This window comes from Cervus elaphus, chromosome 4 (genome assembly GCF_910594005.1).
Source record: "Cervus elaphus chromosome 4, mCerEla1.1, whole genome shotgun sequence".
Taxonomy (NCBI): Eukaryota; Metazoa; Chordata; class Mammalia; order Artiodactyla; family Cervidae; genus Cervus; species Cervus elaphus.
Window position 1 is genome coordinate 44,630,348 of NC_057818.1, and position 236,163 is coordinate 44,866,510.

General features: G+C 40.1%; 1 long non-coding RNA gene and 2 other non-coding genes across 3 annotated transcripts; 1 reads left to right on the forward strand and 2 right to left on the reverse strand.

Annotated features, from left to right (window-relative positions):
* Positions 1–10,612: 10,612 nt before the first annotated feature.
* Positions 10,613–225,334, reverse strand: LOC122691976. The gene is made up of 4 exons (XR_006340551.1): positions 225,290–225,334; positions 73,924–73,980; positions 73,275–73,344; positions 10,613–11,057 (listed from the first exon to the last, which is right to left on the reverse strand). It is a non-coding gene; the product is annotated as an uncharacterized LOC122691976 (long non-coding RNA).
* Positions 140,297–140,403, forward strand: LOC122693028. The gene has a single exon (XR_006340827.1). It is a non-coding gene; the product is annotated as a U6 spliceosomal RNA (small nuclear RNA).
* TRNAE-UUC lies at positions 173,103–173,175 on the reverse strand. The gene has a single exon. It is a non-coding gene; the product is annotated as a tRNA-Glu (tRNA).
* Positions 225,335–236,163: the final 10,829 nt, after the last annotated feature.

Consider the following 236,163-nt stretch of genomic DNA (forward strand, 5'->3'; position numbering starts at 1 on the left):
TGTCACTTTAGGTAAATCATGCTAGGAGTTTATATTCATATTAATTATTACTGCAAAAGAATATCACAATGCTTAGAATTTTTCTGTCACCTCACCACAAAAGTCCATTAAAAGAGTTAATTTTACAATAATCAATGCACAGTAAGGAAGCTCAATTTCAGAAGACAAAGTGTAAAATCAACTAGAGTGTTGGTGGGTTTCAGGCAGGGCATATGTTTGGCTGAAGCAAGCTGGAACAGTCATTTCTAAACAGGTCAGCAACTTTGCACTTTCCAAATTGTCTGTCATCATCACACACTAACACACATTACCTTTAGAATCAAGCAAAGGATGAAATTCTTAAATGTGTGGAGAAACTACTGATCAGTTAGCACAGGCTCCCCAAGAATCCATTGTGCTGCTGGACTCTGCACCACTGGGGCACCGGGCAGTGGGCAAGACCCTGCTCTCCTGGGACACGTCACAAACTTAAGAAGCTAGAGCACCAACATGGCGCTCAGCCCAGAGGCCGGAGGACAGTGGAGTGGTTGACGGGTGGCCAGCAGACTGAGGTCCATGGTGGGAAGTCTCACGTCCTGGGAGAAGCCTTATGGGGATTTCAGTTGCTATTTTAATACTACTTTCACTTCACTGTGTGTGTGTGTGTGTGTGTGTGTGTGTGTGTGCCTCTTCATGGTACTGAAGCAAATGACTTGCTAAAGGAACAACCTCTTGTCTTCTTCAAAGACAGAGGTTTTGGCCTGAGCACCAATGTGCTTGTGAGAGGTAGGCCTTTCCTGAGAAGCTTCTCCCAGCTGCACTGGTTCTGGAAGGGGCCATTTCAGAGACCAGCTCACTGCCTAGCATCCATCAGTGACACTGACTGAATCCTGAAGGGTTACAGATGAAATTCAAGCATCGTCTCTAACCCTGCATGTGCAGTTATGAGCATTAAGGAGCAGAATTGTGCCTGGGGACTGTCCCAAGGGAGAGGAGACTATGCCGGTTGATGGTTCCTTTTAATCAATTCAGTCACTCAGTCATGTCCAACTCTTTGCGACCCCATGGACTGCAGCACACCAGGCTTCCATGTCCATCACCAACTCCTGGAACTTGCTCAAACTCATGTCCATCGAGTTAGTGATGCCATTAATCCTACGATATTTAGATAGCATTATGAGCCCCATGAAGTGATCTGGAAAGCTCACTCCACACACAGGACTTGTTCAAGAAGGTGGTTTCACCCCCTTGCAGATGAGGTTGTGTCCAGGTATTCCTGAATTAAAAGAAGGTACAGGTCTGGGCCACCTGACTTTCTCTCCTGCCTGGTGCCAGGCTGACCACACCTTTCTAGGGAAAAGAGATTTTAAAGGGGGGAGCACACCATATAAAGTGGGTACAGCTTTCAACTGTCATCTTACAACCAATTTAGAAGCAGCGGTGTGTCCTTGGGGTGATGAATTCATCATCGAATCCAACACCACCTGGACGGTGGGTGTGAATATGGCTGGATTTTCCATTTCTGTGGCTGTAAACCAGTAAGCTGTGAAACGAGAAGTCTCACTTAGCTGAAAGAGACAACTGCTAGACTCCACATATAGAAGGCTATTAATTCACTCTGATGCTCTGTCCCCAAAGCTGGAAGCCTCCTTCTGGAGGGTCCCTGCACTCTCTTCTCCCACGTTCTATTTTTTCCACCTCAGAATCTTCTCCAGTCCATGCTGGTTCAGACCCTGGCTGCCTGGATGGGCAGAGAGTCTCTGCCTTCACCTTGTACAACACCTTACAAAACATCAAGGAGAGGAAACATCAGGGAAAGCACCTCTGGTGTGGTACAACTGAGTGGGGGAGGGATTGGCCAAAGCCTCCTTTATGAATTTACATCTGACCCTGTTTTCACTTTGTCCTAAAACCTCCCAGTGGGAGGTGACTCATTTGGTACAGAATCCACCTACAATGCAAGAGACCTGGATTCAATCCCTGGGTTGGAAAGATCCCCTGGAGAAGGGAATGGCTACCCTCTCCAGTATTCTTGCCTGGAGAATACCATGGACAGAGGAGCCTGGTGGGCTACAGTCCACGGGGTTGCAAAGAGTCAGACACGACTGAGCGACTAACACTAACACTAAAACCGCTGATCTTCTCCCCCTGGGAGACCCTACTACAAACTCTCTAGGTTCATTCCAAGGTGGAACTTGATGAATTCTTGCAGCCTCTGAACCCACCATGCACATTCACATCTCCTCACTCTGCACTTACCGCCCCTTGTTTAGAAAATCCTCCCCCACTACTTCATTCTAATCAATTTTCCTCATTCTGGAAAACTCAGGGTCATGTCACCTCCCCGGTGAGGCCTCTCTCTCCAGGCTGCTGCTTTGAAATTAACACTGTGTCCTCTATATTCTCTGCAAACACCACTTCTGCCATCTCTTGTGAGCTTCTTAAAGAGAGGAGATAGGGCTTTTACATCTTTGCATCCCTGGCTATTCGCACTCCCCTGAAGAAGGAAATGGCAGCCCACTCCAGTGTTCTTGCCTGGACAATCCTGTGGACAGAGGAGTCTGGAGGGCTACAGTCCCTGGGGTCACAAAGAGTCGGACACAACTGAGCGACTCTCACTTATCTGCACTCAACCCAGCAAAGGCCAGGTGCTCAAATCCCACTTGAGGAACTGAACAAGGTGTTTGGAAAAGTGCTACATGAGGACCCATACTGCACCCTGTGACCCTCAGTAAAATTTTCAAGGTCAAGCAGTGGGAGGCTTTTGCAGAGGCAGCTTCCTTTGCCTGTGAGAGTCCTGGCAGGTCAGTATCCATTCCATCACCCTCTACTCCCTACATTTCATGGGCCCTGGCACCCAGGGCTGGAGCTGTGCAGAGGGTAGATGGGTCGAAGGGGCTGAGCACATTTCTGCATCCTCCCATGGGGTTCTACAGACCTGCATGGGCTCCTCCTAAGCCAAAGCCCAGGCCTGCGGTGGCCACACAACTGTCCCCTCTGCCCCCGACTCCCCACCCGGGCTGGAGGCTATGGCAGAGCCAATAGCAATGCTGTGCACCGAGCTAGTGTCCAGGGTAGAGTGCGGGCCTTGGGGACCTGAGCAGTGCGCCCCTCTCCCCTGCAGCCCTCTCTCCTCCAACTGACTCATCCTCCAGCCTTCCCTCCACTCACACCCCTGCAACAGGCCGTATTTCCACACCTTTGCCCGTGCCGTGCTCCCTGTCTGCAAGTCCTCCTCCGCTTGGCCAGTTCTGCCTGGTCCCTAGTGGCCCTCACAGAGTCCCTCCCTCTGTGCTAACTGTTTTTGTAGGTGCTTTCCCCACCATTTCCCCACCAAATGGTGGCCTCAGCCCCAAGTCCCCTCCCCTGGAAGGCTCCCCAGTACCCACCACTCAGGGGTAATGACTTGCTTCTTTTCTGATTCTTTATTCCACTCATATGCGGGGTCCTGAGGACAAGGATGACCTCTGTGTCATCCTGAGGCTTCCCTCAGGGCTGGGGCAGTATTCTGCAAGCAACAAGTGCTCAGTGCGTGCTCATGGGCACAAGACTGGATGTTGAGAATGGTGGGGAAAGCACCTACAAAAACAGTTACCACAGTCTGTGTTTTTTCCAGGAAGAGCAGGTATAAAATGCTTCCTTTTTCTAAAGAAACATTTGCAAATCTTTTGCCAAAAATCTCTGTAAGTGAGCACGTACAATGATTGCAAATGCTCTGGTTGAGCAGAAAGGTGAACCTCTTTAAGATATTCATTAACCACCCAGACTGATATTAGGGTTATTGAACAGCCTTCTCAGCAGAGACACCCAGACTTGGTGGGGCTGAGCCTCGCCTCTCTCTCTCTTTTTATAAAGCTACACCTTTCAACCAATGAGAGGTCACTCTCTTTTCCATTCTCGTTTAACCACAATACTTCTTTTTAACCAAGCAGCAGGAGAGAAGGCCACTGAAACTTATTTCCAAAGTGTTTTGCAGGTTAGAATAGGAGGTGATGTAGTGCTTAAAGGCACTACTGCTTCTGGTATGGCATCTAAGCCAAACTACTATTTAAATGTTTGGTCTTTTAAAAGATACACGATAGGGACTTCCCATGAAGTCCAGTGGTTTAGATTCCATGCTTCCCAGGCAGGAGGTGGCATGGGTTCGATATCTGGCTGGGGAGCTAAGAACCTACATGCTGGGCAGCACAGCCAAGAAAATACTTTTAAGAAATAAACTTTAAACAAACACTTTAAAAAAAAAAAGACACAGTACATTTAAAGTCTCGGTTCTGGGCGTCCCTGGTGGTCCAGAGGTTAAGAATCCATCTGCCAACACAGGGCACATAAGTTAGATCCCTGGTCCAGGAAGATTCCACATGCCTCGGGGCAACTAAGCCCATGTGCCACAACTACTGAGCCTGCCTCCTAGAGCTCATGCTCTGCAACAAGAGAAGCCACCCCAGTGCGAAGCCCATGCACCGTAAGGATAGGCCCCGCTCACCGTAACTAGAGAAAGTTCATGTGTGGCAATGCAGACCCAGCATAGCCAAAAAATAAAATAAAAAAAAACAAACTATTTTTTTAATTAAAAAAATAAATAAATAGAAATTTTAAAATGAAATAAAATTTCAGTTCCAAGAAGTGCAGGTCTCTATTACAAAAGACCGTGTCCAACAAAATGACCTGTTGCATCTTGCTTCTTCCTGAGCAGACGGGGGCCCAGGGGCGACCTGGGAAAAGGAGCTGGTCAAACTCCCTCCTTGGATGACTGTGTTTCAGAGGCTTCCCTCCTTCTGTGCAGGCGAACAACAAACCACCGGACCAGACTCCGACAGCTCAAACGAAGCAGCTGTGTTTCTCACTCAACACCCTCCTTTCCCAGATGAAGGACACTGATTCACGGAGGGAAGACACATATTTCAGGCCATTTTTCATACACTGACAAGAAGTAAATTAGGAAATCATGTAAGTACAATACCCAAGTCATCCCTTCCTATTGATCACATGTAATTTACATCTTACAGAGATGTGAGTTCTTGCATTCTCACTCCACAAGGAAAATCTCAATGATTTATTCATTTCAAATGAAAAATAGAAGGTAGATGAGAAGAATGACTTCACAGACGCATCGTTCTCGGGGCACTGGTGCGAGGCTGTCTCGCACACTGCCCGAAGGGCTCCGTGTGCAAGTCCCTCTAATTAACAAGGTGAATCAGGCGGCAGCTCTCTAATTAGTGAGCATGACAAGCCAGCGGAAACAGGCAGGCAGACTGGTACACATAGCTGGCCAACAAAGGCTCGGCACATTTCAAGTGAAAAAATGCAGATTTCTTCTAAATAACTATTAAAAGTAAGACTGTTGGGGGGAAGAGAACACCTCATTTTAATTCGCACGTTTCATGTGCATTCTTCCTTCATTCTCAGGGATAACCAGCTCCTTTGGTAAGATAGGGTTTGTGTCAGCCCTTTGTACAACCTTTCCAGGCAGAGCATTGCTGAAAACACAGGCATTTTTGCTTGAAATAAGAATCAACATCTTAGTTTGGTATTTATGATCAATTTGTGTGTGTTTTAGTCTAGTAAGCAGTATCTGCCATTTATCTTTATTTTTTCTTCTTCCAGAACTCAGAGATGTCTGACGGGAAACTCTCTCTGGAGATTTTGCTCAGTGCTGTTCAGTCCCTCGGGAAACACTGCAAGGAGCCCCCACAGGACAGAAACTACTAGCACCTCCACCTTCCAAAGAGGGGCAGAGCCCCTGCAGGGTCACACCTGGTTACCAGCTCGATCTCAAGGTGAGCCTAAACTGCCGCTAGACACAGGCTTGGCCCCCTGGTTATTGCCCTGGTTTTACCAGTCTTTGCTCATCTGCCAGATCTGTCTTTGCTATCTTGAGGGCAGCAGCCAGGCCAGCTCCCCTCTGCATGAGCCAGCCTCCCTGGGTGCAGCCTGCAGTCACCCAGAGCACAGCAGCATGTCGCTGGGGACACCATCATGCATGTTCACCTCCTAAGCAATGGCTCCCAAGTACTGGGCTTGCTGCCCGATGGGTTGGACTTCACCAAGGATGGTGAACAACCTCTGTGTCTTTTCCATTCTAGCTGCTTGCAGTGTCTCCTGAAAGGTATTTTCTTTCAGCATTAGGGATTTGTTATCAGGTAGCTGCTAAAAGAGTCTTGTGAATGGAGAACATATTGACTCAGATTCAGCTACAACAGCGGTTCCCAAACTTTTTGCCACCAGGGACCGGTTTTGTGGAAGACAATTTTTCCACAGACCTGTTGGGGGGGTGGGTGTTGGTTTTGGGATGATTCATGTGCTCTGTATTTATTGGACACTTTATTTCTATTGTTATTATAGCAGCTTCACCTTAGATCATCAGGCATTATATCTCCGAGGTTGGGGACTCCTGACATAGAACACACGTCTACTGAATCTGGACACCGTTCTGGACACTTCCTCTGGAGCAGGCAATGATGCTACTAGTGTTTACAATTTATGGTCAGGAGGGATAGAGAGGGTGTCCTGGGTTCCTCAGCTGAAAGATGCTGCTGGAAGCAGATGACGAACTCTGGATTTATACCGCAACCTGAAGCCTCTGCTCCTCTCCTCACTAAGACTCACAAGTTCTGATCCACAGACCAGAAGATGTCACTTCATAAAACTCACTGCTCTTCCCACATAAGCACACTCTAACACCTGTGAGCAGTTCAACAGTTGTTTGCAAAGAATAGTCTTCCTGCCTGTCTGGAGAGAACTAAGAGGGACAGCTTAGAAACATGGGGATCCTTGTAAGGGTACCTCTTCCCTGCATTTTACTGTCCCTGAAGGACTGAACCTCGTGAAAGATTATTTCCAGGCAAATATAAGTGAAAAAGATCTGAAAAGCAATCATGGGGGTGGGATGCAGTCAAGAAAGAGAAGTCAAAGGAAGCTGGGCCAATTGGGAGGCTGCAGGAGCCCTGTTCCACTGTGCCCTGGGCTCCCCTGCCACATGTGTCAGGCAGCACCCATATTAAATTTCTACAGGGTTTTCTCTGCATCCAAACAAACATCCCTCCACACGCCCTCTCTTCCCTCTTCAACTCTTCACTCATGATCAGGTTTATCTATATAGTCTCCATCCCGTGTAGAAACTCAGCATTTATGAGTTTGTAAGACTTCCCTGGCAGTCCAGTGGTTAAGACTCCATGCTTCCCATAAAGGGGGTACAGTTGCCCAGCAAGGCCAAAATAAAAGTTGCCAGCGCACACTGGCCCCCAGGACAGTGGTGGCCGAGGAGCAGGGAGGGCAAACGTGTCACTCCTTCCTTCTCTCTGCCCTCCCATTCATTCCTCACCAGCTCTGCCTGCAGAAGCCTTTGGAGCCCCTCTTCTGCACCCACTGTTCCATGGACTTACCCTCATCACCACAGCCCCTTCCTCTGAATCCCATAGGAATCCGATGCACTTTTTGAGCCATCACCTTCTGTTTCACACCGTACTGTCACTCAGGCAGCAGGACAAAACTGTGTTTTCAGTCAGTCAGACCGGGGCTCCAATTCTGCCTCTGCTAATTTCAGGCCATGATACTCTACTTCCATCCTTAAGTTTCTGTTTCTTTACCTGAAAAAAGTAGAAATAACCCGCCAATCTTGAAGAGGTGTTCAGAGGATTAAATGAGATAAAGCTGAACGAGCCTCATGTGTTATCTAGCATATAGCAGGGGTTAAGGTCTAATTTGGGCTTCCCCGGTGGCTCAGTGGTAAAGAATCTGCCTGCAATGCAGGAGACCCAGGTTCGATCCCTGGGTCAGGAAGATCCCCTGGAGGTAGGGCATGGCAACCCACTCCAGTATTCTTGCCTGGAGAATTCCCATGGACAGAAGAACCTGGCAGGCTATAGTCCACAGGGTCATAAAGAGTTGGACATGAATGCTGCTAAGCAACTTAGCAGCAGCAGCAGAAAGGACTAATTTAAGAAAAGTTCTTTTCATTTTGGAAATTTTAAAAATAGTATAATTTTTTAAATGGTGTATTTGAACTTCATTTATGTCTGGTACCAATCCCAGGCAGGTCAGTCATGAACAAACTATGTGACCTTGTGCAGGACACTAAACCCCTCTGAGCCTTGGTTTCCTCATCCGTAATACAAGGTTGACCATACCTGACTCCCAGGTGTGGTTTAATGAAGCAGTGGATGCCAGAGCCCTCAGCACAGGGGTCGTTCAGTAAATGTCAGTCAGAAGTAAGAACCCTGTGTGTGCCCGGACCTGACAAAGAATTTGAACAAGAGGAATACTCTCAATGAATGAAAATTTGTGGAAGGAATGAGAAGGGGCGAGGTGTGCTAGATACATGTTCTTGTTGCAGTTTTTATTCTTTATGGCTTTAGACATGCCACTTGCCCTTCTGAGTCTCAGCATATTCAATCTACAAAATGGGAGAAAATCTGTCAACCTCATTGGCTTGCTTCCAAAACTAATGTTTAGAAAACATAAGTCTGGGGGAAAAGTACATCAAATTATGAAACAAGGACTACTTCAGAAATTTAGTTAACTAGTTCAACAGGAGTGAATATTATAGATGAAAGCATCTATGATATTCATTATAATCCTACATTCTTACCTGGTGAAAATTTGACGGTTGATTTTTGCTCAGTACGAAAAGTTTCTGCCTTTTAAACTGTGCAGGTAAGCCACCTGAGCTAATTCATGACAGCTGCTTGTAATTAGTCATGGAAATTTTTAAATTTCATTTTAAAAATATAACAAATTTTATGTGAGAAGAGTTTGAAATGTCTGAACTTTCCTATTGAAAAGTTAGTATGTGGTTTAAAATTCCAAAGTAGATTTTTAGGGGTTTGCAAAGCATTGAAGTAACGTTTACTTATGTTTGGGGCAGGACGGGAAACACCTATTTAGTAAATTATAATTTGTCTTTAGGAATATCTTTTGGTGCTAATGCCTTCTAATACATTGCCAAAATGCTTATCTTATCTGAAATGAACTTTTGAAAAATTAAAAAGCATTAGACAATACTTACTCAGCCCTGCAGAACACCTGTGCCAGCTGGGAAAAATTCCCCATAGCCAGAGATTCTCCAGGGTCACACCAAGTTTGCCTGAGGGTATTTTATATTCTTAAGGCATTGCTTTTCCAGCAACAGGTAATGTCAGGGACCAGGGCTCTGACACCAATGGTGAATCATAATGAACAGCTTTCCCTGGGGGCTCAGTGGTAAAGAATTTGCCTGCTAAGCAGGAGACTTGGGTTTGATCCCTGGGTTGGGAAGATCCCCTGGAGGAGGAAATGGCAACCCACTCTGGTATTCTTGCCTGGGAAATCCCATGGACATAGGAGCCCGGCAAGCTATAGTTCATGGGGTCGCAAAGAGTCAGACACAACTTAGGGACTAAACAACAACAATGAACAGCTTTAATTAAGAATTCCCTGGTAAAGAGTCTGGTACTAGGTGTATTAGTTTCCTAAGGCTACCATTAAAAAGTTCCACAAATTGGGTGGCTTAAAATAACAAAATTCATTCTCTCCCAATTCCAAGGCTAGAAATTCAAAATCAAGGTGTCATCAGTACTGGTTCCCTGTAAGGGCTGGGAGCCTCTTCCATGTTTCTCGTATCTTCACATCACCTTCTCTTTGTTTTTCCCCTCTTAAAAAAACAAAAAACTTTATTTATTGATTCTGGCTATGCTGGTTCTTAGTTGCGGTGTGCAAGATTTTTTAGTTGTAGTATGTGGGATCTTTAGTTAACAGTATATGAACTCTTAATTGCAGCATATGGAATCTAGTTCCCTGACCAGGGATCAAACCCAGGCCCCCTGTATTGGGACCACGGAGTCTTATTCACTGGACCACCAGGGAGGTCCCTCATCTTCTTTTTGTGCCTCCAAATTTCTCTCTTTAACAAAGACACCAGTCAAACTGGATTAGAGTCTACCCTAATCACCTCATCTTAACATGATCATCTGCAAAGACCTATTTCCAAATAGGGTCACATTCACAGATACTGGGGGTTAGGACTCCAGCATCTTTGTGGGGTGCCGTTTGGGCCTATAACACAGGGAAAACTGTCAAAGAGTCACTGGTTTAGAAGCCTCCAAGGCTGTCACTTGGCAGGGAGCAGAGGTGTGTAGCTGGCCTGCGCTTGCCAGGCCTCCCAGAAGGCAGCTGGCAGAAGTGCCACAGTGCAGGGTCTACCCATCGGCCCTGCAGGGAGGGAAGCTGAGAGTTGCCAACAAGTGGAGAGTGCCTCCATCTCTCAGGAGCTGTGTTCCATGAGGCAAGCACTCAGGACTGTTGTACAAAATCAGCACGCCCATTTACTGATAGAGAGAGACCATCCACAGGGAGGGTGATGCCTGGGTCTACATGACCTGCACATTCTCCTCCAGGCAAATGTGTAGCTGTGCAGAGAGTGAGTTTGCCTGTTTCAGGTAACATGGCTTGGTCTCCATCTCCATCTCCACCTCCATCTCAAGGGGAGTCTTGCTCGCAGGGGGAGTGCTGCCAGGATTCCTGGGGAGAGCCTGGAGGGGCCACTCATAATCTCTTCCTGCTAATCTCAAGTGGACCAGACACGCTTCTAACAGACACTCTTTCTTTTTTTTTTTTTTTCTTCTTTTTTTGAGATATTCCTGGGAAATTTCCTGTTGACAAACTGACTCTGAAGAATTCAGCTTTGATTCAATTCCATAGATTTCATCATTTAGCTCTGAGGTCATTCTCGCCTCCCTCATTTCCCAGTTCTTGGAGTACCTCACTGTAGTCCCCAACTACACACTCACAGCCTTCCTGAGAACATGTTTGCCTTAATTAATTCTCTCTTTAAGAATAAACAGAACCCGACCTTCTGACTGTGGCATTTTATTCAGTGCCCATCTTGGACAAGGTCTGCTTCTCCTCTTTCACAAATAGGGGCCGATCAGACAAGTTCATCAAGATCCATGCAAGCAGGCTCTGAGCCGAGCTGGCACATGTGTGAATGGCCAGGAGGGGCTGGTCTTTGCTGGTGAAGCCAAGTTGGAGGGGACTGCTGTGCCAAAGAATTAAGGAAGTGCTGTAAAAATTCTCTTCTTTAGGACCAGAGGCATTTGTAGCTCCTGAAAAAAAAAAAAGCCTGCAGTTTCTCTTGTTCCATGTAAAATGTTCAAGTAGATAACTGATGTCAATTATACCTCAAGAAAGCTGGAAAAAAGTAAATAAAAAGAAACAAGATACAGTAAGTCTCCTACACATGAATGAGTTCCATTCCAAAAGCATCTTTGTAAGTCCAATTTTTCCCTAAGTCCAACAAAGTCAGCCTAGGGACTCAACTAATACAATCGGTTATACAGTACTGTACTGTAACAGGTTTATAAAACTTTACACACAAATAATACATAAAAAACAAACAAAAAATAAAGAAAACATTTTTAATCTTTCAGTACAGTACCTTGAAAAGTACAGTAGTACAGTACAACTATTGGCATACAGGGGCTGGCACTGAGTGAACAAGCAAGAAGAGTTACTGACTGGAGAAAGAAGAGGAGGCGTGATATGATCGAGCTGAAGGATCATTAGCAATAGGAGATGGAGGGCAAACTGCAATTTCACTCACATCTGATGTTGATGGAACACATGTTCACGTCTTTGAAAGTTCTCTTTTTTTTTCCATTTATTTTTATTAGTTGGAGGCTAATTACTTTACAATATTATAGTGGTTTTTGTCATACACTGACATGAATCAGCCATGGATTTACATGTGTTCCCCATCCCGATCCCCTCTCCTGCCTCCCTCCCCATCTCATCCTTCTGGGTCTTCCCAGTGCACCAGCCCTGAGTACTTGTCTCATGCATCCAACCTGGGCTGGTGATCTGTTTCACCCTTGATAGTATACTTGTTTCAATGCTGTTCTCTCCAAACATCCCACCCTCACCTTCTCCCACAGAGTCTAAAAGTCTGTTCTGTACATCTGTGTCTCTTTTTCTGTTTTGCATATAGGGTTATTGTTACCATCTTTTTAAATTCCATATATATGCATTAGTATACTGTATTGGTCTTTATCTTTCTGGCTTACTTCACTCTGTATAATGGGCTCCAGTTTCATCCATCTCATTAGAACTGATTCAAATGAATTCTTTTTAATGGCTGAGTAATATTCCATAGTATATATGTACCATAGCTTCCTTATCCTTTCGTCTGCTGATGGGCATCTAGGTTGCTTCCATGTCCTAGCTACTATAAACAGTGCTGTGATGAACATTGGGGTACAGGTGTCTCTTTCAGATCTGGTTTCCTTGGTGTGTATGCCCAGGAGTGGGATTGCTGGGAATTTGTATGTAGGGAACTTACTGTATTAAAAAAAATAGATCGCTCATTTTTCTAAGTGACAAGATAACTACAAATAAATAATAAAAAGAAGTCTTATTCCAAGATCAGTCATATACATCTCTATTAATTATTAAAATATAATAATTTGGGGGTAAGCAAGTATTCATAGAAACGATCATGCTCTAACTTAAAAAAATCACTTTATTTATTTATTTTTTTCAATTGAAAGAAAGTCGCTTTAAAATCAGCAGTCAAAATGAGTAGTTGAGATCATGGAAATAAATAAGTAAATAATTTCTTACTAAATATGAAGTGATCTTTCATCTAGCTTCTATTTCATCCACATCTTAACAAGAGTGAACATTTCAATCTTTACTATCTTGCTGAATATAATTAGCACTTGATTCCTGCTCTGTAGTCCGACAAATTTCCCATTTATATCTCTGACACCTCCTTACAGCCTATTTGACTTTCATGACACATTTTCAAGGTATTAGGAAGACTCCATGCAAAAGAGAGTTTTCTTGTCCTTACTACTGGGGACATGAAGAGGTTTTTGGGAGGCTCAACATTTGGATAGAATCTCTGGCAAAAAAAAAGGGTGAAAAAAGACATTAAAATAGAATTATCACTGGTTTTTAAAATAGGAATACCTTAAAGAAGCTCCCTCAGATACTGGTATATTTAAAGATTTATTTTAAAGTGTGTCTATGGTGTTTCTGTTTAACAGCAGAATCTGTATAGCAGACAAAGATTCCCTTCATCCTGCCCCAGAGAAATGGCAAATTCTATGACCAAGACAAAGGATGCAGAACTAAGAAGCCATGGCAGTTGGAACTAAGAATCTGTATGATCTCACCAGTGAAGAGACTGACAAAGCTGTGAAACAGCAAACAAAAGGCATAGACATGAAGAACATGGGGCTTTTGAGAAATGCAGTGCTGCGTTTGAGGCCATACCAGTTGTGGAACTTGTTCTGTTGTCCTGCCTGGGTAGGAAAGCAGATTTGAAGTCCAATCTACTATAGAACATAGCCCCCAATCTAGCCCAGCTAGGGGCCTGGCTAGGGGCCTGGCTGGAGTACCCAAGGGTTGCGTGGCCCATCCTACAGTCCTACTTACAGTGGTACCTGAGCAGAGGAACAAGTCAGGAGCTCTGCCCACATGCAAAACCAAGTCAGTGGCCTTCTCTGGTCAGAGAACTCAGTGGACAGTTCTGCCTGATTCAAGTCCCTAGCCAATAAGCTATGCCATCCTTGGAACCTGTTCTGCCACCCCACCCAGAAAGGGAAGCAGGTTCATTGTATATTCCTGCCATGAGAATAGCCCACAGTCCCACCTGACCAGAAGGGTTAACTAGAGCATCTCGGAGACTGTATGGCCCACCATTCAACCCAGCTTGCAGAGATACCCAAGCTGATAGCCCAGTCAGTGAGTGGCTGTGTTGTAGGATAGACATAAAGCTACAAAATATCATCAAATCACAAAAGAAGACAGCAATATAAATGAGGAACAAAGAATCTACAAAACAGTCAGAAAACAACAGGCAACAGTAAGTCCTTTCCTACCAATAATTACTTTAAATATAGATGGAGTAAATACTCTCATGAAAGACACAGAATGGCTGATAGATTTCAGAAAATAGGATCTAAAGGAGATAAACCAATCAAGAAGATAAAACAATTATACATATTTATGCATCCAACATCAGAGCATTTATATAAATCAAAAGCTAACAGAATTAAAAGGAGAAATAAACAGTAACATAACTATAGGTAGAAACTTTAATACCTCACTCTCAGCAATAAATAATCATCCAGCTAGGTAATCAATAAAAAAACAATGGATTTTAACAGCACTATAGACCTAACAGACAACATTCCCAACAACAACAGCAGAATACCCATTTTTCTTAAGTACACACAGAACATTTTCTAGAGTATGTTAGGTCACAAAGCAAATCTTAGCAAATTTAAGAAAACTGAAATCACACCAACTGTCTTTTTCAATCACAAGAGTATGAAACTAGAAATAATAGCTGAAGGAAAGCTGGAAAACTTAAAAATACATGGAAATTAAACTACAGAGTCCTGAACAACCAATTGATCAGAGAAGAAATCAAAAGAGAAATTTTAAAATACCTTGAGACAAATGAAAATGGAAATACATGTACCAAAATTATAGGATATAGCAAAAAAAGTTCTAAGAGGGAAGTTTACAGTGATAAATGCACACATTAAGGGGGCAAATCAATCTAACAACCTAAATTTATACCTCAAGGATGAAGAAAAAGAACAAACTAAGCCCACCTGATGCAAAGAACTGACTCATTGAGAGAGACCCTGATGCTGGGAAAGATTGAGGGCAGGAGGAGAAAGGGGATGACAGAGGATGAGATGGTTGGATGGCATCACCGACTCGATGGACATGAGTTTGAGCAAGGTCCGGGAGCTGGTGATGGACAGGGAAGCCTGGCATGCTGCAGTGCGTGGGGTCACAAAGAATCAGACATGACTGATTGGACTGAACTGACTGAAGCCCAAAATTAGCAGAAGGAAGGAGGGAATAAAAATGAGAGCAGAAATAAAAGAAACAGAGGACAGGAAAATAATAGAAAAGATAGGCAAAAAAGAATTGGTGTTTTGAAAAAATAACCCAAATTATTAAACTTTTAGCAAGACTAATCAAGAAGAGAGAAGAGCCAAATAAATAAGATTATAAATGAAAAAGGAGAAATTACAACTGACACTACAGAAATACAATGAATCATGAGACTACTATGAAGAACTATAACCCCAACAAATTGGACAACCTAGAAGAAAAGGATAAATTCCTAGAAACATACAACCTGCCAAGATTAAATCATGAAGACGAGAAAATCTGAACAGATCAATAGCAAGCAAGGATTGAATCAGTAATCAAAATTCCCAACAAATAAAAGTCCAGGACCAGATGGTTACACAGGTGAATTTCACCAAATAGTCAAAGAAGAATTAACACCAATCCTTCTCAAACTTTTCCTCAAAAACAATCAAAGAATATACATGTTTCGATGCTGTTCTCTCGAAACATCCCACCCTCCCCTTCTTGTATATTACCTAGGGTGAAACAGATCACCAGCCCAGGCTGGATGCATGAGACAAGTGCTCGGGCCTGGTGCACTGGGAAGACCCAGAGGAATCGGGTAGAGAGGGAGGTGGGAGGGGGGATCGGGATGGGGAATACATGTAAGTCCATGGCTCATTCATGTCAATGTATGACAAAAACCACTACAATATTGTAAAATAATTAGCCTCCAACTAATAAAAATAAATGAAAAATAAATAAATAAAATGAGCAGCATTTCAGATTTTCCACTAAAAAGAAAACAAAAAAACAAACAAAAAAAAACAATCAAAGAAGAGAATACTCCCAAACTCATTTTAAGAGACCAGAATTAACCTGATACAAAGCTGTACAAGGACACTACAACAAATAAAAACTACAGGCCAATATCTCTGATGAATATAGATGCAAAAAATCTCAACAAAATACTAGCAAACTGTAATTTAACACCACATTAAAAGACTCATACACCATGATCAAGTGAGATTTATCTCTACTCTGCAAGGATGGTTCAACATGCATGAATCAGTAAAAGTGATATAATAATCACTTTAATATAGAATTAAATATATATATTTATATATTATATAAATATATAAATAATATATTGTATTATACTATATTATACAATATATAATATATTTAATATATATATTTATTACATTATTATATATTATTATATATTATAATATTATCTATTATATCTTTTACATACATATTTAATATATATTATATATATTTTATTACACATATACTTTATATATTATATGTACAATATATAATATATATTATATATACTGTATTATACTATTATTATATATTATAATATATTATATATTAATATTATATATTATATTAGATATAATATATAACTATAATAATATATACTACAATATTATAATATATAAGAGGTCTATAGATATAATAATATTATATTATATTATAATAATTTATCTATATGTTAATTTATTAACATTATCAATATATTATCAATATATAATTAATATAGTATAACAATTAATATAATAACATATTATATATTATAATATATACTGATATAATAATAATATAACTGTAAATATATAAAATTATACATATAAATATATAGAATGAAATATATATATTAATAACCACATTAATATAGAATGAAAGACAAAAAATCATATGATCATCTCAGTTGATGCAGAAAAAGCATCTGACAAAATACAAAATCTTTTCAAATAAAAACTCCTAACAGAGTACAGAAGGAAGACATGCCAACATAATAAAGGTCATATATGACAAGTCCAGAGCTAACATCAAATTCAATGGTAAAAGGTTGACAGTTTTTCCTCTAAGGATCAGGAGCAAGCCAAGAATGCCCACTCTCACCCTTGTACTCGACATAGTACTAGAAGTTCTAGCCAGAGCAATCAGGCAAGGGAAAGAAATGAAAAGTATCTGAATCATAAAGGAAGAAGTAAAATTGTTTCTATGGTTTTATATATAGAAAATCTTGAACACCACCAAAAAGTGTTGTAACTCATCAGTGAATTCAGTAAAGTTGCAGAACATAAAATCAACATACAATATTCAGTATCATTTCTATACTCTAACAATGAATTATCTGAAAAAGAGTAAGGAAAACAAACCCACTTACAATAGCATCAAACACAATAAAATACTTATGGATAAATTTAACTAAGTAGGTAAAAGATCTCTACCCTAAAAACTGTAACATATTGATGAAATAAATCGAAGACATGAATAAATTGAAAGATATTCTGCATCCATGGAGTAAAATAATTAATATTGCTAAAATGTCCATATAAACCAAAGCCATCTACAATGCCATCCCTATAAAGATTCCAATGACGCTTTTTACAGAAATAGAAAACACAATTCTAAAATTTTTTTGGAAGCACAAAAGACCCTGAATAGTCAAAGCAATGCTGAGAAATAAGAACAATGCTACGGGCATCACATTTTGTGATTTCAAACTATACTACAAAGCTACAGTAATCAAACTGCATGATACTGACATGAAAACAGATCCACAGACCAATGAAACAGAATTGAAAGCCCAGAAATAAACCCATGCATGTATGGTCGACTAATACTGGACAAGTGTTCCAAGAATACTCAATAAGGAAAGGGTAGTCTCTTCAATAAATGGTGCTAGAAAAACTAGATATTCATATGGAAAGGAATAAAACCAGACCCCTATCTTACACCATGTGCGAAAATTAAGCTGAAATATATTCTGTTTAAATGTAAGACTTGAAACTGTAAAACTAGAAGAAAGAATAGGGGAAAAGTTCTTGTATTGGTCTTGGCAATGATTTTTTGGTTATGAAACTGAAAGCACAAGGAACAAAAGCAAAAATAAGTAAGTGGGACTACATCAAACTAAAATGTTCCTGTATAGCTGAAGAAATAATCAAGAAAATAAAAAAGCAATCTATGGAATCGGGGGGAAATATTTGCAAATTATATATCTGATAAGGAGTTAATGTCCAAATATATAAGGAACTCATTCAACTCAATAGTATAAAACCAATAATCCAATTTAAAGATGGGCAGAGAATTTGAAGGGCTTTCCTGGTGGCTCAGCAGTAAAGAAACTGCCTGCCAATGTGGGAGACACAGGAGATGTGGGTTTGATCCTAGAGTTGGGAAGATTGCCTGGAGAAAGAAATGGCAGCCCACTCCAGTATTCTTGCCTGGAAAATCCCATGGACAGAGAAGCCTGGCAGGCTACAGTCCATGGGGTTGCAAGAGTTGGACACAGCTTAGCAACTAAACAACAGCAACAGAGAATCTAAACAGGCATTTTTCCAAAGAAGGCATATAGATGGCCAATGGGTGAAGATGTGCTCAACATCACTAAACACCAGGGAAATGCAAATCAAAACCATAATGAGATATCACCTCACACCTGCCAGAATGACTATTAACAAAAAGACAAAAGATGACAAGTGTTGGCAAAGCTGTGGAGAAAAGAGAATCCATTTTTACTGTTGTTGGAAATGTAAATTGGTGCAAGCCAGTATGGAAAACATTATGGAGGTTCCTCAAAAAATTAAAAGTAGAGCTGTGGTATGATCTAGCAGTTTTCACTACTGGGTATACATCCAGAGGAAATGAAATTATTATCTCAAAGAGATATCTACACTCCAATGTTCATTGCAGCATTATTTATTAATACAACAGCCAAGACATAGAAACAACCTAAGTGTTCATTGATTAATGAACAGATACAGAAAATGTGGTATATAAAATGAAATATTATTCAACCATAAAAAGGAAGGAAATCCTGCCATTTATGAGATATGGATGGGCCTTTAGGGCATTATGCTAAGTAAAATAAGTCAGATAGATACAGACAAATACTCTATGATCTCACTTATATGTGGAACATTAAAAAAAAAAAATCAAACCCATAGAAACAGAGAACAGATTTGTAGTTGCCAGAGGCAGCAGGTGGAGGTAGAGGAATTGGTTGAAGGTGGTCAAAAGGTACAAATTTCTAGTTACAAGATTAGTAGGTTCTTGGAATGTAATGTACAGCCTGGTGACTATACTTAGAACTACTGCATTATATATTTGAAAGTTTGAGAGAGGAGATCTTAAAAACCCTCATCATAAAAATTGTAACTATGTGAAGTGATTAATGCTAATTAAACTTATTTTAGTAATCATTTTGCAATATACACATATATCAATGCAGGAGACCTGGGTTTGATGCCTGGGTCAGAATGATCCCCTGGAGAAGGAAAGGGTAGCCCACTCCAGTATTCTTGCCTGGAAAATCCCACGGACAGAGGAGCCTGGTGGGCTACAGTCTATGGAGTCATGAGTCAGACACAACTTAGTGACTAAACCACCACCATTACCATGTTGCATACCTTAAATTTTTGCGTAACTTGTATTTCAATAAAATGTTCAGATTCTTTAGCCATCATCAACTGTACCATAAAGGATATGTTCCATTGGTCTGTAATGGTCAAGATCAACTACAGTGTCTGAAATTCAGGAAGACTGGCATGATCCTATGGTTGTGGGACTCAAGTCAACAGGATCTTGCTTTGTGTGAACATTTTAAACCCTCAGTGTCTTTATAGCTTCTCTGACTCTTCATATATTCCTTCTTTCTGTTATATAAACACTATATGCCTAGCCTTTATCTCCACTTGCATGTCTAAACAGCCAAGTCAAATTTAATATGTCTGAAGCCTAGTTCCTGAAATTCTACCCCTAATCTGCCCTAGCCACAATCTTTCCCATTCCAGGTAAAGGCAGTTCAATTCTTTCTGGTACTTGTGTGAAAAAGCCTGGAATCACTCAACTCTTTTATTATCTCAAACTCCATACCCAGTGCATGAATATATTGTGTAAGCTCTGCTTCCCAAATATATCTAGAATCCAACATTTCTCTCTCTACTTTTACTACAGCTACTCCGGTGCAGGTACCCACCTTATCTCTGGGGACTACTGCAATGGCCCCAGTCAGACTCCTGCTTCCACCTAGATTCGTCATGGTTATTCTCAACATAGCCTGACTGGCAATTATAGACATTACTCTGTCCATGGAATTCTCCAGGCAAGAACACTGGAGTGGCTAGCCATTCCCTTCTCCAGAGGATCTTCCCAACTCAGGGATTGAACCTGGGTCTCTTGCACTGCAGACAGATTCTTTATATCTGAGCCACCAGGGAAGCCCCACCTGACTGGACCTGTGATCAAATAAGTCAGATCATAACCCTTCCATTGATCAAAATTCTCCAGCAGTACCCCATTTCACCCAGAGTAAAATCTGTATATGTTGGAGTCTTAGATGTATTTGCCTGTTACATTGTTGTTGTTTTTAGTTCCCTGCTGTGTTTTTGTGGGAGGTGACAGTGACCTGCAGTAAATAGCAGGGATAGAGATAAAGAGGGGCAGATAGACAAGAGAGATGAAACAGGGAAAAGGAAAAAGGTATGCGGCCAAATCTAACAAACAACTTCCGATACTTCTTAGCTTAGAAAGTCCTCCCTTCTCCTGAGATTTGGTGAATATTCAGTTGAGATTTTCATGTGCTTTTTTAAAAAAATTAATTCATTCATTAGGCTTTGTTGGGTCTTAATTGCAGCATGATCTTCCATCTTAATTGTGGTGTGTGGGTTCTTTAGTTGCAGCATGTGGGATCTAGTTCCTTGACCAGGGGTTGAACCCAGGCCCCCTGCGTGGGGAGCATGGAGTAACCACTTGACCAGCAGGGAAGACACATGTGCTTCTTTGTTATAAGGTAAAGTTTTTTTTGTCTGCTGTTACCATCTCTAACATGCAAAGATCCCATGAATCCTTTGCTTCCAATGAGTCAAAAGGCTTAAGAGAAGAGAAGTTGGGGCAGGGGTAGGTTGGGTCATTTATCCTTTTGATGCCAGCCCATCTTTGTGTGCTAAATAAATCTGTATTTCACTGACTACCAACTGACTTATTCTTTAGATTTATACAGAAACAAGAAAATTTAAGCAATGAATATTTATTAATCAATAATTATCTTCTTTTAGCCAGAGTCAAGATAAACAATCTATAACTTTCCACTGACTTTTAGAATAGTCAACAAAAATACTAAAATTTATCAGTTCATTTTGAACACCACCAGTATCTGATCAGTAGAAAGATTTATCATATTTTCACTACTTTCATAAGTCCCACATTGAAATCCTAATTAATTTTAGTGAGTGATTAAGTGAGTGCTCAATCATGTTCAACTCTTCGTGATCCCACGGACTGTAGCCCACAAGGCTCCTCTGTCCATGGGTCTTTCCTGAGAAGAATACTGTTAGTGGGTTGCCATTTCCTCCTCCAGGGGATTGTCCTGATCCAGGGATTGAACCCACGTCTCCTGCGTCTCCTGCATTGCAGGCAGATTCTTTACGGCTGAGCCACTGGGAAAGCTCCAGCTAATTTTAGTAGACCCTCCTAAATACATAGAGAATTCCTTCCAACTCTCAAATTACAAACTCACTCACTGTAAGAGAGATTTAGGAGAAAAGTGACCATACTATTGACACTTACTTACTTTAAATGACACTTATTTACTTTAAAAAATGCAACTGGAGGGAGAAAACATTTTTAACAACATGCTAAGCAGCATATCATTATTCAATTAAGATGATATCCTTATAAATCAGAAAGCTCCTTAACAGGCTGAAAGGTGAGGTATTTCCCACACAAATGAGAAATTTAAAATAGATATTCAAACAAGGATTCTTTAGTCATCTCAACACCAATTAGTGATACACTGCTTAATTTACATATAAGCTGAGTTTGGGGGCATATAACTATATATTGCTTGGCTTTAGGTTTTTGATACTTTGGGAAAATGGGAATTTTTGCATACCTTTGGGCAACTGGTTGCACAGATGGAAAATAGTATCACAGATGCAACCATGCTATGTGCCCTTACCTGAAAGGAAAGGAGCAATCAAAGTCAGTCTTCTAACTCCACAAAAGGCTTGACTGAGGTCCTTAATCACGCTTGGCTTTATCCAGAATGGCTTGTCCAAACAAGTTCATAGGTCAAGGCTGGATCCAAAATTCTTCTCAATTTAGACAAAATCTTTTATCAGTTTTTACCTTTCATTGGGCACCACCAACTTAGGGAACAAAAGCTAGATAGATCGTTACAAATTAGAGTTTCTTTTACTTTATTTTAGGTTTCTCTCTCTTAAGTATTCTACCTTCTAGGGTTCAGGGAACAAGAGCATTAATTCAGCATCAGGAAGACTGATTAGATGCTCTCCCCAGTGCTCGCTTTGGCAGCACATATACTAAGATGCTCTTCCCACCTTGCCTTGCCTCTTCTGGACCTGCCATATTTACTCTCCATCCTGTGAGTGTGCATGCATGTGGCTAAGCCACTTCAGTCGTGTCCAACTCTGTGCAACCCTATGGACTATAGCCTGCCAGAGTCCTCTGTCCATGGGATTTTCCAAGCAAGGATACTGGAGTGGGTTACCATTTCCTCTCCCAGGGGATCTTCCCAACCCAGGGATCAAACCCGTGTCTCTTATATTTCCTGCACGGGCAGGCAGGTTCCTTATCATTAGCATCACCTGGGAAGCCCTCTCTCCTTCCTGAGTATCTGCTCAAGGTAAGTCACAGCTCAGCTGGGGCTGTCAGTGGTCCTTGAGGGGCCACCTGATGACAGCTAGACCTGCACCATTCTGCAGGTCAGCATCACTCAGTGCCCACCTAGGAGAGTTCACAAGACCCCATCTTACCTACCCCTTCTTGGTCTACTCCACGTCTCAGTGAAACCAACCTCAAATCTCACGCCTGCAAAGGACTTCCTTCCAAACCCAGAGGTCCCTGTGCTCTGTGACCTCCAGATTATGGATAAAGAATTTTTTTTTTTAAAGGTAACTGACACTAGTAAGGCTCCTGATGGCTCATCTCTATCCTCATGCACCTTTTAGCCAGCTTTCTACATGCCAAGACATCAACCCCCACTCTCACTGGAATGAATTTTTTAAAAACATTCTCCATATGAAATGTTGTCAGTGTCACCACCTTGAGCCCTGCAGCTGCTTATGATACCCAGGGACATCCCGAGTCTGATTCCTTCCCTACCTCCTCCCTCAATCCTCTTTACCTTTTTTACTTCAATGACTTTTTATGTGCTGGGAAGTATTAGAGCTCTTATTTAATTAATTTTTAATGAAAAAATTTTAACATGATGCCATATTATTTGCTTCAAGTTTTTTCTCTTGTTTTTTGTTGTGTAAGAAATAAAAAATTACTACTCGAGATGAAGTCCCTGTTTTATTCCTCTATCCCAACCTCCACTTCTCACCCAGTGGTGACTGGAAGTTGGCGTGTATCCTTTCTGTTCATGTTGTTACATCTTTACAACTTCTGTGTACATATACATATTTTAAAGAGCTTATTGTATTATTTCCCTTATGCATTTAATAAAAGATTCTTCTTATATAATTTAATTTATTTTGGCTGTGCTGGGTCTTTGTTGCTGAGTGGGCTTTTCTCTAGCTGTGGGGAGCTACTCTGTAGTTGCGATGCGTGGGCCTCTCATTGCAGTGGCTTCTCTTTCTGCAGAGCACACGCTCTAGGGTGCACTGACTTCAGTAGTTATGGCTCATCAGCTCAGTAGTTGCAGCTCCCAGGCTCTAGAGCACAGACTCAGTAAATGTGGCACATGATTAGTTGCTCCAAGGCATGTGGGATCTTCCCAGACCAGGAATCAAACCCGTGTCCTCTGCATTGGCAGGCGGATTCTTTACCACTGAGCCTCTAGGAAAGCCCTGTTTCTCTTACTTTCACATTTTGCATTATGTCATACTGTACATCACCATTCAACATGGCCTTCCTTTCATCAAATACATTCTCAAGATTTATCCATGTTGATGCACATAGATCTAGTGAATAATTTTAACTGCTTTGTACTAATCTATTATACAGAATATCTCCGTTTTAATCTCATTTTCCTATTGAGGGACACACAGTTTGCTTTCCTTTTTAATTACCATAATAGTGCTGCAGTAGAGACCCTGATATGTCTCTCTGCATACATTCAGTACCTCAAGAGTTTATAACTAGATTTGGGATGGCTGGTTCAAAAACAGTACATGTATTGAACTTTCAATAGATATTACCTATTATAATTAGCTGTTCTCATTTGTACTCTGACTTACAGAGTGACTTCTTGTCTCTCCAATATGTTTTAAAGAATTCTATGTTTTTTTTTTTAAATTTTGATAATATGATGGGCGTGAAACAGTTCATTGTTTTAATTTTGAGTTACCTGATTCCTGGAGAGTTGAGCATCTCTCACACATGTACTGGTCACTACACCTTCTTCAGACAATTGTCTATATCTTTTGCCATTTTTCCCTATGGGCTTTCTTTCTTTTTTTAAAAAATATTTATTCTGGATACAAACCTTAGGTCAGTTATGGAGGCTTAAAAATTATTTCTGAAATGGACTTGCATTTTAACCTTAGCTTTGGTGACTTCTGTTCTTATGAACTTTATATTTTATTTGGTCTAAATTATCAACTATTTTTAAAAGATGCTTTCTGGATACTTCTGCTTTAAGAATATCAAGATAGGGTCCTCTATTTCCTACTAAAAGTCTTAAGGTTTTGCTTTTATTTTGGCCTTTAATTCATGTTGAGTATATTATTGTACATGAAGTGATGCAGAGGTTCACTTTTCTTTTCTCAAGACAAGCCAATTTTCAAGGGAAAAAACTAAGCAGAGCACTCCCGCTTCAGGTAATGGTGGGCGAGGTCCCGCTAACCCACAAGAGTTAATGAGAAAATCTGGAAAATGAAAATAAAACCTGCTTGAACACACTTTATGGTAGTAAAGAATTACCAGAATTTAAAAAAAAAAGAACTAGGATCTGGGGAAAGGGGGAGACTCTGTGAGTAAAGCATACATTTGGGGTCACTTTGCCCAAGAGCCATTTGCCAGTCCTCAGATGGAAAAACTGAGGAGCCAATAATTAAGCTATAATTGTGCCAGCCTTGAGTGTGCGAGGGATTGGTGTTCAGGCCTGCCAAGTAGGGAGACTAGTGATGGAAGTGACCAGTGATGGGAGACTCCCATCACTTTGGCATGGGCCCACAATAAGTCTGTGTCCTGGATGAACCATATGTAGGCTCTTTCAAGAACTTCAACCCAACTACAAATTCTATCAAACACTAGAATTTTCTTCCCTCTCATTATGTACTTCGACTATGTGTGTGGGTATTAATGAGCTTCCCAGGTAGCACTAGTGGTAAAGAACCCGCCTGCCAATGCAGGAGATGTAAGAGACATGGGTTCAATTGATGGATCAGGAAGACTACCTGGAGGAGTACATGGCAACCAAGTCCAATATTCTTTCCAGGAGAATCCCATGGACAGAATAGCCATAGGGTCACAGAGAACTGGACATGACTGAAGTGACTTAGCACACATGCACACACATGCTTTTAATATAAATTTACATAACTGTAACCTTGCTTGTCTGACTTGGCTGTGTATTATTTCTGCTGGCTGTCTTATGTTGCCTCCATTTGTGTATATTTTGAGTATGTTTTTGTTTATTCAATTTTACTGTATGCTCATATTTTTCTGGAACATCATCTACGTAAATTCTTTGAGCTCATAAGGAAGGTGAGTTCCTACAGAAAGAGATTTTCACTTGTTTCTATTGTTCTGGAGTGCTTCAAGAATGGGAACATTCTACCCTAAAACTTCAGTAAATCTCAGGTTGAGATTTTCTTCGACCATATCTAGGTAGCGTGGTGAAAATCTGTATAAAGACCTGACCTGTCTGTGGTTACAAACATTGAGGAAGGATTGCTTCCCATGTGATTTTATCATTACATTTCAAGACTGGTCATTTTCTTTGAAATTCCTTGGGGTAGGACGGTGGGTTTATTTCTAGTTTGTCCTTATTTTAAGGGTGTAATCTCTAAGGTCTCAGTTTTATGATGGAGGACTCCTATTATACTTCCTACATTTGAATGGGCTGCAAGTTGTGTCCTATACTTCACAGCCAAAAAGGAAATAAAAATCAAAATTCAAGTTCATCTTATTTAGCAAATATGCTCAACATAAAGAGGAAGCATCTATGTTTCCCTTTCTGAGTTTCTCTCTTTTCTTGGTTTTTGGTTTGAGGGCTTCTTAATTTCTTGCCACTTCACTGATTCATTTAAAATTTTATATTAAAATTGTTTTCAATCAAGAACAAGATGGTGGAGGAGTGGGTGGACATGGAATATATCTCTCTCCACGGATACATCAGGAATACACCTTCAGACACAGAAATGCATGCAGAACACCAGCTGAGAGCAGACAGGAGTACTTGACCACTGGAAACAAATATATAGAACTGTCACGCGAGTGTATGCTCCTCGGTTCTGTCTCGTCACAACAAAGATTTGGAGTGACAGACATTAAAGCCCTTGGCGCGTCACAGCTGTCGGGTCTTGGACAGACCGTGTTGTAGCTCTTAGACAAATCAGTGTTACAGCTCTATTTTATTTAGAAAATAGCAGGAAGTCCATTCTTGAGGCGTGAGGGTATGCCGACCCAAAGACGCGAAGAGGAGAGAGTGGGGGAGCGCGCCAGCGCACAGGAGAGAGAGAGAGAGAGAGAGAGAGCACTTTGGCTCCTCCTTTTATGTTTTTTCCTCCGCCTGGGCCTGCCCTATGTAAATCGGGCTAGCCAGGAGTGCTGTTTGTTCTACCTGAGGTCCTCACTCCGGTCCTCGGACCTTCCTTTGACCTTCTTTTGTTCTATTTTCATGGGCTTTTCCCTTCCTTGTCTTTTAGCCACCACCATTCTGGACTCCTGTTTCATATTCTAATTACCTAACATTCCCCCCTCAAGAGATGGCAGGTCCAATTCTTTGGGAATAGGGGCGTCGAGGTCTTTCTGGCTACTTCCTGCTGAACCGGGATGGTGAGGGGTATTGGGCCTCCCCTCTTGCTAGTCTCAAGCCTCAGAGTCCTTATAGCAGTGTCCATCTAAGGGTGAGTGATATTTTCTGTGGTCAGCTATAGTTTTATCTCTTTGTTGAACTGGCACTGCATGTTGTAGCTTGTTAACCTGGGCAGAGAAGAAAGAGGTTAGACAATTGATAATACATGGAGCAATCACAAGCAGCATCAATATGGCATAACAAGGACTAGTAGGGGCATTAGCCAATTCCAAATTCACATCGCCAGGATGGCTCAAGTCCCTCCCTTTTCAGGGATCAGAAGATCTATCTCCTGTCTGTTTTGGAGTACAATCCCTGCCAAGCTGTGTTGGCTCTTTAGAGCTATCCTGAGAAATCTTATCCCCAGAAACCAGATTTCAGGGGTGTTCATTAGAGTGGCACTCATTTGTAATTCTGAATAGGTATCTGAGATCTCCCAGGGGCTCACAGGTGTATTGAGTGTCCTCTTCTGTTTTCCTCCATAGTTTGACTCATGAGTAGTAAATCCAGGAGTCATGTCCTGGTACCTTGACTGCTGTGGGGGTAGAAAGTATTACAGGGTAGGGGCCCTTCCATGTGGGCTGGAGTTGAGTCTTTGGGGACCCATCTTTCCAGACTTTAATTAGGACTTGAGTCCCTGGAGCATATAGTGGTGACTCCTTAGAATCTTTTGGGTCCTGGTTCATACCCCACAAGCATATATCCTGTTGGAATTGCCCAATGGCCATGGTATAAGACTGGAGGGTCTGAACCTCTGGATCTAGGAAGAGGTCATTGACATAAACAAAAGGTCTCCCATAGAGCATCTCATTAGGACTAAGACCAACCTGTTCCTTAGGGGCAATACAGGTGCGGAGGAGAGCTATTGGTAAAGCCTCCATCCATCCCAGGGAGGTCTCCTGGGTTATCTTTTTTATCACTGATTTTAAGAATTAATTGGCTCTTTCTACTTTTCCTGAAGACTGAGGCCTCCAGGCACAATGGAGATAATAAGTAATGACCAATGCTTTAGAGACCCCTTGGGTGACCTTAGAAGTAAATGATGTCCCATTGTCACTTTGTAATGACCTAGGCAGACCAAATCTTGGAATGATTTCATGGAGCAGTTTTTTACCACCTCTTCAGCCTTCTCAGTCCGGGTGGGAAAGCCTTTAATCCATCCTGTGAATGTATCTATCATGACTAATAAGTATTTATATCCTTGAGAAACTGGCATCTGGGTGTAGTCCATCTGCCAGTCCTCTCCTGGGTAGGCCCCACGTCATTGGATGGGCTGGGCCAGCTGGGGTCTTCGAGCTCCTTGGAGGGTGTTTAATTGGCAAGTGGGACAAGAGGAGACCATCTGCCTTATAGTTGTTTGGAGGCCTGTTCCTCTGAAGGACCTTTCTAGTAATCTTTGGAGGGCCTTTTCTCCTAAATGAGTGGTGGCATGTAAGGAGTTAACCAACTTCCATTGGAGGTTTCCAGGCAGAAAAAGGAGTCCCCCCTTTTGCAACTACCCCATATGATCTTCTTGAAAGCCCTCACTCTTAGCTTTAAGAGTCTCACCTTCAGTATATGAAGGAGTTTCTGGCAAATTAGTCTGTGGAACTAAGGTGGCAATCCCTATTAGGTCATGGTTCTGTAATGCTGCTCTCTTAGCTGCCTCATCAGCTGCTTGGTTCCCTCGTGCCACTTCTGTGTTCCCTTTTTAGTGTCCTTTACAGTGGGAGACTGAAACCTCAGTGGGAAGATGGACTGCCTCCAAGAGTCTAAGGATTTGGTCACCATATATGATTGGGGACCCTCGGGTGGCCAGGTGGCCCCTTTCTTTCCAAATAGCAGCATGTGCATGTAGCACCAGAAAGGCATACTTGGAGTCAGTGTAAACGGCTACTCTTTTTCCTTTTCCCAACTCTAAAGCTCAAGTCAGGGCTATGAACTCAGCTAATTGGGCTGAAGTACCCGGTGGCCGAGGCTTAGCCTCTATTGTCTCAAAATTGGAGACTACTGCATACCCAGCTCTTCTTTTGCCATCTAAGACAAAGCTGCTTCCATCAGTGTACCAGATATCCTCAGGACTGGTCAGAGGATCTTCTGACAATCCCTCTCGGGGTTTTGTCCAGTGGTCCAACGTTTCTAGACAAGAGTGAAAGGGGAGAGAACCCTTGGGGGTAGGCAGGAGGATGGCTGGGTTAAGAACCTCACAAGGGGATATAGTGAAGCCTGGATTTTCCATCAGCATTACTTGATATCTGAGGATTCTTTGATCATACATTCATAAATGGCCTCTCCCATTTAGGAGTTGTTTTACTTGGTGGCTGGTAAAAATACTTAGTTTGTCCCCAAAAGGGAGTTTTAAAGCATCTTCTATCACGATTGCAATAGCTGCAAGATTTTGAAGGCAGGGGGGTCAGCCTTGGGTGGTTGGATCGAGCCTCTTGGATAAGTAAGCTACAGGCTGGGGCTCAGATCCCAACCTTTGAGTTAACACTCCCAAGGCTATTCCCTCTCTTTCATGGACATAAAGTTGGAATGCTTTTTCTGGGTCTGGCAACCTCAAGGCAGGTGCCTGAGTTAAGGCCTGTTTTAGTGTAGCCTCTGCCTTCTTTTGAGGAGTTCCCCACATCAGTGGGATTGAATCATCTTGTCCCTTTAAGCTTTCATATAAGGGCTGGGCAATTAGACCATAGTTGGGTATTCAGATTCTACAATACCCATTTAGCCCCAGGAAAGCTTGCAATTGTTTTCGAGTCTTGGGGGAGGGCAACTGGAGGATTCCTTGCACCCAATGAGAGGACAGACTCCTGGACCCATGTGTAATCTGAACTCCCAGGTAAGTGACCTTTGTCTCGACCATCTGTGCCTTAGCATGGGAGATTTTATATCCCCTTTCTGCCAAAAAGTTTAGAACCTGAATTGCATGTTGTTGGGCACTTTTCTTATCTGGAGAGCAGATTAGTAGGTCATCTACATATTGTAATATTTTCCCATTAGGTCCCAGGTCCAGATACAGGAGATCTCGGCTAAGGGCCTGTCCAAACAAGTGGGGGCTATCTCTGAACCCCCGAGGTAATACTGTCCAAGTCATCTGTTGGTGTTTTTCTCCTGGGGCCTCCCACTCAAAGGCAAAAAGATATTGGGATTCTTTAGCCAGTGGTATGCAAAAAAAATGTATCTTTGAGGTCCAAGACTGTAAACCACTTGGCACTGGGTGGGATTTCTCCCAAGATTACATAAGGATTGGGTACTGTGGGATGGAAGGGGACTACAGCTTCATTTATGATCCAGAGATCTTGAACCATTCGCCAGGTTCCGTCCTTTTTCTTTACTGAGAGGATTGGGGTGTTACATGGCGAACTGGTGGGGACCAATAGCCCACAAGCAAGGAATTTATTTATTAAAGGCTGTAGTCCCTCCTGAGCCTCTCTTTTGCGGGGATATTGTTTCCAGTTAGGAAACCGAGTGGGATCTCAGAGGACAGTGATGACCGGTTCAGCTTGGTGGGCTCGCCCAGGAATCCCCTGGTCCCACAACTGGGGGTTAATTTTGTCTTCCATAGTTTTTGGTCCCTCCCTATTGGAGAAGGTGTAATGGGTTCTTCAGTAGTAACCAGGAGCTGTAGGGCTCTAGGGGCTGAAAAGCTTCCCATCACAAGGGTGGTCCCCAGTTTAGTGAGTATGTCTCTTCCCATTAAGGGAGTAGGACACTCAGGGACCACCAGGAACTGGTGGGAAAATGTTTGTCCATCCCAGCAACAAAGAAGTGCTTGGGTGAATCTTTTAGTAGTTGTTTTTCCTGTTGTACCCAAAATGGTACAGGTTTGGGAGGAGAAGCCTCCGGAGTAGGAGATCAAGACAGAATAGGTAGCACCTGTGTCAATCAAGAAATTCTCGTACCTATCTGCCACATCCAGTTGCACGCTTGGCTCCAGCCCTGTGATGGTTATCTGTGACAGGCAGGCTGGCTGGAGCGGGCCACTTCAGTCCTCTTGAACTATCGTGAGGGAAGGCTTGGCACTTGACCTAGAGGCTCTTGGGTCCCGAGGGCAGAGTGCTACCCAATGGCCCAGTTGATGGCATTTGTAGCAAGCCGTTTTAGGAGACTTGTCATGGTTTAGACACTCTTTGGCCCAATGCTCTGCCTGCCTACAGATTAGGCATGCCTCGTGTCTTGCCCTTCAAGGACTCGGGGTTTGCTATAGGGCTTCCCTGGAGGGTGCCCAGCATCTGGGCATATCTTGTCTTTCCTTCTCTCCCTCTCCTGAGCCTTGGCCTCCTTCTCCTGTTCTCTGTTATTAAAGGTATTGGTAGCTGTCTGGACCATTTCATTTAAAGAGGAAGCAGGGTCCTGCTGCTGTAGCTGTTGTAACTTAATTCTGATATCTGATGCACATTGGGACAGGAATTTGTCCTTTAAAATCATCTGTCCCTCCTAAGAGTCTAAGTCCAGATTGGTAAACTTTTGGAGGGCCTCTTTTAGCCTTTCCAGAAAGGCACAGGGTTCTCATTGGGCTCCTGAGTTATTGCTGAGACTGCGCACAGTCCCACAAGTAATAGGCTTCCTTCTGTTTCCATGGGTGGACTTCCTTAGGGGTGAGTCTTTCTGAAGCTTATCCTATCCAGTACTGTTGCAACCTGAGAGCCAGGCATTACCGGGTCAGGGTGCAGATCCCCAGGCAGGCTGAGGCATGACAGCCTCCTAGAGATAGAATCCCCCGGCAGGTCGAGGCATCACGGCCTCCTGAGAATTGGGTCCCTGGGCAGGTCGAGGCGTGACAACCTTCTGGGACCCCTGGACTGGCGGATCCCTGAGCAGGTTGAGGCGTGACAACCTTTCGAGGACCAGATCCCTAGGCAGGTCAAGGCAGGTTGACCTCCTGGGACCCCTGGACTGGAGTTGGGTGTCCCCAAGATCTCCAGTGTGACCACTGTTGGGTAGGATTAAGGGGTTGTAATCTTAACTCATTGCTGGTTTGTCCACTGTGGATGGGAATAGATATCATGATGTAAAGCAATCCAAACCTGTGCCCTGAGACTGGGAAACAGTGTAACAGTCATAAGCCTTATCTTCTTACTGCTCTAAGGGGCTGTAAGTCACTGATTTCTTTCCCTAGTTCTCCATAAGAGCAGGTTAGGGTATCTCCAATGGTAAACATTTCGTTGTTGTAGACCCACTTTAGGTAATAACAGAAGTAGTGACAAAGGAGTGGGTTATCTGGCCCTGTCAGGGACATTATGGTATTTTAATAGTAGGCTGGGTGGAGCAATGTTGCCTACAAGGGGGCAGGATCCTGATTGTAGGAGTTAGTAATTGGCTTAAGAACAAATTTGTTTAGAGGCAACAGACCAAATGTTCCATAAAAGTGGAGTTGAGATTTGATCCGGGGGTATGTTTGTAACTTTAGGAGAAGGGTGCTAAGGGTTTGGGCCCAAACGGACTGTGGGGCTAACTCCCAAAGTGGCCACATCATCCCTGGAAGCCCAACTGCCTTTGAAGGGATGCCAACTGATGGACGTCTAGCAGGCATTGTATGCCTGTCGCCCACCCTAGCGGGTTCACTGAGAGATGCTGATGTTGCACATGTTGTAAGAAACATGGAAGATGAAGGCCTAAATATCTAGAGGGATTGGATATCTAGAGGGAAATCAGGATTTCCCTCCCAAGGGCCACCTATTTTTTGGTTGTCCCTCCATAAGATTGTAGAGGTGACATTGTGGGCCTGGCAGTGGGGCTGAGGAAAAGAGCATGAAACAGGAAGGAAGCGGGCAGAGCACAATCTTTGAAAGAATGACACAACACAAGGGCATAATGTAAACTGGTTAAAATCAATTGGGTCCAAGATGACAAGTCAAATTCAAGTAAACCTTATTCCCCAATCTGTAAGCCAAAAGACACTCTCAGGGGTGGCAGGACAGCTCTAAGGCACTGTCAAAAGACAAAGGAGTAGGTGGTTCCCTAATGGCTGGGATGACCCTCCCACTCATTAGCATATGAATTCACCCCACTTGCAAAACCTAGCCAGGCTGCATTCCATGGCATGTACCCTGTAGAATGGGCACTTCTCTCTGAATCTTAACAAGTCTACCTCTTACCTATCGCTTTGTCGCTCACTGAATTTTTGCAATAAGACATCAGAGCCTGAGCTTCATGGGTTTTGGCCGGGCTTGAGTCCTGGGAGAGAACTGAGGACAGGAGGAAAAAGCAGTGGGAAAAACGTGCCAAGGGATCCCCTTCATAGCCTGCCAGAAAATCTGCTAAATACCTGACCTGTGCTCACAGTTTTCATTGGCCTGATCCTTGGCACAGAGAAGATAAAGGACAGAGGAAGCCCCACTGGCTTGGGTAACAGCTACTGGGGTTCAGCAGATAATGCCTTTGGGACATACCAAAGAGTAGCCTCTCCAGAGTCCCTCAATTGCACCCACTGCTGCCCATCTTTTTGGGGGGGTTCGAGGAAAAAAGAAACGAGAGATTGTAAAGGAATTAAGATTTCTTTAGGCATATGTCCCTTCAGCTATAGGAGCAAGGACCTCCTACCTTAACCAGAGGTCTTCTGGAATCCGAGACTGAGCCGCGTGAGTTTTCTGCTAAGTTCGTTTCTCGGTGTCCTGGTTTCCAGCACGATGGGCCTCTTGTCACTTCCCTTGCTTTCGCTGAGTTGGGCTTCTGCTGTGCTTGCGCCAAGGTTGTTTCAGCCAGGTTAAACCCAAGTCACGGCACCGTAGATATCAGGCGAGTGTATGCTCCTCAGTTCTGTCTCGTCACAACAAAGATTTGGAGTAATGGACATTAAAGCCCTCGGCGCGTCACAGCTGTCCGGTCTTGGACAGACCGTGTTATAGTTCTTAGACAAATCAGTGTTACAGCTCTATTCTATTTAGCTAATAACAGGAAAATCCACCCTCGAGGCATGAGGGCATGTCGACCCAAAGACAAGAAGAGAAGAGCGCCCCAGTGCGCGGGAGAGAAGGAGAGGGAAGGAGAGGGAGAGAGAGCGAGAGCACTCTGGCTCCTCCTTTTATGTTTTTTCCTCCCCCTGGGCCTACCCTATGTAAATTGGGCTAGCCAGGAGTGCTGTTTGTTCTACCTGAGGTCCTCACTCCAATCCTTGGACCTTCCTTTATTCTATTTTTACGGGCTTTTCCCTTCCTTGTCTTTTAGCCACTGCCATTCTGGACTCCTGTTTCCTATTCTAACTACCTAACAGAACCATGCAAAACTCCGTAAGCAGAACAAAGGAACTAGGGGAAAAAAACAGGAGTGGTAGTAGGACTGGAGTTGCCCTCGGTGGGTGGGGGAACAGAGGCAGGGATCCAATCCCCACATCAGGGCAATCATCTGAGTCAGAGGAGAAACATTTAAGGTTGAGAGTGAAACAGCTGATCTGTGGCAGCCTACATGGAATGATAATCAGATAGTCCTTGCTGCAGCCATACATACTCCGGACAGCAATGTAGGTCCCCTGGAAGGCACAGCCACTGAGAGATGAAGTTTAGGGATTGTGGAGCAATCCCAGGGCGAGGGCTGCTGTTGACTGTGGAGAGATGAGTTGAGGGGATGTGAGGGAGGAGATTGTGGTGGGAAATGCTTGTGGAGGAAAGACAGGCAGCCATGGAAACAAGGCAATACTGCTGAGTCACACATAGGGGGTGGAGCCATCACCATAGCTTCTCTCCCTGCACAGGCCAGCATTGGCAGCTGAACAATAGAGAGTCTGGCCCATCAAACGCCTGATGCACTGAACTACAGAGTAGGGGCCCACCCAGGATGCCCCTTTAAGTGCCTAACCTACCAAACCATAGAGAAGGACCCCAGACAAGGGAGCCCTCTAAGTGCCTGAATGAGCGGGGCTACAGAGAAACACTGGCCAAAGAGGCCTTCTGATTGCCAGCTACCAGAGGCTCGAAAAAAGACTCTAATAGGGCCATAACTCCTGCGGTGGAGGTAGTCCGTGTCCCTGCATACTTGGCGCTGCCAGGGTCCCAGCAAGCCAAGCAGCTGTATCACCTTCATGCTCAACTCTCACTGGGGCAGTGCTGCCACAGGCAAAAGAAGACTTGCGTCTATGTGCGCAGGGTCACTTTGGTAGTGTCCAACTCTTTGCAACCCTGTAGACTATGGCCTGCCAGGCTTCTCTGTCAGGGAGCCCAAGCAGTTGCACCACCTCCACATCTGGCCCTCACAGAGGCAGATCCAAGTCCTCCAGGGAAGCCTCAGGAGCAAACCCCAGTGGACGACCCACATGCAGAGGTGAAAATAAAACCACAATTGAAACCCAGGGGCAATATGGCTAAGGAAGAAGATCCAAAACCTTCCCACCAGCTATACAAGCTGCAGATTAAATCCACACGATCAACTAGGCAGACTCTGTGTCTATGAAATATATAAAAGGCCATTGAGAGCTCCCGCAAAAGAAAATGCACAGTTCTGATAGCTGTGGACATTGGAGGCAAGAACACATAGGAGTAGGACCAGATTAGAATCTGAGTTGCCCCCTACAGCAGGTCCAGAGAGCAGCTCAGTGTTGGAGGGCATCTTGGGGAGGTGAGGTGGTCTGTGACTCCCAGTAAGGGAAAGGACTCTGGCAGCAGTGATTCAAGAAAAACATTTATTGTTCTTATGTTTTGACTTGTTCTATAGATTCTTTTGGATTTTTTTCTCCCCCTCCCCTGTGTGGTTGTCAATTTTATTGGCACCATGAAATCTCATTAAGCTTTTGAGCTTTTTTTCTCAGTCACATTTTTTATTGTTGTTATAAACCTCTGCTTCTATTTTGGGCTTTTGCAGTTCTGTGGCATCTTCCTTTTTAAATTTTCTTTTCTGTTTTTTTTTTTAATTTTAATTTTTAAACCTATTATTATTTTTCTACATTTATTCCTTTGTTTTCCTATTGTTCTTTTCCCCTTGCAGTTAATCTTTAATGTATATAATTTTTCTTTATCTACCTCTATTTAATTTTGCATATCTATTCTTTCTTTTCTTTCCTCTCAACATATTTGTTAGTTTTGTTTTCATTGCTTTATTCCCCAATTGGCATCTTGCTTTAGTTTTGTTTTCCAGTTTGTGCTTTAATTAGTTTTCTTCTAATAGATATAATTTTTGGTTTCCTTTATTCATCAGGTCAATCTACTGTATTTTATTTTTGTTGGACTGTTTTGATTTTGCTTATGCGTGTATATGTATGTGTATATTCAGTCACACTTTTTATTGTTGCTATAAACCCCTGCTTCTATGTTGGGCTTTTGCAGTTCTGTGGAGTTTTCCTCCCCCCCTCCTTTTTTTTTTCTTCCGTTTTTTTTCTTTTCTCTTTTTTTATAATTTAAATTTTAATTTTTTTAAACCTACTATATTTTTTCTACATTTATTTCTTTGTTTACCTTTCCTACTGTTCTTTTCCCCTTGCAGTTAATCTTTAATGTATATAAAGCTTCTCCATCTACCTCTATTTAACTTTGTATATCTGTTCTTTCTTTCTTCCCTTTCCTTTCCTCTCAACATATTTGTTAGTTTTGTTTTCATTGCTTTATTCCCCACTTGGCAACTTACTTTAGTTTTGTTTTCCAGTTTGTGCTTTAGTTTTGTTCTTAACTGGTAGATATAATTTTTGGTTTCCTTTGTTCACCAGGTCAATCTATTGTACTTTATTTTTGTTGAACTGTTTCGATTTTGCATATGGATGTGTATGTGTATATTCCATTATTTTAATTATTATTTGCCTGATTTTGTAACTGCCATTTGTCCGGGGTTCATCTTTGGTTTCTTGTTTTTGGATATTTGTTTTAATCTCACTTAATACCATGACAAACCACTTGTGGAATCTTCATTCCTGACCAGAAATCAAGCCCTGAACCTTTGGAGTGGGAGCACTGACTCCAAGACCCTAGAATACCAGAGAAATAACCCTAGTGGTAGTAGTAGTTTAGTCGATAAGTCCTGTCGGACTCTTGGCGACCCCATGGACTGTCGCCTGCTAGGCTCCTCTGTCCATGGGATTCTCCAGGCAAGAATACTGGAGTGGTTTTCCATTTTCTTCTCCAGGGGATCTTCCCAACCCAGGAATCGAACCCGGGTCTCCTGCATTGCAGGCAGATTCTTTACTGACTGAACCCTAGGGAGTATCAAATAGTGAGAACTCACACAAAGGAAACCACTTGAATACAAGACCTGGCATTACCCATCCACCAGTAGCACTCTGTGCAGGATGCCTCATCTAAACAACAAAACAAAAATACAAACTCAATCATCAGCAGACAGGATTACCACCTCCCTCAGCCTTGCCCATCAGAGGAAAAACAAACAAACAAACAAAAACTCAGCACACATTTCTTCCTATACAAAGCTTACACAAACCACTGGACCAACCTTAGGAGGGCAGAAACCAAAAGAAAGAAAGAATTCAAACTTGAAGCTTGGGGAAAGGAGACCTGAAACACAGTAAGTTAAAATAAAATAATGAAAAGGCAGAGAAAGACTATACAAATAAAGGAACAAACTAGAAACACAGAAGTCCAAATAAATGAAGAGGAAATAGGCAAACTACCTGAAAAAGAGTTCAGAATAATGATAGCAAAGATGATCAAAAACCTTGAAAACAAAATGGAGAAAATGCAAGAATCAATTAACAAAGACTAAAATAATTAAAGAATAAACACACAGAGACAAACAACACAATTACTGAAATTAAAAATACTCTAGAAGGAATCAATAGCAGAATATCTGAAGCAGAAGAACAAATCAGTGAGCTGGAAGATAAAATGGTGGAAATAACTTCTGAAGAGCAGAATAAAGTAAAAAGAATGAAATGAAATGAGGACAGTCTCAGAGACCTCTGGGACAATATCAAATGTACCAACATTCAAATTATAGGTGTCCCAGAAGAAGAGAAATAGAAAGGGTATGAGGAAATTTTTGAAGAGATTATAATTGAAAATTTCCCCCAACATGGAAAAGGAAATAGTCAACCAAGTCCAAGAGGCACAAAGAGTCCCATACAGGATAAACCCAGGAGAAACACGCCAAGACATATTCTAATCAAACTAACAAAGACTAAACACAAAGAAAGAATATTAAAAGCAGCAAGGGAGAAGCAACAAGTAACATACAAGGGAAACCCCATATACTTAACAGCTGATCTTTCAGCAGAATCTCTGCAGGCCAGAAGGGAATGGCAGGATATATTTAAGGTACTGAAAGAGAAAGATCTACAGTCAAGATTATTGTACCCGGCAAGGATCTCATTCAAAATTGGTGGAGAAATAGAAAGTTTTTCAGACAAGCAAAAGTTAAAAGAATTCAGTACCACCAAACCAGCTTTACAACAAATGTTAAAGGGACTTAAATAGTCAAGAAACACAAGAGAAGAAAAAGATCTACAAAATCAATCCCAAACAATTAAGAAAATGGCAATAGGAAAATATATATCAATAATTACTTTAAATGTAAATGAATTAAATGCTCCAACTAAAAGACACAGACTGGTTGAATGGATACAAAAACAAGACCCATATATATGCTGTCTATAAGAAACCCACTTCAGACCTAAAGACACAGACTAAAAGTGAGAGGATGGAAAAATATATTCCATGCAAACGGGAAACAAAAGAAAGCTGGAGTAGCAATCCTCTTATCAGACAAAATAGGTCTTAAAATAAAAAATATTATAAGAAATAAGGAAGGACACTACATAATGATCAAGGGCTCAATCCAAGAGGAAGACGTAACAATTGTAAACATCTATGCACCCAACACAGGAGCACCTCAATACAATAAGACAAACACTAACAGACACAAAAGGAGAAACTGAAAGTAACACAATAATAGTAGGAGACTTTAACACCCCACTCACACCAATGGACAGATCATTAAAACAGAAAATTAATAAGGAAACACGTGTCTTAAATGATGAGGTGGATCTCATTGATATCTTCAGGACATTCCATCCAAATGCAGAAGAATACACCTTCTTCTCAAGTGCACATGGAACATTCTCCAGGATAGACCACATCTTGAGTCACAAATCAAACCTCAGTAAATTTAAGAAAAATTGAAATTGTATCAAGCATCTTCTCCTACCACAATGCTATGAGACTAGATATCAATTACAAGAAAAAAACTGTAAGAAACACAAACACATGGAGATTAAACAGCATGTTTCTAAATAACAAACAGCTTATTGAATAAATCAAAAGGGAAATTAAAAAATTTCTAGAAACAAATGAAAATGAAAACACAACAACTCAAAATCTATGGGATGCAGTAAAAGCAGTTCTAAGAGGGAAGTTTATAGCCATAAAATCTACCTCAAGAAACAAACAAACAAAAAAAAACATTGAATAGACAACCTAACTTTACACCTAAAACAACTGGAAAAAGAAGAACAAATAAACCCCAAAATTAGTAGAAGGAAAGAAATCATAAAGGTCCAAGTAGAAATAAGTGAAAAAGAAAGAAACAACAGTAAGGTTTAATAAAACTAAAAGCTTGTTCTTTGAGAAGACAAGCAAAGTTGACCAACATTTAACCAGACTCATCAAGAAAAAAAAGAGAAGAATCAAATCAACAAAATTAGAAATGAAAAAGGTGAGGTTACAACAGACAATGCAGAAATACAAGGATTATAAGAGAGCATTATGAACAACTTATACGGCAATAAAATGGATAACCTGGAAGAAATGGACAGATTCTTAGAAAAGTTCAATCTTCCAAGACTGAACCAGGAAGAAATAGGAATTATGAACAACCCAATTACAAGCACTGAAATTGAAGCTGTGATAAAAAAATCTCCCAAAAAACAAAAGCCCAGGACCAGATGGCTTCACAGGAGAATTCTATCAGAACATTTAGAGAAGAGCTAATGCCTATCCTTCTAAAACTCTTTCAAAAATTGCAGAGGAAGGAACACTTTCGAACTCATTCTACAAGGCCACCATCACCCTGATGCCAAAACCAGACGAAGACAACACAAAAATGAAAACTACAGGCCAATCTCACTGATGAACATAGATGCAAAAATCCTCAACAAAATTTTAGCAAACAAAATTCAGCAACACATCAAAAAGCTCATAGACCATGATCAAGTTGGGATTATTCCAGGAATGCAAGGATTCTTCAATATATGCAAATCAATCAATGTGATACACCATATTAACAAATTGAAAGATAAAAACTATATGATAATCTCAATAGATGCAGAAAAAGCCTTTGACAAAATTTAACACTCATTTATGATTAAAACTCTTCAAAAAATGGGCATAGAAGGAACCTACCTCAGCATAGTAAAGGCCACATATGATAAGCCTACAGCAAACATTATTCTCAGCAGTGAAAAACTGAAAGCATTTTCCCTAAGATCAGGAACAAGACAAGGGTGTCCACTTTCACCACTATTATTCAACATAGCTCTGGAAGTCCTAGCTACAGCAATCAGAGAAGAAAAAGAAACAAAAGGAATCCAGACTGGAAAAGAAAAAGTAAAGCTCTCACTGTTTGCAAATGACATGATACTGTACATAGAAAATCCTAAAGATAGTATCAGAAAGTTACTAGAGCAAATCAGTGAATTTAGCAAAGTTGCAGGATACAAAATCAATAACAGAAATCACTTGCATTTCTATATACTAACAGTGAAAAATCAGAAAGAGAAATTAAGGAATCAATCCCATTCACCATTGCAACAAAAAGAATTAAATATCTAGGAATAAACACACCCAAGGAGACAAAAAACTGTACACAGAAAATTGTAAGACACTAATGAAAGAAATCTTTGGAAGGAAGGTTATGGCCAACCTAGATAGTGTATTAAAAAGCAGAGACATTACTTTGCCAACAAAGGTCCGTCTGGTCAAGGCTATGGTTTTTCCACTGGTCATGTATGGATGTGAGAGTTGCACTGTGAAGAAAGCTGAGCGCCGAAGAATTGATGCTTTTGAACTGTGGTGTTGGAGAAGACTCTTGAGAGTCCCTTGGACTGCAAGGAGATCCAACCAGTCCATCCTGAAGGAGATAAGTCCTGGGTGTTCATTGGAAGGACTGATGCTGAAGCTGATACTCCAATACTTTGGCCATCTCATGCGAAGAGTTGACTCATTGGAAAAGACCCTGATGCTGGGAGGGATTGGGGACAGGAGGAGAAGGGGATGACAGAGGATGAGATGGATGGATGGCATCACCAACTCGATGGGCATGAGTTTGACTAAACTCCGGGAGTTGGTTGATGGACAGGGAGGCCTGGCGTGCTGTGATTCATGGGGTTGCAAAGAGTCGGACACGACTGAGCAACTGAACTGAACTGAATGAAAGAAATCAAAGATGACATAAACAGATAGAGAGATATTCCATGTTCCTGGGTTGGAAGAATCAATATTGTGAAAATGACTATACTACCAAATGCAATCTACAGATTCCATGTGATCCCTATCAAATTACCAATGGCATTTTTCACAGAACTAGAACAAAAAATTTCACAGTTCACATGGAAACACAAAAGACCCCAAATAGCCAAAGCAGTCCTGAGAAAGAAGAATGGAGATGGAGGACTCAAACTTCCTAAAACTTCAGATTATACTACAAAGCTGCAGTCATCAAGACAGTATGGTACTGGCATAAAAACAGAAATATAGACCAATGGAACAAGATAAAAAACCCAGAAATAAACCCATGCACCTATGGGTACCTTATTTTGGACAAAGGAAGCAAGAATATACAATAGGGCAAAGACAGCCTCTTCAATAAATGGTGCTGGGGAAACTGGATGGCTATATGTAAAAGAATGAAATTAGAACACTTCCTAACACCTTACACAAAGATAAACTCAAAATGGATTAAACACCTAAATACAGAAACTATAAAACTCTTAGAGGGAAACATAGGCAGAACACTTGATGACATAAATCAAAGCAAGATCCTCTATGACCCACCTCCTAGAGTAATGCAAATAAAAACAAAAGTAAACAAGTGGGACCTGATTAAACTTAAAAGCTTTTGCACAGCAAAGGAAACTATAAGCAAGGTGAAAAGACAACCCTCAGAATGGGAGAAAATAATAGCAAATGAAACAACTGACAAAAGATTAATTTTCAAAATATACAAGCAGCTCAAACAACTCAATGCCGGAAAAACAAACAACCCAACCAAAAAGTGGGGAAAAGATCTAAACAGACATTTCTCCAAAGAAGATGTACAGACAGCTACCAAACACATGAAAAGAAGCTCAACATCACTCATTATTAGAGAAATGCAAATCAAAACTACAATGAGATATCACCTCACACTGGTCAGAATGGCCATCGTCAAAAAGTCTACAAACAATAAATGCTGGAGAGGGTATGGAGAAAAGGGAACGCTCTTGCACTGTTGGTGGGAATGTAAATTGATACAGCCACTATGGAAAATGGTATGGAGATTCCTTAAAAAACTAGGAATAGAACCACCATTCCTAGGCATATACCCTGAGGAAACCACAATTTAAAAAGACGCATGTATCCCATTGTTCATCGCAGCACTATTTACAATAGCTAGAACATAGAGCTTCCCTGGTGGCTCAGATGGTAAAGCATCTGTCTGCAATGCGGGAGACTGGGGTTCGATCCCTGGGTTGGGAAGATCTCCTGGAGGAGGAAATGGTAACCCACTCCAATATTTTTGCCTGGAGAATCCCACAGATGGAGGAGCCTGGTAGGCTACAGTCCATGGGGTCGCAAGGAGTCGGACACGACTGAGCGACTTCACTTTCACTTTCACTTTCAGAACATGGAAGCAACCTAGATGTCCATCTACAGATGAATGGATAAGGAAGTTGTACCACAACTTCCTTATCCATTCATCTGTAGATGGAATATTATTCAGCCATAAAAGGAATGGAATATTATTCAGCCATAAAAAGAAACACCTTTGAGTCAGTTCTGATGAGGTGGATGAACCTATTATACAGAGTGAAGTGAGTCAGAAAGAGAAAGATAAATATCATATTCTAATGCATATATATGGAATCTAGAAAAATGGTACTGAAGAATTTATTTACAGGGCAGCAGTGGAAAAACAGACATAGAGAACAGACTTATGGACATGGGGAGAGGGGAGGAGAGGGTGATATGTATGGAAAGAATAACATGGAAAGTTACATTACCATATGTAAAATATATAGCCAATGGGAATTTTCTGTATGGCTCAGGAAATTCAAAAAGGGGTTCTGTATCAATCTAGAGGGATGGTATGGGGCGGGAGACAGGAGCAGGGTTCAAAAGGGAGGGGATATATGTATACCTATGGCTGATTCATGTTGAGGTCTGATAGAAAACAACAAAATTCTGTAAAGCAATTATCTTTCAATAAAAAAATTAGTTAAAAAGAAAAAAGTGTTTTCATCTAGCATTTCTAGTTGTTTTCAGTAGGAAGGTTAGCCAGGGTCTCTCATCCATTGCACTGCTAATTGTAGATATCCTCTAGATTGATGTTTCTGAAACACCAACCAGATCGTTTCACTTTATTCCTTAAACATCATTAGTGCCTTCCTACTGCTTTCACAATCACACGGAAGCTCCTTAGCTTGATACTCAAAGACCTGGCCTCTGCTCACCTCTCTAGCCCTACTCTCTGCCATAGCATTCTCACATCTCCCTGTTTTTGTATGTAATCTCTTCTCTCAGCTTAGGCACCAGTTTTCTAGTCCAGGTACATGCTCTCAGTCTGTTCACAAAAACACTACAATGCTTATCCTCATTGTACTGTAAATCATTTGCTTGCTAGATCAGTACCAATAGAAACCACAGAATATATTTTTCTCACATTATAGACTCTAGCCTATAACAGGTATTCAACAAGTATTTCTTAAATGAATGAACGAAAAAAAATGAATGAATGAATGAACCATTATTGTTATGGTTCAGAGTTTACAGAGTGTTAGAATGGACAAAGAAGATTTAATTAGGGTAGGAAGTTTTAGCCAAAATACTTCATAAGACTTGAACTTAGAAAAGATTTGGATAACCTTAATCTGATACTTCCCAACTGGGGCTTCCCAGGTGGCACTAGTGGTAAAGAACCCACCTACCAATGCAGGAAACATAAGAGACAAAGGTTTGATCCCTAAGTCAGGAAGATCCCCTGGAGGAGAGTATGGCAACTCACTGCAGTATTCTTGCCAGGAGAATCCCATGGACAGAGGAGTCTGGCATGTTAGAGTCTATAGGGTTGCAAAGAGTTGGACATTAAAAGCAACTTAGCAGGCACACACAATCTGATACTAATTTTCAAAAAAGTTCAAAGTCTTAAATTTTCTCACAAATCATATATTCTGAAATATTTCTGTAGAAAAACCTAAGGCAGTTAAAGTGAAGAAGCATTGTCTTCATAGGCTTGCATCTTTCTAACAAAATTCTGAGTAGCACAGACTTACCCATTTCTGACTTGCTTAGAAAAACAAACACAGCAGGTCAGGTCTCATGGAGCAGAGCAAAATGAAGGAAGAATTGCTGCTGAGGGATGGGATAGAATTGGGGAAGTAGGGGGAGATATGGTCCTTTTTATATACATGATGATTGATTTGTACTAAGAGTTGACCTAAATTTAATTTAGTCAGTAGCATCAATCTTTACTAATACTGGTTATAGAGATTTGTCCTTACTTTTCCCCCTCCCTTAGAGAACTGTCTATCTGCTGCATTTTCACCCTCCACAATAACCAAAACAGTCCAATTTTAAATCTAAACTCCCCAAAAAACAAAAATTCCAACTAAGACAAAAAAAATCATATGCAAAGACATTCATTTTCACTGTTATTGTTCCAGCTGTTATACTGTTAATTGATACAACCTATTTATTCATAAATAAATATATTCATAGCAAAAATATGAATAATCAAACCTGATATAACCATCTGTCTAAACACTTAAATTCCTCCAACCTTAGAATATTCTTAAATGCTATTAGTAATCAGTGGCTGGAAAAAATCTTTCTTAACTTACAGTATCTTCTGCATTTTGGTGAAGGTAAAAATTCTTAATTTAGTAATTTGGGAATGGATTAGTGTGTTTTCATGCTATACAGTTGGGTCAAAATTAATTAAGGATACATGATACAATTCAGTTATTGTGCTAATACATTTATCTGGTGGCTACTATAACATCCCCACAAAGCTCCATACGTTTGATGGTATTTAAAATTTTGTATACAGGGAACTTCCCTGGTGGTCCAGTGTTTGAGAATCTGCCTTCAAATGCAAGGGACTTGAGTTTGATCCGTAGCTGGGGAACAAAGATCCCACATGCCACAGAGCAATTAGGCCCACATACCACAACTAAGGAGCCCATGGACTTTACAGCCCATGCTTCACGGCAAGAGAAGCCCACACACCACAACTAGAGAAAGCCTGAGCACTGCAATAAAGACCTAGCATTGCCCCCCCCCAAAATTTTTAATTTTAAATGAAATTTTGCATATTAAAATTTCTATACTGCTACTAAAGACCAAGAACAAGTAAAGCAACTTCAACATCCAAGTGATGACCATTACGAAATGGTGTGATCAAGGCTAAATTATGCTGAATCATAGTTATTCACTCTGTTTGCCAATCTCCTAGAGACATCTGGCAGTTCAACCCCGGCCAGTTGCCAAGGCTATCTTTAAATGGAAGCAGCTTTAAAATGGATTTCTGAATCATAATAGGTGCCCACCTCCCCACCAACATTTCATACTGCCCTAGGCTTTCAGAAGACCCATGACCCATAAAGGCAAGGATAGGACAACTGTTCTCCAGAGGGCATCCCAAGATGCAGAGAGAGGCTCGGTTCCCTGCTCCTGGCAAGGCCCACATGCCAGCCTGTCACTCTGGAGCCTGTAGCAATGAAACTTTACTACATCTGCCTTCCCAGTGGAATATCAGTCTAAGCCTTGTTTTCTCTCTTTCATATCTAGAAATTAAAGAAACTCAAGACACAATGCAGGCAACCAAACTTAACTTTTCTTGGTTATTTCAGTATCACTGGTTCAAAATTGGGAAAGGAACATGTCAAAGCTGTACGCTGTCACCCTACTTATTTCACTTATATGCAGAGTACATCATGTGAAATGCCAGGCTGGATGAAGCACAAGCTGGAATCAAGATTTGCCAGGAGAAATATCAACAACCTCAGATATGCAGATGATACCACTCTAATGGCAGAAAGCAAAGAGGAACTAAAGAGCCTCTTGATGAGGGTATAAGAGGAGAGCGAAAAAGCTGGCTTAAAACTAAACATTCAGAAGCCTAAGATCATGGCATCCAGTCCCATCACTTCTATGCAAATAGATGAGGAAAAAGTGCAAACAGTGACAGATTTTATTTTCTCAGGTTCCAAAATCACCGTGGACTGTGACTGCAGCCGTGAAGTTAAAAGACATTTGCTCCTTGGAAGAAAAGCTATGACAAACCTAGACAGCATATTAAAAAGCAGAGACATCACTTTGCCAATAAAAAGTCCATATAGTCAGAGCTATGGTTTTTCCAGTAGCCATGTATGGATGTGAGAGTTGGACCATAAAGAAGGCTGAGTGCCAAAGAACTGATGCTTTTGAACTGTGGTGCTGGAAAAGACTCTTGAGAGTCCCTGGGACAGCAAGGAGGTCAAACCAGTCAATCCTAAAGGAAGTCAACCTTGAATATTCATTGGAAGGACCAATGCTAAAGCTGATGCTCCAATACTTTGGCCACTTGATGCAAAGAGCCATCATTGGAAAAGACCCTGATGAGGGGAAAGATTGAGGGCAGGAGGAGAAGGGGGCAACAGAGGATGAGATGGCTGGATGGCATCACTGACTCAGTGGACATGAGTTTGAGCAAACTCCAGGAGATAGTGAAGGACAGGGAAGCCTGGCATGCTGCAGTCCATGGGGTCTCAAAGAGTCAGACATGACTTAGTGACTGAACAGCAACAACAACAACAACAACTGATAAACCATGGTGTTTAATCTATCTGAGTCATAGTTTCCTCATCTATAAAATCAGAATCTGGTCATCAGCTTCACACAGTTGTAAGAAAGTTCACAAAGAGCTGTCCATATCACAATTCCCCCATCTAAACGGCAGATGCTGGGGACAGGGACTTCCATAGTGCTTGGCATATTATAAAAACTGGTAAATATATGTGAACTCATAACATTATGAAATAAATGTTAGTTAAATATTCTATTAATAGTCATCTTTTTCCACTTAACAAATCACCCCAAGACTTGGGAGGTTAAAAACAACAAACAAGTATTATCTTATATAAGTTCTGAGGATCAGGAATCTGAGAGTGGCTTAGCTGGGTGGTCCTAGCTCAAGGTCTCATGAAGTTGTAGTCCACCTGTCATCAGGGTTTCCATCTTCATGGGCCTTGACTGGAGCTGGGGGATCCACTCCCAAGCTCAGTCATATGCTTGTTATTGGGTCTCAGTTTCTCACGGGCTATTGACTGGGGTCTCCAGTTACTTTCCGCATAGTGCTCTCCCTAGTACTGCCCACAACATGGCAACTAGTTTCCCCCAGACAAAGCAAGAGAGAACCTTCTAATCTTAGAAGTAAGGCATCTTCACTTCTGCCATATGTTACTGGTCATACAGACCAACTCTAGTACAATATAGCTGTTGACTACATCTGGGTATGACTATGGGGAGGTGGGGGATCATTGGAGACCATCCTTGGAGGCAGGTTGCCACATCAAAGGAATGAATAGGGATGTCCTTTAGGAAACTTCTGTGCCCTGTTTACCACAAGGAGAGTTCCCCTTAAATACTCCTGGCTTCTTGTCCCAACTTTTACTACTTGCCTTAGCTAGAAATGGGGTACAATGATGGGTGACAACCAATGGCCCATATTTCTTGGCTGGATGGAATTAATATATTTAGGTTTACAAGTAGGAATGTTCTCTTCTACTTGAACTAGTTCATGGCAGAAATCATGGTTAAGTGAGTCCACTCTGCAGACCCAAACTTGCCTTTAGATGGACAGTTCGAAGGTTTAGACTGTCTGCAGGGAGTCAGAATTCACCTGGCCTGTATTTCAGGCCACTCTTTTCAATATATCATTGCTATAACAGAGGTAATATTCAGTCTCCATCCATCTGAATTCTCATTTCTCTTCTTAGTTGGTTTGAACTCAGGCAGGGAACAAGGGTATCCTTTGTTTGCACTCAAACCTCAACAAGAAGGAATGTTATGCCAGAATGAGGAAATGTCATCTAATGACACTGGGATGTGTGTGTTGTGTGTTGTGTTCAGTCACTAAGTCGTGTCTGACTGACCCCATGAACTGCAGCATGCCAGGCTTCCCTGTCCTTCGCTATCTCCCAGAGTTTGCTCAAATTCACGTCCACTGAGTTGGTGATGCTATCTAAGCATCTCACCCTCGGCCACCCTCTTCTCCTTTTGCCTTCAGTCTTTCCCAGCATTAGAGTCTTTTCCAATGAGTTGGCTCTTCACATCAAGTGGCCAAAGTACTGAAGCTTCAGCTTTAGCATCAGTCCTTTCAATGAATATTCAAGGTTGATTTCCTTCAGGATTGACTAGTTTGATCTCCTTGCAGTCCACGGGACTCTCAAGAGCCTTCTCCAGCACCACAGTTCAAAAGCGTCAATTCTTCAGTGTTCAGCCTTCTTTATAGTCCAACTCTCACATCTGTACATGACGATTGGAAAAACCATAGCTTTGACTATATGGCTTTACCTTTGTCGGCAAACGAATGTCTCTGCTTTTTAACACACTGTCTAGGTCTGTCATAACTTTCCTTCCAAGGAGCAATCATCTTTTAATTTCATGGCTTCAGTCACCATCCACAGTGATTTTGGAGTCTGAGAAAATAAAATCTGTCACTGTTTCCATTTTTTCCCCATCTATTAGCCATAAAGTGGATGCCATGATCTTAGTTTTTTGAATGCTGAGTTTTAAGCCAGCTTTTTCACTCTCCTCTTTCACTCTTATCAAGCTCTTTGATTCCTTTTCACTTTCTGCATTAGAATGATATCATCATTGCTTTTCACTTCTCTTCTTTCCTCAGCTATTGTTGTCTGAAAGCCTCCTCAGGCAACCACTTTGCCTTCTTGCATTTTTTTTCCCTTTGGGATGGTTTTGGCCACTGCCTCCTGTACAGTGTTACGAATCTTTGTCCATAGTTCTTCAGGCAGTCTGTCTACCAGATCTGTCTACCAGATTAGAACTGTCAACCATATCTAATCACTTGAATCTATTTGTCACTTCCACTGTATAATCATAATGGGTTTGATTTAGGCCACACCTGAATGGCCTAGTGGTTTTCCCTACTTTCTTCAATTTAAATCTGAATTTTGCAATAAGGAGTTCATGATCTGAGGCACAGTCAGCTCCAGGTCTTATTTTTGCTGACTGTTTTTTCCATCTTCGGCTGCAAAGAATATAACCAATCTGATTTCAGTATTGACCATCAGGTGATATCCACGTGTAGAGTTGTCTCTTGTATTGTTGGAAAAGGTATTTGCTATGACCAGTGTGTTCTCTTGACAAAACTCTGTTAGCCTTTGCCCCACTTCATTTTGCATTCGAAGGCCAAAGTGAAAGTGTAAGTATAAGTTGCTCAATTGTGTCCAATTCTTTGCGACTCCACAGACTATACAGTCCATGGAATTCTCTAGGCTAGAATACTGGAATGGGTAGCCATTCCCTTCTCCAGGGGATCTTCCCAACTCAGGGATCAAACCCAGGTCTCCCACATTGCAGGCGAATTCTTTACCAGCTGAGCCACAAGGGAAGCCCTTTGAAGGCCAAACTTGGCTGTTATTCCAGGTGTCTCTCAACTTCCTAATTTTGCATTCCAATCCCCTATGATGAAAAGCACATCTTTTTTTGGTGTTAGTTCTAGAAGATCTTGTAGGTCTTCATAGAACCAGTCAACTTCAGCTTCTTTAGCATCTGTGGTTGGGGCATAGACTTGGATTACTGTGATGTTGAATGATTTACCTTGGAAACAACCGAGATCATTCTGTCATTTTTGAGATTGCATCCAAGTACTGCATTTTAAGTTCTTTGGTTGACTATGAGGGCTACGCCATTTCTTATAAGGTATTCTTGCCCACGGTAGTAGATATAATGGTCATCAGAATTAAATTTGCCCATTCTAATCCATTTTAGTTCACTGACTCCAAAAATGTTGGTGTTCACCCTTGCCGTCTCCTGCTTGACCACCTTCAATTATCCTTGATTCATGGATCTAACATTCCAATTTCCTATGCAATATGGTTCTTTACAGCATCAGACTTTACTTTCACCACCAGACACATCCGCAACTGAGCATCATTTCTGCTTCAGCCTAGCCACTTCATTCTTTTTTTTTTTTTTTCCCATTTATTTTTATTAGTTGGAGGCTAATTACTTTACAATATTGTAGTGGTTTTTGCCATACATTGACATGAATCAGCCATGGATTTACATGTGTTCCCCATCCCCATCCCCCCTCCTGCCTCCTTCTCCATCCCATCCCTCTGGGTCTTCCCAGTGCACGAGCCCTGAGCACTTGTCTCATGCATCCAACCTGTAGCCACTTCATTCTACCTGGAGCTATTAGTAATTGCACTCCGTTCTTCCCCAGTAGTATACTGGACACCTTCTGACCTGGGGAACTCATCTTCTGGTGTTTTATCTTTTTGCTTTTTCATATTCTTCCTGTTCATGGGGTTCTCACAGCAAGAATACTGGAGTGGTTTGCCATTCCTTCCTCCAGTGGACCACGTTTTGTCAGAACTCCCCACTAGGATCCATCCATCTAAGGTGGCCCTGCATGGCATGGCTCATAGCTTCACTGAGTTATGCAAGCCCCTTTGCCATGACAAGGCTGTGATCCATGAAGGGGAAGGCATTGGGATATTTTATATAATTACAACTGAATAGGATTGATCATCAGTTTAGGAAGTTTATTTGTTGATTTTCCTCATTGAGACAGAGGGAAATTTTAATATAGTAATTAGGTTACTTCCCCCCCGCCCCCCGGAAGTTTAAATCTTTAATATTCTTTATCTTTGCAGTGGTGTTTACTCCATACAGAGTGCTAAATCAGAATTTTAGCTTTGGCCTTGTAATACATTCAGGGTTTTAGTTATTTGCACTCAAATTGCAATAGAATAATCACAAGATGCTAAACGACTGCAATAAGGTTGAGTCACTTCTGTTTTACATACAATTGGACTCCAACTGAGCCAACTTTTGTAGTCTGATTCTTGAGATCATATGAGATTTTAATGTGATTTTTCAATTTTAAGATACATTTCCTCCACATGTTAATGTTTTAAGGATCAATATGCCAAATGAAACTTGCCAGGGCTTTCTTTTATTTTTATAGGAATAATGCCCTCTAAAATTAGTTTTTAAATCAAAGAAGTAAAAATTTATGGCACCTGGGCTTATGGAAATCTTTCAGCTTGAATTATATAGATGAAAGTTATTCAACAATAACTTTTGGTAAACTTTTCCTGATGGTATTTGATATGTAATTTGCCTGTGTCTCCTGGCAATCTTTTTTTTTTTTTTTTTTTAATGGGTAGTCTTTACTCAGTGGGGTTTCCCTGATAGCTCAGTTGGTAAAGAATCCACCTGCAATGCAGGAGACGCCAGTTCAATTCCTGGGTAGGGAAGATCTACTGGAGAAGGGAGAGGCTACCCACTCCAGTAATCTTGGGCTTCCCTTATGGCTCAACTGATAAAGAATCCGCCTGCAATGCGGGAGATCTGGATTTGATCCCTGGGTTGGGAAGATCCCCTGGAGAAGGGAATGGCTATGCACTCCAGTATTATGGCCTGGAGAAATCCATGGACTGTATAGTCCATGGGGTTGCAAAGAGTCGGACACAACTGAGGAACTTTCAGTTTCACTTTCACTTACTCAATGTCTCATGTTCAGACATCACAAAAGTCCACATTATCACTACAAATATTATCATTATCTGAGTATTAACAACATGCACATTCTTTTCTATTTTATTTATTTTTATTTTTTTATCTTTTTGCCACTCCACACAGCATGCAGGATCTTAGTTCCCTGACCAGGGATCAAACCTATGTCCCCTGCACTGGGAACATGGAGTCTTAACCACTGAACCACCAGGGAGAAACAAGGGAAGTCCTTCTCCTGGCAATCTTGACTGGCTTTGATCTCCTGGAAGACCTCTGGAATGCTAAACCAATGACATGGGTGGCTAGATAGGCTATTCTCACTGACATGAGTGGTGACTACACCAGTGGACACTTGATATCCTTAGTTCCCAGCTGTTTTGTATTCCTGCTGGTGCCATCTAAGGATTCAACTCTTCCATTTGAGTCCTGCTGATGCCATATAAGGATTGAAACCCTTCCATTTGAGTCCTGGAAATTGACGTCAATATAATTCTGCCAGATGAGGTAGGAGCAGGTCCCCAGGGAGGCAGTAGAGGAAGGAAGGTGCCCATCTAAAATGTTAGAAGCACAGTCTGGAGAAAGAGTCCAGGATCAAAATGGTGGAATTTTAATACTTAATTAAACTTATACTAGTCTTGGAAAAAGGGAAGCAGCAGTGAGGAGAAAAAAAAAGAGAGAGAGAGAGGAAAATGACAACAAGCTGCCTCCCTCAGGAATTAAGCAGATGTCTGTACATGAAAACCGGAGTTGATGTGGAAGCAAGCAGTTAATATTCTCAACTACACCAAATATTTATTTACTACACTGATGCAAGAAAAAGAGTAAAGATTTGGGAGATTAGATTCACCCAGTAATAATAGAATTCACAGCTTAATGTTGCTGGCTAGGACATTAATTTGAAATTATTTGTGAATTTCTGTATTGGATTTATCTATAAGCCCAAGAAGAAGTGGAGGTGAATATAAATTAAAGACACAGAGTCCGCTGTAAGCCATAACATGACCCATGGCAAGGAATAATCCATGAGTGATGAAACTGTACTATCCAAACCAGCAAAGGGCACAACCTCAGGCCATACATTCTCATGGCAATTTACAAAAGCCCTAATTTGGAGCCCAAAGTAAGGATAGCCATTCTGTGCAGTTATAGCTATTACATGTATAAAATGATCCCTTATTTAGTCCCTATAGCTTCATGCCATTACTACATAATAATAAAGCATGAAAAGAACTCCATCTTTTGGGGTGTCTCCCACCTCTGATATAAAGGTGAACTCTTAGCAGCTATGTCTGTACCACATAACTAGGCTCTCTGGCCACAGCCAGATGATGAGTGGACAAGCATCCAGTTGGACCAATCTGATGCTGAGAATGAGGAGCTAGTTCTGCCTGGACTATTTCCTTGAATGACAGGACATGAACCTAGAACCTGGGGTGTGTCTATCACAGCCTCTGAGGCAGAGAAGGAAGAATGAAGGCAACTCTCTAGAAGTGGAGGTAAAAGACCTGGAGAGGGAATTCCCTAGCAGTACAGCGTTTAGGACTTGGAACTAAAAAAACAGACCTGGAGAGAGGGAGAGGGAAAGAACATGAGAGAACAGGAGTCCAAAAGGTCCTGGGGGTTCCTGGTCCCAGTTCTTCCTGAGAACTGAGACTCAGCTACATGTCCTACTTCCTGAGAACTGAGGCTCTGGCCGTCTATTGTACAATGAATGCAGTACCCTCCGTTTACTTCTGCTAGCTTGAACTTTATAACTTGACACTTAGAGTCCTAACCAAGATGTAGTTGGTCAGTTGCTAAGTCATGTCCGGCTCCTTGAAACCCCATGGACTGCATCATGACAGGCTTCCCTATCCTTCACTGTCTCCCAGAGTTTGCTCAGATTAATGTCCATTGAGTTGATGAGGCTATCTAGCCATCTCATCCTCTGTTGCCCCCTTCTCCTCCTGCCTTCTATCTTTTCCAGGATCAGGGTCTTTTCCAATGAGTCAGCTCTTTGCATCAGGTGGCCGAAGTATTAGATCTCCAGCTTCAGCATCAGTGCTTCCAGTGAATATTCTGGGTTGATTTCCTTTGACTGGTTTGATCTCCCTGGTGTCCAAGGGACTCTCAAGAGTCTTCTCCAGCACCACAATTTAAAGGTATCAATTCTTTGGCACTCAGCCTTCTTTATGGTCCAACTCTCACATCCATACCTGACTACTGGAAAAACCAGAGCTTTGACTATACAGACTTTTGTTAGCAAAGAGATGTCTTTGCTTTTTAATATGCTGTCTAGGTTTGTCATAACTTTTCTTCCAAAGAGCAAGTGTCTTTTAAATTCATGGCTGCAATCACCATCTGCAGTCCAAGATAGGCCCATAGATTTAATATAACTTAATCTACCTCATCTAACTGTGAACCACATGGTTCCCTACCTCTACTTCAGTACAAAGCAGGCCAAAGAGATGAAGGAATGGGAGACACAGTGTTAATATAAAGGTGAGTCTTTTTGTAGAGAAAAAGATATGAGAAATATAACAGATGCTATAAAGATATAAGAGAAAAATAGATAACATAAAACAATTAAGACCTCTTTATTCTCTGTTAGCTATATTCCCAGCCTTAGAGCAATGACTACATATAGTAGGGACTACTAAATATTTGTTCAACTGAATTTAATGTCTCAAACTAATGACTGGCAGTGAGCATCATACTTCATGGGGTAATGTTAGAGGCACTCCCTGTAAATGAGGAATGAGAAAAGAATAGATGCTATTCCTGTTATCATTTTATGTTACTGCAGAAACACTAGCCAGTACACTAAGTAAGAAAAAATTATGCAACAAAATGCTATATAATGTTCTGGGAAGATGGAATTGATTTACATTTCCCTATTCCTCCAGCTAAGTACAGTTAAAACCCCTCCACACTATATATAATGTGTATATATATAATGAACATAAAACTCCAAAAAATGGAGAGAAAAAGGCAACCTAACTAGGGAGGTTGGGGATGACTATCAAGGAACAGCATGTTAGTGAGTTCTCTGGATTTCCTTTTTGCCTGAAATATTCCAGACTTGTAGCTAGAGGCTGTAACCCAGAAACATCAAACTGCACAGAGATCCCCACTCAAATAAGCCCCAGCAGAATTCTGCATTTTCAAGCCAAAGGACCAGGAAAGAGAAGACTAGAAGGACAAAAACATTTAGACAATAACAGTTCTACTCTAGCCAAACAACACAGAAAAACTGTAGCCCCACTTGCCTGCAAACAGTGAGCAGGAAGCTTGGACTTCCACCCTCACCAGGCTGTACTGAGGCTGTCCCAACCCCCCTGAGAAGATACTGTCAGAGAAGGCTGAGTAAGGAGCTGAGATTTCCACCCCCAACCAAAGTAACAAGACAGCTTCACTCTCCCCACAAAGGTGGTGGGTTAGAGAGACCTAAAGAAGAGTCAGGACCTTCACCACAGCCCTGTGGTAATGAGGCTACTTCACCCCTTCTGTGGTATCAGAAAAGGGCTAGTGGGGAGCCAAAACCCCCACCCCCAGACACTGGTAATGAGGAGCCTATTTCCTTCATAGGGAGGGGTCAATAGAGGCCAGGACTTCCCTGGCAGTCCAGTGGTTAAGAATCCGCCTGCCAATGCATGGGACACAGATTCAATCCCTGCTCCTGAAAGATTCCACGTGTCTCGGGGCAATTAAGTCTGTGTGCCACAACTGCTGAGCCCATGCTCTGGAGCATGCACTCTGCAACAATTCAAGCCATTGCAGGGAGAAGCCCACACACTGAAACCAGAGAGTAGCCACAACTAGAGAAAGCTCACATGCAGCAATGAAGACCCAGTGCAGCCACAAATAAATAAATCTTTTAGAAAAACAGAAGCCAAGTAGGAATCTGGATTTCCACCACTGTCTTGCAATGTCTTGTAATGAGGTAGCACCTTTTCTCCCCTGCTGGAACACTGTCAAAAGAAACCTGCTAACATAGAAAGTTTAAATAAAATTCAGATTCTTATACATATGATGCCTAAGATGTTGAAGTTTCAAAATCAAAAATCATTCATTATACCAAGGGAAATCTCAATTTGAATTTTAAAAGACAATCAAGGGACTGACAAATATTTCAAAGCAGCCATTACAAAATGTTTCAACAAGCCATCATGAACAAGTCTGAAAAAAATGAAAAAATTAAAAATCTCAGCAAATAATAAAAGATATAAAGAAACAAATGTAAAACTGAAAAAGCACAATAACTGAAAAAAATTTAACTTAGTGAAAAGGATAAACCTGAAGAGGACAGATGAGGATGAACAGAGGAAAGAATCAGTAAACTTGATGTTTGAACAATAGAACTTATCCAATCTGAATAGCGAGAGAAAACAGACTTAAAACAATGAACAGAGCCTTAGGAGCCTATGGGACTATAGCAAAAGATTTAGCACTTATGTCATCAGAACCCCAGGAAAGGGTGACACCGAAAAGTATTCAAGGATTTAATGGTTAAATCCTTTCATGAGAAACACTGGGCTGGATGAAGCACAAGCTGGAATCAAGATTGCTGGGAGAAATACCAATAACCTCAGATATGCAGATGACACCACCCTTATGGCAGAAAGCGAAGAAGAACTAAAGAGCCTCTTGGTAAAAGTAAAAGAGGAGAGTAAAAAGTTGGCTTAAAGCTCAACATTCAGAAAACTAAGATCATGACATCCGGTCCCACAACTTCATGACAAATAGATGGGGAAACAGCGGCTGACTTTATTTTTGGGGGTTCCAAAATCACTGCAGATGGTAATTGCAGCCATGAAATAAAAAGACTCTTATTCTTTGGAAGGAAAGTTATGACCAACCTAGATAGCATATTAAAAAGCAGAGACATTACTTTGCCAACAAAGGTCTGTCTAGTCAAGGCTATGGTTTTTCCAGTAGTCATGTATGGATGTGAAAGTTGGACTGTGAAGAAAGCTGAGCACCGAAGAATTGATGTTTTTGAACTGTGGTGTTGGAGAAGACTCTTGAGAGTCCCTTGGACTGCAAGGAGATCCAACCAGTCCATCCTAAAGGAGATCAGTCCTGAGTGTTCATTGGAAGGACTGATGTTGAAGCTGAAACTCCAAACCTTTGGCTACCTGATGCGAAGAGCTGACTCATTTCAAAAGACCCTGACGCTGGGAAAAACTGAAGGCAGGAGAAGGGGACAACAGAGTATGAGATGGTTGGTTGGCATCACCGATTTGATGGACATGAATTTGAGTAAACTCCAGGAGTTGGTAATGGACAGGGAGGCTTGGTGTGCTGCAGTCCATGGGGTTGCAAAGAGTCAGATACAACTGAGTGACTGAAGTGAACTGAATGGTTAAAAATCCCCAAATTCCGGAAAGATATAAGTCTTCTATAGATTGAAGAAGCTGGAAAAATATCCCTACTAGGACAAATCTAAAGAAATACACATCAAGATGCCTCATAGTTATACTTCTTAAAGCTAAAGACAAAGAATATGTCTTCAAAGCAGTGAGAGAAAAACAATGCCTTACTTACAGGGCAAAAACAATTTGAATGACTGCAGATTTCTCATCAGAAATCAGGAGGAGTTTCTGTCACACAATCAGTTAGCTCATTCAGCTGTTAACACAAAGCATTGTGTTTGAACCCACCCAGGGATGCCCCCTTGACAGAAACCATGGAGGCCAGAAGAAAGTGGCACAGTTTTCAAGTGCTGAAAGAAAAGGACTCTCAACCCAGAATTCTATATGCAGTGAAAATATTCATTAGGAATAAAGTGGAAATCAGAACACTTTCAGATGAAGGAAAACTAAGAGAATTTGTTGCCGGCATCACCTGAAAAGAATGGCTAAAGAAAGTTCTCAAGACGGAAATGAAACTTTAAAAGGAGACGTTTTGTAACATCAGAAAAGGAGGAAGAACAACATAAAGAATGAAAATATAGTTAAATACAATTTCCCTTCTCTTAGGTCTTCTAAAGTCTGTTTGACAGTTAAAGGAATTAGATAGGAATACTGTCTAATGTGATTCTAAATATATACACATGAAAATCTTAAGACAATTATAAATAAGGGAGGGTAAACAGACATAAAAGGAGATAAAGTTTCTATACTTCACTTAAACTGGTAAAACATGATAAGTTCTACCTATATAATGTAACAACTAGAGCAACCATTAAGAAAGCTATACAGAGAAATACAGTGGAAAATATTTTAGATAAATTAAAATGGAATTCTTAAAAAATTCATAGGAAAGTAGAAAAAAATAAAACAGAAGAATAAAAAGCAGAAGACAAAAAACAAAATAGCACTCAGCCCTAATACAGTTGACCCTTGAACAATATCGGTTTGAACTGCATAGGTTCACTTATATGTGAATCCTTTTCAAGAGTAAATACTAGAGTACTACATCACCTGTATTGGTTGAATCTGTGTATGTAGAACCTCATAAACACAGAACTACAAATGCGAAGGGCCAACTGCAAGTTACATGTTGATTTTCAACTGCATGGAGGGTCAGTGCTCCAACCCTCATGTTGTCCAAAGGGTCAACTTATATCAGTTATTATATTTAATGTAAATGGCCTAAATATATTAAAAGATTGTTAGAGGCTGTTAGAGTGGATCGAGGAAGATGACCCAACTAATCACTACACTGTATACCTATAATACACTTAAATAAATTAAAAAAAGATGACCCACCTATATATGTTATCAGAAACTCACTTCAGCATGAAAATTGTCTTAATTCATTTGGGCTACTATAACAAAATACCATAGAAGGGGTGGCTTATAAATAACAAATATTTATTTATTACAGTTGTGGAGGATGGGCAGTCCAAGATGAAGGCATGATAGATTTGGTGTCTGGGGAGAGCCCACTTTCAAGTTCATAGACAGTCATCTTTTCACTGTACCCTCACGTGGAAGAATGAGCAAGGGACCTCTCTAGGGTTTATTTCATAAGGGCACTAATCTCATTAATGAGGCAGAGCCCTGATGACCTAATCATCTACCAAGGGCTCCACTTCCAAATACCAACACACTGTGGATTAGGCTGGGCTTCCCAGGTGACTCAGGAAAGAATCTGCCTGTTAATGCAGGAGATACAGGAGATATGAGTTTGATTCCTGGTCAGGAAGATCCTCTGGAGAAGGAAATGGCAACCCACTCCAGTATTCTTTCTGAAAAATGCCATGGACAGAGGAGCCTGGAGGATTCCTCTGAGCAAAGAGTTGAACATGACTGAGCAAATGAGCATGTGGATTAGGTCATAATACGTGAATCTGGGGGAGACACAAATATAGCAATGAGGCAGGCATAATGAAAGTAAAAGGATAGAAAAAGCTATAGCATGCAAACATTACTCAGAAAAAAACAGGAGTGGATGTGTTAATATCAGGTAAGGTAGACTTCAAAACAAAATTTGCCAGAGACAGAGATTCATTACATAATAAAAAAGGGTCAATCCATCTAGAAGACACAGCAATCCTGTGCATGCACCAAATAAGAGAACTAGAAAATATGTAAAGCAAAACCTGATAGAAATGGAAGGGGAAAGAGACAAATTCACAATTATGGTTGGAGACCTCAACATCTCCCTCTCAACAATAGAGAAATTAGACAGAGAATCAGTAAGAATATAGTCAACAATACCATCAACCAACAGAGTCTAATCAACATTTATAGAATATTCCACCCAACAGGAAAATTCACATTCTTTTCAAGTGTCTGTGGAACATATACTAAGATAGACCATATCAACGGCCATGAAAAAAAATTTTAACAAATTTAAAATAATTGAAACCATGGAGGGAAAAGAACTTTTATGCTGATAAAAGATCTGCAAATTGGTCAGTTATAAAATAAATACATAAAAAGCAATAAGAACATTCACGTAAACTATGGTACCAAAATAATCCTATTCACAGAAACAATAAACAAAATAAAATATCTAGGAATACACTCAACAGTAAATGTGCTGGCGTTACATGAGAAAAACCATAAAACTTCACTGAGGACTAAATCTTGTAGATATACATGAGCTTACTTTAAAATTTGTATGGAAAGGTAAGGAAGCTAGAATAGCTAAAACAATTCAAAAAACAAGTATATGGTGGGATGAATCAGTTTACTCAATTTCAACTTATTACATAGTTATAGTAATCAAGGCTGTGTAGTATTTAATACTGGAAGAAATCCATGAATCCTCAGATAAATCTCCAAATGCAAAACAATTCCTATAATTTCCTATACTTGAGAAAAGACACACCTGATTCAGCCAAGAACATTTTGCAAAAGGGTAATGGGGTTAGACTTACAATACCAAATATTGATATGTATGATATAGTTTCAATAATTATTTTAGGGGTACAGGATTACACAGACAGAACCATGGAAGAAAATAGAAAGTTCCTAATCAGATCCATGCAAATGTACAAATTTAGTATGAATTTATGTACTTAAAACAGTTGTTTCATGAATTTTGATAGGTTTTCTAGTTGTGGCAAGATGGTAAATCAAGTCCTGCATCTTCCTTATACTAGAAACAGATATTCTCTGGCTGCTTTCAGAGAATAAACTGTAGGGTGTTTATTCTCTGGGGCTCCATTGTGATCCAGACAAGAGTTTGGAACAGGGGAGTGTAGGAGGGGGGTGGTGGTTCTATGAAACGCACCTGGATTTAAGCTGATTTTGAAGGAAGAGCCAACAGAATTTGCTACTGAATTAGATGTGTGGGTGAGAAGGAGTGGATTCCAGGTTGACTGAGTGTCTGGAAGAATAGAGTCCTGAGCTGGACAAGCCTGCAGAAGGTACAGGACACAGGGTGGTTCAGGCTGATGCTTATCAGACATCCAGGTGAAGGTGATGAGTGGGCAGAAAATAACAGTACGTGCATATAAACATATATATATGTATTTTTTAAGTTTTCCATAAGGAATTATACTATTTTTATATTATTTTATCTGAAAAGATATTCTAGAAGTCACTGGTGGGGCTTTCCCTGTGGCTCAGTGGTAAAGAATCGGCCCGCCAATGCAGCAAACCCGGGTTCAGTCCCTGATCCAGGAAGATCCCAAATGCCATGGAGCAACTCAGCCCATGCACAACAACTACTGAGCCAGTGTTCTAGAGCCCAGGAGCCGCAACTACTAAAGCCTGGCCGGAGCCCGTGCTCCACAACAAGAAAAGCCACGGTGATGAGAAACCCACACACTGCAACTAGAGAGTGGCCCCCACCCTTGGCAGCTAGAGAAAAGCCTGTGCAGCAACAAAGACCAGCACAGCCAAAAATAAATAAATAAAATTATTTTTTTAAAGTCACTGGCTAAGGTCTTCCCTGGAGTTTCAGTGGTTAGGATTTCACCTTCCAATGCAGGGGGTGCAGGTCAGATCCCTGGTCGGGAAGCTAAGATCCCACATGCCTCTCGGCCAAAAAAACCAAAACATAAAATAGAAACAATATTGTAACAAATTCAGTAAAGACTTTAGACAAGGTCCACATCAGAAAAAAAAAAAGGGGGGGTGGGTCACTGGCTATATTTTACTGAATTCAGAACTCCTGAATCTTATTCATTTCTAAGTTAGCAGATTTTCCCCCTTAACAGTTCACAAGAGGTTGAGAAATACATGTGAGCTTCCTAGAGGGAGCAGTGAGTTAAGGACATGACTCCCTGGGAGCCTGGAGGAATCTTCTTAAGAAGGAAGAGCGGGCCCAGCCTCCATACCACCAGAAAGAGTCTCCATACCACCAGAAAGAGTGACAGCCCAAACCACCACTGAGACAGGATCCAGAACCCCTAAGTTTTTCTTTTTCTTTCTTTAAGCAGAGAACTCAAAGTGGAGGAAGATCTTTCCTCACTCTGCCTAAGAGGTCAAAATGGCAGCTTCCAAAGTGGAGAAAAGGTACTAAAAGAATGACAGTAAAATAGGTGAGGAAGCTAGAAAGTAGCTGGATTATAGCATGATATGCAATAGCCAATATTATTTTAAGCTAACTCCATGTGATACCTAATATATACAGGTATAAGAAAATGCTGTGGAATAAGCCCAGGAAGTATGGGTAATGTTCCTGCAGGTCTTTCTGTAAGTAAAAACAGCACTGGCTACAAATGGTCAATGTGTGATTGGGAGCCTTTTCAAGTAATAGTCAATATAAAGTTAAACATCAGTCTTAGTGACTTATTCCATGTCACTCCTTGCCATCATTTTGAAATTATCAAATGGAACACAGTTCAGAAAGGAAACCTGATGCCTTTACGAGAGATGGAGCCCATTTGTGCTCTGGGTGGGATCACCTCTGCAGGAGAACGTTACGTCTCCTCTTAAAGCAAAATTCTTGTAGGTTTTTGCCTCTTTACTTTATATTTACATTTAAAGTTGCACTTGTTCACCTACCATTGTTTAGGAAATCCTATATTTGGGATGCTTCTTCTATAATAAAATCATCATTTGTCAAAGTAAAATAAAGGGGTGGGGGGGGGGGGGATAGAGGCTTAGTTAGACCAAACATCCAGGTAAGAAAGCAGGTTGGATTCCACAAACATTGATTACTTGCTATTTGCCAGGGACAGAAGCTACAAATAGAGTCCTAAGAAGGGATTTGCAATGCAATAGGGAAAAATAAAATCATGACAAAGAAGGGAAAAGGCAAGGAATGAATGTTTATTAGTAATCACTCATTTGCCATTTATTTCATCACAATTAGGCTATAAGTCAGGAGTCCAGGTTTGCAGAGGCGAAAGGCAAACACTTCAACATGAATGCCCAGATGCAGGGGTGAACCCGAAACATTTAACCACAGACTGGTGAGAGCCTCCTGGCCAATTACCAATCCTGTCCAGACAGGTGGTGGGGAAATCCACTGAGAAATGAACTCACACTTTGTCTTAAAGCATAACCAGAAGTTTCTTACATGCAAGTAACCTCTCTGGCATTGGCCTTCCAGAAGACTGAGTTCCTTATGGAGATTCTGAGTAGGGGAAAAAAACAACGGGGCAAAAGCTGAAATTGGGGGGATGGAGCAGGGCACAAACAGAGCACAAGCACCCATGGGGGGACTGAGTCAGCAGGTGCCATACCAGTGGGGAGAGCTAGGCCTCACGGAGAGGTCCCAGCTCAGTGTACCCCAGAGGATAGAAACTGAAACCCAGGCTCCCAGCACGGGCCATTCTTCCAGGACCAAGCTCATGTGAGAAGCAGCAGAGCTACCTCCTTCAAAGGAGCTTGGAAATGAGGTCACTGGGGGACTGAGAGAGTGAAGATGGTCTCCTTCCTCATTGTCCAGGCACCAAGGAAGCTTCTCAGATCCTGGGAAGAAGGACACTTTATTCACACTCCCCAGGATGAATGTGATCAAATTTCTCTCAACCCAGCCATGTGGGAATTCAGAATTCAATTTATTTTGATTTAAAGGGAATAAAGGGAAGCTTCATTTCTTTCACACAGGGGTCTGTGGACTAAGATGAATACTCTTCATAGAGGTTTCACAGCCCCCTAGTCATTCATTTATGGAGCAAAACTAGACAGGGTGAGTAGAAGAGATGTTCAACTGGAGCTGTGGTTTTTATAGCTCTCTGAGGACAGCTTCCTACATTCTACAAGTAATGTTCTCATTCCTGCTATGGGCAGCCTCTGGACTAGCTGTTGGCAACACAAACTTAACGAGGACATGGACCCTGCCATTAGGGACATCAGTCTGGAAGAAGAGGCAGATGTGCCCACAAAGGATTCCTGAGCTCCTTGTGGGTGAAAGAGACACAATTCAAGAGTTGGTTTGTCGCCATTCACCTGAGGAGACATTCCCTGCTTGGTCAGTGGTCAATAACAAGGCACCGACACCCAGAGGCAGGTACCAAAATTGTAAGCTAAAAACCTTCAAGGTCAGAAACAGACTTAAGGGTATGCCCGGAAAATTCAGTCCAATTCAGTGCTAATTCACAGCATCCCATACTGAGAACCCTGCTCTCTAAAGGCCTCTATGACCAATAAATATTGTGAAATTATAGGAAAATTCCAGGATCCCTAACAAACAGTGAACCAGAATGGTAATAGAGGATTAGGACCTTAAAGTCTTAGCAGTTGTTGTTGTTAAGTTGTGTTGGCTGTTTTACGACCCCATGGGCTGTAACCTGCCAGGCTCCTCTGTTCATGGGATTTCCCAGGCAAGAATACTGGACTGGGTTACCATTTACTTTTCCAGGGGATCTTCCCAACCCAGGGATCGAAGCCACAACTCCTGCTTTGGCAAGCAGATTCTTTACCACTGAGCCACCAGGGAAATCCAAAAGTCTTAGTTAGGTTGCAATTAATAAATAGAAACAGTATACATGGAAAAGTTAAATGCTTTTATTTATTTATTGGCTGCGCTATGTGACACTTGGGATCCCCAACCAGTGGTAAAACCTGTGCCCCTTGTAGTGGAAGTGCAGAGTCCTAAACACTGGACCACCAGGAAAGCACCAAGTTATATGCTTTTAAAACTACCTGAGATTCCCTGACCCAATATAGTGGGCCAGGCAGATAGGACTTATGTTCTTTTTGTATTATAGAGAGTCCCATTGGGAAATAAAACAATATTTAAAGGGGATCAATCAAAAAGAGTTTAATAGAGAGATTATTTACAAAGTTGTGGGTGGGGTGTAGGGAAACCCATAAAGGATGGGTGGTGCCCTAGGGTCAGAAAGAAGGATCCTTTGCAATATCTGCCTGAAGAAGCAAGGCTACTACAGAGGCCAGAGGAGCCAGAGGAACCACAGGCCTATGTGAAGACAGCCACCTGGGAAAAGCTGTGACTTTTAATAGGGGGCTCAGCCTGGGACAACTTCACAGAGAGAGAGCTGAAGGAATAAATACCATGGCCTCATTCTTTCCTTCCTCTAATCCTCTGCTAGGGTCCCCATTAGCTGGATCCAATCAGACACAGAAGGCAAGGATGGTAGTCAATGTATCTCTACAGGTCAGCCACCTGGAACAAAGGTCAGGATAGAAGAGGGTAAGGAGTGTAAATGGAAGACATATGACATACTCTTCCTCCTGAGTCCCCAAGGAAAGATAGTAGGCAAATAGAAACGATTCACTCATTCATACTATACTACTATGGTATATATAAATATCCACCCTTTATTTCTCATCCATACTATGCAGAGAACAGGGGGGGAGCCACTGGTGGGCCAAAGGTTTGGTTGAAAGGGATGGACAATGTGAGTTAGCTGGGGAGGCAGGGCAGAGAAAGTTGCTATTTGAACATAGGTAGGAGGCCTAGAGCTGTGGGTAGGAAATCAGCTGTAAGAGGTTCTAGACTCAGACAGGTCAAATTTCACACCCACAGAGTCAGCAATGGGGCTGGAAATAAGGAGCTTAATTAAAGGATCTGTATTCTGAATGATCTGCCATCTGCCTACTCAAATCCAAATGGAAAAAAGCCACCAGTCAGGTGTTCATTCTGCCCTTGAGCATATGGACATAATGTGGGCCTTTAAGGTAAGAGGGTCTCTCAAAGTTTCAGCAAGCTGAGTGTAAAAGACAACATAAATATATCCCTGTTAAATTTCAGAATACCAAGAAGAAAGATTTGAAAAGACTCCTGAAAGAAACAAAGAGTTAACTATTTAAAAAAAAAAAAAAACCAGAATCAAACTTACATTATATTTCTCATCTGCGACACTAGACACTTGAAGACAATAGAGCAGAACCTTCAAACTGCTGAGAGATATTTAGATCTAGAATTCTATACCTAGCCAAATTATCAATCAAATTTGAGGACAGAACAAAAGCACTTTTCAAACATGCAAACACTCAAGAGTTTCCCTCCCATATACCTCTTCTGAAGAAGTCACTTAAGGAGTTAATTCTGTGTTTAGGGGTCTGATACAGAAGAAGACATGGAACTGGGAGGACAGGGAGGTGCCAGAATGTCAACTACACAGCAGCTGAAGATGCCAGTAGCCCTATCTGGACTAGGAAGAGATCAGGCTTTGGAAGAAAGGTGACCAGGAAAAGATGTGGGGGGATTCCATAGGCATATATGACAGGACTTTATAACTGAGAATCTTAAAAATTCACAGAATGCAAGGTAAATAAGGGGAAAGATACCTAGAAAACTCTAGGAAAAACTAACAACAGCATCACAGAGTTATAACAAAATGATGTAAAACCAGAGCAGATTTGAGCAGAAGTCAATAGATATGAAAAAAGAATTGCAGTTCTAAGTAATGGAGAAAATAACTGTATGTTATTATTATGTAACTGGAAGGTACATATAATGAATAAAATAGATTTCTTCTTTATCAAGAATAAAGAAAGGTAACAGCAAAGGTGGTAGGGGAAATACACAAGAAAAGTATGATCCAAAAGTATGATCCAAATATCATGTAGGACACTCCCCTGGTAGTCCAGTGGCTAAGACTCCATGCTCTTAATGCAGGGGGCCCAAGCTCAACCCCTGTCAGGGAACTAGATCTCACTTGCCACAACTAAGAGTTGGCATGCTGTAACTAAGACCCAGTGCATCTAAATAAATAAATAAAATGTAAAGGAAAACATGATGTGACTATGAGCAATTAGCCAAGCACAAGAACAAATTCTATTGAATTTTGAATTCTTCTGTGAGTAACAAAGAGTGGGGTCCCTGGAAGCACTGGGAAGGAATGTTGTCATAGTACCTTCTTAGTTCTATGGCAAACAATACTTACTCTTTATAATGTACATGTACTTACTGCCTACAACTCTTTCCCCCAATATCCACATGGATTACCCCCTTACTTCCTTCAGAGCTTTACTCAAATATCACCTTTTAGAGAGCTTATCTAACTATTCTACCTAAATTACAAAACACACAGGTATGTGTACACAGATGTAAACACACGCACACCTTGTACCCTTTCTTAGCTTCATTTTTCTTCTAAGCACAATAATCATACTAAATATTTTACTTCTTTATCTTGTTTATTTTCTGTCTCCACCTGACCCCCCACTAGAAAGTATGTTCCACAAAGGCAGGAATTTTTCTTCACTACTGCATTTACTTCTGTTTTCCCAGGACCAAGGACAGGGGCCAGCTCATGGTAGGTCCACAATAAATATTTGCCGCATTCATAAATGTTGAATCAAGCCATAGGCAAGTTACAAAAGCCATAATTGTGTTTATGTGATAGAAATTAAATGTTATTATGCTTGGCAACGCAAAAATGAAGGCACAGCATACAGAAGTGGGGGTGGAAGGGCAAAAAAATGAGAGAAGGAAAGTTAAAAGTGCTAATATCCTTATATTACTATGTGGATAATTAAGATACTTTCCAGAGTTGATGAATAAGAAATACAGGTTTAAGAAGGTTATTTAAAAAAAAAATAAGAGAATGTAAAGCCAAATAAACACATACTGAACTTAAAAAAAAATTAAGTTACATGGGTAACAATTAAATGTAACTATATTGGTATGACTGAACAATACTGGTATGGAGGTGAAAGACACATAAATTAAGTTAAATTTCATCTAACACAGCAAAAATCCACCAGCTAATTCTAAAGTTGAGGTATTCAGACATAAGCATAGTATTTTTAAGCATGGAAATAACTGCAAAAGACCTTATACTAGAAATGGTTAAACATGATTGCTGTGAAATTGTGGTTTAAACTATGAAAGACTGTATTGTATCAGACTACCCCTTCTGTAGATAATAATTATAAACTCTGAACAAAATGTTTGAAAAACTGTTTGAAGGCACTAGAAAGTGACCTGAAACAGGCATAAAGAGCTAAGGATTCAAGCTTTGAAATAAGGGAATTGTACTGGGTAAGATCTATGTTCTTATTAATTTTCCCCAAAGGCACTCCCTAGTCTCTATGGGGTGGAACAGCTTGAACTGAAACAGAGTCTGAGTTGACTTGAAGTGTTAGAATCTGAAGCAGCCGGAGAAGCCAAAAATTGACAGGGAAAAAGTCATGTGGGGGAAAAAAGGAACCACAGGATGGGGAGTCACCAAATTTGTGTATAAACTCCCCTCAAAACCTTAGCTCACCCTGAACTGCAAATATGCAGGGAAACTCTAAGAAGCCTGTTGAAAAGCAGCTGCTGAAAGAGAAGAGATTTCAGCTTTCATCTACTGCAAGGAAGACAGTTTGGGCTTAGCATCCTCCCAAGTTTAGAGGAATTTGGTCAACACTTAGGCTTTCCAAAGAACAAAGTCTCGATGAACTCTGAAATAATATTAATTGGTCAAGCATATGTGATTGAAGTTCCAGAAGGACGGGGTGAGGAGCAGAAAATCCTTGAAAAATTAACACTGTTCACTGATGCCTCATTGGAACTAATGCTGCCAGCTGACAATGGAATTACATTTCTAAAGATGAAAACATGAAGAAAAATGCTGTCAACACTGAATTCTATATTTAATGAAAATAATCTCCCAAAATGAGATGAAATAAAAATATTTTCAGATGAATCAAAGCTAAAAGAATTTGTCATTAGACTTTTAATACAAGAAAATGCTAAAGGAAGTTCTTCAGAATAAAGGAAAGTGATACCCAATGGGAACTTGAATTTACAGGAAAGAATAAACACTAGAAATGGTAAATAACTTTGTAAACATATAAAACTTTTTTCTTCCCACATTTACTTTAAAAACTGACTGTTTAAAGCAAAATAATAAGCACTGTAAGGTGGGACTTATAGTTAAGTCGCTCAGTCGTGTCCAACTCTTTGTGACCCCATGGACTATAGCCTACCAGGCTCCTCCATCCATGGAATTGTCCAGGCAAGAGTACTGGAATGGGTTGCCATTTCCTTCTTCAGGGGATCTTCCCAACCCAGGGATTGAACCCAGGTCTCCTGCATTGCAGGCAGACGCTTTATCGTCTGAGCCACTTGGGACTTATAAGATATATAGAAATAAAAGATTTAACAACAGTAGCATAAAAGATGGGGTGAGAGAGTGAATACATAGAATGATTCCATTTTAAGGTTATTGAATTTGTGAAGTATAAACTGTGATGTGGGAAGTAGTATAAGGTGTGAAATGAGAATCGGTAGATGTGAACAATAGTACAATGTAATTCTAAACAGGCTTTGATACATCAAGGATACATATTGTTAGCCTTAGAACAGCCACTAATATATAATAAAAATAGATGCAATTCAAAAATTGATAGAAGAAATAACATACAAAAACATTAAATTACTCCAAAAGAAGGTAAGATATTGTAAAAGGAAGTATGAAGGCCAAAAGAAGAAAATAAAAAACAAATCACGAGGCAGTGGACTTAAAATCAAACCACACCGATAACTGCACTAAATATAAATGTAGTATTTATTTCAATTAAACAGCAAAGAATGTCAGACTACATATAAAAGCCATATTCACTATATGCTACCAATAAAAGATGCACTTTAAATACAAAATAAAGTCTGATTGAAAGCAAAAGTGTGGGAACATATATATCATGTAAACAGTAAGCATAAGAATGCTTCAATGGTTATTTTAATGTCAGAAAAGCAGACTTCAAGACAAAGAGTATTTCTAGAGAATAAATGGAAAATTTCATAATTATAAAGGAGCAATTCATCATCAGGAAGATATAATTATCCTAAATGTGTATGTACCTAATAACAGAGCTTCAAGGTTCATAAAGCAGAAATGACAAAAATAAAGGCAGAAATCAACAACTACACAAAAAATTAATTTGAAATGGATCATAGACATAAACTTCTAAGATAAACCACAAAACTTCTCTAGAGAGCAAGGAAAATCTTGCCCACAGTAGTAGATATAATGGTCACTTGAACTAAATTCACCCATTCCAATCCATTTTAGTTCACTGATTCCTAAAATGTCAAAGTTCATTCTTGCCATCTCCTGTTTGACCACTTCAAATTTACCTTGATTCATGGACATAACATTCCAGGTTCCTATGCAGTATTGTTCTTTACAGCATCAGACTTTACTTCCACCACCAGACACATCCACAATTTGGCGTTGTTTTCACTTTGGCTCAGCCTCTTCTTTCCTTCTGGAGCTATTTCTCTGCTCTTCTCCAGCAGAATATTGGACACCTACCAACCTGGGGAGTTCATATTTTCATGGCATGTCTTTTTGCCTTTTCATACTATTCATGGGGTTCTCAAGGCAAGAATACTGAAGTGGTTTACCAGTACTCTAGAGAATAAATGGGTTTTCTGAGTTCTGTGAGCCACTCTTTTAACAAATGAATCAAACCTAAGGATAGGGTTGTGGGAACCTTCTGTCTGTAGCTGGTTTGGTCAATTAGAAGCACAGGTTAACAATCTGAACTTGCAGTGGCACCTGAAGTGGAGGGCAGCCTTGTGGGATTAAGCTGTGTAATCTGACCCTATCTCCAGATAGCGTCAGAATTGAGTTGAGTGTAAGACATCAGTTGGTGAAGGCACACTGCTTGTTGGTGTGGGAAACACTGCCAACCAACATTGGAATTGGGGTGCAGGACAAATATAGGCAAAGATCTCTAAGAACACAAAAAGCACTAGCTATAAAATAAAAAAAATTTATAACATGCACTTCATCAAAATTAAACTTTTTTTTTTTTTTTTTACCAAAAATCAGAATGCTTTCCTCCTAAAACTGAGAACAAGACAAAATGTGTACTCCTAACATTTTCATTCAACACTATACTGAAGGTTCCAGACAGGGAAATAAGGCAAGAAAATGAAATAAAAGGCATCCAGATTGAAAATATAATCTAAGTATATAGAAAACCTTATGAAATCAAGTTTAAAGAAAAAAGAAGACTACAACTTAATAATGAGTACAGCAAGTTAGCAAGATAGAAGATATCAACAAACAAGAATCAATTGCACTTCTAAGTGCCAGCAATGAACATCTGAGTGAAATTAAGACAGCAGTTCCATTCATAATAGTATCAAAAAGAATAAAAGACTTAGAAATAAATTTAACAAAAGAAGTGTAAAACATACTCTGAAACTATAAAACATTATTGAAAGAAATTAAAGTAGATCTAAACAAACAGAGAGACAATTACATCTTCATGGATTGGGAAACAATATTGTTAACATGGCAATTTTCTGCCAACTGATCTGCCTCAATATAATCCCTATCAAAAGTCCCAGCTGGGCTTTTTTTTTTTTTTGGCAGAAATTGACGAGCTGCTCTAAAATTCACATGGAAATGCAAAATGACACAAAATTGCTAAAATAATCTGGAAAAAGAAGAACAAAGTTGGAGAACTTACACATCTCAATTTCAAAACTTATTACACAGCTACCATAAATCAAGACAGTGCAGTACTGGCATAAGGATAGACATTTAGGTCAAAGGAAGAGAATCGAGACTCCAGAAATAAGCCCTTACATTCATGGCCAAGTGATTTTCGACAAGGCTACCAAGACAATTCAGTGGGGAAAAGAACAGTCTTTTCAACAAATGGTGCTGGGACAGCTGGAGAGCCATATGCAAAAGGTTGTATCTGGACAATTGCCTCACACCATACATAAAATGTAACTCAGAATACATCAAGACCTAACATAAAATTAAAACTACAAAACTCTTAGAAGAAAACAGAGGAGTAATTATTAGTGACCATGGTTAGGCAATGATTTCTTAGAAATGATGTGAAAAACGTAAAAGATAAAATTTTTTTAAAAACTGCTAAATTGAACTTCATTACTCCCTCTAGTGGATTTAAAATATAACCACATTTATAACTATTTCACCTTTTTTGAAATAATAGTAAAAGAAATTTCTATAGCAATCACTCTAATCAGTGGTCATTTTAACAGCCACTATGGTGAATTAATTTTGGGGCTTCCCTGGTGGTCCAGTGGTTAAGAATCTGCCTTTCGATACAGCGACACAAGTTTGATCCTTGGTCCAGGAACTAAGGTCCCACACGCCATGAGGCAACTAAGCCCGTGAGTCGAAACTAGAGAAGCCCATGGATTGTAATGAAGATCCAGCACAGCTAAAAAAAATAATAATAATAATTTATATATATATATATATGTGTGTATATATATATATATAAACACACTGGAAAACATTTAACCAAAGAAAAATACTATATATATATAAAAACACACTGGAAAACATTTAACCAAATAAAAATACAATAAAGACAAATTAAAAAAAATTTTTTTTTGACAAGAAGGGGCAGGAGGGCATTTTCTGAAATGACAGAAATGACCTGGACCTTGAGTGTGGTGGTAGTTACACAACTGGACCAATTAATCAAAACCAATTTACTTGAAGGCTTTCAAGTGTGCGTTTCAATGTATGTAAATTTCTGAGGAGTGGTATGAAAGGAACGGAAGATGAGCCCAGTGTTATACTTCCATTGCAAGCCCTTCAGTACTTCTAAACATTTGTAAAACATTGTGTGTTAATTACTTTAAATTCTGTAAGTTTTGGAAAATAAAGCATTACATTTGAAGCTTCTTATTATTATCACTTCATGGAAAAGAGAAGACCAGATGACATCTTCTATCTGGGAGGGTGTCATTTACCCACCAAGCCAAAGCACTGGTCAGGCAGACCACCAGGAGATCCAGGAACAGAGACATGCTCTTGAAAGCCACAGTAGAAATGAAATGGTAATCATTTATTCCCTGTTGTGGGGCTTCCATACCAAACACACAATCTCTCAAAAAATGAAAGTCAGAATTTCAAAAGCTTCTGATTTTCTTAATGCTAAAGCTTATTTGCATATCAAAATTGCCTCAGGACAGTAAGCAGAATTAGAAAATTAAGGAATTACATTAGAAGGGAGAGAAAGAAGTAGGACAAACGTGTGAAAGTATAGAGCATTCCTCTCTGTCACCGAAAAGCTGGTTTTGGGTTTAAATCAACCACCTAGCAACATTCGCAAATAAAAAGAGACTTAAAATATCACGGCTGTTAAATTTTGATAATACTATTACCACAAATTTATTTACCAACTCAATGACAAACAGATCTTTTTAAAAGTACCTATCTGTACAACATTACTCCCTCTAGTGGATCTAAAAAACAACCATGGTTGTTAACGATTTTATCTTTTGGGGAACAATAGTAAAAAAAATTTCTGTAACGATGACCCTGATCAGTGGTTATCTTACTGATCACCATGGTGAATTAATTTTGCTTTCCTGTGCAGTATGCTTTTTCCCATTCCTTCTCCTCTTAGAAAAAGGTACTTAACATTTACCTGAATAATTAACCACTCAGAAATCAGAATATGATAGACATTTCAAACATTACTTACAAGGATAAAAATCTGAAAGGTTTTATGATACTCAGCATAAATCATAAATATTCAAAGAATTTCACAGTCACTTTTGAGTAAAACACAACTTAAGGGCCATTTCAACAGCCCATTCACCCATGTGTCACTGCAAGGCATTCAAAATGGGGTGAGCAATCCTTTTCCAATGAGTAATCATTCAAGTTTCCTATCTACTTATTTTCATAAAATAAAATTTCAAACGTGATCTAGTTATTCATTGGATCCTTGAATCTCAAATACTCTTTAGAAGTTTTTGGTGGACATTTTGTCATGCCATGACTACATTTTGCATTGGGGGACATGTACATATTGTAAGGAACAAGATGACATGTTTTAGTTGGCGTGACTTACGTTTCTGGACAACTGGGTTTACTGCAACTCAATTAGTCAGGCACAGCTGCCACTTCTAGGAAACAGGCACCTTAAAGAGAGCAAAGATAATGACATTCAGTTGAGCTGATCTCTGTAGCCTAACCTAAGTGAAATTTTAATAACCAGACAGCAAGCCCTGTGATTAGATGATTTGGGATGAGTTTTACTATTACAAATAATCAAATGGAGTTTCACACATCTTTCCAAAATGAAGAATTTGAAGTGGCAACACTTCTTAGAAGTGTGGGACCTTACTGAAGTGAATTTAGGTAAAATATTGATGACAAGGTTTCACATGCTTCAAAAGTCACATTTAATGGCAGGCAAAGAAATACATTTCCCAACCAAAATCGACTGCCACCACCATCAACAACCCCACAGAGGCTCAGCTACCTAAAATGGAAATGAAAACATAATGTATGGAAATATTCTCTTAGAAAAACTCCTTAAGGCTTCACATGTATTAATGTATTAGTTTGCAAACATTAAGATCAAAGCCAAAGCAACAAATACATCCTAAAAAGTTTTTCGTCAGATTTTTATTAACGATATACAAGTAGCAGGGCATAAAAAATTAATAGGCAAAAGCCTTGAAATGTCAAACCCAATGATCTCGAGCCATGCCTACCTCCTTTGCTTTTTGTTTCAGTCTTGCTGTCTCTGGGTCTTCTTGCCTTGAGCGACTCTACATGGTTAAAAAAAGGAGAAAGAAAGGTTAACAGATGGTTTAAGAGCCCCTCATCTGTTGCAGTAAGTTAAAAACAGCAAAGGAGGGAGAAGAGGATCCAAGGTGTCAAAAACGCAAGGCCTAAATTCATAGACGTGTAATTTCAAGCCTTTAGGCTTACCCAATTAGCTGTTAAGTATTCAGTTTTAAATAAAATCTACTGTAGGTTTAAAAAAAATCAACCCACTTTACTTATAATATTGCTCACTCTTAAGTTTCAAAATAAGTTTCCATTCTTTTTTAGGTATTCAAAATGCTGTACACCAAGTCCTTCCACATTAATTAGACCCTCTATATAATTATGCCCCAAAATCTTTTATTTCCAGGAAGCCCAACTCATCTGATGGAGAAGTAGCTACGACACAGGAGATAAAGAAGTATGTGAAATGCACATGTCCTACTTCCTGGATCCCAAAATAGCCTGTGATGCCAAGCTTTCAGTCCCCAAATCTCTTGGACAATGAAATCAATCCTTAATTGCTAACAGATCTTTGCACATCTATCACAGGAAAGTGCCAGCAACATAAGGCAAAATTCCCTCCTTCCATGCTGGTTAGCATGTGCTGACATACTTGGGGCTTAAAGTGAAGAAGCAAATAAAAATTTTAAATATTTGATTTGAAATTCCAAAAGAAAAAAAATATGCCTGGTCCTAATCCAATATTTATTGGCAAAACAGTTGAAAAGGACAGAATGAAGAATGACATGCTAAGGTCCTCCCTGGTGGTCCAGTCAGTGGGTAAGACTCCACAGTCCCATGCAGGGAGCCCAGGTTTGGTCCCTGGTCAGAAAACTAGATCCCACATGCAACAACTAAGACCAGGTGCAGCCAAATAAATAAAGAGATGTTTTTATAAAGGAAAAGAATGACATGCTAAAGCTAAAATACACCCATTTAAACAGAGAACAGTGGCAGAGACCATCAGAGGGACCTGAATTTGGACACTGACACCAATGAGGAGTTGTGATGGGAGGGGAGAGACAGCATTACCGTTTACAGAAAGAGCCTCCTGATGCTGGACTAATGGGCAACCCCTTCTCTCCCAGTCTGAGCTTTCCTCGTAGCTCAGTCAGAAAAAAATCTGCCTGCAATGCAGGAGATCTGGGTTTGATTCTTCGGTCAGGAAGATCCCCTGGAGAAGGAAATGGCAACCTACTCCAATATTCTTGCCTGGAGAATCCCATGGACAGAGGAGCCTGGCAGGTTACAGTCTGAGTTGCAAGAGTCGGACACAACTGAGCAACTAAACTACTACCCTCTCTCCCAAGAGAGGAGCCCTAGCTGCTCCATGACTGCTGCCCGTCTCAGTCCTGGCTGCAGTGGTTGGACCCTCCCCATCAAGCACACAGCTGTTCATGCAGCTTCTGATGTAGAAACCGCCTGCTTTTCCTTCTTTAGACAAGCTGCACCAGATTCTCCCAGTTACAACGAGGTGTATGCGTGCTTTAGTCATGTCCAACTCTTTGCAACCCCACGAACTATAGACTGCCAGGCTCCTCTATCCATGGAATTTTCCAGGCAAGATTATTGGAGTGGATTGCCATTTTCTCCTCCAGGGTATCTTCATGACCCAGGGACAGGACCTGCGTCTCCTGCATTTCAGGAGGATTCTTTACCGTTGAGCTGCCGTAATCCCAGTAACAACAAGATCTGCCAAACAAGATCAGGGGGCTTGTCTCATCGCTCCCTCCTTCCTGCCATCACCAAAGCCTCCTTGCTTTGTTGTATGAAACTGGTAGGAAGAGAAATAAAAGGGAAAAAGAGGGCTAGTGGGGAGAAACAAATGAAGGCAGAAAACAAAAACCACATATTTCCTAGTTTTTTTGGAGTGAGGAACTAGGTGAATGGTGGTGTTATATCCGGAAATGGGGAAATCAGGCAAGTATAAGGAGTAACTCAAGAGTATGTTTTGGGACACACAAAGTCTGCTGTATCAGAGAACCAGGAGACAGCATCAAGTAGGAAGTTGTATATAGGTGACAGGGATGCAGCGGGGAGGTAATGGCTAAAGATAAGACAACTGACAGACTTGCCCTGGTGGTCCAGTGGTTGAGAATCTGCCCTCCAACGCAGGCGACACAGGTTTGATCCCTGTTCACGGAACTAAGATCCCACATCCCTGGGGCAATTGAATCAGACTGCTGCAACTACTGAGCCTGCCTACCACCACAAAAGAGAAGCCCCCAGGCACCACAACTAAGACCCCTCATGCCACAACTAAGATTCAATGCAGGCAAATAAGTTAATAAATATTTTTAGAGAAGTAAAAAGGAGATGATAAGAATCTATCAAATCTGCTAGAAGCTCATGTAATAGGAGGACCAAGAATTAACCACTGAGTATGGCAAGAAGCAGGTGTTCTAAGATCTGTTTCAGAGGAATGCTGGGGACAAACATCTGATTACAGTCATTTAAACAGAAAACCCAGGCAGAAGTGTATTCTAAAGTTTGTACCCAGGATTTGTTTGAATCAGATCTGGTAAAGTATTTCCATTTCACAAACATGGAAATGACTGTCACGAATGAAGAAGTTTATACCTACAGATCCCCAGAAATGGGCTTCCCTTGTGGCTCAGCTGGTAAAGAATCCACCTGCAATGCAGGAGACCCCGGTTCAATTCGTGGGTTGGGAAGATCCCCTGGAGAAAGGAAAGGCTACCCACTCCGGTATTCTGGCCTGGAGAATTCCAGGTACAGTCCATGGGGTTGCAGAGAGATGGACGTGACTGAGCGACTTTCACTTTCACTTGTAGTGGTCAGCCCAAGGAATGTCCTCGCTCATACTCAGTGCAACTCTCTTCCTGCTTCACAGAGAAAGCGGGGGGGGGGGGGGGTGAATCCAGTAGAATCCCCAGAAATGGGAGACCTGGCATACCCTTCAGGGCCACATGGGAAAGAACCAAGGTCAGCTAGGAGGCAGAAGGGGAGAGAAGAGCGTGGTCCAGAGCAGAAACTTTACTGGGATTTCCAAAGGAAGGAATAGATGAGGCACAGTAGGTAGGTTTAAGTTTATGATTATCTTGTCTGGATCACTTCAGCAGGCTGTGGGCTAAAGGAATGGCCCCTAGTTGTCCAGTACCTGGCCTTGGGGTGACTTAGGGCAGGGGAAATACTGGTTTGGTGTGTGAGAGTTTGATACAGGAGATGGTTGGGGTGTGAGCTTGTTAGTTTGTATATCAAAGATGCTTGCAGGGCAGTCCTTTGCTAATTCCAGGAATTACCTAGCTCCAGGAGGGGCAGTTTCCCAAAGATCAAGACCCCAAACACCAAAGCATCAGGAATACCAAAAATAAGAAAATAAAGTCAATATAAAGTGAAAATGGTCTACCAGCTCTTGAGAAATTCTACCATAAAGGCAAGCAGAGAAATGTGGTTGTGGGTGATGCAGACATTAGGACATGTTTTTAAGATGGTTGAGTGCACAGCACGCTTCTGTGCTACTGGGAATGAAGGAGTTGAGAGGAAAACTGATGAGTGGAAGAACGAAGGAATGGTCAAACCCCGTCAGAAGCAAAACGACTGACTAGGAGAAGGGATGGGATGCAGAGCTTGTATGGGGGTTGCTCACAGCAAGAGGAGAGTCCGAGTGGGAACAGTGGCCAGAAGGCTGGTGGGTGTGAGCTGATGGCTGGGCAATGAGACAGCTTTCACTGTATTGCTTCTGTTTTTCTCTTTGAAATAAGAAACAAGGTCATCATCTGATGAGAGGGAAGGAAAGGGTTTTAAAGATTGGGAGAAAGAAAAGGCAGCATAAAACAGTGGTCTTAGAGAGTGGGAGGGTGAACCAACTGGGGAAGTGGACTCACATTGCTGAGCTGTGCTAAGGGTCCCCTTGAGGTTTTTGGTCATAAAATTAAAGTAGGACCAAGTTTGGGTGTTACTGAGCAAACAGGAGGGACAAGGGAGTTGGAAGTGTTCTAAGGAGAGAGGGTAGTTATGCACCACACACATATAGACAACTAGATTTCTAGTTCCCTAAAAAGGACCAGAAGGATTTAAATCAAGTGGGAAGAGAGGCCATCTCCAGGAAATGAAATTATAGGTAGTCTTTGTTAACCTCTTTGTATTTATAGGATTTTCTTAAGCTTTTGCAGAGAGTATGTATTTCACTTTATAAACACATGAAGACAATAAAGCTATTTCAAGAAAAATTTTAAAAACTAAAAATCCAGCAAAATGAGGTTTTGTTAGGAAAGAAAGCAACTAACCCAATTTCCTATATATATATTAAAAAATCGCTGCCCTAAATTTGGATACTTCCTTGACTATTAATTTGTATATTAATGATAACCCTCTACAATAGGAAACATACTAATGAATCACTTGGGGAGAATGAAGAAAAGCACAGGACTGGAAAACATGCCACAGACAAATCTGCAAAGCTACTGAAAACACAACGGGATGTCAACAGGAGCTGCATGTCCTCTTGGAGATTTCCAGGTGAAACAGTTGGAGATAATTTTACAGCCATCCCGAGAAGGGGCTGTAAAGAGGAAAAATTCCCTCCTGGATCCATCTATGAAATAATAGAGCAGAAGCTGAGGGAAGCTTTGGGAAGGCTGGAGATGCTTATGGAGAAACCCATGCAATGGCTGCTGATATGTATGGTCCCCTCGGCCTCATGAAGCTAGGACAGGGGCCCCATGGCCTCTTCCTGGTCACACAGCTGGCTGGGCAGAGGTCTGATGTGGGAGGGAACAGGGTATCCCCAGCTTTCTGAGCTCTGAAGGCCAGTGGGATGTAGCCGTCCCGCTCACCCAGGACAGCCATTCTAACATGCCTGCTGCTTTCAAGAGGTCCCGTCCATCAGCCACAGCTGCTCATGTAAAAACTGAATCTTCTGAAACTATCAGTGCTGTTGGGACTCAATGTCTTTTGGCTTTGTCAAGTACGTGGACTTACGGGGAAAAAAATTCCTTATAAATTTACCCAGATTTACCAGCTTTTAGTTTGTTTTCACTAAATCTCAGTTTTCAGTTCTTGTCAGAAGACACGGGGCAGGTACTTGACTGAAAGACCCTTCGCCTTCTCCCACTTTAAATTTTAGGGATGATAAATTACCGTGAAATTAATTTAGCTTTACTATTACACTTTTACTGTGAGTCCTGAGCCAAGGACATTTTTATGTTAAAGTCTTTGTAGATGTAACATGCGGTATGCCTGAAATACCTCTGTGTATAATACTGATACTGGGGAAAATCTATTAATATTTTGTAAAGTGATGTGTCTGGTACGACATTGGGCTTTTCTGTGGGTGGAGGGCAGGGAACATAATTCTACAAAATATTAGAAATTCTACTGAGGGAACTGCAGAGGCATGACAGATACACTAATCTCAATAGGCTGAGGTCCTCATGAATGCGAAACTATTGTTTGAAAACATACTTTCTGATATAAATGGAAATTAGAGAGGGGGATCTTAAGATTCTCCATAAATAAAAATACTTTCCTGAATACCTTATTTTGTAGTCAAGATAATTAACTAACTCCTCAAGCCACTCCCACTGGCACAAAGACTGTAGACCATGACTTTCTCACAGGGATTTTGCTACAGTCAGGTTCAGCACATTCCAGAATGACTGTTTGTTTCAGACACTTGTCAACTTTATGAGGTTGGTAAAAGTGAGGAGGAATTCTGCTTTGCCTGACCTCATTTAGGCACAGGATACACATTCTTTTACAGTTTGAAACCTCGCGTATTCATGCTTTAATCTTTCAAACTCGCACCTTCCCAGGGCACCCTCGGCTTTCATCAGTGCTTTTCTCATAGTCATGCCTCTTATAGTTTTATAATTTTTTTTAAAGTTAATACTAGAAGAGTTTAAGGCATTGGTATCCTTTTTCCATTAAATAAAGTGTCAAAACTCCTGATGCTGTACTATACTCACCACCATATCAACCATTTCAATTTTAAACCCATTTTCCCCATTCTGATAAAATTAGAACTTCACCCATGGCACTATTACCTTATAACTTTCATTTTTAATTAAAGAAGTTAAATTGGCAACAGAAAACACTTTGCTTTCACATTAACTTCGTTAATAAAAAAGTGAAAGTTAAAAGCAGTGTATCTATGGATAAAATCTAGTTTCAAACCCCAGTTTCTCCTTTATCACATAAAGTTAAAGGTCTATGCTTATGACAATCTTAAAATAAAAGGAACAATGAAGGTTGAATATAATAAAAAACCAACTAAACTAGAATAGATATTTCTCTCAGCAAAGGTTTCACAATTCTGAGGACACTTTGGTACTTAATTAGTAAAGACAGGCAGCAAAATCCCAAAGAAAGTGAAATAAAAATAATTCTTCTCAAAAAACATGGTAGATATTGATGCAAACCTGTAATTATCAAATCTAACTAAAGAATTAATGTTAAGATATGACAGCAATATAGAGATGTAAAGGGCTTTTATTGTCATAGTTTGGAAAAGACTGATACTGGGAAAGATTGAGGGCAAGAGGAGAAGGCGGGTGACAGGGGATGAAATGGTTGGATGGCATCACTGACTCAATGGACATGAATTTGAGCAAACTCAGGGAGATAGCGAAGGACAGGGAAGCTATCGTGCTATAATTCATGGGGTCACAGAGTCTCACATGACTTAGTGACTAACCAATAACAATGAACAAGTTAAAATGTTTTTCTTTGGTTAACATAAAGAAAGGGGAAAATCTGAATGTCTTATTTATCATATATATATTTCATATATCATATATATTCATATTCTACAATTAGAGGGAGGCTCTATTCTAACCAGCTGGAAAAAAACCAAAAGAGCAGATTTCCAATTAATTCTCCCAACTTTCTAATAGATGCCTCTGTTACCTGTTATAAAAGAAAACAAAACAACAACAACAGTAAGAGCTTGAAATGGAACTAAAACAGCAACTAATACTAACAGAGAAAGCAAGAAAAAAACAGTCAAAGTTTGCATAGAACACAATTTTGTTAGAATCCATAAAACAAAGAAGATTGACCATCTCCTCTTTTTCTTAATTTAAGACTTCACCAGAGTTATAAAGAGCTTAGGTAAAGAACAAAAACACAAGTTCATGAAGACAAAGAGAACTAAAAAGAAACACCTATAGATGGATGTGTCAAATGTCAACAAATGTTTGAAAGACAAAATGGATGAAGTAAGAAGGAAAAAGTACACTCCACCCTGTCTCTCCCACTGAATGCAGTTGTAAACTGTAGACAGAATGAATGAATCAGCTATTTGAGGACTCAAATGAAAATGATAGACTGGGGGAGAGACATAATTCAAAGTCACCAAATCACATTTTTCCCCAGCCTGGAGGCAACACAGCTGAAACCTGGATTGGGCAGAACACAGTCCTTGCTCTGGTTTGAAGAGCAGGAAAGGGGTCTGCTAATGCTCAGAGTAAATGGGAGAAACATCATCCCCTTTTTGTTCTCCATTTCCTCACACTCCCAGCCCAGTGCACAGACGGGCAGGATAAATAAAGCTTCAGCTTTCTGACCAAGAGGAATAAAAAGAGGATACCTAGGAAATATGAAAGTATCTGAGAGAGTATGAAGAGGCAGAAGCTGGGAAAAGTGACCCCATAAAACCATTTATGAACTCCTGGACAAATCTCTGGACTGTGTGTGTGTGGATCTAGTCCTAAAGTACCTACCATAGACTTTTTGAGGGGAACAGGATAAGCCACAGCCCAAATCCCAGACTGACTGCTAGTGGAACCTACCTGGGATAGATCCAATAGCACTGCAAAGGCTCTGCAAATAAAATTGACATTGGAACCATAACCCATAGATCTGGTTGGAACTTGTAGCCTGAAGCCAACTGGGTAGATAAAGGTTTAATACAACTATAATATATCAACAACCTCAGATATGCAGATGATACCACCCTTAGAGCAGAAAGTGAAGAAGAACTAAAGAGCCTCTTGATGAAAGTGAAAGAGGAGAGTGAAAAAGTTGGCTTAAAGCTCAACATTGAGAAAACTAAGACCATGGCATCCGGTCCCATCACTTCATGGCAAACAGATAGTGGAAACAGTGGTTGACTTTATTTTTAGGGGCTCCAAAATCACTGCAGATGGTAACTGTAGCCATGAAATTAAAAGACACTTACTCTTTGGAAGAAAAGTTATGACCAACCTAGACAGCACATTAAAAAGCAGAGATACTACTTTGCCAATGAAAGTCCATCTAGTCAAGGCTATGGTTTTTCCAGCAGTCATGTATGGATGTGAGAGTTGGACTATAAAGAAAGATGAGTGCTGACGAATTGATGCTTCTGAACTGTGGTATTGGAGAAGACTCTTGAGAGTCCCTAGGACTGCAAGAAGATCCACCCAGTCCATCCTAAAGGAGATCAGTCCTGAATGTTCATTGGAAGAACTGATGTTGAAGCTGAAACTCCAATACTTTGGCCACCTGATGCGAAGAGCTGACTCATTTGAAAAGACCCTCATGCTAGGAAAGATTGAAGGCAGGAGGAGAAGGGGATGGCAGAGGATAAGATGGTTGGATGGCATCACTTACTCAATGGACATGAGTTTGAGTAAACTCCGGGAGTTGGTGATAGACAGGGAGGCCTGGCGTGCTGTGGTCCATGAGGTTGCAGAGTCAGACACGACTGCTCAACTGAACTGAACTGAACTAAACAACTATAATAAGTCATATTAAATAAGTTGCACTAAATAATTAATAAGACAACCATAAAATAAAGGGGATAAGGATAATAGGCCCTACATGATGGTAAGTTTCTACATTCTACCTGATTCTAAGTAGAATGAAAAGTTAACTCTGTCTTTTGTAATCCTCAGAGCAATGAAACCATTCTAAGTGATATCATACAAAAAAAGATAAACTAATATTGAATACTAAAAAATGTAAACATTACATAAGTATCCATAGCAAATTTATTTGTAATAGTAAAAAACTGGGATTGTCCTAGAATGTTCTTCAACAGGTGAATTGTTAAACAACCTGTGGTACCAATATGCCATGAATTATTATCCAGCAATAATAAGGAACAAACTATTAACCATGCAACAATGTAAATGAATCTCCAGAAAATTATGCTGGGTGAAAAAGATCAATACTAAAGGTTATATGCTATACAATTCCATTTAAATAACATTTTAAGATAGAAAATTTTAGAAAGACAGGAAAGACTGTGGTTGCCAAGAGTTAGGGCATAGGGAGCTGAAGGAAGGTGAATATGCTTATAATGTAAGAGACCAAGGGACCCCTGACTGGGGTGGTAGATACAAAAACATAAAAAAGTGATTAAATTATATAGAACTTAATACACACACAAATGAATACAAGTAAAACAGGGAATCTGAATAAGACTGTATTAATGTCCATATCCTGATTTAATATTATAGTTTTGCAAAAGTTTATAATTAGAGGAAACTAAGCAAACAGACCCAGATAGCATATTAAAAAGCAGAGACATTAGTTTGCCAACAAAGGTCCGTCTAGTCAAGGCTATGGTTTTTCCACTGGTCATGTATGGATGTGAGAGTTGGACTGTGAAGAAAGCTGAGCGCCGAAAAATTGATGCTTTTGAACTGTGGTGTTGGAGAAGTCTCTTGAGAGTCCCTTGGACTGCAAGGAGATCCAACCAGTCCATCCTAAAGGAGATCAGTCCTGGGTGTTCATTGGAGGGACTGATGTTGAAGCTGAAATTCTAATACTTTGGCCACCTCATGCGAAGAGTTGACTCATTCGAAAAGATCCTGATGCTGGGAGGGATTGGGGGCAGGAGGAGAAGGGGATGACAGAGGATGAGATGGCTGGATGGCATCACCGACTTGATGGACATGAGTATGAGTAAACTCTGGGAGTTGGTGATGGACAGGGAGGCCTGGTGTGCTGCAGTTCATGGGGTCGCAAGGAGTCAGGCACGACTGAGAGACTGAACTGAACTGAACTGAAGCAAACTGAGCAAAGGATTGCCATTATTTCTTACAATTGTCAATGTAAGCTTTTTTTAAATGTTTAAATAACCTGAAAGAGGACTTCCCTGGTGGTCCAGTGGTTAAGAATCCATTTGCCAATGCAGGGGACATGGGTTTGATCCCTGCTCTGGGAAGATTCCACATGCCACTGGGCAACTAAGCCTGTGAACCACAATCACACAGTCCATGCTCTAGAGCCCATGAGTTGCAACTACTGAGCCCATGGGCTACAACTACTAAAGTCCAGGTACCCTAGAGTCAGTGCTCTACAACAAAAGAAATCACTGCAATGAGAAGCCCAACACTGCAACTAGAGAAAGCCCACTCACAGCAACAAATATCTAGTAATAGATCTAATAATAAGAGCAAATAAATAGATCTAGTAATAGATCTAATAATAAAAATAAATAAATAAATAAAAATTTTAAAAATAGCTCAAAAGAAGGCAAGAAAAGGTAAACAGGAAACAAAATAGAAATAGAACACAACAAAATGATAGGCCTATTAAAATATATCAATGATTATATTAAATGTAAACAGTCTAAATAAACCAATTAAAAGATATTTAGAATGAATAAAAATGATCAAGCTAAATGTTGTTTACAAGCAATTCACTTTAAATATAATAATACTGGTAGATTGAAAGTATAAGGATGGAAAAATATATACCATAATGCAATAATCAAATGAAGACTTGGAATGGCAACAATTATATTAGACAAAGTATATTTTAGACCAAAAAATTACCTTAAATAATAAGAGACATTGCATAATGATTAAAGGATCAACTTAAAGCATAATAATCCTAAATGTGTAAGCAGCTAACAACAGAATGTCTCAGTCGTGTCTGACTCTTCACGACCCCATGGATTGCACCTACCAGGCTCCTCCATCCATGGGATTTTCCAGGCAAGAGTACTGGAGTGGGTTGCCATTGCCTTCTCCCAGTAATCCATGAATCAAAGGGAAAATCATAAGGGAAATTAGAAAATATTTTGAACTGGAAGAAAATGAAAGTAAACATTTCAAAATTTGTGAAGTGCAGGTAAAGCAGTGCTCAGACACGACTAAGCAACTTCACTTTCATTTTTCACTTTCATGCATTGGAGAAGGAAATGGCAACCCACTCCAGTATTCTTGCCTGGAGAATCCCAGGGACGGGGGAGCCTGGTGGGCTGTTGTCAATGGGGTCACACAGAGTCGGACATGACTGAAGTGACTTAGCAGCAGCAGCAGCAGAGGAAAACATAGCATTAAATGCTTATGTTAGAAAAGAAAGTTCTTAGATCACTAATCTAATCTTATCTTCAGGAAATTAGAAGAGGGACTTCCCTGGTAGCGCAGTGGATAATAATCTGCCTGCCAACGCAGTGGGCATGAGTTCAATCCGTCATCCAAGAAGACCTCATGTGCCTGGTACAGCTAAGCCCATGTGCCAGAACTACTGAAGCCCAAGCATCTAGAGCCTGTGCTCTGAAATAAGAGAAGCCACTGCAATGAGTAGCCTGCACACTGCAATGAAGTGAAGCCCCTGCTTGCCACAACTAGAGAAAGCCCTCACAAAGCAACGAAGACCCAGTGCAACCAAAAATAAAATAAATAATTAAAAAATAATAATAAATTAGAAGAGCAAAGAAAAAAGCAAATCAAATAGCAGAAAGGAAATAATAAAGTTAGGGTAGAAATCAATGAAATTGAAAAGAGAAGAACAGTAAACAAAATCAATGAAATCAAAGCTGCTCTTTGAAACAATCAATAAAATTGATAAATCTCTAGCAAGATATACCAAGAAATAAAAAAGATATAAATTACCAATATTAGGAATGAAACAGGGGATGTCACTACAGATCCTACAGACATTAAAATGATAACATAGGGGTACTGTGAATAACTCTACATGCAGAAATTCAATAACTTAGATAAAATCTGCCAATTTTGAAAAACACAAATTATCAAAGCTGACTCTAGGTTAAACAAAAATTCTGAATAGTCTTATAAGTATTAAAGAAATTGAATGCCTAATTTAATTTTTTTTCTAGGAAAAGGAAACTCAGATGGCTTCACTGGTGAATTTTACCGAAGATTCAAAGAAGAAATTGTGCTAATTCTTCATAATCTTTTCCAATACATAGAAGAAGGAACATTTTTCAACTCATGAGAACCAGCGTTACCCAGATAGCAAAATCTAACAAAGACAATATAAGAAATGGAAGTTATAAACCAGTACCCTTCATGGATACAGACACAAAAATCTTTAATAAAATATTAGCAATGAATTATTACAATGAAATACATTATAAATAAGATATATAAAGTATATTAAAAGAATAATAACACCACAATCAAGTGGGTTTATCCTGGGCATGCAAGTCTGGTTCAACATTTGAAAATCAATCAATGTAATCTACCATTTTAACCACCTAAAAAAGAAAAACTACATAATCACCATATAAATAAAATTTTCAACTGATATAAAAAAGCAGTTGACAAAATTAACCATCTATTTATTGAAAAATCTCTCTACAAATTCAGAACACAAGGGAACCTCCTATGTTTGATAAAAAGGCATCCACAAAAAAAACTTTTTAAGCAACCATCATGCTTAATTGTGAAAGACTTCCCCCAACACTGGGAAGGATGTCCACTGTCACCATTTCTAGTCAACATTATACAAGAAGTTCTAGCCAAGGACATCAGAAAAGAAAATGAAATACAAGGCATTCAGATTGGAAAGGAAGAAAATAAGCCTTATTTGTAGATGACATGATTTTATATGGAAAATCCCAAGTAATCTACCATAAAACTATTGGAAGTAATAAATGAGTTCAGTAAGGTTATGAAATACATGATCAATATACAAATTCAATTGTACTTTTATACTTGAGCAACAATCAAAAAATGAAATCTTTAAAAAATATTCTATTCACAATACCATCAAAAAAGAAGAACATACTTAAGAAATTTAACAAAAAAGTACAAAACTATACTCTGAAAACTACAAATCATTGTTGAAAGAAATACAAAAATATCAAAATAAATGGAAAACCATCCCATGTTTTTGGATTGGAAGACTTAATATTTAGGTTTTATATATAAATGTTAATAAGTTTAATATTTACTATATTAAGATAGCAACACTTCCTGAACTGGTCTACAGATTCAATGCTATCCTCATCAAAATTCTTGCTGGATTCTTTGTAGAAATTGATAAGCTAATCCTAAAATTCATGCAGAAATGCAAGGGATCCAAAATAACAATGGAATGGTAAACAAGATGGGGGTGGGGGGGAGGCAGGGGGTTATTGGCATAAGAGTAGACATATAGATCAAAATCCTCACATCTAAAGTGAATTTATTTTCAAAGGGTGCCAAGACAGTCTAATAGGAGAGGAATAGACTCAACAAATTGTTCTAGGGACAACTGAATAGTCACATGCAAAAGAATGAAGTGAAACCCCTACCTCACATCATAGCAAAAAAGTTGACTCAAAATGGGTCAAAGACCTACATTTAAGAGCTAAAACCATGAAACTCTTAGAAGAAAATATAGGTGTAAATTTTCATGACCCTAAGCAATGGTTTCTCGGACATGCATCAAAAGCACAAACAACAAAAGGAAAAAATAAATAAACTGGGCTTTATCAAAATTAATAACATATCTTCAAAGGACACCACTAGGGAAGTAAAAAGATAAACCAACAATGGGAAAAAATATCTGTAAATTATATATATGATAAGGGATTCATATCTAGAATATACAAAGAACTTTTATAACCCAATCACAACAACAAATGACCCTTCTACTCTTGTATTTGTGTATATATGCATATATTGTGAAATGGAATGAACTTTAATAAAATTATTAAAATAATTTCTGCATGGTAGAGTATTCATTGACTTTTACTTGTTTCTTTGTACTTTTCTGTATTGCTGGATTTGTTAAAATAATGAGTATGTATCTTTGTTAAAAATAAACAAAGTTATTTCTCTTCAAGAGTCTGTTAAAATGATAATTTGAACATATGCATCCTTTACTCTGAAAACCTCAGTAAAATTATAATAAAGTTATTTTCTCAAGAAAAGGAGACATAATCCCAAAGAAAATAAATCATAATAGAACAAACAATAAACTTTTGGGAGGTGAAAAGCAGGTGGAAGAGTGACTTAACAAACAAAAGAATGTCAGATCCTAAAATGAGAACTGATCTAATTTACACTATGCTACCTGCAAATGCCTTCTATGTATACAAATCTCATCCATTCTCCAAAGGCCTCCTACTTTTGGACATTCATATTGCAGCCCATCCTCCACTCACTCTAAAATCCTACCTCTATGCTCCTAACAACAACAATAAGAGTAATAATAATAAACCTATGGAGCATTTACCAAGGGCCCTAGTAAAAAGCCAAGGAGTTAAAGAATTAATAGACTTTGACATTTGCTTCTTATTGTTCAGTATTATTTCCCAAATTTGGATATAAACTCCTTAAGAGGAGAAATTCTATTTTATCTAGCTCTAAAATCTTTCACAGCACCAGACTCCAAATTGATAATCATTAAGTATCTGAGTTGGCTTAGTTCATAGAATACACACCTACTGATTTCTTTTAGTGTCAGTTAGCCAATGTCCAATTGGCAATCAAAAATCAAGGGAGCATGCCTCTATTGCCATTTTAGGTCTTGCCACCAAAAAAAAAAAAATGTGCCTGTTGTCCCAAAGGACAGCAGGTGGCATATCTGAGACTCATCTATCCATTTACTGCAGGGTGACCTGCCTAGTTTAGCATTTAGCAGTCAGACTTCTAAATAGCAATAAACCCCATGCTGAGTAGGCAACAGATGAAAAAAAAAAAAAAAAAGACGCCTTTTATGGCACTTCATGATAATGGCTTTATTGCCAAAAGCCATATTAGCAGAAGATGGAAGATTCAATTTATAGAATCTCCTGAATGTCTGTCTGTTCAACAACAGCCTGTTTATACCCAAGAAGAGATTGGTGCCTGTGGAAAATGTATTGGAAGGACAACCCACAATGCTACTTTCTCTGCCAAGTGAAAGAATTCACAGCCTTTTCTTTTTTAAGCCAAAAGGGGGCAAAACTAACCAAATGAATTAGTGCAGTCTGCTCTAAACTTTAGAGTCAAACTGGAGCACTGAGAATTAGGACCACCCCACTCACTGTGATAATCTAAAAGTCACTTAAGACAATTCACAGAAATGCCAGGAAAACTTTCTTCTTTTTGAGATAACAAAAGCAGATGGAAAACTGCTAAAATGGCTCAAGTATGTGGCACTTTTATAACATTTATGTGGCTCTTGAAAAAAAAAATCAGATTTAATTTACTTTTTGCTTCCCATGTCCTAGTTCTGTCAAAACCTCTTCTGTTTTTTTCAGGGATTTAAATCAGAGAACAAACTATTCTGAATATACCTTTAATTACTACCATTCAGAAACAATGTACTTCTCCGGTCCTTGCCAAAAACAGTAAGGGAGGAGGGTGGTGGAATGGAAAGTTGTAAATAAAACCTATGGCATTAAAAATGAAACAAACAGAAAAACTACACTGGCAATAAATTTTGTCAGGTGACCTAACAGAGCATTCAGCTCCTTGTGTGACCTGGAAAATTCCATGAAATCTCTTCTTTTCTATCATCTCCATATGAAGAATAAGGAAGTTAACATACTTCTACCTCAAATACCAAATATCAGAGCTGAAGGAGGCCTTGATACTCACCTTATTTATACCTGCCTTCATCTGTACATGAGTGCCTTGAAAGGCATGCTGTGGAAAAAAATGCAACAATGACAGTGCTCTGATTCTCAGAAGGTGTAAGTAGTGGGTTTAAAAAACAAACAAGCAAAAAAAAAAAAAAACTTTCACCTTCTTTATGGACAATTTTGACCTTGGGTTAACATTCTGCCTCTGACCCCTCTGGAAACCTGGTCAAAGTGTAATGTCAACTTGTTCCCAGATTGTCACTGGGTGGGGGGAGGCAGACAAAGAGACTAAGCTACCTGCAGTGAGTTAATAATGCTAAGTGGGGTTGATTTGGGTCTTGTGGGTCTACAAGTCTGGTTGCTAAATCACTTCAATCGAGACCAACTCTTTGCAATCCTATGGACTGTAGCCCACCAGGCTCCTCTGTCCATGGAATTATCCAGGCAAGAATACTGGAGTAGGTTGCCAGTCTGGTTAGATCTAAGAAAATCCCTAAGATGAGGGGCTTATTAAAACAAAAATCATTATACAAATTTTCTAAAGTATGGGTATATTTTAGACACCTTATCATGTTTTTTCTCTTTTTTAGCCTTTTTAAATAAAATAAACATTCAGTTCAGTCACTCTGTCGTGTCTGACTCCTTGCAACCCCATGAATCACAGCACGCCAGGCCTCCCTGTCCATCACCAACTCCCAGAGTTTACTCAAACTCATGTCTATCGAGTCAGTGATGCAATCCGGCCATCTCATCCTCTGTCGTCCCCTTCTCCTCCTGTCCCCAATCCCTCCCAGCATCAGGGTCTTTTCGAATGAGTCAACTCTTCGCATGAGGTGGCCAAAGTATTGGAGTTTCAGCTTCAGCATCAGTTCTTCCAATGAACGCCCAGGACTTATCTCCTTTAGGATGGACTGGTTGGATCTCCTTGCAGTCCAAGGGACTCTCAAGAGTCTTCTCCAACACCACAGTTCAGAAGCATCAATTCTTCGGCGCTCAGCTTTCTTCACAGTCCAACTCTCACATCCATACATGACCAGTGGAAAAACCATAGCCTTGACTAGACGGACCTTTGTTGGCAAAGCAATGTCTCTGCTTTTTAATATGCTATCTAGGTTGGTCCTAACTTTCCTTCCAAGGAGTAAGCGTCTTTTAATTTCATGGCTGCAATCACCATCTGCAGTTATTTGGGAGCCCAAAAAAACAAAGTCTGACACTGTTTCCACTGTTTCCCATCTATTTGCCATGAAGTGATGGGACCAGATGCCATGATCTTAGTTTTCTGAATGTTGAGCTTTAAGCCAACTTTTTCACTCTCCTCTTTCACCTTCATCAAGAGGCTCTTTAGTTCCTCTTCACTTTCTGCCATAAGGGTGGTGTCATCTGCATATCTGAGGTTATTGATATTTCTCCCGGCAATCTTGATTACAGCTTGTGCTTCTTCCAGCCCAGTGTTTCTCATGATGTACTCTGCATATAAGTTAAATAAGCAGGGTGACAATATACACCCTTGACGTACTCCTTTTCCTATTTGGAACCAGTCTGTTGGTCCATGTCCAGTTCTAACTGTTGCTTCCTGACCTGCATACAGGTTTCTCAAGAGGTGGGTCAGGTGGTCTGGTATTCCCATCTCTTTCAGAATTTTCCACAGTTTATTGTGATCCACACAGTCAAAGGCTTTAGCATAGTCAATAAAGCAGAAATAGATGTTTTTCTGGAACTCTCTTGCTTTTCCATGATCCAGCGGATGTTGGCAAATCATTTTTTTAAAAAACCAAAACCTTGTAACCCTCACCAAAGTCAAGACATACACATCTAGCAACAATCCCAGAAATCCCTCCATAAGCTCAGTCTCAATGTCAAGCCCCTCCTGCTCCCCAAAAGGAACTACTATCCTGTTTTGCTTATATGTGTATATGTGTATGTGTATGTCTGACTCTTTTTCCCTTTTTTTAATATATATTTATTTATTTGGTTGTGTCAGCTCTTAGTTGCAGCACACTGGATCTTCACTGCATCACGCGGGATCTTTGTCGTGGTGCACAGACTCTGTAGTTGTGGCTTGAAGGCTCAGGAGCATGCGGGCTTCAGCAGTTGCAGCACGTGGGCTTAGTTGCTCCAAGGTATATGGGATCTTAGTTCTCTGACCAGCGCTCAAACTCACATCCTCTGCATTGCAAGGCAGATTCTTAACCACTAAACCACCAGGGAAGTCGCTGTGTGTCTGATTGTATCACCAAGTATGCACACCTAGTGTGTACCTTGTCTTGCCCTTTGGGAAAAAGTAATACGTCTTGGGTCTCTCTTAGTTTTACAGGTCCCTCTCCAACTCTTTTTCATTTATAATTTATCTGTTGAAAAGCTGGCGCATTTGACCTATAGAGTTAGTTTTGCTGATGGATACTGTTGGTGTAATTCACCATGTTCCTCTATATTTCTTGCAAATGAGCCGCTGGATCTAGAGGCTGGATGAGAGTCAGATTCAACCTCCCTGGTGATACCACAAGGGTGTCAGTTTTTTCAATAGAAGGCACATAAAGTCTGAGAATCTTTCTTCTTATGATGTGAGCAGCTGTCAATGCACCATGCTCGGGTCCACTAAAGTGATGATATTCTAATTCTGACGTTTCTTATTTATTTGTTGGAATGTTTTTATAAATAGATGCATCCCCTCTTACCATTGGCCCAGGTCATTTAGAAAAGTCAGAATAAAGGCTTTAATCTTTCCCTTTGTTTATCAATTTCAAGATAATAAATTGAATTCCTTTCATCTGAAGGTGAGCAACCGGGCTGTTATTTTAAAAATCATTACACACTCGTGAATTTAAACATATTTGATAAGTTTTGATTCATTACAAATACTTCTCTTATTGTAGATCAAATAGTCTCAAACTTGGCTAATAAAATTCTTTTCAAATTATCTCCTGAGTCCTTCTGACATGAACTAATAGTTTCTGTTAGCTTCCTCACTATTTGTTAAGATGTTTTAGATCATCTTGCACATTTTCCATCCCAGACGTGGAATCAGCCATTTCTCCAAAAGCCCTGGTTTTTATATTTATATATAATATATATTTAATATATATTATTAATTTAATATATTAATTTATATATATTAATTTAATATATATTATGTATAATTTTATTTATTTATTTACGGCTGTGCTGGGTCTTCATTGTTGTGAGGGCTTTTCTCTAATTGCAGCAACCAGGGGCTACTCTTCGTTGCAGTGTACAGGCTTCTCATTGCTGTGGCCTCTCACTGTTGTGGCTTCTCATTGCAGAGGACAGCTTCTAGGGTGCACGGGCTTCAGCAGTTGCAGCTCATGGGCTCAGTAGTTGCAGTTCCTGGGCTCTAGAGCACAGGCTCAATAATTGTGGTACATGGACTAGGTTGCTCTGCAGCATATGGAATCTTTCCCAGCCAGGGATCAAATCCATGTCTCCTGCATTGGCAGGCAGATCCTTCACCATGGAGCCACCAGGGAAACCCACAGCCTGATTTCTTCTGATGGGAAATGACATGATAAGGCTATATGGTCTGGGCACTGAGAATGCTCACTCATAGGCCTTCTCATTAGTCAGGGCTAGAAATATACATTCACACACACACATTTATAATATTTTTTTAAATAAAATAGTTCTTGAGTTCATACTGATAACTCCTCATTTAAACTCAAGACCACTACTGTTTCATACAGTCTCTCTTTATTACATCTATGTCTCCCTTCTTCCACACTGGGAACCCTAGTTCTCTAAAACACAAGAGATGATAGAATATCTCAAAACTATTCATTTACTTCATCCCACATCATACACACAATGGTCTCAGATTACAATACTAATACTATCACCACCGATCTAATTACTGAGAACAGTTTTTAAAAATTTGTGTATGCTCTCTCCTTTCTCCCCTATTATAGTTATATTGACAGTATCAGAGCATACAGCCATTACATACCACAGTCTCTCCCTTTTGCCTTCAATTCTTTATATTTACCAGCAGTCCTTATACTGGTGTCTTTCCTGTCATTTGGATAGTCCGAATCTCTTTCTCTAGTAGGCTCCTAAAGAAGGGTACATGGAAACATTATTTTCTGAGTTCCCATAAATTGATAACAGTAATCTTTTTAGTTGAAAGTCAGTTTTCTTGGATATAAGATCTTTGGCCCCCATTTTCTTTCTAGGAATATCTAAATATGACTCCTTTTTTTCTGGCATAAAATGTTGCTGTAAAAAATAAAAGTCAATATTTCATTGACTTTCCCTTCTCTAAGTCACTTCCTCTTCTCACTTAGAGAGTCAAAGGAATTTTAATCTAGTTATTTTAGCAGAATAAGTCTTGGTATTGGTCATTCTGAATTAATATTCACTCTGGATCAATATTCTAGGTAAGTGGTGAGTTTTTTTAATACGCAATTTCAAATATTTTTTAATTTTAGAAAACTTTTCTGAAATTATAGATTTTAGCATTTATTCTCTTCCCTTGCTTAGTCCTCTTCTTCAGGGTATCTTATTACTTATATGTTGGACTATCTTTGCCTATCTTTAATATTAGTCACTTTCTCTAAAATACTTTTATCTCTTTCCTCATTTATTTTTTATGTATAACATTTTCATCCTTTTAACCATTTTAAGATATTATCTGTTGTTTTATTTGTGCTTGTATTTTTTCTAACTTGTCTTCATTCCTAAAATAATTTCCTCGGACTTCCCTGGTGCCTCAGTGGATAACAATCCGCCTGCCAATGCAGGCGGTACAGGTTCGATCCCTGGCCTGGGAAGATTCCACATCCCATGGGTCAACTAAGCCTGCGCACTATGCCTAGAGCCTGTGCTCTGAAACAAGAGAAACCACCACAATGAGAAGCCCACGAACCACAACGAAAAGTAGCCCCTGCTTGCCACAACTAGAGAAAAAAGCCCTCACAAAGCAATGAAGACCCAGCACAGCAAAATAAATAAATATTTTTAAAAAAAACAAGAATCTTTAAAAAATAGTTAAAAGAAACAAAACTTTTAAATAAATTAAATAAAATGCTTTTCACTTTTATTTTTAAAAGAATTTTGACACCTTTTTATATTTTTCTAATTCTGATTTATTCTTTCATGTCTTATATAATTTCTTAGCATCTTTTCCCTTATGTTGAAACAGAAGGTTACAGTTTGGATTTGTTTTATGGGCATATCTTTATGTGTGGTTTCATTGTCTGAAAGTATGTTATTCTGTCTTTTAATTTCTCTTTAAAATAATAATAACAACTTAGTGCAGGATTTGGCCTCAGTTTCCTGCTCATTTTTATGTAAAATTCATTTTCCTGAAATTTTAGAAGGGGTTAGCTTTTTTAATTTCACGGAGCACTTGCTCCTATTATTTTCTCCATATGTTAAAAAAAAATATGAAGGTTTGGGGATTTCCCTGGTGGTCCAGCAGCTAAGACTCCCAATGCAGGTCCTAGAGCTCTAGTCAGGGAACTTGATCCCACATGATGCAACTAAGAGTTCACTTGCTGCAACAAAAAAGATCCCGCAAGCTGCAACCAAGATCCAAGATCCCGAGTGCCACAACTAAGACCTGGTGCAGCTAAGAAAAAGAACATATGAAAATTTTTCAATGGAGGTCTGCTTTCAGAGATTTCCTGGCTCTGTTCCCCTTCAGCACTTTTATCTGGGCTTTCTCTTTCCTTTCTCTCTATCGTCCCAACTCTGCTCAACATAATTTCCATTGCTAGCAGTGTTTTCCTGGTATGGGGACCACACCCAAGAAGGCACAAGCTGGAAGAGTCCATAGAGCCTAGTCTAACCCTGTCCTTCAGACCTTACTGCAGACCTACCCAGGACAAAAGGTGCAGAATCCCCCATCTCTGCTACTGTTCTCTAATTGTCCCACTCACATTTTGGTGAATGTGGCTATTTTGGGGGTGCTATTATTCTTAAATCCATCAAATGTCCCATTAGCTCTCTCTGCATTCTTCCACAGAGAGACTGATGCTCTAAAGGTCTGTGGTTGTTAGTTTGTCTTCACCCTTGGGGATTTAGGGTATGGGGGAGTCCTTGTTACTAGTTTTGCTGCCAATGTCATCCATGGCTTTGGTTTTTCCATCCAAGGATCTATTTTTATGTGTAAATTTAGAGAGATCAGAAAACTCCCGCTACAACTGTTAGCATCTTCCCAGAATCTCTCATTATTATTTTAAGTTTAACATGATCATCTGAACCACTAATATGAACGCCAGATACCAGGATGGGTCTACATGATGTGCTTATGGTATCAATACAAGAAACTGGGATGAACATAAAATTCTCAAGTATTATAATAGGTACTCAAAAATTGTCTTGCCAATTTTTTTTAAATGATGTGTATTTTGTCATGCGTATTTGTTTTGGCACCTCTATAAGAGATTCACGTTTATGATTCCTTTCTGCCTTAATTCCATTGTCTGTGTAAAAAAGCATAGTGTTTTTAAAATATTAAAAAGACATAATTTTTATTCCCTTGTGGTCATAATGCATCAACTAAGATTTGATGTATCAGGAGAGGAATAAGTGGCATAGCCAAAAACAGATGGGTCCTAATCAGCTTTCCATCGCAAAACTAGCTTTTTGAAGATAACAGAAGGATCAATATCCTGAAGGCTGAGTTTTCTTGAAAAAGAAAAGCTTCTCTGGTCTCCAACTCTAGAGTTCCTCTATAATCCAAACTGAGAAGACTTACCCTAGGGAAGACCACTTCCTGAGGTAGAGAAGAATCAAACTGTGACAGAAGGGAAATTCCCACTGGACAAGTAAGGAAGAGCCTTCTGTGATGAAGGAGCACCAAAGGTTAAGGAAAATTTCAGAAGGAATCCATCTTGATCTGGGTTCCCACAAAAGCAGAACCTGTGAGGTATATTCATTCGTGATCACAAGTAGCAGATTGCTGGCACAGGAGGAGTGAAACAGGAACAGCCAGTTCAGGGTGCACTCTTACATTGGCTACCACGTCAGACATGGTGACTCCATCCCACGGGACCACCGCAGGAGCTTTATAAAACATCTAGGAACCACCACCCCCAGCCTCTCCCCACCCAAAGAAGAAAAGTGATGGCACCTGTGCCCCAAGGATTAAAGGTTTCCCTGGGGGTAATATCTCCCCTGCATTTCCAGGTTGCTCAAATGGTTGCACAAGTGTCAGTGCTGAACGGGTACCCAGGAGCAGCCCACGTCACAGCATCAGAAGCCTCAGGGCAGTAATCAAGAGCCATCAGGAGGTGCTGACTGGTTTCACCTGTGTGTGCAGAACTGATCGCTACTGCGGCCACAGCGACGGCTGTAAGAGCTACATACACAGGCGGTGTCCAATATAGGACCCACTGGAGCTCTTGCCACGGTGACAGTGAAAAATTTAATGAGATGTTCTAACTTTCATAACAACGTGATTAGTCACTTTCTGCGTATCTACAGACTCTGCCAACATCGGATTTTTATTCATTTCATGTGCAATAAAGGACACACAAAATGCTATATAAAATGTAAAAGAGGAACTTCCCTGGTGGTCCAGGGGCTAAGACTCTGCACTCCTAATGCAGGGGATATCCCTGGTCAAGGAACTACATGCCTAAACTAAGAGTTCTCATGTGGCAACTAAAGATCCCATAAGTGGGCAACGAAGATCAAAGATCCCCAGTGCTGCAATTAAGACCTGGCACAGCCAAATACATAAACATTTTAAAAGTGCAAAAGTAGACTTCGTTAGTTAATATCTTCACAGACAGCAGACCTGCCCCTGCTCTGATGGGAGATTCACTTTTCCCAGATCGTATGGGATCTGCATTTTTGTTACAGAGTCCTCTCCACCTTCAGAGCACTTAGCAAGCTCTGCTGCGGGCTGACACAGTCCAGGTTCTCTCCCCTGCCCCCTGACCATGCCAAGCAAATGAAGAGCAAGTCTTCTTGTTAGATGGCGTTAGTCTCACCAGAACCCAGGGAGCTCCCAAGTTTCCCATATCACATATGAAACACCAGCAGACTCCTCGGACACACAGCCAGCCTCCCCCAAGAACCATTCAGGAGCTGCTTTTTTCAGTATCCTTGAATCAACAATGTCATTACTGAATTTCTGTAGCTTAATGTAAGCTTTTAATATCCTTTCACCCTTTAATATCCTCTTCAAGCAGGATAATGTTCTCCTTACAATACTATCTATCTTGTCACTTACATAACATGATGAAATTACGTGTCTTCCTTCAGGTCAGCAGCCATGTCTGAGCACCTCTGCACCCACCAGGATATAGCAAACAGAATGGCTCAATCAATTTTAGTGAAACTGAAATGGAGGAACTTCCCTGGTGGCCCAGTGGCTAAGAATCCACTGCAAGGGGCCTGGGTTCGATCCTTGATCAGAGAACTAGATCCCACATGCAGCAACTAAAGATTCTGCATGCCATAGCTTTTCAAAAGAGCCTGAATCTTGCAACAAAGATCAGAGATTCAGCATGCCACAATGAAGAACAGAAGCAGTCAAATAAAAAAACAAATAAATATTTTTTAAAAATCCGAAATGGTGTTTTAAGTTTAATAAATATCTGAAATATGGTTATCTTTTGGTAACTGCATATTTATGGTGTTCATCTCAGCCTAGATGGCAGGCTTCTTTTTACAGACTGGGGTCCTCAGCTTGCTTCATCATTGCACTAAACCATGAACCCTGGGCTGGGGGTGAGGCAGACTCCCGCCAGGTTCCACCTGTCGAATGACAACTAGAGCCAACATTTACCAGGTGATGGATAGCACTCTATGTCCTTTACAGATTTTAACTCATTTAATGCCCCAGTCAACCCTTTAAGGTTGGTACTATTGTCATCTCCATTGTACAGGTGAGAAATTGAGCAAGTTAATTCACTAAGGTCCCTCAGCTAGGAAGTGGTGGTTTTATTTCCAACATGTAAAGTGTCTTTTGGGCATTTCTTCTCTGAGGGCTGACAGAGCTGCCAAAGCGCTCTGGGCTTCTCTTTGATGCTGCCTTGGTTCCTCCCTAAACCTTTTATGGCTTCTAGCATCCCCATTTCCACAATGAACTCTGTCTCCTTTCTGAGAAATTAGAACCATAAAACAATAACTGTGGTTCTTTCTACTCTGAACACGTCTATCCTACTTATCCCTCAAGGACGGTCCCTCCCAGGCGGGTAGAGCAGCCGAGCTTGTACTGGGTGCTGACAGCCACTCCTGGGCCCTCACAGTACACAGAGCATCGTGCCAGACATCTTGTGTTCTGGGAACTTGGAAGGAGCCCTAAATCCATGAACACACAAATACCACAAGACCTGCCAGTGAGACATGCAAACAGCATGCCAGAAGAGTTCAAAGCAGGAAGAGAGCACTAGGAGTTGACTGGAAAGGCCTCCCAGGTAACATTTAGGCAGATGGAAAAGACAGCATCTCAGGCAGGGAGACCAAGTTTGGAAAAGGCACAGAAGTGGGAACACAACTGCTGCTTTTGTTATTCTTTCAGTTCCAGGTTTGGTGACTCCTTCTGGGGAGGGAGATGGAATTGCTGGCAGAGACTGCCACTTGCACTTGGAAAGAAGCTCCACATTATGTTCGATCAGAGGTTGGCAAACTCAGGCTGTTTTTGTGAATGTAGTTTTCATGAACAGCCACAGCCAATCATTTACAACGGTCTGTGGCTGCTCGCCCACTGCAGCAGCAGAACTGATCATGTGAGAGACCAGAGGGCCCAGAGAGCCTAAAATATTTACTATCTGCCCCATTAAAGAGAAAGTTTGCTGACCCTGGTCTAAAATACCAACTCTCCAAAGGGGAAGTGACAGGTGGCACTACTGGTGTATTATATTAAAAATCATTTATCTAAAGCTTCAGAGAAATCAAGATACCCAAGCTAAGTGCATTCTCAAAAAAACTATCAAAGAAAATAATCTGAAAAAACTGATACTACATATTCAAAGGTAACCCTTTCCATGTGTTTCAAAAGATCCTAGAGCACACTCTGATCTGCCAAATCCCATGGTTACGTAACTGAGGCTCCCAGCGGATTTGGGATTTCATTACCAAATTCTCTCATTCTTTCATAGCAACCAATTAAAAAAAAAAAACAAAACAAAACTCAGAGGTCATCTGTATGCTATTTGTTAAGCATATGTTAAATAAAACATACATGATCCATAGATGTGAAATAACTTTTAAAATTTTATTTATTTATTTTCCACTGCCCTGGTCTTGTTGCTGCACTTGGGCTTTCCCTTCATTGCAGTGCATGGGCTTCTCACTGCGGTGGCTTCTGTCATGGAGCACCAGCTCTAGAGTCCTTGGGCTTCAGTGAAAGTGTTAGCTCCTCAGTCGTGTCAGACTCTTTGCGACCCTATGGACTGCAGCCCGGCAGGCTCCTCTGTCCATATGTATTCTTCAGGCAAGAACACTGGAGTGGGTTGCCATTCCCTTCTCCAGGGGATCTTCCCAACACAGGGATTGAACCCAGGTCTCCTGCATTGCAGGCAGATTCTTTACTGTCTGAGCCACCTGGGCTTCAGTAGTAGTGACTAGGGGGCTCAGTAGTTGCAGCTCACAGGATTAGTTGCCCTGCAGCATGTGGGTTCTTCCCAGATCAGGAATGGAATCCGTGTCCCCTGAATTGACAGGCGGACTCTCAACCACTACCAGGGAAGCCCCTAAAATAACTTTTAAAATTCAGTTGAAAATGTTTTATAGGGATAACGATAACAAAATTAATATGCATTAAAGCCAAAATCATGTTACCAATAATATCACTACACTAGAGAATTCCTCATCCCTCAAAATGATGATTAAAGGAGAATCTGGGTGTGGGTATCCATGTACACTTAAGTATTTGTGAGAATGGGGGAAAGGCATTGATAGACGGGGAGGTGAGAGGCACAGCAGAAAAAGCTTGCCCTAGAAGACACAGGCCTTAGTCAGAACTCAGCCAGGAATGAGGCATGGGTCAGAGCATGTCACCTGGGGCTCAGCTTCTCTGGGAAAGGAATCCTGCTAGGTGATCTCCAGGGCTTTTCCATTTTGCGCTTCACGAAGGTTAACAGAATATGAGAATATATTTTAGATCAAGGGAACATTGATGTCTTTAATGAACATTAACAAAGGAATTCCTTCTATAGCCTTCTGTTATTTTTTTGGTTACTGTATTTAAATAGACTCTCTCTACTTGCAATAATACAATTACTTCGTGTACAACCTAATATTACCTAGACTTCCAAGAACCTTATTGTGTTGGACCCTCCCAGATCAGAGAGAAAACTGTAGAGCAAGAGCAAGAGCAAGGAATAAACACAGAAGTCCCCTGAGAAGAGTAATGCTGTTAAGAAACAGCCCGTGGCCTTAAGCAGCTGCATGATCACCCACTAACGGTGCTCACTTTAAGAGGATGTCGCAGAAACAGGGAAACTGCATGCCTACATTCCCTCCTCAGTGCTCATCAACAGCAGTAATGAAGGCTGCCCTCCAGGGAAAATTAGAATGAGATTTGGGAAATGGCAGAAAGTACGTAATAAAAGAAGAGGGAACATGTTAGAGGAAAGCTCAATGTTATCAAAGGAGCAAAGATAATAAAAGAGGGATGGGGGAGATGACTTTCTTCCATGGCTTTGTCTCCTGACAGAGGAAAATGTTCAGGATGCACAGATTCCAAAGAGTCACATAAACTAAAAAACCAGGGACTTCCCTGGTGGTCCAGTGGCTAAGACTCTGCACTCCCAATGCAGGCAGTCTGGGTTCAATTCCTGGGCAGGGAACTAGATTCCAAATGCTGCAAGTAAACATCCCACAGAGCACAAGTAAAGATTACCACAGGTCACAACTAAGGCTCAGCACAGTCAAATAAATAAAAAAATATTTTAAAAAAAAAAAACAAAAACAGCAACCAGTTGGTGTGGTATGAGGAAGATAACAGATCCACAGGTGTTCAAAAACAGAAGGTGTAAACATGTAAGTGGTGACAAAGTAGGGCTGGTAATCAGATTCAGAGTTGATAGATCAATGGTCTAGAATTGCCACTCAGAGGATGGTCTGCATCCAAGTGGGTGTGTGATCAAAGTTAGGATGTGTGTTAGTTACCCAGTCATGTCTGACTCTTGTGACCCCATGGACTATAGCCCACCAGACTTCTCTGTCCATGGATTCTCCAGGCAAGAATACTAGAGTGGGTTGCCATTCCCTTCTCCAGAGGATCTTCCCGACCCAGGGATAGAACCCAAGTCTCCTTCGTTGTAGGCAGATTCTTTACCATCTGAGCCATCAGGGAAGCCTCAGAGATCACTGAGAGGGAGGTGGAACACCAGAGCCAGGGAAAAGGAGCATCCCCTCAGCTGGACACTACTGAGAACCAGTAAGGAGATGCCCAGACATCAACCACAGAGCAAATGACAAGGGAGTCATTTGGGGCTAATGGGGCTGGCTGTTCCAGTGCAAGGCTGGTGCTGAAAGGTAGTCAGGATTGGGTGGACAGAGAGGGAAGGGGTGTAAGAGGACATGGAACCCTGTGCATGGACAACTCCTTCTGGAATGTGGCAGGGAAGGGTGAGGAGAGTTCTTTAAAAATCCAGACAGATCTGAGCTTGTTAAATGATAAAGAAAGGATCCAGTTTGTAGGGAAAAAATGTGGAATATATGAGGGGGGCAGGAAGGGATGATCTGCAGCAGTAATTCTCAAATTGTGAGCCAGGATCCACCAATGGTTGAAATATCAATTTATTGGCCAGTATTTTAAACATTAAGCTGAATGGATACAATAAAACAGAACAAAATTTAAAATACCAGAGAATTTCCAAATAAGGATTGCTTCCTGAAACCAGTAAGGGAAGCGTGTGTATACATGCTTGTGTGCACACCAGAACACAGTGTAGCCACGGAGTTCAATGAGAAAGTATGGAAGCCATTGATGTAACGGGCAAGGCTAGAGAAGGTGGAGGAGGCCAGGGTTAATGGCATCCATGTGACAGAGTGTTTTAGAGAGAGCAACAGCCCCCGCCCCCCGCCCGTTGTCCCAGAAACAAAGCAGAAGAGGATGGGGTGTTCTTGTAAGCAACAAATCAGAGACAAGATTCCTTCTGATTTGGGCCCCCAACCCTGATTCTTCTCTCTTTCATCCCTTCCCTCTTAGATACCTTCCATTACTAAGGCTTGACCATGAGGCCAGCAGTGAGGAGGAAGATATAATATGAAAATGGAAGGTCAAATGCCAGCAACTTCTATTTCCAAGAAATTTCAGGGTGGGGGATGGGAAGGAAAGGAAGAGACTGAAAGTCTAAGAAAAAGCAGAGCAGTTGATGGCCTGGAGGACCTGGTCAAAGAGCAGCCATGGTGGAGGCAGCTGACCCAGAAGGACATGTAGATGTGCTCAGAATACAATGTCTGAAATAGCAGGACCCAACGATGACAAGTTCAAGGTGAAGTGGCTGAAGTGAGTAATGGAGGTCAGTGGAACCATGGGGTCACAATGCTAGATGGGAGGTACATGGGCACCCTGAAGAACTCCAGGACAACTGCAGGGCCCAGAAGAGAGAAAGGCCACAAACCAGATGCTCAAGTCCTCCACGCCTTGACCTCCTTGGATAATAAAACTGCTGCCCTCTGCTGGCATAGAAATGGGGGCAGTCTCCTAGGAGTACAGAGGCAGAGTCAGAGTTGGAGCTTCTGGGGGCTCTCAGACAGCTTATCATACAATTCCCCTGTTCTTAGGCCCAACTTCAACCTTGGTCTGCCTATTTCTAAGCCTTGGCAGGATTCTGTCATGTAAACTGGATGTGGCTTTTCCCCTGCCAACTTAGACTACAGCTATCTTCTCTACTAAGTAAGTTATGTGTTTTTTAGCTCATTCATGTGCTTTTTAACTTCCAAAATGTTGTATTCTTCTTTCTTGTTTTTGTTATTGTTGTTGTTGAATGTGGGGGAGGGGTTGTTTATTATTTCTTTGTTTTCTTGGTTGGGGGGGAGGTGGTCCTAGAGGATTTTTCCTTTTTAAAAAAAAATCATTTTAGAACTTCCCTGGTGGTCCAGTGGTTGGGACTCCACCTGCTGATGTAGGTTCAAGCCCTGGTCCAGAAAGATCCCACATACCACGGTGCAACTAAGCCCACGAGCTGTAACTACTAAAGCCCACGTTCCTGTGCAACAAGAGAAGCCACCTCAATGAGAAGCCCATGCACCACAACTAGAGAGTAGACCCTGCTCGCCAGAACTAGAAAAAGCCCGCATGCAGTGACAAAAACCCAGAGCAGCCAAAAATAGGAAAAAAAAAAAAAAAAGAAGAAGAAGAAGAAGAAAGAAAATGCTTACTTACAAGGAGGATAGGGAAAAATAAAATTTAAAAACTAAAATAAGAAAAATAAATCATTTTACTCTTGTTTCGGTAGGCTTCAGGAGGGATCATGGGGGCTTCCCTGGTGGCTCAGATGGTAAAGAATCGATCTACAATGAGGGAGACCTGGGTTTGATCCCTGGGTGGGGAAGATCCCCTGGAGGAGGGCATGGCAACCCACTCCAGGATTCTTGTCTGGAGAATCGCCATGGACAAAGGAGCCTGGTAGGCTATAGTCCAAGGGGTCACAAAGAGAGGGACAAGACTGAGCAACTAAGCCCAGACATAGCACAGGACTCTAAGAAAATTCATGTGCTGAATCCACCTTTTTTTTTTTTTTAACTATTGACTTAATTTTATGGGCTTCCCTGGTGGCTCAGTTGGTAAAGAATCCCCCTGCAATGCAGGAGACCTGGGTTCAATCCCTGGGTTAGGAAGATCCCTTGGAGAAGGGAATAGTTACCCACTCCAGTATTCTGGCCTGGAGAATTCGATGGACTATGTAGTCCATGGGGTCACAAAGAGTTGGACACAACTGAGCAACTTTCACATTTTTATAATTCCAAATCTAATAATACAATAATCATTTCCACACACAAAGATATGTGCTCTTCCTGTTGTGTAAACAACTTGCCTCAGTCTCCAACCCCAGGGCCAGCTGATGGAGTTAACTGAAGGGTGTTCAGTCATAGAAGCAATTTGCCCAGAGCCAAACACATCCTCCCGGCCAGACCATGCCAGGGCTGTGTCTCTCACAGACAGTTCCCACCCCATTGGGAAGAAGCTCACCAAACTGTTCTTTAAACATCACAGCTGGGTGGAATCCTCATCCATTTAAATAAAACATTTTAAAACATCCTTTCACTATAATGTACAGATACAGAGCCCAAATAAATGATTTAAGGAAAAAGTAATTCCTTCATGAGTAAATAAGACGTCATCTAGTTCAGTTCAGTTCAGTCACTCAGTCGTGTCTGACTCTTTGTGACCTCATGGACTGCAGCACACCAGGCTTCCCTGTCCATCACCAACTCCTGGAGTTTACTCAAACTCATGTCCATCGACTTGGTGATACCATCCCACCATCTCATCCTCTCGTCCCCTTCTCCTCCTGCCTTCAATCTTTCCCAGCATCAGGGTTTTTTTAAGGGTCAGTTCTTCGCATCAGGTGGCCAAAGTATTGGAGTTTCAGCTTCAGCATCAGTCCTTCCAATGAATACTAGGACCAATTTCATTTAGGATGGACTGGTTGGATCTCCTTGCAGTCCAAGGGACTCTCAAGAGTCTTCTCCAACACCACAGTTCAAAAGCATCAATTCTTTGGTGCTCAGTTTTCTTTATAGTCCAACTCTTACACCCATACATGACTACTAGAAAAACCATAGCTCTGACTAGACAGACCTTTGTTGGCAAAGTAATGTCTTTTTTTTTTAATATGCTGTCTAGGTTGGCCATAACTTTTCTTCCAAGGATTAAGCGTCTTTTAATTTCATGGCTACAGTCACCATCTGCATTGATTATGGAGCCCAAGAAAATAAAGTCTGTCACTGTTGCCATTGTTTCCCCATCTATTTGCCATGAAGTGATGGGACCAGATGCCATGATCTTAGTTTTCTGAATGTTGAGTTTTAAACCAACTTTTTCACTCTCCTCTTTCACTTTAATCAAGAGGGTCTTTAGTTTTTCTTTGCTTTCTACCATAACGGTGGTGTCATCTGCATATCTGAGGTTATTGCTGTTTCTCCCGGCAATCTTGATTTCAGCTTGTGCTTCATCCAGCCTGGCATTTTGCATGATGTACTCTGCATAGAAGTTAAATAAGCAGGGTGACAATATACAGCCTTGACGTACTCCTTTCCCCATTTGGAAACAGTCTATTATTCCATGTCCAGTTCTAACTGTTGCTTCTTTACCTGCATACAGATTTCTCAGGAGGCAGGTCAGGTGGTCTGGTATTCCCATCTCTTGAAGAATTTTCCTCAGTTTCTTGTGATCCACACAGTCAGACTTTGGTGTACTCAATAAAGCAGAAGTAGATGATTTTCTGGAATTCTCTTGCTTTTTCAATGACCCAACGGATGTTGGCAATTTGATCTGTTTCCTCTGCCTTTTCTAAAACTAGCTCTAACATCTGGAAGTTCATACCTCACATACTGTTGAAGTCTGGCTTGGAGAATTTTGAGCATTACTTTGCTAGCGTGTGAGATGAGCACAATTGTGCAGTTTGAACATTCCTTGGCATTGCCTTTCTTTGGAATTGGAATGAAAACTGACCTTTTCCAGTCTTGTGGCCACTGCTGAGTTTTCCAAATCTGCTGGCATACTGAGTGCAGCACTTTCACAGCATCATCTTTTAGGATCTGAAATAGCTCAACTGGTATTCCATCACCTCCACTAGCTTTGTTCGTAGTAATGCTTCCTAAGGCCCACTTGACTTCGCATTCCAGGATGTCTGGCTCTAGGTGAGTGATCATACCATCGTGGGTATCTGGGTCATGAAGATCTTTTTTGTATAGTTCTTCTGTATAATCTTGCCACCTCTTCTTAATACTTCTGCTTCTTTTAGGTCCATACCATTTCTGCCTTTATTGTGTCCTTCTTTGCATGAAATGTTCGCTTGGTATCACTAATTTTCTTGAAGAGACCTCTGGTCTTTCCCATTCTTTTGCTTTCCTCTATTTCTTTGCATTGATCACTGAGAAAATCTTTCATATCTCTCTGTGCTATTCTTTGGAACTCTGCATTCAAATGGGTATATCTTTCCTTTCCTCCTTTGCCTTTAGCTTTTCTTCTTTTCTCATCTATTTGTAAGGCCTCCTCAGACAGCCATTTTACCTTTTTGCATTTCTTTTCCTTAGGGATGGATGGTCTTGATCACTGCCTCCTTTACAATGTCACGAACCTCCGTCCATAGTTCTTCAGGCACAAATCTAATTATGCCGTCCCTTTTATTAAAACCTTTCAATGGCTTCATGGTGTTCTCCTCGCTGACTCCATCCAGCCATCCACACCCTGGCTGCCTGTGCCCTGGCCTCACTGGCCTTCCTTACATTCCTTTGCTCCATGGACCTCTGCTCACTCTGCTACAGAAGGGCTCTTATCCCAGCTTTCTGCTCAGTTCTGACCTTCCCTTTACATCAACAGTTCAACTGGCACTTCTTTAAGCAGGTACTCCTTGACTCCTCAACTTAAACCCAAGCTTCCTTTTGTGTTCTATCTAAATTCCTACAGTTCCTTTTCACATGACTCACCACAATGCCATGACTGTTTTGTTTAATACAAGCTGTCTAGGCTCTCAGATTGGGGAGGTCTGGGAACATGTCTGTTTTTATACCTAGACTAAGTAGCCTCTTTCTTCACACAGTCAAACTCAGTAAAAGTTTGTTGGACAAACGACCTAAATGGTCTAAGGGTTTAAAAGGAAATTTTAAGGGACTTCTCTGGTGATTCAGTGCTTATGACTCCTGCTTCTAATACAGGGGATGCGTGTTTGATCCTTGGTCAGGGAACTAAGAGCCCACATACCTTGCAGCATGGCCAAAAGATTAAAAGTAAGCAAATAAATAAATGAAGACAAAATAATTGCTAAAGAGTAATAACACTTGATTTTAGATATATACAACAAATCTGGCAAAATGTATTCTCTATCATCACAGAGTAGAGAAAATAAGCTCTAAATACAGCAATTCCAAACTATCTTAGGTACAAAGAAGTTTTTCCTGAAAGTAGGGCTGATGTTGGATGTACAGATCCATAAAAAGGTGTTTGACATTGTTTTCTTGGCAATTACTGAAGTATGAACTGCCACTTTCCCTAGATGACGAATCCAAACTTCCATGGTTGTCTCATACCCCTATCCTGTCATCCAGGCTCCCTTGTCCTTCACTAACTCCCTCAGTTCAGTTCAGTCACTCAGTCGTGTCAGACTCTTTGTGACCTCATGGGCTGCAGTATGCCAGGTTTCCCTGTCCATCACCAACTCCCAGAGTTTACTCAAACCCATGTCCATTGAGTCGGTGATGCCATCCAATCAACTCATCCTCTGTCGCCCCCTTCTCCTCCTGCCCTCAATCTTTCCCAGCATCAGGGTCTTTTCCAATGAATCAACTCTTCACAACACTGGTCAAAGCATCGGTACTTCAGCTTCAGCATCAGTCCTTCCAACGAATATTCAGGATTGATTTCTTTAAGATTGACTGGTTTGATCTCCTTGCTGTCCAAGAGACTCTCAAGAACCTTCTCCAGCACCACAGTTTGAAAGCATCAATTCTTCAGTGCTCAGCCTTTTTTATGGTCCAACTCTCACATCTGTACCTGGCTACTGGAAAAACCATAGCTTTGACTATACCGAACTTAGGTGGTAAAGTGATGTCTCTGCTTTTTAATAAACTGTCTAGATTTATCATAGTTTTCCTTCCAAGGAGCAGGGGTCTTTTAATTTTGTGGCTGCAATCACCGTCTGCACTGATTTTGGAGCCCAAGAAAATAAAATCTGTTACTGTTTCCACTTTTTCCCCACCTATTTCCATGAAGTGATGGGACCAGATGCCATGATCTTAGTTTTTTGAATGCTGAGTTTTAAGCCAGCTTTTTCACTCTCCTCTTTCACCTTCCTCAAGTGGCTCTTGAGTTCCTCCTTGCTTTCTGCATTAGAGTGGTATCATCTGCCTATCTGAGGTTGTTGATATTTCTCCCAGAAATCTTGATTCAAGCTTGTGATTCATCCAGCTCTGCATTTGTACTCTGCATATAAGTTAAATAAGCAGGGTGACAATATACAGCCTTGACATACTTCTTTCCAATTTTGAACCAGTCTGTTGTTTCATGTCCGACTCATGTTGCTTTTTGACCCGCATACAGTTTTCTCAGGAGGCAGGTAAGATGGTCTGGTATTCCCATCTCTCTAAGAGTTTCCCACAGTTTGTTATGATCCACACAGCCAAAGGTCCTCCCTGGTAGCTCAGCTGGTAAAGAATCCGCCTGCAATGCAGGAGACCTCAGTTCGATTCCTGGGTCGGGAAGATCCCCTGGAGAAGGGATAGGCTACCCACTCCAGTATTCTTGGGCTTCCCTGGTGGCTCAGCTGGTAATGAATCTGCCTGCAATGCCGGAGACCTGGATTTGATCCCTGGGTTGGGAAGATCTCCTGGAGAAGGGAACAGCTACCCACTCCAGTATTCTGGCCTGGCATATTTCAAAGACTGTATATCCATGGGGTCACAGAGATATGACTGAGCGACTTTCACTCACACAGTTAAAGGCTTTAGTGTAGTCAATGATACAAAAGTTGATGTTTTTCGGAATTCTCTTGCTTTTTATTATTATCCAACAGATGTTGGCAATGTGATCTCTGGTTCCTCTACCTTTTCGAAATCCAGTTTGTACATCTGGAAGTTCTTGGTTCACATACTGTTGAAGTCTAGCTTGAAAGATTTTAAGCATTACTTTGCTAGCATGTGAAATGAGCACAATTGTACAATACTTTGATTCTTTGGCACTGCCTTTCTTAGAAAGTCCTTTCTAGTTCATCTTTCTCCACCCTCTACTGTCTTATTTCTTTGCTCCTCTACAACAAAACTTCCAGAAAGATTTATCTAGCCTCATCTTCCACTCTTCTCTCACTCTTACCCTCTCTGTTTATCTGTACATAAACCCAACAATAAATAGAACTTATTTTTCTTAAACCGTTGGTAAAAAAACTGCCAATATAGTGCCTCATCACACTTGAATACATTAGTCCACAGTTCCCAAAATAAGGAACATCCTTATATTAAACCATAGAAAAATGTCAAAATAAGGAAATTAAGATGGATAAATTACTCCAATTTAATCCTCAGACCTCATTCAAGTCCTGTCCAATTATATCCCATATAACAAAGTATTTCAGTTCAGAATTGCACACGGTATTCAGTTGTCATGTCTCTTTAGTCTCCTGAATAGTCTTTCCTTGACTTCCATGACCTAATTTTTTTTTCCTCTGTTTTTCCGTCAGCCACACGGCATGCGGGTACTTGGTTCCCTGACCAGTGATCAAAGCTGCGTCCCCTGCGTTGGAAGCACGGAGTCTTAACAACTGGACCACCAGGGAAGCCCCCATGACTTGAACACTTTTGAAGATTATAAGCCAGTTAAAATTGTAGAATGTCCATCAACTTGGGCTTGCCTCTTTAGATTGGGGTTATGCATCTCTGGGATAGCGATGCTGTGACTCTCTCATTACATTTTATCAAGTAGTACATAATTTCCATTTGCCCATTACTTAATGATGTTGTTTGGTCACTTGATTAAAGGAGTCTGCCAGAGTTCCATACTGCAAAGTTATGATTCCTCTCTATAATTAACAAGTATTTTGTAGGAAGGTACTTTGAAACTTTTCAAATATCCTGTTCCTCATCAAATATTCAGTGCATTCATTCATTCATACTAGTGTGAACTCAAGGATTTCTACTTTCTTCCATCCATTGCTCTCAATGTTCTGATGCTTCCGTTGTCTCAAAAGTAGCTAATGGAAGCCCTTCAATATAGTTTTTGTGTCTGTTTGATATGCCTTCATCATTTTTCAAATATATGCATACTTTCTGGCATTTGATGTTCCAGGTTTATCTTTCCTACCCCAGCCATCTTTCTCCCATTCAAGTTCTGACCTTTCCACCAAGTGACCTTTCCACCCCCACCATCTACATGCCTTCTTTGTTCTGCTTGGACTCTGACACCCCACACCTGGTATGGATGCCCTCCTTACCCCGTTAGGGATCCCACACACCATGCCAGGCTTACTCCACTATGTGGATATGTTCCTCACCTTGCTCAAATTCTGATACCCTGTATGGACATCCTCTCACCTGTTCAGGCTCCAACACCACACACCAGTCTGCTCTCCTCTGCAGACAACTTCCTCATCCCACTCTCAATATCATTCTACATGAATGCCCTTCCCACCCCATGTCCTGCACTGCAACCTAGGTCTTTCATCCACTTTATCCCATTAAGGCTCCAATTCCCTGTATCAGACCACCATGCCTCTCCCTAGCTGGCTCCAAGACCCCATGCTGGCCAATCTCCCCACTATGTGGATACCCGCCTTTGTAGAACATGAGTGAACACCCATTTTAGGGTACTGGGACTTCCTACCACCTTGCATGAATACCTACCTTGCTTGGTCATATCTAATAGCTTACATGTATGGGTGTTAGTCACTCAGTCATGTCCAACTCTTTGCGACCCATAGACTGTGCCTGCCAGGCTCCTCTGTACATGGGATTCTCCAGGCAAGAATCCTAGAGTGGGTTGCCATGGCCTCCTCCAGGGGGTCTCCCCTACCCAGTGATTAAATCCAGGTCTCCCACATTGCAGGTGGATTCTTTACCATCTGAGCCACCAGGGAAGACCAATGGCTTGCAGAGTTTCTTATTTATTTGCTATTTTTGGCTCTGCTGGGTCTTCACTGCTACACTCGGGCTTTTCTCTAGTTGTGGCAAATAGGGACCACTCTTCATTGTAGTGTGCTGGCTTTTCATTGTGGTGACTTCTCTTTTTGTGGAGCACGGACTCTAGGGCACGTGGGCTTCAGTAGTTGCAGTTTCCAGGCTCAAGAGCACAGGCTCAATAGTTGTGGCCTACGGTCACAGCTGTTTTGCGGCATGTGGTTTCTCGCTGGACCAGAGATGAAATCCATGTCTCCTGCATTGGCAGGTGGATTCTTTAGTCACTAAGGAAGCCCCTCTAATAGCTTTTAAATTGATTTGTTCAGAAAGTGAAAAAAAAGAAAGAGGTGGGGAGAAAGGATAAGAGGAGGACAAAGGAAAGCCCATTCTCTGATAAACCCACTCTAATCAGACCTTTGTTCCACCACTCCACCAAAACCTCCCCTGACAAGATTACAGTGGTCTCCACAGTGATCAGTTCTCAGTATTCATTCAACAGTGATCACTCTCTCCCTCTTGATACATTTTCTACCCTTGGGTTTGAGGACACACATTCTCCTGGTTTTCCTCCTACCACACTGGAAATACCTAAGCAGACAAGGCATGTATTCATTAACCTTAGACATTTAAATCTTAATGTGCACTACATTCTTAGATTTGTTGTTGTCGTTGCTGTTATTGCTTAGTTGCTTAGTCGTGTCCAACTCTTTGACACCCCATGGACTGTAACATACTCATCATGGATGTATACCAAGAAATTAAACTCATCTACTATGGGAGCAAAATTAATAATTTGATAGTTGTTCATTATAAAAACAATTACCTTCACCAGAGGCCAAAGTTAAAATGATAATCTAAACACTAATCTGGTCCTTAGTTTTAATTAATTTTCTTTAACATGATCATCATCATTTAGAAACCAGAATAAATGAATACTAATTCATATCAATGAAATAAAAAAGAAAGGGGTTTTTTGTTTAAAGTGCTTTTCTAATGTCTAACAAAATGAACATTCCTAAAATATTACATGTTTAAAATTTTCTCTGCCAGGGTTCAAGTTAGGTTTCCCTACTGAACAAGCATACAGCTCCTATGAATCAGAGCAAAATGGCTTGTGATATGAGCTAAGACAGAGGCTGAAATGCAAACATTTTTGTGAAGGGTTCATATTTTATCAGCCAAACTGAACTACAGCAAATCCTCACATGTCTAAAAAATGTAGAGAAAACCATGAGCTGCTCATTGTATACTGACTCGACCTTCTGTTCCTTTAATGACCTGATGTAAAATGACCTGGCAGGCTCAGCATCACCCCCGGCTCAGTGTCAGCAAAGGGACCCACTCCGTCCATCACGGACATGAGGCAAACTCACAGCTGCCGTTCACCAGCAGGGGGCGCTGCACTTGGGTTTTTCTGTAGACAAAACCACTCAAAAGCTGAAGACAGAAATGTGTGTATTTCAGGAGACTGAAAAATGTGTTACCATCCTAGAAAAATAGATGGCCACACAATCTATAGGGTATCCCCATGTGTGTTTACAGTGACAATATCCACCGTAGGGTACTCTGAAGTCTGGAGTGTATCTTTTTAGAAAAATAAATAAAATGGGGCTGGGTCAGAAATAAGTCTTTTTGGAATCTCTCCAGTGAGCAGGAACATTATAAGGAACAGGGTACAAAACTCTTCCTCATTAGATTTCTTCAGTTCATAGCTTATTGGGCCAAAATTATTACCCAAGTAGGCTCAACTATGTCAACAAATTGCCCTAATATGCAAGAAAATGGCCCAACTATCAGGATTTAAAACAAATTCAGCCAAATTAACTTGAATCAAATGTCACATTTACTAATTTATTTATGTTTACATATTACTAAAATAGGATTGTTAGTTGTAGAGAAACTTGTAATTACTGAAATATCAACATTAGTATGCTTTGTATTAGCAAAATTGTTTTATAAAAATAATTTTTATACCTTAAATGTTACAAAAAGGAAAAACTTTAATTGTATAGAATCCTGGGGGCTTCCCTGGTGACTCAGATGATAAAAAAAATCTGCCTGCAATGCAGGAGACACAGGTTTGATCCCTAGGTTGGGAAGATCTCCTGAAGAAGGGAATAGCTACCCACTCCAATATTCTTGCCTAGAGAATTCCATGGACAGAGGAGCTTGATGGGCAGCAGTCCATGGGGTTGCAAAGAATGGGACACAACTGACTGACTATCACTTGGGCTTCCTTGGTGGCTCAGATGATAAAGAATCTGCCTGTAATGCAGGAGACCCAGGTTTAGTCCCTGGGTCAGGAAGATCCTCTAGAGAAAGGAATAGCTACTATCCACTATATATAGTGGATATATATATCCACTACTATAGCTTCTATCCACTCCATGGATAGAAGAACCTATCACCCTTCTTATTTAACTTCTATGCAGAGTACATCATGCAAAATCCCAGGCAGGATGAATCACAAGCTGGAATTGAGATTGCTGGAAAAAAATACCAACAATCTCAGATATGCAGATGATACCACTTTAATGGCAGAAAGTGATGAGGAACTAAAGAGTCTCTTGAAGAGGGTGAGAGGAGAGTGAAAAAGCTGGCTTAAAACTCAACATTCAAAAAACAAAGATCATGGCATCCAGTCCCACCACTTCGTGGCAAATAGGAGGAGAAAAAGTGGAAACAGGGACAGATATCATTTTCTTGGGCTCCAAAATCACTGCGGACAGTGACTGCAGCCATGAATTAAAAGACACTCGCTCCTTGGAAGAAAAGTTATGACAAACCTAGATAGCATATTAAAAAGCAGAGACACCACTTTGCTGACAAAGGTCCGTATTAGTCAAAGCTATGGTTTTTCCAGTAGTCAGGTATGGATGTGAGAGTTGGACCATAAAGAAGGCTGAGCACCGAAGAATTGATGTCTTTGAACTGTGGTGCTGGAGAAGGTTCTTGAGAGTCTCTTGGACAGCAAGCAGATCAAACCAGTCAATCCTAAAGGAAATCCACCCTGAATATTCATTGGAAGGACTGATGCTGAAGCTGAAGTTTCAATACTTTGGCCACCTGATGTGAAGAACTGACTCACTGGAAAAGACCCTAAAGCTGGGAAAGACGGAAGGCAACAGGAAAACACTGCAGCAGAGAATGAGATGGTTAGATAGCATCACCAACTCAATGGACATGAGTTTGAGCAAACTTGGGGAGACAGCCTGGAGTACTGCAGTCCATGGGGTCACAGAGAGTTGGATATGACTTAGTGGCTGAACAACAACAGCAATAGAATCCTGAAGTCACAGGTGGTCTGTCATGATCCAATGATACCTTTTCATAAATGCAAGGCCTGAGCAGAACACTAATTTAAATGATCACTTCTATGAAACTTTTTGCAAAAAACCTAAATACAATGAAACAGATTTATAAGATTGGAAAAGCACTTGGCAAATTTTTTTGATTTGCTCCCACATCAGTAAAATCGATGCTAACATGTTCCCAAATTTATGTATATTTTGTTTATAAATTATTCTTAATATTGTACTGATATATCATATACAGTATAAAACATATAAAATAAAAATTGTTAAAAGCTACCATAAAAATAAAAATATAAGCTCCCATATGGGAGGAAAATCATCATCTTTCCTTGAATATTCCTAGAATACACATTCCCTACTCTAACTTGGGAAAAGTAGGACCCATAAGTCATGTATTTTGTGATCCAAGAGAGAAAAAATAAGAATTTTTGTTGCATTTATATTAAAAAGAATATAGAAACACTCTTACCCTATTGGTGGAAATGAAAATTGTTACAGCCACTACAGAGATCAGTATGAAGGTGCCTTAAAAAACTAAAAGTTGAACTACCATATGATTCAGCAATCCCTGATAACAATGTAGTGTATAGCACAAGGAACTCTACTCAATATTCTGTAATGGTCTATATGGGAAAAGAATCCTTAAAAAGAGTGGATATATGTATATGCATAACTGATTCACTTACTTTACCCTCTGGCTAATACCCTATTTCTCTTTCCCTTTATGATGAAATTACTCATAAGAGTTATATTGGACATAGTCTAAGGCAAATCCCCAATTCCACATATATGTACGTGTATAACTGATTCATTCTGCTGTACCTGAAACTAACACAATTTCATAAATCTACTCTCCTCAAATAAACATTTAAAAAACAACAAAAAAAGAATATAATATAATATTAAAAAGCAGCATTTCATCAATTATTTCCTCTGTATTGGATCATTCCTATCAGCACACATTTTTCCTATCTCAATAAAGCTTTTGACCTTACTTTGTCCCCTGGCTAATAGCCTATTTTTCCTTCCCTTTATGATGAAATTCCTCGTAAGAGTTATATTGGACAGTCTAAGGCAAATCCCCAATCTCACTCACTGGTATCACACTCTTGATATCTCCCTTCCTCATGACTATGAATAGACCTGTGATTTACTTTTAATCAACAGTATAGGGCAAGGTTGATGGAATGTCATTCCCATGATTATGTTATATAAGACTCCATCTTGCTATTAAACTCACTCTAGGACTCTCTCTCTAGCTGGCTATGAAGAAATGAACAGCCATAATGGGAGGCTCATATGACTTTCTTGCTGAGAAGTTAAAGGTGGCCTCTAGGGCCTGAAGGCAGCCAATAGCCAGCAAGATGCTAGGGCCCTCCATCCAACAACTATAAGAAAATGAGTTCCGTCAACAACTCTGGTGAACTTTGGAGCAAATTCTTCCCCAGTCAAGCCTCCAGATGAGAACATATTCCAGTCAATCCCTTGATTGCAATCTCATGAGACTCAGCTAATCTATGCCTAGACTCTTGTGAGCAACCAGTATGCTTTCTTTTAAGTCACTAAGCTTGTGATAAATTGTTATAGAGCTGTGTTAAAGGGTCCCCAAAACTTCAATCAGGTTCAATAATTTGCTATAAGGATTCATGTGTGTGTGCAGGCTCAGTTGCTCAGTCGTGTCCAACTCTGGGACTCCATGGACTATAGCCCACCAGACTCCTCTGTTCGAGGAATTTTCTATACAAGAATACTGAAGTGGGTTGCCATTCCCTTCTCCAAGGGGGTCTTCCCAACCCAGAGATCAAACCCACATCTCTTGTGTCTTCTGCATTAGCAGGTGGATTCTTTACCACTCAGCCACCTGGGAAGCCCATAAGGATTCATATCATTTAGCAAAACCATTATAACCATGGTTAAAGTTTATTGTAGTTAAAGAATATAAATTAAAATCAGCAGAAGAAAAAGATTTATGGAGCAGAATGCAGGAAAAGACCAGGCATAGGTTTCCAGTTGTCCTTTCCCAGTAGAGTCATGTGGACAGAACTTACTTAATTCTCACAAATGGTGTGTGACAACGCACAGAGTATTCCCTAGGGAGCTCAGGATTCAGGGTTTTCACTGAGAGCTGGTTATTTAGGCACAGCTGACTGCCTGTATGGCTGACCTTCAGTCTCCAGCCTTTCCAGAGATCAAACACACATGTGTAGCCCAAGGTACCCACACACATCGCAATTAGCATAAACTATCTAGCATGGCCCAAGGCCTCAGCTAAACAAAGCCACTCTTAACAGGCAGGATATTCCCAGGAGCCAGGCAAGGACCAAACCTTTCTTTGGATGTGCAAGGTTTTGACAACCCAGACCTACTGAACAGCAAAAGGTAACTAATAAAGATTTCGTTACCTGAGAGTATGGTGCTACTGTAATAAATATCTAAAAATTTAAGGAGTGGCTTTGGAACCAAGTAGTGGACAGAAGCTGGAAGAATTTTGAAAAGCATCATAGAGAAAGTCTAAATTTCCTTAAACAGTCTGTTAGAAGAAATGTGAAACTGGAGGATACTGCTGCTGCTGCTAAGTCACTTCAGTCGTGTCCGACTCTGTGCAACCCCATAGACGGCAGCCCATCGGGCTCCCCCAACCCTGGGATTCTCCAGGCAAGAACACTGGAGTGGGTTGTCATTTCCTTCTCCAATCATGAAAGTGAAAAGTGAAAGTGAAGTTGCTCAGTCGTGTCCGACTCTTAGCGACCCGTGGACCGCAGCCTAACAGGCTCCTCCGTCCATGGGATTTTCCAGACAAGAGTACTGGAGTGGGGTGCCATTGCCTTCTCCGGAGGATACTGCTAGTGACGGTTAAAAGGAAATTCTCGAGAAACACGTTATTGGAAAATGAAGGAAGGGGATCCTTGTTATGCAGTGGCAGAAAACTTAGTTAAATTATCTTCTGCAGTTATATGGAAAACCAAACTTGTACATAATTAACTTGGCTATATAGCTATGGAAATTTCCAAGCAAAGTATTAAAGGTCCATCCTGGTTTCTTATTGCTGCTTATAGTAAAATGAGAAAAGAAAGAGATAAATAAGAGAAGAATTGTTAAACAAAAGGAACCAGAACTTGATGATTTTTAAAATTCTCAAACTTTCCAAATATACTAACAAATAATTTCTAAGCACTATCAGGAAAGTATGCTCTATAGAAAAAGCTGAGGGGGTGACTGTACAAACTTTTACTTAAATCTCAGAAAGACCAAAAAGTCAGAGTAGTCAGTCACTCAAAATGTCCTTTCAAGAGGTGAAGAGTGGGCCTCATAGAGCCTCTCAACCACACCTACAGCCTGTAGGCGCTTAGGAAGATATTCCCCAACACTCTGGGCAGGTAGAGAAGGGCTTATCTCAAAAAGATCTGTATGTGTGTGACTTTTTTAGAATGGAGTAAATCTAAGTGAAACCCACGGAAGGCCCAGAAAGTTCTTGAGAAAAGTATTTCAGCAGAAACTAGGAGAATAGATTGAAAGGGAAAAAGAATACAAAATGAAAGGAAGTTGTAGGATTCCCAGTATTCTGTTGGTAAGGAGCAGGCTAATAAAACTCAGGTTCAAACACAGGCTACCTTTCATGAAAAGGGAAGAATGACTCAGAGAGCAAAACCAAGACCCCAGACAGCAAAACTGAGAAATACCAAAGGAAAATTGTTTCTCTATTTGCACATCTGACATGCAATATAGAGGGGTGTTTCCACACTAAGAACAAATTATGAAATAAATGGCCATGTTGGAGAATCCTAAGTGGCAAGAAATTGCAGGGAGTCTCTGTAAACTGAGAACGCCTTGAGCCAACGCCAGAAAAAACAAAAGATCTCAGTCCTACAACCTCAAGGAACTAAACGTGGCTACTAATGGATCCTTCCCCAGTTGGACCAACATAATCACAGCTTTGTAAGACTCTAAGCACAGGGCTCATCTAAGCCATGTTTGAACCACTGACCCACAGAAAATTGCGATAATAAATGTGTGATGTTTTAAACCACTAAGTTTGTTGTAGTATTGTTATTCAGCATTAAAAAAACCAAATAAATTTTTTAATCATAGTCTACAATTTCTCTCTTCCTATATCCTATGAAATTCCACTCTGCCTCAGAGAATATACTTCACATGATTTTTAACTTTAACTTTGTTAAGATTTGTTTTATGACACAAGGGGTGATATATCTTGGTGAATGTCCCATGTGCGCTTGATAAAAATGCTATGTTGTGTTGGTAAGTGGAGTGGTCTATACATGTCAATTAGATCCAGTTGGCTGATAGTGTTGATCAGTTATTCTATAACCTTGTTAGTTTCTATTTGTTATATAAACTACTGAGAGAGGTGTTAAAATATCCGACTATAATTGTAGATTTCTTCTTTAAGTTCTATCCCGGTTTTTACTTCATGTATTTCAAAGCTCTGTGGTCAGATGCATACACATTTAAAATGGTTATATCTTCATGGTGACTTGGCCCATTATTGTTATGCAATGTCCTTCTTTACCTCTTATAATTTACCTTCCAAAATTAATGTTTTATATTAATATAGCTTCCCTAGTTATCTTTTATTAGGATTTGATAGAGTATTTTTTCTAACATCTTGTTCTTAATTTACTTACATAATTGCATTTAGACTGAGTTCTAGATGGCACATAGTGGGCTCCTGTTTTTTAGCTCAGTCTGAAAATCTGACTTTCAGTCAGTGTGTGCAAATAGTTAATTTGATATAATTATTAATAAAGTTGGATAATTATTGATGTGTTTGGAAGAGAGGTGTGTTCTATTTTTCCCATTTTCATTTTCTCTGCTTCCTCTTTTCTATTTTCTTTGCTTTATGTGAATATTTTTAATATCTATGGGGTTTTAATACTATATATTTTTGTATAGTTTTTGTTGTTTGTTTTTGTTCTTGTTTTAATTTCTGCCTAAATTTTCACAGTCCAGTTAAAATTAATATTTTACCATTTCAAGTATTTAATTCATTTACATTTTAAAAAATTACTCAAAAGGTAATATTTATATTTACCAGTAATTGTTTACATTTCATGTTCTTTTTGTTCCCGTATTTCTCCATTACTGCCTTCTTCTGTGTTAAATAGATACTTTCTATTGTACCATTTCAGGTCTCCCATTATTTCTTTTACTATTTATATTCATTTTTTTCATTATTTTCTACATAGTTTCTCCTAAAGATTGTCATTAATATTAACTTATAACAATCTAATTTAGATCAACTTAATTTCAATAATATTAAAAACCTTGCTTCTATATAGCTTCATTCCTCTCTGTTTTTGTGCTGTTATTGGCATAAAAGTTACATCTTTATACAATGCATATCCATCAACACAAATTTATAATCACTGCTTTATGCAGTTATCTTTTAAGTCAGACAGGAGGAATAAAAGTTACAGACAAAAATCATATTTATACTGCCTTTTATGTTTACCTATGTAGTTCCTTCACTGGAATTCTTTATCCCAGCACGTGGATTTAAGCCACTCTCTAGTGTCCTTTCACATCAGCCTAAAAGACAACATTTAGTATTTCTTGCAGGGCACGTCTGCCAGTGATAAAGTTTTAGTTTGTTTAAATCTGGAAATGTATTAACTTCTTTATCTTTGGGATGATAATTTTGCTGCATACAGAATTCTTGGATAACTTTTTCATTCAGCTCTTTTAATACATCATCTCACTGCCTTCTAGCTTCCATGGTTTCTGATGAGAAATGAGCTGTTAATCTTACTAAGAATCCTCTGCACAAGATGAGATACTTCTCTCACTTTCAAGATTCCCTTTGAACGATGTCTTTTATGTGCAACAGTTTGATTATAATGTTTCTAGGTGTGTATTTCTTTGAGTTTATCTTATTTGAAGTTTATTCAGCTCCTTCAATGTGTAGAAATTTGAGTTTTCCGCCATTATTTCTCCAGATACTCTTTTTTTTTCTTTCTTTCCCTCCCTCTAGAATTCCATAATGCATATGTTTTGGGTACCCTACAGGTCTCTAAGGCCTTGTTCGTATTTATTCATTCTTTTTTCTTTCTGTTCCTCAGACTAGATAATCTCAATTATCTATTTTCAAATTTACTGAGTCTTCTACTTCCTCAAATGTGCTGTTGAGCCCCTCTAGTGAATTTTTAATATCAGATATTGGACTTTTCTACTCTATTTCAAAATGATCCCCATGATAAGTCTAGTTATGTCAACAAAGATATTACCTAGTCATAGACTATATTCCCCACACTGTACATAGCAATAAATAAATATATATATATGATTATCTCAAGTTCAAATGCATTTTAATGACCTTGTATTTTTACTCTCCTTCACCATGTTTACTGTTTTTGACATTTTTTAAAAATATTTTTTTGTTTTATATCTCAACTACTTACTCCAGATATAGAGGATTTTACTACTTTTGTAACCTTCCTACTAGCTTTATTTTTTTTAAGTTTTTTTAAAGTTTGTTTATTATTATTATTTTATTGACTGTGCTGGGTCTTCATTGCTTCACATGGGCTTTCTCTAGCTGCAGTGAGCAGGGGCTACTCTTCCTTGCAGTACAAGGGCTTCTCATTTCGGTGGCTTCTCTTGTTACAGAGCACAGGTTCTAGGCTCACAGGCTTCAGTTGTTGCAGCACACAGGCTGAGTAATTGCATCTTGCAAGTGGCCTCAGTAGCTGTGGCACATAGGCTTAGCTGTTCCACGGCATGTGGAATCTTCCCAGACCAGGGATTGAACCCATGTCCCCTTCATTGGCAGGTAGACTCTCATCCACTCTACCACCAGGAAAACTCCCTACTAGTTTTATACATGGCTGATTTACTATTTTTCTGTATAGTTGCCTTTACCAATGAGATTTTTTTCTTTCATAATTTTTATATTTCTAGTTGCAGCCTTTTCTTTTTGCTTAAAGAAATCTCTTTAACATTTCTTGTAAAGCTGGTTTGATGGTTCTGAACTCTTCTAGTTTTTGCTTGTCTGTAAAACTTTTGATCTCTCCATCAAATCTGAATGAAAGCCTTGCCAGGTAGAGTATTCTTGGTTATGAGTTTTCCCCTTTCATCACTTTAAATATACCATGCCATTCCCTTCTGCTCTGCAGAGCTTGTGCTCAAAAACTCAGCTGATAGACGTAGAGAAGTTCCCTTGTAGTAACTTCTTTCTTTTCCCTTGTTGCCTTTAATATTGTTTATCTTTGATTTTTGCCATTTAAATTATTCAGTGTCTTGGTGTGGTCATTTTTGGGTTGATTCTATTTGGAACTCTCTGTGTTCCCTGGACCAGAATGTCTGTTTCCCTTCCCAAGTTAGGGAAGTTTTCAGCTAGTATGTCTTCAAGGATGTTCTCTTCCCCTTTCTCTCTCTGTTCTCCTTCTGAGATCTCTATAGTGCAAATGTCATTATACTTGATGTCTCAGAAGTCTCTTAAACTGTCCTCAATTCTTTTCACTCTTTTTTTCTCTTCAGTTTCAGTGATTTATTTTTCTCTACTCTCTCTACACTGATCCATTCCTTTGTTATCATCTAATCTACTATTTTTTCTTCTAGTCTATTTTTTTTTTTTAGTTATTTTTAGTTTTTAGTTATATTTAGTTTAATTTTTAGTTATATTTAGTTTTTAGTTTATTTTTAGTTATTTAATTATTATAATCTTCATCTCTGTTTATCCTTTATATTTCTAACTCTTTGTTAAAAAGAGATTCTTAAAGTTACTTTCTAGTCCTAGTTTGCTGGAAGTTTTAATCTTTAGTTGATTTAGAAATTTATCAAATGGTTTCTGGTGTTTATGGAGATAATCATATGGTTTTTCTCCTTTTGTCTGTCAATATGATGAAATACATTGATTGGTTTTCCTAATGTAAACCAATTTTTTTTTTTTTTTGCATTCCTGGTATAAATCCTACTTGATTTGATGCATTTGACTAAATGTTTTTTTTTCCCTCTAGTTCTCCCACTCCATTTAGCCTCATATATTTTGCTGATTCACTTTTTCCACCCATGTAATTGAAATACATCAAAATGTAATGAATTATGTAGTGTGCAAAAAAGCATGATAGAGTATTTTGGAAATCAAACTCATACTTTATAAGAAGAAGTCATAATTTATAGTAGATAGCACAAGAATTATATGTTACCATACTTCAGAAGATACTAACAATTTTTCAAAGATATCTGAGAACAATAGTAATTATTTCTACAGTCAATAAATTGGCAGTTGACAAGTAAACCAAGGCTTTTGAAATAGATTCTAACAACAGTTCTATCCAAAATACAAAATTATTACCAATAGAACCCTAAAGCAAGTTCTGAACTCAAATCCAGAATAAAACATGTATATCAGAAAATTCTAGATCATGATGCTACTAAAAGTATCAGTTACTCAATAAAGCAAAAATAAAATAAAAACTATGTGTAAGAGGGAGAAAAAAAGGACAAAAACATAAAGAAGCAGGATGCTTCCTTTATTTTAAATATAGGTATGTGGCACTGAATCAGACTTTTTAGTAGCAAAACATTGCAAATGATCACCTCCAAACAAAACAAAACACACACAGAAATTAATGTGCAGTTTCTATCACATTGTAAAAATTCTCTTTGCTTTACCCTTTTCCGTATAAAAAAGCTGAGAACTCACTGCTCCCACATCTGATTATGCTCTGCCTATACTTTAACATGAGTAAGAGCCAAGACTCTACCCCTAGAGAATGGAATGAGTAATTTCTATGTAGAACGAGTCTTCAGAGGATTCTTTTAAGCCCAAATCAGAAAGTACACAGGGACTTCCCTGGTGGTCCTATGGTTAAGAATCTGCCTCCCAGTGCAGGGGACACCGGTTCGATCCCTGGTCCGGGAAGATCTCACAAGTGATGGAGTAACTAAGCCCATGTGCCACAACTACTGAGCTCACACTGTGGGGCCTGCAAGCTGCAACTACTGAGACCACATGCGCTGAAGCCAGCACTCCCTACAGCCCATGCTCCACAACAAGAGAAGACACTACAATGAGAAGCCCACACACCACAAGAAAGAGTAACCCCTGATCAGTGCAACTAGAGAAAGCCTGCACACAACAGTGAAGACCCACCACATCCAAAAACAAATTTTAAAATATTAAGAAGAAGGGTTTTTTTTCAAGTACACAAAAAAGGATGGACTTCAGACTGTGAAAATGGACAAAAAGAAAAGAGAGATAAGACAGAAGTGATGAAAGCATGGTTTTATAATTTCCCCAAATCCCCTCATAAACAAAATCAAATAGGATAGTAGAAGCCAAAACCCAGGATGACATCATCAACAAAATCAATTCACAAAGAATCTCCAATAACCTTATGATACAAGTGGGTGGGGCCAAACCACTAACCACAGTAAGACCCACAGAGAATGACAGCAAGGCAGAAACAAGGGAGAAACCTGGGTCCTAAACGCTGGAGAACTGAGAGATTACCAACAAGCAGTCAGCTTCAAAAGGAAGGGCTCCCACTTAGATGAGGATGTAGGCCCAACAGGTGGAAGGGGCTTCACAATCAAAGCAAGGTCACTACAGGAAGACTGAAAGGCAGCTGACCATCAGGACTCAGGAACATCCAGTGGGCTCCCTTTCAGGCAGGTAGAAACCCACATGGAGGAGGAATAGCAGAAGCAGAGCAAGTTGATCAGAGCAGGGCACCTGGGCATAAAAGAGAAAAGTGTTCAGATACCAGTGGAGGAGGGGACAGGAGGAAGCAAGTAGAAAGCACCGAAGAGATGAATGCACAAGAACCATTAAATACTTCGTGATAAAACTGAAAATAAAGAAAAATATTGTGGCCCACTCCATCCCCTACACATGAATGTCCTTGTAAAAATACCATTTCAGCAATAGAAAAAGATTATAATCAATCTCACATTCAAAAATACCAAAAAGTAAAAAAGTGATGCAAATAACACATATACAGAAAATAAATATTCACCAGAAGAACATGACTACAAAGCATTTGAAAACAGTGAGCTAACATCTCAAAATGAGTTAAACAAAATTAAAAAACTAAGGGACATCTCTAGCAATCCAGTGGTTAAAACTCCACACTTACGATGCATGAGGTATGGGTTCGATCCCCAATTGGGGAACTAAGATCCTACATGCTGCATAGTGAGACCAAAAAAAAAAAAAAAAACATTTTTTTTTAAACAGAAACAAAATTAAGAAAATAGGAGAAGTTATGATAAAAGAGCATAAGCCAGAACTAGCAAAGCTCAGAAATGAGGTAGCCAGAAAATAGGCATATATGAAGAGTTGACAAGCTCAGAAACAATTTTAAAGAAGAAAAAAACATTTCAAGAATGAAGACTAAACTAAAAGGAATAACTGGAAACCACAGAAAGTACAGTAAGAGAATAAATGTGTGGAAATAAGAAAAAAATGGAGGAAATAAAACAGAAATGAAAGGAATAAAATACATTAAGGGAAGAACAATAAACACAGAAGACAAGCCAAAAAAAAAAAAAAAGCTAACATGCATAGGAATAAAATGAAAGGAATTTTTAAAACCATAATCAAAAATTCTTCCCTGAAATAAAAGAAGACTTGAACCTTCATATTTACAACACAGAGTGGTCAATACTGAGACAGACATTCTAGAAAAACAATGGAAATATAAAAAAAAAAGGGGGGGGGAAAGCTTTCAGTATTCAGGCAAAAAGACAATGTGACTTTTAAGGAAAAGAAAGACAGCTTGGCATAAAACTTCTAAAAAGTAACTCTCAAAGCCAGAACACCAAGGAAGAGCATATTTAAGAGCCTCAAGGAAAGTTAATCTCCAGCAAAGTTTACATCCTGAATCACTTTCAAATACAAAGTTGTGGACCAGTTTCTTCTGAGCACATAAGATATCGGACATCATTTCTTCCTTTACCCCGTCACTTCCTGAACAGTTCAGTCCAGCTCAGGCGGTAGACAGAGGAGAACAGGTAGTCATTTGCACGGGGTGTGTTGGGGAGGCAGGGAGCAGCTGCGATGGCATAAAGTGGAGTGCAGAAGCTTAAGTGGGCTTTCCCGGGGACACCGAGAAACAATCCATGTGACCACATGTTAAAGGAGAAAGACAACAGTCCACATCTCTTTTTCAGAAACAGAGCAAGACAAATCTTAGAATCACAACTTCAAAAAGTTAGTTAAGTATTATCTCCATGGCCTCAATCTATTCGGGGAACAAACACCTTTTCAAGGGGGCTTTCCTGGTGGCTCAGATGGTAAAGAATCTGCCTACAATGCAGAAGACCCAGGCTCAATACCTGGGTTAGGAAGATCCCCTGGAGAAGGAAATGGCAACCCACTCCAGTATTCTTGCCTGGAGAATTCCATGGGCCGAAGAGCCTGGCAGACTACATTACAGTCCATGGGGTCACAAAGAGTAGGACATGACTGAGCGACTAACACACACCTTTTCAAGAAAATGCCTTTCAGTTAAAGAGGCTGATAGAAAGAGAATGAACATTCCTGTGATCGGGATCACAAAACAACCCATATAAAAGGTTTTTGAGTAGAAACAGTATTACTTTTTCCCAACCCACAGGCAATATGCTCCAAGGGTTGTGATGATGCTCATTTAAGCATCAGGGCTCACATACAGAGTAGACTCAGCAGAATGGGACGCTATGAATCATATACCTATGAAGCAAAAAATAATAAACTGAAAAATAACTGGTTAGCCTGCTAATTACTTAGGTTTATTTAGCAAATCTGCTGCTTTTGTATTTTCTGTTTAGGCTCTAATATAAATCATTGCATAAAGCTGAAATTCTCTTTGAAGCACTTAACCAATTACCTTGGGGGAAATAAAAGGAAAGTAATTTTCCTTCCACATTTGAGCATTAAATATGTTCTCTTTCCCCATGGTGACCTCAAGGGGCAGGAGCTTCCAACAATCTCCCCAAGTGACCATCCCAGGTGCTAACGGGCTCATGTGCTATGATCTGGAGTGACCTCACAGCAGTGAAAGGTTGAGACCTTCCAGTTCATACCTGTCCTTGGTCCCAGGTGAGTGTGGGACTTTCTGTGACTACATAGGTATCCATCTGACCTCATCTTTTCAGACAGATAATCCAGTGACACTTTGGGCCTGTTACCAACAGCCAAAGCCTTCTTTGCTTGGTCCTGTTAAACTATCATCATATCCCTACCTAGGCCAGTCCTGAATTTAAGTCAACACAGTTAGTATTGATCTAACACAAACCCCTTAGGCTTCCCCAGTGGCTCAGCGGTAAAGAACTCACCTGTAATGCAGCAGATGTTAAGAGATGCGGGTTTGATCCCTGAGTTTGGAAGATCGAAGGAGGGCATGGAAAACCACTCCAGTATTCTTGCCTGGAGAATCCCATGGACAGAGAAGCTAGAGAAGCTTGGCGGGGTGCAGTCCATAAGGTCACAGAGTCAAACACGACTGAAGCCACTTGGCATGCACACGCACAACACACACCTTATGTCAAAACCTGTGATAAGCACAGGGGACACAACACCAAATAAGACACATTGTTGCTGCCCACGAAGAGGTCAGTTTATTCAGAGAGACAGGCATGGAAAACAAAGACGACCACATACCACCATAAGCACCTAAACAGAAATTATTGAAAGATACTGAGGCCACAGAGAAGAAAGATGCCAACTCTTGGAGCTTCACACAGAAAGAAATATTTACACCGGATGTTGAAGGATGAATATGAATTTTTGGGGAACTTGGAGGTGGAGGGATAGCAGAGGAAAAGACTAGCGGACTTCCCTGGTGGTCCAGTGGCTAAGAATCTACCTGCCAATGCAGGGGACACAGGATTTAGAAGATCCCACAGGCCTTGGAACATCTAAGCCTGGGAGCCACAACTACTGACCCAGGTGCTGCAGCTAACGAAGCCCACTCACCTAGAGCCCGTGCTCCAAAACAAGAGAAGCCACAGCAATGAGAAGCCCATGCACCACAACAAAGAGTACCCCCTGCTCGCTGCAAACTAGCGAGAACCTGCATATAGCAACGAAGACCCAGACCAGTCAAAAATAATAAATCAATAAATAAATTAATTAATTAATTAAAAACAAAAAGACTAGCATATGAAAAGCCAAGAAGGCATGAAAAAGCACGGTATTTTCCAGATCTCCAAGGAGAGCAGGATGACCAAAGCGTATATGGCACATGTTGGGAGGCAATGAGACCAGGACTGGCCAGAAACCAGACCCCACATGGTCTTAGGTTCAGTACCAAGAAGTTTAGACTTTATTCAATGGCAGCGGCACAGAAGACCATTCCACAGAAGAGTCATGTGGGCAGATTTCAGTTTCAGAAGGATCACAACTTGGTTGAATGGAGTGGGGTTAAGACCAGAGAGAGAGACTAATGAAGAGATAGATGACAGTGCAGCAGAGCAGTTAGACAAGTTGGCTTGGGGAGTCTGCAGACATCGGTTTGATGCAAGTTCATCACGTCATAAGGTGGGAGTTCCACTTACCCACCTTCTGCCTCAGATGCCTCACCCCAGGGCTATCTTCACTGGCCTGCGACCTGTGTAGCTGCAGAAAGGACCACACATACATAGGCTCTACACTAGGTTAACGCTGTCCCTCTCTTGAAATCCTTAATCATTTTTGGCACTCTCCTTAATCATTTTTAAAAAAGAAGTCCACATTTTTGTTCTGTATCGAGCCCTGCAAATTATGTAGCGGGTTCTGCCTCACCTCTAAACGGGTATAACAACAGCACCACAGGGTCACTGGGAAGACTAAAGGAGCAAATACATATAGAAAGCAGTGTTTGGCACACAATCCTCCATAAACAGAAACCATTTTTATTACCAATAATCCACACCTCAAGAAGAATGGAAGGGCCTGAAATAAAGGACCAGCACCAGAACACTTAACAATGTACTAATTTTATTGTATGCAAATTATACTTAAAGTTGATTAAAAAGGAAAAAAGAAATATACATGTACTATAATGCAAATAAATAAATAATAAAAGGTGATTCTGATGTTTAAAAAAAAATGGACCAGGACCATCCAGAGACCAAGGAGAAGGAAACAGGGGGGAGAATGCACAGGACGTTTCTCCAGGTGGTTGAGAAGATGCGTGAGAAGGAAGCAGGAAGGCTAGTGGGCAAGGTTGCCCTTACCCAGACCAACACTGGCAGCAGCTTTAATAAAAAGGAAAACAACCTGCAAATATCCACACAGCTATAAACTAGAGCACCTTCGACATTCATATCCAAATACCACTTTTCTTCTAAAAGTCTCATTGCTGCTTCTGTGCAGGTCTTAGCAATCATAGAGCATGCTGCAAGAAACGCTGAAGTATAATATGTGGCCAGTGGAGAGGCCAGTAAAGTTAAAGGAGAGGAGTTAAAGGAGAGAGCGGTAATTCCTTCTCTATGGAAGCAATGCTTTGAGAAAAGAGTGCGTGTGGGATCAGGTTTCAGCCAACTATCCAAGCTCCAGTCAAATTAATCTGGGACAACTTAAAGTCAGACATTTCACTGAATGGTGAGTGACTGTTAAGTAATATTACTAAAGCAAGCAAAAGTATCAGATTGAACCGTTTGAAACTGCCATGTCTGTAGCCAGAAATGGTCAAATGTCAGCCACTTCATAGCTCAACCCAGCATTTCCTAAAAATACAGGAAAAGCAACACTAACCTAAAACATGACAGTAGCAATAAAAGAATATTATACCTTAAAAAAGGAAATTTAGGAATTTTTTAAAGGGCATCATTCACCACACCTATGATCAGAGAAAAAGAAATATTAATTTTTAACGCAATAATTGAGGAAGAAAGCAAACATTTTACTAAGAGACATCATATAGAAGCAATAAATGATCAAACATCCTGGTAAAAACTACAGCTGAAGAAACTATGTATGGGAAAGGAAACAAATACTACAATAAAAAGTTTAATGTTTGAATTACGGGCATATTATAGCACATGTTCAATAATACAAAAAAAATGGCAATTTATTAAAACACGAACTCTGCTTGATAAAAAAGCAAATTAGTGACCGGGTAATTCCTCTATTTATTATTTATTGAGCTAATAACAAATGCAGAAAGAAATGAGACAGAAGGCTTTAAAACCTATTGGAACCCTCTTTGCAGAATTGGGCCAATCAGATCTTCCAGGCAGTTCTAACTCATGATATAAAAAGCCCTCGAGAGCATTTGGATGGGCTTTTAAAACATATACACAGCTGCTTGACACCAGGATGCCACTATGGGGTAGGTTAAATGGCTACCAACAGATACAAGGCCTCCAGCACTTTTTAATTCTTTAATCTTTTACATTCTACATCTAATGATATACTTAGAATGCGATGGGGGTTGCAGGGTGGGTTTTGATATCCCCATAAGAATACTTACAAATACTGAGGACTACAATTAAGGTGTCAAAATACAGGAAACTCAAAGTTCAAAAGTAACAGAAGGGCTCAGATGATCTTGGCCTATTCACAGAGCTAATCTTTTTTTTGTTTGTTTGTTTTCAAAGTAGCTTTATTTATTTTTTAAGGTAGTCATTAAAAAAGGTTTTTTTAGGCCAGTTTTAGGTTCACAGCAAAATTGAGAAGAAGGGACAGAGATTTCTCATATGCTGTCTGCCCCTACTCATGCACAGCCTCCCCTATTAGTAACATCTCCCAACAGAGTTGTACATTTATTACAACTGACAAATCTACATTGACACATCATAATCACCCCAAGTCCATAGTTTCACATTAAGATTCACTCATGGTCTTGCACATTCTGTGGCTTTGGACAAATGTATAATGACACGAATCCACTATTATAGTATCACATAAGAGTATCTTCACCACCTCCTACATCCTCTGTTCTCTACCTACACATCTCTTCCCCCATTGCAACCACTGATCTTTTCATTGTATTCTTTTCCAGAACGTCATATAGTTGGAATGATACAGTATGTCTCCTTCTTGGTTTGGCATCTTTCACTTAGTAATATGCATTTAAGCTTCCACCATGTTTTTTCATAGCTTGATAGCTCATTGCTTTTTTTTAGAGCTGAATAATATTCCGTTGTCTGGATGTGTCATGGTTTATTTATACTCTCACCTACTGAAGGGGATCTTGGTTGCCTCCAAATTTTGGCAATTACAAATAAAGCTACTATAAACATCTGTGTGCAGATTTCTGTCTGGACATAAAAATTCAAGTCCTTTGGGTAAACACTAAGCAGTGCAATTATAGGATCATTTGGTTAGAGTACACTTAGTTTTGTAAGAAACCACCAAACATAGAGTTCATCTTAATCTATCAGCATTTGACATAGTGATTTCCCATACTTCTAAAAAAAATTTATTAATTTATTCTTTCTGGCTGCACTGGGTCTTCATTTCTGCTTGCAGGCTTTCTCTAGTTGCGGTGAGCAGGGAATACTCTTCATCTGATGAGTGGGCTTCTCATTTCAGTGGCTTCTCTTGTTGTGGAGCACAGGCTCTAGAGCAGGTGAGGGCTTTAGTAGTGGGATGTGTGGGCTTAGTTGCCGCATTGCATATGGGGTCTTCCAGGACCAAGGATCGAACCCATGTCCCCTGCATTGACAGGCAGATTGTTAACCACTGGATCACCAGGGAAGTTGCTCCCTACTTCTTAGAGTACTGTTTTTGTGTGGCTCCTGACTCACCCACCATACTCTCCTGATGTCACTTCTGTTTTCATTGGCCTCCACCACTTCTGTTTCCCTTACAAGGTCCTCTTCTCTTCCCAATTTCTAACTGTTGGAGGTCTGAAAATTCCTTCTCATCTCTCTCTGTATACCCAGGTAATCTCATCCAGCCTGTGGCTTTAAATAGGACCCTAAATGTAGCTCTCCAGCACTGACCTCTTTCCTGAGCTCCCAGTACACATAACAAGCTGCACATTCCACATTTCCACTTGCAAATCTAAAAGTAATTTCAATTATTTATTTATTTTATTATTATTCTTTCTTTTTTTTTTTTTTTTCCTTTAGCTGTTCATGGGCTTTCTCTAGTTTCAGCAAGCAGGGGCTACTCTCTACTTGCAGGGCTCAGGTTTCTCATGGCAGTCGTATCTCTTATTGTGGAGTATGGGCTCTAGGACACACAGGATTCAGTAGTTGTGGTGCAGGGGCTTAGTTACCCTGAGGCACGTGTAGTCCTTCTGGACCAGGGATCAAACCCATGTCCCCTGCATTGATACTGGATTCTTAACCCCTGAACCACCAGGGAAGCCCTGATATTCAAATTTAATACAGACAAAACAACTCTTGATTCCCCTGCCCCATCCCCTTGTTGCCCAGTCTTCTCCATCTCATTAGTGAGACTAAAAACTAGGAATCATTCTGTCATAGCCCATATCCAATCCATCAGAGATCCTGTGAACTCTGTCTCCAGAGTATATCCTGAATTCTAACCATTCATCAGCATCTCCACCAGTACCACCCTATGCAAGGTCTCTCATCCTAAGGATTACAATAACTGGCCCTTTGTTTCCACCCTTATTTACCACCTCCAGGTCCCCACAAACAGCCAGAGTTACTTTTCTATTAATCAGATCATATCACTGTCACACTTAGGCCTTCTAACCGCCTCCTCTCACCCTTTGAACAAAATGCAAACTTAACTGCTTTAAGACATGGAAATATAAATTGATACAACTACATCAACAACAGAATACTATATACTAGTTAAATAAATTAGATTGATGGACATAATAAGAAGTCTGACTTTTTTTGACCATGGCCCTCAGCTTATGGGATTTTAGTTCCCTGACCAGGGATGGAACCCAAGGCCCTGGCAGTGACAGCATTGAGTCCTAACCACTGGATCACCTGAGAACTCCCAGAGTCTGACTATTTTTGATATTTGACCACTGAGAGTATTTAAGTCCCACTATTCTCCCTTTCCCTTTTGCCCCACATCTAGGCCAACCCATAAGAAAGTCCAGGCACCCTCCCTTGGTGTTGGCAGATAAGTTTAAACCGGCCCTTTGGTGGAACCCTCCAACCATCTCACTTCCTGACCATAATGCAGACCAGAGCCACCATCCCCATCTTTACTCTCTTTTGCTCCAGATGAAATCCGAGTTCTTCACCTGCTGGGAATTTTTTTTTTAATCATTTCAATGTCTTACTTCTTTCCCAGCTTTACTGAGATAGAGTAGACGTATAACATTGCATGAGTTCAAGGTGTACAGTGTGTTGACTTGATACCTTTACATATTGCAATAGATTACCACCATGGCTTTAGCTAACGCCTCCATCCTATCACATAATTACCATTTCTTTTTAGCGGTGAAAACATTTAAGAACTCCCCTTTTAGTAACTTTCAAGTACATAAAACAAGAGTATTAGCTATAATCACCATGCTGTACATTAACTTCCTAGAAATTATTCATCTTAAATCTGAATGTTTATACCCTTGATCCAATATCTCCCCATTGCCCCCAACCCCCAGCACTTGGGAACCATGACTCTACCCTTAGTTTTTCCAAGCTTCAGCTTTTTTAGATTCCACATGTAAGTGATACCATACAGCATTTGTCTTTCTCTGACTGATTTTACTTAGCTTTATCCAAGCTGTCAGAAATAGCAGGATTTCCTTCTTTTTCAGGCTGAATAATAATAGTCCATGATGTGTGTGTGTGTGTGTGTGTGTGTATACATAAACACTACACCTTATCATCTTTTTTAATTAATTCATTTATTTGGCCTCATTGGGTCTTTATACTGTGTGGGATCTTCCATTGCAGTGCATGGTCTCTCTAGTTGTGGCACGTGGGCTCTGGAGTATACAGGTTCAGTAGTTGTGGTGTGTGGGCTTGGTAGCTCCTTGGCAAGTGGGATCTTGGTTCTTGATCAGGGATCAAACCTGTGTCCCCTGCATTACAAGGTAGATTCTTAACCACTGGGACACCAGGGAAGTCCCACACACTACATCTTTATCCATTTGTTGATAGATTATTGTTTCATATCTTAGCTCATACAGTTTCATAAATCGTGCTGAAATGAACATGGGGGTACAGATATCTTTTTTGCGATCCTGTGCTTATTTCTTTGGATATACACCCAGAAATGGAATTGTTGGATCATATGGTAGATCTACTTTTAATTTTTTAAGAAACCTCCATACTGTTTTCCATAGTGGCTGCACCAATTTACACTCCCACCAACAGTGCAAAAAGACTTCCTTTTCTCCACATCCTCACCAACACTTGTTATTTCTTATCTTTCTGACGACAGTCATTCTAATAGGTATGAGGTGATATCTCATTGTGGTTTTGATTTGGATTTCCCTGGTGATTAGTGATGTTGAGCATTTTTTCATGTACCTGTTGGTCATTTGTACATCTTCTTTTGGAAAAATGTCTGTTCAGTTCCTCTGCCCACTTTTTAATTGGATACGTGATTCTTTGCTAAGTACATTTTGGATATTAACTTATCAGATATGATTTGCAAGTAGTTTCTCCCTTTCCACAGGTTGCCTTTTTATTTCATTGTTTCTTATGATGTGTATAAGCTTTTAGTTTTATACAGTCCAACTTGTTGGTTTTTGCTCTTGTTCCATGTGTTCTTGTTGTCATATCCAGGAAACCACTGCCAAGACCAACGTCAAGGAGCTTTTTCTTTTCAGGGAATATTTTTGATGCTGACAATATGAGTAACTATCTCATATACATTAGAACCTACAAGTCAATGTAGGCATCCCAATATCCATAAATTCCTGAAGGGGGAGGGAAGGGTTTCCATGCATTTAGCAAGGATTGCCTGCCTGCCTGCCTGCTAAGTTGCTTCAGTCATATCTGATTATTTGCGACCCAGTATTCTCCAAGCAAGAATACTGGAGTGGGTTGTCATGCCCTCCACCAGGGATCATCCTGACCCAGGGATCGAACACCTGTCTCCTACACTGGCAGGCAGATCTTATACCACTGAGCCCCCAGGAAGCCCCTAGCAGGGATTCCTGGTATCCAAAGAGAACATGAGCCAGTAGATAAACCTTGAAAGCATAATGTTGAGGTGGGGAGAAGGGTTGTGACAGAATTGATACTGTTTAATTTATGTAATAATCTGATTTATTTCTAGTAATTTTTTGTTGTTTTAAAGTCTATCTTATCTGCTATTGAACTTTTTACGTATATACATTATATTAATATATCTGTGCAATTCTTTCATTTTCAGTCTTTCTATATGCCTAGGCTTTAGATGTGCCTCTTATAAATGGGTAATTTTTTAAATAATTTTAAAAAGCTAGTCAGATATCTCTGTCTTTCAGTTGGAACGTTTACACTTACTCTGTGTGTGTGTGTGTGTGTGTGTGTGTGTGCTTCATCACTATCCAACTCTTTACAACCCCATGGACTATAGCCCTCCAGGCTCCTCTGTCCATGGAATTCTCCAGGCAAGAATACTGGATCTTCCAGACCCAGGGATCGAACCCACATCTCCTGTGTCTCCTGTACTGCAGGCAGATTCTTTATCTGCTAAGCCATCAGGGAAGCCCCCCCGCCCCCGTAATTTTTATAAAGATCAATTTAATTCCAAAACCTTAGCTTATGCCATCAGTCCCATGCTTTTGCTCTCCCTTCTTGGTTTTTTTAAGGAACTGCTTTCTAATTTCTATTCTATTTTCCTCTACTACTTAGGCAATCATATACTCTATATTCTAGATATTTTAACACGCATAAGTTACTTATCCAAAGCTAATTTGGCTATTCTCCAGAAGAACACAGGACTTCAGATCACTGTAATCCTTATTACTGCTGCCCCAAACTTAACAAGCTATTGCTGCCATATATTTTTATTCTATCCTGTTTTTTGATCATAAAACCCTTGTTATTGTTGTTTATACAATCATATATGTCCATGTTTAACCATATATTTATTTTTTCTTTATTTCATTTCTTGTTGTATCTCAGACTTTCATCTGGAATCACTTTTGTCTAAACTACATCCTTTAGACCAATGTCATCCAACAGAAATATAATGTGAGCCCATGTGTAACTTTAAATTTTTAAAAACTTTAAAAAAACAAGTAAAATTAATTTTAATAAAACAAAAATATCTCATGATAAATGTTTGACTTGATGCAGTTTTTCTTAGTAAAAACAAATCATCTAACAGTTATCTTTCCTCAAAGATTATTTTGTCATTGCTAACAAATTAGTATGCTTCAATTACCAAGATATAAAAGGATTCTCTTAGAAAGTTGCAATATGAACAGGCAGCTGTGTGTGAACATAGTTAATAGTGAATTCTGAAGGATTCAGGATAACCTGACAACTGAGGTACTTTTTTTAAGGTTTATAAGCTGTATTTCCTATTGTACAGATATTATTATAACCTTTGGACATTCCTCGGATTTTCAGAGAAAACTCTCTGACATCAGAACTAAAGCTTTAGGACCATTACTGAGCTAGAGCCAGCTTGTACCAACTCACAATAGCAGATTGTTAAATATCAGAAATTTTGTAAGTTAAGCCACTGGTATTAGCCATTAATTAAGCCTTTGGAATTAGCCATGGTGGGATTATTTACCCCATGGAAATCATCAAACACCACAACTCAGAGCTTCCTCTTTCAAGACCCTGATGCCGGGAAAGATCGAAAGCAAAAGAAGAGGACAGCAGAGGATGAGATGTCTGGATGGCATCACTGATTCAATGGATAAGAATTTGCGCAAACTCCAGAAGATGGTGAGGGACAAGGAGGCCTGGCATGCTGCAGTCCGTGGGGGTGCAAAGAGTCAGAAACAACTTAGTGACTGAACAACAACAACTAACAAGGCAAGTAAGATTCACCTTTATTTACACTACTGATGAAAGTGAAAGAGGACAGTGAAAAGGCTGACTTAAAACTTAACGTTCAGAAAACAAAGATCAGGGCATCTGGTCCCATCACTTCATGGCAAATAGATGGGGAAAAAATTGAACCAGTGACAGACTGTATTTTCTTGGGCTCCAAAATCACTGCAGATGGTGACTGTAGCGATGAAATTAAAAGACGCTTGCTCTTGGAAGAAAAGCTATGACCAACCTAGACGCCATATTAAAAAGCAGAGACATTACTTTGCTGACAAAGGTCTATCTAGTCAAATTCAGACTTAAATTGAAAAAAGTAGGGAAAACCACTAGACCATTCAGGTATGACCTAAATCAAATCACTTCCGATTATACAGTGGAAGTGACAAAATAGGGGTTAGATCTGATAGGGTGCCTGAAGAATTATGGATGGAGGTTCGCGACACTGTACAGGAGACAGGAATCAAGACCATCCCCAAGAAAAAGAAATGAAAAAAAGGAAAATGGCTCTCTGAGGAGGCCTTACAAATAGCTATGAAAAGAAGAAAAGTGAAAAACAAAGGAGAAAAGAAAAGATATTCCCATTTGAATGCAGAGTTCCAAAGAATAGCAAGGGGAAATAAGAAAGCCTTCCTCAGTGATCAATGCAAAGAAACAGAGGAAAACAATAGAATGGGAAAGTCTAGAGATCTCTTCAAGAAAATTAGAGATACCAAGGGAAAATTTCATGCAAAGATGGGCACAATAAAGGACAGAAATGGTATGGACCTAACAGAAGCAGAAGATATTAAGAAGAGGTGGCAAGAATACACAGAAGAACAACACAAAAAAGATCTTCATGACACAGATAACCATGATGGTGTGATCACCCACCTAGAGCCAGACATCCTGGAATGCAAAGTCAAGTGGGCCTTAGGAAGCATCACTACGAACAAAGCTAGTAGAGGTGAAGAAACTCCAGTTGAGCTATTTCAAATCCTAAAAGATGATGCTGTGAAAGTGCTGCATGCAATATGCCAGCAAATTTGGAAAACTCAGCAGTGGCCCCAGGACTGAAAAAAGGTCAGTTTTCATTCCAATCCCAAAGAAAGGCAATGCCAAAGAATGCTCAAACTACTGCACCATTGTACTCATCTCACACGCTAGTAAAGTAATGCTCAAAATTCTCCAAACCAGGCTTCAACAATACGTGAACCGTGAACTTCCAGATGTTCAAGCTGGATTTAGAAAAGGCAGAGGAACCAGAGATCAAATTGCCAACATCCATTGGATCATCGAAAAAGCAAGAGGGTTCCAGAAAAATATCTACTTCTGCTTTATTGACTATGCCAAAGCCTTTGACTGTGTGGAACACAACAAACTGTGGAAAATTCTGAAAGAGATGGGAATTCCAGACCACCTGACCTGCCTCCTGAGAAATCTGTATGCAGGTCAGGAAGCAACAGTTAGAACTGGACATGGAAAAACAGACTGGTTCCAAATAGGGAAAGGAGTATGTCAAGGCTGTATATTGTCACCCTGCTTATTTAACTTCTATGCAGAGTACATCATGAGAAATGCTGGGCTGGATGATGCACAAGCTGGAATCAAGATTGCCAGGAGAAATACCAATAACCTCAGATATGCAGATGACACTACCCTTATGGCAGAAAGTGAAGAAGAACTAAAGAGCCTCTTGATGAAAGTGAAAGAGGAGAGTGAAAAAGGTGGCTTAAAACTCAACATTCAGAAAATTAAGATCATGGCATCTGGTCCCATCATTTGATGGCAAATAGATGGAGAAACAGAAGCAGTATCAGACTTTATTTTTTTGACTTCCAAATCACTGCAGATGGTGACCGCAGCCATGAAATTAAAAGATGCTTGCTTCTTGGAAGAAGTTATGACCAACCTAGACAGCATATCAAAAAGCAGAGACATTACTTTGCCAACAAAGGTCCATCTAGTCAAGACAATGGTTTTTCCAGGAGTCACATACAGATGTGAGAGTTGGACCATAAAGAAAGCTGAGCACCGAATTGATGCTTTTGAACTGTGGTGTTGGAGAAGGCTCTAGAGAGTCCCTTGGACTGCAAGGAGATCCAACCAGTCCATCCTAAAGGAGATCAGTCCTGAATATTCACTGGAAGGACTGATGCTGAAACTGAAACTCCAATACTTTGGCCACCTGATGCGAACAGCTGACTCAATGGAAAAGACCCTGATGCTGGGAGGGATTGGGGGCAGCAGGAGAAGAGGATGACAGAGGATGAGATGGTTGGATGGCATCAGAGTCTCAATGGACATGAGTTTGAGTAAACTCTGGGTGTTGGCAATAAAGAGGGAGGCCTGGTGTGCTGCAGTCCATGGGGTCGCAAAGAGTTGGACTCAACTGAGCAACTGAACTGAATGAACTGAAGACTCCAAGACTTTGCTCTTTCTGGATAATTCTGAGAACATCAGAGTTGAACTTGCTAAGATAGCCCTAAACTAGTAGGGTCTGTAGACAACTGGTAAAGCAAGCAAAAATTCTCTCTGGAAGAAGGTTCAATTGTCCTATGTCTCAATTTTTTTCCCACAAATATGTTTTCAAGTACAATGACCAGAAAACAGTCAAAGAGAACTAAGCATTCAAGGTGGGGGCATGGAGCGGGTACTCCTTCATCAAGAGCCAGCAGGGGGAAAAAATACAACATAAAGACTTCAACATCTTAGATATTAGGCTTTTCTGACCCAGATTATAAAATCACTATTTTCACTATGATCAAAGAAATAAAAGAAAAAGTTGCAAATGTCATCAGGAAACTGTACACTTTAAAATGTGACATTGCAGAAGTGAAAAGGAGTCAAATAGCAGTTGTACATCTAAAAAACAGTAAATAAAAAGTTTAATGGACAGATTTAACAGCAAATCAGACACAGCTGAAGAGGTCACTGACAACCCAAGAGAAAAGTCAGAAGCAGCTATCCAGAATGGAGCATGAAGAAAATATACATAAAATATAGATGAAAAAGAACAAGCCCAGAGAACACAGTGAAAAAGTCTAATATACATTTAATCAGATTTCCAGATAGGAGAATAAACAGAGGCAATACATAAAGATATAATGAATGAGAATTTTCCAGAACTTACAAAATTCACCAACCCATAACTTCACAAAGCTTAACAAATCCCAAAGAGGATAAACAATTTTTTTAATCCACACCTAGACACATCACAGTGAAACTACAGAGAATCAAACAGGAAAAAATCTGAAAAGGAGTCACAGAAAAAGAGACATGATCTTCAAAGAAGCCACAGGTAGCCTGACTGCTAATATCTCAAGAGAAAATATGGATGTTAGAAAATACTAGGATATTATTAAATATCATCAACGTGCTGAAGGAACATAACAACTTACAACAATGGTATAAAGCCAGGATATCTTCATATATTGCCTTGGTTTATACCCAGCAAAAGAAAATCGCCTTTAAGAATAAAGGTGAGTAAAAATAAATAATTTTTTTAAAAGAATAAAGGTGAGCAGTAGAGAAAACTCCATTTATAGCAATAACAAAAATAAAATACTTAGGAATAGATTAAACAAGAAATAGGTAAAGCCTATATAAAGAAATTTATAAAACACTCCTGAAAGATGTAAAAGGAGACTAGAACAGATGGAAAGATATTCTTTCTAGCAATATCCCTTGTTCTTGGAAAAGATGGATAAATTCATAAAGATGTCAGTTCTCTCCTAAGTTAATTTAAAATTAAATGCAGTGCTCGCATCGGCAGCACATATACTAAAATTGGAACGATACAGAGAAGATTAGCATGGCCCCTGCACAAGGATGACACGCAAATTCGTGAAGCGTTCCATATTTTTAAAAAATAATAATAATAAAATAAATAAATAAATAAACTTAAATGCAGTCTCAGTTTTACAAAACCAACAAGATTTTTTTTATGGAACTAAGCAAGATGACACTAAACTTGATATGAAAAAAAAAATGCAAAAAGATTACAAAAATACTAAAAAAAAATGCTATAGGTAGAAAAGGATTTTCAAGACAGTGAAAATATTCTATATGATACAATAATAAAGAATACAGTATGTACACTGCATCCAAACTTATAGACTATGCAACACCAAGAGTGAACCCTAATGTAAACTGTGGACTTTGGTTGATTATAACGTGTCAGTGTAGATTCATGAATTATAACAAATATTCAGCTTCTCAGGTGAGGGATGCTGGTAATAAAGCAGACTGTACAAGTGTGAGACCAGGGGATATAAAGGAAATCTCCACACTTCCTCTCCACTTTGCTGTGAGCCTAAAACTGCTCTTTAAAAAACAATGAAGTCTTTAAACATATGTAGAGAGAGAGAAAGAAAAAAAAAAGAAAGAGAAGGAAGCAAGGAGGAACAAAATGCTACAAGAAGGATTAGTCTTGTTGTTGGTCTTCCCTGGTGGCTCAGTGGTAAAGAATCCACCTGCTAATGCAGGAGACACAGGATCAATCTCTGATTCAGGAAGATCACACATGCTGCAGAGCAACTAAGCCCATGTGCCACAACTACTGAGCTTGTTCTCCAGAGCCCAAGAGCCGCAGTTACTGAAGCCCGCATCCCAGAGCCTATGCTCCACAAGAGAAGCCACCGCAGTGAGAAGCCCACGCACTGCAACTAGAGAGTAGCCCCCGCTCGCCACAACTAGCAGAAAGCTTATGCAGCAATGAAGACCCAGCACTGCCAAAGATAAATTAATTAATTAAAAACTTTAAAAAATACATACTATAAAAATTCTGTACATAAAACCGTATGGAACACATGAAGAGACAGAGGCAGCATAACAGAATAGAAAGTCTGGAAAGAGATCTAAGTACAATAAAAACTTTTTATATAGTAAGGATTGTATTTCAAGTCACAGGGGAGTAAATAGAGTTTTTAATAAATGGTACTGAGACAACTGATTAACCACTTGTTATTCTTTAGCTGCTAAGTCATGTCCAACTCTTTGGGACCCCATGGACTGCAGCACACCAGGCTTCCCTATACTTACCTTAAAAATAGTTATGATAAAAAAAAAATAGTTATGATAATGCTGACTCCTAGGTCAGGGTCATGGTGTAAATTCCATCACACCTTCCTACCTCTCAGAGTTTGCTCAAACTCATGTCCACTGAGTCAGTGATGCTATCTAACCATCTCATCCTCTGCCACCTCCTTCTCCTCTTGCCCTCATTCTTTCCCAGCATCAGGATCTTTTCCAAATAGTTGGCTCTTCCCATCAGGTGACCAAAGTACTAGAGTTTCAGCTGCAGCTTCAGTCCTTCCAATGAATATTCAGGGTTGATTTCCTTTAGGATTGACTGGTTTGATCTCCTTGCTGTCCAAGGGACTCACAAGAGTCTTTTCCAACTCCACAGTTCAAAAGCATCAATTCTTTGGTTCCCAGTCTTTTTTATGGTCCAAATCTCACATCCTTTCATGACTACTGGAAAAACCAGAGCTTTGACTAGATGGACCTTTGTCAATAAAGTGATATCTCTGCTTTTTAATACGCTGTCTAGGTTTCTCATAGCTTTTCTTCCAAAGAGCAAGCATCTTTTAATTTCATGGCTGCAATCACTGTCCACAGTGATTTTGGGGGCCCAAAAAAATAAAATCTGTCAGTGTTTCCATTTTTTCCCCACCTATTTTCCATGAAATGATGGGACCTCATGCCATGACCTTAGTTTTTTTTTAATTAACCACTTAGGAAAAATTAAATTAGATCTATGCCCTACACAATACACAAGAATAAACTCTGAACTAATCAGGCATCTAAATATAAAAGTGAAACCTTGCAGGTACTAGAAAATATGAAGGTGAATTTTGCTTGAACTTGAGTTTAGGAAAAGGCTTTCTAACTATGGCCCCAAATTCAGAATCCATGGAAGAAAAGAAATTGATAAATTTGACTACATAATGAAAATTTTTAAAAACTACTGTGTAGTTTTATCATCAAGAAAATCAAGAAAACAAAGTAGGTTAGAGGTAAGAACACTTGAAATATATCACAGATAAAGGAACAATATTCTTAATATATAAAGGACTCTTACAGATGAGGAAAATAACATCAATCCTTCTAAATTCCCCCAAAAAAATTAAAGAAGAAGGAACACTTTGTAATTCTAAAAAAAGACACTATAAGAAAACTACCAACCAATATCCCTTATGTGTATTGACACAAAAATCCTCAACAAAATATAGTAAACTGAATCCAGCAGCATATTAAAAGAATTATACTAGTGGATTATGTGAATTATAAGAAAGAATTATGACCAAGTAAGGCTTATTCTCAGAATACAGAGATGATTTAACATATGCAAATCAATGTAATACACAGTATTAACAGAATGAAGGAAAAAAATACATGACCATCTTGATGCAGAAAAGCATTTGACAAAATTCAACATTCTTTTGTAATAAAAATAGTCAATAAACTAGGGATAAAAGGAATTTTTCTCAAAATAATAAAGGACGTATGTGAAAAACCCACAGTTATCATACTCATCAGTGAAAAATTGAAAACTTTTTATCATATCTATCTCAGATAATGAATGCTAACTAAACATATGTGGTAATTATTTTACAAAATATATAAGTCAAATCAATACATGTAAGTACACTTTAGACAGTGATGTATGTCGACTATATCTCAATAAAACTGAAAGAGAGGAACTTCCCTGATGGTACAGTGGTTAAAACTTTGCCTTCCAACACAGGAGGCGCAGGAAAAATCCATGGTCAGGGAGGTAAGATTCCACATGCCTCATGGCCAAAAAAACCAAAATGTAAAGCAGAATATTGTAACAAATTCAATAAAAGCTTTTTAAATGGTCCACATCAAAAAAATTGAAAAGAAAAAGAGAATAAATCATTGGTGTCCATCATTACCAGTGCTGCTCAGTACTGTACTCTAGCCAGCAGTGAAAAGGGGTCAAGGGGAGTAACAAAGATTAGAAAGGAAAAAACAAAATCATTATTAATCACAGATAATCTATATTTCACTCAAAAGCATGAACATCAAGAATTTTAGCTTCTAGCTCTATGGCAGTTTATACCATCACTTGACACAGCCCATCACCATTGTTAATTTTAAACTCTATACATGTTCCTTGGGGCTTCCCCAGTGGCTCAGATGGTAAAGAATTTGCCTACAATGCAGGAGACCTGGGTTCGATGCCTCAGTAGGGAAGATCTCCTGGAGAAGGGAAGTGCAACCCACTCCGGTATTCCTGCCTGGAGAATTCCATGGGCAGAGGAGCCTGGCAGGCTACAGTCCATGTGGTTGCAAAAAGTCAGACACGACTGAGAAGCTAACACTTTCACTTTCACATGTTCGTTGAGCAGGTCCCCAACATTAAACATGGGTTTTTGTTAAAGCACCTGTGTTGCAGTGAAGCATTTCTCAATCACCTGAGACAATGATTAAAAGCAGATTTATGGGCCCCACCTCAGAGTTATGGAATCAAAACATCTACAGTTTAGACCTGGGAATCTTTACTTTTTATTTTCCAAGCGATTCATTTGTACACTAAACCATTAGAGTGGATTTCAAAGGTGTGTTACAATCCTGTTACTACTACTAATTTCTTAGGAATGCTACTAAAAATTGATCAGTTATAACTCAGTAAGATTCTTCCTTCAAATCCTAATCCATTTCATTTACAAATAGTATATTTTAATCCATCAATTTTGAAATTTCCTTCTTGTTCAGTTAATTGCCCTGGCCCCTCTCATGTTATTACAGCAGAATGTCTGCAAAGCGTATGCTAAAAAAAAAAAAAAAAAAAATAGTTTCTTACCTCCAAACAGAAAAATTATATTAAAAAGGTCATAATGACCTGGACAACCATGACGGTGTGGTCAGTCACCTAGAGCCAGACATCCTGGAGTATGAAGTGAACTGGGCCATAGGAAGCTTTACCAACAACAAAGCTAGTAGAAATGATTTCAAATCCTAAAAGATGATGTTGAGCTATTTCAAATCCTAAAAGATGATGCTGTTAAAGTGCTGCACTCAGTAGGTCAGCAAATTTGGAAAACTCAGCAGAGGCCACAGGATGGAAAAGGTCAGTTTTATTCCAATCCCAAAGAAAGACAATGCCAAAGAATGTTCAAACTACTGCACAATTGCACTCATTTCACATGTTAGCAAGGTAATGCTCAAAATCCTTCAAGTTAGGCTTCAAGAACTTTCTGATGTACAAGCTAGATTTAGAAAAGGCAGAGGAACCAGAGACCAAATTGCCAACATCTGTTGGACCATAGAGAAAGCAAGTGAATTCCAGACAAACATCTACTTCTGCTTTACTGACTAGGCCAAAGACTTTGACTGTGTGGATCACAACAAACTGTGGAAAATTCTTAAAGAGATGGGAATACCAGACCACACTACCTGTCTCCTGAGAAACCTATATGTAGGTCAAGAAGCAACAGTTACAACCAGACAAATAACAACAGACTAGTTCAAAATGGGAAAGGAGTACGTCAAGGCTGTATATTGTCACCCTGCTTATTTAACTTATATGCAGAGTACATCATAAGAAATGCTGGGCTGGATGAAGCACAAGCTGGAATCAAGATTGCTGGGAGAAATAACAATCTCAGATATGCAGATGATACCACTCTAATGGCAGAAAACCAAAGAACCTCTTGATGACAGTGAAAGAGGCGAGTGAGAAAGCTGGCTTAAAACTCAACATTCAAAGAACTAAGATCATGATGGCATCCAGTTCCATCACTTCATAGAACAGGAAAAAGTGGAAACAGTGACAGATTTTATATTCTTGGGCTCCAAAATCACTGCAGATGGTGACTGCAGTCATGAAATAAAAAGAAAAAGACACTTGTTCCTTTAAAGGAAAGCTATGACAAACCTAGACAGCATATTAAAAAGTAGAGACATCACTTTATACACAAAGGACTGTATGGTCAAAGCTATGGTTTTTCCAGTAGTCATGTATGGTTGTGAGAGTTGGACCATAAAGAAGGCTGAGCACCAAAGAACTGATGCTTTCGAACTGTGGTGCTGGAGAAGACTTATGAGTCCCTTGGATAGCAAGATCAAACCAGTCAATCCTAAGGGAGATCAACCCTGAATATTCATTGGAAGAACTGATGCTGAAGGTGAAGCTCCTGGCCACCTGATGTGAAGAGCCAGTTCATTGGAAAAGATCCTGGTGCTGGGAAAGATCGAGGGCAGGAGGAGAAGGGGGCGACACAGGATGAGGTGCCAATCACCGACCAATCACCGATGGCATCACCGACTCAACAGACAAGAGTCTGAGCAAACTCCAGTAGACAGTGAAGGACACGGAAGCCTGGCATACCGCAGTCCATAGGGTCACAAAGAGTCAGACACAACTTAGCAACTAAACAAAAACAACCTCAAAACATACAAAAAATAGAGTATGCAATGTGGTTTTTTGTGTTTTCTAATAATAAAATGTTAGGTAGTTAGAATAGGAAAAAGGAGTCCAAAATTGCAGTGGCTAAAAGACAAAGAAGGGAAAAGCCCTCAAAAATAGAACAAAGGAAGGTCTGAGGACCAGAGTGAGGACCTCAGGTAAAACAAACAGCTCTCCTGGGTAATCCAATTTACATATGGCAGACTCAGTGGGAGGAGAAAAAACATATAAAAAGAGGAGCCAAAATTGAGCTGGGGGCTTCTCTTCGCATCTTTTGGGTCGGCCCGCCCTCAAGCCTCAAGGATGTATTTTCGTTTGCTTTCTAAATAAAACTGAGCTGTAACACAGAGCTGTAACACTGGTCCCTCTGAGGAAATTACACAGGGCCATAACACCAATTTGTCCGTCGCTTCAAATTTTTACTGCAGCGAGACAAAACCGAGGAAATTACAAATTCTCCCGACAATAACATAACAAAAAGAAATTCCAACGAGCAGTATAGTTTTAGTAGAAAGGCAATTTAATATTATCTCTTATTCAATAAGTGAAATATTTTAGCTCATCCCAACAGCAAAGTGAAGGTTGCCCTTCAAAAACCACAATATAGTTAAAACTACTTGCTGCTAATCCTAACATCTGGCCTAGGTTAGGGATCAATTCCCAGTTTAAACATACAGTCAGATAATGAATAAAGAGATTCAGAAAGCATAGGCTGTGTGATAGAATTTACACCATGACCCTGAGCCAGGAGGCAGCATTATCATAACTATTTTTAAGAATTACAACATACAGCTCATTATGTGTCAGTAACATTACGATTTACAAAATAGCTAACAATGGATTTAGCATTTGACTATATAGTAAATAGAATCATCATCCCTACAGATAAGGATGTAATTTTACTGTATATGAAAGGAAAATACACATTGCTGATGAGACTCATATCGCATTGCTCCCCTACACTTGTGCCAGCTGAAGTGAAGAGCCATTCTCCAAAGAGACAAGACAGACAGACAGACACACACACACACACAGTCTCTCCCCACCCCACCCGCCTCTCCCCTGTGCTTTTACAGCCGGGATAAATGTAGCTACATTGTTGAAATACCATCAGTCCTTCAAAGTTCACCTCCAATGCTCCATTGTCTACAACCTCTCAAACAGGATTCTTTCCCTGATGGAGAAACTCTCTGGCATTCTCTTTACTCCATCCTGTATCTTGAGCTCCTGAGGGCAGAGGCTAGATTTTACTACATCCTGGATCAGCCCTCACCTGCCCCACTCCACCCCCAACCCCTCCATGCCTTGCAAAAAGAGTCTCTATAAATCACTATCGGTGACTCTTTAGATTAATCTGCCAATTCATCAGTTTAGTTTGGTTGTTCTACCCAAATATAATTCACACTTTAATGCATGCTAAAGAATAAAGAGCCAGTTGAGAGACTACATTTGGGTTTTTTACCTGAAAGCAAGCACAATAGTAACTTAAACTTAGAGAAATAAATCCACAGCCCAAAGTCATGCTGTTCTATTATATGCACTACAAGCCTAAGCTGTTGCCTTCCAGTACAGTACCTGCCAACACTTCCAAATGGGCCCTTATTTGTTTAGAGGGAAGGCCACACAGACATCCTATTGGAAATCACCAGGCCTTCTCTATGGGGCAGGGGTGGCGGGGTGGGGGGGGAGTGGAGGGGGAGGGTGCAGGTGGTAAAATTTCTGAGCCACCCATCAATGGCTTGGTATTTAAATGATAAAGAAACAAAGAACATTTAACAATCAAGACTGCAGCATTCCACAAGAAGTGACCAAAACTTCGGTCATGGGAATATCAAACAAAACTAAGCCATTTTAAAAGAAAGTAGAAATAAGGAATAATGAAACCAACAAGAATAAAACACTACGAGCAAAATAAATTTATACATAAGACAACTATTTTTCAAAATTCTTGCTCGGCTTTGGATGTTCTGTTTGCCTCCCAGCTACAAACACATTCTTCACACATGCTGGGAATGCTGCGGAAAACTAGTCAGCATTCAGAGGCTTAATCCACAGTCCCAGTGCAGCGCCTGTGGGCTTAATAGTCAGACAGCCATTTGTCCTCAGGAGAGGTTAGGGGTTAAAATGCAAATATGCAAACAACTGAGTTCTTTCCCTAAGATAGCTGGAAAAAGCATGATCCCTATTGCTATTTCTTTTTTAAGGGAAAAAAGCTTGCAGTCTCAGGGATGTGTTTAAATACCTTAGTATAATACAATTTTGAAGGAGAAAACAATAGATAGGAATAAACACCCTTGTCCTGGATAAAATCTATACTCTGGAGAAAAGGTTGACATATGTGTGACAGTTGATTTACCAGAATCACTAAAGATTTTGATTTATCAATCAGTGCCTTGGGCACTGGATTCTCCCCAAGGGAAAATTAACAATTCCAACTAAACTAATATATTCTATTATGAACTAAAATGAATGCAAGAATCAATCCTGTCACTTTGTACAACATCCAATTACGATAAAAGTATGTCTATCCTTTGGGGGATACCTAAAATTAAAAGTTATTTAATGAAAGAAATAATATATTAAATAATCATAATTGAAGCCAACTGACATTTTTAAAGGATGGCTTTGACATGCTTTAAAGGAGATGAGCGAATCTCAGAAATGTAATTGCATAACTGGGTCAAGAACACGATTTTTAAAGTCAGACTACCTGAATTGACTGCTGCCCCTACCATTTAGTAGAAGCAATCTCCTGGGCTTCTCTAAGCCTCAGTTTTGTGGCCTGCAAAATGGAGAGACACAGTTGTCCCCATAAACTCAACATTCAAAAAACTAAGATCATGGCATCTGGTCTCATCACTTCATGGCAAACAGATGGGGAAACAATAGAAACAGTGACAGACTTTATTTTCCTGGTTTCCAAAATCACTGCAGATGGTGACTGCAGCCATGAAATTAAAAGATGCTTGCTCCTTGGAAGAAAAGCTATGACCAACCGAGACAGCATATTAAAAAGCAGAGACATTACTTTGCCAACAAAGGTCCATCTAGTCAAAGCTATGGCCTTTCCAGTAGTCATGTATGGATGTGAGAGTTGGACCATAAAGAAAGCTGAGCACCGAAGAATAGATGCTCTTGAACTGTGGTGTTGGAGAAGACACTTGAGAGTCTCTTGGACTGCAAGGAGATCAAGCCAGTCAATCCTAAAGAAAATCAACCCTGAATATTCATTGGAAGGACTGATGCTGAAGCTGAAATTCCAATACTCTGGCCACCTGATGTGAAGAACTGACTCATTGGGAAAGACCCTGATGCTGGGAAAGATTGAAGGCAGGAGGAGAAGGGGATGACAGAGGATGAGATGGTGGGATGGCATCACCAACTTGATGGACATGAGTTTGAGCAAGTTCCAGGAGCTGGTGATGGACAGGGAAGACTGGTGTGCTGCAGTCCATGGGGTCGCAAAGAGTCGGACACAACTGAGCAACTACACTGAACTGAACAGTTGTCCTTAGGAAAATGAATAATGATAATGAATATAAAAGCATTTGGCACAGTAGCTGGCATACAATCAGCTTTCTGTGAAGTGATGCCATTTTTATTACTGTCATTCTAAAAGCATATGAAGTATAAGAACAAAGAGCATCAATCATCATTCAGTTATACAAGGGTTAAATTGCAACCCACTGCAGTCTCCCAACAACAGTGAACCCTGAAAAGAATTCAGGATGATAAAACAGGATGAGGCACTCTATGCTTGGGATAAAGGGCCCCCTAGACAGTCGGATGTATATTTCAGGAAGAATTTCAGTGACTCCAGATTCCCGCATTTTCCCATATGTAAAAAGGTACTAAAATCATTAACTTGAGATATCTGTTCTTCGTGATTAGCAGTAATCTTTTACCAAGATGAATGCCTCACTACATGTTACTAGACTGGCTCCTCCCCTAGTTCTCCAAAGCAGTTCCTCAGAGCTGTCTCCCAGGCTACAGCCCTCAGTAAGACCCTGAAAAAAACTTAAATTCACAACTCTTATATTGTGTGTTTTTATTTAAGTCAGCAATAGACTTGGGACTTCCCTGGTGGCCCAGTGGTTAAGAATCTGCCTTCTAATACAGGGGACATGGGTATGATCCTTGCTCAGGGAACTAAGATCCCACAGTCATGGTGATGTAGGAGAGAAATGGGCTCCAGGTTAGACATTTACAATCAGCCTCCTGTCTGCTCTCTGAAATGGAAGTAACAACAGAAACAGGGTAAATAGACAGTGTTTGTCTCTTGACAAATGCCTCAAATGCCTTGAGGTAATAGTTAGGGCAAGGACAAAGAGGGGTAAAATCTGTTTGAGTAAAGGATTAAGGGATCTCCATTCTCCTCTCTTTTGGGACAAGGGAGACACTACACATGCACAGAAAACTCCTTGTGGCTCAAAAGTCAGGGGCTAATTCCAGGCCATAATGAGCCCTGCTATCTCAGAAGCCTTCACTTTGAGATCCATCTTGGCTGTGGGATGTATGCACACCCCAGGGGAGGGTCTCAGGGTAGGTGAGGTGTAGAAAAAGAAACCAAATACTTGGCCTGAAGGAAGACAAAGACCTGAAAGAAATGATCTATAAAAATGACTTAACCACCTCTTCACTGTGCTCCTCCTCACTAGCGGGGATGCCCATACCTTTTCTCTCAGGGTGTGCATCTCTGCCTTGCTTCTGTATTAACAAATTGTTTTTCTATGTGCTCTCCCACTTGTTGTGTGCTCTGTCTCTAATAATAAACCTTGTATCTGCATTTATAGTTTCTGCCTCCGTGATAGACGCATTTTTCACAGGGGGCAAAGATCCAGGGAAAAATAGCTTCTTGCTCTAGTGCTTGCTGGTCTGGTGGCTAGGATTCCTGATTCTCATCCAGGCTTCCCAGGTTCACTTCCTGGGCAGGGAATTAAGATCTCACTTCATGCCACCGCACACTGCTGCCTCAGCAAGATCAGTGGCCTCAACTAACACTGTGCATACGCCCACATGCCACAACTAGACAAGCAGGAGCACAACAACAAAGACCCAGTGCAGCCAAAAAAAATTTATTTAACTCACAGACAAAACAAACAGACTACAACACAGATAAGCATCAGAACTAACAGTACACAGGGTACCAAATGCCCTTCAACTTTCTGCAAGAGTCATTCAGTATCATCTAACTGACAGTTTAAAAAGCTTTAATAATTAACTTATATATGAAACTTTATTTAGTGTTACCCATTGATCAGAAAAATCAACATCCATAAGGATGCTTTAAAGAAGGGATCAGCAAACCACAGCCAGGGGGCCAAATCTGGCCCACAACCTATTTTTATAAATAAAGTTTTATTGGAACACAATCACACTCATCATTTATACATTGTCCTGGCTATTTTGGCACCACGCCTGACAGATTAACTGTGACTAAAACCGAATGTCTTATTGTTTTAACCAAGTTTCCTTTGGTGAGGTGGTGAAGCCAGATGCAGATCAAGAGAGAAATTGAAAAGAGTTTTACAATTTTGTTACTCATAGTTCCCTAGGCAGGACACAGCACACCATGTAAAGTCACTCAGGAGAAGCACCAGGGTCAACTGCAAGGCAGAGGGACAGAGGGATGTTGACTAAATAAAGTAGTCACAACCTGAAAGTAGAGAGGTATCTTATTTGGTGGGAATTATGAGGACTTCAAGCCCAGAAGACAGTGTCTCAAGGGACCCGAGAGATTGCTCCGAGGAGGCGGGGAAAGGAGTCGGGATATATAGAAGTTTGCATCAAGAGGGGGCAGGCAGTCTCTTAAAGAAAACCAGATCTCAAGGAATCGAGTGCTCTTCTATGTATGGGAAGATGCAAGTGTCTGAACTCACTGAATTCATTCCTTTTATATGCATCTCAGCTACCTAGGACCAAATCCTGCTTCTTGATTATTGTCATTGTTGCTGTTCACTCCCTCATTCATATCCGACTTTTTGTGATCCCACGGACTGCAGCAAGCCAGGCTTCCCTGTCCTTCATTATCTCCCACAATTTGCTCAAACTCGTGTGCATTGAGTCAGTAATGCCATCCAACCATCTCATCCTTTGTCATCCTTTCTCCTCCTGCCCTCAATCTTTCCCAGCATCAGGGTCTTTCCCAGTGAGTCGGCTCTTCACATAAGGTGGCCAGAGTATAGGAGCTTCAGCGTCAGCATCAGTCCTTCCAATGAACATTCAGAGTTGATTTCCTTTTAGTGTTGACTGGTTTGATCTTCTTGTAGTTCAAGGGACTCTCAAGAGTCTTCTCCAACACCACAGTTAGAAAGCATCAATTCTTTGGTGCTTAGCCTTCTTTGGTCCAACTCTCACATCTAGACATGACTACTGGAAAAACCATAGCTTTGACTATACACACTTTTGTCATCAGCAAAGTGGTGTCTCTGCTTTTTAATATGCTGTCTAGGTTGGTCATAGCTTTTCTTCCAAGGAGCAAGCATCTTTTAATTTCATAGTTGCAGTTACCATCTGCAGTGATTTTGGAGCTCAACAAAATAGTCTGTCACTATTTCCATTTTGCCCCATCTATTAGCCATGAAGTGACAGGATAGGATGCTATGATCTTAGGTTTATGAATTTGAGTTAAATCTAAGCCAGTTTTTTCACTCTCCTCTTTCACTTTCATCAAGAGGCTCTTTAGTTCCTCTTCACTTTCTGCCATTAGGGTGGTGTCATCTGTACAACTGATGTTATTGACATTCTCCCAGCAATCTTGATTCCAGCTTATGATTCATGCAGTAGGGCATTTCACATGATGTACTCTGCATAGAAGTTAAATAAGCAGGGTGACAGTATACAGCCTTGACATATTCCTTTCCCAATTTTGAACCAGTTCCATGTGTGCTTCTAACTGTTGCCTCTTGACTTGCATACAGGTTTCTCCGGAGACAGGTAAGATGGTCTGGTATTCCCATCTCTTTAAGAATTTTCCAGTTTGTTGTGATACACATGGTCAAAGTCATTAATGTGGTCAAGGAAGCAGAAGTAGATGTTTCTCTGGAATTCTCTTGCTTTTTCTATGATCCAGGGGATGTTGGCAATTTGATCTCTGGTTCCTCTGCCTTTTCTAAATCCAGCTTGTACATCTGGAAGGTCTCTGTTCACATACTGTTGAAGCCTAGCTTGAAGAATTTTGAGCATTACTTTGCTAGCATGTAACATGAACACAACTGTACGGTAGTTGGAACATTCTTTGGCATTGCCTTCTTTGGGATTGGAATGAAAACTGACCTCTTCCAGCCCTGTGGCTACTGCTGAGTTTTCCAAATTTGCTGACATATTGTGTGCAGCACTTTAACAGCATCATCTTTTAGGATTTGAAATAGCTCAGCTGGAATTCCATCACCTCCACTAGCTTTGGTCATAGTAATGCTTCCTAAGGCCCACTTGACTTCCTACTCTTGATTGTTCATGTTCTTAAATCCTCATTTATCATAAGGGGTGGTGGATGTGGCAGATGACTGCCTCTTGCACGTTCATGCTCAACCCCCCGCCCCACTTAAAAGATTTGAATCCCTGATAGCTGTGACATTCTTGTTTATAGACACACCAAGAAATATTTCATTTCATGGGGAACTGTGATCAAGCATCTTTAATAGGGTTTCCACAGAAAGGAAAGGATAGGATGATACAGGATATGCAGGTTTAAGGTTTGCTAACCTGAATCATTTCAGGAGGCTCTGGGACATTGGGGTATCCTTGGTTGTCAAGTATCCAGCCCTAGGTGAATATGTAGTCACCCAGAGTATGAGAGCCTCTTCAAAGAGGTAAATGGGGGACATGGATTTAAATGGCTACTGAAGAAGAGGAGCTGACCAACCCTTAGCCAGAGCCTCAAAATCAGTCAAGACAACACTTTTTTAAACTCCACTATTTCCGCAAAGCCTAAAAGGTTTGCTATGTGCCCCTCTACAGAAAAGTTTCCTGACTCCTGGTCTAAGTAGGAAGTCTGGACATCCAACTTAAGTAGAGGTTACCTTAAACATGCTCTCTCTAAGTGCTTATGGAAATCAGTGAGGGAATTTTAAATAGGTAGAAAGCTTAATCCATACTAGGAGTGAGGGAAAGACGCTCTTAGAAGTCATAGGGCAGTTCCTAGTGTCACAGGCCACAGAAAATCCAAAGACTCAGTTGTGGTTCACAGCAGGCCCAGGGTGAGTGGGCTACCCCCACGGCAATGGAGTCCAGTGGTCTAGAACTCAGGCTCTGAAGTCTGACAGACCCAAGTTCAAGTGTTTTTTCCTACTACTTAGCAGTAGTGTGCTCTTATCTACTGTTGCATAACATATTATGCCAAAACTTAGCGGCTTAAGATAATTATCATTCATTATATCAGTTTCTGAAGATCAGGAATCCAGAAGCCCCTTATATTGGTGGTTTGGGATCTAGAGCCCTCACGAGGTTGCAGGCAAGCCGCCAGCCAGGGATACAGCCATCTGAAAGCTCAAACGGGCTGGAGAATCCACTTTCAAGCTCAGTCCTGTGGTTGTTGGCAGGTCTCAATCCCTTGTTAGCTGTTTGGCAGTGTTCTTTACCCCACAGGCCTCCCTACAGGCTGCCTGACATCCCTACAACACCTTCCCTATAACAAGTGATTAGAATGAGAGAGAAAAAGAAAACAAAACAATGTCCATTGTCTTTTCTAACCTAATCTCAGAAGAAACATATCCTCATTTCTTCCATGTCCTAGTGGTCCCACAGACCAGCCAGCCCTGGTACAATGTGGGAGAGGACACACAAGAATGTAAAGACCAGGAGTTCAGGATCATTTGGAACCACCTGGAGGTTGGCTATTGCATGACCTAATTTATCCAAGTTTCAGATCTATCATCTACAAAGTTGGAGTAATAATAGTACTTGGTTCAGAAGGTAATTATGAGGTTTAAGTGAGAGACTGCATGTAAAACCTCATCACAGTGCTTGGTCCTCAGTGAATGCATACGTGCTCAGTTATGTCCAAATCATTGCAACCCCATGGGCTGTAGCCCGCCAGGCTTCTCTGTCCATGAGATTTCCCAGGCAAGAATACTGGAGTGGGTTGCCATTTCCTCCTCCACGGGATCTTCCCCACCCAGGAATCAAACAGTCTCTTGCATCTCCAGCATTGTAATGAAGCACTCTATAAATGCCAGCAATTGTTATCAACCTCATTATTTCACTGCTGTTATTCCTATTGCTGCTACTTCCATAACAGTAACTAAAGGGGAAAACAAAGCCAAAAAAACTCTTCAGCACCACAGGGAAGTTTCCAGCCCTTGGCTGCTTCCAGGTGAGCTCTTTTTACACTACACAGGCAATTGTAACTCTATCTGAAGAAATAAACCCCCAGGAAATCCAAATTATTCTCTTCTCCTCTCACCTTGATCTGAAATAACTGAAACAGAAACCCATAATTAATAACTGATCAAATCTATTATTATTAAAGCATTGGCCAAACATGATTCTCTCTATAGGGATGAGCCAAAAAATTGTCAGAGAATAAAAAATTCAATACCATGACATAAGGGCAATTAGTCCACTTTAAATAAACTCATTGTAAGAAACTGGAGAAACGTCAAAAATATCCATTTGAATACTTAAGACATTTATTCATTCATTCATTCAACAAACATTTATAATGTAATTCCTATGCACTAGGCACTGTTCCAGGAGCTGTATAAACAACCATGACTATAGTAAAAAAAAAAATCTGCTTTTATGAAACTTGCAGACTAGTGGAAAAAAGCAAATACAGAAATAGGCAATAATAATAATAATGGGGTAGGTTAGCTGGAAATGAATTAGATGTAAGGAAGCAGGTGGATACACAAGTTTGGAGCTCAGAGGAGATCTCTAAATAGGGGATATAAACTTAGAGTTCCAATTGAAGAGAGAATATGTTAATCTTAAGAATAAATGATGTGATCACCAAAGGAGTAAGACCAGATAAAGAACAGGCCAAGGTTTGTCTTGGGAGACTCTAGCACTCAGAGATGGGGGAGAAAAAGGGAAAGCAGCAAAGGACTCTGAGAAGTAGCCGAGAAGGCAGAAGGAAAACCAAGTGAGTGGTGTTCCAGAAGCCAATGAAGAGAGTATCAGGAAAGTAATGAGCTGTGTCAGATGCTGTTGGCTGGTCAAGTAATATCAGAATGTGAACTGACCACTGGATCTAGCTAAACAGAGGTTCCTGGACATTGGTGACCTTGCCATGAGTGGTAGTGGTGGAGTGGTAAAGATGAACAGCTGACTGGAATGGCTTCATAAGAGAATGGGAGGAGAATTGGAGGGAAAAATTCAATACAATTTGCATGCCTTTCCCCTCTGTTTCTGTCAGTTTAATTTTCAGATCTAGCCACAAACCCTAAGAGGATCAACGAAAACTCTTTCTTTCCCTACTGCAACTACAGTAAAGACTGGTTAGGCAAAGAGCACCAATGGGTACAAAACCTAGATGGAAATTTTGATGAGGGATAGGATACTTGCAGAGATTTAAAGTACCTCCTCATAATAGATGGGCTATTAGTTTTAAGGGGAAAATAGTTACTATCCACTGGAGAAATAGAACTTGATTAGATGATCAGACTGAATGAGTTGAATGAATGCCACCATTGTAGGACAGATGGATATGGAGGGCCTCAAGATGGATGTGCTAAGGACACACACCATATAAATGGTATTTCAGCCAAGAATACATTTCCTATATCTAGTAATGAAAAAAACATCAGAGAAACCCAAAGTGAGGGACATTCTAATTTTAAAAACAAGGGATCATATGTGCCATGGTCTGAATGTTTATGTCCCCACCACCAAATTCCTGTGTTAGGAATAAGGAGGTAGGGCCTTTGGGAGGTGACTAGGTCATGATGGCAGAGCTCTCATGAATGGGATCGGTGTCCTTATAAAAGAGAACCGATATTATCCAACCTTCTTGCTAGGTGAGGAACCAGCAAAGAAGTCTTCAGTCGGCAACTCAGAAGAGAGCCTTCACCTGAATCCAACCATGCTGGCACCCTGAGATTGGATTTGCAATCTCCAGAACTGTGAGAAATAAACTTCTGCTGTTTATAAGCATCCAGTCTATGGTATTTTGCCATAGCAGCCCAAATGGACAAAGACAATAATATCCTTTTAAAAAAATATTTTTATTCGTTTATTTGACTGCACTAGGTCTTAGTTGCAGCATGTGAGATTTTCCATCTTCAGTGTGAAATGTGAACACTTAGTTGTGGTATATGGGATCTAGTTCCCCAACCAGAGATTGAACCCAGACCCGCTGCATTGGAAACAGAGTCTTGGCCACTGAACCATCAAGGCAGTCCTAATAATATTCTTTTTTAAATGTCAATCTCATAAAAAACAAAAGCTGTGAATTTCCCAGGTTAGAGGAGCTTTTGTGTGTGTGTGTGTGTGTGTGTGTGTGTGTGTTCAGTCACTTAGTCATGTCCAACTTTTTGTGACCCCATGGACTATTGCCCGCCCACCGAGGCTCCTCTGTCCCTGGGATTTTCCAGGCAAGAATACTGGAGTGGATTGCCATTTATTCCTCCAGGGCTTAAAGAAACATAACAACCAAATGCAAGATCGGATCTAACCTGAATCTTGTTTTGGAGGAAAACAAGGTTATTGGGTCAGTTGACAAAAGTGGAATACTGACATTATATTAAAGTACAATATTATGCAAATGTACTAAAGTTGATTATTGCACTATGGTACTATAAAAGGACATTTTTATTCTTAGGAAATATATATAAACGTATTTAGAGGTAAGAGGCCATGATGTATGCAACTTTACTCTCAAATGGCTCAGAAGAAAAAATTAGGTATATGGAGAATTGGTAATAAAGAAAGATGGGCAAAATGTTAATAGTATGTATATCTGGGTAAAGTGTATACAGGTGTTCTTTATACTAGTTCTTCGCAACATTTTGTAAATGTGAAATTATTTCCAAAAGAAACATTTTTCTTTAAAATCACAACAAAAAAAAAACCCTGACATTCCAACCAGAAAAATGAGCACAGGACATGAACACACCATGTACATAAAAATCAACATATGAAAGAATACTTAGCCTTGGTGGTGGTTGTGGAGGTTTAGTCACTAAGTTGTGTCCAACTCTTGCGACCCCATGGACTGTAGCCCACCAGGCTCCTTTGTCCCCAGGATTTCCCAGGCAAGAATACTGCAGTGGGTTGCCATTTCCCGCTCCAGGAGATCTTTCTGACCCAGGGATTGAACGCGTGTCTCCTGCTTCTCCTGCACTGAAGGCAGATTCTTCATTGCTAAGCCACCAGGGAAGCCCCACCAGGCCTCAAACCCCAACACCCTGCAGTGGAAGTGAGGTGTCTTAACCACTGGACTGCCAGGGAAGTTCCCTGGGGGTTTTTAAATAGTAAGAATATTCACAGCAGGCAAGAGTGTGAATAACCCAGACTCTCACATATATTGCTGATAGGAGGGTAAAGTGATTTAATGAATCATATATATTCAACTATAAAATACTAAATAATCAAGAAAAGTGGTGGTGCCCATTGCATTGCCATGTGGTAAAAATACAAATTATATAATAGCATGTATGGATTTCTTCTATATTTTTAAGAAAAAATTGAAAACAGCAGAGAATATATACAACAAAATCTTATTTATGAGATAAGATTACAAGTATTCTTTTACTTTCTTTTTTTGCCATATTTATTTTCTATAATAATGTATAGCAAGCAGAGAAAGTCTCTTTTTAAAGAGCAAAAATAGGAATTACCTGGTCAACACAAGTATGCTTCCCTGTTTTAACAAGGATACCAGAAGACTAAGAAAGTACTTTAAGATTCAATATATGGTTATATTGAATGTAAACTAGCAAACAAAAAGAGATGGGGAGCCAATCGTAGTATACTGAAATATCCCCACTACTGTTCATCATTTTTAAATTGCAAAAAGTATAAATGTGTTTTTTCTCTGAAACTGAGTTTTGTGTCATGGACAGTAGATAATGAAATGTGCTTCAGGGCCTATGCTGGAAGCCCAGAGCTTCTTTCAGAGGCTTTGAGGGGCTGGTCCCTCTTGAGATGAAGTTACAGACAGCTGGTGAGACTTGCCTCCACCTTCTAGCCGCTGGTGTAGCTGCCTCACATGGGGTTCTTGAAAGCGATCCCCTTGTAAGACCTTCTTGGGGTTGCTCTGCTGCCCTCAAGAATAAAAGCTTCTATGATCCAGAATTGCTAAGCACCAAATTTTGATGGCTTTTAAATATTAATATATTGAGGCCTGTAGCACTAGAAATGCTTTCCTAGGTAAAATAAAAGTTAGGGACTTCCCCCGTGGTCCAGTGGTTAAGAATTCGCCTGCCAATCCCTGGACCAAAAATTAAAATCCCACATGGCGTGAAGCACTAACTCTGCACATGGCAACAACTGAAGTCCAAGCACTCTAGAGCCCGTGCTCCACAACATGATAAACCACGGCAACAAGAAGCCCACGCAGAGCAGCTAGAGAACTCCTGTGAGCCTCAGCAAAGAGCCAGCACAGCCAAAACTTACAATAATTAGTCTATGAAGAAACAACATTGAGAATTAATGTTATTTTTTTAAACATCATCCCAACCACTTAAAAACTAATAATAAAAAAAGTTGAACATAAAAAAAAGTACAAATATGCATTAAATACATTTATTAAGGGCTTCTATGGTGGCTCAGATGGTAAAGAATCTGCCTGCAATGCAGGAGACCCAGGTTCAATCCCTGGGTTGGGAAGATTCCCCCAGAGAAGGAAACAGCTACCCACTCCAGTATTCTTGCCTGGAGAATTCCATGGACAGAGGAGCCTGGTGGGCTACAGTCCATGGGATTGCAAAGAGTTGGAAACGACTGAGTTAACTAACTTCCACATTTATTAAAGCTCATTTTCTTCACGATAAGATCAGGATACTCTTCTGGAACAAAATTTACAAATTCTGACCATCTCTTAAGCCAAACCAACTCTGCTAGCTGCAATTGAATCTGACTTTTACTCCCTAAAAGGGCAGAAGCTCCTGTGGGCGTGGGCTGGGGGCATGTGGTGCTGTGAGAAGGCCACTCAGCCCTGCCAACCAGACTAACCGCTGGAAGCTCCACAGCTTAGTGTGAAAATTAATTCTGAGAGGTTTAACTCCTCAAAACAGAATGTTGTGGTTTTTTTTTTAAGCATGCAGTTTATTAAATTCTATATTAATTATGACTCTCAGAACCAGTGTATTTTATAGCAACATGGAGAAAAACACTAAATATACATAAGACATCTTTTTTAATCCATTAGATAATTAAACAGACTATGAGGACGTTTTGGCAACTACTATAAAACACTGCCCTCTGGTGTTGAGGTCATTCCATATATATTAACATGACACACACAGAAAAAGAAAAGCCTTTCTTGAGAGTAAAAGCCACTACCTTCGGGGACTTACGCTTCTGGCTTGCAAAAATCTGAACATAAAATCCCTCAGGATTTCACAGGAATATGTTGTGGACCCCTTTCCTACTGTGCCAGAACAATATTAAGTAATGTTATTGCAAACTGTCTTAGCCAATTCCTATCACAGGACCTCTTCAGGAACTGCAGTCAACAGTCTCTTTGAAAAATATATATATAAATAAATACGATTTTAAAGAGTTTTCCTGGAAAGGGGTTTCTGGTAAAATAAACCAAAGATTTTTTCACAGGAAAATTTCTATTAGTTTTGATAAGAAGAAAAAAATAGGAATGATACTACATATGCTATATATTATATATGTCTTTACAAATATGAGACAATTTTTATGAATAACAAATGGCAACGTTAACTAAGAAGCTGGCAATAACTTTCTTATATAGTGATCATCTTATCCATACAAAAGGTACTTAAGGAAATAATTTGGGAGGGAAGCTCTGATGGTTACAAATATAGGAATTATAGGTGCAAAGTCATCAGAATGTGTTACCATTGAGCTAAAAACAAAATCTGAAAGAAAGAAATAACGTTTTCTCACATAAACAGAGTTTACACTGCACACTTCTCAGTCTGAAAAGAATATATATATATATATATATAAATTCAAATAGCTATGATTTTTGTCATATCTGAGACTTGGAATTTATAGGTATTGTAATACTTACAATTTACCTAAATTTCCTCATTTTTGAAGGAGCTTTTTCACAAATTATTCCTGTATTCTACTCTTTTTTTTTTTTGTCCACATTGTACGGCTTGTGGGATCTTAGCTCCCACCAGGGATGGAACATGTGCCCCCTGCAATAGAAGCACAGAATCCTAACCACTGGACGGCCAGGTAATTCCCTACTTATTTTTAATTTACAACTTTTTAATGTTTAACAAACAAAACACTTACTGAAATTAATAAAGAATACTATTTACCAATAATATTATTACCAAAAGAATATTTACCATCAATTTGTGAGAGAAATTAGAGTAATATTAATTATAGGCAACATTTATCTAATGTATAATTTGTACCAGGCACTAACAAGTACTTTGCCAGAATTATCCAATGTAATCATCCCAGAGTCAATAAGGTAGATATATCCCTATTTTATAGAGGAGGAAAGTGACATTTACAGGGGTCACTCTAATAATTTTTCCAAGATCATACAGTTAAAAAGTGACATTAAAACACAGGGACTGACTCCAGAAGGCATGATCTTAATCCACTACTACACTGATCACTAGGGAAAGTACCGGTATGAACTGGTTACCCTAGTGTAGATACAAAACAAAATGGGTAACTGTCTATACTTAGGTATAACCAAAGATTAATACCCAGAATTTGTAGAGTTCCTACAAATAAACATGAAACACAACCCATTAGAAAAATAAGGAAAAATTATGCCGTTATCAAATACATATTGCTTCTCTTTACCTGTCCCCTAAATTCCAAGTGTCTACATTGTCTTTTCTACTGACTTTCTCCACTTGAATATCTTTGGTACAGGGGCCAATGACTTATATAAGATGTCTATACTAATTTCTGAGGGCTTCTATAACACAGTACCACAAACTGTTAAGCTTAAACCAACATAAGTTTATTCTCTCATAGTTCTGAGGGTGAGAAGTCAAATTCAAGGTGTCAGCAGGGCCACATTCCACCCAAGTCTTGAGAAGAGTCCTTTGTCTCTTGCAGTTTCTAGTGCATGTGTGCGAGCTAAGTCACTTCAGTCGTGTCCAACTCTTTGAGACCCTATGGACTGTAGCCCACCAGGCTCCTCTGTTCAGGGGATTCTCCAGGCAAGAGAGCGGGTTGCTGTGCCCTCCTCCAGGGGGTTTTCCTGACCCTGGGATCAAACCCGCATTTCCTAAGTCTCCTGCATTGGCAGATGGGTTCTTTACCACTGGCGCCACCTTGGTGGTTGCTGGCAATGACTGGGGGTCCTTGGTGGGGACAGCACAACTCCACTTTCTGCTTCCATCCATACATGGCTTTCTTCACTCTACTTGTCTGTCTGAATCCAAATTTCCCTCTTATTAGGACACTAGCCACTGATCAGGGCCCACATTAATCCAGTATGAGTTCATCTTAATTTAATTACATTTGCAAAGACACTATTTTCAAATAAGGTCACATTCACAGGTATCAGGGGGTTAGGACTTAGCCATACCTTTTGGGAGGACACAATTCAATCCAGACTCCCACCAGTGGGCTCTGTGGGAGGACACAATTCAATCCAGATTCCCACCAGTGGGCTCTGTGTGTGTTGTGTATGTTTACATATCTCAAACATATAAATTTAAATATGTTTGCATATATATAATACATAAGTGAATGTGTGTGTGCTAAGTCAGTTTCCAATTCTGTGCAAGCCTATGGACTGTAGGCCCCCAGGCGCCTCTGTCCATGGGGATTTTCTAGGCAAGAATACTGGAGCGGGTTGCCATGCCCTCCTTCAGGGGATCTTCCTGACCCAGGGATCTAACACATAACTCTTACGTCTCTTGCACTTGCAGGTGGGTCCTTTACCACTAGTGCCACCGGAAGCTCAATACATAGGTATACATCTATAAATATACATACATATAAACCACAGTATACATAAAAGAGGGTAATTTCTATAAAGGACAAGCTCTAGAATACTTCAATATTATACACATTTTAATGTTATTTTTATCCATGCATAAAAGAAAACCTTTCTTAACAATAAAAATTTCCTCAAAGATTATTTAAAGTACCAAATTCTCTGGCCAAATGACTTCAAAATAGAAAAAAGCAACATGGGAATTCCACATATAGACACAACAGAGTAACTAGAATTAGAACTAACTTGCCCTCCCACTACAAATAACTAAAAAATTGGACAAAACATATAAACCAGTTGTTTTCAGACACTGAACAATAGGCAACACAAGACTATGACTCCAGAGAAAAATGCAACAGTGAGCCTTACCATTACCTCAATTTTCTATGCAGAGACATTTACCAGCACGCTGGCACAAGTAGGGAGATCCTTAACAGTTTATAGCAACCTTGATTAACTGAAGAGAAAGATATCAGTTTGGAAAGCATATGGTAGCTGGAATTTATGGGGCAGAGTACCAGAGACTTGTGAGTTGCTCAGTCGTGTCCAAAGAGGAAGGAGTTACACAGAGAAAGAGCTCTGGATATCTGCAAAGTAGTCACCTTGAAGTTTTGACTGAATTGCAAGCCATGCAGACATAGAGCAAGACATCACAGGTAGGGCAAAGAAAAGGATCTTGGGGGGAAAAAAACAGCTACCAGAGAGATATAAACTGGAAAATTACTGGAAGTCATAGTGTTGAATGAGAGGAACTCACAGTAAAAAATTACATACTATACAAGAAAACCAGTCACCAAAAGGAAAAGTAAGTAGATCCTATAAAATAAATATGTTTAAAAATATTTAAGGAGATTCTTTTTTTTTTTTTTTTCAATTTTTTTATTAGTTGGAGGCTAATTACTTCACAACATTTCAGTGGGTTTTGTCATACATTGATATGAATCAGCCATAGATTTACACTTATTCCCCATCCCGATCCCCCCTCCCACCTCCCTCTCCACCCGATTCCTCTGGGTCTTCCCAGTGTACCAGGCCCGAGCACTTGTCTCATGCATCCCACCTGGGCTGGTGATCTGTTTCACCATAGATAGTATACATGCTGTTCTTTTGAAACATCCCACCCTCACCTTCTCCCACAGAGTTCAAAAGTCTGTTCTGTATTTCTGTGTCTCTTTTTCTGTTTTGCATATAGGGTTATCGTTACCATCTTTCTAAATTCCATATATAAGGAGATTCTTTAAAAGAGAAATCCATTTTTTTAAACAAAATGAGGTAAAATGTTAATGGAATTTATATATATAATAAACATAGTCATTAAAAATTTTGAGTTGATAATTAGATTAAACAGATTAGACAAAGCTGAAAATAGAATAAACAAACTGGAAAACATACAAGAAAAGTCATCTAGAATATGGTAGATGGGGATAAAGATAAAGAGAGTGTGAAAAGTAATCAGTATACATAAAAATAAAATATCCAGCATTTATCTAACCATGGATTCATGTACAACCAGTTGGTCAAAGAATAAATCAAAAGAGAAACAAAAAAAAATGCCTTGAGATAAATGAAGATAAAAATATGACATAACAAAACTTATGAGACACAGCAAAAGCAGTTGTGAGAGAGAAGTTCATAGTAATAAATGTCTACATCAATAAACAAAAAAATCTCAGACAATCTTACTTTACACCTCAAGGAACTAGAAAAAGAAGAATAAATGAGGCCCAAAGTTAGTAGAAGGAATGCACTAACAAAAATCAGAGTGAAAATAAATTAGAGACTAAAAAAAAAACAGAAAAGATCACTGAAACTAAGAGATCATTCTTTGAAAAGATAAAACTGACAAACTTTTAGCTAGACTCATCAAGAAAAAAAAGACAGGACACAAACAAAATCAGGAAAAGAAAACATTACAACTGATACTTCGAAATGCAAAGGATCTTAAGAGATTATTGTGAACCAATACACATCAATAAATTTGACAACCTAGAAGAAATGGAAAATTTCTAGAAACATAAACAACCAAGACCGAATCACAAAGAAACAGAAAATCTGAACAGATCAATTAAAAAATAAAGATACTGAATCAGTAATTTAGAACCTCCCAACAACAACAAAAAAAGTCCAGACCAGATGACTTCACTGGTAAACTCTACCAAACATTCATAAAACTAATACCAATCCTTCTCAAGCTCTTAAAAAAAACAGAGGAGGGGGGAACACTTCCAAACTCATTTTATGAGGCCAGCATTACTGACTTCAAAACTAGACGCCATCACAAGAAAAGACAATTACAGTCCAATATTCCCAATGAATAAAGATGTGAAAATCCTCAACAAAATATCAGCAAACCAAATTCAACAATACATTTAAAGGATCGTACACCATGATCAAGTGGGATTTACTCCATGGATGAAAGAATTATTCAACACCCACAAATCAATCAAAGTGATACACCACATTAACAAAATGAAGGACAAAAATCATATGACCTTCTCAATAGAAGTAGAAAAAGCATTTGACAGAATTCAACATCCATTTACGGTAAAAGCTCTCAATAAGTGGGTATAAAAGAGAATGCTATAAGAGAGAACGTATTTCAACATAATAAAGGCCAAATGTGACAAACCCAGAGCTAATATCATATTCAATAGTTAAAAGCTGAAAACTGTTCCTCTAAGGTCAGGAACAGGACAAAGGTGATCACTCTCACCACTTTTACTTAACACAGTATTGGAAATCCTAGCCAGAGCAATTAGGAAAAAAAAAAAGAAAAGAAAGAAAAGCATCTAAATTGAAAAGGAATAAGTAAAATGGTTACTATTTGCAGATGACATGGTATTATATATAATAATAAGATCACAAATTAAGAATTCACAGAGATAGGAAAAGGTAATATTTTAAGATACAATAGCTGAAATTATGAAGTTAGGGATCCTCACTGCTGAGTAGGATACGTTAAAAAAAAAAAATCAAAGAAACCCTAGTAAAATACAAAAAAATATGAAATGTAAGAATATAATCTTTAAAAGCTACCAAAAAGAAAAGTCAGATTGCCTAATACATACACACACACACACACACACACACACACACATATATGTTAATTTGGCTGCCAGCACATTTCTTATCAAAACTTTGGATATAAAAATCAAAGAACAGTAGTATACAGAAGTTAGGGAAATTAATTGTCAATCTAGAATTCTATACTAAGTAATCAGTGAAATCATTGTGACATTATCAATAGTAAGAGTTAAATAAAGACATTAAAAAAATATATATTGTGAGGACTTTCCTGGTGTCCAATGGTTAAGAGTTCACCTGCAAATGCAGGGGACAGGGGTTTGATCCCTGGTCCAGGGAGATCCCACATGCCATGGAGCAACTAGGTCCTGACATCAAAACTACTGATCCCAGGCTCTAGAGCCTGTACCCTGCAACTACTGAGCCCATGAGTCACAACTATTGAAACCCATGTGCTGCAAGTACTGAAGCCCACACACCCTAGAGCCTGTGCTCTACAACAAGAGAAGCCACCACAATGAGAAGCCCACACAGCAAAACTAGACAGTACCTCCCACTCACTGCAACTAGAGAAAGCCCTTGAGCAGTAATGAAGATCCAGCACAGCCAAAAATAAATAAAATATTTTTTTTAATATTGAGAGAGTATATTACTGACAAACAGTTGCTAACGAATTACAAATGGTTATACTTTGAGAAGAAAAGTACACTCTTGCTTGCAGATGCAGGCAAGAAAAACAGCAAAGAAATTCATGAATGTATTTAAATAAGTATTGACTATTAAAAAAACATATTTCTAAAAAGTAATGTCCAACTTACAGTAAGAAGAAGTAATTAAAAGAACATTACAGCATACTAACACATATATATGGAATTTAGAAAGATGGTAACGATAACCCTATATGCAAAACAGAAAAAGAGACACAGAAATACAGAACAGACTTTTGAACTCTGTGGGAGAAGGTGAGGGTGGGATATTTCAAAAGAACAGCATGTATACTATCTATGGTGAAACAGATCACCAGCCCAGGTGGGATGCATGAGACAAGTGCTCGGGCCTGGTGCACTGGGAAGACCCAGAGGAATCGGGTGGAGAGGGAGGTGGGAGGGGGGATCGGGATGGGGAATATGTGTAAATCTATGGCTGATTCATATCAATGTATGACAAAACCCACTGAAATGTTGTGAAGTAATTAGCCTTCAACTAATAAAAAAAAAAAAAAAAAGAAGGCGGAATTTTGGAATTCCCTGGTGATCCAGTGGTTGGGACTCTACTTGTTCACTGTCAAAGTCCTGGGTTCAATCCCTGATTGGGGAAATAAGATCCCTCAAGCCATGCAGGCTGGCCAAAAAGAAGAAAAAGGTGGAATTTAAAACTACTCAGTGATAGTCTGAATGATAAGACAGATCAGCTTAAAAGTTTCCTAAAGTCCCTCCATTATTCTGTAGGAAAGTGGAGATACTGCTCACTAAAGCATATTAAATACATAAAAGTAACCTCAAAAAGAAGAGAAATAGAATGTAAAACTTCTAAACTATTGCCAGAGTAAGGAGAAAATTAAGAATAGGAAAAGAAGACAGGAAAGGAGTAGGAGTGGGAGAATTATAGCTTTACAGAAAAAGCATTACCTCATAGAAATATATTCACATGTATCAGTGTATTAATTTAGGTTTCCTCAGAAGCATAACCTGAAACAAAGATCCAAGTGCAAGTCATTTATTTGGGAAGCGATCCCCGGAAGCACTGGTTGGGGAATGGAAAAGTGAGACAAGGAAAGGAAGGCAACCACAAAAGGGTATGTTATGAAACACGTTCTCATTGTGGATAACTGCAGCTTAGTCTTGTTGGAGATTTTTGAGAGCTGCATAAAGTCCCTGCAGAATGAGTCCAGAGTGAAAAGGGGAGAAGAGGTTGGGGTGTATATTTATCAGTCAGTGGTTGAGAGATGCTGCTGGGTATAAGCTTTCAGACATTTTCACCCTAGACTGCTTGTGGCTGAGTAAACTCAACTTCTTTAGTCGCGAATCGTGTCCAACTCTTTACAACCCCATGGACTGTAGCCCACCAGGCTCCTCTGTCCAAGGCATTCTCTGGGCAAGAATACTGGAGTGGGTTACCATTCCCTTCTCCAGGGGAATTTCCCAACCCAGGGGTTGAACCTGGGTCTCCTGAGCCACCAGGGAAGCTCACACTCCAGCAGTTAGGGAAAATTTCAGGCAAGGAGATACAGATGCTGCCATGGATAGCTATATACACACTCAATATGCCAGCAAATCTGGAAAACTCAGCAGTGGCCATAGGACTGGAAAAGGTCAGTTTTCATTCCAATCTCAAAGAAATTTAGAAAGATGGTAACGATAACCCTATATGCAAAACAGAAAAAGAGACACAGAAGTACAGAACAGACTTTTGAACTCTGTGGGAGAAGGTGAGGGTGGGATGTTTCAAAAGAACAGCATGTATATTATCTATGGTGAAACAGAGCACCAGCCCAGGTGGGATGCATGAGACAAGTGCTCGGGCCTGGTGCACTGGGAAGACCCAGAGGAATCGGGTGGAGAGGGAGGTGGGAGGGGGGATCGGGATGGGGAATACGTGTAAATCTATGGCTGATTCATATCAATGTATGACCAAACCCACTGGAAAAATAAATAAATAAATAAATAAAGGAAAAAAAAAAGAAAGGCAATGCCAAAGAATGTTCAAACTACTGCACAGTTGCAACTCGTTTCACACACTAGCAAAGCAATGCTGAAAATTCTCCAAGCTAGGCTTCAACCGTACATGAACTGAGAACTTACAGCTGTTCAAGCTGGATTTAGAAAAGGCAGAGGAACCAGAAATCAAATTGCCAACATCTACCAGATCATAGAAAAAGCAAGAGAATTCCAGAAAAACATCTGCTTCATTGACCACATTAAAGCCTTTGACTATGTGGATCAAAACAAACTGTGGAAAATTCTTGAAGAGATGGGAATACCAGACCAACTGACCCGCCTCCTGGGAAATCTGTATGCAGGTCAAGAAGCAACAGTCAGAACCAGACATAGAACAATGGACTGGTTCCAAATTGGGAAAGGAGTACGTCAAGGCTGTATATTGTCACCTGGCTTATTTAACTTCTATGCAGAATACATCATGCTAAATGCCAGGCTGGATGAAGCACAAGCTGGAATCAAGATTGCCAGGAGAAATATCAATAATCTCAGACATGCAGATGACATCACCCTTATGGCAGAAAGCAAAGAGGAACTAAAAAGTCTCTTGATGAAAGTGAAAGAGAGAATGAAAAAGCTAGCTTAAAATTCAACATTCAGAAAACTAAGATCGTGGCATCTGGTCCCATCACTTCATGGCAAATAGATGGGGAAAAAAATGGAAACAGTGACAAACTTTATTTTCTTGAGTTTCAAAATCACTGCAAATGGTGACTGTAGCCATGAAATTAAAACATACTTGCTCCTTGGAAGAAAAGCTATGACCAACCTAGACAGCATATTAAAAAGCAGAGACATTACTTTGCCGATAAAGATCTGTCTAGTCAAAGCTATGATCTTTCCAGTAGTCATGTATGAATATGAGAGTTGGACCATAAAGAAAGCTGAGCACCAAACTGATGCTTTTGAACTGAGTTGTTGGTGAAGACTCTTGAGAGTCTCTTAGACTGCAAGGGAATCAAAGCAGTCAATCCTAAAGGAAATCAATCCTAGACATTCATTGGAAGGACTGATGCTGAAGCTGAAATTCCAATACTTTGGGGACCTGATCGAAGAACTGACTCATTGGAAAAGACCCTGATGCTGGAAAAGATCGCAGGCAGGAAGAGAACGGGACAGAGAATGAGATGGTTGGATGATATCACTGAGTCTATGAACATGAGTCTGAGCAAGCTCTGGGAGCTGGTGATGGACAGGGAAACCTGGCGTGCTGCAGTCCATGGGGTCACAAAGAGTCGGACATGACTGAGCGACTGAACTGAATTGATAGATAGCTATGACGAGACAGGGCATCCCAGAGCTTCCTATGTAAGCAGTGTTCATAATAAACTAAATCATTTAAATTGCCTACAAAAGCAGAGTCCTCAGATTGGATTTTTAAAAGAAGAAAATCACATATATATATGCTGTTTAAAAAGAGACCTATATATACACACATATTTCCTTGCTCTGAGAGAACCTAAAAGCAGTGATATTGCGGTAGTAATGAGCACTCCTAGCACCCAGATCTTGGTTTCTAATACCATCCTCCAGCAAAAGGTACCAAGGGTTACTTGGAGGAATGGCTGATTCTAGGACTGGGCAGGGAAAAAATCCCACATTAAAGAAAGTATGTCAAAAGAACACAGGAGACAACTGAAGAGAGTTGCCGATGTCCAAAGCTGGAACAATTTGAGGGAAAAAATGAAGTAGATTGTATTATAACCTAAAGTATAAAGTAAATATCCAGGAGTCCATGTGTGTGTGTGTGTGGTCGTGACTGACTCTTGGCAACCCCATGGACTATAGCCTGCCAGGCTCCTTTGTTCATGGGATTTTCCAGGCAAGACTACTGGAGGGTTGACATTTCCTACTCCAGGGGATTTTCTCGACCCAGGGGTCAAAGCTGCATTTCTTTCCTCTTCTGCATTGGCAAGTGGATTCTTTACCACTGCACCACCTGGGAAGTCCCCTGAATAAATAAAAGATTAAATAAATAGATGGGGGAGAAGAGACAAATCTCCAGGCATTAGAAGTTAAAATAACTTATGTAGATATTATACCCTCAAGGAGGTGGGGCATAACTCCCCCACTTAGGTGCAGACAACCCATTGGGACTTACTTCCAAAAAGTACAGTATGAGAAGGATGGAGGGGTGGGGTAATGAAGAATCCTGACAAACACTACCTCTGCAGGTGATCAAGGTCAGCATCACGTGATAAGTCATATTGGTAGTACATACCTTTGATAGAAGGTGATGAAAATGGCACTTCACCTATGTGATCTTTCTCCCTAAAGCCCACAATTTCAGTCTAATAATGAGAAAAATGTCAGAAACACCCCAATTGATGGATACTGTACAAAAAACCTGACCAGAACTACTCAAAACTGCCAAAGTCATTTAAAAAAAAAAAAAAGAAAGTCTGAGACACTGTCACAACTAAGGAAAGCAAGAAGACATGACAACTAAGTCTAATGTGGTATCCTGAACCAGATTCTGAGACAGAAAAGGGGTATCAGGCAAAAACTGGGCAAAGTTAGGGACTTCCCTGGTAATCCAGTGGCTAAAATTCTGCACTCCCAATGCAGGAGGCCCAGGTTCGATCCCTGGTCAGGGAAGTAGATCTCATATCTCCAACTAAAGATTCTTCAAGATGCAATGAACATCGAAGATCCCACATGCTGCAACTAAGACTGCACAGCCAAATAAATAAACTAAATAAATAAATAAATATTTTTTAAAAAACTGGGGAGAGTTAAATAAAGTATGAACCTTGGTTTATAATAATGTATCAATATTGGTTTGCTAATTATAACAAATGTAGCATACTAATGTAAGATGTTACTAGGGGAAACCTGGTGCAAAGTATTTGGCAACTCTCTTTGAAATTTTTCTGTAAATCTAAAGCTGCACTAAAAAAAGATAAAGCTTATTTAAAAAAAAAGAGAGAGAGAGAGAGAGAGCGATAAAGAGAGACTGAAAGTAGAGACAGAAAAACAAATGCCAAACAAATATTCACCCACTTAGAGCTAGTATAACATAAGATCAAATGGAAGGCAAAAAAAATGCTTAAGGCAAAAAGCATTACTAACAATAAAGATAGTCATTACTTTACAATTCACCAGGAAAAATATCACAACCTTATAAGCACCTGTCAACATAGCTTCAAAATATAAGATTTATATACTTTTCCCCAAAAGCTTTAATTCTGAAGTAATCATCCAAGCAAAGCCCACAATGTTCTTATTTTTCCATTGTTTACTAGCTTCCTGTCCTGAACTGTGACATACTGAAAAATATTCCAACTTATACTTTATGTAACTTTAAGTGAAATTATGAAATTTTAAGTCCTTCCTTTGGGCAAAAGAAAAATGTCTCAAAAGCAACTCACATAGAGAATTATCAAGGATATTCCATGTTTGGACCTAACTCTTGGGTTTCTAATTTAGCATTAGCCTGAAGTAAAAACTCCTAACTCTGTGTCTCACTTGCTTAGAGTTTCCTCCCTCTCCAGACTGAAAGACACTGCCTGAATTAGACTTCCATTTTATCAGGAATTGCAGAGCACGCGGCGCCTCCAAGCTCTCAAAAAGCTTCCTGGAGACTTCCAGAACCGCAGGAATCACCCGTTGGAGGGCGTCCAGACTTTAGCATCTGGAGAGGTCATCCACAGAAGGAAGGTAAGAGATAAACACAAAAAGAGAGGGCTTTTTTTTAAGATTGCAGAGGGACTCAGGTGGCTCAATTAACAAATAAGCAAATATATTTATAGAGTTTGTCAGGAATGTGTCACATGACATTCACATGGATTTACAAAAAGAGGGCAGGTTTGGTAAATTAGAAAGTATCAAATGGTGATGAAGGTAGGAAAAATCCTGTCTTCTCAGGAAACAAGGAATTGTAAAAACCATGAAGTTTGTCATCATTATGTCAAGATCTCCCCTGTGCTACAATTGCAAATGACAACAAAATTCCTAGTGAGGCCTGTATTAAGCTTACTGGAATATTAAACCTGACACCTTGTAGTCTAATTCTCAGTTGCTTCTAAGGTCAAAGGACAGTTTTTTCTTTCACATACTAAGTAAATATTGGCTAATCTGCACTTTATATTATACTTACATGTCACAAACACAACATATATTTAAAAGAATGAATACTACAACCATATTTTTTATATCAAAGGGATTTTCTAAATCAGAATCAATTAGAAAAGCTCAGTTATGCTGTGTACCACATGTGTATGCGTGTACATGTGTAGGGTGTTTCTAAAAGCTTAAAAATTATTGAGAACAATCCTTTTTCTTTTTTGGTGGGGGAGCCATGCCACACAGCTTGCAGGACCTTAGTTCCCCAACCAGGGATTGAACCTGGGCCCTCAGCAGTGAAAATATGGTGTCTTAACCACTGAACCACCAGGGAAGTCCTCAGGGCAAACTAATTTTATGTAACTTATTTCTTTTTTTTTTTCTTCCTAACTAATTTCTTGAAATGCTACTAAGTGGTCTGATTTTTATATTCCTAAAATGAGTAATTTGTAAAGTTTAAAATCCTTCAGTGGAAGGAAAAACTAACATTTATTAAGTGTCTCAAATCCAGCAGTGTTTTATATGTAGTGTCTTCCCTAACCCTTACAGTCACACAAGCTACATATTATGAAGCCTATTTTATACACCATGACTCAGAATGATTAAGTGATTTGCCCAAAGGCACAATAGCTGGCAAATGAAGAACCAGAACTTGAATTCACATCTCTGTGACCCAAAGCCTGCACACACTGCCCAGCATGTAACATGTCCCCAGTTCATATTTGAAGAACAAATGTTCAAAAATTAATTTTGAAATTTTGTGAGCCAAGACTACCAAATATTAATAACTCCTAAGAATCCAGTTACAGCTAAAGAGAAAAATATTTGCTAATAATATACTCATATACACATTTAGCTGCAGATATTCTAAAAAATTCAGTTCTGTTATCATGTGATCCTGATTTATAGTTTGAGAATAAACTTGAAAATCATATATCAGTGACTGAAAGTCAATATCCAGTAAAACAGCTCTAGGAAAGGGAAAAAGTCCATTGAATGAACAAGAGATATTTTGAACCAGAGAGTTCAATGACAGGTTCAGGTCAGCCATTTATCAACTCACAGCATGGTGTGAAAGGCAGGAGGCCTCCATGGAATCATGTGATAGAGTCATTTTAGCTTTATTTTGACTGGTGTCGCATAGAATATCTTGGTCTCCATCATTTTACTTATAACCTATTTATGTCTTTAAATTGAAAATGTGTTTCTTGTAGACAGTATATAGTTCAGTTTTACTTTTTATCTAATCTGAAAATCTCTGCCTTTTAATTATGGTGCAAATATCATATATGGGCTTCCCTGGTGGCTCAGACAGTAAAGAATCTGCCTGCAATGTGGTAGACCCAGGATTGATCCCTGGGTTGGGAAGATCCCCTGGAAGAGGAAATGGCTATCCATTCCAATATTCTTGCTTAGAGAATTCCATGGACAGGGGAACTTGGCAGGCTACAGCCCATGGGATCACAAAGAGTCAGACACGACTGAGAAACTAATACTTTCACTTTTATGGCATATACATTAGGTATAATTATTGAAAAAAGGCTGTGAATTAGCAGTTTTAAACTTTCCACAAAAGAAAGCCGAGGAGCAGACGACTTCACTGATGAATTCTACCCAAGATCTAAAGAATTAATATAAATTCTTCATAACTATTCAAAATAAATAGCAGAAAGAAAAATCCTTGCCAACTTATTTTATGATGCCAGTATTACACTTATATCAAAACCAGAGAAAGACATCACAAGAAAATAAAAATCTCTTATAAATATAGATACATAAATCCTCAAAAAATACTACCAATCAAAATCCAAATGTATCCCAGGAATGAAAGGTTGGTTCAACATCCAAAATCAATCAATGTAATATACCATATCAATTGAACAAAGTACACATACATGATCATCTCGATAAATGCATAAACTTTATTTGACAAAACATAATACCCTTTCATAATTAAAAACATCAAAAAAGTAGGAATAGATGGTAACTTTCTTAAACTGATAAAAGGTATCTATGAAAAACCCATGGCTAACATGATGAAAAGCAAAATGCTTTCCCCCTAAAATTGAGACCAAGACAAGAATGTCTATTCTTACCACTACTATTCAACATTGTACTGGAGGGTGTGCCAGGGCAATTAGAAAAGAAAAGGAAATAAATAACCAGACTGGAAAGGAAGAAGTAAAACTGTCTCTATTTAGAGATGACATGATAATGCATATAGAAAAATCCTTTAAAATCCACTAAAAAACTACTAGAACTAATAAACTAATATTTAGCAAGGTTTCAGGATACAAGATCAATATAGGAAATCAATTGTATTTCTCTGCACTATCAACCAATAATCTAAAATTGAAATTAGGAAAATAACTTCATTTATAATACCATCAAAATAATAAAATGTTTAGGAATAAACTTAACAAAAGATGTATAATATTCTTATTCTGAAAAGATAAATACAAAAAATATAAATATAAAACACATTGAAAGAAATAAAAGAAGGCCTAAAATAAATGAAAAGACACCCATGTTCATGAATCAGAAAACTTAAGATTGTTAGGATGGCAATACTTCTCAAATTGGCATACAGATTCAATGCAATCCCTATCAAAACTCCAACTGCTGTCTTTTTGCAGAAATTCACCAGCTGTCCTAAAGTATCCACATATGGAAGTGGAAAGACCTAAAATACCCAAAACGATCTTGAAAAATAACAAAGTTAGAATACTCACACTTTGCGATTTCAAAATGTACTGTAATCTAGAGTAATCAGGACAGTGGGATGTTGACCTAGGACAGACATATAGACCAACTGAGAGTCCAAAAATAAATCCTCATATTTGTAGTCAATTGACATTTGACAAGTCAGTTAAAAGGGAAAAAACAATATTTTCAACAAATGGTGCTGAAACAACTAAATATATATCAAATGGATAAGGATTGTCCCCTTCCTTACACCATACACAACAATTAATTTAAAATGCACCCTTGCAAACTTGCTGGTGGTCCAGTGACTAAGACTCTATGCTCCCAATGCAAGGGGCCTGGATCCAATCCCTGGTCAGAGAACTAAATCCCACATGCCTCAGCTAAAGATCCCACATGCTGCAACGAAGACTGACGATCCCGAGTGCTACAACTAAGACCTGGCACAACCAAGTAAATAAATTAATCAAATAAATGCATCATTCACCAAAATATAAAAGCTAAAACTATAAAATTCCCAGGAGAAACCATAAGCATAAATCTTCATGATTTAAGGTTAGGCAAGTCTTACTTAAATATGATACTAAAAACTATAAGCAAACAAGTGTGGGAAATAGATAAATTGAATTTCATAAAAATTTTAAATGTTTATGCTTCAAAGAACACTATCAGGAAAGTGAAAAGACCACTTACCCGTGAAATAGAAAAAAATATTTGAAAACCTGATAAAGGACTTGCATCCAGAATATATAAAAAACTCTTTCAACTCAACAGTAAGAAGACAAGCAAATTTAAAAGTGAGCAGACTTAAACTGCACTCATCACAGTACTAAAGTAATGCTCAAAATTCTCCAAGCCAGGCTTCAACAATACGTGATCCGTGAACTTCCAGATGCTCAAGCTGGTTTTAGAAAAGGCAGAGGAACCAGAGATCAAATTACCAACATCTGCTGGATCACTGAAAAAGCAAGAGAGTTCCAGAAAAACATCTATTTCTGCTTTATTGACTATGCCAAAGCCTTTGACTGTGTGGATCACAATAAACAGTGGAAAATTCTGAAAGAGATGGGAATACCAGACCACCTGACCTGCCTCTTGAGAAACCTGTATGCAGGTCAGGAAGCAACAGTTAGAACTGGACATGGGACAACAGACTGGTTCCAAATAGGAAAAGGAGTATGTCAAGGCTGTGTATTGTCACCCTGCTTATTTAACTTATATGCAGAGTACATCATGAGAAACACTGGGCTGGATGAAGCACAAGCTGGAATCAAGATTGCCAGGAGAAATATCAATAACCTCAGATATGCAGATGATACCACTCTTATGGCAGAAAGTAAAGAACTACAGAGCCTCTTGATGATGGTGAAAGAGGAGAGTGAAAAAGATGGCTTAAAGCTCAACATTCAGAAAACTAAGATCATGGCATCTGGTCCCATCACTTCATGGCAAATAGATGAGGAAACAGTGGAAACAGTGGCCGACTTTACTTTCTCGGGCTCAAAAATCACTGCAGATGGTGACTTGCAGCCATGAAATTAAAAGACACTTACTCCTTGGAAGAAAAGTTATGACCAACCTAGACAGCATATTAAAAAGCAGAGACATTACTTTGCCAACAAAGGTCTGTCTAGTCAAGGCTATGGTTTTTCCAATAGTCATGGATGGATGTGAGAGTTGAGATGATGGTGGAAATGTTTTAAAACGGACCATGGTGGGACTTCCCTGGCAGCCTAGTACTTTAGACTCCACCTTCCAATACAGAAGGTGCAAGTTCAATTCCTAGTCAGGGAGCTAAGATCCCACATGCCTCGCAGCCAGAAAACCAGAATATAAACAGCTGAAACAATACTGTAACACATTCAATAAAGACTTTAAAAATGGTCCACGTCGAAAAAAATCTTTTAAAAAAATTTTATTAAAAAATATAAAATGGACTGTGGTAATGGTTGCACATATCTGTGAATATATATAAGAATCAATGGATTACATACTTTAAATGAATGGATCTTACGGCATGTAAACTTCATATCAATAAAGCTTTTTAAAAAACTAACAAACCTGATATTAGGTTAAATAAGATTAAGTATAGAGGTAATTACTAGAACAAAAATATCAACCTTACTTAATATGCAAAGAAGTGTAAACAAAGAAAATATCAAGTAGAGAAGGAAATACAGCAAATATAATACACGGTAATTATAACATGACAGAGTGGAGACTGATAATTAATGTGGATGAGATTAAGCCCATTCAGAGGATTAACTGGTTTATTATTAAAACAAGATTTCCAATTTGGCTCACAAAGCAAGACTCACCTATATGCTGGTACCAGAGACACACATAAACATAAATGATTGAGGGAGGCTGAAAATAAAGGGGTCAGCAAAGGTTAACAGGCAAATGGAAACAATAAGAAAGCAGTGAAGTGTCAAGGCTTGATCTGCATTTTTAAAAGATGGCTCTGATTTCTGTGTGGAGAATGAATTGAGGGAGTGTTCCATAAACAAGCGAGAAATGGCCTCTGTATACTGGCCCCTTGGTTATCTATTTCTGAACTGCAGGTTGTCTACTTCCATCTCTTCACTGTTAACTCAAGAGCTCACAGACACCAAACTCAAATTTTTACATACGAATTCTTTGAAAATAGCCCAAACAAGCAGATTTTTAGCTATTCAGGGCCTCGTTGCCTTGCACAGTCCACAAAATCACACCTAGCATCTGAAGTCCACTGCTAAGGCAAAGACTTGTGGTTACAAGTCCTTTGGAGCACCCTGACCCAGAGCCTCCCACTGTGCTGCCGAGGGACACCACCTGGACACAGAAATGCCCTCTCCCTGCCGAAAGGCCCATCGCCCTCGCCCCTTCTGAGCAGCAACTCCCATGCCCTAGCCTCTGGACAGATTTTCACTGAGAGGGACTTCCTCAGCAGAGAACTGTCAAAGCATCTCCCAATAAAACTTAGGTGTGCTACTGTGACCTCACACTCATATCATTTTCCTTGATTAGGCCCCCACAGCCCCCAGTCCTCTACAGGAGGCAGTCTCGCAGATGACACATGGCAAAGGCTAGACTAGAGAGGGTGGATATGGGATGTGGAGAAGCGTGAGTGGACTTGGAGCTCCAAAGCCAAGATCAAGGAAAGAGTGGTAATGGCAACACCATTGGTAAAGCTAAGGAAGGAAAAGATGACAGTAACCCTCAAAAAGCACAATGTCAGTAGGACCACAGATCACAGGTAAAAAGTGGGGCTTCCATGGTAAGCATGGACTTCTGCCCAGAGGGAGGGCTTGGCACATAGAAGAAATTCTACACTCTTGAGTAAGCAGTCTGTTTTTCCAACTTCTTTCACATCAACTTCTGATAAGAAATACATTTTGTGGGGGTTTCCCTGGCCATCCAGTGGTTAAGAATCCACCTTCTTCCAATGCAGGGGTCATGGATTTGATCCCTGGTCAGGGAACTAAGATTCCACATTCCATCACCACAACAAAGACTCAGAAAAGCCAAAAAAAAAAAATTTTTTTTTTGTTTAAAAGGGAAGGGATATACGTTTACCTATGGCTGATTCGTGTTGAGGTTTGACAGAAAACAACAAAATTCTATAAAGCAATTATCCTTCAATAAAAAAATTAATTAATTAAAAAATATTCTGTATCATGTTCCTATGTGACTGTCTGTGTGTCTGTGGCCACAGAAACACACATATATATAAAGATTCACTGAAACAATACTTACCTTCACTGTGCCAGGTATTTTTATTTTCTATTCACTCTTCTTTTTTTCCAAATGCATGTCATGAGCCTTTAAATTGATTTCATGATCCATCAACAGAAAACAGACTGCAGTTTGAAAACCACTGCATTTAGTGATGATTGTTTATTTTTCTCTTCCCTCACCTTCCTTGGATTTAGGATGAAGATGGGGGGGAAGTGCTTTTTCAGAAGATTCCCCTCTTTTGTCCATGTTGCTGGTCAGCTCCAGTTTTTCTCAGAAGCTGCGCTTTGATTTGCTGAGGCCTCTGAATGCTGAATTAAAGGCATAGCTAGAAATTTCTGACTAGAATAGCCCTGAGCCAGAGGGAAAGAGAGGCCTGGATGGGTGTTTCCTCCTGGCAACCAGGAGTGTGCACAGCACCCTGGACACCTGCCCGTGAGGGAAGCTGCCCTTGTAAGACTGAAAACCTGACTCCTCATTCCTGTGATTTCTTTCAGAATATACCTATACTTTCTAGGAAGTCTATTATAAGACTAATTGAAAAATTGCTAAATAAGTTTGAGATACATTCATACATTCTTTGTATGTATGCAACAGCACATACAAGGAAATTTATGTAAGAACTCTGTGAAAGTTCTTTAGTTAATAAAGATGAGAATCTCAATATTACATTAATTAATGGTACTGAGAACATAATAAACAAGAATCCATCCAGAGGCTCAAAAATTTCCCTTTATTTAGAAAGAAAACAGTACATAGAAAAAGAATATCCTGTAAATAAACACAACATAACAAGTTGACCTGCCGCCTGACTCCTCTACAGCCTACAGTATTCACAAGAGTCATTTTTTGAGCACAATGTATTATATGAATAAAACTCTACACTTTTAAAATTGAGTTTTCTCTTTTTGAAGTACAGCTTCGAGCAACTACAAGTTTCCATCCTGCTAACCCCAGGCAGCAGTTGCTTTTAACTTCTATCTTTTATTTAAAAAACTTAATTGGAAGTTTTTGTAGCCAGAAGGAGCACTTCAAAGAAAGGGGGAAAAAATGCCAAAAATTAATACTTTATGTCAGAGGTTAGTAGGGAAAGAAACAAAGATTGCAGAAACGAGGGGTTAATGGTATGTAAGAAAGTGGTGAAAGGAGAGAGGAAGGCAGGAATGGATTGAAAAAAAGAAGGAAAAGAGGAAACTCAGAACACTGAAAACAAGATCAGGGATAACACTGTCTCTCCTCTGAGCGGGGTGATACAACACAAGGCTTACAGCAGCATTTATAATTTCCTACGCAGGCCCTGTGTACAGATTCCCAAACCTTCCCCCCCACACCACCACTCACTCAAGTCATTTACCCCCGCCTACAGTTACACATCAAGGGACCACAGCTCTTCCTATGCCTTAATTTCTAAACAATCCTGTCACTGCAGATTCGAAGTCAATTCTGTCAAAATAATAAAACTACGAACATTATTAACGCATATATACGGAATCTAGAAAAAATGGTACTGATGAACCTATTTGCAGGGCAGAAGTAGAGACTCAGACACAGAGAATAGACGTACGGACACAGCCGGGGAAGGAGAGGGTGGGACAAATGGGAGTAGCATTGAATTTTGTGTGTGAAATAGGTAACTAGTGGGAAGCTCACAGGGAGCTCAACCTGGTGCTCTGTGAGGTCAGTGAATCTGCTGTATCACTCACCAAGGAAGTCAATGAACAGGTCAAGGAGCTGAATATACAGGGCTACCTCCCAGAGGGTCTTAGAGTTGAAGTAAATACTAGTTCCCAGTACTTCAATGAAGAAAATTTCCCATACTTGAAAAGGTCCTCAAGATCAGAAGAGCTATGACCAAAGACTGATCTCAGATAGGTTAGACTACTCTTCCATGTAAAAATCATAAGAGGTTGTTTTCCATGATCTGTTTTTATAAGACTTTTCCCAGCAGTCAATTTCAGAACTGTTCTCCCAACATGACCTTTTATCTCCGATAAAAGTGACTTTGGGGCAGAGGACTGGAGTGATGGGGGAGAAGGCCTGACAATGAACATTAAGCTGGCTTGAGGGGCAAGGACACTAATCATATCTCTAGATAAGAATCTCCAGCCTTCCTCAGAGCCTCTCAGAAGGCACTGGCTTCGAGATAGGGCTGTACAATTCAATCTTCAGGGTGGCAAAAGATTGAGTTTCAGTGTCCTAGACAGAACAATCCCTGCTACAGAAGCTGAGGTTAGGGGAACTCCCCAGCAGTCCAGTGGCTAGGACTCTGAACTTTCACTCCAAGAGGCACAGGTTCAGATCCCGGTCAGGGAGCTAAGATCCTGCATGCTGCATGGTGAGGCCAAAAATAAATAAATAAAGTTTTTTAAAAAGAAGCTGAGGCTGACAACCAAAGGAAGCCCAGTTGACACACAGCACACAGATAGAAGGGCCAAACTGGCCAGTGTGCCATTCCACAGCCCTCTGTACATGAAACTGCCCAGTTTACAGACCCGGCTGGACTGGGGACGGGCATGTGTCCCAAGGGCAGTTAACTCATAAGTGGGCCAGGCCTCCAATGGTAGACCTGGAGGAAAAGGATAAGAAAAAGCTAGGCCAATCAGAGTCTGTTGCTGGGGGATGTGAATGGGGACATGGAAACAAAACATTTCCAGATGGGAGAAGGTTAAAGATTATGACCAAGAGAAAGGCTGGAGAGGCCCTGATGGACAGTGGAGCTAAAGAGTAAAAACACTTAATGCAGCAACCACACACACACACACACACACTGACATACTAGACAAAATGGAAGTGGGGAAATTTAAAACATATAATCAAATTCGACAGAAAAAAAAAAAGGGAAATTCCTACATTCCAGAAACAGAGGAAACCAGAATGAAAGCATAAACTAAAGTAAAACAACCTTGAAGGCAAGAAACACTATGAGATTAAAATGAGTCACCATGCAACAAAATAAAATGCCATTTTAAATTTGTACATACTTAATTATGTGGCTTACAAGATCTAAGACAAAAATTAAAGAATTACAAGGATCAACTGGTGAATCCACATTCATATAGGAGATTTTAACATGCCTCTCTCAGCAATTTATAATCAAGAGGACAAAAATTAATAAAGTTTAGAAAGAATATTTGAACAACAGCTTGAGCAAATGAACTAATAACTAAAGAATACTTACTCTTTTCATTTCCATGCAATATTTATGAAAACTGACCATTCAAAGATATAAAGCAAACCATAATAAATATTAAACATTCCAAAGCATACCTGGCTTTATCTAATCAAGTGTAATTAAGTTAGGAGTCAATAATAAAAAACAAAAATTTTTAAAACTGTATATTTGCAAATGTAAAGATACCAGAATAGTCAGAGGAAAAAATTATAGAAATTAGAATGTGCTTAGAATGAAAAAATAATCTTCTTACTTTAAATATAGCATGTCAAAACCAATAGGATAATTCTACTTCCACTTATGATGTAAAAAATTGCAAGAGAATGCTGCTCCTACGCTAAAAACAAAAGGTGGTTAATCACAAAATCAATCTTTTTAAAAAATTTTATTGAACTGTAATCACTTTACAATGTTGTGTTAGTTTCTTCCCTGCAGCAAAGTGAATCAGTTACACATGTATGTATATCCCTTCTCTTTTAGATTTCCTTTCCATTTAGGTCACCAGAGAGCACTGAGTAGAGTTCACAGTCTTTTTAGGTACATCAGAGAGCTGAAGATGCAATGAAGCCTAATTAAGTAAAATCCAAAACAAATAAGCACGGCTGCCTTCATCTTTGGTACAGCAGAGGGATGCAGAGGAGACTGCCACAGATGGGTAAGAAATGCACTGATCTTTTAATGAATTTCTAGAGATTAAACAAACGTTAGCATGATGGTTTAGAATCCCTAACAGCAATCATGCACAGAGTCTGTACATCTGGCCAACTTTGCTTCTCGGGCATTTACTAAATATAGGTGAGACAGGTATATGTGAGAAAGTATATGTGAGAAAAATTGCCAGACATACTCTCTGAGGCACATGTGTGGGGCCTAACAGTCTGTGGAACAATTTAAAAATGTCTAGTATATATGTAACTGGAGTACCAGAGGTAGAGAGAAAGAGTCAAAGTAAATATTTGAAGAAATAATGGTTGAAACTCCCAAATTTAGTAAAGGAGATAAATTCACATATTCAAAAAGTTCAAAAGTAGAGTAAATACAAAACAAAACAAAAAAACACACACCCCTACACATATTATGGTCAAACTGGTGAAACCACTAATAAAGAAAGAAATCTTGAAAGCAGCTAGAGAAAGAGTGGAACAATAATTCAAATTACCACTCACTTCCTATCAGAAACTACAGAGCTCAGAAGACAGAGAGATAACACCTTTAAAGTGCTAAAAGAAAGGGGAAAAAACCCTGCCAACCCAGAATTTAATATCCGGAGAAAATGTCCTTAAGGAATAAAGTTGAAATAAAGATTCTTTCAGATAAAATGGGTTGACTATAGAGCAAAATTTAAGCTATAACTATGTAGCTTCTAGGAGAAATAGAATATTTGGGAAACTTGGTATAGGCAAAGATTTCTTAAAAGGACCCAGAAAACACCGAACATAAAATAATTGATAAACTGGATATCATTAAAATTCACAACTTCTGCTCTACTCAATTCTCTGTAATGATCTATATGGGAAAAGAATCTTAAAAAGTGTATACATGTTTGTGTACAGTTGATTCACTTTGCTGTACACCAGAAACTAACACATTATAAACCAACTATTCTCCAATAAAAAATTGAAAAAAAAAAAAAAGAAGTTAATAATTCCTGTGGGTTCTTTGTAGAAAACAGTGTCTTCTGACACTTTTCCCTTTGTCTCACTTCTTAGCGGGTATATGTCGGGCTTCCCAGGTGGTGCTAGTGGTAAAGAACCTGCCTGACAATGCAGGAGACATAAAAGATGAAGGTTAGATCCCTGGGTTGGGAGGATCACTAAAGAAGGGCATAGCAACACACTCCAGTATTCCTGCCTGGACAATCCCATGGACAAGGGCCCCTGGTGGGCTGCAGTCCATGGGGTCACAAAGAGTCAGAAACAACTGCAGTGACTCAGCATGCACACAGTGGGAATGTGCCAGCCCCAGTCTCCCAGTTCATCCCCACCCACCCTCCCCCTTGGTAACCATAAGTTTGTTTTCTACATCTGTGACTCGATTTCTGTTTTTTTAGATTTCACACACAAGCAATATCATTTGATATTTGTCTTTATCTGACTTACCTTACTCAGTATGATAATCTCTAGGTCCATCCATGTCACTGCAAATGAATTCATTCTTTTTTATGGCTGAGTAATATGCCACTGTATCACATCTTTATCATTCTTCTGTTGATGGACATTTAGGTTGCTTCCATGTTCTGGCTATTGTAAATAGTGCTGCAATGAACACTTCGGTGCATGTATCTTTCAAATTATGGTTTTCTGTGGGTATATGCCCAGGAGTGGGATTGCTGTATCATATGGTAGCTCTACTTTTAGTTTTTTAAGGAACCTCCATACTGTTCTCCTTGGTGGCTGTACCAATTTACATTCCCACCAATGGTGTAGGAGGGCTCCCTTTTCTCCACACCCTCTCCAGCATTTATTGTTTGTACATTTTTTTTTTTTGAGATGAAAACATTTATTTCAACTAAATTTTGTTTCATTAAAAAATTCTATAATGTCATTAAAAAAGAAATAAAATAGAAACATTTAACTACCTTTAAAGATTAAAAAAAACCCTCTAAAGACCAAATAAACACATATACATTTCAAATATTTCCACTGTTTTTATAAACCTCAATATTATCCTGTTGTCATTTCATTCTCCTGAAATAAGAACCATGACTACTGCATAATTACTGGACTAAACATTAACCATATTATTTCTAAATACAAACTATGCCAAATGTATTTGGTTAGTTTGCTGAGTATGTGGTTTTTAAGGCTTGATTCTATGAAATATCTGTTTATCTCTGGTAAAGAGTCCAAAATTCAGCTATCAGAAGGCATATATATATATATATACATATATATATATATATATAAACATATGCAATCTGAGCATGGTTACGCCTTATTGAGAGGTCATGAAAGTACACCTAAAACCAGGACAGTAACTTTAGTAACTTGAACTCAGTATAGCATAGCCACCACCACTAGGAAAAGCTAAGGACCGATAGCTCAGATCAAGTACTGCAGGAAGTATTGTGGTTTGTCGACCTACTGATCTGAAAGATCTAGATAAAGTGCAATTAGTGGTCAGAAGTAAGCTACCCTGGGCAGGCTCATGAAAGTGAACCTTCCTGATTCATCCTGAGAACATCCTGAGAAACACAGTCAACGTAGGCAATGACTTCCTATTTTTCTCACAAAGTCAGGAGAACCCATGCATCTGATTTAGACAGGATTTCAAGGACAGCTAAACCAAAAGGCTTGTGTCATCAGAGGGTCAATTGTCATGAGAAATCCAGATAAAATCACCACTACATACTCAGGAATTTCAGTTAGCAGCATGGCCTTTTAAAAAATATCACCAAGCTGAGTCTAAAACTGCAACAGGTATATCAAGTCAGAGCCACGGACTCCAGAAGCTGATCAATGATCACTCACGTGTCCATCATTATCAAATCCCCATAGAACGGCAATTTTCTGAAAGCATTCCTTTTTCTTCTATCTCTTTTAGAAGATATAATGAAATAACAACCTTCATGTATTTCAACCATTTATCTTTGGGGGTGGGGAGGAGGGGCTCTCCTACATAATGCCTCTTATTGTAATTTCAACTAAAGTGTATTTTTTGTTTTCCCTATTTTACACTAGTTTAACTAGAGGTCTTTGGCAGGGAATAGTCGGTCCTACTTATGTTAAAGAAAGTGGTAAGGCAAACTGGGGTCTTCAAGTAAACAGAATCCCTGATACAACTGGAAAGGAATACATAATCTGGGGACAGTTGTTTGTACATTTTTTTATTATAGCCTTTCTGACTGGTGTGAGATGATACCTCATTGTAGTTTTGATTTGTATTTCTCTAATAATTAGAAATATTGAGAATCTTTTCATGTGCCTCTTGGCTATCTGTATGTCATCTTTGAAGAAACATCTGTTTAGATCTTCCACCCATTTTTTCATTAGGTTGTTTCTTGCTTTGATATTAAGCTGCATGAGCTGTTTATATATTTTGGAGATTAATCACTTGTCCTTTGCTTCATTTACAAATATTTTCTCCCATTCCTTGAGTTGTCTTTTTGTTTATTGTTTCCTTTGCTGTGCAAAAGCTTTTCTGTTTAATTAGGCCGAAATTAATAAATAATTTGTTTATTTTTGTTTTCATTTTCATACTCTAGGAGGTGGATCAAAAAAGACATTGCTGCAATTTATGTCAGAGAGTATTTTGCCTATGTTATCCTCTAAGAGTTTTATGGTATCTGGCCTTACAATTAGGGAGGGATTATAAACTTTGAATAAAAATTGTAAAAAATGAAACCCAGGAGAAAGAGAAAACCCATGGAGGAGAAAAAAAATTATTATAATTAATGTCCTTAGAGAGAAAAGATATTTAACCTGGGAAACAAGACAAGGGACTGTAGAGAAGACACTAAAAAAAATAAGAAAAGTTTCTAGAAATCGACAATCCAAAGATTCAGTAGAAGAGATTTTTAAAAACATAAGCTAGAGAAAACTTTTCAGAAGAGAGAAGAGAGAGACAGACAAACAGGAAGACAGACACTGAGAATCAGCAAAAGGTTGAAAATCAATTCATGAGGTTTAGCATTCAAATAAGAAAAGTTCCAGACAGTGAAATTAGAGAAAGCTGAAGAAGGAATTCATTAATCAGGAAACATAAATCTCTAAATTGAAAGGACCCATCTGAGTACTCACCTCAATGAATAATTTATTTTATTTTATTTTTTATTTTCTGTCTGTATTTTTATTTTTTTCCATTTATTTTTATTAGTTGGAGGCTAATTATAATATTGTAGTGGTTTTTGTCATATATTGACATGAATGAGCCATGGATTTACATGTATTCCCCATCCCTATCCCCCTTCCCACCTCCCTCTCCATCCGATTCTTCTGGGTCTTCCCAGTGCACCAGGCCCGAGCACTTGTCTCATGCATCCAGCCTGGGCTTCAATGAATAATTTGAAAACTCACACTGTCATATAATTTTAGACCTCCATGTATAAAGAGAAAATTATAATGGATTGCAGATAGGCAAAAATAACATACAAAAGGATTAAGGATCAAAATGACTTCTTACCACAATACTGTAAAGTAGAAAAAGCAATGCCTTAAAAAAATCTTAATACAAAAATATTGACATGAAAGCAAAAAACTATTACTATTTGAAGATCCTATGATTGTCTTACCTGAAAAAAACCATACAAGTAACTGAAAAACTAACCAAAAGAACTAGTAAGATGTCTGGATACAACATCAACAAAAAAAATATCAGTAGCTATTTTATACTGGCCAACTTCACAAACTCAATAGGTTTCAACCAAACTCACCTTTTAGATAGGAAAAAAAAAGGCAATATCCTAGATATTTCTATTTCTGTGAATTTTATCATTACTCTCTTAGTTAGGCTTCCCTGGTGGCTCAGCAATAAAGAACCCACCTGCAATGCAGGAGACGTGGGTTTGATCTCTGGGTTGGGAAGATCCCTTAGAGGAGAAAATGGCAATCCAATCCAGTATTCTTGCCTGAAAAATCCCATGAACAAGGGAGTGCAGTGAGCTACAGTCCATGGGGTCGCAAGAGTTGGATACAACTGAAGTGACTGAGCATGCCACACACTAGTTACTCAGTCCACACATCTTAAAGTTATCCTGTAATTTTCCTTTCACATCCAAACAGCCACCATATTTTATGAATTATTCCCAATAATGTCTCTCTTTTTTTTTTTTAATTTTGGCTGTGCTGGATCTTTGTTGTGGCATGTGGGCTTTTTCTAGTTGTGGTACACAGGCTCTCTAGTTTCCCCATGGCATGTGAGATCTTAGTTCCCTGACTAGGGATTGAACCCACATCCTCTGCATTGGCAGGTGGATTCTTAACCACTGAACTATAAGGAAGAGTTTCCCAGGTGGCACCAGTGGTAAAGAATCCATCTGTCAATGCACAAGACACAGGTTCAATCCCTGGGTTGAGAAGATCCCCTGGAGTAAGAAATGGCAACCCACTCCAATATTCTTGCGTTAAGAGTTCCATGGACAGAGGAGCCTGGCGGGCTACAGTCCATGGAATCACAAAGAGTCAGACACAACTGAGCAACTTTCACTTTCGCTTTTCACCAGGGAAGTATCCCAACAATGCCTCTTGACTACATCCCTTCTGTTACCACCTAGTACAATACTCACATATTATCATTTACTTCAACAATACCAAGTCCCACTCCCTTCCCCCTTATCTTGCTCTACAGTAGAGGCTAGGTACATACACATACTTGAATTCCCAGCCTTGAAGCCAAAGTGACCACTTGACACAGGTCAGGCCAATATCCAACACACAGAAGTCCCTGGGATGACTGCTTGTTTTTCAACAGAAACTAAGGAAGCAAAGACAATGGATAACGTCTTTATAGAGGTGGCGGAAAAAAAATTGAAACATATTATTCATCTAGTAAAGAGATCCTTCAAAAACAGAACTGAAATAAAGGGAAGTCCTCAGGCTAAAGGAAAATGGCTTCAGATGGAAGCAACACTGCAGGAAAGAATGAAAAGCTCCAGACAGAATAAATGTGGGATAAATATAAAGGAACATTTCTTATTTTAAAAACAATAAGGATAATGTTTTATATAATGTGTAACACCGGCAGAAGTAAAACATATGACAACAACAGCAAAAGAAAAAAGGCCAGAAGGTATTAAAAACTGAGGAAAGTTTCTTGTATTGTTTATAAAGTGGTAACAGCACTAATTTAAAGAAATCTACAATAACTATAGTAAATAAGCATGCACACAGTAATTTCTAAAGTAACCATGAAAAGATTACCACAAGAATGTTTATCTCTAAAGACAACAGAGGAGCAAATAATTAAAAACTTGATTAATCCAAAGAAGACAAGAAAGGAGGAGTAAATCAGGTTTCTCAGCTAGGGATTTGTGGGACCCTAGGTTTCTATAAGATATTACCTAGAAATTACAATTGAGGGGGAAAAGCAAAGAATGTTGGGTTGTTTTTTTTTAATGCTTCACACCATGCAATGCTGGGGCTTACAGGGGTGAGCAGTGATGAAACAAGCCCATTAGCAACTTGGCTAGAGATCTTCAGCCCCTGACTTCACCTTTCCACCCCATGGCAGTACACCACCATAAGACCATGTTCATTTTACTAAGCCCAAGATCAGTTCTGATGTAAGAAAAAGGGAGAAGAAATGAGGTTCAGAGAAATAGAAGAGAGAGACAGATCATGTAGGGTCTTGAAGAGACTTTGGCTTTATTCAAAAACAGGAAATCACTGATGGGTTTTTGAATACAGGAGTCATCTGACTTGGTTTCTAGTCAGGAAAGATGCTACCCCAAAGGCTCTACAGGTAAAGAATCCATCTGCAATGCAAGAGACACAAAAGACTCGGGTTCAATCCTTGGGTGGGGAAAAGCCCTTGAGAAAGAAATGGCAACCCACTCCAATATTCTTGCCTGAAAAATTCCATGGACAGAGGCACATGAATTTTCCTCTTCTTCAAGAAAGTATACAACAGATTTCCCTGATGGCTCAGTGGTAAAGAATCTGCCTGCCAATGCAAGAGACATGGGTTTGATCCCTGATCCGAGAACTAAGATCCCACACACTGTGTGTGTTAGTCACTTAGTTGTGTCCGACTCTGTGACCCCATGGACTGTAGCCCGCCAGGCTCCTCTGTCCATGAGATTCTCCAGGAAAGAACACTGAAGTGGATTGCCATTTCCTTCTCCAGGGTATCTTCCCGACCCAGGGATCGAACCTGGATCTCTTGCATTGCAGGCAAATTCTTTACCATCCGAGCTATAGGAAAGCCCACATGCTGAGGGGCAACTAACAAACTAAATAGAGGACCACAATCCACAACAAGAGAAGCCTAGTCGCAACTAGAGAAACCCCTGCACACAGCAACAAAGAGCCCACACATCACAACGAAGACCCAGGACAGCTAAAAAATTTAAAATAAAATTTAAAAAATTTTTCAAAAGTGAGAATGAGAGAGAAGGTATATGAAGTTTCAGGAAAAGAGAGAAGTTGTCAGAGTTATCTAAAAGAAATCAGATGCTTTCTTTCCTCAACTCTGTAGCCAGAAAAAGTGAGCTATTCTGAGGATCTGCTGCTCTCAGTACACTATCTAATGAAAAGGGTTCTTATGTGTTCTGTTAAACTTAACGTAGATACATAATCTTCACCTTGAGATAAAAGAAGGATACACATGCTTTTTACATAAAGTAAGTTCAACATAGTTCTCACTCTCTCTGCTCTCTACTGCACAATGTAGGAGGTACATACAAATGATCCTTGTACACATCAGACCCATTACTTTAAGAAGCTAGTCTCTTTTAGGAAGCTGAGTCTAATAACCTATAAATGAAAGCATGTTCCATGTTCTCTATAAAGTACATTAAACACAGAACTATGATTTAATGCCAAGTACATTTTAGATATTATACCTTAAAATGCTTCATGTTCATTTTAAAAATTATATAACAGCCTGCAGATTCAGGAAAGCAGTAATGTAGCTTTCACCATTACTCATGAAGTTTCATTTCCTCCACATCAGCTCGGTCTCTATAGCCCACTCATGTATGAGGTATGAACAATTTTCATAAAGTGGATGTACTGAGTGGATTTTCTCCTCCCTGGATGGTGTTGGGGTTGGGGGACCAAGGCATTCTAAAATCCAAGGAAGGGATGTCCCTGGTGGAACAGTAGAAAAGAATCTGCCTTCCTGTGCAGGAGACATGAGTTCAATCCCTAGTCTGAGAAGATTCCACATGCTGTGGACAACTAAGCCCATGTGCCACAACTACTGAGCCCACATGCTGCTACTATGGAAGTCCATGGGCCTAGAGCCTATGCCCCACAACAAGAGAAGCTACCACAATGAGGAGCCTGCTCACTGCAATGAAGCGTTGCTTGCTGCAACTAGAGAAAGTTCGAGCAAAGCAATGAAGACCCAGCACAGCCAAAAATAAATAAATATATAAATAATCAAAGGCTTTGTTCATAGTAATGCTTCCTAAGCTCCACTGGACTTCACACTCCAGGATGTCCAGCTCTAGACGAGTGACAACACCATCACGGTTATCTGGCTCATTAAGACCTTTTTTGTATAGTTCTGTGTATTCTTGCCACCTTTTTAAAATCTCTTCTGCTTCTGTTAGGTCCTCACCATTTCTGTCCTTTATTGTGCCCATCCTTGCATGAAATGTTCCCTTGATATCTCCAGCATTCTTGAAGAGATCTCTAGTCTTCCCTGTTCTGTTGTTTTCCTCTATTTCTTTGCATTGTTCATTTAAGAAGTCCTTCTTATTTCTCCCTGCTATTCTCTGGAACTCTCCATTTAGTTGGGCATATCTTTCCCTTTCTCTCTTGCCCTTTGCTTCTCTTCTTTCCTCAACTATTTGTAAAGCCTCCTCAGACAACCACTTTACCTTCTTGCATTTCATTTTCTTTGGGATGGTTTTGGTCACTGCCTCCTGTCCATATTCTTCAGCTACTCTGTCTACCAGATCTAATCCCTCGGATCTGTTCATCAGCTCCACTGTATAATCATAAGAGATTTTATTTAGGTCATACCTGAACAACTTAGTGGTTTTCCCTACTTTCTTCAATTTAAGCCTGAGTTTTGCAACAACAAACCATCCTTCACCAAATATATATACACTAAGATTGCAAGTACATTCAGTAGACACTACACCAGACCAGGAGTCAAGAACCCAGGACTCTGAGGATCCTGACCCCCACTACACACACTCACACCCTAGGATCATGTTAAATATACTTGAAGATGCTGTGGTTCAGCAACCAGAAGCAGCACCCCGAACTTTCATCCCAATTCTGCCATCAAAGAGCACTGGGCTTCATAAGCTACAGTGAGAATCCGGTCTGAACCAGGATATGATATTAACTTCAGCTCAGTTTCTAATCAGCTCACTCAGGTCAGTCTCATGAACTTTTGAGGCCTAAGGATATTAATTTCCACTCTGCAGGGGTGCTAGGACACAACAGAGGCTTGGCGAATGTAATTATTATTATTGCTTCATCTGTCTAAGCCTGTTTCCTAATCTTTGCAAATGCAATGAGTAACTAGACCAGTTCTCCTTAGCCTGAAGGGCCACTGTGAGCATCCTGTGGAATCACATAGAAGAAATATGAGCATCAAAGCAAAACACGCTGAAGGAGAAATGAAATGGTAGGAGTAATATGATTATTTATTTGAAACAAAGAAAATGGTTCTACTTGGGAAAAGTATACTGTCTCAAAAACAAAAACGCCTAGACCAAAAAAAAGAAAAGAAGACTAACTGAAAAGTGGATATTTATGAGAGGAAGGCTAGAGAAAGCATGCCCTAGCACACGGTGAAAATGAAGGCATAAATTCATATGTTACGTTTATTTTTCTTAGAGTCTCCAAAGAATAATCTCTTGAGATTGCTTATAGCCAAAAGTAGTGTTTCTCAAAGTACGGCCCCAAGAATCACCTTCTTTTGACATCACTGATGAGACCCTATAAAATACAGATGCCTGGGACCCTCCCAGAGGATTCTGATTTTTAGATCTGGATTTGAACCCACATGTCTATGTTTTAATAAGCCGCTCAGGTGATTCTGAAATAACCAGATACTGGGGACCACCAGACCAGCCTTTCCCAACAGGTAGTCCACTGATGGTGAGCTCCAGTGTACTCAGTGAAAGCAGAAGTGTGAAAGCGTCAGTCGCTCAGTCATATCCAACTCTTTGCAACCCCATGAACTGTGGCTCCTCTGTCCATGGGATTTTTCAGGCAAGAATACTGGAGTGGGTTGCCATTCCCTTCTCCAGGGGATCTTCCCCACCCAGGGATCAAATCCGCGTCTTCCGTGTTACAGGCAGATTCTTCACCATCTGAGCCACCAGGGAAGACTCCTAATACTAACTTCAGACTGAACTGAGCCTCCCCAGCTCAGTCCACAGGCTGACGTGTGCAGTGCCCTTTACCTCCACCCACAGTCACTGATCCTGAAAATGAAGAGCTGACTTTGTGGGAATATAATTATTATTAAATGCTTATACCACAAGCAAAAATGCTGAAAATCCTGACATAAAACACTGCTAAAAGTAGGGTAAAAATATGCCACTCATCTGCATTTTTGCTCAGAGAGAGGGAAGTTTACAGTGTGTATCAAATGTTTCTAAAATGTGCAAACCTTTTGAGCCAGAAGTTTCACTTCAAGAAAACTATCCTTAGGAAAAACAAAGACAAGTGCAAACATGTATGTATAGAGATATTCTCTGTGCTCTATACATAACAGAAAATAATTCAAACCAATCATCCAAAAATCATAAACTGGCTAGAAAAATAATGAAATCATAAAATAAAAAGCTACTAACTACTGCTATTAACTCTTTTTGAACTGATGTTCTAAAAAATGTTCAGTGATACATTTTCTATTTCATATTCAGTGCCCCCATTTTGTTTAGTTTATGTTTTCAAATTTTCCTCTCTTTTTTGTTGTTGTTGGTCTTTGTCAAGCCTTTATCAAGCATAGTAGAAAAGTTTTTGTATACATATAATATAGTATGCACAATATAATATATATTATAAAATTGATTAGTTTTATAGCTAAAAATACTATGACATTTTGATTCCACTTGTTTAACTTAGTATGAATAGAATGGTAGATTTCTAATTCATGTTCACTCAAAACTTTTATACAGTATTTTGATATCTAGTAAGTCTAGATCATCTAAAAGGTCTAGAAAATATATTATCTTGGTGATTTTTTAACAATTTTTGAATAAGGCTTGAAATTTCTAATCTAATTCTGAGGATATAAAGAAATACTGTGTTGTTTAAAAAAAAGGAAATTAACAAGTGATACAGTATTATTAACTAAAGTACAGATTTTGTTCAGATTTCACAAAATTTTATGCTAGTGTCCATTATTTGTTTTCATACCTTATTCAAGACTCCATAGTGCATTTAACTGCATTGAGTAGCATCAGCTGCATGAAATAAATTTTGGTAAATTCTCTTTTTATTCTATTACAAATATTTTCTAATTTTCATTGTTATGGCTTCTTAGATACACCCAACATTCAAAAGTGGACATTTAATTTACAAATACATGGAATTTTGTTTAAAGTAACTTTAATATTAGTTTCTCATTTTGATACTAATTTCTCATTTAAATGCTTTCTTCTTTGCAATCACCCTCTATATTTTTTCAGTCTAAGTTTATTGAGGCTATTGATGGCTAAGTCAAAGATCTCTCTTGGTAAATGGCACTGCACTTGAAAATGTGTTGCTTATATACAAAAAAAAATTCAGTGATAAATAAAATGTTCATGATACACTGCTAAGTAAACAGCTACTCACAAAATGAAACTATTATTATATGTAACAAATATATCCTATTTAAGAATAGTTAATTTGTAATATGAATAGTTTCAAATGTACAGCAAAGTGATTCAATTGTATACACGCACATTCTTTTTCAGATTTTTTCCCATTAAACGTTATTATAAGTTATTGAAGATAGTTTCTATGCTATACAGTAGATCCTTGTTGTTTACGTATTTTATAGTAGTGTGTATATGTTAATCTCAAACTCCTAATTCATCTCTCCATGCTCCCCACCTCCTCTATCCCCTTTGGTAACCATAAGCTTATTTCTCTTTTTGTCTGTGACTCTATTTCTGCTTTTTAAATAAGTTCATTTGTATAAGTCATCATATGACATTTGTCTTTCTAACATACTCCACTTAATATGATAATTTCTAGGTCCATCCATGTTGCTGCAAAAAGCATTATTTCATTCTTTTTATGGCAGAGTAATATTTCATTCTCTTTCATGGCTGAGTAATATGCCATTATAAATACACCACGTCTTCTTTATCCATTCATCTGTCAGTGGGCATTTAGACTGCTTCCATATCTTGGCTGTTGTGGATAGTGCTGCAGTAAACAGTGGTGTGCACGTATCCTTTTGAGTTAAGAGTTTTCTCCAGATATATGCTCAGGAGTAGGACTGCAGACTCATATGGTAAACTTTATTTTTAAGGAATCTCAAACAAACTGTTTTCCATAGTGGCTGCACCAATTTACATTCAATAATATAGAATGTTCCCTTTTTCTTCACACCCTCTTCAGCATATCCTATTTATTTTATATATATAGAAGAAATATACAAGAAAAATCTTAATGAGCTGGAAAACCACGATAGTATAGTCACTCACCTAGAGCCAGACATCCAGGAGTGTGAAGTCAAGTGAGCCTTAGGAAGCATTACTACAAACAAAGCTAGTGGAGATGATGGAGTTTCAGCTGAGCTATTTAAAATCCTAAAAGATAATGCTGTTACAGTGCTGCACTCAAGATATCAGCAAATTTGGAAAACTCAGCAGTGGCCACAGGATGGAAAAGGTCAGTTTTCATTTCAATCCCAAAGAAGGGCAATGCCAAAGAAGGTTCAAACTACCATACCAAAATTAAAAAAAAAAAAAAAAGTTTAACTACTGTACAACTGCACTCATTTCCCGTGCTAGCAAGATTTTGCTCAAAATCCTTAAAGCTAGGCTTCAGCAGTACATGAACTGAGAACTTGCAGATGTACAAGCTGAGTTTCAAAGAGGCAGAGGAACCAGAGAACAAACTGCCAACATTCATTGGATCCTGGAGAAAGCAAAGGAGTTCCAGAAAAACATCTACTTCCACCTCATTGACTACAATAAAGCCTTTGATTGTGTAGATCACAACAAACTGTGGAAAAATTCTTAAAGAGATGGGAATACCAGACCACCTTACCTGGCTCCTGAGAAACCTGCATGCAGGTCAAGAAGCAACAGTTAGAACTTGACATGGAACAACTGACTGGTTCAAAATTGGGAAAGGAGTACAACAAAGTTCTATCCTGCTATTTAACTTTTATGCAGAGTACATCATGTGAAACACCAGGATAGACGAATCACAAGCTGGAGTCAAGATTGCCAGGAGAAATGTCAACAACTTCAGATATGCAGATGATACCACTAATGGCAGAAAGTGAAGAATTAAAGAGCCTCTTGATGAGAGTGAAAGAGGAGAGTAAAAAAGCTGGCTTGAAACTCAACAATCAAAAAACTAAGATCACGGCATCTGGTCACATCACTCCATGACAAATAGAAGGGGGAAAAGTGGGAAGTGTTAGGGGAAGCACACTGACTAAAACTGCCCACCCTGGCCAGGCACCATAGTAACCATCTGACTGAGCTGTTTTACAACAGGAGGTCCTGGTAAGGAACATGGAACTAATAAGCCACCACCAACCAGAAGAGTTTGGGAAAGGTCAAAAGGAGACACCACGTGTCTGACCACCTCCCAGAATCCTTTTCACCAGCATCCACATAGGCTGAGCAATGTGTGCACCACCAGGAAGGACTGTGAGTCAGAATGACTGGCCAAAGACAATCCGTAAACTAATCCCATCACCATAAAACCCAAGACTCTGAGCCATGTGGCAGAGCAATTCTCCTGGGTTTCCTTACCCTACTGTTCTCTGCCCCGGAGCCCCTTCCCAATAAGATCTCTTGCTTTGTCTGCACATGTGCCTCCTAAGAACATTCATTTCTGAATGTTAGACAAGAGCCCAATTTGGGCCCTGGGAAGGGTCCCCCTTCCTGCAACAAAAATAGTGACAAGTTTTATTTCCTTGGGCTCCAAAATCACTGCAGATGGTGACTGCAGCCATTTTATTAAAAGATGCTTGCTCCTTGGAAGGAAAGCTATGACAAACCTAGATTTTGGGAACAAAGGTCCATATAGTCAAAGTTACGGTTTTTCCAGTAGTCACGTATGGATGTGAGAGTTGAGCCATAAAGAAGGCTGAGCACTGAAGAATTGATACTTTCAAACTGTGGTGCTGGAGAAGACTCGAGAATCTCTTGAACAGCAGAGATCAAACCAGTCAATCCTAAAGGAAATCAACTCTGAATGTTAATTGGAAGGTCTGATGTTGAAGCTGAAGCTCCAGTACTTTGGCCACCTGATTGGAAGAGCTGACTCACTGAAAAAGACCCGGATGCCGATAAAGACTGAAGGCAAAAGGAGATGGGGGTGGCAGAGGAAGAGATGGTTAAATAACATCACCAACTCAATGAATCTGAGCAAACATGAATTTGAGCAAACTCCAGGATATAGCGGAGGACAGAGGAGCCCAGCATGCTGCAGACCATGAGGTTGCAAAGAGCTGGATAGAAATGAATGACTGAAGAACAACAACATATTATACAAACACATATTCACCAAACATGGGAGGGAGATAGAAGGATTCTAATTAAACTATTAAGAGTCCTTCCACCCTTCTCTCATTACTGACAAAATCCACCAATGGATGCTAAAACTAGTGGACAGGTGTTTAAAGAGAAACAAGATTTGCACAGATTCAAAGATAATTATTAAAACAAAAGGAAAGACAGCAACTTTATAGTGAAGAAGCCCAGCAGATACCATCATAACCAAGTGATCAAGGTTAACAAAGTCATTAATAAGACATATAAAGACCATTAACCCTTATATATGATGCACTGAGAAAACCATACTTCTGACATACTTCTGCCAACAGTACACAACTTTATTGCAATCAAGTAGGAACACCTATAGGAAAAGGAGTACATCAAGGCTGTATATTGTCACCCTGCTTATTTAACTTCTATGCAGAGTACATCATGAGAAATGCTGGGCTGGATGAAGCACAAGCTGGAATCAAGATTGCCGGGAGAAATGTCAATAACCTCAGATATGCAGATGACACCACCCTTATGGCAGAAAGTGAAGAGGAACTAAAGAGCCTGTTGATGAAAGTGAAAGAGTAGAGTGAAAAAGTTGACTTAAAGCTCAACATTCAGAAAACTAAGATCATGGCATCTAGTCTCATCACTTCATGGGAAATAGATGGGGAAACAGTGGAAACAGTGTCAGACTTTATTTTTGGGGGGGGCTCCAAAATCACTGCAGATGGTGACTATAGCCACAAAATTAAAAGATGCTTACTCCTTGGAAGGAAAGTTATGATCAACCTAGACAGCATATTAAAAAGCAGAGACATTTCTTTGCCAACAAAGGTCCGTCTAGTCAAGGCTATGGTTTTTCCAGTAGTCATGTATGGATGTGAGAGTTGGACTATGAAGAAAGTTGAGCACTGAAGAATTGATGCTTTTGAACTGTGGTGTTGGAAAAGACTCTTGAGAGTCCCTTGGACTGCAAGGAGATCCAACCAGTCCATCCTAAAGGAGATCAGTCCCGGTGTTCATTGGAAGGACTGATGTTGAAGCTGAAACTCCAATACTTTGGCCACCTGATGCAAAGAGCTGACTCATTTAAAAAGACCCTGATGCAGGGAAAGATTGAAGGCAGGAAGAGAAGGGGATGACAGAGGATGAGATGGCTGGATGGCATCACCAACTCAATAGACATGAGCTTAGGTAAACTCCGGGAGTTGGTGATGGACAGGTAGGCCTGGAGTGCTGCAGTCCATGGGGTCACAAAGAGCCAGACACGACTGAGCAACTGAACTGCACTGCTGCTGCTGCTGCTGCTAAGTCGTTTCAGTCATGTCCGACTCTGTGCGACCCCACAGACGGCAGCCCACAAGGCTCCGCCATCTCTGGGATTCTCCAGGCAAGAACACTAGAGTGGATTGCCATTTCCTTCTCAGAACTGAACTGAGGAACATCTAATAAACTCAAATGAACTTATATTCTACAAAATAACTAGTCAGTACTCCAGTAGTGTCAAGGTCATGAAAGTGGAGAATTGTCACAGATTGAAAGTGACTGAGGAGACATGATGTTTAAATGCACTGCTCAATCCGAGACTGGATCCTAGAACAGTAAAAAAGAAAAGAAAAAGAAAAAACCATTAGACACACTGGTAAAAATCAAATAAAGTCTGTAGTTTAGTTAGTAGCATTGTACCAGCGCCAATGTCCTAGGAGGTTTTGTAGCTGTTGCTTCATCTGTTTTTAATTTCATGTTTAATTTCTTATATGTTGAGTTTTATAGTATTTTTATTATAGTTGATTTACAATGCTGTGTTAATTTCTGCTGTACAGAAAAGTGATTCAGTTATCAGTTCAGTTCAGTTCAGTTGCTCAGTCGTGTCCGACTCTTTGCAACCCCATGGACACACCAGCCTGTCCATCACCAACTCCCAGAGCTTACTCAAACACATGTCCGTAGAGTTGCTGATGCCATCCAGCCATCTCATCCTCTGTTGTCCCCTTCTCCTCCTGCCTTCAATCTTTCCCTGCATCAGGGTTTTTTCAAATGAGTCAATTCTTTGCATCAGGCGGCCAAAGTTTGGAGTTTCAGCTTCACCATCAGTCCTTCCAATGAATATTCATGACTGATTTCCTTTAGGATGGACTGGTTGGATCTCCTTGCAGTCCAAGGGACTCTCAAGAGTCTTCTCCAACACCACAGTTCAAAAGCATCAGTTCTTCAGTGCTCAACTTTCTTCATAGTCCAACTATCATATCCATACATGACTACTGGAAAAACCATAGCCTTGACCAGACAGACCTTTGTTAGCAAAGTAATGTCTCTGCTTTTTACTATGCTGTCTAGGTTGGTCATAACTTTTCTTCCAAGGAGTAAGTGTCTTTTAATTGCATGGCTATAGTCACCATCTGCAGTGATTTTGGAGCCCAAAAAATAAAGTCTGTCACTGTTGCCATTGTTTCCCCATCTATTTGCCATGAAGTGATGGGACCAGATACCACGATCTTAGTTTCCTGAATGTTGAGTTTTAAGCCAGCTTTTTCACTCTCCTCATTCAATTCATCAACAGGCTCTTTAGTTCTTCTTCACTTTCTGCCATAAGGGTGGTGTCATCTGCATGTCTGAGGTTGATATTTCTCATGGCAATCTTGATTCCAGCTTGTGCTTCATCCAGCCTAGAGCATCTCATGATGTACTCTGCATGTAAGTTAAATAAGCAGGTGATAATATATAGCCTTGACGTACTCTTTTCTCTATTTGGAACCAGTCTGTTGGTCCATGTCCAGTTCTAACTGTTGCTTCCTGACCTGCATACAGATTTCTCAAGAGGCAGGTCAGGTGGTCTGGAATTCCCATCTCTTGAAGAATTTTCGACAGTTTGTTGTGGTCCACACAATCAAAGGCTTTGGCATAGTCAATAAAGCAGAAATAGATGTTTTTCTGGAACTCTGTTGCTTTTTCGATGATCCAACAATGGATGTTGGCAATTTGATCTCTGGTTCCTCTGCCTTTTCTAAATTCAGCTTGAACATCTAGAAGTTCATGGTTCATGTACAGTTGAGGCCTGGCTTGGAGAATTTTGAGCATTACTTTACTAGTGTGTGCTGCTGCTGCTGCGAAGTCGCTTCTGTCGTGTCCAACTCTGTGCGACCCCATAGATGGCAGCCCACTAGGCGCCTCTGTCCCTGGGTGTGTGAGATGAGTGCAATTGTGTGGTAGTTTGAGCATTCCTTGTCATTGCCTTTCTTTGGGATTGAAATGAAAACTAACCTTTTCCAGTCCTGTGGCCACTGCTGAGCTTTCCAAATTTGCTGGCATATTGACTGCAGCACTTTCACAGCATTATCTTTCAGGATTTGAAATAGCTCAACTGGAATTCCATCACCTCCCCTAGCCTTGTTCATAGTGATGCTTCCTAAGGTCCACTTGACTTTGCATTCCAGGATGTCTGGCTCTAGGTGAGTGATCACACCATTGTGGTTATCTGGGTCATGAAGATCTTTTTTGTATAGTTCCTCTGTGTATTCTTGTCACTTCTTCTTAATAGCTTCTGCTTCTGTTAGATCCATACCATTTGTCCTTTATTGTGCCCATTTTTGCATGAAATGTTCCCTTGGTATCTCTAGTTTTCTTGAAGAGATCTCTAGTGTTTCCCATTCTATTGTTTTCCTCTATTTCTTTGCATTGATCGCTGAGGAAGGCTTTCTCATCTCTCCTTGCTATTCTTTGAAACTCTGCATTCAGATGGGTATATCTTTCCTTTTCTCCTTTGCTTTTCACTTCTTTTCTTTTCACAGCTATTTGTAAGGCCTCCTCAGACAGCCATTTTGCTTTTTTGCATTTCTTCTTCTTGGGGATGGTCTTGATCCCTGTCTCCCGTACAATGTCATGAACCTCCGTGACAGTTATACACATATATATTTTTTAATTCAGTTATACACACACATATATATATTTTTTTAATATCTTTTCCACTGTGTTTTATCACAACAAACACAGTTCCCTTTGTTATACAGTAGGGCCTTGTTGTTTATCCATCCTATATATAATAGTTTGCATCTGCTAACCCCAAACTACACCACCATCCCTCTCCCTTGGTAACCACAAGTCTATTCTCTATGTCTGTGAGTCTGTTTCTGTTCATTCCTGTTCTATTTTAGATTTCACATATAAGTGATATCATATAGTATTTGTTTCCTCTTTCTGTCTTACTTCACTCAGTATGATAATCTCTAGTTGCATCCATTTGCTGCCAATGGCATTATTTCATCCTTTTTATGGCTGAGTAGTATTCCATTGCATATATTAATATGTACCACAGCTTCCTTATCCATCCATTTATTGATGTAATGTCCTTGTTTTGATCACTGTATAATGGCAAGGAAAACGTTAACGTTAGGGGAAGCTGAGGGAAAGCTATACAGAAACTCTTTGAACTGTTGTATTAATTTTCTACTGCTACATAACAAATAATCACATTTAGCTGCTTAAAACAATACCCAGTTATTATCTCACAGTTTCATAGGTCAGAAGTCTGGCATGCATAGTTAGATTCTCTGCTGAGGGTCTCACCAGCTCAAAATTAAGGTATCCACAGAGGCTGGGTTCTCATATGGGACACAGGGTCCTCTTGCAAACTCACTCAGGTTGTTGACAGGATTCAATTCCTCAAAGTTTCAGGAAGAAGGTTGCACTTCCCAGCTGGTTGTCAGCTGGGGGTCACCCTTATCTCCTATAGGCTTCTTTCTAGTCCCTGCCCTTTGCCCTCTGAATCTTACTGTTAGCAGAAGTGTGTTGAGTCCTCATGCTTTGAATCTCTCTGACTTCAGCCAGAAAAAATTTTCTGCTGCCAGAAAAAATTTTCTGCTGTTAAGGGCTCATGTGATTAGATTGAACCCACCTGGATATTCCAGGCTAGTCTCCCTATTTTATTTGCAACCTTAACTACATCTGCAAAGTATCCTTACCATCTAACATAATATGTTCAGAGGCATCTGAGATTAGGGCATGGATATCTTTGGGGGACCATTTTCCTATCACAACTATATTTGCAACTTTTCTCAAAGACTAAAATCAGAGGGATTGGGTAGAGAGGGAGGTGGGAGAGGGGATCGGGATGGGGAATACATGTAAATCCATGGCTGATTCATGTCAATGTATGACAAAACCCACTACAATATTGTAAAGTAATTAGCCTCCAACTAATAAAAATAAATGAAAAAATAAAAAAAATAAAATAAAATTAGTTCAACATTTTAAATTTAAAAGAGTGATTATCTCTTGCTGTTAATATTTGGGGGAATTTGTTTTTTTACTATTTTCTAGGTCCCCTGCATTATCTAAAATTTCTGTAATCATAAAGTGGGATTTCTCTGTTGTCTTAATGTACTTTTTTATATTCTCAAGATATACAAATAGACTATATATATATATATATATATATATATATATATATATATATATTCTTCAATAATGCTGTGCAAGGGACTTCCCTAGAGTTCAAGTGGCCAAGACTCCATGCTCCCAATGCAGGGGACCTGTATTTGATCTCTGGTCAGGGAACTGGATCCCACATGCTGCTACTAAAGATTTCACTTGCCACAGTGAAGACCCTATGTGCCGCAACTAAGAAGACCTGACATGGTCCATGTCAGGTCTTCTTAGTTGCGGCAAATAATAATGCTGTGCAAAGTCAGACTGCAAAAGAGAAGCATACTGATTTCTTTGACAACCAGAGTGGTTCAAAACAGCAACAGAAATGCTGGCCACCTGTAACCTCCCAAACCATCCTTTCTTTCTTTTTTTTTTTTTTCATCCTTTCTTTCTCATGCAAACACCGCTTGAAATTCACACAGAATTCTAAAACTAACTTTTCCTGTCAAATTATTATGTTACAAGGTCTTACCCATCACAGGGATTCCCCTCCATATATTTTCTGAAAATAATTTGTCGTTTGAGAATTTGAAAGCACTTGAATTGCTTTTAGTAATAAGTCAAAATGTTTGAACAGGTTTTTTACAAACAGACCTAGAAATGTCATCTTCACTGAGCATTGGATCAATTTAAATGCTGTTATTCACTGAATAATAACACCACCATGCTGTCTTTCTAAAATTCCAACACAGAATAATGAGACTAATTACTGGGTAAACTCAGCCCTGAGGAGTCCAAGGGGGCAGATATTCTCGGCAGCTCTCCAACTTGTAGTCTGGAGAAACAGATGTTGTACAGAGACTGCTGATGATGCAAGGCTCAGCCAAGAGGATCAAAGGATGAGGGGCATCCTGGGAAGAGAATGAGGTGCTCATTTTTTCAAAAAAAGAAAGTGGACCGGTAGCCCAGTGGTTAGGAATCCGCCTGCCAATGCAGGGTACACAGATTTCATCCCCAGTCCAGGCAGATCCCGCATGTCGCACAACAACTAAGCCTGTGCAACACAACCACTATGCCTGTGCTCCAGAGCCCAGGAGCCGCAACTACTGAGCCCATGTGCCACAACTTCTGAAATCCACATGCCCCAGAGCCAGCCTGTGCTCTGCAACAAGAGAAGCCACCACAATGAGAAGCCCACACACTGCCACTAGAAAAAGACCACGTGTAGCGATGAAGACCCAGCACAGCTAAAAATAAATTAAAAAAATTTTTAAGTGGGGGAGGCATGGATTTAAAGTATTTACCAAATATAAATTTCAAACACTTCGATAATTCTTCAAGGTACTAACTTTTATATATTTGTTACCAAGTCCAAGCTCACTCGGCTCATCATACAACAACCAATTAGCCAAGAGACGAGATGTTGAGGCAAGGAATATGACTTTATTTAGAAAGCCAGCTGACAGAGAAGATGGCAGACTAATGTCTCAAAATCATCTTATCAGGGTTTGGATGTCCAGTTAGTTTATAGAAGGGGAGAGGGAAGGTGAAGAAGTAAAGTAAAAAAGGCCATTAATCTTACAAATATCTTCTGGAATGACCAGAGGAGATGTGTTAATTTCTTCCTTCCTGTAGGCATCCACAGGTGGACAGGGTCCTGAGCAAAGGTATTTTGGTTTAACATTCAGGCAGAGGGGCAGGGTTCCCTGAGGCAGGCCATTATGTATGATTATAATAGCAAAAGCAATGAAAAGCAAATGTTAAAAGTCAAAGAATCAGATCCAACATGGAGTCAATATTGGCTCTTTCATATAATACATTCAGTAAATATTTATTGGGCATTGTTTCAGCACTGAAGATACAGCAGGAGAAAACTTGCAGCGTAGTAGGTGAGATGGACATTAAACTAACAACCACTCAACTAATAACAAAATAATGACAAATGTTCCATAGGAAAAGCTCAGAGTTCAACAAGAATGTTAGTCTGGAGGGCCAGAAAACAGGATATTCTGAAGACGTGGGTTTTTTTTAATTAACTTTTTTTATTTTGAGATAATTATAGACTTACATGTAGTTACAAAAAATAACAGAGATCTCTTCTTTAAAGTTCAGTTTAGAAGGTTCTTTATATATTATAAATACTAGTTCTTTGTTGGATATATAGTTTGCAAATATTTTCTCCCCAGTCTGTAACTTGTTTTTTTATCCTATTTACATGGACTTTAGAAGAGTAGATGTTTTTAATTCTGATCAGATCCAATTTATCAGTTTTTCCTGCTATGGATCATGCTTTTGATATCAAGGCTGTGAGGCTATCACGGCTAACGCCATGGCAGGCAGCCTGGATTAGGAGTAGGCCTGGTTTCCCAGGGTAACATAATAATCAGGCCTTCTAGAGCCAGCCAATCAACATATGCCTAGCCAGAGAAAAGGGAACCTATCAGGGGAAAGCTGAAAGCCCCACGTTGGGCCAACAAAAATTACCTTGCAACTGTGTAACCTATCAGCTTGTGCCAACTACCCACTGTGTAACCAATCCGATTGCACCAACTACCTGCTGCTTATTTTGACCTAATAAATACCTGAGAGAACTGGGGCTCGGGGCCTTTTGTCCTCACACACCTGGTGAGGGCGGGAGGCCCTGGCTCGAGTCAGTAATAAATTCCCCTATTGCGAGTTGCATTGTTTCGAGGAGTCTTCTTTCCCGACCGGGGACTCGGACTACGGGCAGAACATTTGGGGGCTCGTCCGGGATCCCTTGACCGGGGAAGAACGCTCTTTGGAACAAAGGGGAAAAAAAGATAGGAAATAGCACCGGTGCTCAGGCAGGTTTAGAAAAAGACCAGAGTAAAGCCGAGGCCCTGCTGTGAAGCGGGAAGGTGTCTGGCGCAGAAAAAGACCAAAGTAAATCCGGGGCCCTGCTGTGAAGCGGGAAGGTGTCTGGCGTTAGGGAAAGCTTTCCATGAGGGAACGGACTGGCCGTTTCGGCTGGGGTGAGGCCGCGGCCAGCGAGCGCGCTGGGAGGCAGCCAGCTCTGCGGGAAGGAGACCTCCTCTCCTAAGCCTGAATCTGGGGAACAATGGATGCCATACGGTAAGGTGACCCTTGTTCCAGAGGATCTGTGTCGTCAGCCGATGTATGTCTGTCTGTGTGTTTTTCTGTGTAACTGCCGGCATTGTCTCCTGTCTCGTTGTTCTCTGGTGTGTCGTTGTCTACTTCTTCCTATAAAGCCTTGGAGCCTCATTTCTGTTTCTGGGAGTTTCAGTGAACAGGCAGTTGTCGGGGCAACTGACGAGTCCCGGCCAGGGCTACTCCCTGGCGGATTCTGAAGGCCTCCCAACAAGTCAGCCCCAGTAACGGGAGCCCGAGAGGGTGAAACTCCTTTCTTTGTTTCTGGTATTCTAAACCGAGAATCTCTCCAAAAACCTGTCTGTGTGGGTACGGGACAGGCCCTTAAGAGCCGATAGGGCGCCTGCCACTGGAAGACTCCCGTGAAAGGATAAGGGGGTCACGGAATGGGCTAGAAACCCTTAGGGTGCCCGCCCCCAGCAAGAAAACTTCCGTGCAACGACTAAGGCACTCAAATAGTTCCACAAAGCATACCACAAGCCCAACCTCCTGGCCGCCACCACTCCCGATAGGATTTATTGGTGGTAATTCTCGGTGACTTTCTTCTGACTCTCGCTATGGGGCAAGAAAATCTACCTCACTCTCTCTCATGACTGATCATTTCTCGGATGTCAGGGCTAGAGTGTATGATCTGTCGCTACTGGTTACAAAGAGTAAATTAATAACCTTTTGCTCTGCAGAGTGGCCCGCCTTCCAAGTTGGATGGCCTTCAGAAGAAACTTTTCAACCTTCTGTTATTCGGGCAGTGAAAAAGAAAAAGTTATGGCTCCTGATCCCTGGGGCCACCCGAGCCAAGTCCCATATGTTATGGTCTGGCAAGATCTAGTAAAAGATCCGCCCGAATGGTTAAAACCTTTTGTTCACAAACTCCCTGATTCTCCTAATGTACAGGCCCTGGTTATGAAAACTCCCACTGCCCCAGAGAAAGCCAAGAAGAATAAGGGCCAAAACCGGTCTTGCAGGAATCCTCGGACCGGAACCTGATTGACTTAGAGACAGAAATTAGGCCCCCGCCATATGCCCCTCCTCCGGTGCAGGTTCCCCTGGGGGGAAGAGCCCCCGCCCCAATGAATCAGAAGGGACAACGGAATCCCGACCCCGGAGAAAGAATAGAGGAAATAGGGGTGAGCAGGATCATGGGGAACCTTCATCTACTGTACAGGCACTCCCCATCCGGGTGGGACCAGCTAACCCGGACGGAGAGTGAACCTATCAATACTGGCCCTTTTCCCATTTTGTTCACTCATAACCCCACCTGGGATGATTGCCAGCAGCTGTTGCAGGTGCTCTTCAACACGGAAGAATGGGAGCAAATCCTGGCAGAGGCGCGGAAACGGGTCCCAGGGGTCGACGGGAGACCAACCGCCCAGCCTCATCTCGTGGCCGAGGGGTTTCCTGTTGCGGCCTAACTGGGATTTTGAGTGAGTGGAAGGTAGGGAGCATCTCCGAGTGTACCGCCAGACTCTATGGCTGGCCTGCGGGCTGCAGCTAGGAAGCCGACAAATTTGGCAAAGGTAAATTTAGTAAGGCAAGAGCCCACTGAGAGCCCGTCAGCCTTCCTAGAGAGGCTAATGGAAGCCTTTAGACAATATACACCCATGGACCCCCAGGCTGAGGAATCACGCGCTGCAGTTCTACTAGTGTTTGTGAATCAGGCAGCCCCAGATATTAAGAGGAAATTACAAAAGATAGAGGGGTTAGGAGAGCAGACAATACAAGACTTACTGAAAGCAGCTGAAAAGGTATTTAATAATAGGGAGACCCCAGAAGAAAGGGAGGAACGACTTCGTCGGGAGGAAAGGGAACTAGCTGAGAAGATCAAGAAAGAAGATAGGGAACATAGGGCAAAAGAAAACCGGAAGAACCAGAGAGAGCTAGCCAAGATTCTTTTTGGGGGTATAAAGGCCGGAACAGAATTGAGGGAGCCTCGAGGCCCCCAGACGGGAGAAACAGAGAGACCAAAAAGGCAGGCCCTAAAGAAAGATCAGTGCTCTTACTACAAAGAACGGGGGCACTGGAAAAAGGAGTGCCCTAAGAGGGACCTGAAGAGAGGAACAACCCAGAGAGAATTTCCCCTGGAACTCGAGTTCTATATGCGGGGAAAGACAGTGACTAGGGGAGTCAAGACTTGACACCCCTCCCTGAGTCCTGGGTAACCATACATGTAGAGGGGAAACTCGTTGGCTTCATGGTAGACACTGGCGCCCAACACTCTGTTTTAAATCAAAAACTGGGACCAATGTCTAAGAAAACCAGCTTGGTGCAGGGAGCCACGGGGGAAAAAAAAATATTGTTGGACCACAGAACGGAAAGTAAATTTGGGGACCCATCAGGTGTCCCATTCATTTTTGGTGATACCAGAATGCCCAGCCCCTCTACTTGGACGGGACTTGTTGACTAAAGTTAATGCTCAGATCCATTTTGACCCTGGGGGAATGTCAGTCACGGATGGACTTGGACAGCCGATACATGTCTTATCCCTAGCTTTAGGAGATGAATACAGACTTTTTGTGCCTAAGCCCTCAGAGGTTATAGCACCAGATATACAACCGTGGGTCCACAAACACCCGTTGGCATGGGCAGAAACAGCAGGAATGGGACTAGCTAAACAGAGACATCCAGTCGTCATCGAACTAAAAGCCGAGGCGACTCCTGTGAGGGTGAAGCAATATCCTATGAGCCAGGAGGCTCGGCGGGGATCACTCCCCACATTCGACGGCTCATGGATGCCTGAATTCTCAAGCGGTGCCAATCCCCTTGGAACACCCCCTTACTACCGGTGAAGAAGCTGGGGAGTACGGATTACAGACCTGTCCAGGACCTACGAGAAGTCAACAAGTGGGTCGACAGGATCGGGCCCTAGGTTCACTGCAATCACGTGCGGCAAGCCACCCCAGAAGAACAGGAGAAGATGCAAGCAGAATGGGAGACAAGACCTCACCCGTCAAATCTTTTGAAACTGAAACTCGTACGACGGGAGCCCTCTTAACTCTCCTGCTGATAACAGTTTTCACTGGCCCAGGAGGAACCAGCCAAAACCCCCATCAGCCAGCTAACCTGACTTGGGTAATCTACAATCCTGAGACTGGAGAAGTGCTTAATTCGAGCTCCAACGTGGCCCCAAAGGGACATTGTGGCCAGTACTGACCTTTGATTTGTGCGTGCTGGCGGCTGACAGTAATGGGTTTGGTCCCCACCAACTGACCAAGTTCTTTGCCCACGGCTCTTTCGGTCTGTTCACCCATAACTGTGAGCGAAAAGGCCCACAGTACTACGAACAGGTGCCTGTCTGTGTCTGCCCAGGGGGGAAGAAGGGATCAGAACCAAAATGAAAAATGTGGGGAAATTGACTCTTTATCGTGCCGCTTGGGGTTGTGAAACCAAGGGAACAGTCCATTTCGCACCTCCAAGAATCCTTGAGCTCCTTGGCTGAAGTAATGTTACAGAATAGGAGAGGTTTAGATTTGCTGTTTCTGCAACAAGGAAGATTATGTGCAGCACTGAGAAAAGAATGCTGTTTCTATATCGACCATTCAGGGGTGGTACAAAAATCTCTCTAAAAAGTAAGAGAGGGACTAGCCCAGTGGAAGAGAGAATAAGAAGCCCAACAAGGCTGGTTTAAATCTTGGTTTCAGCGCTCCCCCTGGTTGACCACTTTGATTTCCACCCTCCTGGGTCCACTCATAGTGTTAATATTGTTACTGACCTTTGGTCCATGCGTTTTAAACCGTCTGGTCTCATTTATTAGGGAGCGCCTAAATACCATCCAAATTACGGTATTGAGACAACAATATCAGTCAATTTCACAGAGTAAAGAGAAAGATTCCTCTACTTGAACAACAAACAGGGGGGAAATGTGAGGCTGTCACGGCTAACGCCATGGCAGGCAGCCTGGATTAGGAGTAGGCCTGGTTTCCCAGGGTAACATAATCAGGCCTCCTAGAGCCAGCCAATCAACATATGCCTAGCCAGAGAAAAGGGAACCTATCAGGGGAAAGCTGAAAGCCCCACGTTGGGCCAACAAAAATTACCTTGCAACTGTGTAACCTATCAGCTTGTGCCAACTACCCACTGTGTAACCAATCCGATTGCACCAACTACCTGCTGCTTATTTTGACCTAATAAATACCTGAGAGAACTGGGGCTCGGGGCCTTTTGTCCTCACACACCTGGTGAGGGCGGGAGGCCCTGGCTCGAGTCAGTAATAAATTCCCCTATTGCGAGTTGCATTGTTTCGAGGAGTCTTCTTTCCCGACCGGGGACTCGGACTACGGGCAGAACAAAGGCTAAGAACACTTTGCATAGTTCTAGATTATGAAGATTTTCCCCTTTGGTTTTTTTCCTAAAAGATTTATAGTTCTTGTATCTTACATTTTGAGTTATAGGTCAAGATTTATTTTTTTGTCTATGGATGTCCAATTGTTCCAACACTGCTTGTTACAAAGCTATGCTTCCTCCACTGAACTGCCTTTGCACTTTGCCAATATTAAGCTGGGTATATCTGTGAGGTCTATTTCTGGGTTATCTGTTCTGTTCCATTGACCTGTGCATCACATCTTCTTTTGCACTGGGCCCCAGAAATTATGCAGCTGACCTTTTTAAACTGAGCAATCCCTCCAACTCACATTTCCACACCACCCTTATCTGCCATTACCTCAAGGCACAGAGAAATGGATAACACAGAAAAATATCCAGTCCTCACTCTGTGGCTCCTGAAGGAAAACAAATTTCCCAGATATTATAGAAAGACTGCCAAGAAGTCACCCCACTGAGGCACCTCACTGAGAAGACAGGGAGGTTAACATACATGCAGAGCCACCCAAGCATGAGCAGGTTCAAGGGAGAAAGCATGCACTGTGCAAACACCTCCCAAGAACTTGGCACACAAAACTAATCCTGAAGATAATTAACTCAAAACACAGAGGAACACTTCCTACAGTGACTTTTCATGATAACAAATCAAAGAGCACATGAATTCAATAAAGCTCAAGGACAAGATGGAAAACAACAAAATGGTATGAACAGGAAGACTGCAGATGTAATGAAACTGAGGACCAAAACATTACAAAACAAATCAGCATGTTGGAAACGGCAAGAAACAGACTCCACCACAGCTGATGATTAAATTAAAGACAGATGGGGGAAAGGGGGTTACAGAAATGGCAGTGAACAAAGATTTAAATGTAAAAAAAATTAAAACAACTGGAGGGAAACATTGCTGTGGAGGTCAGATGAAGATGATTCTGTACTATAATGATTGGTGTGCCTGCAGTAAAAAACCCAACAAGTAGAACAGAAATTTTCAAAGATGAAACAGAAGATAATTTCCCTGAATTGTTGTTCAGTCTCTAAGTTGGGTCCAATGCTTTGTGACCCCATGGACTGCAGCATGTCAGGCTTCCCTGTCCTTCACTATCTCCTGGAGTTTGCTCTTGTCCACTGAGTCGGTGATACCAACCAACCATCTCATCCTCTGTCTCACTCCTCTCCTCTGCCCTCAGTCTTTCCCAGCATCAGGGTCTTTTCCAGTGAGTCAGCTCTTTGCATCAGGTGGCCAAAGTATTGGTGCTTCAGCTTCAGCATCAGACCTTCCAATGAATATTCAGGGTTGATTTTCTTTAGGATTGACTGGTTTGATCTTGCTGTCCAAGGGACTCTGAAGAGTCTTCTCCAGCTCCACAATATGAAAGCATTGATTCTTCAGTGCTCAGCCTTCTTTATGGTCCAACTCTCAAATCATATATGACTACTGGAAAAACCATAGCTTTGACTATACTGTCCTTTGTCAGCAAAGTGATGTCTCTGCTTTTTAACATGCTGTCTAGGCTTGTCATAGCTTTTCTTCCAAGGAGCAAGCATCTTTTAATTTCATGGCTTCAGTCACCATCTGCAGTGATTTTTGGAGCCCAAGAAAAGAAAATCTGTCATTGTTTCCACTTTTTCCCCTTCTACTTGAAGTGATGGGACCAGACGCCATGATCTTAGTTTTTTGAATGTTGAGTTTTAAGCCATCTATTTCACTCTCTTCTCCCAGCCTCATCAAGAGGCTCTTTAGTTCCTCTTCACATTCTGCCATTAGGGTGGTATTATCTGTATATCTGAAGTTGCTGATATTTCTCCCGGAAATCTTGATTCCCTGAATTGGGGAGAGGGGGAAGTCTGGAAATTGAAAGGTCATATCACTGTCAATCTGAAAGTTGAGAATTGTATTTTACTCAGGGGCTATTACTGAGGACTCTAGCCCAGGAATCAGCTTCTAAGATAGCACTGAGAAACTGTCCCAAAGAGATAAGAGAGGAGTCAGTGTGTATAGGAGTTTTTGCTAAAATAAAAAAAAAAAAGAAAGAAAGAAAAAAAAAAGAATTAAAAGAACATCAAAAGATTACTGGTAAGCACAAAAATAAACAGACATCTCATGTTAACGATTTTAGTGCTTTTCTGTATTGAGGAAGATATAAGAGTCTGGGTTCACTGAAATTATTCCTTTGATATGCATCTTAACTATCTAGGACCAGTATCCTTTTTTTTCACCATCCTGAATTCCCCTCAGGACATACCATCAGGGTGGCTACAGCAGTTGACAGTAGGCAACACTTGCTGTTTACTGGAATGGCAAGCAACAATTTTTGTCCACACTACATGACAAGAAATTGGATACAAAAAGCTCAATTTCCTACCAAAGCCACCAAACTTTCATCATAAGGATTTCTTCAGGTATCAGGTAGCAGAATCTAGATGGCCTCAGCATTCAGATGAATTCTGAATGCCCCATGGCAGCATTCAAAGCCAGAAGAAGGGGACTTCCCTGGTGGTCTAGTGGCTAAGGCTCCATCCCTCCAACACAGGGATCCTAGGTTCGATTTCTGGTCCAGGAACTAGAGCCCACAGGCCACAACTAAGAGTCTGTATGACACAGCTAAAGATCCCACATGCTGCAACTAAGACTCGGTGCAGTCAAACAAATATGTAAATATTTTAAAAATTAAAAAAAAAATGTTGTGCCATTAAAAAAATGCCAGAAGACCACACAGAAATGTGTGCTGCAGCAAAGAATGTGTGATAGCTCTGTGTATGTGCCTTTATGATGTCCATTTAATGTTAATGATTATTTCCAGGTGGTGGGATTTAGGATCGGTTGTTTTTTTTTAATGCATTATTTGAACTCTTTAGAATAAACAAATATCACTGTTATCAAACTAAAAGGGGTCTGGATCCCAGTTTTCATTGTGGTACTGTTAGGGGAAGCACACTGAAACTGCCCACCCTGGCCAGGCACCATAGTAACCATTTGCATGAGCTGTTTTACAGCAGGAGGTCCTGGTAATGCAGAACTAATAAGCCAACCAGAAGAGTTTGGGAAAGGTCAAAAGAAGACACCACATGTTCGATCACCTCCCAGAATCCTTCTCACTGGCTTCCATCTTGGCTAAGCAATGCATGTGCCACCAGGAAGGACTCTGAGTCAGAATGATTGGCCAAAGAACCCGGAAACTAATCCCATCACCATAAAACCCAAGACTTCGAGCCACATGGCAGAGCAGTTCTCCTGGGTTCCCTTAACCTACTACTCTTCACTCGGGTTCCCTTTTCAATAAAATCTCCTGCTTTGTCAGCATGTGTGTCCCCTCAGATAATTCATTTAAAAGTGTTAGACAGGAGCCCACTTTTGGGCCCTGGAAGGGGTCCCCCTTCCTGCAACAGTACAGGTGGTGGGGTAGAGCAAAGATTCCCTCACAGCACCAATTCTCAGGACACCAGCAAAATGGCCTACAAGTCAACTCAATTCTGATGCTCTCTGCCTGGAGACAGCGCCAGATCCACAAGTTAAGGGCTCAGTCCAGCAGCACTCTGTCTCCTTGCCTTACTTCAGATGCCAGTCACAAGCACAAATTATCACCTGGTTTCTGACCAACCAGCTATAGACTAGAGTTCCAATGACCCCTGCCTTAGGTTGCATTAATGTCCTAGAGCAGCTCACAGAACTGAAAGAAATATTTTACTTACTAGATTACCAGTTTACTATAAAAAGATGTAACTCAGGAAGAGCCAGATGGAAGAGAAGCATCAGGCAAAATAGGGAGAAAGGAGCACAGAATTCATACTCACTCCAGGAGTGCCTCTCTCTCCAAATCTCCACATGTCAGCCAACCTAAAAGCTCTCCGAACTCCATCCTCTTGGATTTTTATGAAGGTTTCATTACATAGGTATGATTGCTTAGATCAATGATCTTTACCTACTGACTCATCCTCCAGCTTCTTTCCTCTCTCCTCTTTTTCCAGCCATTCTCCTTTTCTCTTTTTTTTGGGGGGGGGGGGGGAGGGGGGCTCTTTTCAGTTTATTGCATGAAGGAGTTACACTAGTTCAAGTTAAAAGCAGACCCCAAACGGTTACATTATACAAGCTGTGAGGTTTTTAAACTTGTGACAAGGGACAAAAGGGAAATTCTACTCATTGCAAAAAAAAAATCCTCACTTAAGCTTCAGTGAACCCAAAGTATTTAAAACCCATGGACTTTCATCTGGTCATGCTAGTCAGTCTCTATGAAGAACTGGCATATGTTCTTGTGCTGGTCGCCCTGTAGCTGAATTACTCCTCCATATTCTGGCTGTTCAATTGCAGTACCAGTGCAGGCAAACTTCTTTCTTAAACACCTTTACTAGTTCCTCTTTATCATAATCATCAGCAATCCCTTGACAGTAGTAAGGGTCTTTCTGCCATTTCTCTGTTGAATTCTTATATGGATATAATCCTCAATGCTAGCAGGAAGGCATAGCAGAGGGGGTTTGAGGATGGGACTAAAGGTTCCAACACTCTAATCACCTGGTTGGTTCTCCTTGTAACCAACCTTCATTCTAGGGCTCTCCAAAAATTAGTTAATTAATATAAGAAATAGCTTTAAATTCTCACTACCTAGGACACACCAAGGATTTGGGGAGCTGTGAGCCAGGAACCACAGACACCATTTGATCATCTAAAAGACAAAATATATATTTCTTACCAATCACAATATTGCACAAACTGATGGTGATTTTTCTTTAAAAAAAAAAAAAAAGATTTAAAGCAAATATGCAAAGATGTTAGCAGTGGTGTTGTCCTAAGTGGAAGGAACGTGGATGATTGCTTTCTTCCTTGCTGTGCATCTTTTAATTTCTAAAAATTAACAAGTAAACAAATAGGAGCAGAGACAAAAAACTTCCTGGTGGAAGAACTGCCATGAACCTAGTTAGAAGAAGAAGGAGATGGTATCAACCAGGAACTAAGAACAGGACAGTGTGGAAAAGAAAGTCACACATGGTGAGGCAGATGGGTGGGAAAACCACCAACAGAGCCTGCAGGCCACACAGGAGACTTAGAAAGTCATACAAAAGTTTGCCCCTGATCAAAATTTAATCTATTCCAAAAACTTCACTTTGGACTCTCAGCCCACAACTAAAAATAATTTTTAAATACTGAAAAATTGGACTTGCCTGGTGGTACAGTAGGTGGGAATCCACCTACCAATGCAGGGGACATGGATTCAATCCCTGGTTGGGGAAGATTCCACATGCCTCAGGGTAACGAGGCCCACAACAAGAGAGCTCTAGGGCTCACAAGCCACAACTACTGAACCCACATGATGCAACTACTGAAGCCTGCGTGCCTAGAGCCTGTGCTACATAACACAAGAAGTCACTACACTACTAAGAAGCCTGTGCACTGAAATGAAGGGCAGACCCCGATCACTGCAACTGGGAAAAAGCTCACTTGTAGCAACAAGGACCCAGCACAACCAAAAAATAAATAAATAAATTTTTTGAAGTTTTTTTAAAAATAAATAAATGCCGAAAAAATTAACAGTGTTCAGAGTCGTCTGCACACCACCATGGTCAAAGCAATGAACTTCACAGACAACTCTGTCCTTCAGTCAGCTACAGTACCTTTCCATCCTATTAATAAAAAAAAAAGTTCTCCTTATGTTCTAGGAGAGTTTTAGTAAAAAGATCATACAAAAGATATTAAATATGTCTCATAATTACAATAGTGCTAAATCAATTCCAACAAGCTGCAAATGAAAAATCAGCTTGGTCCTTATATATAAAGCTTTGTTTAGTATTTCAAAGTTTCTCCAGGAACTTCATTCCAAGTGTCAGCAAAGACAATAGTCCCTTGGACTGCAAGGAGATCAACCCAGTCAATCCTAAAGGAAATCAACCCTGAATATTCACTGAAAGGACTGATGCTGAAGCTGAAGCTCCAATATTTTGGCCACCTGATGCGAAGAGCTGACTCATGAGAAAAGACCCTGATGCTGGGAAAGACTGAAGGCAGGAGACAGAGGACAAGATGGTTGGATGGGATCACCGACTCAATGGACATGAGTTTGAACAAGCTCTGGGAGATGGTGAACGACAGGGAAGCCTGGCCTGCTGTAGTCCATGGGGTCACAAAGAGTCGGACACAACTGAGCAACTGAACAACAATAATCAAACATATAAAACTAGATGGCAGCACTTGGCTGCCTTTTTAGGACACAAATGGCAGTCACACTGCTGTCATCTTTTAACATCAAAAATAATTAGGAATCAAAACAGAAATTCTATGAATTGTTACAGTTTAATTTTGTTTATAAATTCCAAACAGTGTAAACATCTGTACATATTTTTCTTACTACTCAGTTTGCCTAAAACAAGTTTGAGATCATGACCTCTTAACAGCTATACTTGTTTAGTATATGAGAGAAGAAAAAGATCCACAAGGTCAAAAGGACTTTTATTAAAACCAGTATGGTTCCCACAAGGATCCAGGGCAGGATGCAGATAGTAAATAAAGAGTTGGTGGCGACTCTGTTCCTACTGTGGCAGTCCCCCTAGCCTTGACCTCTGTTTTCCTGCAGCCAGGCAGGCAGCCACCTTCTCAGAAGCACATACCTCCTGAGAACACCAGTGGTCCAGAAGCTCAGGTCTCTGTTTCAAAGTCCCACCAAAGGGTTGGTCAACAATCATCATTTCGGCATGAAATTCACACAGTCAACTGACAAATGAAATAACATCGTATTTCTATAGCTCTTTTTAGTTAACAGACATTTCCTTTCAGGGAATTCCCTAGCAATCCAGTGGTTAATGGGGCTTCCTCGGTGGCCTAGCAGTAAAGAATCCACCTACAATGCAGGAGATGCGGGTTCGATCCTTGGGTTGAGAAGATCCTCCGTAGGACAGTATGGCAACCCACTCCAATATTCTTGCCTGGAGAATCCCATGGACAGAGGAGCCAGGGGGGCTACAGTCCATAGGGTTGCAAAGAGCCGGACATGACTGAAGTGACTTAGCACTCATGCTTGCCAGTGGTTAGGACTCTGAGCTCTCACTGCTGAGGACCTGGGATTGATCCCTGGTTGGAGAACTAAGCTCCAACAAGACACAGAGCGGCAAAAAAAAAAAAGTCCTTTCATATGCATCAGCTCATTTAATTTTCACAATATTATAAGGCAATTATCAATATCTTCATGCTACATATGAGGCACTAAAGTTCATAGATACTGAGCATATTACCTGAGGTCACACTGGCAGAGCTAAATAGAGTCCAAGTCTTCTTGGCTCTAAATTCAGGTGGCTCTTCCCTTCACAATATTTGACAAAAGCAGTTGATCACTCTATCCCTAAAGTAGACCCATAGCCACTCCCTATTCCACCCCACCCACTTACTATTCGATCACCCTAGTTTTTGCTTCTATAACCAAGGAGGACCCTGTGAGGCCTTCCTGGGACAGACTCCTCCCCTATATCCTCTGCTGTAGCACCTTTCTGAAGTACTTAGATCATAGTATCTGATGCACACTGACTGGGTTGTTTTACAGATGCTAAGACCACCATCAATTGGAAGAAATTAACTACTTCATGATTATGAACCTCCAAACATACTGGCACCTAAGGATTGATAATGTTAACCCCTGTGACACCGTCTTGTTACCTCACCATCAACCAATCAGAGAACTGTACATGAGCTGATCATACACCCTGGGACCACTCCCCATTTACCTGGCCTTTACAAATGCTTTGCTAAAACCCTTTGGGCAGCTTGGAGCTTAAAGCACCAGCCACCCATTCTCCTTGTATGAGAACCTTTACAGTAAATGCTGCACTTTCCTTCATCACAACCCAGTGTCATTTAATTGGCTTCACTGCACACAGGCAAGCAGACCCCAGTTTGATTCAGTAACACTTCCAAAAGTATTTTATATATTGTCTGTCTCTTTCTTCCTCCCTCATTTTGAACATATCCTCTAGAACATGTGTTCCAACAAAGTGGGGACTTTGTCAGTCTTCTTCACTGCTGAATCACCAACACCTACAGCAGCATCTGAAACATAGCAGGTGGCAATAAAAATGAAATAAAGAAATGAATAATGAAATATTTCTGGGGCAAAAGACTTATCCAACAGTCTTAAAATCTACAGCATGCCTAGGACTTAACAGTCATGTGGGGTGTTATAAAGTAATACACTTTTGAGACTCTTGGCTGGATTAAAAATCCACCCAATGTGACTGTCTTCCAATAAGACTGGTCTTCCAGAATACAAGGCATCCTCTATTCTATGCATCATCATACCATGTCTGGCTCCAGGAATATTTAGTTCTCATTTCTTATGAAAATCTAGTTTTGCAAGATATCCTTCATGTTTTCTGGCATATAGTTTTACTTATCTTTACTTCTACTGTTAAATTAACACATATACACACTCTTATTATGGGCTTATTACTTGCAAATCATTAGCTTGATATAATTACACAGAAAAAGTAAATTGATTTTTTAAAAATAGTAACTAGATAGCAGGGATCTGGTTTAAGGAGTTCACAAATTGGTTGGAGTAAAAAAGAAAAAATGACCAGGTAAGCAAAAAGATATAAATAACATTAATATAAAATATCATGAGAGAGTGGCAAAGATTAGTTGCCAAATTAAATATGAACAAATTACTTGCTATGGAAATTCACAGTTAGGATACCTGAAGCTGAACTGCAAAGAAAAAACTTCAAGAAAGACAGGGAATGAATTTTAATTAGCCCTTGAAGAACAAGTAGGATTTATAAAAGTACAAAGACTGAAAACGTCATGAAAGCTCAAGGAAACTTGTTTTGCTAACGAAGAGAGTATGGTTTAGAAGGTAATCAGAAAAAAAGCTCACAAAAGAATGAGACCAATTCAAGTAAAGACCATTAATGCCAGGATGAGAAGTCTGAAATTTATAGGCAATGAGAGCCACTTAACGGTTTAATGCTGGGCTTTCCCATGATCAATGTGGTATTTTAGGAAAATTATTCTGACATGGAGTGAGACAGAAGGATGAGAGGAAGCTGTCACTAATCTACTTGGCCTCTCTGTAGGGAGCTTTCCTTTTTATTCACTCAAACTTTGAGAACAGTTATCCCCCAAAAAACAGTTCCTGGATGAACATTTCCAGGATGTTCACCGCTACAAACACCTTATTTAATTGGAAGAGATCACAAATAACCATGTCACAGGCTGACACCTTCAAGCTCTGCTGCTGTTGCTGTTTAGTTGCAAAGTCATGTCCGACTCTTTGTGACCCCCATGGACTGTAGACTGCCAGGCTCCTCTGTTCATGGAATTTTCCAGGCAAGAACACTGGAGTGTGTTGCCATTTCCAACTCCAACCTTCAAGCTCTACTTCATGATAAAGCTAAAGAAGACAAGTCACAGGGCCTTCCCTGGTGGTCCAGTGGCTAAGACTGTGTTCCCAAGGCAGGGGGCCTGGGTTCAATCCTGGTTGGGGAACTAAGATCTGGGGTAACTAAGCCTGAACAGAGCACCTACTAGCCTACACACTGCAACTACTGAAGCCCATGCCCCCTAGAGACTGTCCTCCACAGCAAAAGAGGCCACCACAATGAGAAGCCCATGCCCACAACAAAGAGTGGCCCCCATTCACCACAACTAGAGAAAGCCTGTGATCAGCAATGAGGACCCAGTGCAGCCATAAATAAACAAATTTTTTTAATATATTAAAAATAAAAAAACAATGTGAAGTAACTTAGCCAAGGTAACACAGAATGTAAGTAGTGGGTGCAAGAGTCACCTAGCCTCATCTTCATTGCACTACACAGCCTACCTTACCTTCACATGGCATTCAGGCCCTGAACAGTATAGCTCCAAACTGCCTCTCTAATCTAGCAAAATGTTTACATCTTTTATCTTGTATATATACAGTCAGCCTTCTATACCCACGGGTTCCAAATCCACAGATTCAATCAACTACAGACTGAAAACATTCAAGAACAAATAAAAAATTCCATAATGTTCCAAGAAGCAAAAACATGAACCTGCTGCATGTTAGTACTATTTACACAATATTTACATTGTATTTACAACTCTTTACATAGTATTTGGGCCTTCCCTGGTGGCTCAGGGGGAAAGAACCCACCTGCCAAGCAGGAGACACAGGTTCAATCCCTGGGTTAGGAAGATCCCCTGGAGAAGGGAATGTCAACTCACTTGAGTATTCTTGCCTAGAGAATCCCATGGACAGAGGAGCCTGGTGGGCTACAGTCTATAGGGTCACAAAGAGTCGAACATGACTTAGCGACTAAACACCACAAACCACATAGTATATATACTATATTAGGTATTTTAAGTAATCTAGAGATGATTTAAAGTACACAGGAGGGTGAATAAAGGTTATATGCAAATACTACATCAGTTTATATATATACTTTTATATATATATATATTTATATATACTTCAGTAGCACGGCTTTGAGTATCAGTAGGGGGTCCTGGAATCAATCCTCCATGAATACTGGGGGATGATTATCAATCAAAGTGGTTTCATTAATTCAATAATTTCATTATTTCAAAACAATCATAGAAAATCTGTTGATTTCTATGTTATCAGTAGTTGCTTAATCTGAATATACACATATTCTATGACTGAAAAGTAAAAGGAAAACCCCATTTAAAATGAAGCCAGGGGACATCTCTGGTGGTCCAGTGGTTAAGACTCTACACTGTCAATACAGGGAGAGCGGGTTTAATCCCTGGTGGGGGAACTAGGATCCCATATGCCATGCAGCACAGCCAACAGATAAATAAAAAGAAGGCAGAAGTCATGAAAGGGGAGATCTCCCGCACTATCCCTCATTGCTGTCTGCAGATCCCAAACAGGAAGAGATGTAACTTGGATCTCCAATAGGAAGATTATTACTTTCCTTACTCCAAAAAAGAAAGATTTTCTCCTTGCCCAGGAACAGCCTCAGGCTGAAAAACTATTCAGCCAAAAGAAACCATCGTCACCCTGAACTCTCTCTTTCCTCCAATGGACTTTCTTTCAAAACAGCCCCCTCCAACTTCTTCTCTAGAAAGTAACATTCCTCTCCTTTTGACAGACTTGCCTACGGTTTTGCCACAGCTTGTACATCCTGAATTGCAATTCCTCTACTATTCCCAAATATTAATAAACCCACTTTGCTCATAAAATACTTGATGTTTTATTCTAAAGATCAACACAGCCTAGAAATTCTACTCCTAGTAAATGCCAACAGGAACAGGTACAAAAGTTCATCAAAAGACAAGTTCAATACTCACAGTAGCACAACTTACACAAGCCAAAAACCAAAAAAAAAAAAAGTCATAACCCAAATGTCTATCTATAACAAAAAATAAAATATATATAAACATAAAATATAAAATTGCAATGAGAATAAACAAACTACAACAACACACACACATGTGAATCTTACTAACACAATGCTGAGTGAAGAAGCTGGGCACAAAAAAGTACAGACTCTGTGATTCCATTTACATGAAGCTCAAAAACTACATATTAGAAATTAGGGAGAGGGGTTTACCTGGTGGTCCAGTGGTTAAGAATCTGCCTTGCAATGCAGGGGACACCAGTTCAATCTCTAGGATGGGAGGATACCACATACCACAGAGCAACTAAGCCTGTGCACCACACAGCTAAGCCTGCACTCTAGAGCCCTCTAGCCACAGCTACTGAGCCCATTTACCACATCTACTGAAGCCCATGTGCCTAGAGCCCATGATCCACAACAAGAGAAGCCTCTGCACAAAAGAGAAGACACCACAACAAGAAGCCCATACACTGCAACTAGAGAAAACCCCATGAACAACAACAAAGACCCAGCACAGCCCAACAGACAAATTTTTTTATAAAGTATTTTTTTTAAAGGAAGTTAGGGGAACTTTCCTGGTCGTTCAGTGGCTAAGACTCTGAGCTCCCAATGCAGGGGCCCCAGGTTGGATCCCTGGTCAGGTAACTAGATCCTGATGTATGCTGCATGTATGCTGCAACTAAGAGTTTGCATGCCACAACTAAAGATCCCATATGCCACAACCAAAATGGAAGATCTCGCATGCCGCAACTAAGACCTGGTGCAGTCAGATAAATAAGTAATTAAAAAAAAAAGAAGTTAGGATAAGGGTTCTCAGCCCCCAGGTTGGGGAGAGCAGATACGACTGGAAGGGAGTCGTATCTTAACACAAATCAAAGCAGTGGCACCAAATTATTAGAGTCACTGTATTCTTCACAGCCATGACCTCAAGTTGAGAAAGGGAAAAAAAAGCCTGCTTCAATAAGCAATGTTCTTGATGAACAGTAAATATTATTAACTTTATTAAATCTTGCTTTTGAACATACATCTTTTTAATATTTTAATATAATGTGTAATATGTGATGAAATGGGAAGTATGCATGAGGCACTTCTGTCACATACTTAAGTACAATGGTTGTCATGAGGAAAAGCACTTGTGTGAAAACTTGAGTGGTAAACTGATGTAGCCTTTCTTTTGATAGAACGTCATTTTTACTTAAAAGAATGATTGACAAGCTGAGGTTATTCAGTCTTAAGTATCTGGCACACATTTCCTCTAAAATGAACTATTTTAAGTGAGCCTATTACTTCAAGGAAAACAACTTAGTATTTGTTGACAATAAAAAATTCAAGCTTTCAACAAAAATTATTTTGGAAAACTTGTACCTAACACAAAGAGCTTGACAATTTCACACTACTTAAGACTCTTTTGGGGGGCTTCCCTGATAGTCCTGAGGTTAAGAATCCACCTTCCAATCCAGGGGACATGGGTTCCATCTCTGGTAGGGGAACTAAGATCCCACATGCCATGGGCAACCAAGCTGGCGCAAGCAACTACTGAGCCCACATGCTTCAGCTAAGACCAGACACAGCCAAACAAATATTTTTTCTAAAAAAGACTCTTCACTGATAGGTTAGTGGTAGGAGTAATCACTATGGGGCTTTTTTGTTTTGTTTTTGTATAATGAAATACGACAACATTTGGAAGATTTGCAGAACTCAATGAGCAGAGATCTGGAATAGGTAAACCCTTAGAAACAGGAAAAATGATGGAGCAGGAATGGAGAGTGACTGCTAATGTGTATGCAGTTTTATTTTGGGGTACTGGAAATATTAAATTGTAGTGATGGTTTTACAACTCTGTAAATATACTTAAAAATCACTGCACTTTATACTTTTAATGGGTGAATTGCATGGTACATGAAATATATCTCCAAGAGTTGTAAATCAAAAATTTTACCACTGTAATAAAATCATAATATCTGAAGTTTATTTAAAGAAAAAAACCAGACTGTCACCCCATAGGCCATGGTTTACTGATCCCTGTTTAACCATTATCTTTGAATTTCTCATTCTTGAACGCCTTTTGGTGACCAGTATTTCAAAATCTACTTTTAATTTACTGTTTTTCCTTATTCTTCCATCATGCTCTTCTTTTATCTGTACATCAAAACAATTTTCTTTAAAGTTAGAGTTGCCTATATTCTGACTGGGGGTGAAAGACCAGTTTTCAAGTTCACTCATGTGGCTGTTGATACAAAGCCTCAGTTTCTCAACTCAAGGATATCTTAATCAGTCACTTGCGTTTCCTCATGACTCCTTAGCTGACTTCCTCCAAAGCAAGCAAGCCAAGAAAAAGAGCAAGGAAGATGCTCTGTGCCTCTTATGACCTAGTTTCTGAAATGTACATTACCTCCACTTTATTCTATTTGTGAGAAGTAAGTAGCCAAGTCTTGCCCACATTCCAAAAGAGAGGAATTACGCTCCATCTCTTGAAGAGAGGAGTATCAAACAATTTGTGGCCATATCTTAAAACCACCACAGACTCCTTGTGTGTGATAGTCACACAATCATGTCCGACTCTGCAACCCATGGACATGACTCGTTGCCACTCTTTGGGACCCCTGTAGCCCACTAGGCTCCTCTGTCCAAGGAATTCTCCAGGCAAGAATACTGAAGTGGACTGCCATTTCCTCCTCCAGCGGATCTGCCCAACCCAAGGATCCAACCCACTCCCTTATGTCTCCTGCATTGGCAGGCAGATTCTTTACCACTGGGCCACCTGAACTTTTTTTGCTAACTTGATGGTATGTGAAATTACAACTTCCTAAACCATGTGTTTTTAATTCAAGTATGACTGGAACACATCAGGTTACCCTGGGTAAGTTTCGCTTCATCTATGAGTGAAGCAAACTAGTATCCAGAATTCAGCCATTTTATTCTTTCTCTCTTTTTTTAAGCAGTTTAAGTAAACGACTAACACAGTCTGACAGGGAATCAACCTGGAGGCAATACTGAATAGTCAAGAAGAGCATAAGCTCTGAGGCCAGTCTGTGGAGATTTCGATCTTGCAGTCAAGATCTGTCACACTAACAGGTGTGAAATCTTTGGGCGGCAAATTTACTTCTCTGTGTCTCAGTTTCCTCATGCACTCTCATACTATATCAGCATGGGAAGGAACAACTATATTTAAGCCTAAAACCCAGGAAGAAACAAACCACCCAAATGCTTCGTCTCTTTTTCAAAAGTGCTCTTGAAGCCGGCGCGAGGACGAGGAGAGCGTCTCCTGGATAGCTGTCCCACCTGCCGCCGGACTCAGGGGCTCGGTCCTAAGTGAGCTGACGGAACTGGAGAATATCATCCCACTTAGCACCGGCAACATCCTGCCTTCCCTTCAGGAACCCAGCTGGTGCGAATAATCCCGCGCGCCCGCAACCGCCCCGCCGCTCTCACCTGAGGGGCTACTGTAGCTCACAGACCCGCAGCCGCGCCTCCGACCGTGGCCCAGGTCGAGAGGCGGGGCGAGGGTCCAAGCCACGCCCACCCAACCTCGGGGCCGGACCTCACTGGCCCCCACCGCCGCCTATCTCACTGCGCCTGCGCCCGAAGGCGCGGGGCAGGCTGGGAGGTGTCAGTGGCTTGTGGCATGGTGCGTAGGTTGGTTACCTGTACCGCTGCTCAGGTGTTCGCCGCGGCCTCTGGGTATCGCTTTTGCCACTGCTACTATTCCAGCCGTCTTTACCTCCCAGGCTTACCAGCCCCTAACCCAGAAAGTTCCTGCCCGACCCACGCCCAGATCCCAGCAACCAGCCAGGGTCTAACGCTGCTGACACCTCCTCCCCACCTGTGTACCTGGCACTACGCTAATTCCATGTATTATGTCATTTTAATACCTTCTGCAACTGACACGGAAACTAGTTAAAGAACTTGCTTAAAGTCAGAGATCCAAGATGTACTAGAACTTCAAATAGATTGCAGACTGGCTACTACTCTTCCACTTTGAATGGCGGAACAACAGAATGTCTAGCCAAGGGTCATATGCATTACATAAGTTTTCACTGTCTCTCAAGGGCGGTATTATCTCTACAGCTGAGGACTCTTAAGTGACTGGCCGAGGGACACAAGCCCAATTTTGGTCACAAGATCTGGGTCACACGTGGCCTCCGTGTTTCTCCATAGTTTTTTTAAACGACTTTATTGAGGTGATATACTTAAAATCTGCACATAGTTGAAGTGTACAATTTTATTTTTACATGTGTATGTATACACCCCTGAGGCCGTAATCAAAGTCAAGAGAGTAAGCATACACATCATCCCCCAAAATTTCCTTCTGCTCATTTGTAATCTCTATTGCCAGTCACAACGTACTATACTTACTCCTCAGAGAACTGCTTTTGGTCACTGTAGATTAGTTTACATTTTATAGAACTGACCATAAATGGAATTATATACTACGAGCTTTGGGAGAGGTTGGGGGTGAGTCAGGCTTAATTATTTTGAGGTTAATCAATGTTGTTGAGTATATCAACAGTTCATTCCTTTTTACTTCTGAGTAGTAGTGCATTATGGGCTTCCCTGGTGGCTCAGATAGTAAAGAATCTGCCTACAATGCAGGAGACCGGGGTTCAATCCCTGGGTAGGGAAGATCTGCTGGAGAAGGGAATGGCTACCCACTCCAGTATTCTTGCCTGGAGAATTCCATGGACGAAGGAGCCTGGCAAGCTGTACAGTCAATGAGGTCACAAAAAGTCGGACATGACTAAACAACTTTCACCTTTTTTCACTTATGCTATATTAATTTTAATATACAGTGAAAGATATGAGTTGAAGTTAATTTTTTCACGTATAGAAATCCAGTTGTTTCAATTATTTGTTGAAAAGATTATCCTTTCTCCATTGAATTGTCTTTGCCGCTTGATTAAGAAGCAATTGGTCAAATGAATGTGAGTTTAGTTATGGAATCTATTCCATTCGTTGATCTATTTTTCTGTCTTGAAGTTGATTATCATGTGTGTTCTTAGTGACTCAGTCATGTTTGACTCTTTGCAACCCCATGGACTGCAGACGGCCAGCCTCCTCTGTCCATGGGGATTCTCGAGGCAAGAATACTGGAGTAGGTTGCCATGCTCTCCTCCAGGGGATCATCCCAACCCAGAGATCGAACCCAGGTTTCCCTCATTACAAGAGGATTCTTTGCCCTCTGAGCCACCAGGGAAACTCAAGAATACCGGAGTGGGTAGCCTATACCTTCTCCAGGGGAATTTCCCAACCCAGGAATCGAACTGGCGTCTCCTGCATTGCAGGCAGATTCTTTACCAGTTGAGCTACCAGGGAAGCTCTTGGTTACCATAACTTTATAATAAACCTTGAAATCAGGTCACTTACATCCTCCAACTTTGTTTTTTGGTCTCAAAGTTGTCTTGACTATTCTATATCCTTTGCATTTCTAAATGAATGTTAGAATCAATTTATCAGTTTCAACAACAAAAAAGAGCCTGCTGGGGTTTTGTTTAGTCTTTCAGTAAATCTGTAGATTAATCTATGGCACATTGATGCCTTCAAAATAATGAGTCTTCTAATCTACAAATATGGTATATATCTCCATTTAAGCATTTAAGTATTCTATAATACTTAAGTATTCTATAATTTCTCTCAGAATTGTTTTGTAGTTTTCAGTGTACACACCTTGCAAGTCTTTTGTTAGATTTATGCCTATTTCATACTTTGTATGCTAGTATAAACAGTATTGTTTCTACATTTTTTAAAGACTTCTTCATTTATTTATTTTTGGCTGCACCAGGTCTTCATTGGTTGCACTGGGTCTTCGTTGGTATATGAGGGCTTCCTCTAGTTGTGTAAAGCATAGGCTACTCTTCATTTCAGGGCACTAGCTTCTCATTGCAGTGGCTTCTCTTGTCATGGAGTATGGGCTTTAGGGCTCGTGGGCTTTAGTGGCTGCTGTATGGGGGACCAGTAGTTGCAGCTCCTGGGCTCTAGAGTGTGGGCTCAATTGCCCCACAGTACGTGGCATCTTCCCAGACCAGGGCTTAAACCTGTGTCCTGTGCATTGGCAGGCAGATTCGTAACCACTGGACCACTAGGGAAGCCCTGTTTCTACATTTTTAATAATTTATTGCTAATAAATAGAAATACAACTGATTTGTGTGTATATATATATATATATATCATATCCTGAAAACTTGCTAAACTAAGTAGTTTGAGTAGCTTTTTATAAATTCTATAGGATTTTCTATAGATACAATCATAGTATCAGTTATCAGTAAATAAAGATGAATTTCTTCTTTTTTTTATCTGGATGCCTTTTCTTTTTCTTACCTATTACACTAGCTATAACCTCCAGTACAGTTCAGTGAGAAATGGATTGTCTTTTCAATAGCTGGGTCAACTGGATATTCATGTAAGAAAACATGAAACTTGACCCCTACGTCACACAACACACAAAAATTAATTTGAGAAGTATTATAGAGCTAAATGTGAAAGGTAAGATAATAATAGTATTAAAGAAAACATAAGACACTATGTTAAGGGCTAAGAGCAGGCAAAAATTTATTAAATGGGACACAAAAAAGATTAATAAATTAATTCCATTTAATGTATGAATTAAATAAGTTTAATTTACATATTAACTTAGATACTAAAACTTCTATTCATCAAAAGATGTCATGAAGGGAACTTCTCTGGTGGTCCAGTGGCTAAGACTCTGTACTCCCAACGCAGGGGCCTGGATTCGATCCCTGGTAAGGGAACTGGATCCCATATGCTGCAACTAACAGTTTGCATGTCTCATTTAAAGATCCCACATAATGCAACTAAAGATCCTACATGCCGCAGCTAAGACCCGCCTCAGACAAACTTTCTTTTAAAAAAAAGGTATGAAATGTTTATTTAAAAAAAAAAAAGTTGCCATGAAGAAAGTGGAAAGGTTACCGACCGGCCAGGAAAAGAGATTTGCAAAACATGTATCTGACAGAGGACTCCTATAAATTGATTTTTTTAAAAATCTGGAATCATCTTTAAGAGAGCAGAGGGACAGAAGACTTGCACTGATACTCACAAAAGAAGATATCCAAATGGCCAATAAGCGGATGAAAAAGCATTCAACATCAATAGTCATGCAGGAACATGCAAATTAAAACCACAGTTGGGATACCACTACAAACCAACATACTAACCTCCACCATGCTGCACCCACTTTGGAGAACTGGCAGTATCTACAAAAGCTAAACATACATGTCCATCCTGTGACCCAGCAGTTCCATCTCTGGGTATATCCAACATAAATGAATGCTTCTGTCCACCAAAAGACATGTACAAGAATTTTCATAGCAGTTTTATTCATAATGACCAAAATCTGGAAACAACTCAAATGTCCGTCACCAATAGGATGGATAACTGGCTATATTGTATTATATTCACATGGTGGAATGCTACTGTATGGAATGGAATATTACAATGGTGAAAAATAACAAATCACTGCTACATGCAAGTATGCGAATGAATATCACAAATATGTGCTGCGTGCTGAGTCACTTCAGTTGGGTCCAACTCTGTGCGACCCTATGGACCATAGCCTATCAGGCTCCTCTATCCATGGGATTCTCCAGGCAAGAATACTAGAGTGGTTGCCATGCCTTTCTCCAGGGGATCTTCCCAACTCAGGGATCGAACCCTCATCGCTTATAGCTCCTACATTGGCAAGCGGGCCCATTACTACTAGCACCACCTGGGAAGCGTCACAAATATAACATTGACCAAAATAAGCTGAGTACAAAAGATTACATATGTGTGATTCTATTTGTATGAAGTTCATAGACAGGCAAAAGTAACCCACCAAAAAATTACTTTTGTTGGAGGAAGTGATAATGACTGGAAGAGAGTACAGGCAAACCTACTGGGGTACCAGAAATGCTCTATATCTTGGTCTGAGTGGTGTCTAAGCTGCTACATATACACATGTAAAAATTCGCTATTCTCTACATGTAAAATGTATGCATTTTATGTATGCAAGTTATATCAACATAAAGGAAAACTAAAGTGTCTGTTTCTGAACATAATTATTTGATTCTTCTGATATGTATGCCTATTTCTGGGCCAAAACTGCTCTTTTGATCACTATAACTTTCCAGTAAGTTTGATATCTACAAAATAAGTTCAGCTCTTTTCTTTAAAAAACTTCTTGCAAATGGACATTTCAAGTGAATTTTAGGATCAATTTTTTGAATTCCTTAGAAATTTTCTGTTGTGATTTTAATTGGGATTATACAATATATTTAGTTAATTTGTAAAGCAATTACATTTCTACAATACTGTGTGTGTGTGCATTCATTCGTGTCCAACCCTTTGAGACCCTGTGGACTATAACCCACCAGGCTCCTCTGTCCATGGGCAAGAATACTGGAGTGTGCTGCCATGCCATCCACCAGGGCATCTTCCTGACCCAGGGATCGAACCCATGTCTCTTACATCTCCTGCACTGGCCGGTGGATTCTTTACCACTAGTGCCACCTGGGAAGCCCTGCTACAATACTGACTCCATTCAATTAACATGGTTCATTATTGAAAATTCATGGAATTTTCAATCAACTTTTAAAGTATTGTTATAAAGGACTTGAACATTTTTTTGGGTATCTTATGTGTATGATGTAATTACATAATTATGATTTCTATTGTATTATAAAGAAATATTTATCTCATTATATTCTCTAATCACTGTTGGTATATTAAAAAGCTCTTTTCTTTTTTAAAATTATCTGGCCACCTTATCGAACTCTTTCATTCATTTTAGTAGTTTTTCATTTGATTCTTTTCATTTCTCGGTCACGTGTAAAATGTTAAAACTCTCTCTCCTTTCTATGAGGATCTGACTTTTGGTTAATTTTCTAACAATGTTTTCCTGGAAATAGATTAAGATGGTACGTGCCCACTAGGCAACACCGCTTGCAATAACAATGACCCCTGTGGTTTGTAAGTTTATCTGGACTAGGAGTCACCGTTAGTTTAGTCGCTCAGTAGTGTCTGACTCCTTGCAAACCCACCGACTGCAGCACGCCAGGCTTCCCTGTCTATAACCAACTCATAACTCAACTCATGTCCATGGAGTCGGTGATGCCATCCCACCATCTCATCCTCTATTGTCCCCTTCTCCTCCTGCCTTCAATCTTTCCCAGCATCAGGGTCTTTTCCAATGAGTCAGTTCTTCACATCAGGTGGCCAAAGTATTGGAGTTTCAGCTTCAGCATCAGTCCTTCCAGTGAATATTCCGGACTGATTTCCTTTAGGATGGACTTGTTGGATCTCCTTGCAGTCCACCGGACTCTCAAGAGTCTTATCCAACACCACAGTTCAAAAGCATCAATTCTTCGGTGCTCAACTTTATTTATAGTCCAACTCTTATATCTATACATGACTACTAGAAAAAACATAGCTTTGACTAAACAGACCTTTGTTGGCAAAGTAATGTCTCTGTTTTTTAATACGTTGTCTAGGCTGGTCATAACTTCTCTTCCAAGGAGCAAGCATCTTTTCATTTCATGGCTGCAGTCACCATCTGCAGTGATTTTGGAACCCAAAAAAACAAAGTCTGTCACTGTTTCCATTGTTTCCCCGTCTATTTACCATGAAGTAATGGGATCAGATACCATGATCTTAGTTTTCTGAATGTTGAGTTTTAACTCTACTTTTCCACTCTCCTCTTTCACTTTCATCAACAAGCTCTTTAGTTCTTCTTCACTTTCTGCCATAAGGGTGGTGTCATCTGCATATCTGAGGTTATTGATATTTCTCCTGGCAATCTTGATTCCAGCTTGTGCTTCATCCAGTCCAGCATTTCTCATGATGTACTCTGCATAGAAGTTAAATAAGGAGGGTGACAATATACAGCCTTGATGTACTCCTTTCCCTATTTGGAACCAGTCTGTTGTTTCATGTCCAGTTCTAACTGTTGCTTCTTGACCTGCATACAGATTTCTCAGGAGGCAGGTCAGGTGGTGTGGTATTCCCATCTCTTTAAGAATTTTCTGCAGTTTGTTGTGATCCACACAGTCAAAGGCTTTGGTGGAGTCATTAAAGCAGAAGTAGATATTTTTCTGAAACTCTCTTGCTTTTTCTATGATCCAGTGGATGTTGGCAATTTGATCTCTGTTCCTCTGCCTTTTCTAAATTCAACTTGAGCATCTGGAAGTTCATGATTCATGTACTGTTGAAGCCTGTCTTGGAGAATTTTGAGCATTACTTTGTTAGCATGTGAGATGAGTTCAGTTGTGCAGTAGTTGAGCATTCTTTGGCATTGCCTTTCTTTGGGATTGGAATGAAAACTGACCTTGTCCAGTCCTGGGGCCACTGCTGAGCTTTCCAAATTTGCTGGCATATTGAGTGCAGCACTTTCATAGCATCATCTTTTAGGATTTGAAATAGTTCAACTGGAATTCCATCACCTCCCCTAGCATCACTACATTCGTAGTGATGTTTCCTAAGGCCCGCTTGACTTTGCGTTCCAGGATGTCTGGCTCTAGGTGAGTGATCATACCATTGTGGTTATCTGGGTCATGAAGATCTTTTTTGTATAGTTCTTCTTTATATTCTTGCCACCTCTTCTTAATATCTTCTGCTTCTGTTAGGTCCATACCATTTCTGTCCTTTATTGTGCCCACCTTTGCATGAAATATTCCCTTGGTAGCTCTAATTTTCTTGAAGAGATTTCTGGTGTTTCCCATTCTATTGTTTTCCTCTATTTCTTTTCATTGGCTTTCTTATCTCTCCATGCTATTCTTTGGAACTCTACATTCAAATGGGTATATCTTTCCTTTTCTCCTTTGCCTTTAGCTTCTCTCCTTTTCGCAGCTATTTGTTAGCCCTTGTCAGACAACCATTTTGCCTTTTTGCATTTCTTTTTCTTGGGATGGTCTTGATCACTGCCTCCTGTAGAATGTCATGAACCTCCATCCATAGGTACTTCAGGTACTCTGTCTATAAGATCTAATCCCTTTAATCTATTTATCACTTTCACTGTATAATTGTAAGGGATTTGATTTAGGTCATACCTGAATGGTCTGGTGATTTTCCCTACTTTCTTCAGTTTAAGTCTGAGTTTGTCAATAAGGAGTTCATGATCTGAGACACAGTCAGCTCCCAGTCTTGTTTTTGCTGACCGTATAGAGCTTCTCCATCTTTGGAGTCACCGTAGTTCATTTTTAACCTGCAAGTCCCTTGTAGGGACACTTGGCCATCTGCTGAGTGAACTGCTGCAGAGATTCCCACTGCTAGGAATGTCTGACAGTGCTTGGGTGCATGTGTGGTTCCTGTCCTATATCCTGAATGTTGTTGCTATTGTTAGCTGCTCAGTCATGTCTGACTCTTCTGTGACCCCGTAGAGTGTAGCCCACCAGGCTCTTCTGTCCATGGAATTTTCCAGGCAAGTATACTGGGGTGGTTTGCCATTTCCTTCTCCAAGGGATCTCCCCGACCCAGGGATCAAATCAGTGTCTCCTGCATTGCATAGGCCTGTCCTATGCCACGGGTGGCCTGCAATAGTCTTGTGAGTCTGAAGATATTTAGTCAAATCTAAGAAGGGGAAAAAAAAAAATCTAAGAAGGAGCCTCACAGGCATTGCAGAGTGGCAGCAGCAGTAGGCTAGACTTTTAGACCCTCCATTCAATTTGACCAGTGGACTGTGAGATAAGGGAGTGAGGAAGAAACTGCTGACAAGGTACTAAATGTCTGTGCGAGAGAAGCCATCTACACATTCTCTGGTGTTGAAAACTCTGCTGTATATAAGAGGGGATAAATCATCCCCTTGTGGGGAGCAGATTTGGGTTGAAGTAAAACCAAATTCACACTGAGAGAAGAAACTTCCCACTGCTCACTGTGGGACCCACTGCAGCTGGGCCATAGAAACTTATTAACAAACATTGGTTGGTTGGGTGTTGGACAGGGGTGGTAAAGACAAAAGAATGACTCACAAGACACTGCCGGGGTCCAGCCCCAGCAGGATCCAGGGGAACCCTCAGGATGAACCACGTCAGCGAGAGAAGACAGACAGACACACACAGACGTTTCATAGAAGAGGTAGCTTTTTTTTATTTTTAGGATAGCTCAGTTTTTATAGAATGAATGTTACCTCCCGCTTAAGTCACCACATATTACATCAGATATTGGTTTATGTTTCCATCAATATTTTTTTTCCCATGTTTTTCCCCTAAGCATTCATCTAGAACGTTTCCGACCACAGGGTTTATACTCAAATATCCCGTACATAATCTTCTTGCCTCAATGGCCTAACATTCTCACTCTAACAAAAACAATGTTTCATAAATCTCAGGTATAGTGTAAATTCTTTGGACAATAAAACAATACATGGGAAGGGTTACAGTAACATGTTTGACATTTCTGAAAACAGTACCATGAGAAAAACCTGATATTTTTCTTTACCTGAAACCACAAAATCTCAATTTACAACGATTAACTATTAAACAGCAAAAACACCTCTAAAGCAGCAAAACACCTCTATTAATAGTAAGATAATGGCAGTAAAGCTGGTTAATATAAGTCTTCTATTAAAATCCTATATACCCCATTTTCTAATTTTACAAAAATACACATAATATCCCATGTTGTTTAAAGAAAGGGAAACAATGAACAAATAGCAGCAAGGAAACAGCAATCGTGAAAACCCTTTCAGCCAAGGAGAAAGTAAACTAAAGCAGTACATCTACTTCTAAATCTAAACACCTCTATTCTTTTCTATTCTAGAAAATTATAATCTTTTAAGCAAGCAGCCAAACTATACCTGTGGCCTTTTCTTTTATGACTTGATGTTTATGGTCGTGTCCTGAGCCAGAGCAATCTTAAGCATTTCCAAAAAGGCTTGGACTTTTCCAGCGAGGCCTTATTACTATAAATTATCATTTCCAAAAATTAATAGAAAGCCCAACAACAGTAAGACAGAAGGAAGAAAGGGACATACCGGGCCCCTGGGACAACCTCGAGGGGAAGAGCTGCCTTGCAGGTTCCTTTCCCGTCCCGGCAGCTCCCAACAAGACACCATGCCTGTGATGGGACTGCCACCTGATAAAGTGGGCGTGACTGCCCAGTAGACTGATTCCAGGCAAACTTGAATCTACAGAGAGATGTTTGAGAGTACCCAAGAGAGTAGAAAGCAAAAGCGGACAGCAGGCTGTGTGATGGCCATCAGGTCTAAGCAGAGCTACAACAGTATAGTAGCATGTGGGGTCACCAATAAAAGATTAAAGATAATGGCAAGGGATATCCCTGGGTCAACCCTAAACATCTCTCATGATTCTGATAAAAGCTGTGGACTGAGAATGCTTGCGGCCACTTAAGGCTGCACAAGAGCCTGACCAATGTCCTCTGCTGCCATCTAGTGAAGACTTGGTGGGAATGAAAGCACTTTCTAAAGTGAGAAGAGGTTGTCAAAGCAATAACTGGTTATTTTAAAGGCCTGCACTGTATACTTTCAGACTGGATAAAACCTTTGATATAGAAATGGTATATAGGGAGAACAGTTTATTTTTCTTAAAAAGTTAAATAAATCTCAGTGTAGTATGTTCCGTCTTCTAAAAACTAATCACGTAATACTGTTAGCTGTAAAATACCTAGAAATCCCAGAATAAAGATGGTATTGTAGGCACTATAAATACAGATTCATAGGATATGGAGGGAACATTCTTACCATAATACAAATCCTGGTGATGACAAAATATTCAAACTTGTCCTTTATGTTAAAAGTGCTAATCACAATCTTGGGAAAAAAGAATGGAGCTGGAGGAATCAACCTGCCTGACTTCAGACTAGATGACAAAGCTGCAGTCATCAAGACAGTATGCTACTGGCACAAAGACAGAAAGATAGAACAATGGAACAAAATAGAAAGCCCAGAGATAAATCCACACACCTATGGACACTTTATCTTTGACAAAGGAGGCAAGAATATACAATGGAGAAAAAACAATCTCTTTAACAAGTGGCGCTGGGAAAACTGGTCAACCACTTGTAAAAGAATGAAACTAGAACACTCTAATACTATACACAAAAATAAACTCAAATGGATTAAAGATCTAAATGTAAGATCAGAAATTATAAAACTTCTAGAGGAAAACATAGGCAAAACATTCTCTGACATAAATCACAGCAGGATCCTCTGTGACCCATCTCCCAGAGTAATGGAAATAAAAGCAAAAATTAACAAATGGGACCTAATTAAACTTAAAGGCTTTTGCACAATGAAGGAAACTATAAGCAAGGTGAAAAGACAGCCATCAGAATGGGAGAAAATAATAGCAAACAAAGCA